A 288,358-nucleotide genomic window follows, 5' to 3' on the forward strand; every position below is an offset into this window, starting at 1 on the left:
CACACTTTAGGCCCCTTAGAGCCAATTGGGCATCATTTAAATGCCACGGCCTACCTGAGCATTGTTTCTGACCATGTCCATCCCTTTATGACCACCTTGTACCCATCCTCTGATGGCTACTTCCAGCAGGATAATGCACCATGTCACAAAGCTCGAATCATTTCAAATTGGTTTCTTGAACATGACAATGAGTTCACTGTACTAAAATGGCCCCCACAGTCACCAGATCTCAACCCAATAGAGCATCTTTGGGATGTGGTGGAACGGGAGCTTCGTGCCCTGGATGTGCATCCCACAAATCTCCATCAACTGCAAGATGCTATCCTATCAATATGGGCCAACATTTCTAAAGAATGCTTTCAGCACCTTGTTGAATCAATGCCACGTAGAATAAAGGCAGTTCTGAAGGCGAAAGGGGGTCAAACACAGTATTAGTATAGTGTTCCTAATAATCCTAAAGAGTGTATAAATATACAGTTGCAAGAAAAAGTAAGTTAACTATTTTCAATTTTCTGGTTTTCTGAATAAATTGTTCATGCAATTTTTCAATCACAAGTCACAAAAATCAACAAACATAATATTTCTGATAAAACACAAACAATAATCATCTTTCATGTCTTTATTGAGCACACTCATTAAACATACAAAGTGATAATAGAAAAAGTAAGTGAAACACTCAACGATGTAATAAACAGGGTCAGTATGCTATGCACAAGCAGCATTAGCTGATGTGAGCCATGCATCGCAGAAAAAGAGATCTCAGAAGACCTACGAGTTGTTGCTATGCATATAGCTGAAAAGGGTTAGAGTAATCTCAAATACTTTAGATATTCATCAGTCCACAATTAGACAAATTGTCTATAAATGGATAAGATATGGTACTGTGGCTACTCTCCACAGAAGTGGGCGCCCAGCCAAGATCATGCCAAGACAACGCAGAATGCTCAATGAGGTGAAAAAGAACCCTAGAGTAAAAGCTAAAGACTTGAAGGATTGATTGAAGCTGGTTAAAATCTCCGTTCCTGAGTCAACCATACGTAAAACATTGAACAGGCATGGTATCCATGGAAGGACACCATGAAGGAAGCCATTGATCTCCAAACAAAACATTGAAGCATGCCTAAAGTTTGCCAAAGACCAACTTGACACTACTGGGAAAATGTCTTGTGGACAGATGAAATAAAAATAGAATTATTAGGGAAGAACATGCATCGCTATGCATGGCGTAGAAAATAAACAGCGTGCCCACATGAAAACATCATCCCAAGAGTGAAGTATTGTGGAGGGAGCATCATGATATGGGGCTGCTTTGTTGCCTCTGGACCTGGACCGCTTGCCATTGTGGAGGGGGAAATTAATTCCCAAGTTTATCAGGATATCCTTCAGGACAATCTCATGGTGGCTGTCCGCAAGCTGAAGCTCAGAAGAAGCTGGGTGATGCAGCAGGAAAATTACTCTAAACATCGAAGTAAATCTACTAGATAATGGCTTCGGAGACTTAAATTACATATTTTGGAGTGGCCCAGTCAAAGCCCAGACCTCAACCCAATAAAGATGCTTCATTTTCATCTGTCTAGGTTTATTTTAATTACTTAGATGAAACATGTTTCCCCCCATTTATTCTCATTATTTATATTTTAAAGGGGCTATATATAAGAATTGTTCATGTATCAATCACTTAGTTTTTATTGCCAATGTGTGAGCTTGCCTCCCCCATTTCCTAGGTTGTCTATGAATGCTGTTTTAAAAAATTGTTAAAAAAATTATGGGAAGGACTCAGGATGTTTCTGCTGGGGAAATCTGAATGATGTGACATTTACGCACGCTCCCGATAGCTTCTCTTCTGTTCTGTAATGCATGAAACTAATGCTTATGTTCAGGATAATGCTGAAAGAGCTATTCTGTAATGTATTGTCAATGTGTGATGCAAAGAAAAGGGATTAATTCAAACTATATTCTCACATAGCCCAATCTATATAGCTTATAGTCTCAAATATATGTACATTATACATTTAACTTTGATTTCTATTAATTCACAACATCTGTGAATTGTAGAGCAGCTGCAAACATACCGACAGATGCTTTCTTAATTGCTGTTTTCTCATTTTTGTTGTATGTTTATTTAATTATTGAGAGGAAAGCGTGCAGCACATATTCATTTGCATATCTAAACGTTACTCTCATCAGCGTGGACCGTGTCTGGATGTTCGTTAAAGGTAGGGGGAGAACAGGTTGTAACATGGGGTGAGTTGTAACACTACCAATTCCACCAATCAGGGATAATGTAGGAGTCCCATGATCTAGGTGTTTACTCACTTACTCTCAGATCCCATATGAATGGATGTCAAAGCTGGAAATAGGCACATGCATATTTGATAAATGTCAAAAAAAGGTTTCAAAGAAGGACAGGACAGCAAAATCAGTTACAAAGAAAATGTTGAAAACCAGTAGTTATGAGATTTGAATTAGTGCCATGTGTAGTAAACAAATATGGGTATACACTTAGCATAAAAGTTTAAGTATTTTAGCTACAAATTCAGTGTTACAAAGTGTTACTACAACAACCAGTCTCCCCCTATAGCTCTGCAAAGGTATTCCAAATTCTTACCACTTCTAAGCAAATAACAAAAAAGTGCTTCGCCATGATTATTTTGGGGCATCACGTTCAGTTTTCTTGTATGTTATAGTATAAGTGTGAGCACGAGCAATAATATGCTGGCTGCAGTTCACTTAATGACCTCCAGTGTCACTAAAAACAAGGATTTCTAAATTTTACATATAATGGCCATTTAATTTGTTTATTCTAATAAAAAAATTGGGTAAGACTTTATAATAACAATCAGTTATAAGTCACTTATTAGTTATTAGTTAATAATGAACTAACCATTTACAAAACATGACTATTCATTCATAAATAATTAATAAGGGGTATAATGACAATTTATACATTTTTGTTAATTCAGTTAGAAGTCACTTATAAGTTATTATTAATGATGGACTAATAATTTGGAAAACATGAGTAATATAACTCATTAATAAGTGGTATGCTAATGATATACAAATGTGCTGTAAGTTATCTTAAAAAATGTGTAAATCATAAAATAAATCAAACAGATCAATAGTAGATGGCTGATGAGTTATTAGTTAATACATTATTTTTTCAAGTATTTCTGTCAAACTTGTTTCAGTATCACCTCAATAAACAATCTTGAACGAATTTTGAACAGACCATTAGTAAATGATCAGTATAAACTGGTCTGTGTTCATTTTATTAAGAAGAGTTATGTATTTGTTTTCAAGGGGATGAACATTTATAAATGTCTTACAGTCAGGGGCTTCCAGTGGGTTTAATAAATACTTTGATCTAGTGATAATGTGAACCAGTTCCACCTTCCACTGATGCTCATCAGCTGTACAGTGTTTAAAGACTCCATGTGTGTCAGAGAAAACAGTCTATTCCCTCACCAGTCAGCACTTACACTGCAGTAAACACTGCAATGTTCAACGCCTTTTTATAGATGATGTGTATATCATTCACAAAGCTTTCTGCATCCCCTAATCTAAAATATAAACAATTCATCACTTGTAAATTTTTTATAAATCATCATCTTTCTTACCTTTTTTGCATTGTGTGTATGTGTATACAAGTAATTTAAAAAGCTTTCTACATGTAAAGTGTAAACTATTCATTACTTATATATACGGATATAGGTGGTATAGCATACCGCATACCACTTATTATTAATTTATGAATGTATTAACTAATAATTTATACATTACTTATATATTAATTGTATATTAACTATATTAACAAAACATTCATAAAATGTTAGCATATCACTTATTAATCATTTATGAATGTGCAGTCATGTTTTGTAAAGTTCATCATTAACTAGTAATTTATAAATGACTTATAACTGAATGAACAAAACATGCATTAAATGTTAGCATGTCATTTATTAAACTTTTATGGATGTATAGTCATGTTTTATAAATAATAAAAATGGTGTACTGAATATTTCTTTAAGACTCATCCTTGAATATGAATGCATGAGCTGACGTATGCATTATTTAGCTTGGGATAAAAGTGTCTGCTAAATATAAATGCAAATGAGTAAAATAAACTTTAAAAAGAGATTTTGTGCCAAAATATAACCTTTTAAGTTTAAATGATCATTTTTGTTCCAATTATCATCAATTATCATTATTAGAAACACATGCTGGTGCCTCAAAGAAGAGAGCTGGGATTTTCTGTAGACAACAAATGAACAGTACACTAATCTGAAGAGCCCAACATGTCAATAACATCAAGAAGGAACTATTGTTGGACCTTCATTTTGTTATGTGAGATATAAAAAAAAATTACAAGCAAGGTGGTTGTTTGAAAGAGCACACTGTAAAAAAGGATTTGAGGCTTTTGCTACCTCAACTAATTTTCATAAGTCAGTTCAACTAAAATGTTGAGTATACTTAAGATATTAAGTTTAGCAGTGCCCAACTACTCCGTTTAATCAGAGTAGTTCAGGCAACATAGATTTCTAAGTTGTTTGAGCGGCCCCTGCATAAATACGTCGGGAAACCCCGCCGATCTCTAGCCCTCCACAGCATGCGCCAGAAACTGCCATTTTGAATCAAGAGTTGCTGAGGTAAGAGCTAACTTTCTTATTTTATGAAAATGATTGTTAAACTGAGTGTAAACTAGATAAATATTACACAGGGTTGTTGGTGGCCACAATAAATATATTTTTGTCTGCATGTCACAGTGTTTTAAACATGACCACGGATGTATAACTCGTTCTACGAATTCGTTCCTCGTTATAATTAAATTGTGTCAACAAATTAACAAATTAAGAATTAATTCACTTAACTTATTATATTCTCATTTTATTAAATTGTGGCTGCATTGTAATTCGTTCCCTCATTTATAATTAAAACGAGTTAACAAACAATGCGGCCACTATTTTCCTAAAAGGAGGGAATTCGTTTTTAATTTGTGACCACAATTGAATCACGGGGCAACGAATTAATGTCGTAGGATTGAATGTAGAATAATGTCTCGTGTAAGCACTGTTTCAGCCCTTGGATATCATTAAAACAGCTTGTAAACAGTCACAAAATGTTAAATTTACCTCAGAAAGCCATGAAATGACCATAACCTATATTGTATGCAATACAAATGTCTTATGCCACTATTTCTTATTTTTATAAAGCATAAAGAAAATTCTACCTCTAATTCTATTTGGGAATAATAATTTTCGGACTATTTGCAAATAACGTGTAGTTTGCGTCAGATATATCATTAGTCTCGTCTCGGGATTCTTCCTGTTAGTGAATAAATGCATCCGCTTTAAACATGTTTTGTAGTGGTCTTGTCTTGTGGTAGTGCTCATAGTGTCAAAGGTTTCAGGTTCTAATCCGCCCTCAAATTTTTTTTCTTCATTAAAATCAAAGATGTTCAATGAATGTATATTAAGAGCATGGACACGTTTGTGGGCCTTTTGTTTAGTGATTTCACCGGAAAGAATAGAGTCCCCATCATGGCATTAAGTTATATATTTAAGTGCTTTGTCTGTGTGAAGGCTGCACGAGACAAGAGAACGAAAACCCCGCCTGCTTTGATTTGATTGGCCATCTCAGTCATTTTTGATATCGACGAGCGCCGAGGCAGAACACACAGAACGTGTTTTTGCAGCGAGAGCCTTTTTTGAATAGATGTCGGTTTGCAGAGAGCGTTATGCGCGCTGCTTTTGCGCGCCTAGAGCTTCGCGTTAGAAGGAGCGCTCTGAGTGCTGAAGTTCCAATGAAATGAATCGAGAGGCGGGTCTTGCGTTGTGGCGACCGTTACCTTGATTAGACTGACAGGACAGCGGTTGCCTAGAGACATTAAGACTGCCTCAATCAGCTCCCTAGTTCAGTAGTCAGGGCACTGATCAGGGATCAGCCCATTGACTTATGTCCTGATCAGTGCCCTGACTACTGAACCAGGGAACTGATTGAGACGCACCCTTCAAAAACTGAGCACACTGCTATTTTCTAAAGGAAAAAAAACAAAAAACAAGTCAACCAAAAAAGGCAGTGCAGTGGGGAAATTCTAAAACGCTTAACGTGAAAAACGCGAATAATGAAGCATACTAAAGGCGGATCCCAACAGTTTAATCCGTGTCTGTGAGGTGCGTGAATTGATTGAGTTTATGACATTGTTAACTGTTGTCACAGTAAAAAAAAAACATTTATCAAAGGGTTAGTTCACCCAAAAATGTCAATTCTATTATTAATGACTTGCCCTCATATCGCTCCACACCCGTAAGACCTCTGTTTATCTTCAGAACACAAATAAAGATATTTTAGTTGAAATCTGATGGCTCAGTGAGGCCTCCATTGGCACAATGTAATTTGCAATCTCAAGACCCATAAAAGCTAGTAAAGATGTTACAAAGTCCATCTCACTACAGTGGTTCTACAATAACTTTCAAAACATTACATCATGAAGCTTCGAAGGATTCATAACGCATCGAAGCTTCATGATGTAGTGTTTTGAAATCGATCATCACTATATAAGTCGTTATTTAGGGGGGTTTTTTGCGCACAGAAACTAATTCTCGTCGCTTCATAAAGTTATTGTAGAACCACTGTAGTGAGATGGACTTTGTAACGACGTCTTTAGTACCTTTTATGGGTCTTGAGAGTGTAATGTACATTGTGCCAATGGAGGCCTTTCTGAGCCATCGGATTTACACTAAAATATCTTCATTTGTGTTCAGAAGATGAACTTCTGGAAGTAGAAACTGGTTCTAAGAAGATGTCTTACGGGTGTCGAACGATATGAGGGTAAGTCATTAATGACAGAATTAACCCTAACCCTTTAAAGGTTTTGGTAAATTTGCTATTAACTTACTCAGCTACAGTTCATCAAAGAAGTAGGTATTTTTTTAACAGTGGTCCTTGGTGATACCAGCTACCGTCACTTCAGAGTGAAAAAAAAAAAAACGCATACAGATAAAACAAAACTAATACCTATGATGACAGTAGCCATTGTTTTGAATGATATGAATCACCAAGGACCATGATTTCAAATAAAAATCTTTACTGTTTGTAAACCTGTAAGACCTTCGCTCATCTTCAGAACACAAATTAAGATATTTTGATGAAATTGGAAAAAGAAATTACTGAACAAAGTTTTTATTTTGTTTTTTTCCCCCCACAAAGTATTCTCGTCACTTCATAACATTAAAGGATTAGTTGACTTTTAAATAAACCTTTGCTGATAATTTACTCACCCCCATGTCATAATTTAATTACTAAATACTTAATTATGTTCTTTAGACTACAGGTTCCGAACAAGAGGCAATAACAGAAGTTGACGTTGGTCTTCTCATCTTCTCGACTGAGGAAGGCAGAAGCAGCCAAGCACTACTGGCAAAGGAGATACTTTTGTCTACTATAACTAGTTTGCATATTGCATATTTTTTAAGATAAATGTTAAATGTACATGTTATGTAATGTCAATTTCCAGCTGCTTACTGTTATCAAAACATTTCAATTTAACTACATCTCTTTTAAAGGGATAGTTCACCCAAAAATGAACATTTGATGTTTTTCTGCTTACCCCCAGGCCATCCAAGATGTAGGTGTGTTTGTTTCTTCAGTAGAACACAAATGAAGATTTTTAACACCAACCGTTGCAGTATCCAGTTGTATAATGCATGTCACTGGGGCCTGTTTAGAATATGACAACTATGAGAGTAAAACACATAGATATACGAATCCATATTAAACCCTGCGACTTGTGACGACACATGTCTTAAGACACAAAACGATCGGTTTCTGTAAGAAACTGAGCAGTATTTATGCTATTATTTTACCTCTGAGATGAATGTCTGGTCTGGTCTGGTCTGAAGAGCACCATTACTTCCAGCGAATAAGGTCAAAATACTGCGTGATCATAGATATATACATAAATTCTTCATTTGACCGCTCCACGCAGGCACTAATGAAGAATATATATATATATATATATATATATATATCTATGATCACGGCAGTATTTTGACCTTATTCGCTGGAAGTAATGGCGGTCTGGAGACCTGATGACATTCGTCTGGTCAGAGGTAAAATGATAACAAGTACAGTTCGGTTTCTCACAGAAACCGATGGTTTCGTGTTTTAAGACATCAATGTGTCATCACGAGTCGCAGGGTTTAATATGGATTCGTATGTCTATGTGTTTTTTACTCTCATAGCTCTTATACTCTACTGACACCATTGACATGCATTATACAACTGGATACTGCAACGGTTGGAGTTAAAAATCATCATTTGTGTTCTCCTAAAGAAACAAAGACACCTACGTCTTGGATGGCCTGGGGGTAAGCAGAAAAAAACCCCATCACATTTTCATTTTTGGGTGAACTATCCCTTTAAGGCAGTAAGCTGTTCTACTTTAAGGAAGAAATACTTTTTATTTCTATATTTACAGTTCTTTTGTATACTGAAGCTCATTTGCATACTTTTTTTAGGTAAATGTTCATGTAACGTTATGAAATGGCAATTTTCAGCAGTTTAAACTTTAGCTTTTATATTTCACAACAACAGAAATGTGAATATGAAATGTAATTTTGTAGCTATTTTGTCGATTTTTAAATGAAAATAAAAGTAAAATAGCATTCTGCTATTATTCTACAAAGTCTTCTATGTCAATGAATCATTTTTATGTAGTAGTATTAGAAAACAGAAACTTGAGTTGTGTGGGCAAATTACGCAGTTCAGTCTGTTGTATGAACTTAACATTCCAACTACAACTAACTATTCTTGAAAAAGTAACCTGGCTGCCTTAAAAAAACGAGTTGATTCAACAAAATGCGTAGTTAAGCCAATTTTTACATTGTTGGCACAACTATTAATTATAAATTGACTCAACAAGATACTTAGTTTAAACAACTTAAGATGGCAGAAAAAGTTTGTTGGTGTAACTCATTGTATGTTGCCTCAACTGGGATTTAAGTTTATTGAACTTTTAATGTCTTGTTGGAGTAACTAAAAAACTTTTTCATTAAACTTTTAAATTAAAGTTGCTCAGACTATTTTGTCAGCTTCATCTTTGTTATCCCAACGATTAATTTTATGTTTAAGGAACTCCAATATATGTGCAAACAACTTAAGTTTCTTAGCTAGCTTAACACAAAATTTCAAGGCAGCCAGGTTACAAATTATTTTAAGTTGAATGAGCTTGTTCGTTTTTACAGTGCAGGTGGGTTCTCACTGGGGCAAGCTGTTCTTGAAGATGATTTTCAGGCCTTTTTCTTGCTTGCTACTTGTCAGAATCGAAAATTGTAATTCACTTTCTGAAGCTTCCAACTGTGCTGTGCAATCTACCTCTTACAAGGGGGGGGGAAGGGAAAAAAGTGGATAAAAGAAATCGCCTCAAATGTTTTAATGGGAAAATGAGAATCACTGCGAGTCTCCTTGAGTTATTCTAAATCTAAAGCATGAAATCAAACTCCATTTCATTTCTTCTCACAAACCTTTGTTTAGTAAAATGATTCCAATGTCCTTTTGTGATGGAGCTGTGAGATGGATGACCTGCTGTGTGGACCATTACTTAGTTCTAGATAATGAAGCCTTTTACAAAGTTGAATTATGTTCAGACATGAGAGAGTGCTTTTTTTTTTTTTTTTTTACTGGGAAAGACAGATGCAAGATGTATGCGCTCATTGTGATACTAAACTGTAAAGTGCAGTGGTCATGTGAGCATGTGGAATATATGGAGAGCTTAAAACATCTTGCATTGTCCTTGGGTGCAATTTGCTACTATACGCACATTTGATTTTTAAAAGTTTTCTTGCTGTATTTGTAATGAACAGCTGCTAAGTGTGATTAATAAGATTGTTAAAGAATGGATTTTTAGGCCAACAAATTAATTGCAATAAAAGGATGGACCGTTTAACAACAATTAAGCAACAGAGTAATTAGATGTGATGTTTAACCCACTCCACAGGAAAAACCTCTGCTGAATAAAACAGATTGAGAGACAAATTGTCAAGAAACAGCACACTCGAGATTGAGCAGTGGGCAGCAATATCACAGTATGTAAGGCGTATGGACAGATGCTCACATTATGGGTAGGGCGGGCTGGGGGCGGAACTGTGCCAGTAAGAGCAGCTGGGGCAAACGCTTGCTGGAGACACTATGACCCCTTTGTGTTCTTCCAGTGTACCGTCTGTCTAATTGTGTTAATCTATGACATTAGAGACCTGATATATCATATAATGATGCCATAATTTATTTCCCATTAAATGAAATGAAGGCTAGTCCAAGCCCCTCTGTAAATGTATAATGTACAAGTGGAAAACAAGGGAAATATAGCACTACCATTTTCCTTTAAAAAAAAGTAATAAATACTTTTATTTAATGCATTACATTTAAGTATGCATTGCATTTATCAAGTAACTATGGAAGCTTGTTTCCACCACAGAATAAAACATTTTAAAAGATAATTGTGACTTTTTATCTCACAACTGCACATCTCGTAATTCAGTTTTTTTTTTCTCAGAATTGCGAGATATAAACTCACAATTGCGAGTTATAAAGTCAGAATCGCAATATATGAAGTCACAATTGCGAATTATATAGTCAGAATTGCGTGATATAAAGTCGCAATTGCGTGTTAGAAAGTCAGAATTGCAAGATATGAACTCACAATTTTGACTTTATAACTCGCAATTCTGACTTTGTTTTCTCACAATTGCAAACTTATATCACGCAATTCTGACTTTATAACTCGCAATTGCGAGTTTATATCTCGCAATTCTGGCTTTTTTAACATGCAATGGCGACTTTATATCATGCAATTTTGACTTCTTTTATCAGAATAGAGTTTATATCTCACAATCCTGACTTTATAACTTGCAATTCTGACTTTAAAACTCGCATTTGCGACTTTATATCACACAATTCTGACTCAAAAAAACGCAATTGTGACTTTATATCATGCAATTCTGACTTTATAAAACACAATTGCAACTTTATATCACGCAATTCTGACTTTATAAAACGCAATTCTGACTTTATAACTCGCAATTGCGAGTTTATAACTCGCAATTGCGAGTTTATATCTCGCAATTCTGGCTTTTTCAACATGCAATGGCGACTTTATATCATGCAATTTTTACTTCTTTTATCAGAATAGAGTTTATATCTCACAATCCTGACTTTATAACTTGCAATTCTGACTTTAAAACTCGCATTTGCGACTTTATATCACGTAATTCTGACTTTATAAAACGCAATTGTGACTTTATATCATGCAATTCTGATTTTATAAAACACAATTGCAACTTTATATCACGCAATTCTGACTTTATAAAACGCAATTGCAACTTTATATCATGCAATTCTGACTTTATAAAACGCAATTATGACTTTATAACTCGCATTTGCGACTTTATATCACGCAGTTCTGACTTTATAAAACGCAATTGCGACTTTATATCACGCAATTCTAACTTTATAAAACACAATTGCAACTTTATATCACGCAATTCTGACTTTATAAAACGCAATTGCGACTTTATATCACACAATTCTAACTTTATAAATCGCAATTGTAACTTTATATCATGCAATTCTGGCTTTTTTAACATGCAATGGCGACTTTATATCATGCAATTTTTACTTCTTTTATCAGAATAGAGTTTATATCTCACAATCCTGACTTTATAACTTGCAATTCTGACTTTAAAACTCGCATTTGCGACTTTATATCACGTAATTCTGACTTTATAAAACGCAATTGTGGCTTTATATCATGCAATTCTGATTTTATAAAACACAATTGCAACTTTATATCACGCAATTCTGACTTTATAAAACGCAATTGCGACTTTATATCATGCAATTCTGACTTTATAAAACGCAATTATGACTTTATAACTCGCATTTGCGACTTTATATCACGCAGTTCTGACTTTATAAAACGCAATTGCGACTATATCACGCAATTCTAACTTTATAAAACGCAATTGCAACTTTATATCACGCAATTCTGACTTTATAAAACGCAATTGCGACTTTATATCACGCAATTCTAACTTTATAAATCGCAATTGTAACTTTATATCATGCAATTCTGACTTCATAAAACGCAATTGCGACTTTATATCACGCAATTTGAACTTTATAAATCGCAATTGCGATTTTATATCATAATTGTGAGAAAAAAAGTCAGAATTGTGAGATAAAAAGTCGCAATTACCTTTTTCATTTTTTATTCTGTGGCGGAAACAAGCTTCCATAAGTAACAGTGAAGACATTTTTTAGTGTAAAAAATATATATATTACTGTATATATGTAGCCTGGCGTGGCCATACTCAATTCTAGTCAGAATTTGAGTCTGGTACCGCTCCATTGAGCTTTGATTATGGGGCGTGTTTCAACCGAGCCAGGAAAGACCTCAATTGGATAGACCCACAACCAATCAGAGCAACGGAGCGACGCGTAACGTTAGTTGTCAAATGTCAACAGAACTCAACTGCACTGTTACCAAGTCCGTGTTTTTCTCCATGTCCGCGGGTTGAAGCGACCCCAATTATGTGATTATATAAACCCAGGAATGCGAATTTTAGCAGGCAACCTTGCCAAAATAACATATTTTGCCAACCAAACGTTTTGAGTAGCAATTGTGCGCGACATTGCAAAAACACTTGGAAACCCTGTCTGCACGCACGCATGATTAAGTAACGTTACAAGAAAAACATGAGTGTAAACGATCTTTGGCAGTAATAAAATAATTTAAGGATACACAGAGTACTTACCAACACGATCATCGTTTCTGAGAGAAATAGTGAAGGTGAATGCATATACGAACAAGTTCTCCGTTTAGGATGAGAGCAAATTCAACCCAAGAGCCTTCGATGACGTGGATGATTACGTTACTGTTGATCATCTGTCCATCATCGTCTAAAGCCCGCCCTGACAATTTCATTGGTCCAAACAGTTTCTGTTCGGGCATAATTCCTCCTCTATGGAGCGAGTCCAGACCGAATTGCCCGAGCAAAACATTTTGTGGGCGGGGCTAAATTCGGCTGGCATCCAGGCTAGTATATATAACTTTCTATTCATCGAACAACCCTAAAGAACAAAAAAAGTATAATTTTTCTCACACGAATATTAAGCAGCACAACTGTTCTCAACACTGATAATAATGTGAAATGTTTTTTGAGCATCAAATCAGCAGATTTGAATGATTTCTGAAGGATCATGTGACACTGAAGCTTTTCAATGTCTTGCATATATAACATTTTAAAATATATTCAAATAGTAAACTGTAAAAAATTCATAATAATATTTCCCAAGATTGCTGTTTTTACTGTATATTTGATAGCATAAATGCAGCCTTGCGTAAGTATCAGAGACTTCTTTCAAAAACATTCTTACCAACAAAAAAATGTGTTGCACACTCACACACACACACACACACACACACACACACACACACACACACACACACACACACACACACACACACACACACACACACACACACACACACACACACACACACACACACACACACATGTTTGTTTTTGTGAAATGTGAGGACATTCCATAGGCATAATGGTTTTTATACTGTACAAACCGTATTTTCTATCCCCTTACACTGCCCCTGCCCCTAAACCTAACCCTCACAGGAGACTGTGCAGTTCACTTTCTGTGAAAAAAACCTTGTTCTGTATGATTTATAAGCATTTTGAAAAGTGAGGACATGGGGAACGTCCTCATATTTCACCCTCTTTTTGTAATACCTATGTCATACCCATGTCATTATACTGTGTCCTATAAATATACATTATTTGTGTCCTGATATTTCACAAAAACATGCCCACACACACACACACACACACACACACACACACCAGGACACATGAAGCTAGTTTGTCCTATACTAGGAAATCAAGTGCATTTATTTTTGGCAGCACATCAGCTCAAATTAGTTCACACATGATCTTCACAAATTCCTGCCTACCCTCAGAGGACCAGCTGGGAACACAGCGGTGGCTCTGTGAAATAAAGCATGTGAGCTTACCCATAATGCCTCCAGTGTCGGGAGTATATCAGCACACACTGATGAAGCTTCACGTCATTGAGCTGCTGTAGAGGTGCACTGCATTGAAGAATACACCTCCATTTTGCATTTCAAGGTATTTTTTGATGCTCTCTTCCCCCATTAAATGAGCAAGCACATGTTTATTTTTGAGCTTGTGTGTGCAATATATTGTCTAGTGCTGGCTGCAACAGTTCTGCCTGCCAAAACAAGCAGTCAGTGCTCAGTGTGCATCTCAAATAGCCTGGATTACATCCAAGAACCCGGCCAGGACTCTCTCTCACAATCAGCTCATTTCAGTCACCAGAATGCAAAGCATTGACATTTCCTCAGTGATGTTGTCATTCAACATATTGTGTTAAGGTTTTTTTTTAACAACAAAATGCCCCCAAGCAACAAGGCTGATGTACAGAAAAAACAGTGAAGTGGATTGACAAAGAAAGGGAGAGGGAAAGGGAGATTCCACTGCTAGTTTGTTTCTGTTTACTTTGCATTTACCTTTCATATTATTAGATTTATGCATCTTTTAAAACAGGCAAATTCAATTACTTAGCTTTTAGACTTCATAATTAAAATGTATTTTGCTCTCACAGGCCAAAATAATGGAGGTTCCTCCTTGTAGTGTGTTGGGCCACTGTTATCCATGATAACCACAGATTTGAGCACACAATAATGTATTTGATGCACATAAGGAAAACCAAACTTGTTATCCCAATGTGTTCACTATGTGAATTATCCTCACTTGCTCTTAAAACCGTGTCGCTATATTATCAGCCTTAATTTTAGAAATGCACACTGTTCCTATTGCCTGAACCTCTGGACCCTGGTGCTTTGATTTGGAGCCAAGTTACAAGTTCAGTTGCTCTGTGTTCTCATACAACCAGGCCTTGTCCCCGGAGCCGTCCGTGAAGATAATTAGAACACTGCCTCAATGACACTTGCAGCCTTTTTAATATATTTGAGAAAATGTTTAATGAAGTATTTAGTCTATTAATGATAGAAGTGTAAAACCGCATACAAAATTCATTATTAATGGTTTGGCCGATGTAAGTTTTATGATGCTCATAAATAGCAGGAATGGTTTATGTAATATTATCACATGCCAGTTTGTTCAGTGTCTTAAGTTCTGTCAAGAATTCTAAGAATTATAGTTTAAATGTTCTCAAGTTAATTAGCCAAAGATTTTGATAAACAGTAAGAGTTTAGTATATGCTTGTGTTCATATTAAGATCTTCATAGTGAGCAAAAGATATTTGATGTCTTCTGAAACACTTGTTAGATTACCGGGGTCTTTTTTTTCTCTCAAAAAAAACATATGCCTTGGAGAGTTATAACAACTACAGTATGTGTTGATTATGTTTATGTTTGGCTGTCCAAAACAGTTATGCATTTGAGTGTCTGTCTTTCTGGCTTTGCAGGTTTGTATTTTGAGAGCAATTTAAATGTTTTGTGTTTTGAGATTTTTGAACCTAAAGTAACAGGATCTTCCTCAGGACAGGATGAATGAATAGCAGCGTGGGGCTTGTAATGATGGCCACTGGAGAAATGCTCCAGCTGGGAATGGTGGACTGGTGTGATTACTATTGAGCTTCCAGTCATGACCCTGGAGACGTGAATCATGTGGGTGTAGATTTCAGCTCTATCAGGCCTAAAGACGATTTGGCCAATCCTGCTTCTGTCTGCAGGAGAGAGGCTGCAGTGTTCAGTTTAGAATGACAAGAGTCTGAACACTGCTGTGCATTTTAAACAACACAATCTTTTCTAATACTCCACTGTAACAAAGTTAAAGACTTATGGATGAAAGAAAGCAGTAACTGCAAATGTGAAATGTAACTTGTAATCATAAGATAAAAAAATAACAAAAGGTAAGTAAGCAGCATTTGGCTCATGGCAGACTGCTGCATATAAACATTAAAACAATGACGTAAAGTCCTAGGCCTGGGGCCGGATTCACAAAACATTCTTAAGAATAAAATTATTCTTAACTGTCAATTTCTTCTTATTTTCCAACAAAAATATAAGAATATTTTGTATTCCCAAAAATATTTCTTAAAAATGTTCTTATCTTTTTTCTTATGATTGATAAAATATAAGATGTATTCATATTCACAAAAAGATGCTTGGTACCCGAGCAGCGTTCTTGATAAACGGCTAGGATCTTATAAAATACAGATTTTACCGACACGGCACATTAAAAACACAACATTGAGTGATTTACTCCCGTCAAGCCAGTCACGACGAAAATAGTCTGCACTCTTATTATGTTATCTACGGTAATCTGCAGGAAGCGCAAAAAGACGGGCTTTGAGGTGTTTTTCATTCAGCAAGTCTTCAGTAATACTTTTCAATAAAATAACACCAAATAACACCATTTATTTTCTTCTTAAGTAAAAAATTTAGATGTTCTTAAGAAAATATTTGAGAACTTCTTAAGAATTTTTCAAGAATTGCACTTAGGAACATTCTTACGAATTTCTTAGATTTTATCTTCAGAATAAATAAAGAATAAATTCTTAACTTCTTTCTTAAGAAACTTTTCGTGAATCCGACCCCTGGTCCTCTCTCATCTTTCACTGTTTCAGCTCCTCCGTGTGACATGGGACTGTTGTTGTGCCCAATTCTGACACCTGCAGACGATATCGTTCTGTTTATTCTATGCATGTGCTGTTAGAGCAGGATGGATTCTGGTTGGCTGATTAATTGGATCTCATGAGATGGATCATCTCATTGATTTATCATTCATAAGCTGGATAAAATTGTTCTGAAAGTGATTCCAACGATATTGTTTCTCTGTGCCGTCATCATTATAGCTGTGGTGTGAACTCTGTTATTCTTTAATATTGAGAATGATTTTTAGAACTATATCTTTATCGTTATTGTTCTTGGTATAAACAGTCCTTTATGGGTGGGGTTAGGATTACACTGTATCAGCGGACGCGAACGGAACTACACAACGTGACAAAAGACAAAAGAACCCATTATAATGGTGATGCTGTCTACACTGGACGTGTCAATAGTAAACTGATGCTTCATTTTATTTCTGACAAAAATGGCTTTGCAACAATTGTTTTGTTGCGTCCAGTGTAGATAGCCTCAAGCTGTTGCAGCAAGATGTTTGGTGTAGACACTCGTGCCTGAAGCCGAATACCTCGGAAACTAATGGATAATGCCGATTAATATTCTGCTGATCCTCATGTTTGCTGGATAACAGGTGAACCAGGGGAAAGCACTATATTATAGGCCATCAAGATTAAATCAACTAAACTACTACATCATTGTTACATGTCTAGTCTGTTTCAGTTGTGTTTTTGATTCTATCACATGTTCCTTTGTTCCAGTTTTCCCGCCACTCCCTCGTCATTGTCATTATGAGTTCATTCGTTTCAGCTGTGTCTCGTTAATTACCTTGTTTGCTTTGTGTACTTAAAGGGATAGTTCACCCAAAAATGAAGATTAGCCCATAATTTAATCACCCTCAAGTCATCCTAGGTGTATATGACATTCTTCTTTCAGACAAATGAATCTGCGTTTTATTACAAAAGTCCAGGCTAATCCAATTATTAGAATTGCAGTAATAGTTGCTCTGTTTTTGAAGTCCATAAAAAGTACATCTGCCCATCAAATAACATGCTCCACACAGCTCTGGGGTGTTAATAAAGGCCTTCTGAAGCGAATTGATGTGTTTGTGTAAGAAAAATATCCATATTTAAAACTTTATAAAGTAAACTTTCAGCCGACCGCCTTCCATGTTCAATTTATGAAAAAATTGTTGAAAGTTCCCCTGCCGATCGAAAGTCTAATGCAACCAGGTACGCTCGTCATGACGTCATCATGCATCTTGAGTTTCACTTTCAACATTCAACACTTTTCCACGGAAGGCGATCGGCCGAAAGTTTACTTGATAAAGTTTTAAATATGGATATTTTTCTTACACAAACGCGTCGATTCTCTTCAGAAGGCCTTATTAACACCCCGGAGCCACGTGGAGCACGTTATTTGACGGACAGATGCACTTTTTATGGATTTCAAAAACAGAGCAACTATTAATCCAATTCTAATGCTTGGATTAGCCTGGACTTTTGTAATATAACTCCGAATTGTATTTGTCTGAAAGAAGAATGTCATATACACCTAGGATGACTTTAGGGTGAGTACTTTATGGGCTAATTTTCATTTTTGGGTGAACTATCATTTTAAGCCGTTAGTTCTCCCTCAGTGTTTGTCGGTTCTCGTACATGTAAACTGGGGTTTTTGAGTGTTCCCTGAGAGATATGTATATTAAAGTTCCTGTTCCAAGTTTTCCTTCACCTTCATGAGTTTGATCAACACCCAAGTTTGTAACAATCATACACATGTTCGACTATTTGATATTTAAATGATGTAAACCTTATATGATATGATACACAAACAGCTGGGAGGCCCTCACATGTGGTGCCATGCAATGGTACTGGTTGACCTTCAGTGGACGGCCTCCGACTCCTCTATCCCCTATACCCCTTTTCCACCAAAGCAGAGCCAGAGCTAGATCGGAGCCAGAGCCTAGTTTCAAAGCAGTTTTTTTACCCCTTTTCCACCAAGGCAGTGCTAGAGCTAATTCAGAGCCAGAGCTAGTCCCAGTTCATAGTTGGTTCGACTGAGGAGCCTTCTAAGAACCGGTTTGCTTTTCCACGGGCTGAGAGCCACAACAGAGCCAGGTCTTACGTCACTGTATACGTCTCATCTCTCTCAGCAACACTAGCGAGGCAGCGGCAATGTTGCCAAGTATGTGGTTTTGCCGCGGGCTGTTTTTTCATGTCCGCGGGATGAAGCGACCCCAATTATGTGATATTTAGCCCCGGGAATGCGAATTTTAGTGCCAAAAAACACATATATTACCCCCAAATATGATTTTTACTGGGGAATCCCCCCCTGGAATATGATTGGGCTTGTTTTGAGTAGCAATTGGGCGGGTTTGTTGTGAAAACCTGGCCACCCTGGGCAGCGGGAAACACAAACACACCAGGCTTGTTCGAGATGCATCGTCACTGCGCAGACCGATCCACGTATGATATAAAAAAAACGCATGAGTGAATCAAAAGCATAAGGAGTCATTTGCTCTCGCTGGACTCGTTATCATACGGCGATCGGTCTCTGCACAGCACCGCCGAACAAGCCATCCATCAACAATGCAAACGTTGCGTTACTATTCATTCACATGGCTTTACGATCCTACATCGGCATCAAAACACAACGCAAACACAGCGAATCCAACGCATTCATGTAGTTCGCCGTAATTTGTATAGACGGAGATTACAAACGAACAGCAGCTGTTAGCTCCATTAGCTGCTATTTCAAAAATGGTGGATCTAAAGTTTGTGTTCGTCTTGTTGACCCCGCCCCCAGCGCCTGACGTAATCGGTTCTTACTTCTAGCCCTGTTCTAGCCCAGCAATGTTTTGGTGCTACTTAAGAACCACTTTTCCTGGCTCGGAGCTGGGGCTTTGTGTGTGGAAACACAAATACCCCTTTTCCATCAAAGCAGAGCCAGAGCTAGATCGGAGCCAGAGCCTAGTTTCAAATCGGTTCTTTGTGTTTCCACACACAAAGCCCCAGCTCCGAGCCAGGAAAAGTGGTTCTTAAGTAGCAACAAAACATTGCTGGGCTAGAACAGGGCTAGAAGTAAGAACCGATTACATCAGGCACTGGGGGCGGGGTCAACAAGACAAACACAAACTTTAGATCCACCATTTTTGAAATAGCAGCTAATGGAGCTAACAGCTGCTGTTCGTTTGTAATCTCTGTCTATACAAATTACGGCGAACTACATGAATGCGTTGGATTCGCTGTGTTTGCGTTGTGTTTTGATGCCGATGTAGGATCGTAAAGCCATGTGAATGAATAGTAACGCAACGTTTGCATTGTTGATGGATGGCTTGTTCGGCGGTGCTGTGCAGAGACAGATCGCCGTATGATAACGAGTCCAGCGAGAGCATATGACTCCTTATGCTTTTGATTCACTCATGCGTTTTTTTATATCATACGTGGATCGGTCTGCGCGGTGACGATGCATCTCGAACAAGCCTGGTGTGTGTTTCCCGCTGCCCAGGGTGGCCAGGTTTTCACAACAAACCCGCCCAATTGCTACTCAAAACAAGCCCAATCGCGTTCCAGGGGGGGATTCCCCAGTAAAAATCACATTTGGGGTAAAATATGTGTTTTTTGGCACTAAAATTCGCATTCCCTGGGCTAAATATCACATAATTGGGGTCGCTTCATCCCGCGGACATGAAAAAACAGCCCGCGGCAAAACCACATACTTGGCAACATTGCCGCTGCCTCGCTAGCGTTGCTGAGAGAGATGAGACGTATACAGTGACGTAAGACCTGGCTCTGTTGTGGCTCTCAGCCCGTGGAAAAGCAAACCGGTTCTTAGAAGGCTCCTCAGTCGAACCAACTATGAACTGGGACTAGCTCTGGCTCTGAATTAGCTCTAGCACTGCCTTGGTGGAAAAGTGGTACTAGTGAACGATGATGGCTCCTCTGGCTTCAGGTGCCTGGCAGCCAACCCCAGTTCCCTCACTCTGCCTGCTTCTCCCAAATATGTTGGATGGCAGCAGGCTCTGGCCTCCTGCAAACAACAGCGATTCCTCATTCCCCTACAGTCGGCAGCTGCCTCTCCAGGACCCAGGCAGAAGGCAGCGAATTCCTCAGGCGCTGCGATTCCCCCTCAGCAGCAAGGGCTCTTTAACAGTGTGTCCCTTCTTCTTTCAGGGTTTCAGCACCAATATAACAGTTCAAGACTAATGCCGAGTTCACACTGCATGATTTTCTATTTCAATTAGTATATTAAAATACTGATATTCTGGTCTATAACTCCTCCCCGAACTTCCCGCTGCACTGTATCTTGCTCTCTCATTGGCTGTAGGTTATCTCCGATGTAATTTTCAGTCAGAACACATTTCACACAGCACGTTTTTGAATCGCAGACAAGCTGGCCCGTGTGGTCCGATTAAAAAGACGAGCTACTGTAGCTCAAATTGCTCAAGAAGTTAATGCTGGTTCTGATAGTAAGGTGTCAGAATACACAGTGCATTGCAGTTAGTTGTGTATGGGGCTGCATAGCCGCAGACCAGTCAGGGTACCCATGCTGACCCCTGTCCTCTGCTGAAAGCGCCAACAGTGGGCACGTGAGCATCAGAACTGGTCCACGGAGAAATGGAAGAAGGTGGCCTGGTCTGATGAATCACATTTTCTTTTACATCATGTGGATGGCCGTGTGCATGTGCGTTGCTTACCTGGGGACCACATGGCACCAGGATGCACTATGAGAAGAAGGCAAGCCGGTGGAGTCAGTCTCATGCTTTGCCAATGTTCTGCTGGGAAACCTTGGGTCCTGCCATCCATGTGGATGTTACTTTGACACATACCACCTACTTAAGCATTGTTGCAGACCATGTACACCCTTTCATGGAAACAGTATTCCCTGGTAGCTGTGACCTCTTTCAGTAGGATAATGCGCCCTGCCACGAAGCAAAAATGGTTCAGGAATGGTTTGAAGAGCACAACAACGAGTTTGTGTTGACTTGGCCTCCAAATTCCCCATATCTCAATCCAATTGAGCATCTGTGGGATGTGCTGAACAAACAACTCCGATCAATGGAGGCCCCACCTCGCAACTTACAGAACTTAAAGGATCTGCTGCTAACATCTTGGTGCCAGATACCACAGCACACCTTTAGGGGTCTAGTGGAGTCCATGTCTCGACGGGTCACGGCTATTTTGGCAGCAAAAGGGGCGCCAACACAATATGATCCGTGTATAAACATAATATAACAACAATGTCACAGTTCTCGTCCTCTCGCGTCTTTCACTGTCGTCACTCCTCTTTAATCCTCTGGAGTTCCTCCATGGGACTAAACGCCTTTGTGGCATCTCATTAACATTCGCTCCACCACCCTGCCAACAAGTATCATGAAGTTTGAAGATAATTTCTTTCCTGAGCAAACTGTATAGTCACATGACTGTTTGATGTACATATTGGAGCGGTTTAATAATATGTTTTACATAAAATATTCTTTATCCTCAAGTGAGTATACATACATATTTTTGTGCATTTTAGGGATTTTTGTGCAGTTTTTTTGTGTTTCACAATGCATTCATGCTTTAATTTACTATTATACCTACTAAAATATAATGTAATATTTGCAATATACTGTATATGTTGTTTTAAATAACATTATTTCATCATTCACTTTCATTGAAAAGGAGTAGGATGAACATTATTGTTGAACGGTTCGGTTTGACATGAGGATACTGGTTCTGATAGAACATGGTGGCGGGGAGAACTAGGCCTACTGTTGTGACGGGTATGATTTATTAGTTTTTCCCCAAAACAGCTAGATCGTCTTGTCTTGTCATTAATGTAGTGCATATTAACATATATGAGTATCATTTGAATCGTATTGTATGTTTTATACACAGCGAAAATAGCCTGCAATTGACTGAAATTACAGAATCTGCAGAAAGCGGACTGTCTGGATAGCATCGTAAATGTTTATGGTTGTCAGTGTATGTGCCACTATAGGCCTACTTTTGGTTTTAATAAGATTTTCCCAATACATAGGCAAGAATAAACATGGTGTCCTCCATTATTACAGTTCATTCTGACAACAAAGCACTTGAATGCAACAAGCTCGTAATCACGACTTCTGAATTGGGAATTATGAAATGTCCGATAGCCCACTCATGCACTATGGTCCTGTTCTCATCGTTTCTGGTCACTCACCCACTCTCACTCACCAGAGAGCTAATGAGACACACCTGCAGCTCATTGTGTCATTACTGGACTCAGTCAGTTAGTCGGTGACTAAGATAAGCCTATTAGACTCTTCTTTTGCTTATCAGAGTACTTACCTATGTTTCTCGTTCCTGCCTGGAAGGTGTAAAGTTAATTTAAGACTTTTTATTACCTGTGTTTACTCACCTGATGTTCACGTCTTCCTTTGGATATCCATTCCCTGTAAAGGAGATAAGTTACATGTGGTTCCCTGCGAAAGATATTATCAGTGAAACTCGCCTCTAGCGCCTATTTCTCCAGTGTTTTTGTCTAATAAACTCCCACACCTGGGTTAACCTGAATTCCTGTTTCTGTTCATCCTCCCAGTGTATCTAATCCCTCAGTTTCCTTTGATCAGTTGTTTGGTATCGTCTAGGATTTACGTGGTTGTTATTCTGTTTCCTGAGTTTCTCTTTGCTGTGACCTAGTGGATTTAATATTGAAGACTGTTTAGTTTGTACTCGTCATCTGTTTGCAATCATTACAGACATACCGTGACAATTATGATTTTTGCAAAATTGCAAAAGATCTGCATATTAGAATCATTTCTGAAGGATCATCTGACACTGAAGACTGTAGTAAAAATCAGATTTGCAATGACAGGTATAAATTACATTTTAAAATGAATTAAAACAGAAAACAGGGCATAAGAAAAAATGAAAAACATTTAAAAAAATCTTGAGCAGTAGTGTATACCATGGTGTTGAATGATTTTCATATGCATTTATCTTTATTTCTTCAAAGAATCTGCTAAATGTCCAACATACATTTTAATATTGTTTTGGATAATTGTGTACTATGGTATTTAAATGCTACTTCAAAGAACACCATGTCACATGGTACTTTTTTATTTATTTAAATAAGATGCATAAAATCAAAGGCCTAAGCATATTTGTGATCTCCCACAGAAGTTTTCCAGAAAGTTCTCATCTACACTTTTTCTTGGTTAAATCTTGATGTATTGGCGGATTTTATTTTTCCGTTTCACTTTTGGACAGGAACAAACTAGTGCTGTCTGGAATTACAGATGCTCCAGCCCCTGTGATGACAGGAAGCGATTGAAGAGAATATAGAACAGCAGACAAATAAATCATATGACACTATAGCCATTTTAAATGACAAACATTCTGACCCCCAAGTGTCCTTTTGGTCAGTTTAATACTCACCCGTTTCCCTCTGCTCATCGCTCACACACAAACAAATGTCATACTGCTCTACAAATCCACCTCCAGGCTCTGGGCTTCCTAACATTCCTTACATGAACACTAAAAATTTTTACATTTTCATTTTAGTGATGATGTAAACTTATTATTATTATTATTATTATTATTATTATTATTATTATTATTATTATTATTATTATTATTATTATTATTATTATTATTATTTTTTAGACTTGTTCAACAAACTTTTCCATTAGAGGGATGAAAAAAACATACCTTACTGCAAAATCTAGCATTGCTGGTCACTAGCATAAGGTTTTAGCGTGCTGGTTCTCAGGATGGGATGCTGTTTGCTGGTTGGCTGGTCCCCAACATGGGATGCTGGTTGCTGATATGATTCCAGCAAGACCACAACAAAATTGCATATGTGTTAAAAGTAGTTTACAGTTAAGTCTGTTTGTAGCCATTATGGTAATCCGTGTTTCATTATGTGACTTTTAGTTGGGCACTTGGCCCTTGACTTTGGTTGAAATAATTCTCTTTCAGCAGTTGTTGAAAGTGCATTATATCACTATTTACTACAATATTTCATGCTCCTGACTGCAATGACAAGCCTTTTACTATGTACACTTTTTGCGATCAGTGACTGACAGCTGGGTTTTTACATGGTAGTTCCCAAATGACCATTAAATTCAGCAACTTTGATTTTTGAGCTTTCATTATCAATAGCGCTTTCTTAGCAAGAGCTCTTCTCGTAACACCTGTTATTGAACAAACTGCTTATTCTGTTATTTCAATTTTTTCTTTGTTTTCAAATCTGTAATTTTTAAACTGATGTGTGTATAGATCCTTTGAAATAGGAGACACATCCTTTGATCCATTGATCTTTGTTTAAAACTTCAGATGACATTAATTAATAATATAATCAAAACTAAAACAATTAAAATGTCAGTTCTACTGTTAACAGAGGGAACGAAAGAAATGACAAAGTTATAATTATACAGTATATGACAATAAATCACATGTTTTAATCTTATATTGTTTTTCCTTTACATCATTATTGTGTTAAAATAGAAATATGCAAGCAAAAACAATGCTTTTGATTTCATTGTGTTTACAGGGAGCCATTTTTGGCAGTGTTACAAAGGCCCATCTTGAGCGGTTATGCCTGACTGCGGCTCTGCAGGAAAAATCTAAGGGGCCTTTTTAGCTCTCAGAGCTGCCGGAGGATCAAGCAGGTGTGAGTGTGAGCCGTTTCATTATTTTTCTGAGCGTTCATCTGCGTTGTTCGTGTGTGCTATTATTGTTTATCTTCTGCATTGTTTGTGTGTACGCTTTCTAGCTTCTCATTAGCCAACTGTCGCGGGCGGTTCTGATGTCGGTCCAGTCGCCGCTGGTGTTCACGGGGTCATGGCGGGCGATCCTGCATCCTCGTTTGCAGAATGAGTGGAAGAATGAATGGAACGCTGAAACTCTCCATAGGGCAGGTGCTGCTTTTTCTCCACCTCGTCTGCTGTTTCTCTCTCCTCTGTCCTCCCATCTGCCACATTACCACACCGGGGTTTGTCACTCCCTGATATTTTTAAGACAGCAGTGAAATAATGAGTTCATCTCTTTTTTTGGTTGCATTTTAATGATGACTCATTTCTTCACCATGCAGGACACTGGTCATATTTAAACAAAACCTTTCGTGGTTTTAAATGACCTTTCCAGCCAATCCCCATTAAAAAAAGACCAGTTATTGCGACTGGATTTTGTATACACTCTCTCTATCTTTCATTAACATTCATTTATACCCCAGACAGAGTTCCAGCAATTGGCTGATAAACTTAGGGGTCATTCGTTTTAGACATGGCTACTCTGTCTAATTTGCAGCGCCCTGTCAACATAATTTTGCTGTGCCCTGATCCAACCTTTTCTGTCAGACAATTGCCTTCCATGCTGCAAATACTAGTACGAACTTGCAGAGAAAACCTTTTGTCCCTTCCTCGGTGACCCCGAACCCTTATTAGCATGATGGGCTCTGTCTTAGCTAGTGATTATACGTGATTGTATAGTCATCTTTCAGTCACATGACATTGTGAATGCAAAGAAAATGAGAGGATTTCTGGATTATGTGAGATTCAATGACATTAAAGCAATAGTTAACCCTAAAATGTCATAATTTATTCACAATTATTCATGACGTTCCAAACCTCGCATTATGTACATTTGAAGAATACTTTTTAAAGACAATTCTGGTAATGACAGCTTTCCCGAAGTCCCAAAACAGCACCATCAACACACCATGAAAATGGAATGTTACTGTTCAAAAGTTGGAGATTTATAAATGTTTTAAAAAAGATGTCTCTTATGCTCATCAAGGATACATTTATTGTTCGACATGATCAAAAATACAGATAAAACAGTAGTATTGTGCAATACTTGAAAATTGAAAATAACTGTTTTCTATTTTTATATATTTCAAATAAAAAGTTTTCCTGTGATGTCAAAGCTGAATTCTCAGCATCATTATTCCAGTCTTCAGTGTCACATGATCCTTCAGAAATCAATCTAATATGCTGATTTGCTGCTTTAAGAAACATTTCTTATTATTATCAATGTTAAAAACATTTAATATTTTTGTGAAAACTGTGATTCATTTGATATCTCATAATAACAGCTTCGATTTAAAATAGAAACATTTTGTAATATTAAAAATGTCTTTACTTTCTCTTTTGAGCAATTTAATACATCCTTGGTGAATAAAATAAAAGGATAAAAAAAAATCCTACTCACCCCAAATGTTTGATCAGTAGTGAATTTGCATTTTTTTTTTACAAAACATTGTCCTTTGGTGTTCCACAGAATAATTAACATCACATGGATTTGGAAGGACCTGTGGGTGAGTAAATGTTTATTTAGTTTCAGGTGAACAACTTTATTTCTTTTTTTTGGTGATTTTTTTCATGATTTTGTTTATCTTTATTGGATAATTAAAGTACATCTCTCTTTCTTTTTATATGTGGCTTTTGTGAAGTCACTGCAAAGAAAATAATAGACATGTTAACTGTATGTGTCCTCAGACATTATAGCAAATCTGTCCAGTTCATTGTCTATGGGATATGAGTAGCAGACTTATGCGGGGGATTGTGGGATTGACAGTTAAGCAAGAAATAAATGTTGGGATGTCAAAATGTTGGGAAAGGCTCAATTTTATGCAAATGAGAGACAAAAATGCCAGGCTGTAGCCAATAACTGTCTGTCATAAATTATGTTGGAGTTTTTTTGGTGGATTCATTGCTATATCACATTTTAAATTCAGATAATAGAGCTTTCATTGCGACTTGGTTCACACTGTAGACAATATTAAATTGAAATTGTATACGTATACTTTGTGGGGATTAAGAAATAATGTTTGATTGACCTATAAATAAACATGAACCACAGTAGACAACAGCACTTGCTGTACATTTTACACACACATCCCGAAAAGTAGAGTAACTTCCGTGGCAATGAACATTTACTGTAAAGATTGAGGTTTTGCAGATTCCTGATTGTTGTTTAATAGATAAGGAATTTTGAAGTGGCTTACTTAGTTGCTACCCATACAAAAAATAAGCATACTTCAAGTTCATTTTATGGAAAGTTCAAGTACATTTTTAACGTCTTAAACTCAATGGACCCTGATCAGGCTCCGGAATGACATCATCAAGTATATACTTTAAATTTTAAATGTCTGTGGAGGAGCTCTGACCTCATATGTGGGACCATTTGAAAGCTTAGCATGTCTACTTTCTGGAGATATGCATCACTTTGGCATTTGTTTTACACAAATTAACTTATTTACACTTAATTACACCTGGATTTGGCCTATACCAAAATTGAAAAGCTTCCCCTACCTGTATACAGTGGTCTAAATACAAAATGTTGGTGTAATATTACAGGAAACCATTTGAAGTTACATAAAACACTGCTAATAGTCCAGTACAACTCCATGTTGTCTGAGCTGTAATACCGCCCCCCCCCCCCCCGCCCCCCAAAAAAGAGGCGCTTTTTGATTTTTTTGGTTATAAATTCCTTTTTGACAGTGTTACATAATTACATAAAAAAGGTAACATTCATCCCTTCAGATCAATTTGGATAAATCTTGCATACAACGTGATACAGACAAAATTATTTTTTCCAGTATTTTCTGGAATCTAGCAGAAACAGCCAAAAGCTGTCTACAGTTATACACTTTCAAAAATAAATTCATAACCAAAAAAGTAAAATAACGCCTCTTTTTTAGGGGGGGTTATTACAGCTCAGACAGCATATACTTACAAGTACATCACTTTTAACAGTGTTTTATGTAACTTCAAAGGGTTTCTTGTAAAATGACACCAAAAATGTATTAAGACCACTGTATGTGTGGGAAGCTTTTCAATATGGGTAGGCCAAATCCAGGCGGAAATCCCCAAAAATGGTCCCAGAGCATAAGAGGGTGTAGTAATACTAATGTCAATGTACTAGAAGTATACTTGTAAGTGTACTGTTTCAATACTACTTGGGACTAAATTGGCTCACTTTTTATTGTATAAAAGTATACTTTTATGTATACTTTAAGGCCTTGTTTCACAGGCAGGACTTTAAGCCAGGATTAAGTCAGGATTTGGCCTTAGTTCAATTAGCTTTTATAAATGTGCCTTGGAGAAAAACTTTACTGGTACTCTGTGACACTTCCGCAGTAAACCCCTACCAACCCCTACCATCTCATGACCAATTTGTACGTATTTTATGAGGTGGCTGATTTGTACAAATTTGTACAACCTCACTGTTTACCCCAGTGATGGGTATGTTTAGGGATGGGGTTAGGGGTAGGTAATTATTATGAATTCATACGAATTGGGGAACTTGTAAAATATGTCAAATTTAGCAAGGTCGTTTCGTACGAATTAGCCACCTTGTAAAACACAAACAAATCGCCGTGAGATCAGGTTGGCCTTACACGATGCTCACTAGGGTATAATGTTTTTTTGTTTTTTTTGTTTTTTAAAGGCATTGAATATGTAAATGTGCCATTCCTAAATGTTTATTGTTTTTGTTGTTGTTTTTTTATCTGCATGTATGTTGATTTTGAGCATCAGCATATGCATTTTGTTTGAGAGGGAATTACAGGGACTTTTGTTGTACTCTAAGGATCCTTATTATGATGGGTCTACTGCTAAGAGGCGGCCATTTTAAAAGGTGTGTGTTTGGTGAGGTGATATGTTTTAGTTTTTTTTTTGCTAACCTAGCTCAGAGCAATTGTCCAAAATTATATCTGGGAATAGAGACAATGTGTATTAGACTTGGGAGCCGTTTCATATGTGCGCGCTCTGGTCTGGGATATATTTTTGAGCTGTTTATTTTACAGCTGGAGGGTAACCAGTTTTTTGTGGGTCCTTGAACCATCAGATTATACTTTTTTTTCTCTTTTTGGGAACATTGTTTTTTCCAATCAAGACTTTCATTTTGCTACCTACCCCAAAGCAGAAAAGGACTGAGTCAGGACTGTTGAGTATCATCTTTATTATTATTATTTTGCTTGGACTATGGACTTTTCCCTTTGAGTTTATAAAAAGAGTCAACAGATTGTGTTATGTTTGCATGTGTCTAACGAGTGTTCAATTTGCCTTTATATTTTCAAAACTGTGTTTGTTTGTTTTTTTTGGTCTTTGGTGAGTATGCTGTGTTTTGTGTATTACATTTTGACAAATGAGTAAAATGAAACAATAGTCAAACTCTCCTTGTGATAATGATTCAATCCTTTTGTAAAGAGTTGTAGTTGTTATAGTGCATCTTGAGCCAAAACAATGGCACTGACAAAGATATGTCAGGGCATGTTTCTTTCAGTTAAAATGGTTCAATAGTGCACTTTATTCTGAGACTAGTCTTGAACCTTGTCTGTGTAACCAGGGGCAAATTTAGATACACAGAATTAGGTACAAATCTGTTTTCTTTATGAATAACTATTTTAAAACAATGTTCGTGTATAAGCCGTACAACCGTATGTAAATCTATCTGAAAAAAGTATTTAATAGGCTACTCGTTCAAAAGAGTAAACACAACTACAAGCCAAGTATACTTAGAATACTTTATTATACTTTATACTACGGGGCCGTTGAATGCTTGAATCTGATTGGTTGATGAACGTTCTGAGGTGTGCAATTATTTTCTGGGAGACGCACAGCGAACGTAGTTCCAGGCAGCTCTTGACCGCATTACAGTTATCACTTCGCCCACCTGATGCCACATCCTTCTATCTTCATCCTCTGAAAGCGACACAGGAGGAGCTTGACAGGCGAGAGTTCTGGTATTCTCACGAACCCATGGGTGTGAACTACCTCGGAAATATGCTTCCTTGCATCTGCGAGGCAGTGGGGTTATCCAAAAGATACACCAACCATTCATTAAGAAGCACAGCAGTTCAAATACTGTCTGAAGCAGGGCTGGAGAGCAGGCAAATCATGTCTGTCACAGGGCACAAATGTGAAACAAGCCTGAGAAGCTACTGGGCACCTTCAGCAGAAGAAAGAAAACAATGGAGCCTGATCCTCTCAGGAAACAAAAATTCAAACGCCACAGAATATCAAGGCCGGGACCAACAGGAAAAGACAATCTCCACTACACAGCTCCCTGCGCTTGATCTGCCATTTTCGATGTCTAATTTTACAATTAACGGAAGCGTGCAGTTTAATTTCAATAAATAAAACATGTAGGTCTAGATAAATAAAGTTTTAGCATGAATCAAAAAGTAAATATAATACAGCTGGTAGGCCTGCTGCATGATTTTTTCCCCCGTTATTATTGCAGGTACAACAAATAATATAGATATGCCTAAGGCCTTTTGTGTTTCATTCTTTTTTGCAAAATAAAAACAAGCAAAAAAACAGAAAATGCAACGATTTAATAATAATTAAATGAATATATATACATTCACAAGCTTTTCTGTCTCATTACTGTAATCACATGTGCTCGCACACATACACTACAGTTTGCACAAAAAGGTGTTTTCAGCGCTGACCTGACGATTTGATCAGTTAGCCTATAGGCCTATATAGTGTAGCAACTTAATGTCTACATTGTCTACACATGACATTTTTTCCACTATAGCGAGGTAATAACAGCGCTGTTTAGAGACGCACAGAGGTAGCCTCTCTCTCTCTCTCTCTCTCTCTCTCTCTCTCTCTCTCTCTCTCGCTCTCTTTCGGAACTAGCAAAAGAGCCGTTGGATGAGACACGGAAGAAATAGTCCTACTCACAATAGCAATTTAAGTACAAAAACCGGACGAATCCCTTTAAATATATAATCGGATCGATGTCTTGAGGTGTGGTAACCGTAGCATAAGCGGAATAATTGACTCCCGGCCGTTCAATTATTAGAATGATAATGCACACCCGAGGTGTAACGGCCACTCCGCTTCGCGTCGTGACCGCATCACCACCTCGGGTGTGCATTATCATTCTAATAATTGAACGGCCCGTCATCAATTATTCCTTACTTTAAGTGTATCTCGATCAAAAGTTTGAGTACATGTATAGTCCAAATATACTTAGACATTTCTGTCAGTATAAGTCAAGTATACTTAAGTGCAATTTTAAGCATATTTCTGAGACGTACATAAAAGTAGACTGAAAGTATACTTTATTATTTATTTTGTTTATTTTGTTTAAAAGAAGTATACTTATAGCACACTTGAATAAACTTATTTTTCATAAGAGTAGTCATTTAAGAGATGCTTTTCATGAAGCAGCTTACATTTCAGTAGTTTAAGGACTGGTCCCTCTGGACCAACCTGAGGTTAAGTACCTTCCTCAAAGGCACTATGACTATGATATCAACAACTTTGTAATTCCTGGCTCACCTTACTGGAATGAAACTGACAACCTTTGTGTTAGCAGCCCAGATCGTTCACTAAAGCTGCCACATATATTCGCGGAGGCTGGAAATAAACACCTCCAGCATAATTGGCTTTCCCTTTTAATTAGCCACAGTGATTATTCAGAAATGTCTGACTTGAATTCATGGTTTGTCATTTTATGTGGTATAAATATTGCAATAGTAAAATATCTCCAGGGACTGTTAAAATTAAAGGGTATCATGTGCTTTGATGGGATGTGCTGGTTTTGTTTAGGATAGGATTAGAATTATTATAATGTAACATTTAAACGGTTAGTGCACCCAAAAATTCAAATTTTTCAATAATATTTTTTTTTTTTTACAAAATATTAATTTGCAATGCGCATTCAAGAGAGCACTATGAGTCTTATGCATTATGAGTCTTCAACCGGGGGTCCGCGACGATGCTGCAGGGGATACGCCAATTAATGTTTGATCACAAATAAAATGCTACCTAAAAAAAAAAAAATATTATAACATGAGCAAAAAACTTCACAAAGTCAAATTCAAATATAAGCACCCTGAAATGAAAGCAGACCACCCTCCGTTGATACTGTAATATTATAATAATTTTTTGCCAGATTTGGCAAACATTGAGTTGGATTTTGAGTTACACACTGCAAAGTTTTGGATATGACGTCTACATATAAATCAATGGTTCGCTCTCAAAATTGCAAATGACAGTCATAACTAGCATGGGACAAAAATATGGCATGTCAAAATAGATACGCGATGTAAATGCAGACTAATATATTAAAAAATATTTGTATCACTATATATACATATTATAGCCTAGTGATTTGATTTTTAATAAACTTGTAGCTAGGTAAATGTTTAATTGTCCATCTGATTAGTGAAATAAATGACTCTGCAAATCAATAAAAATTTACAACAACTGAAAACTCATGAATGTTGTTTATGATGCATAAATCTCCATTTTAACAATGAAAAGTAATATACAGTCATGCGTGCAACAACAATAATGTGCATAGGCCTAGTTCCGATCTACTGTCTTAACATAATATAACTTATTCTTAATCATAATATAGTTTGTTTCTATTAATATCAAAGGGTGTAAGCTTAATATGTAGCTCTGTTTGATGGATTTTGTATTGGGGGTCCCTGCTCCATGTCTCTATCACCTGAGGGGTCCTTGCCCTGAAAAACGTTGAAGAACCCTGGTCTGGTTTGTAACGACATAAGTAATTAATGACAGAATTTTTTGTTTTTTTTGGTAAACTAATCCTTTTGTAAAACAGACAGTTTTTGCATAATTTTGCATGTTTTTCATGACTTTCTTCACCCAGCGTAAATGCCAATTAAAAGTAAAAATATTTGTCTTTGAGGGTCAAAATCTGTTTATGTGTCTGTAATAACAGAACTCAGCTATTTTGTTTGAGAATCTGTACACAGCTCTAGTTGCATGAACAAAAGTTTATGAACAGAAGCTGTGGCCTTGACTACACTGATTGTGTTCCTCATAAAGATCAGTAATAGAGTTCAATAGTTCATTCTGGTAAAATTTATTTTTAGCATATTGATTTAACTTTCCAGACAGATTTACCAAAGCTCAGAGGTTGTTAAATGATAACACATGCTTCTGCAGATGTTCTTTAGGTTTTTTGTATTATTTGATTTGTATTTATTTATTTATTTATTTATTTAGCGAAATGTCAAATGATCATTGAAAATTTACACTACCGAGGGCACATGGTTTGGCTTGTTAGTAGATACAATTAGTTTTGCAAGCAACTTATAAATCACAAATATTTCATTAGTGGATCCTTGTAAACTACCCACAAGGGATGCAACAATACAGTTAGTTTCCATGAATATATATATATTTATACACAGCAAATTTGAAAGTGTTAAATTAACTCTCACAGTTTGAAAAATAACACTTTTTCGGGGTTTATATAGGTCCACACTAAATGGAGTTAAACTAACACTTTAAATAGTGTTACTTCTTTTAACACTTGTATAGAGTAAAAACAACACTGTAAGTGTTTACCGTTAACACCATGTGTGTTCCCCTCCGCCCAATTTACACCAAGTTAGAGTTGAAACTACACTAGGTGTGTCAATATCTTAACACAAGAAACTTATTTCCACACTAATATAGTGTTCATACAAACCCTGATAAGGTAATTAAGTGTAATCTGTATTTGACTAAAAATACATGTGTGCATTCAGTTAAATAAGTCAACACGCTATCAGTTTGATTTTACTGACAGAAATTTTATTTTCAACACAGAAGGTACAATGCATTCATCATCGCCTGACCCATATAAACACTACAGATCAAACTACAGTTCCTAGTGTATAGTATAATATAAAATAAATATATATAAAGCTTTACAATGGCAGCTCAGAGCTGTAGAGCAGCATTTAAGTATGAAATTGAACGAATACATGTAAAAATAAAACACTACATAGACTTCACTATAAAATATACATTGATTCTTATTAAAGCTACTGTATTAAAGTTTTTCTGTCAAGAGCAGCGAGTGATTTTCTCTTTGTATTTAGTTGTTTTATTAATAGTTCACTCAAAAATGAAAATTCTGTCATCGATTACTCACGCTCAAGTTGTTTTAAACCTGAATAAAGTTCTTTCTTCTGTTGGACATAAAATATATTTTGAAGAATGTTGGAAACCAACCAGTTGCTGGTCCCCATTGTATGACATAATAATATGGATGTCAATGGCTACCATCAACTGTCTGGTTTTCAACTGTCTGTGTTCAACAGAAGAATTGAATACAGGTTTGGAACAACATTAAAGTGAGTAAATAATGACACAATTTTAGAGGTGAACTGTCCCTTTAAGGACAAGCTGCAGCGTGTTCACAAGGCTGCGCTGCTGTCAATTTAAGACCTGCCCGCATCTAATATACAGACACACGCCGATTTTACTTTGTCTTTATACATAACCGACTGAGTTTATGTAAAACTTGTGAGTATTTGACAGTATTAGCGCAGTAAGACTACTTAGTCCAGTAATCACGTGTTTGACAGGCTTTTAGTGTGCCCGCTCGGAAAAGCGCATGTGCATAAGCACGCGAATGAAATGTTTAACCGGCAAGGCTTTAAAAATTATGCAAATAATGAACTTTCGTGATTGTGAAAAACTATAGTATTCCGTGAGTATAACTCTACCACTCATGCGTTGTTCAGTATTGGGATGGAGGCAAATGTGTAGAAAAATAATTATTTAAATGGAAAACAGAAAAAAAACGCAATTCACAAGCACGTATTGAACTGTGAATGCCGTACCGAACAGTTCAATATTATATTGAGAATTGTGGCATCCCTACTACCCACTAACTTTAAGTGAGATTAGAGAAGTTGCTCATACAGATCTTACTAGCTTGCTTCCGTTACACAGTTTCTGTAATGTAATTCCAACACCCATGGCAAAAAAAAAGTGGGATCTCACTGTTGAGCTCTATAAACTGCTATCTGAACCCAATTTGGCCACTTGATCTTGTGAGACTAACTCATATGAACCAGTGGTCAGACCTTCTATCAAAGACTCACAGTTTAATTCCTCAGAGGCCCGTCAGCGGCGGTTCCACCCACTCAGAAACACTGCTAATGTGTCCAATTGAAAACACCACTTGGCTAGACTGACATTTGAAGTAAATATCATCTGGCTGACATTATAAATTCATGAAACTGCTTTTCAAATCTGCTATGGAATATAACACGCTCTCCAAATGTGCAACTCTTGTTCTGATTTAATTTTCTTGCTCTATTATTAATCTTAATTGCCTGACTGGCCTCTCAAGTATTTAGCAGTCAACACCTGATTTGAATAATTTACAGAATACAAGTCAAAACTGGAGAGCACGGCTAAGATGTATGTAAAAGCATTTAACCTTTAACAAGAAGAGCCCGGAGAACAGATTGGTTATGACTTCTTTGGATACTAAAAACAAAAAAATATATATTTTATTTAATACAAAGAAAGGGATTAGATTAATCAACAGAAACTCAAAATATCATGCTATCTGAACTACATTAGTGAATCTAAGTTGATTTGACAAAATAAAAAATTACTTTTTTTTATGTTTCAATATGTAAAGATATTTCAATAAATAAGAGAACAAAACCTCTCATGTTAGAAACATGGCTTTTTTGCATTCAATTGCAGCCTATTTGAAATTAATATTGACAATGTATATGCATACACCGATCAGACATAACATTATGACCATCTTCCTAATATTGTGTTGGTCCCCCTTTTGCTGCCAAAACAGCCCTGACCCGTGGAGGCATGGACTCCACTAGACCCCTGAAGGTTTAAGTTATCCTTTAAGTTATGAGGTGGGGCCTCCATGGATCGGACTTGTTTGTTCAGCACATCCCACAGATGCTCAATTGGATTGAGATCTGGGGAATTTGGAGGCCAAGTCAACACCACAAACTCATTGTTGTGCTCCTCAAACCATTCCTGAAACATTTTTGCTTTGTGGCAGGGCGCATTATCCTGCTGAAAGAGGCCACAGCCACCAGGGAATACCATTTTATGAAAGGGTGTACATGGTCTGCAACAATGCTTAGGTAGGGGGTACGTGTCAAAGTAACATCCACATGGATGGCAGGACCCAAGGTTTCCCAGCAGAACATTGTCCAAAACATCACACTACCTTCGCTGGCTTGCCTTCTTCCCATAGTGCATCCTGGTGCCATGTGTTCCCCAGTTAAGCGACGCACATGCGAGCCGGCCATCCATCCATGTGATGTAAAAGAAAAGGTGATTCATCAGACCAGGCCACCTTCTTCCATTCTTCTGTGGTTGTGATGCTCAAGTGCCTACTGTTGGCGCTTTCGGCGGTGGGCAGGGGTCAGCATTGCCACCCTGACTGATCTGCAGCTGTGCAGCCCCATATGCAACAAACTATGATGCAATGTGTCTTCTGAACCAGCATTAACTTCTTGTGAAATTTGAGCTACAGTAGCTTGTGTGTTTGATCGGACCACACGGACCAGCCTTTACTCCCCACGTGCATCAATGAGCCTTGACCGCCCATGACCCATATTGCCGGTTCACCACTGTTCCTTCCTGGGACCACTTCTGATGGATACTGACCACTGCAGACCGGGAACACCTCACAACATCAACCTTGAGTACAAAATGTTCACTTGCTGCCTAATATATCCCACCCACTAACAGGTGCCATGATGAAGCGATAATGTGTTATTCACTTCACCGATCATAATGTTATGGCTGATCGGTGTATGGCACTCTATGTGAGAAATGTTGCAAGTGGAGTGATACAAATGGTGAATGCTGATACTAGGGGTGATACTAGGAGAATATTGCATGGTTGGAAAAGGCTTCAAATTCGAGAAGCAGAACAAATTGTGCCCTCATACAAATACAACAAGAGACATGGTAATACAATAAGAATAAAATATAAAAAATATAAAAGTCTGAAGACACAGCTTTGTTTAGTCATAATAAACATATTTACAAATTATGAACATGTTTTAAAAAAAAATTATTATATGGATAAATATCAACTTTATAAAGATATTGAACTAAGCATCAGGGTATTACTCTTACAGCATATGCCTAGGGCGGCATTTAACTGTTTAAAAGGGAAATAGCCTGTGGGAAGAAGCTGTTCCTGTGCCTAGATGTTCTAGTCCCCAGTGACCTGAATCGCCGTCCAGACGGCAACAATTCAAACAGGTGGTGTCCAGAGTGAGTGAAGTCTGTGATGATTTTACCTGCCCTCTTCCTCACTTTGGAGGAGTTACAGGTCTTTGAGGGTGGGCAAAGCACCAATAATCCTCTCAGCATTCCGGACTGTCCGTTGTAGTCTTCTTATGTCTGATTTAGTAGCTGAACCAAACCAGACAGTTATAGAAGTCCGTAGAACAGACTGAATAATGGCTGATTAGAACTGGGCCAGCAACTGTGTCTTAAGACATCAATGTGTCGTCACGAGCCGCAGGGTTTAATTTGACGTTGTCCATGCATTTTTTTTTTACCCTAATAGAATTATACCCAATTGACATGCCTTATATGACTGATACACAGCAACGGTTGGAGTTAAATATCTCCATTTGTGTTCTACTGAAGAAACAAAGACACCTACACCTTGGATGGCCTGGGGGTGAGGAGATAAATGTCAAATTTTCATTTTTGGGTGAACTATCCCTTTAACCCTCTGGAGTCTGAGCTCTTTTGGGGCCCTTTGGAAGTTTTGACATGCTCTGACATTTGTGTTTTTTTCAGTTGCTTATAAACACCTTAATGGCAAAAGTGTAATTACACTGTATTCAGCACAAACTGGGCTACCAGAATATGTGAGCAACATGTATGTACATGCTTGTATTTTTGAGAGAAAAATATTTATGCACGGATTTTGAAAAAAATAAAAATAAAAATTGTTTTAAAATTAAGGCCTCAAAAAACACAATAGATATCTGTTCCCAAGACTTTTGATTCCTGTCTGTATTTGTTTAGAGTTTTTTCTTTAAACTGATGTGAGAATCACTGAGCCTACTCATTTACATAAAACAATACACTGATTTAAAATTTGTAAGACAGTTTCTCTTCACAAAGCCAATATGCGAGGAGGCGTGATATCTAATGAATAATGATGAGATAGCACCTGAGATAACAAAGGACTCGCATTAATGAGCTGCATAATGAATGAGCTTCAGGTAGGCCTATGTGACAGAGAGCAACAGAGTAAAGGAAATATATATTTTTTGTAGTTTATTTTATTTGGAATGTAATCAACAAAGGCCTATGATATTTTAAATTATCAGAAGATTTGACTACACTGCAAAAAATGCTCTTCTTATTCAACCCATTCTCACTCCCAATGCGTCAAAATCCGAAGCATGGTCAAGTGCCTTCCGCGTCACATCGAAGACGCTAAAGGCACCCCTAGGTGTCACTATATCGACGCGCTGGGTGCTCCATTCAGTTCAGTTGTTTACCCAATGCGTCAGATCAAGACGCATGTTATTCTTTGCATTTGTAAAAGCAGACATGATTTTATTCATATTGTATTCATATTTAAAAGTTACTTTTATATTTTGGAGCTGCTAACCCAACTCCTACCCTAAACCTACCCACTTCTAAACAATATAAAACACATAACAGGCAAATAAAAGTACAGTCACATCTATTTATTGCAAAAACTGACCCAAAACAGTATAAAAGTATTAACTCATGTTGCATTCCAAGTCTTCTGAAGTCCCACGATGTCTTTATGTAAAGAAAAGAGTTGATCTTAATGTTTTAATCGCTGAGATGATGATCCCGCCACTCCGTGAACGCACTCATTCATATCTCATTCAAATAATACACACGCCTCTTTAGCATGACGCATTCGGTGACAAGACACATGAGAACCAATGGCATTTTACAATCAAAGCTGACGTAATGACGCAATTGGTCATGAGACTTACGAGAGCCAATGCAATTTCACTATGAAAACTGACGTAACGGGCGGCAATATTTGAAATTTAATGTGTTCGTGATCTTCTGCGGATGGAGACGCTGATCGCTTTTGGGGATTTCCTTTACACAAATCAATCGCTTGGCCTCGGAATATTTGGAATATTTGTACTTTTTGAATAAATTGTGCATGCAGTCGACTCTGCCTGTTATATCTGTGTTTTATACAGTGTTGGGCACGTTACTTTAAAAAAGTAATTAGTTATAGTTACTAGTTACTTCTTACAAATAGTAACTGAGTTAGTAACTGAGTTACATCATTATAAAAGTAACTAATTACCAGGGAAAGTAATTACTGCGTTACTTTTTTTTTTTTTCTCAAAATGTTAAAATATGTCAAATAACTTGGATGCCCCCAATATTAGATATGTTAAATGAATGAATTGGACACTAAATAGAATAAATTATTATTAGAAAACATTGTACATTAATGTACACTATTGTAATGTTGTTGTGGGACAATGTGAGAGACACCTATCAAATTCAATGCATTATTGTAAATATTATCAGTAGGCCTACTATAGTGTAAATATTGTGTAAATATTATCAGTACTATACTTTCCTTTGGTAGTGGAGCTCACGTTATCACCTGGGTTTTTAGCCACTAATTTTGTGGCATATGATGATGTGAGGTGCTTCAGAATCACTTTCCATCGGCGTGGAGAGACTCTTTCTTCCTGGGCATAAGTTGAACGTTACATAAATATTCTTACCTTTCACCTCAACGAGGGAAAAGTAGCGCTTATACTTCCAGTTTGCGAAAGCTACCTTTGAAGTCGTTGGACCATCGCTGAATGTGCATATGCGTGAGCATCATAGGTGTGTGTGTGTGTGTGTGTGTGTGTGAACCATAGACCGTGAAAAAAATAGGTGTGAACTCAACCTATCAACTTCAACCTTGTCTCCCACCCACCTATCATCATCAGTTATGTGTACCACCGCACCCACCCCCAACACGCATGGCTGGAGCGCGCGCACACGCACTCACACACACACGTTGCAGGTCCGACTGACAGAGAGCCTGTTCGGATGAAAAGCGCTTCAGTGAGCTCAATTATAGTAACGTGACTAACGCCTTATTTTTTTTCCTCAGTAACGCTAACGGCGTTGTAACGGGAGAAACAGTAATTCGTTTGATTACTCGTTACTGAAAAAAATAATTACGTTAGTAACGCCGTTTATCTGTAACGCCGTTATTCCCATCACTGGTTTTATACCACACAAATGGGTAGGTTTAGGGATGGAATGGGGTTGGGTTACATGTTAAAACGTGTCTAGATAGCGTAAATAAAATTATGCTGGCTGATTAAATTGAGAATCACAGTCCAAAGTGTCATAATGGCAAAATCATAACCCAATATATGATCATCATGACGATAACGTTCCCATGCCCAACGTGTCTGTGTATGACGCCAAAGGTTTCTCATTGAAATGAATGGAGCACTCAGCACGTCTATATAGTGACGCCTAGGGGTACCTTTAGCGTCTTTATTGTAACGCGGAAAGCACTTGACCATGCTTCGGACTTTGACGCCTTGGGAGTGAGAACGGGTTGTCTTATTTGATATTTTTTCTTGTTTCCAGTCCAAATATTTAAAATTCTTAAATCAAGATTAATTTACTAGATAAGTACAAATTTCTGGGGGGAAAATCAAAATGAAGTGAGTTTTTGCTTAGTTAGTTAGTTAGTTAGTTAGTTAGTTAGTTAACTTTATTGTCCCCAAGGGGAAATTCTGCTTAGTCACAGTGCAGAGTTGCTTCATAAAGGTAGACCAGATAACTTAAAACAATCTATATTCTCTGCCACAACAATTTATGATTTATTAAACTATAATTTATGATTTATTACACCAATTTATTAAAACACAACAATTAGCTAAAGAGATTAAAACCACGTTTTTACTCCAAGTCAAATGTTTTAAATAACCTTATGTGATCTCATTTGGCTTTGGATCAAAACATCAGACAGAAAATATATTTTACAATATTCTGCATAATTATAAAAGCTTGAGTAGCATTGCATTGTAAATATAATCTATTATGAAAACACCCAACATGGTATAAATAACACAGATAAGCCATATATTGTCGCGATTGTATGTTTATTATCTTCAAACTTGTCTATCTACATGTTAGAGCAATTTCTGGAAGCTTTTATGTATGTCAATGTCACATGGTATCTTCTTCATGCGTGCTATATATGGACTACATGTGCACGGAGCACCCTCCAGCTGCCAGTATAAAGTATTAAGAGTTTTTTATGAATGAGAGCAGCTGACGCTCGTATTACAATCTTTAGAAGGTACCGGCGGTTTTCATATTCATAACTCCTGACACATATTAAGACCTGCTGCACAAATCCAATATATTAGAACATATTAGAATATGATGTCGTTCTTAACTGTTTGTGTTCACTTAAGACATACCCGATTGTGTTTGCGTGAATACTTGCCAGGATATGCATTTTTAACCATTCAAGTGCAATAATCAGTGAAAGAAACCGAAATTCGCAATTGCATGCTGTCTAAAAGGTGTCATTCTTTGTGCACTCTTCAGACCTGAGCCTGACCACACGAGTTGCACTTTGAGCTCTTTTTCGAGGCTTATTGATCTTAATAACTCTTTTAAACATCAAACATGTCCCGCACTTTATTTTCTTGTGTTGCGCGGCAAGGAGTGGAAGTGTCGCTGTCATGCAAACATTAATGCAAATTATACAATACAGCTCTTATTAAAATGCTGTCATTCTTAAAGAACCGGTACTGATAAAAAATGTAACTGTACATTTTTCAACAGCAGGCTATCGTGATACATTTCTAGTACCGGTATATCGTGCAACACTACTGAAGGGGATCCAGCAGGGGTCCAGTAATGTTCTTATGGTAGGCCAACACCAGTCTTTCAAATGACTTAATAACCACGCACATGAGAGCGACAGGTCTGTAGTCATTACGTCAAGTGATTTTTTTTCCCCGTTTTTTTCTGCAAACCGGAATGATAGTGTAATGTTTGAAGTGGTTAGGAACTTCACACTACTCCAGTGATCTTTTGAAGATCTGTGTATGAAGAAGGGGCCATTTGCTCAGTGCAAGCAAGCAGGTAAAACACCGTCTTGGCCTTGTGCTTTCCTAGTCTTCAGTTTTTTGAATACCTGGCACAAATCCTTCACACAGACCGTAAATGCAGGTTGATTGACAGGAGGGGGGATGAGGGGGTTGCAAGATGTGTTGGAGTAAAGTGCAGATCAGAACGGGTGTGGGGTGTGAGACTGGGCTTTTCAAACCAACAGTAAAACACATTCAGATCCTCAGCCAGTTGTTGATTCTCCACAGCTTTTCAGAGTAGCTTCTTTTAGCCACTTTGATCTCCTTTGTCAATGTGTTTCTGGCCTGATTGTATCCCCCCTTCTGTAAGCATCTTCTTTGGCATGACAAAGCTGTCTGAGTTTTGCTGTGAATCATGGTTTATCATTATTGAAAGATAAAATAGCCTAGAAGGAATACACATATCCTCACAGAAACTGATATATGATGTTAGAGTCTCTGTGAGCTCATCCAGATCGGTGGTAGCAGCTTCAAAAACAGTCAAATCAGTGCAATTGAACCAGGCTTGTAAATCCCAATCTCTGCTTCACTTTTAACAGTGCTTATAACAGGTTTGGTTGATTTCAGTTTCTGCCTGTAGGTCGGTATATGATGAACCAGACAGTGATCAGAGCCTCAAAGGACAGAGTGATATGCATCCTTTATTGTCGTGTGGTTCAGCATATTACTACACTGTAAAAAAATGTTTTGGGAAAAATTTTGAAAATTGATCATTACATATTGGCCCAATAAATGACTTCCAAATAATTATCCCCATGCAAAAAGATGCATTGTACTAATCATAGCTTAAAGTCTTCACTCAAAATTTAAATTGTATATGAAGAGTTTCGTTGCAAAACGAGATATATCCATTTTGAGAAATGTTGGTTATTTGACATTATTATTTAAGACATCAACAGTCAAGTTCATTCACAATTTTTTGTACATTAAACTATTACTTGAGCTCAGTGAAGGCCGGGACACAATATTCTTCAAATCCAGGATATTTTTTATTTAATTTTATGTCCATAAATAAGTCAAAAACCATGCCAAAATGCAACATATTTATCTTAACATTGTCAAACATCTTAAATTGGTTAAAAAAACAATACATCATAAATATATGGAATAGTATATACAAAGATTGATTAATAATAATAAGATTCCGAGTTAGTTTTGGTCAGAACATACACAACATAACGTTTTTTTTTTTTTTTTTGCAAAACGCTATATATCCACCTTAGGCTATATTCTACTACTGTAATACCATTAAGAAAAGCTAGTGAATCAATGTGTGTGTGTGTGTGTGTGTGTGTGTGTGTGTGTGTGTGTGTGTGTGTGTGTGTGTGTGTGTGTGTGTGTGTGTGTGTGTGTGTGTGTGTGTGTGTGTGTGTGTGTGTGTGTGTGTGTGTGTGTGTCGGCATGACAGACCAACATTACTCGCAGTCGCACGATGACAACAATTAATCTTTGGATGTTTTCCCTCCCCTGAATGCCTTGCCCGTTTGTCTTCTCCCTTTGATGATTTTCTTAAGATGCCTTCCTCTTTCTCCCAACAGCAGCTGGAATGACCGGCTCCAATCCGTCATCGAAATCCATAACGTTAGCTTGACTCTGAAGCTTTGATTCTCTGACTGACAGACAGCTGTTGATCAGTGACGTAGCCTACGTGACTGACAGCTCGCCTACAGTATAAACTGGTAAACGTTTTTTAGTTAGCCTATTGAATCCTCTTTGTAAAAATATGTTTTTTGTTTTGATATTATCGTTAAATCACTGAGCAAACTCGGAGCACTTCACCGGCGGTGACTCTCTCCTCGCGTGACATCCTGAGCTTGCGCGGCATCCTGAACGTTCTATATCGCACTTTGTAAAGAAACTGGGCTGGCGGATATCGCGTTTTGTGAAAAAATACATTTTGTAGTTGGCTTAAAATTTACATTTTCAAATCTTATTAATGGCAGCAATTCACACATAGATTAAGGTACATCTAAACAGTGATTTCCAATAATAAAATCCAAATGTCAAAAAATGGCGTTTATCGCGTTTTGCAACCAAACTCTTCATATTCACCAAACATATTTAATTGTGCTCAGTCAATCTATGAAGTCGAAGTGAAAAATCCATGTTGGCTGAACAAGTGCTACGTCCGAGAAACTGTATACGCATGCGCAAAATACGCTTGAAGAAAATCGTTCGTGTGGAGATTTCAAATGCGGAGCGCGGGAGCAGCAGCACGAGCGGAGCCGAACCAGCAGGTGCTGAAGACCGAAACAGACATTCCCAAGAGAATAGAGATATTCATCTCACAAAGACGTTGGTGAGTATTAAGCACTGAAATTATTCTCCAGAGTTTTGCTTTATGACCCGGTATGAAGTTTAAAAGACATTTTGTAGAATCACGAGTTCATGCATTCATTGGTTTCATGCGTGTGTTCTCGTTTACCTCGTTTACTCTAATGGTAGCCAATAGTTTTATTTTCCTCATGTCTTATATGTCTAAAATGATAGGTAATAAGTCATTTGTGTGATATATGCGGCATGCGACCGTTGAACACGGTGCTGTTAGATTGCATTTGGCGTCGGCCTCTTTCAGGGCTTAAGTTATTGCCTTTTAATATCAAACACGTCAAGCTCGTGATTTTCTTATTCGTCCATTCATTCGTCTCATCCTCATTACATAGTGAAGAACTTCTGTTCTGTCATTTGCCAGATGTGATGCAGGGAAACTTTATGTTAGTTTTTATTTTTATTTGCAGGTTTTTAGCTTGCAGTGCCGTATTTTCTTCACCACATTAAGACATCCTGTTATGCAGAAGACTTCTTGAATATTCAGAGTTTTCCTTATTGAAAATAAGGTATTTTCACCAAATATCCTGTGTTGGAATTTATAATTGGACCAACCTCACAGTTTCACTGTAAAACATTTCTCCAATTCAAAGTTTTCTAGTGAGTGATCACATCTAAATGTTTTAGTTGGCCAAATTGAAAAATTTAGATGTGATCGTTCACTAGAAAATTTTAAATTGGAGAGGCCTGACATTTTTTACAGTGTTGGTAAATTACATTTTTCCATTGGCTCAACATATTATTTCTAATTGAGCCCATATTAACAGGCTGTTGCCACAATGGATAAAATTCAATTCACAGAAATTCTATTTGGCCAATTGAAAAATTTAGATGTGATCGCTCACTAGAAAATTTTGAATTGGAGAGGCATTACATTTTTTACAGTGATAATGAAGTATCTTCTGTTCTGTCATTTGCCAGATGTGATGCAGGGGAACTTTGTCATTAATGTTAGTTTTTATTTTTATTTGCAGGTTTTTAGCAGTGCCGCGTTTTCTTCACCACATTAAGACATCCTGTTATGCAGAAGAGTTTTTCCTTATTGAAAATAAGGTATTTTCACTAAATATCCTGTGTTGGAATTTACTTGTTAATAAAGTAATGTGATAAAATGTCAACCCTGTTGTCTGTGTTCTGTATTTTGCTTAATATATTTATGTTTTTAGTCATTTTTGTCTTTTGGGCAGTGAGAAATAAACAATTGTGACTACAATTTAAAATATTTAATTGGACCAACCTCACAGTTTCACAGTTCTACCATGAAGACTCGGGAGACCAGATAAAGTATGATAACACCAGAAGTTTATTAGCAGACCAGCAAGTATTAAATTAGAGATTCTTTGGCGTAGGCCCCGTCCGTAGCGCTCGTCACGAGGGTAACGGACTCTGCATTTCCTGCCTGAAGATGAAGGCAGGGGAGCAGCCGACCCCCGGGAGGTATAGACAGGGACCGACCTGGTGGTGGTGGGGAGGATGGAGGCAATGCTGGCGTCAGCATCTGTGAACTCAGACATGTGTTAATTACCGATCTTTTATACTCTGAGAATTATGACTTGATTGGATAGGTCTGAATGTGATAAGTGACGTAACATTGAATCTTCCTGCCAGAACTTGCGCATAAGCTTCATTTCTACCATGAAGACTCGGGAGACCAGATAAAGTATGATAACACCACAAGTTTATTAGCAGACCAGCAAGTATTAAATTAGAGATTCTTTGGCGTAGGCCCCGTCCGTAGCGCTCGTCGCGAGGGTAACGGACTCTGCATTTCCTGCCTGAAGATGAAGGCAGGGGAGCAGCCGACCCCCAAAAATTGGTGGAGGAAATTAGTTCCTCCAGGACGGGACCTACTCACCCCCAAAAATTGTAAAAGAATTGTATACTCGCCCGTCGTAAATGCTGCGATTCCTTGAACGGCCACAGATGGGCCTTGATCAGCCAGGTAGAGACAAAAGCCTTGAACGGCCGCAGACAGGCCTTGATCAGCCAGGTAGAGACAAAAGCCTTGAACGGCCGCAGACAGGCCTTGATCAGCCAGGTAGAGACAAAAGCCTTGAACGGCCGCAGACAGGCCTTGATCAGCCAGGTAGAGACAAAAGCCTTGAACGGCCGCAGACAGGCCTTGATCAGCCAGGTAGAGACGAAAGCCTTGAACGGCCACAGACGGGTCTTGATCAGCCAGGTAGAGACGAAAGCCTTGAACGGCCACAAGACAGAGCCTTGATCGGCCGCATGGAAATGAAGGCAATGTTAGGCCACCTGGAGACGAAGGCCACGTTAGGCTGCATGTAGACGAAGGCCACCTGGAGACGAAGGCCATCTGGAGACGAAGGCCACCTGGAGACGAAGGCCACATTAGGCCACCTGGAGACGAAGGCCACGTTAGGCCGCATGTAAACGAAGGCCACGTTAGGCCACCTGGAGACGAAGGCCACGTTAGGCCGCATGTAGACAAAGGCCACGTTAGGCCGCATGTAGACGAAGGCCACGTTAGGCCACCTGGAGACGAAGGCCACGTTAGGCCACCTGGAGACGAAGGCCACCTGGAGACAAAGGCCACGTTAGGCAATTGACGAAGAATAAGAGCTATAGAGACTGACAAACGGCATGAGTAATAATCTGAGAATGTGACGCTGTGACACCACCACCAGTATTTGCATAAGAATTACTTAGAATATGGACATTGAACATGCAATAGATATGGATATTGACATAGGTGTTAACCAATAAACAGAGGGAATTGTTATGCTACTGCAAAAGCCGCGTAGGCTGTATGGACTGCCACGTTGGCCAAATATTCAATGCCTCCATAGGCCATGGTACGGAGAGCTGCGTAGGCTGTATGAACTGCCACGTTGGCCATATATTCACTGCCTCAATAGGCCGGGGTACGAAAAGCCGCGTAGGCTGCATGTTCTGCCGCGTTGGCCATATATTCACTGCCTCAATAGGCCATGGTACAGAGAGCTGCGTAGGCTGTATGACTGCCACGTTAGCCGTGTATACTGCCTCAATAGGCCGGGGTACGAAAAGCCACGTAGGCTGTATGACTGCCACGTTAGGTCGTATATACTGCCATGAGAGGCCGGGGTACGAAAAGTTGCGTAGGCTGTATGGACTGCCACGTTAGGCCGTGTATACTGCCTCGATTGGCCGGGGTGCGAAAAAAAACCCCACATAGGCTGTATGACTGCCAAGTTAGGCCGTGTACAGCCTTGATAGGAGAGGGTACAAGAAAGACGCGGCGACTGAGAATGATAAGCCGGTGCGCAGAGAAGGCTGCGATAGCCCATAGTGAGGAGAAGACAGCGTGGGTGCATGAGTTGGTCTCGATAGACCCCATGAAAAAGTATTAGGAGTTAAATGATAAACTGTAACTTACCTGATGCTTGTCAAGACACGTAGGCAATCTTAGATTACCTGAAGGTTTGCTCATTCTATAATATTAGAATGCTGGCGACCATCTTGACCACCAAACAATCCTGCGTTCAGTTGCTGTTGTAGCAGCACATAACCCTGAATGAAAGTCCGGTATACTGAGGAGATGGTCTGTAGGTCTGTCTCTAGGTGAGTTAACCACCTTGATATGGGAGAGCATTGGGGAATATAAAAATTGCAGAATGATTAGGGGTGCAGGGATGTGCTTAGAAATATCCTCTTTTACCGAGACGAAGGCCACGCTGATGAAGCCGCAGTAGGCCACAGAGATGAAGGCTACAATAGGCCACCTGGACAGAGACCACGTTAGGCCACAGAGAAATTCATGAAAGGCATAGAGACTGACGAAAACAGGATTGATGAGTAGTAATGAAGGCGAAAACATGCCACCGCCAGTATTTGCATGAAAATTATTACTTGAAGTTGCTGAGTGTTTGAGTCAGATCTTGCTTGTACTATAATGCGGAGGATGACCATGTACAGGGCACCTTGATAGAGTATGCGGACTCGTAGCAGCCCCAATCCAAAGAATGACCTAGGCATAGAGGAGTTGGGGAACTGCAGTTCTTAGCATCTGCAGTTGGAGGATTCGAAACCATTGGGCGTGACTCCAGCTCACAGCTAGATAGAACACCATCTAACCATCAGAACCTGTTGAGAGAACCCACAGAAGAAAATAAACCAGAACAGCATGACAAATACAAAACTGACAATTGAAAACCAAACAAATGCCCTTGCCGAAGGATAAGAATGTTTTAGAAGACGCTTTACTAGCTAATAAACCATAGCTGGCTATAGAACCCTGCAAAGCAACCGAACCAATGAAAAACATTAATCAATGTGAGAGTCATCGTTTGATAACCTGAGCCAAGTTCATACTGTATGATGATTTTTTTTTTTTTTTTTTTTTTTTTTGTCTGTCCACGTTTGGCAGTCTGAGACAAATATCGCAATCCTAAATTCTTTTGACCATAGGTTAAAATCTTGTGTCTTTGATAACATGTTTGACATACTCACCAACAGCCATGATAAAATTGTAACCTGAAGTAAATTAAACAAATGTGAGTGGGTTGATGTAACCTCCAGACAAATTCTTGTGCGTTTGATTATCATGCAGTCTGACATTAATGCAGTGGAGTTCCCACAGTGTGACATCAGGATCACAGTCTGAAAAGCAACGATTCACAATGATTATAAGCCGCACCGTGTGTGCCAGCTTTGGTGACGAGAAAAACAAAAAGCTCACTGCGAGAGAGCTCGTCATTTGCAGAAATCAGTACGCATGTGCAGACTTTGTCAAACAGTCACACTATATTTACTCCCCGTATATTGTGTTAGTCTCGATAGACTGACAAATGTTGGTGTTTACAATGCAAGCGTAGCCAATCACAGACACGTCTTTCCTGAAGCTCAAACAGTAGAGCGTAGCACCAGCAACTCCAAGCCATGGGTTCGACTCCCAGGGAAAGCAAGATCCGACAAAATACCAAATGTGCACCCTAAATACGATGCAAGTCGCCCTGAACCAAAGCGTCTGCCAAATGCGTAAATGTAAATGTCTGTGGAGCGCTTGAATGCAATGGCCAATTGGAGGAGCCAACACAACACAGAACATACACAATCAGGATTGAATGGCTCAGCGCTATAGATGCTATAGACATGCTATAGATTCATGATTTGGTTTAGTCAGATTGACCGAAACGGTTTCCACTAGTGTCCGAGTTTAGTTGAACTGAAGCATTTGACGGTTTCATGCATTTATAAAGGAAACGCACTCTGCTCACTTACTATATTCATAAAAGATTTGAATAATTGTATTCCCGTGCTGCGATTTAGTTGCTGTACAGGATGCAATCTTTATGAGAAATGGGTTGGATTGAGTACGGAATTAAATTACTGCTATTGAATATCCAGTCAAACCTTGTTTATTAAGCAAACCTTACTTGACATATGGTGCTTTGAGTACTAGCGAGATACACTTTGTTTAATTCATAATTGTAACCATGGCGTCGTAGTACAGAAGGACCGAATGAGACATAGCACTAAATTCTAAAGTTCCTAAAAATAGACAGAGGCATCCAGATATCAGTAGCGGAATAAAACACGAATAGAGTCATATTAACTGGAGAAACGCAAAGACAAAAGCACAATTACTATACATGTTTGCTTTAATGAACTAATTTATTAATATGAAGCATATATTTATAAAGCAATAAGCAACGGCACCTTTATGAGAGCACAGAACGCTGTGGTTCTTCCTCATGGTAAAGGAAGCCATGTTGAATCACACAAGGAAGCCATTTCAACACTGGGTGCCCTGTATGTTTGAGCAAAATATGTACTCTGCTGGATGACAGGCCCATAACACTTCTAAGCTTGAAACTATGGTGTCAGTTTCAATTGCATTTTGTATGTGACGAACTCACAGCGCTTGCAAGATGAATAGCACCATTGAATGAGAACGGATCAAGCACTGATGTCGGTGCTGTACTTAAAAATATATGCTGAGCAAATTAGCATAGTTAATTCAACTTTAGCGATCTGATAACACTGAACCCATTCGCGATTTCAGCTTAACTTCTGTTAATCAGGAAGCCCCGATTAATGGGTGCATATCGCTTTAAAACCCGTGTTGGATTTCTTGCATTCGTGGGGAGAACGATAGAGGCTAATATGCTGTGCCAGCTGTTCGGTTTCAGCTTTTCTAAACAAAATACAATCGTTAACGGTAACCGGTGTCATGCGAATCATTTACGAGGCACTGTGAATAGTTTACAACACGAGCAAGCGATAACGAGCAACGCACAAGCAGGTGCGCGTCTCGTGCACGCATGCTTGCGACAATTTGAGAAAGAGAAAAATACTACACCCGATCGATATCGGAAATGCATAATCATATACATATCACTGTGATGAATAGTGATGAAGTGATGACGCCAGAATGGTGATGAAGATCACAGCCGTGTCTTTAATAACATGCCCAGATAGTCCTCCATTGAAAGTGATTGTTCCGCATCTAAACGCGTGTCTGTTGCCGCGACAGCCCAATGAACAGAATGATAGGCTGACATGGACTTTGAACGTCACTGTATTGCACATTAGGACCAGCGATCGACCGCCACGGAACGTCCGGATCGTCAACTGTAATGCTGGCGTCAGCATCTGTGAACTCAGACATGTGTTAATTACCGATCTTTTATACTCTGAGAATTATGACTTGATTGGATAGGTCTGAATGTGATAAGTGACGTAACATTGAATCTTCCTGCCAGAACTTGCGCATAAGCTTCATTTTCACTGTAAAACTGTCAGGTCTCGGGTCTGATCACCTGTCTTTGTGTTTGTTTTGTGTTTTGGTGCGTGGCTTTGTTTTGACAGCTCGCCATGTGCTTGTGTCTCCGCCCCTACCTGTTCCTGCTCGTTAGCTCATTCCTCACACCTGGTTCTTGTTCTCCTCATTATTATTTTCCCTTTATAGCCCCTCGTGTGTCTCTGTCCTTTGTCAGACTGTTTTGGTTTATACCACTATTCTGACTGCCTGTGTCCGTATCAAGTACTCTTGTCTTGTCTTGTCTCTTCCCGTTTCGATCAGGCTCCAGTGCTCGTGGCTGCAAGTTCTCTCGCCATTCTACTGCGCTCACTGTGGACTCTAACATCATTCACATTTGGTGGCGGCTGTCTGGATTAGAGAGCAGCCTTTTTTCCTGACAGAACAGTCTGACCAGACGATGGATTCAGCAGGATCCGACCCACTCCGTTCTGCTCTCGTTCAGCAAGGGGTTTTGCTGGGCCAGCACTCCAGCCAGATCAACACTACTGCTCAGGAAGTGGACGCACTGAATGCCCGAGTCGCGGAACTCCTTTCACGGGTCGATGAGCTTCAGCAAGAGGCGGCTAACCGGGCACCCGCTCCTCGCGCAGTTATTCTTTCTGAACCCGAACCACACGCCAATAATCCACCGATCTATGACGGCGATCCGAGGTCTTGTCAAGCCTTTCTCTCTCAGTGCGCTCTGGTGTTCGCGTTACAACCTCGACGCTACGTCACAGAGGAGGCAAAAGTGGAGTATGTCATCACCCTTCTCTCCGGTATCGCCCGCGAATGGGGAGTGGCCGTGTGGAATTCTCGTGCTCTCTGCTGTGCTTCTTTTGAGGATTTTCGTGAAGAGATGACGAAGTTATTCGACCGTTCAGCACAGGGAGATGAGGCGGCGTCTTAGTTGTCTAGTCTGACTCAGAAGAGGAGTTCAGTGACTGATTATGCGATACAGTTCCAAACTTTGGCGGCTGCTTGTGCTTGGAATGAGGGTGCGTTACGTGCTCGTTTTCTTGATGGACTGGATCATGTCATTGCCGACGAGCTGGCTGCTTTGGATCTCCCTCGGGGATTGGATGACATAATTAATCTCGCGCTCCGTGTTGAGGGGCGTCTCAATCGTCGCCGTCAGCGCCGTCTGTCTACTGCTCCGTGGCGCCACCTGGAGTCCTCTTCGCATGATGCCACAACTTCACTGTCAGCTGAAACTGAGCCGATGCAGCTGGGTCGGCTTCGATTAACACCACAGCAGAAACAGGAGCGTTTAACCCAAGGATTATGCTTGTATTGTGGCAAGCCGGGCCATTTTGTTCTTCAGTGCCCGTTAAAAGCCAAAGCCCACCAGTGAATCGTGGAGTCCTGGTGGGCGCTTTTTCCTGTTCTAACTCTCCAGCCACACGCACTCAGATGCCTTTTCATCTCGCCTTCCGGGGAGACGTCCACTCGGGTCAAGTGCTTATAGATTCAGGCGCTGAAGGAAATTTCCTGGATTCTGCCTCTGCTCTCAAATGGAATATTCCCACCATCCTCTTGGCTGAACCCATTGTAGCATGGTCACTGGCAGGAAGTCCCCTTACTACCATCACACACGTCACACCCCGTGTAAGCCTTTCACTTTCTGGTAACCATTGTGAGGAGATTGAACTGTTTATTTTGGACTCTCCTAATGCTGTGTTAATATTAGGACACCCATGGTTGCTAAAACACAACCCGCAGGTTGACTGGGTCAATAATTCCATTTTAGCCTGGAGTCAGTCTTGTCATATGTCTTGTTTAGGTGCTGCGTTTTCTCCTGTCTCTGTGTCTTGTGTTTCGCAGGTGGATCCTCCTGACCTTACCGGTGTTCCTGCGGAGTACTTTGATCTTCGAGCGGTTTTCAGTAGGTCTCGGGCCACCTCACTTCCACCGCATCGTCCTTACGACTGTGCCATTGAGCTCCTCCCGGGCACTTCTCCGCCTAAGGGTCGTCTTTATTCCCTTTCTGGTCCTGAAAGAGAGGCTATGGACAAGTATATTCGTGAATCACTTCAGTCTGGGCTCATCCGCCATTCCTCCTCTCCTGCTGGTGCAGGGTTTTTCTTCGTGCAGAAGAAAGACGGCTCCCTACGTCCTTGTATTGATTACAGAGGTTTGAATGACATTACTGTTAAGAACAGGTATCCCCTACCTTTAATGTCTTCTGCTTTTGAATTATTACAGGGAGCTCGGGTCTTCACCAAATTAGACCTCCGCAACGCCTACCATCTAGTGCGCATTCGGGAGGGGAATGAGTGGAAGACGGCATTCAACACTCCATCGGGGCACTATGAGTATCTGGTTCTTCCGTTTGGTCTTACCAATGCTCCAGCCGTCTTCCAAGGTCTCGTCAATAGCGTTTTGGGAGACATGATTAATCAATTTGTCTTTGTGTATTTGGATGATATTCTTATCTTTTCTCCCTCTCTCCAAGCACACACCCAACATGTTAGACGGGTCCTCCAGCGTCTTTTAGAGAACCAATTGTTTGTCAAGGCGGAGAAGTGCGAATTCCACGCCGAGTCTGTTACGTTCCTTGGCCACATTATTTCATCCAGGGGGATCAAGCCTGATCCAGCCAAGATAGAAGCTGTCGCTAAGTGGCCAGTCCCCGACTCTCTTAAGGCTCTGCAGCGCTTCCTGGGTTTTGCCAACTTTTACCGCCGTTACATCAGGAATTTTGGTCAGATCGCTGCACCCCTCACTGCGTTAACCTCCACCAAGGTGGCCTTCAGCTGGAACCAGGATGCTCAGGTAGCCTTTGATAACCTTAAGTCCCGATTTATCTCTGCACCTGTTCTGTTGGTTCCAGATCCCGAGTCCCAGTTCATTGTTGAGGTCGATGCATCTAATGTCGGGGTTGGCGCAGTTCTATCTCAGCGTTCCCTTCGTGATGGGAAGGTGCATCCTTGTGCTTTCTTCTCTTGTCGCCTCAGCCCTGCAGAACGTAACTACGACATTGGCAACAGAGAGCTGTTGGCAGTGAGATTGGCTCTGGGTGAGTGGCGTCACTGGTTGGAGGGGTCAGCGCAGCCCTTCTTGGTCTGGACGGATCACAAGAATTTAGAATATATCCGTTCGGCCAAGAGGCTTAACTTGCGGCAAGCCCGTTGGGCACTCTTCTTTGGCCGGTTTAACTTCACCCTCTCGTACCGGCCAGGGTCCAAAAATGTTAAGCCCGATGCTCTCTCGCGTCTGTTCGATGCTCCGGAGGGAGAGCTTGCGGCCGCTGCCATTCTCCCTGAAGGGGTGGTGGTCGGTGCGCTCTCCTGGGGTATTGAACGGCGAGTGGAGGAGGCCGGCCGAGGGGTGCAAGTGCCCGGGGAGTGTCCTGCGGGTAGGTTGTTTGTGTCGGCTGCGCTGCGCTCTGAGGTCCTTCAGTGGGGTCATTCGTCCAGGTTGGTCTGCCATCCAGGGATTCGGGGAACGTTGTCTGCCATCCGTCAGCGTTTCTGGTGGCCCTCTCTGGCCACAGATGTCAGACAGTTCGTGTTGGCCTGCCCCACTTGTGCTCAATGTAAGCCGATTAACCGGCCTCCTGATGGTCTGCTCCGCCCCCTTCCCATACCCTCCCGTCCTTGGTCACACATCACCCTTGACTTTGTTTCTGGGCTTCCTCCCTCGAAGGGGAACACGGTCATTCTCACGGTGGTGGATCGTTTCTCCAAAGCAGCCCATTTCATTCCCCTCCCTAAATTGCCCTCCGCCCGGGAGACCGCTCAGCTGATGGTGGATCACGTCTTCCATCTCCATGGTTTGCCGGTTGATGTGGTTTCTGATAGGGGTCCTCAATTTCCCTCCCGGTTTTGGAAGGAATTTTGTAGACAGATCGGGGCCTCTGCGAGTCTGTCTTCTGGTTTTCACCCTCAGACCAATGGGCAATGTGAGTGGGCCAACCAGGATCTGGAAAGAATGCTCTGCTGTCTCATATCCAATAACCCGAGTTCCTGGTGCCAACAGTTCTCTTGGATCGAGTACGGCCGTAATTCCCTTCCGATGGCGGCTTCAGGTATGTCCCCCTTTGAGTGTTTTGTGGGTTATAAGCCTCCTCTGTTTCCATCACAGGAACCCGATGCTGCGGTCCCGTCTGCCCTGGCTTTCGTCCAGCGTTGCCATCGCACCTGGAGAAAGGTTAGGGGGGTTTTGGCCCAGACCTCTAGACGAACCAAGGCAGCAGCCGATCGCCACCGGTCCTCTCCTCCTACCTACACTGTAAAAAATTTCCCTGTAAAAAAACGGTAATCTACTGGTAGCTGTGGTTGCCAGCATGATACTGTAAAAATACGAAGCACTACTGTTTTTTAAATTAACAGCTAAATTCCGTTTTTTCAGCTACAGTAGACAACTGTAATTTAACGGTTAAATTACAGTTGTCTACTGTAGCTGAAAAAACGGAATTTAGCTGTTAATTTAAAAAACAGTAGTGCTTCGTATTTTTACAGTATCATGCTGGCAACCACAGCTGCCAGTAGATTACCGTTTTTTTACAGGGAATTTTTTTTACATTGATATCTGTTAAATTACATACTAGTCACAACCCAATAATTCACATTTTAAATGCTATAATAACTAATAACTCAGCATTTTATATTTGTCTATGGGTAACAAAAAGGAATAGAGCCAAGTTAGTCTTTTTTTTTTTATTATGATGATAATAAGTATTCAAGTAATATTCAGTGCATATAAAAAAATAAACACCCAACAACATATCAAAATACAAAAATGGCTAATAAAAAAGCAAACATACAAACAAAAACAAACAATATATAGACAATCCTCCAGTATATAAAATACAAATTGAATCAGGCTTCACCAAACATTACTCCAAAAAAACAATTGCACTGAAACAAACCAATAATTAATAAAAAAAATAAAAAAAAAAAATAAAAAAAAAACCACTAGAACAGGCTTTAACAAAGCATCAGCATTTTTAATACCTAAATAACTTGGTATAAAAGTATAAAGTATAACTCACCAGGCCAGCACATTTTTCAGAAACCAACCTGCATGGGTGTGGGGTGTGTCAACTACACTTTTTAAACGAAGTCCCACTCAAAGTCCATGAGTCTCTTTAAAAGGTCTGACACTTTGGTGTTGACAGTTATGGTTTTCTTTTGCACCGTTTTCCCAGTTTTTTTGGATGTAACTTTTCCTCTTGCAGCCTTGGTCCCCTTTTCAGGATTTATTCCAACAAAACGTCTTTAAAATAAGAGAGATATTTTCAGTGAACAATGATTTTATATGGTATGATTTTGATTATCAAAATTTTGGTAACACTTTACAATAAAATGTCATTTGTTAAAGGAACACACCGACTTTTGTGGACTTTATCTAATTCACCATATCCCCTAGAGTTAGATAAATCCATAAATACCAGTCTCATCTCTGTGCGTGCCATAACTCTGTCTGACGCACACACCGCTAGCCTAGCTTAGCACAAAGACTGGAACGGCTCCAGCTAGCCTACTGCTCAATAAGTGACTAAATGACACCAACATTTTCCTATTTACATGTTGTGATGTGTATAGTTACATCGTATTCTAGACCGAAATGGCTAGGAACTATACTCTCATTCCTGCATAATGATCAAGGAACTTTGAGCCATCCCATGATTGCAGCGGCGCAATGATATTACACAGCGCCTGAAAATAGTCTCCAGTGCTCTCTGTAAGCAGGTTGTCACGTTGGTTATGTAGACGGAAGTTAGCCTATTTTCAGGCGCTGTGTAATATCAATGTGCCGCTGCACCCATCATACGGCAATAAAGTTCCTTGATCATTACGCACGAATGAGAGTACAGTTCCTGCCATATCAGTCTAGAAAATAGCAACTTTTCATTTTCTGTCGGTCTTAGTACACAATGTAACTATACACATCACAATATGTACATAAGAAAATGTTGGTGTTATTTTGTCTCTTATTGAGCATTAGGCTAGCTGGAGCCGTTTACCTCCAGACTTTGTGCTAAGCTAGGCTAGCGTGGGGTGCGTCAGACAGAGTTATGGCACGCACGGAGTGATACGGTGAATAAGATAAAGTCCCCAAAAGACGACGTGTTCTTTTAACAATTTTAGTTAACATGAACTAAGAATGAACAATACTTCTACAGCATGTATTAATCTTAAATATTTTCAACATTTGCATTATTATTGTTAAAATAAAAAGGGTGTACATGTTAACATTAGTTAATGCACTGAACTAACATAATCAATGAACTATATTAAATACTGTAACAAATGTATATCTTTTTGTTAGTTCATGTTAGTTAATGCATTCACAAATGTTGCCAAATTATATATTATTGTATTGTGTTACTATGGCCTTTTAAAGAAAAAAAAAGTCACAAGTTTGAGAGAACAAAGTAAAGTAAATGATATCATTATTTTAGCTGGAACTATTTCTTAAAGGGTTAGTTCACTCAAAAATAAAATTCCTGTCATTAATTACTCACCCGTAAGACCTTTGTTAATTTTCGGAACACGAATTAAGACATTTTTCCTGTGACAAAATCACATGTATGCATGTCTGCTCACGTGTTCAGCTTCAGCCAATACTGAGTTGGCATTCGGATGTAAACAAGGAATCCTGCACTACGTATACTAGTTCACTACGTATGACAACGGTTCATATTGTTAAATAAAATCTTAATTTTTGTTTTGCTTTTTTGGTGCACAAAAAGTTCTTATCACTTCATAAAATTTAAGGTTGAACTACTGCAGTAACGTTGACAATTTTTAAATCATGTTTTCAACTACCTTTCTGGATGTCAAAAGGTGCAATGACGTTGCTGTCTATGTGTGGATCAGATAACTTCGAATTTCATCAAAAATATCTTAATTTGTGTTCCAAAGATGAAAAAAGGTCTTACGGGTGTAGAACCACATTGCTGACAGAATTAATGACAGAAATTTCACTTTCGGATGAACTAACACTGTGAAAAAAATAGTTCACCCAAAAATTAAATTTATTATCCCATAATTTACTCAACCTTTATTACCTGGGGGTATTAAAGGCCTTCTGAGGTCAAGCGATGTGGTCTTGTAAGAAAAATATAAAAGTTATTTAAACTTTTATAAACTATAATGACTGGCTTCCGGCAAAAGCCTTATGCTCGTTTACGAGAGAGATGAGTTCCGGCAGAAGGGTGACCTCTGACCCAAAGTAGGTTGTACAGAGGATAGAACAAAACAAAATGGCAGTTATAAATTAGAAGAATGTCATACACCTAGGTTAGCTTGAAGACGAGTAAATCATGAGATGATAAATGTAATTGTTGGGTGAACTATTCCTTTGATTCACCAAACTAATACTAACATATTAAATAGAAATAAATAATATAAGTGCAAATTTACCTTTGAATGAATTCCAGTGTGGATGCTGCTTCCTCCTGGTACTGCAAATTAAAGATATAATACAAAGACAACAATGCAGCAAGTCCAGTGAGAAAAGTTGGCTGCACACCCTCGCAGATTACTCGGCCTTCCAGGCTGATCATCCACCGTTTCATCCATTGCCCCGGATTTTCACCTAAACCATAAAGGAATGAATAGAACAATGTTTATTCTATGATCTCTAGAAAGTGTAGAAAAGGCAGTGAGAAAATTCTTTCATAACCTGACAACGGCACACAAAGTCATGTCTTTGAATGCTAAGTGACATTGCTGACCCATTGACAAAATGTTATATTGATTTGTAACAACCTGACTGCGAGTACAGGATGACAACATCGAACCTTGTGCTTGTCTTTTTTAATTAAAGGGATAGTTTAACCAAAAATTCTGTCATTAATTCCTCACCCTCGTATCGTTCCACACCCGAAAGACCTTTGTTCGTCTTCAGAACACAAATTAAGATATTTTTTATGAACTCCGAGAGCTCTCAGTCAAAAATATATTTTCTGAAGATCAACAAAGTTCTTGCAGGTTTGGTACGACATGAGGGTGAGGAATTAATGACAGATTTAAAATATTAAAATATTTGGGTGAACTAGCACTTTAACGGCAAGCCATCATTCAAGATGGGAAAAAAGGTCAAACACAAAGTGTATAGTGATAAAAAAAAAACTGAGGTTTCTATAGGTGAACTAAATTCTCAAACTAAGAATAAGACTTGGCTTAGTTGAATAAATATTTTAAATTCAAACCTGGGCTGCGTTTCTCAAAAGCATCATACGCCTAAGTTGATCGTAGAGACCAACTGGTGGCAATGATTATCTAGATAAGATATATCTAGGCTTATGATGCTTTTGAGAAACGTAGCCCAGCACAGTGCAATACAAGATTCAAGATTCAAGAGTTTTATTTGTCACATACACAGTTATATACACAATATACAACTGGCAGTGAAATGTAAACAGGTCCGCTCCATGGACAGTGCAAATAACAGTTACAAGAAATTAAAATAGAAATAGAATAAAATTAGAATAAAAAGTATTAACATAAGTAGAATTATAAATAAATCAAGTAAAAGATAAAAATAGGAAATAAGATAAATAAAAATATAAAAAATATGTGGATATGATAAGTGAGAAACTGTAGACTTAAAAATAAGTGGTTAACATAAAATATATATATATGTATATATAAAGAAGTATAATGTGCAAGGTTTATTACAGGTTGTTACGCAGTAACAATAGGAAAGTAAAGTGCAGTGCAATTGCAGTATGTGGATGTTAATGTTAAAAAACCGTATGTTTATGCGTGTGCGGGGTGAAGTGAAGTGAAGTTGAATCAATACAACATGATTCAAAGACAGTAGATTCTAGAATAAGGCTTTCCTGTAGCTCCTGTTGTTCAAACAGTAGAGCGTGGCGCTGGCAACACCAAGGTCATGGGTTCGATTCACAGGGGAAAGCAAGAACTGATCAAATGTAAAATGTGTACCTTGAATGCAATGTAAGATAAAAGCTTCTGCCAAATGCATAAATGTTAATGTAAGGCACATAAATGTGGAACTTCTAATAGTAAAACTTGTGTGAGCCTTGTTTTAGTAAAACAAATTGCAGATATGTATAATATGATATACTTACCAAGCAGGATCAAACGAGGAGTCACAGGCAGTTTATCCGTCTTCTTGAGGTCAGCAGGAGTGGCAGACATCTATTGTCAAAAATAACAATTTATGACATTTTTGGAGTCTGAAGTTCAAGTTTGCTTGCATTTTATAGGGAAACAGACATAATTTCTTCATTAAAATATCTTCATCTGTGCCCCTTGAATTCTTATGAATTTTAGAAAGCATAAGGGTGAGTAAATTTGAGTGAATTTCATTTTTGGCTGAACCATTCCTATACAGGTGTAATTTTAAGAACTAACAACCACAATGAAAGACAAACACAAAGACAAACTTACATTTTCTCGTAGAATGAGTCCTTCATGCTTTTCTGCGAAGTGAGCCATTAGGAGTTGAACCACTAGATAAAAAAGAGATGTTTTGTAAAGAACAGATAGCTTAACTAGCCGATCCCATCTATTCACGTTAAATACGTCTTCATAAAACGGCTGTTGCAGATGCGGTCCAAGATTGGCATGCCGCGAATAGTTGTGTGATCAAACCAGTAACGTTAGCGGTTTGCAAAATCATATGCAGTAATTATACTACAACAAGAATTGTACATTTCGTACCTCACTTACCATTAACAGACAAAAAGATTAGCACATGAAAACTTTGCTTGTGTGTGTGTGTCTGTGCAAATGAGCTCACGACTCGCGAGCAATTTGATTGCTATCGTATAACGTTACCCGCTCACTAACTTAACCGGCTTCTAGCCTATTTAAAATTACAAAGGCTTCACTTGATCTTTATAATATTATTTTTAGAAGTACTTGAAGGTTAAAATCGGACGTAGTGGCAAACACTAGCAGATAGGCTAACGTAAGTTACATGACTCTGGCGCACGTTAAAAGTTACCACACAACAAAAAACAATGGATTTTGTTCACTCCTACCGAGTCCCAGTCATATTTTGATGGATAACGTTTAGTAAAATATCCATTTTGGATGACAATGAGGGATTCTTACCTGTATCTGATGCTTGCATGTACAATCGATTCGTCGGTCGCTCAATCACCCCTTTACCTAGAGTCGCCAGATTTAAATAACAGTAGTGTTATTTGATGTTAAGTTGTAATATTTTAAAGTAATAAGTAATTTAAAAAGAGGCAAATACAATCATAAACAGTTGCAAACTTACCTCGTGTAGATAATCCAAAATTCCGCCTTTTTCACGTTGGAAAAAAAATATAGTATGATTCTGTTAAATAACAGTGCAATACTGTTGTTGGTCGACCACGCAACCCGAAGTGAACAAGTCTTCCCATGATGCAATGTAAATAACAGCAACTTGCTGTTATTACTTGAAAACATCATTTTACTGTTAAATTTCCATGTAAATTTACAGGAATTTTTTACAGTGTATGTGTGTGGTCAAAGAGTATGGCTCTCTACCAGGGATCTGCCTCTCCGGGCGCCCTCTCGTAAGCTGGCACCCAGATTCATTGGTCCATACCGGGTCACCAAGGTGGTTAATCCAGTGGCGGTCAGGCTCAAGCTTCCCCCTACTCTTGGTCGGGTTCACCCTGTGTTTCATGTTTCCAGGGTTAAACCTGTGTTTTCCTCTCCCATCAATTCTGCTTGCGATCGTCCAATTCCCCCACCCCCTCGTCTTGTGGATGGCTCTCCTACCTATACGGTTAGGAGGATACTCGACGAGCGGGGCCGTGGTAGAGGGTTTCAGTATCTTGTGGACTGGGAGGGCTATGGTCCAGAGGAGAGGTGCTGGGTGCCTTCCCGGGACATTTTGGACCGCTCGTTGATCGAGGACTTCCGTCGGGGACGAGGTGAGCCTCCTCATGGGGCGCCTGGTGGCTCTCCTGGGAGGGGGTTTACTGTCAGGTCTCGGGTCTGATCACCTGTCTTTGTGTTTGTTTTGTGTTTTGGTGCGTGGCTTTGTTTTGACAGCTCGCCATGTGCTTGTGTCTCCGCCCCTACCTGTTCCTGCTCGTTAGCTCATTTCTCACACCTGGTTCTTGTTCTCCTCATTATTATTTTCCCTTTATAGCCCCTCGTGTGTCTCTGTCCTTTGTCAGACTGTTATGGTTTATACCACTATTCTGACTGCCTATGTCCGTATCAAGTACTCTTGTCTTGTCTTGTCTCTTCCCGTTTCGTTCAGGCTCCAGTGCTCGTGGTTGCAAGTTCTCTCGCCATTCTACTGCGCTCACTGTGGACTCTAACATCATTCACATTTGGTGGCGGCTGTCTGGATTAGAGAGCAGCCTTTCCTGGTTGTGTCGATTGCCGCGGTCGCGGCTTTTCCTGTCCCACGAACTGTTTTTCTGACGCCTAAGTTATTTTCTGTTCATTAAACCTTCTGTTTGCACCCGCATCTGAATCCTGCCTATTTTCCTGACAAAAACATTTCTCCAATTCAAAATTTTCTAGTGACCGATCACATCTAAATTTTTTAGTTGGCCAAATTGAATTTCTGTTAATTAAATTGTATCAATTCACAAAAATTCCATTTGGCCAACTGAAAAATTTAGATGTGATCAGTCACTAGAACATTTTAAATTGGAGAGGCCTAACATTTTTTACAGTGTTGGTAAATTACATTTTTCCATTGGCTCAACATATTATTTCTAATTGAGCCCATGTTAACAGACAGTTGCCACAATGGATAAAATTCAATTCACAGAAATTCAATTTGGCCAATTGAAAAATTTAGATGTGATCGCTCACTAGAAAATTTTGAATTGGAGAGGCCTTACATTTTTTACAGTGTGTCTCTGGTGGGACATATCTGTATTTTGGAAGTTCATGGGAGAGATTTGCTTTGTTAAAATCCCCAAGAATGATTATAAGAGAGTCTCACACACTGTAAACGTTCACAAGAATGAGCATCCGCAGCACCACAGCCCCTCCGACTAGAATGTCCAGAAAAACTTCAAAATAATAATCGAAAAAATTTTGTCTAATGTCTAGTAGTTTTAACTACTAATTACTAAATTAATTACTAATTACGAAAATAATTACTAAACACAAAACAAACAAACAAAAACAGCACAATAATTGGAGAGCTCCACACTGAGGCGGCCATCCACAGCGTCATCTCATATGAATATTTCCCAATATTACTGTTTTTAATGCATTTTTGATTAAAAAAAAACGCAGCTGTGATGAGCACAGTAAACTTGTGAATGGCAGTTTGTATAATTGTATTCACATATAAATATTCATCAACACATACATCAGTTATGGTAAACAGAAGCTCTTGGCGTGTGAGGACCAATGAGGTTCATTCACGTGTGTTACACAGCACGTTTGAGCTTCCACAAGAACCAATGAACCTATTCTGGTCAAGAATAAAGGTTTAGTCTAGTCAAGCCAGTACAGCTGAGCTTCTGTTTATATTCGCTGGTCAATGTTTATGTGAATAAAAGCCATAATTCAATGTTTAGCATATTTATATGGGTTAGCTTTACAATCTCTTTATGAACTTTTTGAACCAACAAAGTGGTAGTTGTGTCACTTATTTGGACTGTCAGTGAAGGACAGAAATCTCTCAGATTTCATTAAAAATATCTTCATTTGTGTTTTGAAGATAATCAAAAGTCTTACAGGTTTGGAATGACATGAAAGCGAGTAATTAACTGCAAGTTTTTAACTTTGGGGTGAACTTTATTGAAACTGTTAACAATATAGTAACAATAGATAAGAAGATATATATATAATCTCAATCAGATACAATAAGTAAATTAGCATTCATGTACTGTAGAAGCTTGTTCTGGTTAACAGACAGCACATCTGCCAATGCAGTTATTATATATTGGATACATCTTAATAGGTTTGGTCTTTTTTTCTTTCGTGTTTTTTATTTATTTATTAATTTTTTTACAGTGCATGACTTAAACCTGGAACTGAACATCATTCCCAGCACGAGTCCGGCCCACAGGGGGAGGAAATAAGACGTGACACCACTATAACTGACAAAACAGATGCACACTCCATAATGCACCAGCAGGACACGGAAACTGCCGTTGCTTTTGTTTCCCTAGGTGTTAAGAAAGGCTTTAAATAACTCATTTGGACATATGGACGGCATCAATGCTTTACTTGAGATGATTTAGGCATATTCCACATTGCATACACAGGTGCAGCACAATAGAAAAAGAAAGCTTCCTCTTGTCACTTTTTTCCCTCTTTGTCTTCTTGTTGTTGTTTCTTTATGTTAGCCAGTCTGTGTCTCTGCCCACCTGTCTATTGTGGACACAGATTGGGGCAGCAGACGTCCACGAGGGTATTTAGATTTGTGTACAAAGCCTGGTGAACAGGAAGTTGGAGGGACTTGCATCAGGGCCCATCTGCTTTCTACAGCTGGCTGCCTGACAGCTGGAAATTGATTCTACTGAGATTGGTACCTGTGTCTCAGACTCAGCACTGCATACAGCCTGACCAGTGCATTAATGCAATTAATTTAGCTGGCAGTCTAAAAGTTAAAGATGGAGAGCGAGAATGAGAGATCCCAATAAAGTCATGCCATCAACACTATCATATGCCACCAGCAGTAATGCAGATACAGCGCTTTGAATGGAGAGAGACATTTTTTTTTTCATGACATTCGTTAATCTTCTGTTAAACAACTTTTTTTTTTTTTTGAATGTCCAACATCAATGCAAACATCTAAGTTAATATAATAAAATGTATGTATGTAGCAACTCATGACGTAATAACTAAACATAATGTAATAAGTATTACATTATTATTGTAATAAACTGTTTATAATGAAATCATTTTCTCAAAACGTAAAAAAATCTTGCTCATAATTACATTATGAGAAATGTATTACATTATAAACTCACCAAAACATGTAATATTTTCATTATTGTAATAGCTTTTAAAACATAGAAAAAAATATTTGTTTGTCCTTACAGTCAATTTTTAAAAATCTAAACTTAAAAGTCTTAAACTACCTGCAAAATGCAACAGATTTAAATATTCATGCAATTATTATTATTTTTTATTTTATTAAAAAATAGTAAATTTTAAAAATCTAAATTCATTCTTAACCTGCCTACAAAATCCAACACACACACACACGCACACCTCATTGGTATAATGATGCTGTGGTGTTTTTTTGGGGGAAAAGTACTACATTATGAACATTTTATTACAATAATAATGTAATGCTTATTACATTGTGTAGTTTTTACATTATGTGCAGTTATTACATTATGAGTTGCTACATATGTATTTTGCAAATGGCATTTTATGGATTTTATTTAGTCGATTTAGTTTAGTCGATAAAACACTGTGTATCCTCGCTCATGACTCCTCAGGAAGCCTCCTCGATCCTTGCCTCTTTGCGGTGCAATTAGAGAGTTGAGATGTCCTACAAGATGGCTGAGCTTGATCGGTTTCCGCGTCATAGGATGGAGGACGGAGGAGCGAGGAAATTAAGAGTGATTTTGAGACGCACCCATAGTTAGGCTTCCTAATATTATAGAGACTTTGGGGTGGGCTTTTTTTTGACTTGGGCCAATAGCCCAATGTTTAATCTGTCTGCACTACTGTTCTTTCCATTCATGTACACTTCACTGGCTAAACAAATGCACCGTTGTGTCATGCCAATAAGGCACAGTAAATGAAAAACACTTGAAAGACACTAAAATGTATTCTCTCTTCCTGTTCCTCCCAAACATGAGCACATCCTCTCAGACTGAGCCACTCTGATTCAAGCAGAGAGATGGTACAGGATTGATTACACTCCAGAGAGCGAGAGGGAGAGAGAGTGTGTGAGATGTGTGAGGATATGAGTGAGGCTTTCAGCCGGGCAGGGATGAGCTGAGTGCTGACGTTTTGGAGTCTGCAGGCGGATGAATGCTGAATCAGCTCTCCTCACCTGACCACAGAGACACAGAGTCTGACACCAGCAGCCAACTGCCCATAAAGACGTGCAGTGTGTTCACAAACAACATTAAAATAGCACTGAATAGGTGAACACTAGGGCTGTGGAAGGAATGCAGGGATGGGCGTACTTGGAAATGACAGTCACGATCGATCAGGAAAACATTATCGATTATATGCAATAGAAAAAAAAAAACATTAGCTTCACAAATAATTCAATAAATAGAAATGTGTGGTGCAGTAATGCCATTGTGGCAGTGGTCAAAAACAGGATTTTAGGCTGTTTTGCTTCCGTAACTCGTTTCTTTCAGAAAAGTGGAAAGAAAACACTCAGCATACACATTTAATTTAATTAATTTATAAACATCATTTTATCACACTTTATCTGTTCACCTGTAGATTTTAATCTTTATGCATTCTCAAAATTATATATATTTTTTGTTATCATACACTAAGAAATCTCTACTTTACCTACATTCACTAAAACTTTCTATCTATATTCTGAAGGTGTTCACAGAGTTTGTTCATATAACAATCTCCTGCCCTGATTTAAATAGCATTATGTTTCTAAAAAATATAGTGGAAATGTATTTACTTTTCTTGTTATTGACAACATTTTCCGATTTATGGACTGATACAAATTTGATTTCCAAAATCCCCTTTGTAAAAACATTTAATTCTAATATGTCAACAAAATTTAGAAAACTAAAACAAATTGAACCTGGCTTTATCTAATGTTCAAATTTCTGTTTACTAAACATTTGTGAAAATGTGTGCATATTTAATTAAATTAAACCATATTTGCATATTTAAAAACAGCATTTCAGAGTTAATACAAAGCAATTAATAATTTACTGTGATTAATAAACGTTTACCTTGTTTACCTGTAGTGCCTTGCTTACATAAAAATAAATCTATACAGTGAATAATAAGACTTGATAAATCCTCACTAAAGTGTAGTTGTTCACAGTGGTGAGATGCTTAAAATCTTAACGGCATCATCAGGATCCAGGGTTTTTTAAAGAAGAATGGGAGTCCAGAAGCAGAATGTGTGTAATCAGGGTTCTGGTCGCACGAGGGCCCCGAGGGGCCCTGATTCAATCAGGACTAAGCCTGATGGACTATCGAGAGGACACAGTGAGCAATCTCATCTTGTCATCTACTGAAGAGTGAAGACACTAAAGTATTCTCTGGACTGCACAAGAACACACTGGACACTCTCTAATGCACAAACACATTTAGACACTCAAGATTATATACTATGATTGATTTTATCATTATAATTAGCTTCAGAGCGATATTCGAGGCTAAGTGTATCTCATCATGCTTCAGGAACTCTGAATCGTAAGATGTCAAGGAAAATGGTCATGTTATGGACTCTTTCTTTGATATTCTGTTTTGTTCCCTTAGTTCCTGTTTAGATTAGATTAGATTAGATTCAACTTTATTGTCATTACACAAGTACAAGTACAAGGCAACGAAATGCAGTTTAGGTCTAACCAGAAGTGCAATAGCAGCAAGTGCAGGATATACAATGGTTGCATAAGTGCAGGACATGGATATGTACTGAGTATATATAAATATGTATAAATAGAGAGATGGTTGTTACTATAAACAGAACTGAATTTACAGGTGAATATGTACAGTGAATAAATATACAGATGGCTATTACTATAAACAGAATTTACAGGTGAATATGTACTATGAATATAATATACAGATGGCTATTACTATAAACAGAATTTTACAGATAGAGGTATACAATGATATGCTTGGCTAAGATGAGAAAAATAGCATTGGATTAAGGTAGTGCAATAAATTATGGACAGAAGCTATCCGAAAAAAGTGGAAAAGTGCAGTGGAAAGTGGTTGCATATTACAGTTAAAAGTACGGTGCAAAATGCAAATGTAAACAGTAGGTACTGTAAATAACAGTCGGCAGTGCAAATGAGCATAATCCAGTTAAGGTATAGTAGTGCAAAATGCATAAGTAAACAGTAGTTACTGTAATAAACAGTCGGTAGTGCAAATAACAAAGTGAAGGCAGATGTGAGGTAGGAGAGTTATCAGTATATGAGGGGAGTGGATCAACGGGGGTTTGAGTTCAGTAAAGAGACAGCTCTGGGGAAAAAGCTGTTCTTTAGTCTGCTGGTCCTGGTCCGGAGGATCCTAAAACGCCTGCCGGAGGGCAGGAGAGAAAACAGTCTGTGGGCTGGGTGAGAGGAGTCCTTGAGGATGCTGCGAGCTCGATGCAGACAGCGTTTCCTCTGGATGTGCTCGATGGCAGGCAGTGGAGTCCCTGTGATGCGCTGGGCAGTTTTCACCACCCGCAGCAGTGCCTTGCGCTCTGCAACAGAGCAGCTCCCATACCATACTGCCACACAGTTGGTCAGGATGCTTTCTATTGCGCAGCGATAGAAGTTCACCAGGGTAGCCGAGGAGAGCTGATTCTTGCTCAGTGTCCTCAGGAAGAAGAGGCGCTGGTGAGCCTTCTTGACCAGGCTGGAGGTGTTGGTCGTCCACGACATGTACGCCGAGATGTGGATCCCCAGGAACTTGAAACTGGAGACACGTTCAACAGCCATTCCATTGATGTGGATGGTGTCGTGTGTGCCTCTTGGCTCCTTCCTGAAGTCCACGATGAGCTCCTTCGTTTTGGTGGTGTTGAGGAGCAGGTTATTTTCAGTGCACCATGTGGCCAGGTGCAGGATCTCCTCCCTATAGGCAGTCTCATCGTTGTTGCTGATGAGACCGATCACCGTAGTGTCGTCCGCAAACTTGACGATGGAATTAGATCCATACACAGGCTTGCAGTCGGAGGTGAAGAGGGAGTAGAGAAACGGGCTTAGCACACAGCCCTGTGGTACACCAGTTTTGAGTGTGATGGATGTGGAGCAGGTGAGTCCTGAACGAACACTCTGGGGTCTGTCAGTTAGGAAGTCCAAAATCCTGAAGTCCAATGGCCAATGGCCTGAATACCCTGCCACATGCGTTGAGGGTCAGAGTTGGAAAAGTGACCCTCTATCTTTAGCTTGTAGCAGTGCTTGGCCTTTTTGATCCCCCTCTTCAGGTTTGCTCTGGACGTACTGTAGGCATGTGCATCTCCTGATCTGAAGGCAGTTCACCCTGTTCATCCATGGCTTCTGATTTGGGTATGTGGTGATCTGTTTCTGTGTTGTAACACTGTCAATGGTGGTATTGATATGATCCAATACAGAGGAGGTGTAGGAGTCAATGTCTGTGTGAGCCCCACTGGTGGCTTGAGATGCAAACACTCCAGTCTGTGTGTAGAAACCTTTCCTGGAGTGTGGAATCAACCCCCGCAGGCCACACCTTGATGGTCTTCACTGATGGCTTCACACGGTTGATGAGGAGTGCATATTTGGGGATGAGGAACAAAGACAGGTGATCTGACTGTCCCAGGTGGGGGAGGGGTGTCGCAACGTAAGCGCCAGCCATGTTTGTGTAAACATGGTCTATGGTTTTATTTCCTCTGGTGTGGCAAGAAACATGCTGGTGAAACTTGGGTAGCACTTTCTTTAAGTTTGAATGATTAAAGTCACCTGCAACAATAAAAGCAGCGTCCGGGTGATCAGTCTGTTGTTTACTGATGGCTGCGGGAAGTTCTTTCATAGCAAGCTTGGCATCAGCATCCGGGGGAATATAGGCTGCAGTTATAATGGTGGAAGTGAACTCCCGTTTTCCTGCTTTGTTTAGTTTTTGTTTCCTTGGTTACTGATTATTATGTCCTTGTTTGTTTTTATGGTTGCTTATGATATATACGATCTGTAATGGTGAAAAAAAGACTCAGACACTGACAAACACGCACTGTTAAACAGCTGTCTTGTATCAGGAAAAATTCCACTTGAAAAAATGCAGTAGTTAGTTTTCTCAATTCCCAAACGATTAACAAGTGTAATTAAAAGTAAAGGTGATGTGACACAGTGGTAAATATGCCTCTGTCCCAACATTTTTGGAGTGTGCTGCAGCCATCAAAATCAAATTTTGTTTACATTTACAAAATACAGTTTTGTTGGTCAGTGAAATCATAGGATTTTTTATTTCTTTGTACTTTTCTCAGTTAAATAACGAGAATTAACGAGAATTAAATAAAATTAACAAATCACAAATTCTTGATTTTATTGCATTTTGAAAAAATGTCCACACTTTTCTGGAAATGGGGTTGCATTTTGGAATATAATAAAGACTGTCTATTTGAATCCTCAGCTGTGACCCAATTCAGAGGCTGCACCCTTCGAAGGCTGCATTGAAAGGCAGATTACGTCACAGCAGCACAATGAAGGCTGTCCCAATTCAAAGGCTGCACTCTTCGAAGGTCGCATTTGAAGGCTGATTGCATCACAGCGGTGCGACGAAGGCTGTCCCAATTCAAAGGCTGCACCCTTCGAAGGCCGATTGTGTCACCACGGCACGACGAAGGCTGTCCCAATTCAAGGGCTGTGGTTGAATTACACATTCGAAGGCCGATTGCGCCTTAGTGGCGCAACGAAGGCTCTCCCAATTCAAAGGCTGCACCCTTCAAAAGCTGCATTTGAAGGCAGATCGCGTCGCCATGGCACAAGGAAGGCTGTCCCAATTCAAAAGCCGCTGCACCCTTCAAAGTTCGCATTCGAAGGCCGATTGGCAGCCACAGCGGCGTGACGAAGGCTGTCCCAATTCAAAGGCTGCACCGTTCGAAGGCTACATTCGAAGGCCGCTTGCATCCCAGCGGTGCAACAAATGTTGCATCCTTCGAAGGCCGCATTTGAAGGCAGATTGCATCACTGCAGTGCGACGAAGGTTCCCCCAATTCAAAAGTTGCACCCTTCGAAGGGGTTGACCCAATCGGCATTCGATTGCGGCCTTCGAAGGGTGCAACCTTTGAATTGGGACAGCCTTCATCGAGCCATTGTAACGCAATCGGCCTTCGAATGCGACCTTTGAAGGGTGCAACTTTTGAATTGGGGGAACCTTTTTCGCGCTGCAGTGATGCAATCGGCCTTCGAATGTGGCCTTCGAAGGGTGCAACATTTGTAACCTTCACAACGAAGGTTACCCCAATTCAAAAGCTCCTTCAAATGCACCCTCCATTTCTCGGGCAATGAAGGATGGACCCTTCGCGGCCTACCCTACCCCAGAATAAATTTTGCACCGGTGACGACAAGATTTTGATTAAAAGAAAATTGCAGGTGATTCTGTGGCGGCCGAGGAATACACGCATAAATGTAAGTAGATGTGTTTTAATTTACTCAAATAGCTAGCGAAACAAGTGTTAAAAGCCAGGGATCTTTCTTAAAAAACGTGAACTTAAACTAAACATGTTACACCTGCGCAGCTTCATTTGTTAGGTGGTCTGAGGCAAAGTTTTAGGGAGCAAGGAGCAGACAGCTCAATTTATTAAACGGAGTGTCTGTTTTCAATTAGTGCAAATAGCTGCTGTCTTCATTAAAAAGAGTCAAAAACTCGGCCAGTGTGGCTTGGAGGTAAGGAAACGACCCATTTGTAATATGTCCACTTGGCCCTCTTATAACAAATAGCCCTCACCCTATACAAAGCCCACAACAATAAGCACAACCGTAGATAAGACAATAGTCCTTTACTTTGTTGTTTTTTGTAGTGCTGTCATGCAAGATATGCATACAAATGTTTAACCAAACTTGAGAATCCAGAAATATAATTTCTGGAGTATTTTGTATGCATGCCCTGCTGTGTCATTATTGTCTAACGTTAAGATTGCACCCTATTCTTCATATTTTCAATAAGTGATTCCCTTTTCTCGTTTTCGGACAATTCTAGAGAAAATGGGCCTGCTGGGGAAGGTCACTCGCTTGCAGGCCAAAACAATTGGGAGAACTTAAGTACTTAAAATTCAAAGTAAGCAAGTTAATTGAAACAGCTTTGCTGAAATGTATTGTGCTGCTGTTGTTGTTGTTAACAAGCATGTTTATTTGCGTTGCCTTAAGGCCTTTGCACACAGATTTCGAAATTCGCATGCCAAATTTTTGCACGTCAAAACATAAATTCAACCTCACGTTATGTCAATCACGCTTTCACACTGCCTCCGAAACTTTTGTCCGTCAAAAATAATTTGGAACAGGTCCGATTTTCTGTGTTTTTCGCATTCTGTTTTTCCCATCTACAGTGCTGATGCCCAACCTAAAACTGCTGGCAATGGTGTTGAATGAATCGCCAATGCTCAGATACCTACAAATATATATACAAATATTATTGTATCAAAAATACTACTAATATTATTATATCACAGCTAAAATTATAGCACAACAAGTCCCTGTAAACCGTGTGTGTGTGTGTATGTATGTGTGTGTGTGTGTGTGTGTGTGTGTGTGTGTGCGCGCGCGGATCCCTTAGACATACTGCCAGTCTCTGTTTAGGATCAATTGATTCACGGAAATTGGTGGTCTTATTTTTAATATGTGGCTCCAGTATCGCTAGCAAAGCATCAAACTGAGCCACTGACATTCTAAAGTAAACTTTGAATCGGTCTGGATAATCCCGCTGCTCCTTGATAAGGAGGTGGAACTCACCTTTCTCTCTATGCGAACGCAGGAGTGGATGGACCCATTATTTCCTCTTTCTTTTTCTCTTTTTAAGAAGAGAGAGGAAAAAATCATCTTCTGTTTTGCGTTTTTTTTCATAACGCATTCATTAATACGCATCGGACTCAGTGTGCAAGGTCTCTGTGCGTGACAAATTATTCGGATCACGAATACGAAAAAACGCATGCAAAAATTTCGGACTCAGTGTACAAAGGCCTTAGGATTGCAAGTTTCCTGGGACGGGTGAGGAAGTGAGTGGGAAACCCACTGCTGCAACTTGGCCGTGGTCTGTCCTCGTGGATGAGGTGTTAAGACAGAGGCATTCCAACAACCCCCCTGTCCTAATTGCCTCCATCCCTGAGGACACACCAGGGCCAAGTTCAGCAGTGGATGACCAAGATGAGGAGGAGCCAGAGACAGCACCAGCCAACAGAAAAAGAGGCTGTGAGGATGAGCTGATCGAGCTAATGAGGGAGGACATAAAGTTTCAGCAAGAGACAAAAGAGAGGAGAGCGGGAAGAGAATGGACAGATTTCATTCTCGAGGAGAGCGGGAAGAGAATGGACAGATTAATTTTCTTCTTGAGTGAATGGTGGAGTAAGATTTATGTAAGACAAAATTGGTAAATGAAACTATTTTTCCATATAGTATTTTTTAATGTCACTTATCATTTGTAAATTAAACAAAAAATTATGTACACTTTATTTTTGTAATGTAACTTAAAGATGAAAAAGTGTATTTATTTTTGTAATGTAAGTTATTTTTAAATGAACCAAAGTAATTTCTGCAAATTTAAATGAACAGGAAATATAACAGATTGAAATTTAAAAAAAAAAACGCTTTCATTCAGCTGAGCAGGGAGATCCTAGTGTTGCTGATGGACCTGGATGCTCTGCTACAATAGACACCCTCGTCAGGCCATATGCCAGCATATTTCCAAAGTCCACTGCCTTGTCTACTGACAGGTTTGCAGGGCTGACTCAGCCTAACCCAACCCCTACCCTCCCTCCACATTTGGGTTAGCAGTTATGGCACAAGTTATGGCCTATTTTCAGGCCCTTAACATTAAAGTCTCATAAATTGTGTATTTTGGGATATAATAAAGACTCTAATTGAATCATCGTCTTTGTGCGTGCTTCAGCATTACAAAAACATTCCACTATAAGTTAAATTAGATATTACATATTTGGTAGTAAAACGTTGCACATTTTATTTGTGCAAAGATGAGAATGTGTATTTTGTACAATATTTACAACTGCTTTTTATCACTTAATTGGAAGCACCACGATTACAAAAGTGTGTCATATGTTACCTTGGTACTCCTGAACAGACATTTAAAAGTTTATTTTAAAATGCGAAGTATTGCAAATCAAAATAAAGGTCTATAAACACTTACAATACTATACGTGTGCCCTAAATTTTACACACACTTGCAGTCTAAACACCCACTTGGGCAAATTGGGCAATACATCATGCAAGTAGACAAGTAGTCAAGTGCATTTGGACAGGCCCAAATTAAATACCTGAATGTGTTCTTGCTTTTGAAGGGTCAAGGGTCAAGCCAAACATCACTTGTCTCTTCATCAGACACATATCCTTCAAGAATGATTTTATGTTCAATATTAAAATAAGAATTAATGATAATCAAGTTATAACAGTGTCCTACATTTGATAAATCAGTTCTCTATATTCAAGGAGTGATTTAGGATATTGTAGTGTTTTAGTTGCTCTGTGCTTTTGAATCCAGACTTTGATATACTTTTCTTTCTTACTAAATAGAATAAATTCACTTCTGAACTAGAGTTAGTATCAGCATGTTTTGGAGAAGCTGTGTTGATAGTTAGTTAAGATGTCCCGACCTTGATGGAAACTGTTTTTCTGGGGAACTTTGTGTGTGTGTCTCATGATTCTGTGCAGATCCAGTATTGGAGATGGTCCTTTCGGCAGACGATTCTAGACTTGGAGGCGTCTTTTCTATGACCTCCGAGGTCACTAGGGACTAATCTGGGCCTGGACGACATCAAGTCTACGCATTTTTAGTGATATATGCTCCTATCTGTCTACGTGTGGAAAGTTGCTTACATTGCATGTTGTTAGAACCAATCAGAATCATTCCACATGGCAGTAATGACGTGTCTAGACCTTGAAAACAGTATAACTGTTCAGAAAATTGTATGTACGTTAGACGGAGGCGGGGAGACTGTTAGAGGGAGCGCGGCCTACGAACTCCTCTTGAAGCTGGCTTCTGCTGATGAAACTGCAAACTATTCTTCAGTAAATTTTCTTTAATTAATCTGACTCCTGACTCCTGGTCTTCATTTTTCACTACTGGTCCTGGGTCCTAAGCTGTTACCCCAACAGTTTATGGTGGAGAATGCGGGCAATCATTCCTTGGTACACCTCTGGCAAACAAGTAGATAAGGTAGTATATTTTTATTATTAGACTTGTCTGACTGGAAGAGACTGGGTTAGGGGAACGGGAGAGCTTTATTTCAATGGGAAATAGGGAATAATTATACTAAGGATTGTGCTTCGGCTACTCTGAGTAAGTCGAGAGCTTTTTGAGAAACACACAAGGGGTATAAGAAGTCGCTCCAGTAGGCCAATAATTTGGAAACGGGGTGCAACGTAGGCATGCTTAAAGGGGAGAGAGCTGATTAAGGGCTAAGGTAAGGATACCACTCCTAAAAGGGGCATGCGGCACTGGACAAAGGGGGCCAGTGCATCACCGCAAACCTTCTCCGTCTCTTCCAACTCAGATAGGGGATCCCCGAATTTAGGACAATAGACAGTTAGGGATTAAGTTATTAGTTAAACAAAATAAAAATAGATTCAGGGTTGTTTGCCAGGGATGCATCAGGAACGATCCCGAGTAAAATGTAAGGTATGACCCAAATTGGAATGGACCAGTAAGTGACTTTTTCGTATAAGTGTACTTTGCAGTTTCATCACGCAGAAGCCACAGCTGTGTTGGTTAAAGATCTTCGCCTCCATCTCTGCTGGTATAATTTCAGGTGAGTATGAACTTTGACTAAAATGATGGCTAAAAATTTGAGTGATATGATCAGTCCAGAAAAAGATTTTGAGACGAAAGACAGCAAACGCTGTAAGCAGCGCTGCTCTGAAGCCCTGACGTCAAAGAAATTTGAAAGAATTATCAAGTAAATGGGCAGCAAAGGTTTTAATTCTAATTTGAAAAGTTAATCAGAAACTTGACTGGCTAAAAGCTAAAAGACTGGAAAAATGTTTGATTCCTAACTGTTTATGAGATAAATTGGCAGGAAATCACTGAAACTTATGTAGGATTTGGTCTGTGTAGTCTGAGTAAAAGGACTTGAAGTTGTTTTTTAAAAGAAAAAAAAAAAAAGGAAAAAGCAGATATAGTCACGGACACGGAGGGATTTTAAACAGAGGTACACAGATTGAAAATAAGGAAATAAGTAATAAGTTCATATATTGACATCTTAAGGAATTCCTTTTAAAGGAAAGGTCCATGATCATTTTAAAATGAATTATGAGGTTAAAAATTAATGGCAGTAACTATATAATTAGAGACATAGAGGGTTTCAATGATAAAAATGTTACAATGATTCGTGAAAAATTCTGATAAAGTTTACTTGACTGGATGTTGGTAAAAACACTGTAGAAGAATATGGTTAAAAGCTAAAAACCCTAGAAGCTGATGTTTTGGTTTCAAGAGATAAGCTCATGCAGAGCTGTAATAAAACAATTCGCTTATCTGAATCTGGCCCACTATGTCATTTCTGGTGCTGTGGCTAAAATTGGAAGTAACTCAGACTCAATTTAGATGTTTGAAGTTTAAATTTATTGTATGGGCAAAAGACAAATATAAAATTATGATCATTTGAAAACGTAATTTCTGGCAAAAGATAGAGTTAAAAGGATAATGTCTGATGTTTATTGGAAGATAAATGTGATCTCTAGCCAAGTCTTATGCTGTGCCAGATTGACAAGTTAAAAGTTTATGAAAATGCAGTACCAGTACTGAATGCATAGAAGTCTCTCTCTTTCGAAACCAGCTCAAGGTTGATATCTGAGCCTGTGCCACAGATGATAGAAGATATTGATGAGTAAAAGCACATGGCATCACTTGAAAATAATAAGACATGTTTTAGGGAAAACAGTGTTTAAAAAGGTATGAGATGAATTTCACATTGAAGTTAAAGTCTTAGAAGACTGTTAAAAAGGTTAGAGAGAGAGAGAGAGAGAGAGAGAGAGAGAGAGAGAGAGAGAGAGAGAGAGAGACTGCTTGTGGAAGCAGGGATGGTGCAATTTGTTATCGCCCTGCTAAAGCTGAAACAAAACAAAGAAAATGATATCAGAACCAAAACAATCCAGCTGACTTTTGTAGAGACAAATTAATAATGAGCATACGTAAAAGCTGAGTTTAAATAATAATTTGAGTAAACACAAAAAGTAAAATTTGAGAATGAGCAATTCATGTTTAATGTGTGTGTGGGTGTGACTGCACTTTATGTTTTGTATGTGTTGTATGTGTTCCTAGAAATGTTCTGTCCTGATGGGGTGTCATTAACCTCTGGAATGAGTATTTGACCATTACAGATGGGTTATGGTAAACGACAACCTTTAGAGAAACTGATAATTTTGAAGGAATCTGGTGAAAAGATGATCCAGAACACAGGACGAGCTTTAAATTGATTGTTATCCAGCTCTGTCTGTTATGACGACTTTTGTCATTTATGATGTTGATTTGAATTACTCTCTGGATTAGTTCAAGTGGAATTGTAAAGTTAAAGATTGCCGTCCATCATGGGTTAAAACCATTGTCTAAATTCAACTGAGGGCTTAAATTTAATAATGTCAATTGATTAAAAATGGTAGGCGTAAATGTTATAGACTTGACGGCAGAGACAAAGTGACAAATTGGCTGAAGTCACTATCTAAATTATCCAGAGACTCCCTCAAAATTCTGAAAGGCCGGAGGGCGACCAAAGAGATAACTTCTAAAAATGAAAAGTTTTATTTTTACTTTATTTAAATTTTTTATGATACTTTGATTTATATAGAGAACCACAATTAATGTTCAAGAAGCAAGTGACTTTAAGTCTTTCTGTGTGACTGGGATTGAGATAAGAGGAATATAATATTTTGGTTTCTGTAGAGGAGTAGAGATAAGAAACAATAATGATCATATTGTGTGGCATCTGCAGATTGATAGAGGAATAATGAGAAATAGCCCAAAGATTAATGTTGTGAAATAGAATTTAGGAACACCCGTAAAGTTAATATAGTTATAAATGAGTGATATTGATGAACAAATCATTCTAAAACAGCTTTAAAGAAATTGATGATGACTTATAGTCCAAATTTAAAGTAATATGGGAGATTATGAAATCTGTAAATTCTTGGTAAAGTTATGACACGTTTGGGTGTAAGTGGCAAGATAAGGCTAGTGAGGATTTGATGAAGTATCACTACCAAGTGACATGAATTAAGAGGTTTAAGATTTTGGTCATTTGGAGCTTACACCTGAAGAGTTTTAATGAACAAGACATTGAGAATAAAAGAAAAATTAAAAAAGGGTACTTTAAAGAAAACCCTGATGAATGATTTATAATGTTTTACTGATAACATGGTGATTAATAATTTGGTATTTGGTATGATAAAGATGAGTGAACAAACTTATTGAATGGAATACGAATTGATAATTAAGTCATTTTGATGAAAAGGTTTTAACATTAACTATTTTCTTTTTATGGATAAGTTCATCAACAGTTATGTGGGCTATGAGGGGAGAAAATGAGTCTGTTGGAAAAAGTAAATTTAGCAAAAGGGGTCTTGAGTAAAAATTAGGAACAAGTTTATGTTTTAAGTGGAAATAATGAGATGGATGATATGAATGTTTTCTTTTCTTTTCTATTCTTTTGATGTGGCGCATGCTATATAAGACTGAATGCAATTGGATGGACTATTCTGTTGTTTATTTTTATTTATTTACTTTTTATTTATTTTTTATTTTATTTTTATTTCAGGCCACTATTGAGTTTTATACCTGAAAAGGGCTGTTTTGAAATTAGGAACCAGCCTAAATTGGTAGACCATTAATACCCCCACATTGGCCTCAGTAGAAACTTAAAGGGTGGGTTCTAAAATCCACTGCCTCTCCAATATAATTGTATATATATATATATCTTAATTAAATTTATAATCAAAGACTCAGTCAATATTTATCTTTCTATATTATTATCATGAATTGAATGATCCTCCCTAGGTATGATCTTGTTTCTTCCTTTATATTTTCTAAAGTTTGTATTTGCTCTCTGAGTGGTGACTGAGGGTCTGTCCTAGGCGTGTGTGATGTCTCACGAGAACACTTGTATCAGGAAAACTGTGTGATCAGGAACTATTATTAACCTGTCTCCATGTTTTTACTAATTTGAAATCAGACCTGGGGCTCTGCTGACTCTTGAATGCACTTTCCAAAAGGTTCCAGAGAATATCGGATCCTGTTGAGGGTCAAAGATATAAGCGATGACCAATGAGCATGAGGTGATTCGCCGATGACGGGTAAGCTCTTCTGTTGGCCAGCGGAGGACAACCTAAGCCAATGGGGGTCACCGCCATTGGGGCACCTCCCAGAAAAGGGGGGTTTTTTTATGTGAGGTGTGTATGAGAGGTGAGGCAGATGTCTGTGAGGCCAGCAGCATCACTGTGGGAGGGGAAGCTGTGTTTCGTAGGGGCCAAGGTCAAGACTGGACACGGCAGCCCCTGCCCTAATATTGGCCCCTCTATACCGCTCACCAAATACCGCATAATTGAGAGCCAGGAAACACCTTAAAGATTGGCATTCAAGGGTCAGCTGAGATCATTCTGGTCGCTTTAACCTTGCAAATTTCAGTCATGTGTTCAGATTTTAGAGGCATCACACACCTCTAACTTGATGGGAATGCAGCAACAGAGATTGCTCATTTAGCCCGGCTTCCAGAGATTAAATATGGATTTGTCTTTCATTTTATTTTATTTTATTTTATTTTATATTTCCTTTTACTGAAACCCTAAAGAATTGTATGAATACTATTGTACTATATTGTCTGTTCCCCTCTCAATGAGAGAAAGCACGTTATCAGTATGTTGATCAGGAGTTTTGAGAAAAGAAGAACATTGGGGCCCTGTTTGTGAGTGGAAGGGGTAAAGAGCCTCAAAACGGGGACTGGTCTTTTTAGTGGCCAGCATGTCCGTGATGAGGTGAAGAGACAATTGTGACCCTAAAGGGAAACATGCGTCACCACTTGACCTTCCGTAGTGACCTCACTTGTAGACCAGACGTGACGGTATGGGACCCCCACATATGGTCTAAAAGGGGGGAATGAAGGGTCAAGGGTCAAGCCAAACATCACTTGTCTCTTCATCAGACACATATCCTTCAAGAATGATTTTATGTTCAATATTAAAATAAGAATTAATGATAATCAAGTTATAACAGTGTCCTACATTTGATAAATCAGTTCTCTATATTCAAGGAGTGATTTAGGATATTGTAGTGTTTTAGTTGCTCTGTGCTTTTGAATCCAGACTTTGATATACTTTTCTTTCTTACTAAATAGAATAAATTCACTTCTGAACTAGAGTTAGTATCAGCATGTTTTGGAGAAGCTGTGTTGATAGTTAGTTAAGATGTCCCGACCTTGATGGAAACTGTTTTTCTGGGGAACTTTGTGTGTGTGTCTCATGATTCTGTGCAGATCCAGTATTGGAGATGGTCCTTTCGGCAGACGATTCTAGACTTGGAGGCGTCTTTTCTATGACCTCCGAGGTCACTAGGGACTAATCTGGGCCTGGGCGACATCAAGTCTACGCATTTTTAGTGATATATGCTCCTATCTGTCTACGTGTGGAAAGTTGCTTACATTGCATGTTGTTAGAACCAATCAGAATCATTCCACATGGCAGTAATGACGTGTCTAGACCTTGAAAACAGTATAACTGTTCAGAAAATTGTATGTACGTTAGACGGAGGCGGGGAGACTGTTAGAGGGAGCGCGGCCTACGAACTCCTCTTGAAGCTGGCTTCTGCTGATGAAACTGCAAACTATTCTTCAGTAAATTTTCTTTAATTAATCTGACTCCTGACTCCTGGTCTTCATTTTTCACTACTGGTCCTGGGTCCTAAGCTGTTACCCCAACACTTTTGTCACAGAATGTAGTTTTAAGAGTATTTCAGGCAAGTTGTTTAAATCTCAAACCTCTGGTTTATTTAAAGATAGCGCCTATTTTAAAAATTGTTTACTGAGTTGTGAGGTCCAGGCGATCACCCTGCTGAGAACAGCCCTACCTCATCCTCCTGACATTTTCCACAGGCTTTGATGTATCTGTATTGGTTAAACATGGGATATAATTTGTTTGGGTATATCTAACAGGCAATCTTTGGAATATGAATATGTTATTTGTTCCTGGGCAGATCTTTATTTATTTATTTGTTGCTTTTGTCTTTTTTCTATTGTATTAAGCTTCTTATAATTTTATAATGGGTATTATTGTTCATTAAAACTAATATTTCACAAAAATCGACAGGGTTGTGTTTTATGTTATATTTAATTTGAATATACTGTATGTACATATACATACAGTGAAGATAATCAGTGTGTGTGTGTGTGTGTGTGTGTGTGTGTGTGTGTGTGTGTGTGTGTGTGTGTGTGTGTGTGTGTGTGTGTGTGTGTGTGTGTGTGTGTGTGTGTGTGTGTGTGTGTGTGTGTGTGTGTGTGTGTGTAGTGTAGTGTCCAATGTTAAATAATAATAATTTATAAAAAGAAGAAGAAGAACAATAAAGTACAATTTAGATACTATGGGATATGAACATGGTCATCTAAAGGTTAGTTAGATTATCTGAAATAATTATATAATGTATAATAATTGTTATCTGCCCAAATATCCGTATTTCAGGTTCATGTCTTTTATTTTGAAATGTAGTTTGCTTTTTATTTTGAAGTATCACCATGTAATCTATGGTTTTCTTTCATGGATTTTATTCATTCGATCTCCAGTGTTCGAATGCTGAAAATGCTTCCCTCGTATCTATGGAGGTAAGAAGGCAACAAGTCCTGTCTGAATACAGTGTATGCATCACATCCTGTCTGCTAACTATAACCCTTTCACACATCTTGTTCTATTGTTTACCCTTCTGTATTAAAAGCATGTGTGCCTTTGTGTTTATCATGTACTTTCCAGGTCAGTGTTGATGTTTATAGTCAAGTTGCTATCTAGAGTTCTTATAGTCAGGCCTCATCTGCTCAAGTCCAGCTTTGTTTTGTATGTGATTGGAAGAGAAGCCAGAGGGAGAGTGAGAAAATGACAAAGATAAATTGAATGTACAGAGGGGAAGGAATACTAAAAGAGATCCTGACATAGAGCGATAGAGATTTGGGGAGCTACAGTTTCTTATCAGTAAAGGTCACTTGAGCAATTACTCGACATATTGATGAACGCACGCTATCAGAAGGCATGGGACTGAAGGTCTGTTTTTTTTATTTTTCATGGGATTACAAGCCTGAAAGTCTAAAGCTCTCAGGTTGCTCCTTGGCTTTTATTGAAGCATATGGTGAATTCAAGGTCTTTCAAATATTTACTATAATAATTGGTGCTCGTTTTCATGGCCTGCATGTAAAGTGAATTCACTTGGGTCAGACAGAGGACTAACTCAAGTTGCAAATATTGATCACAGTGACGTTAAAATGTTAATCACGGAAACAGCAATCACATATCTAGTGAAGGCCAATTTGGGTAAAACAATTACACTTAAAACACTATGTTCAAAAGTTTGGAGATGTTGTTTTTCTTTTTCTTTTAAGATAAAATAACACTGATTCCACTGATTATCTCTTCATCACGGCACCTGTTAGTGGGTGGGATATATTAGGCAGCAAGTAAACATTGTGCCCTCATAGGTGATGTGTTAGAAGCAGGCAAAATGGGCAAGCATAAGGATTTGAGCGAGTTTGACAAGGGCCAAATTGTGATGGCTAGACGTCTGGGTCAGAGCATCTCCAAAACTGCAGCTCTCGTGGGGTGTTCCCGGTCCACAGTGGTCAGTATCAATCAAAAGTGATCCCAGGAAGAAACAGTGGCAAACCGGCGACAGGGTCATGGGTGGCCAAGGCTCATTGATGCAAGTGGGGAGTGAAGTCGGATCAAACAGACGCGCTACTGTAGTTCAAATTGCTCAAGGAATTAATGCTGGTTCTGATGGAAAGGTGTCAGAATACACAGTGCATCGCAGTTTGTTGTGTATGGGGCTGCATAGCCACAGACCAGTCAGGGTGCCCATGCTGACCCCTGTCCATCAACGACATTGGGCATGTGAGCATCAGAGCTGGACCTCGGAGCAATGACAGCCTGGTCTGATGAATCACGTTTTCTTTTACATCACATGGATGGCTGGGTGCATGTGCGTCGCTTACCTGAGGAACACATGGCACCAGGATGCACTATGGGAAGAAGGCAAGCTGGTGAAGGCAGTGTGATTTCCAAATATTTCCTGTGTCTCCCCTTCATAAAAACGGTTTAATCCGATGGCAGCAACAAACAGTTGAGGGACCTAATAAATAAAAAAATAAAAAATCGCAAGTTCCACCCCAGCTAATGAACAGAACCAATCAGAGTTGATGCTGCACAGAGAACAGGTGAAGTTAAAAATAAAGCTAGTGAGACTGAATGAAAATGTGGGGAAAAACTCTGGGTACCAGTATCATCATGAAAAGAAGGAGAGGGAGGCCAGGAAAAATACTTATTCAGTCTATCAAATATAACAATAACAATATTACTGTCAAGAAAACGCGAATACAATTCAGTGCTCTTGAAGGGGACATTTCTTAGCTTTATTTAATAACATATTATGCATAATGCAGCAGCCTTTTATCTTCATAAAAATGAAGACAGTGAGAAATTTAGGCTGTTTTATTTAGCATTTGACTGCATTCTTTAATTTCTCAATGTTTACCTCAGCTGTTATACACAACTGACTGGCAATACATTTTTATTATATTGCTGGAAGGCAATGTTTAATTTATCCGTTTATTAATGTGTTGTCTTTTGTTGTTATTGTATTAGTTTGTCTTGAATAATTGCTTGATGACTTGCCATGTTTCATGGGAAGTTATTAATCGCTTAATGCCATTTTTATGTAATAGTTATATCAATTTTGTACATAAATTAATATAAAACAAGCAAAAACAATATTTATATTCGATTTATATGTCCATATCTTATACCGTATATAATATGAGTGGAGGGCGGTGGGGGATCACATGAGTGTTTTTTCAGGGGGCCCAGAATTCCCTAGCTATGGCCCTGTATGTATATATAATATATAATATAGTCTATGTGTGACAGTGCACTCTCTCTCTCTTTCAAGTTGTAAAACTTGTAAGAAGAATCCGATCGTTCACCCTGAAAGTCTTTTAGAGTTCACTTCTGAACTTTCTCATTTAGCAGATCGATCAGTCGCTGAGGACTGAGTCCGGCAGTAATGAATACCCACTGCTTATTTCTCTTTCTCTCGCTGCTGATTTTAGCTTCCTGCTGAGAAACACTTGCTTTGCTAAAAAGAGAAACACACACATAGACATTTACAAATATGTAATTCCGTAGCTTAAATTCTTAATTCTTTAGTGTGTGCAATGTTTTTTTACGATTGTGTGCTGCAAGATAATCATGTTTCAAATGAACTATTATTTTTTTGATTGTATTGTCATGGATTTTTTTAAGTGCACTAGCAGATTTCATTTAAACCAGCAGACAAAGACTAACTCTAGTTTTGATGTGTTTTTTTTAATTATTTTTTTTTAAGACATGTCAATCTTGATCTTCTCACATCAAGAGAGTCTTTGGGAGTTTTTTTTTCCCCCGTATCCTGAGTCGTTTCCCTGGCAACAGAGTTTTTTTTCTCATTTCCTTGCATCTTTTTTCTCAATGGTAATCTGTCAGGTGGAAGATGCAGATTTTCTGACAGGCAGATGCCCCTGGAGGAGGCCACAGGAATGAATGAGAGGAAAATAATTTGTTCAGATGGCCCATGAGGCAGAGCAGGGAGAGAGATCTGTACCCGCTTACACTGATTGATTTCTGGGGAGATGACCAGGTCCTGTTCCCCTCCCCACCTGATGGCCCAAGTGAGAGGATAACAAAATGGATCACAATTTCAATCCCCCACCCCCTCCTGATAAATTGAATTGTTACGCATGAATAATTTTTCCGGTACATGAGTTACACTGCAGTGCATTAGAGACCGGAAGCCTAGGCACATTGAATAAAAATCCTCATCTTTATTAGTATGAGGCTATACAAACATAAATACATGATACAATCTTCAATAAATCTGGAGGTTTGGAAAAATACAAATGAACATGTTAGAAAAATAGACAGTGCCATAAAGTTTGCACATTTCTTTCAAGACAACGTGAGATTGATTCTTACGCATGGAAATACTTTCTTGTGTGCATATAAATGTCCTGGGCACGCTTCATCAGTGTGCATTATTCTAAAGAAAAATCTGTTTGTTTTGATCATATTTCATCAAAATGTAGTATGTTTTCAGCTCTGAAATTACTTTTATTTCCTGCTGACATATCCAATACCACGCAGCTATGGAATAATGTAACTTTTCAGGATCCAATCAAGTCACGCCCTACATTATTTCACTGCTGATTTTTCAGATTAATCCAGAAATATAGCCTATAAAAAAGTTAATTTCACACTGTCATTTCATGCTGTCTTAAAGTTTTCTGATTTACCGACATTGAGTTTCCGACATATATCTATACTAATGCTATTTCTTATTTCCTTCTCATAGTCCTCTAAACTATTTCAGAAATTGGTCTCCTTATGTCACCTTATAAGATGAATTGGGTAGAAAGTGTCGGATGGATGGATGGATGGATGGATGGATGGATGGATATTTTACGACAGTATTGAACTTTTATGAAATTTGCATCAAAACTAGGACAATATTCTCAGGTGAATAAATAAGTGCTAAATCAGTCTGAAAGTGCTCTAGAAATAGATCTTGTTCTCAAGGTGATTAAACAGTTTCCACATGATCCACAGTCTCAAAAGCAGCTCCCAGGTGTGGAAGTGTGGGAACTGAAACACGATTCTTGGTTTCAATATCATTCATAGTGAGCTCTGAGGCTTATAACCGTTCACGTTAAACACTCGTTTCTTTATGAGCTCTGATTCTGATGTTTTGCTTTTCAACATTGCATGCGCTATCAGTCAAAGTTGAATGAGCATAAACCCAGATGCTCTTACTGTGAAATGCTTTCTTAACAAGGTTAAGTGCACTCTGTGAATTCGTTTCCTATTAGTGCAGAGCTCAGGTACATGGTCTTTCTCTGTTTGCATGCCTCTGCAGCAAAGGGCGAACCATGAGTTGACCCACCGCTCTCTACAGTGGGTAAAGGCAATTTCGTAACGACACCGCTGCCAAGCTTTCCTTTTGGATGGCATGGCCTATCAAAGATTTTGCCAAGTCATTTATTAAACATGGTAGGAGCCAATGACTGGCCCACATTGCTTCTGCTTTCTGGCATGTGCGGAAAGCTCTGACAAACCTAAACTGGTTGTGCAGGCATCCTGTTTTCTCAACAAAACATATTTATTTTTTTCAAACGTTAATACACTGAGACTACAAAAGCAAACAAGTCTCTTAAATAATTCATTCTGCTTTGCGAGATATACGTAAGGGATAAGGTTGAGTCAGCCAGCTAGTATCGCAAAATAAACCCAGACAGGGTGACCAGGAACAAAATAAAAATTAAGCAGATTACATGGCTACTTAGCAAATAAATAAATAAACTGACATGAAATCTTGATTTGAGTTGAAATTGTTCTAGTATATGAGAAGAAAGAGAGTGCAGAGTATTCAGGAGTCCTTTATATACTCCCTCTTATGGCGTAAAAAAAAAAAAAAAAAAACTACTGTCAGGATTTACTACACTGTAAAAAAAAATTGGGGGGAAATTTTTTTGCAAATTGATCATTACTTATTGGCCCAATAAATGACTTCCAAATAATTATTGCCATGCAAAAAGATGCATTGTACTAATCATAGCTTAAGGTCTTCACTTAAAATTAAAATTGTATATTCACCGAACATATTTAATTGTGCTCAGTCCTACGTCCGAAAAACGGTATACGCATGCGCAAAATGCGCTTGAAAAAAAAACGTTCCTGTGGAGATTTCAAATGCGGAGCGTGGGAGCGGCAGCGCGAGCGGAGCCGAACCAGCAGGTGCTGAAGACTGAAACAGACCTATGCCTATGTCCATTCATTCGTCTCATCCTCATTATATAATGAAGAAACTTCTGTTCTGTCTCTTGTGATGCAGGGGAGCTTTGTCATTAATGTTAGTTTTTATTTTTATTTGCAGGTTTTTAGCTTGCAGTGCAGTGTTTTCTTCCCCACAACAAGACATCCTGTTATGCAGAAGACTTCTTGAATGTATTCAGAGTTTTTCCTTATTGAAAATAAGGTATTTTCACCCAAATATCCTGTGTTGGAATTTACTTGTTAATAAAGTAATGTGATAAAATGTCAACCCTGTTGTCTGTTTCTGTATTTTGCTTAATATATTTATGTTTTTAGTCATTTTTGTCTTTTGGGACAGTGAGAAATAAACAATTGTTACTACAATTTAAAATATTTAATTGGACCAACCACACAGTTTCACTGTAAAACATTTCTCCAATTCAAAATTTTCTAGTGACTGATCACATCTACATTTTTTAGTTGGCCAAATTGAAAAATTTAGATGTGATCGGTCACTAGAACATTTTAAATTAGAGAGGCCTGACATTTTTGACAGTGTTGGTAAATAAAATTTTTCCATTGGCTCAACATATTATTTCTAATTGAGCCCATGTTAACAGACTGTTGCCACAATGGATAAAATGACGTTTGCTGAAATCTAAATGGCATGAGACTTATAAGCGAAAGCATTAAGGTTTTTCAATTTTTTTGAAAAAATTAATCTCACCAAGGCTGCATTTATTTGATCAAAAATACAGCAAAAACATTATTATTGTGAAATATTTTTACAATTTAAAATAACTTTTTTCTATTTGAATATGTTTTCAAATGTAATTTATTCCTGTGATCGAAGCTGAATTGTCAGCATACTCCAGTCTTCAGTGTCACATGATCCTTCAGAAATCCTTCTAATATGATTATTTGCTGCTCAAGAAACATTTATTATTATCATCAATGTTGAAAACAGTTGTGTAAAACATATTAGGATTATTTGATTAATATAAAGTTCAAAAGAACACTATTTATCTGAAATAGAAAGCTTTTGTAACATTGTACTGCCGTAAGAATCAGTAAGATGTTTTATTTATTTTTAATTTTTTTGGGGAAAGACCTTAAAGAAATTAATACATTTATTCATCAAGGATGCATTAAATTGATAAAGTAACAGTATAGACATTTATAATGTTGCAAAAGCTTCATATTTCAGATAAATGCTGTTCTTTTGAACATTCTATTCATAAAATAATCCTGAAAAAAAAGTACACAACTGTTTTAAACAATGATAATAATAATACATTTTTCTTGAGCAGCAACTCATCATATTAGAATGATTTCTGAAGGATCATGTGACACTGAAGACAGGAGTAACGATGCTAATAATTCAGCTTTGAATCCCAGGAATAAATTACACTTTACTATATATTCAAATAGAAAAGTTATTTTAAATTGTAAAAATATTTCACAATGTACTGTTTTTGCTGTTTTATATATTCAATAAACAAGAGCAAGAATAAACACTTTACATTGTATCAACATTTATATATAGAATCAATACAGAAACAAACTATCTGTGATATACTAGAAACACTTCCGTGGATATTCCGTAGCCTATCACACACACACACACACTCTCACACACACACTCTCACACACACACACACACACACAAAACGTTACGCTGCCAAAGCACTCACGGCTAACGTTGGGAGTTTTCAAATTCAGCAAGCTAAAAATGCCCTCTTTATTCTAATTTGAAGGGGTTTGATAACATATCTGTGAAAATAAAAGACGTTACAAGAAAATAGTACACTGAAAACCTTTGTGCAGGTAGAGACTATTCCCCAGCAAAACTGGCTAATTATTCAACAAGAGAAACAGAGTTACATTATTGCGCAACACAATTCGGATACCACATGCCAACTTACAGTGCTTGATGTTTTCGAAGTGAAGAGGTTTTTTTGTAACGCTTTGAACTCATCGCGACCTCATGTATGGAAATGATGGATAGCTACAGCACGGGTGCGAGCATGGGCCGTCACCGTGACCAGTGGCTGACTGATTACCATGGATACGTGAAATTCACATAAGTTATATAGATAGACTGTCTCTTTGAATTTTAAATTGAATTTATACGAATAAATGAAAATCTCAATTTGTCATGAGCACACTTGCCCAATGAAAAAGTGTGTGTAATCCACGCCCATCGGAAGGGTTGGGGATTTGTGTCTCAAGGATGTATCATATGGCAGCTCGAGCACCTTGGAGCCTAAGCCTAAGCCTTTCTCCTTTTCCAAAGATTGTCAATAAATTTCATTCTCAAAGTGGTCCTGACTGAACTAATCAATTTACTGGTATTTTCTTTATTATTTATTGCCCTCAAAAAGCATGTCTTAAACCAGACGCTAATTTGCGCTGCTCTTCCCTCGGGTCATTTTGGAAAAAAAACAAACATCGTGTGGTTATCTGAGTGGTTCTCAGCCTGGAATTCTCAGCATGGTTAGCTGACTGTGCTGAACCATTCTGGTAGAATCTGTGAATTGACGTCACCACTCAGAATTTGTCACTTGTCTGTTGCCTGGCCACCAGTTTCTCAGTAGCTAGCTAAGCACGATTGTAAATTTAATAAAGCCACAACACAACGAAAAATCTAAAACACAACGAAAAATCCACAACACAACGTAAATGCTCCCGACCATAGGGGACTCTCGGAGTGCGGTAAAGTTAGTTTTCCCTGCATTGTTCTATAGATTCGCCAATCTTATTTAATATTTAAACACTACGATCAGTTTTAAGTGTGCAGTTGTATATCGACATGAAATATCAATTCAAAATCACCTACATGCATAATAGCTGCATATTTATTCTCGAGAACGTTTTGACCCGCTGCCACAGCACTAAGGGAGCGTCTGCCAATTCCACCAAGTTGAAACATATAATTTGTATTAATTAAATTAACTTTTTTTTTTTTTTTTTTCAAATTCCAATGTTGTGTTGTGCATTATTAAGTCGGTTTTACCAATACAATCAAGCTGTGGAATTTTAACATGTCTGTTTTTAAATGTTAAAAGTAATTTTAATTCATACAAATTATACATTTCAACCAATTGGTGGAATTGGCAGACATTCCCTTAGCGCCGTGGTATCGGGGTCAAAGCCGAGCATAATAATGCAGCTATAATGCATGTAGGTGATTTTAAATTAATATTTCATATCGATAAACAATGGTTAGCCTACATACTGTTAAAACTAATTGTGATATTGATATATCTTTGTGAGATTGCCGACTCTATAGAACAGTGGCAACTTTACCGCACTCGGAGTGCCCCCGAGTGGTTGGGAGCATTTCCGTTGTGTTGTGGCTAGTTTCCGTTGTGTTTTGGCTTGATTTATTTGTGTTGTGGCTTTTTCGTTGTGTTGTGGCTTGTTTTCGTTGTGTTGTGAACTTATGTTTGCTTTTTATATTTCGTTGTGTTGTGCACTACTGGGACACCGTATTTAACCGTACCGGCTGGTCCGGATTGGCACGGAATGGAATGGTTATGTAATGACAACTGTTCGGCCCGATGGTGGAAAAGTGGCTATAGAAAAACCTAAACATGCTCAAAATTCAAACTAAAATGCTAAAACTTTACCAAAAAAAAAAAAAAAATGTATCATGTCTACATGTGTATCTGAATGCATACTGAAGAGAAACCAACTTTACGACACAGCGGGACAGCCCAACGTAATTTTGAGCCATATTTTGAGCTGAATTAAAAGGTTTATGCATGCAATTGTGAGTTATTTTGATTTTAAGTTGAAATAATGTGAAGAATGTGCTTAAATTATTATTTATTCCCCCGGTTTCACAGACAAGGATTAAGCTAGTCCCAGACTAAAATGCATTTTTGAGCTGTTTTTACTGAAAGCAACTTGCACTGATATATCTTAAAATATGACAATGCCATTGTTTTGTCTCAAGATGCACACCAGTAATGTTTTTTTCTAAAGCATGTTTATAAATGTTACTTAAATGTCCTAATTGATCTAAGGCCTAATCCTGGCTTTAGCTAAGCCCTGTCTGTGAAACCGGGCCATTGATCTAATCTAGTAATTTCTAAAATAAAAAATATATAATTAAAATGAAATGAAATAAGCTTTCTGGACAAAAAAAAATACTGAGCATGATTTAATTGTATTATTTTGTATACTTATTCACAACAAATTAACATTGTTAAATAATATATAAGTAAAGGATAAGTATAATAGTTTTTATATTTATTTATTTATTTATACATTTATACTTATTTATTTATTTTAAATCACTACATTTGAATGTCGTGTACCCATCCATCCATCCATCTCTTTTCAGTAAAAGAAAGATGAAATCCAACATATGCAAAAAGATGATTCAGAATGTTTTCTGTTCAGTGTAATTACCTGAGGCGATGTCAACTAATTACAGACACTTTAAGACAGAAAAAGACACAAATAAGAGATGTTTGCAAAGACAGGTAAATCTAAATTGGTCAGATTGAGAACCCACAATGGCCTATAATTAGTTGTTATTGGGGTTGATAGGCAAATTTCGGATGAAAGAAACTGCAACGTCAGGCCCTCGACACGCAAATGAATGGCTGTAAATTCGAAACATTTCAGCATAATAGGTGAAGCACGATAGAACAAGTAGAACTAATGCCTGGAGTTATAAGTGAATCCACGTCTGAGGCGTGTGAATAGGTTTTTAATTTAAGATCACAGCAGAGCCACTTGAGCTCTGAGAGCTGAAGAAAATTTCTCAAAGACATCTCTTCAGGCAGCGCTGTACTAATTGAATAGGATGAGATTTGAAAGTTTGTGGCAGTTCATGACAGGGTCACTACTCAGCAGTGAAGTATAATTTTTTTAAAGGCCTGTTCTTTCGCATTAAGGTAAACATCCACATACCAACAAAATCATTGTATGCTCAAGGTTTCTGGGTTGGTTTAATCCATATGCGTCATGCTGCTTTTTTTTAACCACAGACCATCTTTTCTACTTGTTCCATATTACACTTACAATGGAAGTCTAGTGGGAAAGTGGGTCAGAGGGTGTTTTTGGTTGAGGCACCTACATAAATTGTTTAGCAAACGAAACGTTTTTACTTGAGCTGTAAAGCTTAAATTGTTCTTTTTACAACACCTGGTTATGGGTTACCAAAGTAATTTCTTGTTCCCTTTCGTTCAGTCACTACGACGTAACGTTAGTGACTAACGAATGGAGGTTTCGCTTAGAAGCCTATCATCTTCGAGCTTAGAGAAAACGCCCAATGGCGTGCCAATGCCATGGGGCATGCGGAATTTGCATACGTAACTCCGCCTCACCGCGTGAGTATATAAGGAAGTACGTGGCAATATCGCATTATGTTTCTGCTTTCGGAGCCAAGAGGACCTCTTCACTCCTACAGCCTTCTGAGACTTGTCAGCTTCTTCGAGACGAGCAGCTTTCCAGTCGGTGTTGGTGTGACGGTGCGTTCCAGTGATCGCATACTTCCTGCCTGCTGATCTGCTCAGGGGTCTGTCTGACAGCTGGTGTGTGTTTCCCTGGGCGCTTCGGCATCGACTGCAAAGTTTCCTCTCACAAAAGAGCTTGCACGTGACACGTCCTTTTCAGGATGTTTCATCCGTGCACTTCTGGGTGCGGTAGATCTCTTCTGTCTTTTGACGGGCACGAGCGCTGCGTGACGTGTTTGGGCTTTCAGCACGCTCAGGCAGCGCTCGTGGATGACTCATGTTCCCTCTGCGGGAACCTGGCCATCTTGGTGCTACGATCAAGACTCCGTGAATTCCGTGCTGATGCCGGAATGAGAGTCCCCTCCGCCACTCCCCAATCTGCGGTCTCCCCTGGAGGCGGCACTTTGGCTGGTGGCCAGGTTGATCTGAGGGTGACGGTGTGGAACAAAGCTCCGACGCTAGTTCCTCGGCCCACACCCCCCTCTCATGCACCTGACCCGGCCCGTGCTCAAGCGTCTACATTGGGGCCGGCTCCTGCTGTCCCGACTGTGGCGTTTGGCGCGGAGGAGGACGAAGAGATGTCTATCGCCGCATCACAAGGTGGGCTGGAGTCATCTGAGGATGATGATTCGGCTGTGCTGCCACCCTCGGCTGCGCCAGCATTGCCCGAGTCGGACCCAGAATTGACAGCCATGCGGTCTCGGGCCACCGCAGCGCTTGGGTTGGAGTGGAACCCTCCGCCTCAGCCTGAGCGTTCGCGGTTGGATGATTGGTTTTTGGGGGTGGCGCGCTCGGACACCCGTCCGACCGCTCCTCCAAATCCTTTCTTCCCCGAGGTGCATGAAGAGATCGCGCGTTCCTGGAAGTCCCCGTTGTCTTCCCGCGAACGTTTGGCGAACTCTTCCGCCTTCACCTCCCTCGATGGAGCCGGGGCTAATGGGTACACTGGGGTCCCCCCAGTCGAACGTTCTGTTGCGATGCAACTGTGTCCTCAGAACGCTTCGTCCTGGCGTGGTGACCCAAAGCACCCCTCCAAAGCCTGTAGGTTTTCATCATCCCTGGTGGCGAAGTCCTATAGAGCTGCGGGGCAGGCCGCTGCTTCTTTGCATACCATGGCAACTCTTCAGGCTTACCAAGCCAAGTTGCTGTGTGATATGCACGAGGGGGGGGCTGACCCAGGACTCAGCAATGAGTTGCGTGCCGCCACCGACCTCGCTCTCCGGGCGACGAAGGTGACCGCACGCTCCCTGGGTCAGGTGATGTCCACAAATGTGGTCCAGGAGCGACACCTATGGCTCACCCTGGCCGATATGCGTGACGCTGAGCGAACCCGTTTCCTCAACGCCCCCATATCCCAGGATGGGCTATTCGGCAGAGCGGTCGAGACCTTCGCCCAACAGTTCTCGGCCGCTCAGAAGCAGATTGAGGCTATAAAATATATACTGCCCTGGCGGTCAGCTGCTGCCTCCACCCCACCGCCCGCGCAGTTACCTCAGCCTGCTCGCCGCCGAGGGCGCCCTCCTGCGGCTCCCTCTACCTCTGCGCCACCCAAGCAGCAGCCTCCACCCGGGCCGCGCAGAGGCAGCCGCAGCCGCAGCCACAGGAAGGCGCCCCAGTCCGCTCCAGCCCCGCAGCCCGCGAAAAAACGCCAGGCTAAGCGGCGCTCCTGATGCGGACGGCTCAGGGATGGGCAGTTCTTTCCAGGAGACGGCAGCAGGGCCGCTCCTTCCCCCGGTGGAGGGCCGGGGGAGAATCTTTTGTTCAGCTGCTGGCCCCCGGGTCAGCAGCACCCTACTGTGGTTAAAGAAAGAACTGACAACCCCATCCCTGAGCCCCCAGAGATCGGTGACGGCAGTGCGCGCCACCCTCGGGTCTCGCCACTCTCGTCCCTCTCTGTCGCCAGCCCCCTGGCAGAGCAGACCCCAGTGGAAAGTGCGTCCTTCCCTGGTCTCCTCTGTCAGGGCGCAGCCGTTAACCGTGCCCCGATCCCGGGACGCCCAACAGCCTCCCCTGTCCGGGCCGGTAACGCTGCCTCGCTGCCCCACCCTGGGTACGTCTCCCGTCCGTATGACCCCGTTGGTGCAGTCTCTGGAAGCGTGGCTTCAGCTTCCGGGGCTGTCCCGCTGGGTTGCGCGGACCGCCAGGCTCGGCTACGCGATTCAGTTCGCGCAGGCTCCTCCCCGTTACAGGGGAGTCCGCTATACCGTGACCGGGGCCCATGCCCCCGTCATGCGTGCGGAGATTTCCACTCTACTGGCGAAGGGTGCGATCGAGCCTGTCCCTCCGGCCGAAATGAAGTCGGGGTTCTACAGCCCCTATTTCATTGTACCCAAGAAAACCGGTGGGTTACGACCAATCCTGGACCTTCGCATCTTGAACCGATCCCTTCACCGGCTTCCGTTCAAGATGTTGACTGCGAAACGCCTTTTCGAATGCGTTCGTCCTCACGATTGGTTTGGCCATGTGCGCGCAGCTTACGAGCGAGCGCGCGCAGTCTCTGCTGACTTGCCTCCGTCAAATCGAGAGCAAGAGTGCGGTTCCACTGAAACTATTTCAGAGGCTCCTGGGGTATATGGCATCTGCAGCCGCGGTAATGTAACCCTCATTCCCTGAGGAGGGAACGGAGACGTAACGTCCCGTTGCCACTTCAGCTGTGCTACCTGGAACGCAGGAGTTCAGTCTTGGCTCCTCAAGCAGAAACATAATGCGATATTGCCACGTACTTCCTTATATACTCACGCGGTGAGGCGGAGTTACGTATGCAAATTCCGCATGCCCCATGGCATTGGCACGCCATTGGGCGTTTTCTCTAAGCTCGAAGATGATAGGCTTCTAAGCGAAACCCCCATTCGTTAGTCACTAACGTTACGTCTCCGTTCCCTCCTCAGGGAAAGAGGGTTACATCCGTAACCGAGACGTTTTTTTGTGCTGACACTAAGCTAAATTAACTGGGTTTACTTTTTTTTAGGTGGTCATGGCATTAGTTGAGAGATTGGATGTAACTCTGCTCAGACAGGGTTGGTAAGTGATTCTTTCTTTCTTTTTTCTTCTTCTTTTTTTTAGGGTTTTTGGACCAGCTAAGCAAGTGCCACTGAGATTAATGGGAATGCTAGCCGATAGCTTTCTCTTTAGTCTTGCATGTAACGCTAAAGTGTTATGGTCATACTTGCAGGTGACCTATTTTAATTTAGTGCTAAGTCAAAACCCAAACATGAGGAAAGTTTAACAAAGACTTGTTCATGCATATTGTATACAACCAAAGTGCTTTACATAAGCAAACAGTCCTAGAAAAAAAAGTTATTTTTAACTATATCATACATATAAACATGCTTAAAAGAAGTAGTTTATTTTTTTAAATGATTAAAACAGCAAGAATAATACTCAAACAATTTTAATGTACGATTGTTTACTTTTTTACGATTATTGTAAGAAAACCAATGCATTAAGTGCAATCATAAAGGAAAAGAAATGCAGATTTCGAATAATGGAAAATTTGTGTCCTTTAAATGAAAAATCCAATAAGCGTCTCACTGACTGTTTCCAATCCAATGATTTTTAATGTGGAAGGGTTCAATTTGTGTACCGATGCATAAGATAATCCTTGTTTCCTGTGCAAATTGCCTTTTTTTGTGATCCCAAAGTCTATCTAGTAATCTCTGGCTCTTGGAGAAATACTGATTTGGATATTGAAACCTGTAGGTCGCACGTGCTCTTACAATTTATGAAGGATCTGATGGAATATGCTCGACGGTATTTACCAGATAGTGGAGTGGGTTTGGCTGATCGGTGAGAAGTCTGGGGTTTAATATGTGTCTGACTCAAGGGTCATTTCACTCTGGGCAACTTGACTGCTTATCTGTGAAAGAGGCGCTCTGGACTTGAAGGCATAAAAGCTTTGCGTAAAGGTCATCACAGAGGTAGCATCATGGGCCCATGAGGTAGCAGACAGTGTGTAGTGGCATGTTTTTATATCAGGGAAACTGATGCGTCACTGCTGTGTTCAGTCGGTTAACACTTGGTGGATTATTGATTACACCACTCCAATTTATATATATATATATATATATATATATATATATATATATATATATATATATATATATATATATATATATATATATATATATATATATATATATATATTGTTATTATATATATATATATATATATATATATATATATATATATATATATATATATATATATATATATATATATATATATATATATATATATATATATTGCCAAAAGTTTTGGGACATCTGCCTTTACATGCACATGAACTTTAATGACATCCCATTCTTAATCAGCAGGGTTTAATATGGACTTGGCTCACCCTTTGCAGCTATAACAACGTCAACTCTTCTATACGTATTTGACCGGACGGAGTCGGGCCTTAATATATGTGGTATAGTGAATGGACTAGACAGAGTCGAGTCTTATACGAGTGAAGCGCATGATTGTGAACATGATGTAGGGTATATGAACCAGACTGGAAAATTTGGGTCATGAGGGGTTAACATATGTCTCTAAACAGAGAGAAGCCCGGCCTGCAAGGCAGGGACATCTAGGTTATAAAATCTGATAAAAGTGGATGGAGAGGCCCAGCCTGCTGCCGCACAGATATCGTCCAGTGAAATGCCACTGGACCATGCCCATGAAGAGGCCATGCCTCTGGTAGAATGCGCTCTAATGCCTATAGGGCAGCTGAGATTCTTAGATTCATAAGCCAGAGAGATAGCATCCACTATCCATCGTGACAATCTCTGCTTCGTGACTGCGCACCCTTGGGTGCGGCCACCAAAGCAAACGAAGAGCTGTTCTGACTGCCTGTAATCGGCGGAACGCTCTATGTATAATCTCAGAGCCCTAAAGGGGCAGAGCAGATTTGCATCCTTTTCGTCTTGCGACGAAGGAAGGGCTGACAGTGAAATTACCTGTCCTCTGAATGGAGTGGAGAGCACTTTGGGTACATATCCATGTCTAGGTTTGAGGACGACTCTGGAGTCTTTAGGCCCAAATTCCAGACACGAAAGTGCATGCAGGTCGCCCACCTGCTTAACTGATGCTAGTGCCAGTAGGAAAGCGGTCTTGAGTGAAAGGAGCTTCAAGCTCACTGATTGGAGAGGCTCGAATGAGGAGCCTTTCATTGCATCCAGGACTGTGGACAGGTCCCATATAGGGACTGAAGGGGGCGAGGTGGATGAAGCCTTCTAGCCCCTCTGAGAAAGCGCACAATCAGGTCGCTTTTCCCCAGTGATCGTCCAGTCACTTGAATATCTTTGCCTCGCCGAAAATGCTCCAAATTGTCTGAATCGTTTGCGGGGGAAGAGACTCCGAGGCTCAGAGACAGAGACCGACCACTCGCTCCCAGATGCAGTGAGAGAAAGGCTGTCATTCTCTTCTTCCTCTTCTGGTCCACCAAAGGAAACAGACCCAGCCACCAAGCGAGAGGAGCTGTGTTGTTCCTGGGTGAACATGACAGTCGAAGGCGAGGCACGTGGGGAATTACCCGGCGTGTGCTCGCCAGAATGCTCCGGGGGCCTCTGGTCGCGGCGTTTCTTCTTCCGCGGCTCGAGAGGCAGAGAGCAGGGAGCGGGATCCAAGTCGAAGCTGGCGAGCCGAGCCCGCAAGAGGGCCTCTGCACGAGGCGCAAGACGGACGAGATATTTGAAGCAACGCTAATGCTCTTTTAGAAAGGTGTGTAGCAGCGGCTAACTCACAGGTAATAAAAAGGATATGTGCCGGATGGTGCAACTGGAAATGCAGAGCTGAAGGTGGAGAATCCGATATCCTCAGGCTGCAGAAGTTCCGCTGGATGCGTGTCGACGTCGAGCTTCAATTCCGGAGCTCAGCGAGGTGAGTCGCTGAAGGAGAAATAATCTGAAATCCATGAGGTTTTCATCTCAAAACCACAGGGTCTTTTATACCGTGGCTATGCAAATTCTTGCTACCCCCTGGGGCGGAAAAATTAGAGAGACCTAACTGGTCCTCCCGCCAAGCAGTCTTGCCATAGGTTCCTGCAGTTGCCGCAGCACAGCCAATCAGCACACAGCTGCTTCCTGCTGATCCGCGTTTTACATGGTAATTTTTAGGATAAAAATGTTGCTTCATATTCTCGAGGAAAGGAAATTCCCCTAGCGTTTGCTACGCAATACGAGAGTACCCTCGAAAGGGAACTGCCAGTGGGTGGCGGCAGATGACCATCTGAATGAGTGAGTAATTTAGTCGATTCGTTCAAACAGCTGAATCGTTCAGGAATGAGGCAGTCGTTTACGAATAGGTCATTGTTTGATTCAACCGATTCAGTCAAAACGCTGAATCGTTCAGTAACACACTGTTGCTGTGAGATGCGCTGTGGTTCTGATGTGATCATTGCTTGAAAATATTTTTGCTGTTGAAATAGAACAAAAACTGTCAATAGTGCATCTTAAATGTAAGTGACTTTTTGTTAATTAATTGTTTATGGAACTGTCAGTGTCATATGAAATTAGTGTCACATTTTCGGTCTTGAAAGTATTCAGGAAAACCGCACTCTTGGTCGTTTGATGTTTTTAACTGTATTATATAAAAAAAAAAACTCAAACTTTTTGAAATGTTACTGCAACAAGAGACAAGAGTTTCTTTGTGTGAGCGACGCTCATTTGTTTCCATTTCTCCTCATAAGGCTGCGAGCGTCAACAGCACTACTGTCGGTTCATTACGCTATATATTATTCTGGACAAGAGGACAAGCATTAATGTCGAGCCCTGAAACTAATCAGAAAATGTAACGAAAATGTAACGGAACGTTGTAGAAATGTAGTGGAGTAGAAAGTATAATATTTGTAGACTACTCTACATAATCCAATAAGCTTCAATGAAGCATCAACTTCCCTTCGTTACTAGTGACGTTTTAGAATTAGTAACGGAGGCTTGGTCACAACTGTTAAACTGTCAAATTGAGATTTGAATTTTGTTGTTTCTTGTTTATTTACTCCATTATTTATTTTTATTTTTGTATGTGCACAACCCCTTTAAAGAATAACAGACAGAAGGGTTAATAAATCCTACCACAATATATAAATGCAATGATTCAGGATAAACAATATGTATACTATAGGAACATAGAGGGGAAACGATTTAGTTGACATTGTAAAATATTATTTTTGTATGGGGTGCTTTAGGGCATAATAGAGATGGAAATTACAGATTTTCTCCAAGTTGATGCGATATGGTCTCATTTTTTGGCAGCTACGTTTCGCAGTTAAAATAAAAAGTGGGTCAGCCTGCCATCAGAAATGAGAAACGTTTTTCATTTACCTGACAAAGAAAAAAACATCATAAATGCATATAAACCACACAAATTCAGCTTCGCATCAACACTTTTTGTTTGGGTGAAGTTCATTTCTGCCCGAATCAAGACGGCACGTCAGATATCTCAGTTGGCTTAATTGAGTTGTAAGATCAACGCTAAAATGAGCTGTCACCTTCAGGTGCACCCGTACTGGAGTGAAGGCTGAATGAATTAGCATTCACACTCATTCTGTGAAGGACTTGAGGCCTCAAAAGTGGGAGATTGGGCATTTTAATTTCAGCAAAAACAGCTCATCAGGAAATCCATTAAGAACAGCATCTCCATGTCAAGTCGGTCAGGTGTCATGCACTTCCCAGCCAGACGGAAGAGTGGTGGACCGCTGTCTCTGTGATTATTTTGAAAGCCTAACATCAGTACAAACCACTCTTTTGGTTCCTCTATAATTACACAAATAGGCTTGAATGCTCTTTACCAAAAACATTTCCCTCTACTCACCGTTAATATAGGTTAAAAGCATCATTTAATGCATTATTGTTGCATTATAAATTGGGTTTCAAAAAGATTATTGCATTTAGGCAGCAGCTTCCATTGTTGGGAGTGCATTTCATCTCTCCTGAAACAAGCAAAGCTCAAAAGTGAGCATATTTTTTTCAGTGGCCTTGGTTCCTGTAGTGTTTTTCTCATTTATTTTCTCTATGGGGTTTTTTCACCTTAGGGAGTTCTGAGCTTTGAATCAAACTAACCAGATCTGAGATGAATTACAACTTATACATTTTGATTTGAAACAAAAACATGTCGAGAACGGAACATACAGAGAGTGTATTTAATCCTTTATGGATTTATTATCTATTCAGTCTTTCAAACTGACTTGCACACATCATTTGCAATGCAAATTGTGCATTGATTTCCATTAGCATGCTAACTTCTCTGATTGGTAGATATCTCTTGAATATTCATCGGTAGTGGAGTTTGGCTATCAAACGTGTTATTCTGTGTTTATTCAAAAAAAATTAAGTCAAATCAGTGACTTGTGGCTTGAAGCATAGCAATCTCAGAACTCATGATATTTTCTCTTTGGAGAAAATGAATGGAATGTTACCTCCAAAACCCAACTGCACTCTGTTTCTCTATGGGGGAAATGAAAACTATTAACACACAGAGAAAATTACTTTTCTTAGAATAATGAGATGAAAACATACTAATTCACTGAACCTTTGCTTTAAGTTACTTGTGAAATAAGAAGAGCCTTTTAGTCTCAATAAATTGTTATTGATAATTGAGATGCTCTCCAGACAGATTTGTGGAACTGGAAAAAAAATGATTCTAATAAAGCTGCTAAATGCCTCTATCCGCAGCCTGATTAAATGCAAAGATCAAATTAAATGTTAGAGTATGGGAATCTGTATGTGGTCTTAAATAGTTGATGGGGAAGCTGCTTTTAAACCATAGTTTCCTTATAAATAGTAATTTTAAAGCTGTTCAAATACAGTTAATGCCCTGCTAAAATAAAAGCTAACACTGCATGAAAAGTGGGATTTTCGACCCCATAAACGCCTGTATACTGCTGGAAATCTCCCTAATTTTCGGCAGCTTTCGACAATTTAGAGGCAGCGAACGTCGCGTTCGTCTGTGCCACAAATTGTCGTAAACGAACCATGACGTAGGTGGAGAGCCCCCCGCTGAGAGACCGCGCGGAGGTGCGACGCCTCTAATTTGCATATGAATAGCAGCGAAACCAGAGAGTCAACGGCCAGACTTGAATTTACTCACTCACTATTGGCTGAAGCCACTACATTTAAAAAAGAAAAATCCCTCGTGATTGGTTGGCAGATCACTGCAAACCAATCATTATTGGTCCCCCTGGCTCATTATAAATGTAAACCCCAATAATAATAATAAATATATAATTTATGTTGTAATAATTTGTTTCATATTAATGTTATTGTGCTATGAAGTATTCATACCATCAAGGAATATATGGGCAAATTATACGGACCGTGCCGTTTATTCAAACAAGGGGCTTCATTTATAAGCATACAGCTGTTCATTCAAAGAAAGGGCTTAATTTATAAAACACAGCGGTTTACTCAAAGAAAGAGCTTTATTGTTAAACACACAACTATGTACAGTGCAGCAGTAATGTCTCGTAATGTAATGTAAAGTTCGTCGAGCTCCAGGCTGCGAGAGGGCGGCGGCCGCACAATCCATCCAGACACCCCGTCAACAAAGCCGTCTTCCTCATCAGACATGAGTTCAATGGTCGCGGACTTCCAAACGTCCACCTCATCCAGCACACTCTCGCTTCCAGCAACTGTAATACAATCCATAAAGACAATAAGCAACCTGAAAAATACTCACATTGACAAAAAACGGATCTAATATAATAAATCCTACCCTTTTTCTTCTTGATCGACTCCGAGCTAAACTTCGCAGTTTCAGGTTGTTTGTATCTGAAGCTCCGGCGTGTCGATTCATAATACGTCTTACAGGCAGCTGGAAAACAATTACATGAGACTGGTATTAATAAAAACAGTCACGGTAAAATTAAACAAGGAATGAGAAACACATTAGAAGTTACTTACACACAATTTCGTCGTGATCAGCGGTTAAATCTGGACTCGCGGAAATCTCTCCAAGCAGATAAGAGCTCACGGCTTCGTTATGAGGCGAGGATAGTCTGTGTAAACAAAATGTGCAGTTTTCAGCTCGGATCTATTAACGCATCCATTTCCTTATACAGCTGAATAAAAGCATATTCTTTATATCGTAACGTTACATTACCCATGCTGTGGTTCATAGCGACTGCAGTTTGCCTCAGAGTTATGAAGACGAAGACAGCCTCCTGAAAATGAGTCCAAAAAGTTCGTCGCGTCCATGCAGAGATTGAGTTGAAGACGGTGTCCTGTCATTGTTGATCACGAAAAAGGAAAGCAGCAAAAAACATAAAAAAATAGTTTAAAGCTCGTCTTCTACGCGTCATGGCCATGACCTCGACCTCGCACCCCATTGGACTAGGGCTCTGATATGGAACGCGCCCGGGGCCAAATCTCTTTATACGAAACGCGTGACTTATGATCGTTTCAACCTTCAACACGCCCTGTTTTCCGCTTCACGCACAGTTTTAACATGTTAAGAAGACACATTTGAACGTGTTTCTTAACGCGCACATTCTGTACATGTCGAAGTGTAATATTTTTTTTTTTAAAGCAGACTTACCTTTAGATGTAGCCTCGGCTACATACATATTAATATAAGATATTAATTAATTGCTTACCTGACTACTGTGCTAGAGTAAAGTAGCCTAATGTTACAATGTATATTAAGTAAATGCTTAATATTATACAATTATTATAATTTATCTATATGGGTTATTGTTTGTTTTTTAAAGTTAGGCTATATATAATTTCTAAAAGTATAGGCTAATTTACACAGCACATATTTATAACTGAAAACACACACCACTTTATTCACTTTCACATAATAATGTTTTTGTAATTTGGTGTTTAGTTTGTTGTATAGTTTGTTTATACTGTTCTGTCTCTGTTTTGTTTCCAGGAACATCTGATGAGTGCTATAATAAAATGACTTCATTATATTTAAAATATGTTTTGATATTCATTTTATTTATATTATTAATATTTTATTTACCCATAAACGTGTCTTTAGGAAGCCATAAGTTATAGAGACAAGAATAACTTTTGCCATTTAAATGCCACATTCATTTACTGAGGACCCATACAGCCAATGATCATGTGTGAAAACACATACATAAAATGATCACTTAGAAATCAAAACTAAGGTTTGAGAAAGAAAGAATATGCATACAACAAAATATATTGTTTCATAGCAGCTTCAGTAACAAGTTCAAAACAAATTCTGCTGTAAACCGGCTCTAACAAGCCAATATAGTGTCAATATTCAGCTCAAGTGACTTCAGTGTTGATTCAGTTCAGTTGATTTCAGTTCAACTGTAAATTCCTCAGTTGTGCATTGTGTAGTTAGATATATGCAAAAACAACATTTTTGGAAATAGTTAAAATAGTTTTGCACAAAGTGTTGCTTTTGCAAGAGATGTCTGATGTTTTGTGTGTAGAGTTACAAGAAATGGAGCCATATTTTCAGAAATTGTGTGTAAGCAATTAGATAAAACTGTAAATGAATCCAGTTTATTTTAGTTCAGGACTCATAGTCCAGGTGTTAGTAATCTGTGCTTAATCTTTGTTCCAGGCAACAATTTTTTAACTCACGATTAAATAGATTAAGGCCTACTCTTGGCATAATTTAAACCCTGTCCAGGAAACCACCTCTTGAAAATCTGCATTGATAATTCATAAAATGTGGTGTGAGCTCAATTTAAATGACAATTACAGAAAAACACAATCTGACTTAACTATAAACACACAAACTTGTACTTTTCACATTTATTATTAATAGCCATTTAAAAAATAATTCACAGTGCAGGGTGGAAAAATTAATTTTGGTATGTAAACTGTATGCTTTACTTGATTTATTTGTGTGCTTTGGTTCATTGTCTTGTTGCATCACATAACCTCTCTAAAGGTTGAAGACATGAACTGCTGTCCTGTATTTTTTTTTTTTTTTTACATAACATTGGTTATTGCTAATGACATACAGAGTAATTAATCTACACTGTGAGCCCGGACAAGTTGAATCTACTTAAAAAATTGGAGCAAACTGGTTGCCCTAAAAATTTAGTAATGTGTACTAAAACGAGTACATTTAACTTAAATTTAAGTTAACATTTTAACTTAAACTTTAAACTTGTTTTAGTCAAAAAAATTCAGAACCTAGATAAAACTCCCCCTGCTGCTACTCTGATTTGCATTTGTGTAGCTCACAGCATGTTCATTTACATGATAAAGCCTCCCCTAGAATTAAGGGGAGGGGGGGTCATGGGGGGAAAACTGCCAAGCAAGGCCCACGTCAATTTCCGACAATTTACGGCAGTTTTCGGTGTTGCCTGCAAATTGCCGTGCACAGTCGTAAACCTGAAGTTTCACGGCAATCTACAGTGTCACATACTGACGAAAATCCCACTTTTCATGCAGTGTAATGTTGATAATATATTTTTCTATTTTTTATTTTTTATGCAATTTTTTTGGGAGATAGATATTATAACATTATATTTCATGACTCTTGCCACTAGATGGTGTGAGCTGTTTCGCTGGGTACTAAAGTCAGTTTCTCTTCAGTATGCATTGATACATATGTAGATATTATTAAATATTTTTTTGGTAAACTTTTAGTATTTTTAGTTTGAATTTTGAGCAGTTTTAGGTTTTTCTTTGTACTGAAGCATTCCTCGCACTCCATTAATTCTTAAGGGGGTCAAATTGACACGCAAGGGAAAGATTTGTTACTTGTCAATTTTGTGTGTGCGTGCGTGTGTGTATTCATGGTTCAAGTGCAAAAAAAAAGTCCTATAGGGTCTTGGACCACTGATTAACACTCAAAAAAAAAATAATTATTAAACCGGGGGAACAAAATTAACTAAATATTAAAATTTTCGTAAAATTATTTTAATATTATTTTTTGTTGTGAAATGCATAATAATATATTTACCATCAAATTAATCAGTGAATCGCTGGTTGATAAAAAAACAAAAAACAAAACTCCAAGTGAATCAATGTTCATTGTCATGGCTAATGATGTTCTCATATCTTTATGAATATCAGGAAAGTCTAATCAGGTAGTACATTTTTGAATTGCCAGGGGCTTAATAATAATAATGTAATAATAACAAGTCATATTCTGTTTAATTAAAAATCTGTTGTTGTTTTATTATTGTATTGGCCTTTCCATAAATAATTTTAAAATGCATTTAAATAAAGGTTTCTATAATTAAACAGAAGATGTTTGAAACGTATATTCCTGCATGTCTCCTGTGATCTGTGAAAATGTTTCCAAAATTTCCCATCATAATAACAGATTAAATTATTTTCTCATAGCCAGTGGATTTAGAAATCATTACAGTTGTTTTTAATCCCTGATTTAAATGTAGGTCTTTTGAGGCCACATGTCTTTGTGTCTAAACCAGTTTGCAGTGATGATGGGCTTTTATGAACAGAAGAGCCAGAGCCACTGTCTGGTTTGACGTCCCCGGTGGCTCCCATCGGCAGATGTGTTTGTCATCGGTGAAATGGACCCTGATGTTACATAAACTTCCAAAAATCTGGTTGCTGCTGTGAACTAACAGATTGCCTTAATTTACCTGTTAAATTCCACACAGTTTCACATGAAACATTGAGATAAAGGAAAAGGAGAATCTAATCTAATCTCTTTAATATTTAATTGTATTAATGGAGACATTTGCTACAGCATCAGTAAAACATAATCTCACATTAGAATATTACGTAAACCTGCAAACATTGTTAAATAATACAAATATACTTTATGTATTTAATCTCACTTTATTAAGCAATGTCTTCAAAGTGACATTTGATGATTCAGTTTAACCAGTAAGAAAAACATTACTTTTGATATACATCACATTTGTGTTTCAGTGGGGGTTTTTTTCGATTCCCCTGCAATCCAGAATAGGAGCATAGCTGAAAGGTTTCTTTGAGCTGCACCCTCTACTGTGCAGATGTGAATTTGCATTTATTTCAGCCTGAGGCTTGTATGTTTTTCGGTGTGAAAGGGCATTTAAATTTGAGAGGAAAAAAAGAAAAAGAAAGACCTTTTTGTTGTAGTTAAAGTCCCTGTAAAGGCAATTCTGAGATTTGTTTCTAAACACATTATAAATGTTAGAAATGGATTGCTGAAACACATTACAAAGACTGTGAACTATGTAGTACTGAATTCAGAAGTTAGCCCGTTAAACAGTTTTTCACCGTTGCTGTGTTCAGGGTTTTATGGGCGGGGCTAAATCTGTGGCTCGATGACGCACTGGAGTCACCGATTCTGGCTCCTCCCCTAACACGATCATAACTAGAACACATTCGCATCAGTTCGCCTGCTTGATCGCGAGTTACCGTCAGTAGCTACTGTTAGTTACTATAGCCTACAACTTACAAAACAGCTTACAAAACAAAAACGATGATCAAGAAGAGGTGGATTAATTTTGTGAACAGCCACCTTGATGGAGAGCTGAGGATCACCACTGACACCTGCCTCTGCAGTGACTATACACCGGACTTTCACCGGAGACAACTGGGATTCACTAATAATCCGCTGCAGAATGGGCCGGTAAACCGACTCTCCCCCGCCCCGGCCTTCATCCTCCCGTCCCGCCGACATCTGTTGCGTCGTGATCATAGACGGTCATGATCAGTACGTGAGTGTTGTCTTGTGTGCGACTGCAGCTTTCCTGCGAGTGGGCGTGGTTTCGGCGCCAACAGCGGACACACCCCCAGCGTTTGAGAGCAGAGAATGCTGCTCATTTTTTCAAGTTTTTGATAAGCTATTTTTTGTACTTGGCTGATTTTTTTATGATTCAAATCTGACTGGGTGGTTAATAACACATTTATCTGTGGTGTGAGAAACTCAGAACATGTTTAGTTTTGTCTTTACAGGGACTTTAAACAACAAGCAAACAAGCAAGCCCAGCTCAGATGAGGAAAAAGTAACGCAAAAGTAATGTATGCAGTACTTTTCATAAAAAGTAACTAACATAAAAGAATTTAATACCGGAAGTGCCATCGAAACAGTGTGTCGATTCTTCCTGTTATGTATATTTTCAATGTGCTGTTAACACCTAGTTGAACAAACGCCTCTTAAAATAAGCTTTCAAAATCCGGACATTTTCAGAGACAGGAAAAGAGATATACTGATAATTACTATGTACAAGATTTTATAAACTCAAAGGAACTTGCAGTCTTTTTAATCCAACATAAACCGAGGCTCGTAAACATTTGTGATTATTTCACCACATGGGGTCAGTGTTCATCTAAATAGTGACCGATTTTGCATTGCAGTGTGTGTGAGACCTGATGAATAAGATCAGAATTAACATATTTATTTATTTGTATTAAATATTTTAGTCATTATTCTGTCATTTTTCATTGACAATCATTTCGCTGTATGTAATTCACACATTTATGCCAAAATTTGCGCTGTCCACACGTTACTGTTTAAGATTAATTAAATATTTAACATCTGGTCTTGGGTCCTAAACTGTTATCCCCTAACAGTAGTTACTGCACATTCGTCTATTTTAATACTGTTCTCATGAAAATTAAGCATGATTTTACTACAAAAATTATTTTTTATAATTGCTACAGTAAAAGTTATTGTAGTTAAACCATGGAAACCGTCTCGGACGTAACCAACGAATTTGGATCACTTCTGGGAGCCCCAATCAGCTTTGAGTTCATAGAGAACGGGCCAATGGCCATTGGCGTGCAAGATTTGCATTTCACACTCCGCCCCGCATCGTGGGTATAAACAGGAAGCGGATGCAGCGTACATTTGTTTTTTCACTGAGGAGCCGAACTAGTGACTCGGCCATGCAGTGATGGCACAGTAACCGTGGTGACGGGACATAGGTCTCCGTTTCCTCCTTCAGGGAACGAGGGTTACAAACTTAACCGAGACGTTCCCTTTCAGTCTGTCATGTATGTTGGACGTAACCAACGAATTGGGATCCCTATGGAAAACGCCACAGCTGCTGCCACTTCCAGTGCCCAGCGAGAGCCCCCTCAGACCCCCGTCTGTTCGGAGGCTATAGAATTTAGCGAATGTGTTAGGTGTCGTCCAGTCCGCAGCTCTACAAATATCTATCAGCGAGGCACCGTGTGCCAGCACCCAGTAAAAGGCAACACTCCTAGGGGAGTGGGCCCTCAACCCGAGCGGGCAAGGCATGCCTTGGATTTCATATGCCAAGGCGATGACATCCCTTATCCAGTGGGCCATCCTCTGCTTAGAGACAGCCTTTCTCTTCTGCTGGCAGATGAAGAGCTGTTCTGAGGTTCTGAAGCTTTGCTTTCTGTCCACATAAGCCCGCAAAGTGCGGACTGGACAGAAAAAAGCCAGGGCTGGGTCTGCCACCTGGTCCCGAAAGGGAGTGGTAGGAACCTTGGGCATATATCTGCATATATCTGGGTCGGGGTCTCAGGATTACTTGAGAGTTAGTCGACCCGAACTCCAGGCACGATTTGTCGACCGAAAATGCCTGCAGGTCCCCCTACCCTCTTGATGGAAGCCAATGCAGTCAGGAGTACTGTCTTCCAAGACAGAATTTTTAACTCGGCTGACTGCAAAGGTTCAAAGGGAGCTCTCTACTGTGCGGTTAGCACCAGAGATAAGTCCCAAGAGGGTATAGAGTGAGAACGAGGTGGATTTAATCTCCTCGCTCCCCTCAGGAACCTGACGACCAGATTGTGCTTTCCCACGGACTTCAACTACATTGTGATGTGCAGCAATGGCGGCAACATACACTTTGAGGGTGGAGGGAGACAGCCTTTGCTCCAACCCATCTTGCAGGAAAGAAAGCACAGAACTGATTGAACATCTTCGGGGGACTTCTCGTCGAGAAGAACACCATTCGACGAACAGGTTCCACTTCAAAGCATAGAGGCGCCTCATAGAGGGAAGCTGAATTCATAGCTGAATTGATGTTGTCTACCACAGCCTGTGGAGGTTCTTCTCACCTAGAACCTCCAAGTCCCGTCCAGGGACCAGACATGGAGTCTCCAGAGGTCTGGACGCGGGTGCCACAGGGCTGAAGTCAGAAGGTCCTTTCTCAGATGAATGGTGCTGTCGCGAGGAGCACTAGTTCCGGGAACCAGGTCCGGTTGGGCCAATGCGGCGCAACCAACAGGACCTGCTCCTCGTCCTCCCTGTTTGTGCAAACAGGCCCACTGGGGGAAACACATATTTGCGTAGACCCTGGGGCCAGCTGTGTGCCAGCGCATCCGAGCCAAGGGTTCCCTCGGCCAGGGAATAAAACAACAGGCAGTGGGACGTGTCCAGGGCGGCAAACAGATCTACCTGTGTGGTTCCAAAGCTTCTCCAGATCAGCTGGACCGCCTGGGGATGGAGTCTCCACTCTCCCAGAAGCACTTACTGTCGTGAGTGCTTGTCAGCTGCATGATTGAGCAGGCCCGGAATGTGAGTGGCGTCAAGCGACCTCAGATGCTTCTGACTCCAGAGGAGGAGATGGCGGGTGAGTTGTGACATACAACAGGAGCGTAGACCACCTTGTCTGTTTTGATTGCGTTTCGATAGTACCGAAGAACCATTTTTGGTTCCCCAAAGAACCTTTTACTGAACCGTTTATACTATAAAGAATATGTATATATACAAAAAAAACTATAAAGAGCGATTTGTGCTCTGGAAATGTTTCCTAGATTTCAAAGGTTCTTCATGGAACCACTAATGCCAACGAAGAACCTTTATTTTTAAGAGTGCAAAATTAGAGATCTGAGTATGAGAGCAAACATTTCAACATTAGATTATGTGATCTGTATGGTTTAGTATGTTAATTGCCTCATCATTTGTCTGCCTTTTGTCCTAAATAAATCCTAAATAACTGGAGCATAAATGAATAATTGAAAACTTCATGAAGTCTTCTGAAATATGAAAGAGCAACTCTGAGCAATGACACTGTCCTCTCAGCAACGAGACATCTGGGAAAAATTGTGGCAATGTATCTGTGTACTTCACAGACTGTTCTAATAGCCTACCTAAATCCACATACTAAAATTATACCTTAGCCAGAGTCTAATAAAAATGGAGCTTCTTGCGCACCGTTAGCCTCTAATCACAAACACGTATTTTCCAGTTCCTCGATCAACCTGTTGCTCTTGGCAACTGCGTGCCGTCAGTGTCATTCAGACCCTGTTTATTTAGGATGTCAATCACACTGTAATTATGCGGAGGGGGAACCTCTTGTCAAGCGCTGCCTCGCGCGCATGCCGTAGCTGACAAAGAGAGTGTAATTAAAATCATTATCCGCTAATGACTTCTTTCATTCTTCTTCAAAACCAGGTTCCATTACCACATGCCTTCTCTCTCAGCATTTACAATGTGACATTTATACCATATAATTAGTGTTACTTATGCGTTTGGTAGAATAAGAGATAATGCTTCCTGAATTTGAGCAAATGTGCGTGTTAGACTTTCATCTGTGTTATTTGAACGCAGATATGAACCATGTAAAGCATGATATAGGCCTACTGTATGAAATAGTAGACAGAGAAATCTTTTTTTCTTTTTATTCTTATGGAACCGTTTATCGAAAATGTTGACAGAATTTAAAAACAGTTTGAATATTATTTTCTAGCTATTTATAACAGTAGCCTATAGAATACGTATACATAAAATAAATAAATATCAACTGTCACTCCATATCTTGCAACAATGTGTCTTAAAAGAAGACAATGAAATGCTTATTTATTTTTAATCAAAGCTCTAGTTTTTATAGTGAGGGTCAAAACATGCAATGAAATGCAATTCAATACAATTATGATTGAGCAAATAAACGTTCTTCAAAAGCCTTATGTATCATATTTAATACTCACTTTTAACATGATTTTGACAGGTTGCTTAGGTTTACTTTATAAAAATCAGAAATTAATTCACTGCCAGGGGAAAAAAACCTGTGTAACACGACCTGATGGTGGACATTTTTACAATTATAATAAACGCCTTTTAACTTGCTGAAAAAGCACAACATTTACAAGTTTTGATCATGTTGATTCATTTAGAAGCAGAGACCTTACAAAATTACCCATCAAATATGATTCAGTAGGCTTTATAGGGTTAAGTATATGTCATCAAATAAGTTACATGACATAATATATCAAGCAACATGGTTATTGGTTAACATTGGTTATTTTGAGATTATTGACATTGGCCAATAACCAGCTTGCTTAATCAACTTACTGAGGTTAACGTTTCTGTCAGTTCCAAAATATAAAAACCATTTAAATGGATAATACAACTTTTTTTATTTTTCTTGTTTTGGTGAAATTTGAATAAATATTATGTGAAATACATTTTCTTTTTTCGTTTTTCTTTGTTTGCCTTTTACTATGATTATTATGATTTTTCCTGTTGTATTTGTATTTATTTCATGCACCTGTTCTATATATTCGAAAGCAAAGACGTACTTACTACATGAAACCCTAAACCAAATTTTCTGAGATGTGTGTTGAACATCATGGAAAACAATGTTACCATCTCTAAATTTTGATCATGGGAGAAAACGAGTTAATTTGAAACCTTTTTGCTCTATTTTCAACTATCTGGTTTAAATTCGTCTTCATGTCAACGTCATAGGCTGTGACGTTTTCTCGTACTATAGTACCGCGATGACTCATCGCTGTCTCATAATCATTCAAGAGACTGCATGTCTTTATCCTCCTTTAAGCATTGCTTAATTCATGACAGCACACGCTTAAATATTTATGACAGCACGCGTTGATAGGCATTTTCCTCTGACTGGCGCTTCAAACGGTGAGATCGCATAAAATATATGAGAGATGCATTAATGGATCAAAAGCGAGTGTTTGTTTTTGCTTTGTATAAGTTTCTGTGTTGCCTACGTTCTCTTCAATAGATCCTGAGTCTATGACACAAACGCAATTCATCCACACTGTGAGTGTAACCGCTCTTTACGGCCATTTAACCGACCAAACGGCTTATAAAAACTCCACAAAATCAGCCTCAAAACTTTATACAACAGCATGTTCATATATATTTTCGATGCAGAGAACAAATTGCGAAGGCTGTGCATTTAATTGTCCATTTAATTATAGTTCTGTCAGGTCCATTAAGTCAAGAACACACATGACAATAAAAATGATTTAGAAATTTTTATTGAATTGCAATCAGTTGATGAATTCTGAATTAAATTTGTTTTTGGCGGTATGGCTCTGTTCAGGGAGTCCTCTGACCTTTCATGAGCACCATGAAATAGCAGAGAGTCAGAGGACAGCAGCAGCATCAGGGAACGCTTACCAGTTTAGGACTGGGAGAGCTTAACTATTCCCCCCAAACAAACCATACCTGGCAATCCTCTTGAGAATGACACAAGAGGATGGTGTAGAAAAATGCTTATGAATTTTATGAATGAATTACTAATTGGTGCAATATGGTTCTGTTCGAATGAGTCTCCTGACCATTCATGAGACCATGAATTAGCAGTGAGTCAGGGGACAGCAGCAGCATTAGGAAACGCTCACACAGTTTAGGACTGGGAGAGCTTAACTATTCCCCCCAAAAAAACCATACCTGGCAATCCTCTTGAGAATAAAACAAGAGGATGGAATTAGACAATTAAAATGCTTAGACGTCTTATGAATGAATTACAAATTAGTGCAATATGGTTTTGTTCAGATGAGTCTCCTGACCTTTCATGAGCACCATGAAATAGCAGAGAGTCAGGGGACAGAAGCAGCATTAGTGGACGCTCACGTGAATTAGGACTAGGGGAGCTTAACTATTCCCCCCCCAAACAAACCACACCTGGCAATCCTCTTGAGAATAAAACAAGAAGATGGAATTAGACAATTAAAATTCTTAGACCTCTTATGAATGAATTACGAATTAGTGCAATATGGTTTTGTTCAGATGAGTCTCCTGACCTTTCATGAGCACCATGAAATAGCATTGAGTCAGGGGACAGCAGCAGCGTTAGTGGACGCTCATATGAATTAGGACTAGGGGAGCTGAACTAGCATGCAACGATCAGAGAGCAGCACTCATAGCTTTTCTAATGGATGGCTCGAGCATCGGGCCAGATAAAACGTTCATAAGCAGATGAAGACAATCGCATGAATGGCCTTCAAATGTAGAGACAAGAGTGGAGGAAGCTGCAGTTGTAGCAGCCATAATGCACAGAGAATGAGCCGTATAACGCTCTGAGGGAAGCTTGCGGTATGCATAGCGGCAGAGACAGGAGGCAAGCCAGGCTCTGGACACGAGCTTTCCGCACTCCAAGGCAAATAATGGATCCTGCTGACCAGCTTGTGGATGACTCCTCAGGTAGGCTAACATAGATGACAAAAGCAGTCAGATTCAGAGATAAAACGCCATTCATCCCCTTTCCTATCAGTTTAGTGTGCTTAGAATTATGCTGAAGTGCTAGGAACAAATTGATACATAAAAAATGTGAGGTCATGTGACCGCAAGTAAAACGTATCTTAGCAATATATCAGCATAAGGCCCAAAACACCTCTATCAGCTTTTATAATATCAAATTCCCATAGTGCCTATAGCTTTAAGAAAAGCATATTCCCAATAGTGCCTATAGCTTTAAGAAAACGCATATTTCCAAATTTCCAATAGCGACTTTAGCTTGAAGAAAGATTTCTGAAAGAATCTTTAAACAATTCTGAAAAGTAACTTCTAACTCTAAAGTTCGTTATAACTTAAGAACAAGTGTGTTTCTAATAGCACCTACAGCTTTCAAAACAAGCATGTTTCCAAACTCTACTATAGCTTACGATATCACTTTAAGACAAGCACATTTCCAACATCTATAGCTTAAGAAAAAGTAGTTTTCCAGTAGCTATATCGCTTTAAGCCAAGCATGCATCAGACACTATAGCTTTAACAACAAGCGATTTCCAATATTGATTATAGCTTTAAACAATTATGTTCCCGATATCAACTATTAATTAAACGACAAGCACTTCCAATATTAATTATAGCTTTAAAAACGAGCACTTCCAATATTAGTTATAGCTTTAATATTGATTATAGTTTTAAGAACACACGATTTTCAATATTACTATAGCTTTAAGAACAAGCCTTTCACTTTTAATTAGAACTTAAGAACTAACACTTCCAATAGTAGCTATAGCATTAAGAACCAGCACTTCCAATATTAATTATAGCTTTAATAACAAGCACTTTCGATATTAGCTATAGCTTTAAGAACAAGCATTTCCAATATTAGCTTTAGTTTTAAGAACAAGCATTTCCGATATTAATTATAGTTTTAAGAACGAGCATTTCCGATATTAGCTATAGCTTCAAGAACCAGCATGTCCAATATTATAGCTTTAAGAACAAGCACTTCCAATATTAGCTAAAGCTTTAAGAACAAGCCTTTCAATATCAGCTAAAGCTTTGAGAACAAGCATTTCATTATCAGCTAAAGCTTTGAGAACAAGCATTTCAATATCAGCTAAAGCTTTGAGAACAAGCATTTCAATATCAGCTAAAGCTTTGAGAACGAGCATTTCAATATTAGCTAAAGCTTTGAGAACGAGCATTTCAATATTAGCTAAAGCTTTGAGAACGAGCATTTCAATATTAGCTAAAGCTTTGAGAACAAGCATTTCAATATTAGCTAAAGCTTTAAGAACAAGCATTTCTATATTAGCTATAGCTTTAAGAACAAGCATTTCCAATATTAGCTTTTTAATACAACGCTTCCAATATTAATTATAGCTTTAATAACGAGCACTTCAGATCTCAACTATAGCTTAAGACAATATCCAATAGCAAGTTTAGCTTAAAACAAGTTACACATTTACAAATACCACTATAGAGATAAAACAATATCCATAAGCCTAGCATTTACTGAAAACGACTAGCTTAAGCAATGCAGATACCATTGTCAATTACGTTGCCAATTACCTGATAATTTTTTAACAGGGTTTTAAGAAGTTAGCTTCATGAAGACACAGATGAATGAGAGTGAAAATTGCCAGCTGAGACATATGCTTGATATACTTACCTTGTGGAGTGCGGATTTCTCTGAAATTGTTCTTGAGTCAGTCACATTAAGTTTTAAGTATAACTTCAGAGAGTCCATGAAAATAATGCAGCGATGCAAACTCCAAATTAGACAGTTTATGAACCATGCGACAAAATCACAAGTTCAAGTTTACAACCTGAATGAATGTGAGGTGAACCGTGTGGGGGCGAATTGCTCGCTATAATTCGCACTGCACAAATCCTTGTGATATGATTTTCTTTTGCCTGCCGAATTCCCCATTTAATTAGCTCCTGACAAATCTTGTATTAAAGCTACACTATGTAACTTTTCCGTCCACTAGAGGTCGCCTGTTCAAAACAAAGGCGTAGTTTGATGACGCCACGTTTGAGCGCAGAATCTCGGGACATGTGGTCTTCACCTCACAGCCGGTGGGAAACAGTCAGGATAGGACTCGGGCAGAAATCATGTTCATGGATGCGATTATTAACATTACTGTAGTCTGAAGCAGAGCAGGACCGAGTGTTGTGGAGCTGAGCAAGGCCGCAGGAGCGATTGAAGAGCGGGACTGTTATTATGGCATAGTCGCTGGCGGGACTTTTATTATGACACGGTTGCCGGCGGCACTTCCTCTTCTCCAGTGCTGAGTGTGAGGTTACGCAGCTCTGTTTATCGTATTAGATATATCTGAGTGTGTTGAAAAGGAAGTTATGACGTTCGCTCGGCGGCTGCTATGACACTTGTTCACACTGCAGTGAGAGTAAAGTGTTTCACTGAATAAAACCGGAGACCGAGGGTAACGCAGATATGACGCAATCGACAGGCGACTCCCTCACACGCATAGCTCACACGTCCCGGCTCCTTGGTTAAAATAGCAATTTTCTCACGATTTACAAATAGTTGAAAACATTTGGGATATTCTAAGTACTCAACTGAACAAAATATATAACACTGGCCTAGTGGTTTCTGGATGTTTTGCTGCAAAAATCCTACATAGTTCACCTTTAAAGCAAAACATGCATTTGAGCAGTGAGTGATTTTAACTAATAATACCTCGCTGACGGCCACCTCTCAGGATCACGTCCGTGACGATTGGCCGCCGCCCATCGCTGCTAAACACGCTGCAAATGGAACATGTATCCCAGAGCCCGAGACACAGAACCCAGTGAAACGTTTGCCAAATTATATAATTACAGGCTCATCAAGCGGGGTTGCTTTCGTTGAGGAAAATAGCTTGTAATGTTAGAACTTGAACCGGCACACTCGGATAAGCTGGAGAAAAAATAAAAAAATAAAAAAAATAAATCATTCTTACCAGACAGCATTTAGTCTAGAAATAAGCTGACGAAAGTATCCAACGCATGGTCATAATTATTGCTGTTCCCATAGTTATAGTATATGTCCTGATATAATTCTGCTGAAAATGCAGCTGCTGGCGTTTGTATGTAATATTGAATACTTTATTTGCAAAAATAATGCTCACATTGCATGATTGAATCATTAGCCAACACTACTATTGATCAATAGAACACAGAGTAAAAGGCAATGCACTTTAAAAGAGCCTTGTGTATGTTCGATGATTTGTTAAAGCAGACCGCACAAAATGCATAGTGATAAGCAAAGGAAACCCAATAATTCTTATCCTGGTTGCAAAGCAGCGAGCAGCTAGTAGTAAGAGCGAACTTGATCTGCTTTAAATAGGCGCCCTGCTTTTAGCGTAGCCATTAGTAACGAGGGGAGTTGAAACAGCTGATGCAAATCAGCTGATGAGACAGTGTTGTTACCAATAACGTTAGCAGCGTCTTGACTACTTGGCCTGCCAGAACTGACGCTGACGCTCAATCTGTCACAGGATATACTGTATATGACTTACAAAGCTTACAAATCCATGTGTATATTGTTTTGCTTGTGACTTAATGGTTATTTGCAGCGTGCATTTGTGGGAAGCTTTGATGCTTTTAATGAAAGCAAAATAAAATTGTCTGAATCAGAAACTGTTGATGTGCCAGTCTCCCAGCCTCCCCATGTCGCCCTCCACTCCACCGCTAAACCATGCCCACTTTTATAGCATTTTTCAAAACTGTGGTGAGAATTGACTTCTGCATGACCCTTTAACCCATAAATTAATACCTTGTGTCTTTAGGGACCCGAGACGTCATTCACTACCCTCCTCCTCATTCATTTTTTAAAGTTAGACATCAACCTTCTTAGTATTCCTCAATCAATCCATTTGAAACAATATAACAAGAAAAAAAAAATTATAGTTGAATGCCAGTTTTTCCACTAGTTTTTTGTCAAAATTGTATAGGGTCACTAACGACCCGAGGTGTGTAAGGTTGTACCGTACGTATTTATTTTCCTGCACAATAATAAATTAATCTATAATGACGAAATAACTGCAACTCACCTTTATTCCACAAGGTGGCAATGTCTGATACACAATGAAGAGTTTTGAGAATACGCTTGAGATCGCGAATATGATCCAGATGCAGAATGTTCTGGGAAATGAGGACAGTGGTGATGGTATAAAACATCTGCTCAAACAGAACCCTTCCAAGCTCCAAAAGCTAACGAAATATGTTTTAGTTTATTCTTCTGTAATTGTTGCTCTAATATCAGGAGTTTTATATTATCGCGACAGGTATAGATCTATCCATGTTAGATATAGATCCGGGTAAAGACCCAAATATGTAAGAATGTTTGGCGAAACAGTCATGCATTTAAGCGTTAAATTGCTATGAAACCAGATCAAGAACAATTCAAACAAAAATTAAACATTTACTGTTGCATTATAAGAGGCCAATCCCAACCCCTGAAAAACAACCCTATACCATAATTACCCCTCCACCAAACTTTACACTTGGCACAATGCAGTCAGGCATGTACCGTTCTCCTGGCAACTGCCAAACCCAGACTCGTCCATCGGATTTTCAGACAGAGAAGCATGATTCATCACTCCAGGGAACACGTCTCCACTGCTCTAGAGTGCAGTGGCGGCGTGCTTTACACCACTGCATCTGATGCTTTGCATTGCACTTGGTGATGTAAGGCTTGGATGCAGGTACTTGGCCATGGAAACCCATGTCTACGCACTTTTATTGAGCTAATCTGAAGGCAACACAAAGTTTGGAGGTCTGTAGCTATTGACTCTGCAGAAAGTTGGCGACTTCTGTGCACTGTGTGCCTCAGCATGCGCTGCTGTTGTTCCCAATTGTTATAACTGTTGTTATAATACCACTAACAGATGACCGTGGAATATTTAGTAGTGAGGAAATTTCACGAAAGGACTCATTGTACAGGTGGCATCCTATCACAGTACCATGCTTGAATTCACTGAGCTCCTGAGAGCGACCCATTCTTTCACAAATGTTTGATTTTATAGACCTGTGGCCATGGAAGTGATTGGAACAACTGAATTCAGTGATTTGGAGGGGTGTCCTAAAACTTTTGGCAATATAGTGTATTTGTATTATAAATGTTATACAGCCAAAAGTGATATGATGATATGATGGCAATGGGCAAAATTATATATTTTTTATGGGATTGTTTTAGATCAACTAACTATGTTTTGCAGAGTATGAAGAACTATAACAAAACTTCATCAAAACAGTTTGCAATCAAAGTGACCATCAAAGCAAGCATGTGTTCTTCTACCCACATTCTGAGGAGATAAACTCCAGTATGATGACTAGTGAGGGCTGTAATGTGAGTGGGCAGGTGTGGGAAAGAGGGATTATGGGATATCAAGGTGAGTGCAGGGGCTTATGGGATAATTGGACCTTTTGTTGATGGAGTATGGCAGGTGGCATGGCCATCTGCTGAAGGCTGGTAGCTGTGAAGAGAGAGCAAGGGTGTCGGGACGTCCCTGCGGACGTGATGCTGAGAGTTCCTCTCCATCACTCACGGCTCAGTGCACAGCAGGTGAGAATCAGATGGCGTGGAGAGGTGAAGGCAGGGAAACACTCCATCAAAGACCAGCTGAGGACCAGCTTTGATGGAGCAACATTCGAGTTACATGGCCAAAGAAAATTAGCAGGATCATTCATGTGGGGGGGAAATAATAAATAAATCTTGTTTTGCATATATACTAGAATTATGCTCTGGTCAAGCTCAGGCACTTAAACTGTTATTTATGAACTGATTACAATGGTCAAGATATACAAAGTTAGCAATTGACAGCTGTCAAATTGACGTTAATTTTGATACTATACCTTTCAACAGTTTAGGACTAGTAAGATTATTTATTTATTAATTTTCTTCTCATTATTATTTTGCATTATATTTTTCGACAGTGACAGCAAAAGACATTTATCATTTTACAAATTATTTCATTTTCAAATAAATGCTGTTCTTTTAACTATCTATTCATCATCCTGAAACTGTTTTCAACATTGATAATAATAAGAAACATTTCTTTAGCAGCAAATCAGCATATTAGAATGATTTCTGAAGGATCATTTGATACTGAAAATTTAGCTTTGCATCACAGGAATGAATAACATTATAATATATCAAAATAGAAAAGTTATTTTAAATTGTAATCATATTTCACAAAATTGCTGTTTACCATATTTTTTGATCAAATGAATGCAGCCTTGGTGGGTATAAGAGTATATTAAAGGGTTAGTTCACCCAAAAATGAAAATAATGTAATTTATTACTCACCCTCACGTCGGTCCACACCCGTAAGACCTCCGTTCATCTTCGGAGATATTTTTGTTTAAATCCGAAGGCTCAGTGAGGCCTCCATAGGCAGCAAAGCAATTAAACTCTCAAGATCCATTAACGTACTAAAAACATATTTAAATCAGTCCATGTGTGTACAGTGGTTCAATATTACTATTATAAAGCGACGATAATATTTTTGGTGCGCCAAAAAAAACGAAATAACGACTTAAATAGAGATAATAGTGATGCATGAAGCTTCGGAGTGTATCGAATCAGCGAGTCGATTCAGTGGTTCAGAGCGCCAAAGTATCGTGATTTCAGCAGTTTGGCGGTTTGACACGCGATCCGAATCATGATTCGACTGGTTGATTCATAACGGTTCGAATCTTCATGAATCAGTGTTTTGAAATCGGTTATCACTATATAAGTCGTTATTTAGTTTAAATATTATTGTCGCTTTATAATATTAATATTGAACCACTGTACTTACATGGACTAATTTAAATATGTTTTTAGTACATTAATGGATCTTGAGAGTGTAAATTGCTTTGCTCCCTTTGGAGGCCTCACTGAGCCTTCAGATTTCAACAAAAATATCTTAATTTGTGTTCCGAAGGTCTTACGGGTGTGGAACGGCATGAGGGAGAGTAATAAATGACATTATTTTCATTTTTGGGTGAACTAACCCATAGTACTGTTATCATGAGACTATATATTTCCCCCCTAAAATGATGTGTGTTTAATAGTTTATATGGAGAGGAAACGTAATTAAATTAAAATACATCACATTTCATTAGCAAATGTACACATGTAAACATCCTTATGGCCAGTGTCTGTGTTGATGTGTGGTTAATGTGTTTAATCTCTTAGCACCACTGTAAGATGTTTCTCATATTTATTGCCATATCAAAACACACACACACACACACACACACACACACAGAGCTGCCCACCATCTAATTTCTGCTTCCCTGCAATGCCTGATTCATTGTATTCTTTATCCTGAGGGAGAGCTGGTGGATACGGTGGAGCTTTGCTAAAAGCCGTGGAATAACAGACCGCTGTGCACATACTGCGAGGACAGAGGAAATGACCCGGGCCCTGGAGAGCTGTTTAAAGTTTTACAATCACCATGTGGTAAAAGTTCTCTAGTCCTAGCACAGGCAGACTGCTGACTGAAGAGTGGGGAAGCATCCCCAAACGAACCCGTGCAGGCGAGATTGCAGGGACCGGTGCTTGAGCTAGACATAACTCAGAACCAGATTTATTTTCTGAAGAGAATGCAAGTGATGCTTAAAAAGTTGCTGCCAACTTTCTAGGGTGGTGTGGGCTGTTGCCAGTGCATTGCTGTGAGGTTGACTGAGTATTTATTTGGGGTTCCCAAGGAAAGGTTACTTGTGTATGGTGGCCGAGAGAGCTCAACACGCTGCAATTAAAGATGACATGATGTAAATGTAAATATAAAAAAACACCAGCAAATTAAAGCTGCAAACTGCGATGAAAGGGCCATCGCACATGCACCGCCACACGGTGGCCTCAGGAAAACAGTGAATTGTGGGCGTCATGCATTTAAGCGGGTCAATATAGGAGAAATATGGCAAACTCACTTCAATGTGCCACACTTCCTTCTGCCAGCAGGTGGCGCTTTGACTATAACTGAATATTGCCATGTAGATGTCTTCAGGTCTGGACTATTATCAAACGTGAAGTTTGAGGCAGATCGGACATTGTATGCCTGAGTTACAACAACTTCCTGTTTAATGGCGTAAATCACATACATTAGCACATAGCCACGTGTTGCAAGATTTAATGTGTTTCTAGCATATTTGGGATTTCATGGCATATTTAAAAGTGTTTCTGGGAGTGAATTATAGTATAAACCATGCAATTTCCTGTTGCCAGCAGGTGGCTTTTTGACTAACTGAATATTAGCATGTAGATGTGTTTAGGTCAGGACTCTTATCAGACATGTGAAGTTTGGGGCAGATCGGACATTGTATGCCTGACTTACAACAGCTTCCTGTGTTATGGCGAGACATCAGACTTTGTCAGGTCGCCATGGACACGCCCTTCAGGGAAAACTCAAGATCTTCGCAATATAACATCACCAAGGCCTTTAGATTAGACTGACCTAATATGATGTTGATCTGGTTAAATCACTATGAGGTGTTAATCACGGTGTAAAACATGCCATTTCCTGTTGCCCACAGGTGGCGCTATGACTGTAAATGAATATTGGCATGTAGATGTCTTCAGGTCAGGACTTTAATAAAACATGTGAAGTTTGGGGCAGATCGGACATTGTATGCCTGAGTTACAACAGCTTCCTGTTTCATGACGAAACATCAAACTTTGTCAGGCCGCCACGGACACGCCCTCCAGGGAAAACTCAAGATCTTCGCAATTTAACATCACCAAGGCCTTTAGATTAGATTGTGCAAATATGATGTTGATCTGATTAAATCTCTAGGAGGAGTTTGTTAAAGTACGACGTCTGGAAATGGCAAAAAACATTTTTTGTAGGTATTGGCCTGTTACATGTGTCTACCGAATTTCATACTCGTACGTGAAACGTAGCTCGAATGGCGATTAATTGAAATTTTGTAGGTGGCGCTATTGAGCCATTTTGCCAAGCCTAATGCTGAAAGCCTTATCAGATGTAAATTTGCAATGCAACAAAATTCAGAAACGCTGCACGGAAATGTTTCAAAGGGACAGCAAAAGTGACGAATCTGCCTGGGACATGTTTATTGTTAAATGCCTACTCATCAGTGGTGTAGTAGATGACCTGAAAGGTTACTTTATTATTTTTATTTTAACATCTTGATCGTATGTGCGTTGTAAGTATTGGGTTAAGTTGTGTGTATTTTTAGCACGTGTTCCCTATGAGAAACAAGTGAAGGTGTGGATTCTGAAATCCACTGCCTCTTCAATAGTCAAACCAAAATGTATTCAGACACCTTCAACATTTTCTCACATTATCACCGTTTATTCGCTGTAGTTCTGTCAGAACAAATTCATCTTGATAATGTCAGATAGCTTTGATAGAAAGGTATGTGATGGATTAAAATCAAACAATCAGCTGCCAGCTGTTAAATTTAAGTACACAATTAGATAATACAAATTTAGGTCAACCAATTACCAAGCAATGCTTCATTTTGTTCAGTCTGTGGTGTAAAAGGTCACATTAGCGATTAAAGAAAAAAAACACTAGCAAAACATGGTCAAAGTGTCTGAATAATTTTGGTCCCAAATGTTGTAACAATCTTACTGGTGTACTTACTGTATGAAGAGTTTTGTCACAGTTTACTTTATTGTGCTTTCCTCACTTACATAAATTATCTATAGTGTCCTGCACCCAATTGTAAAAAATTATATCTGGTGTCTGAATAATTTTTGTTTGACTGTACATATATATCCTAATGAGTGATTTATAATCAAGGTTTTGTCAATATTTATCCTCCTACATATTAAGATGATTGAATTGATTTATTCTAGTTTATGATAATATTTAATCAATAGAACTACCGTTTGATTGTTTATTATTCTTTTCATGTCTTGGTCTGGAGCTCATTCCTCACATCTGGTCTTGGGTCTTTAATTGTTATACTTTCCGTCTACTTTTGATGTACTTCTCAGCAATAGGCCTATACTTAGAATTGCACTTAAGTATACTTGATTTATACTGACAGAACAGTCTAAGCATTTAAAATGAATATACTTTTTAACCTAAATTGCTAATCTTGCGCTGATCAGCGACATGCCAAGGATTGTGTAATCACGTCGAAAAGGTCACACTAGACGTAGGCAGAAGTACCGCCCCCGTGTTTACAAAGCGCACGTGAAGACTGATACAAACGTCCTTTAGCAAAAAAGGTAAAACAAAGATGTCGGATGATTTTGAAGTTGAAGATGGAGTGTTTTTTTGGTAAAGGGCGTTTGTATTAGTCCTCGCACGTTCGCTTGGGGCGGTACTTGCGCCTGTGTCTAGTGTGACCTCTTCCACGTGATTGTGCAATCCTTGGCACGTCGCAGAGCAGCGCAAGATGAGCAAGCTAGGTTACTTTTTTTTTTTACATGACCAATCGTATGGCTAGATAAGACCATATTACTCGTTCCATTGACTGGATTTTCCAGCTATCCACACTTTTTCACATTTTTGCTTTTCTATACAGCTGCTATAGGGTTGGTTACAGGAGCAACTTGCTTGAGCGTTTTGGTGGTTGCTTACTGCCCAACCCAAGAGAGTTCATCCAAAAGTGAAGTCTCCATTATATTCTGGTCTCTATATGGCTTTTTTTTTTCTCGCCTTTTTTTATCATTCATGTCTGTAGCATGAGCAGTGATGGTCAAAATGTGTGCTGAAGTTTAATGCTATAGGGTTAGAGGTTTGTTTGGCACTTGCCTTTCCACTAACAAGGCAGAGGAGAACAGATGCAGCTCTGCAGTTGGCTGAGAATAACAAAACAACACACAACACACAGCAGAAATACTGTTATGAGTAAGGAAGTGAAAAAAAAAATATAAAAAAAAATGGTGTGTCCTCAACTTAAACTCGTCGTCAGGTTCAGTGAGCGTTGCCCTGTCAGTAACAACCAGTGATATAGATGTGCCTAAATAAATATGCCAAACTCACATAGCAAGGGAGGTGAGAAGTAAAAGTGAAAGAAACTGCTTTTGAATTTTAACAGAAGGGCTGCAAAGATTACCTGTCCTCTCTCGGCTATATCATCTTTTTTTGTGTGCTGATAGTGAAGGTGCTTTCAAAATCACAAGGTCTCTTCCAGTGGCGTTGGTAGAATTTTATTTTTGGCTGGTCCTGGGCAAAAGTGAGCAGGCACCTTCACATATATATAGGGTCCTTCAATTTCCTAAATATTTATTATAGCCAAAGGCAAACTTACTTTTTTTTTTTGTTCTCAGAATTGCAAGAATATAAAGTCAGATTTGTAAGATATAAATGTACAATTCTAAGAAAAAAGTCAGTCTTTTTTCCCTCAGAATTGGACTTTATGTTTCGCAATTGCGAGTTTATATCACAATTCTGTGAAAAGAAATCAGAATTCCGAGTTATAAAGTCCATATTGCGCAATATAAGAACAGCAGCCATGTTTAAGCAAAATTCTATAAAAAAGACTTTTAAAAATTCGCATTGACGTGGAAAAGTATCAAAGCTTGTTTCTGCCACAGAACAAAACTCACAATTCTGACTTAATTTCTCAGAATTGTGAGATATAAAGTCAGAATTGCGTGACAGTCAGAATTGCATGATATAAAAAGTCAGAATTGCGACATATGCAGTTAATTACGCAATTACGAGAAAAAAAGTCAGAATTGTGTTGATTGGCATAAGTCATAGGTTATGACCTCTGTGTGCCCCTTGTCAAGGAGTAGATCAAACTCTTAATGCATACTGTCAAATGGATTTGTGAAGTTGTTCACACACTTAACCTCTCCCCTGAGTGTTCATTCTGTAAATTAGGTATACAATATTCTTTCAGTACATTCATGTTTTTTGTATGACATTTCTAAAACCTTTGCTCTTGGATTATTTAACTCATTCAGTCTGTCAACCGGCAGCTTTACTGGAAGGACAGTGTTTTGATAACCAGACATAAGTGTGTGTTGCTCTGACAGTTGTTATTTCCAGCCGTGACATTTTGTTCTTGTAAAGAGTGAACAGGGGCAAATATAACTGCCATACAAAATGTATGAAAAGCGATTTAAAAAACGGTTTACCTTGAGGGATAAAGCTGAGTGAATTTTTTTCACAAGCGTTCCTGAGAGAGATGACAGGCAGTGTGAGGAAACGACAGCTAAATATAGAGACGGTTCGCTCAAATTTGTTTCTGTTAGTCTTGTTGCTCTGATTTTTTTCTTCTATCTCTGAGCAGTAGTTGACCTCTGATAGAGAAAGATCTTGTGCATTATATTTTTAACAATAGAGATGTATAACTAGTCTACGACCAGAGACCGTTTAAGGAGAAGGAATTGGGAATTTTAACAAATCAATTTGTTTGATTGAATGATTCAATAATTCTAGCATACAGTCCATTGTTTCGTTTGAGTGAATGATTCAAATTTCTCACTCTTTAAGACATCACTTGTTGTCACTGTCAGAAGATTTTGAGCTGTGTTTTATTCAATTTCATCTTTATCTTCCTACTTGGAAAAGCCAAAAGAACATAATTTGAAGTTGGTTTTCAAACTTGGAAAATTGAGCTGAAGCTCTTAGTTTGAACCTGATAATTATAAACATTCACATAAGCAAATAAAATGCATCAATGAGTTCTGCAAATGCTCTCTCTGTCTCCTTGTTTTTCTATTTTCCTTATAGCATTTTTGCTTCATAAAGTTCTGCATCTCTTCAGCTGAGGAACTTTCTTTAGTCTTCTTCCTATGGCAGATGTGACAAACATCACTAGAGGTGTGGCTGTCAGTAGCATGTGTATTAACACCACATATAACATGCACACGTGATGTTGTGATAACCCAGAGTGTGACTCTCCATTTAACATTTAACTGTTGATAAAAGGCTGACTGCATTGATACTGACAGTGCTTTTTGATGATAGCGTATCTGTGCCCTGGTGGGTTTAAATGGAAGCCCCTCGGCCGTTGCACACAGAAAAAAGAGCTGTTGCTTTGTGTTCGTTAAAGCTGTTTATTTGAAGTTTGTCTCTTGCGGGCTTGAAAATAACCTTCAATATGTTGGTTAGAAGCTCATTGAAAATGTCATGTTTTATGTACATGTTTACATGTTTACATGTATATATGTTGAAATACATTTTAGGGAAGATAATGGTATAGGGTTATCTGGAGGACATGATCTGCAAATATAGTTCTGTTTATTTTAGATGTCATGTATAAAAATAAAACGTCTCAGGTTACGCATGTAATCATGGTTCTCTGAGAAGGGGATTGAGACACTGCATCCTCAAGGGGACACTATGGGAAATGCCTTCGGCATGGCCGGTGTCTGAAGAACAAGTCTAAACAAGACAATGAACTTGATATTGGCCGGCGACAGCCTATGCCGTCACTACTGGTGCGACCGTGAGTATAAAAGGGAACCTGTAGAATACGTCATTGATTTCTTGTCTAAAGGAGACGTGTGCAGGAATACCTGAAGCAAGGCAAAGAGACAATCTTTTCCCCTTCTCAGGGAACCATGGGTGCATGTGTAACATGAGACTTTCCCTTTCGAATGGGAACGGGCACTATGGGGAATAAATACCCAAGCCCCCATTCTGAAGGGATGCGTTCCTTATTGGCTGGCAAAGTCAAGACTCAAAGGAGTACCCATCCCTAAGGTACACACCAGTGTCATGATTAATTCCCTTCAGCCAGAGCCCGAGCTACAAAACCTCTTACAGGCAAAGCTCAAGAGATTGGTATTCCTAAGAACACCTTTAAGGGAATATTGACATAGACTGAATCTTCTAATGAACAGAGGCCTCAACAGGGTTACTCTAAAAGAGGGGAGGCCTATACTGCCTATACTGCGTTCTATATTCAGGCCAACTCACAGAGAGCGTAACCAAAAAACGACTCTCAAAGTGAGAGGAAGCCTAACTAGGTCTTAATAAACAACCACTTTCAAGGAGTCTCCAGAGTGCCTAACAACCTGATCGAATTGGCCTGTGAAGCTCTGCATAGTGGAGGCCTCAGCAAAATGACTCTCATAAAGAGGAGGACAGAGGCCTTGGCATAACGAGAGCGAGAGAGAGAGAGAGAGAGAGAGAGAGAGAGAGAGAGAGAGAGAGAGAGAGAGAGAGAGAGAGAGAGAGAGAGAGCTTCGTCCAGTGCCTGTCAATGAGGCTTCATAGAGGGCCTAGCAACTTGACACTAGTAAGCAGGCAGAGCTCCGAGGAAGGGAGGCCTAAACAAGAAGACTATTTTGAGAGGAAGCCTAGCAGCGCTCAAATAAAAGGCAGTAGCGAAACAGGCTCAGGAGAGCCTAACAATTTGGCACTATTGCCTAGTCGAGCTCTAAGGACAGAAACCTCAGCATGAAGACTATCTAAGACGAGAGGAGACCTACTATGCCCAACGCTAACTCGGTACTGCTGACCAGTAGGAACTCGGAGGAGTGGAGGCCTCAGCCTCACTCCTCTGTAAAGGCAGTAGCCAAGGAGGCTCATAGAGAGCCTAACAACTTGGCACTACTGCCTGGCCGAGCTCTAAGGATGGGGCCTCTGCATAATGACTCTCTAAAGTGAGAGGAGACCTACTACACCCTACAATCGAGACCGCTCCCCAAGGAGGCTCATCGACAGCCTAACATCTCAGAACTGCTATCTCAGCAGAGCTCTAGGAATTGAAGGCCTCAGAAGGATGACGCTCCAAGCTAGAGGAAGCCTGGCAACACACCAGACCCCAAGCAGCAGCCAAGGAGGCTCACAGAGAGCCTACAAATTGGCACCACTGCCTGGCCGAGCTCAAAGGATGGAGGCCTCAGCAGTCGCACTTAAGTCGCAAATGACTTGCGACTTGACTTGGACTCGCAAACAACTGCCCTGAGACTTGACTTAGACTTGACATGGACTTGAAGACTGTCTGTTTGTGGAAAAATGCAAGTCTTTTGGCACGGCATTCCCGATTACGTTCTCTATATTACCCCACATGATAGCACGAAACACCACCTTTTACTATTCATTCATTCACAAATATGTGCTGCAGCAGCGAATAGTATAAAACATTTCTAAACACACCAAGCCAGCGAACGTGTGACGCATCTGAAGGCACGCAAATTCATCACCCACTAGAAAACGTCTCGGTTATGTATGGTAATCCTCATTCCCTGAAGGAGGGAATGGAGACGTACGTCACCGACAAATTGGGATCACTTCAGAGAGCCCCTATCAGCTTCAAGATATGGAGAACAGGCCAATGCGCCATTGGCATGCGAGATTTGCATCTCGCGCTCCGCCCCATGCTGCGGGTATAAAGCGGAAGCGAGAGCAGCGCACAGTTGTTTTTCACTGAGGAGCCGAACTAGTGACTCGGCCATGCAGTGATGGTACAGCAACGGTGGTGACGGGACGTACGTCTCCGTTCCCTCCTTCAGGGATTACAAGGATTACCATACGTAACCGAGACGTTCCCTTTCAGCCGGTCACGTTCGACGTAGGTCGGACGTCACAGATGAATTGGGATCCCTTTGGAAAACGCCACAGTTACTACCACTTCCAGCGCCCAGCGAAGAGACCCTCAGACCCCGTCTGTTCCGGGCGGGAAAACTCATGCAGGGAGAGTCACATTGCTGTTCCGCAAGACCCACTCAGCAGACTTATTGGATAACGCTGGGAAAGCGTGCCCGGAAGGGCCGCTGCGGAAGCCACATCATGCCCGGAGGGATTAACATGTGGTGAATACACGTATGGACTGGCCTTGGGCAGTACAACATACGGGAGTCCCAGGGGTTGCCAAAGTCGCCTGGGGACAACACCACACTGAGACGGCAGAGGAACTCTGCCAAGGGAAAGACACGGGCTCGCCGTAGGGAGCCGTACCGTGGAAGAATACACATATGGGACCGCCGTAAGGGTCACAACATATGGAACCCAGCCTAACACAAGTTTCACCAATGCATACAAGTGTTAGACCTGCCGTCGGCCTCCGACTGCCGCGGGTTGCGGAGGACACAACAGGGTTCGCCGATCTGGGGAACTCGACTGGAGCAATAAGCGCACATATCCGTTCCATAGGGAAGGGAGTGGCGCAGCAAGCTGACACTAGAACGGGCACTTTAGGGTTACTGACTACGGGAAGTGAGCACACAGGAAGAGACCGGCTCTGCACGGAGGCTATAAAATTTAGTGAATGTGTTAGGTGTCGCCCAGCCCGCAGCTCTACAAATATCTGTCAGCAAGGCGCCACGAGCCAGCGCCCAGGAAGAAGCTACACCCCTAGTGGAGTGGGCTCTTAACCTGAGTGGGCAGGGCACGTCTTGCGTTTCATACGCTAAGGCGATGGCATCCACTATCCAGTGGGCCATCCTCTGCTTGGAGACAGCCTTTCCCTTCTGCTGTCCTCCGTACCAGACGAAGAGCTGCTCTGAGGTTCTGAAGCTTTGCGTTCTGTCCACGTATGTCCGCAGGGCACGGACGGGACAGAGAAAAGCCAGGGTTTCAACTCTGCCGACTGCAAAAGCTCAAAGGGCGCTCTCTGTAGTGCGGATAGCACCAGAGTTAAGTCCCAAGAGGGTATAGAGGGAGGGCGAGGCGGATTTAGTCTCCTTGCCCCCTCAGGAACCTGACGATCAGATCATGCTTCCCAACAGACTTACCATCTACCATGTCATGGTTTGCGGCGATAGCGGCAACATAAACTTTGAGGGTGGAGGGAGACAGCCTTCGCTCCAACCCATCTTGTAGGAAGGAAAGCACTGGACTTTTTCGAGCATCTCCGGGGGTCTTCTCGGCGAGAAGAACACCAATCGACGAACAGGTTCCACTTCAACGCATATCGGTGCCTCGTAGAGGTTTAGGGTTAGGGTTAGGCTTGGGGGTGGTCACACCCTCCTTGTGGTAGACTTGACCAATGAGATTGTTGGGATGTCCAAGCGGGAAAATCTCCTCTGGAGATTTATGGCTCTTTGTTTCAAACCGGATTCAAAAGGGTCTGTGCCCATTTATACTCTAATTAATGCAACAAACACACATTGCCTCTTACGAGAACATGACCTACATGAAAGTGTAAGTTGTGAAGAGAGCATTAATTTGATAGGAGACACGACATATATAAGGTTACCTGAAATAGTAAGTTGTTCATAAGACATTCATAAGTGACATACAATGCACCTTTATAAGACAGTTATGTGTGTACATACAAGGTCCTAGGGTGCTTGTTCATTTATAGACGGTTTGTCTATAACTTGAGGCAAAAGCGTGTGTTTTACAGGCTGTGTCTTTCCCCTGTGGACTTTCCATGTGGCCACATTCCTTTGGTGTCGTAAAACATCTTATCAGTTTTGTTTCCAGGGTAACCGAGGATCCTTCTCTGTGGTGTTGGGGGAAGGTCTGTTATTCAGCACAAAGTATTTAAAACACATTTGTTAAATGTAACAGGCAATTAAGTGTCTGATTTTGCTCAGTCACTACAGTTTCACAAATGCCTCATACCTAGCACCTTCTTGAAAGAGTGACAAGCATTCCACCCAAATGCACACCCTACATTCCTCAAGAATAGTGACGAATGGAGCTTTTTCATTGATAAATCCTAGAGGAATGACATATTCTACAGGTGCCCTTTATTACTCACAGTCACACCAGTAGTGACGTCATAAGCTGTTGCAAGCCAATGTCAATTTTATTGTTGTGTTCCGACTCATGCTTCAGACACTGGTCATGCCGAAGGCATTCCCCTCTAGAGGATGCAGTGAGAGTTCCCAAAAGGGAACAAAGATTATTGGGGTACGTTTTACAAGAAAATAGTCTTTAATGTGTTTCTAATTGTGCAATACACTAGCAATTTCTGAGTGAAAATGGTTTCTACACTAGTTTTTTTCAGTGTATGTTGGCTTGTGTTTTTCTATGTATTATTTTAAAGGAAACTATGAATGTATAAGAACATTTTATTTCAGGAAATTTCCATTTGCTCTACATCTAGTATGCCAAACCAATTAAATATTATAGATCTGATTTGTGACGGGATGTCATTATATTAAATTTTTAACATAGCAAAAGAAGTAGCAAAATAGAGTCCAAATAAAATAAAAGTTCTAGGATAACTAAAAGTTATGTTCTTTATTCTCTTACTTTTTGTCTGTAAAGCACTGGCATCTTGACTGGTTTTAAAGGCGTGGGGTGTCACACTAGTCACGATCCCTCTGGAAACAAAAAGAATTTGCAATGATCTGCCATATGAACAACAGAGATGGGAGGGCAGAGATGTGGAATTTATTTTATATTCTTCTAGTGTTTCTCTGAATCATTTACACATATATCACTATTCCCTAATTTTCTGTTCTCCTGTTCTAGAGATCTTTTCCAAATGATGCAATATAAAACAAAATAAATACAAATAGACATACTGTATATTGTGTATCTTAGGCTCACCATAGCTGCATTTATTTTATTTAACAATACAGAGGATAATATAAAAATTTGTAATTATTATTTTCTCTTTTAATAATTAAAAAAAAATAATTTATTCCTGTGAGGGAAAAAAACCCTACATTTTCAGCATAATTATTCCACTCTTCAGAAATCATTTCTCCAAGATTTATTCATGAATTATTATCATCATCATTATTATTATTATTTATTTATTTATTTTTTACCGGCAAACCCTGAATGTGAATTTTCTCCAGCAGCCTGCAGCAGTTGAATTCTGCAGAGTAATCTGATGCCAGGTGCAGTACATATGATTTCAGGTCAGCCCATATACTTGGGCTAGGTGTTCAATATGTAGTGAATCCCTGATGGTAATCCCATATGATGTATTGTCCAACAATATGGTTTCCTTAACGGTAAACCCATGTCTTCCCCTAGGCATTGCTCTGTCTCTGCCGTCAGTCGCTGCATTTGTAGTTCCTCTAGTTCATTTGAAGTTCCTCCTTCTTCAGGTTGGACCTACCACAGGGACCTCTTTACGCATGTGGTACTTCCCGGTTGTTAAGTCCATGTGATGTATTCTCCACATATTAAACTCCCTTAAGGCAAGATGTGTTCACTGTAGTGTTCTTTCTCCTATCTAGGAGAAAGAGTGCTGCCCCAGTGGTAATTCTGGTCTGCACAGCTATGAGTTTTATTTAAAAAGGTCAAAAGACCGGCTGAAGCAACCTATTCCGATGGTGAGTACTGTTTGTATGCATTGTACAAAGGACGACACAGCTTACATGGGGCGTTGGGTAGATGACGATGTTGCGAGTGCGCTTGTTACCTTGTTACCTTACCTTGTTACTTGTAATAAGGTCCCTGTAAGTCGCTTTGGATAAAAGCGTCTGCCAAATGCATAAATGTAAATGTAAATGTAAATGTACCCGGCACGAGATCCACGGCTGTTTTTTTGTTTTGCAATGGTTTTTCTTGAGTCCCTTGTTTGTCCTGAGAAGTTACAGTGAACTACAGTAAATTAAACTTTTGTAAAATCGTGTTTCCTTCTGGAGCATCATTGAATGTTTGAACATTTTTTTAATAGTTGTGTTCGAGCCCCTTAATTGTCCTCAGTATAAAAAGATGGATCTCAAAACCATACAGTCACTGCTAAAAGGGTTCAAATATGCAAAAGATGCTGGAAAACTGAAGAATTTGCAGGACCCTGGAGGATTTGTATGAAGAATGTTGGGCGGTTTAACTGCTCGGGACAAAAAAGGGACTCAAGAACAACCATCATAAAACAAAAAAAAGAAAAAGAAAAGTGTGGATCCAGGTAACGACACATCATTAAGATCTCGCTTATTTTTTTAAAATTATTCACATTTTTCTGCAAGGGGTTCACATACTGTACTTATACTTTTATTATGGCTATTATTGATCTGATATTTAATAAAAAGAGAGGGTTGTGTTTTATGTCATATTTCATTTTATTACAGTGACGATAATCAGAAGAACCACATATTAATGTTTAATATTTTTAAATGAAAACAAAAATAGAATTTAGCAAGTCCGAACTTTCCGTAGCTGACATTGAGAAACGCCTTAATTGTAATGTCTACCCTAAGCTGGGTTAATTGCTGCTCTCCCTGCTCTTATCCGTGCTACGCTGCAAGGATGGGCAGGGAGTTATTTCCAGAGAACAGAACCATACCACCAAACTATATGCTAATTTTCAATCATCTTTGATGATAGTGATGCTGACATTTGGAACACTTGGATCTGATAATCCAGCACCAGTCTAACTAACAGTATATCAGTTTTCAGTATTATCAGTAACAGTTTTGACAGAATGCAAAGCTTAGAAATAGGGCTATAATGATCCAATAATGTAGCGTCGCCCCCTTTCAACAAAGAAACTACGGCTGAATCCGAAATCACCCCCTAAACCCTCATTCACTATTCCCTACGTTAGTCCACTAATACAGTTCACTTGAAGGAGTGAATGAAAACGAGTGAGTGAATTCGGATAGCCATTATTTGTAGGCATAGGCTTTAAACACTCGTTATTGCGGTGCAATGTGGGATTGAATTAATTAACTCAATAATGTCCACTATGGTTTCGGACACCACTACAAATGGCTGTCCCTTCAAATAATGCTCTATTTGAGGGTATAGGAGGTAATTTCAGATTCAGCCTACAAATGCAGACTTCCAGATACTGCAAATGAGGGAGATAACAATGAACACCCGTGCTGATTGAATGAGTTACCATGACAACTAAAGAGTGGCGGGAAAACTGAACAAAGGGACACATGTGACTGAAAATGTGACTAGACATATCAAACTAAAAGTCCATGAAAATGTCACTAACTAAACAGAACTGTGAAACGTCAACCGATAGCGCTTCCAATTTATTATCATTGATGATAATAATAATATTAATTATGTAATACTGTATTAATGATATAATATTACTTAAAAATGATTTTATCAATTCGAAAAATGAAATGCTTCATATTCAGTGCAAAGCAGTAGCAAAACATTGAAAGCAAAGGAGTGAATGTTTATTTTATATAGATTTTTTTCCCCCTGTTTATTTTTCTTTGCGTACCAGGATGTTTTTGTGCTGCAGGTGGTGGTCGTTCTTCCACATTAGTAAATAAAAAGGTATATTGTAAGAATATAACAAAAAATAATTCAGCTCAGCACTTACTGAGTTGTTTGTGGTGTGATTCCTTCACCTTGACATTCCCATGGTGAATAGCACAGACTATTGCCAAAGCTTGCTAGGAGCCATAATTATAATGTCTAAATTCAATGATCCCGCTAGCAAGAATCCCATTTCCTGTATAATTTCAAGTGTGCTTCGTTAGTTTGCCAATAAGTGATTTGTTGGGGCTGTTACACCAAGAGCTCTTTTGAAAACCTGTCACCTGTGTTTTTCTTTGCTAGTTGTGTTCATTTCATTTTTCACTTCTGAAGCTGTCAGCCTCGGCGCATGGTTGGGATGGCAGTATCGGGTAGCTATTGTTTCTGCTGTTGTAAGTATGAATTTATTCACTTTGGTGTGTCCCCGTACCGAGATGTGACATTTCATCGCTGTGTTTTTAGACAGTTCATCCCTCATCGGCATGTCTGGAAGCTAGAGAGGCAAAAATGTGTTGTGATCGGAATTTGGGCTTTCAGCTTAATTCAGATGCATTTCCTGAAGGAAAGAGCAGTGGCTGCAGGGCAGAAAAAGAATGGTGTTAAATGTTCAGTTGAGGTCTGGTTTTAAGTTTTGATTCTGTGTAAATGTAGCTCCAGAGCCACCGTTATCTCTGCCATTGTTGTGAATTGCATACAGAGCAAATTTTTTATCTATTCAGTATGTTAAAATAGCACACTATAGCCTGGATGCCAGTCGGTCTGGACATGATGCGTTTTGGAGCTATTCTCAAACCAGAGCTGGGGTGCGTTTCCCGAAAGCATCGTTGGCCAACTATGGTCTCAAGTTCCGTCGTTATCAGCATAGTTCAACGATTTGGTGTTTCCCGAAACCATCGTTCCAACGAACGTTCGCAAACTGCATCGCAAATTTGTGTGGTTGGAACGACAGCTCTTGACCTGTGGTTATGTATAGTTCCTTGTTAGTTTGTCGTGTCGACGTCATTGATTTCGCAGCAGCTGGGATGTGTTCTATTCAGAGCTATCGACCCTATAGCCTATTTCTTTCGAAGGTTTCACCATCCACTTTAAGTAATTTGGATGACTTAAAGTCGAGGTGCCTAGGTTTTACACAATTTGCTTTCTTCATTACAAATTATTTGAAACGATATAATAGCATGACGATCGCAATTATTCTCCCTTCGAAGTGCCCTCCGAAAGGATTATTTATGCTGGTTGGGACGCAGTCTTGGTTTCGTTTGTGCGAAGAAACGAGTGTGCAAGTGAGTAGCTTTGTTAAATTCCCAAAGACAAATTGTCATATAACAATATTTTACAAAAAGGGGTTTGCCCTTAAATATTAAATTGTATCTGTACTGTAGCATTACACATACGCAACACATGCAGTGCTTAGCGCTAAGGAAACGTTGGCAGATTCAGATTTATTTTATTCTGACATTTAAACATTTAACAAATGATGACATGAATCAACATAAAGTCTGAAAAGGAATAGGCAGAAGCATTTATTTTTTGGGTGATTTCTGCCCAGGATTTTTTTTTTATCAGCATTTGTTACATAATTTTTCAGCTTTGAAAATAGCTGTTTTTTTTTTCTCCACCTCCTCCAAAAGAACTGTAACTTCATTTTTTGAAAATTGTGGTTTTCGCATCATTTTCATATAGGTCATATGAACACATAGCTGTATGGCAAGGGGACTTAAATAGGTGGGCTAATGATCTTAAGCAAAATATGCAACAGGTGTACACAATAGTATAACAATCACAGTGATCATTGATCAACAGTAAAACCCATCATTTATTTTCATTTTAATTGTGCTGATCTATCAATATTCAATAAGAAATTAATAAAAATGAAATTGTGAAATTAATAGTTATAGATTTTTGGGATCAGAGAAGACAACATTGTGTTTATATATGTTTATATTTTATTTTTCAAAGAATGAATGTTGAGTTGTTAACGTAATTACTCCACATCGTCACTAAGAAAGCGCAGTCGAAAAGAGAAAAGAACCAAATTTACAGCAGGTGGCGATATGTGCTCATAGCACCAGTCCGCCATTAGATCGAAGAAGAAGAAGAAGAACGTTATAACGACAGCTCCAACCAATGTGGTTCAAACCATGGTTTTGCGACACAGGTACCATGGTTTCGGGAAACAGTAGTGACTAGCTAGTTGATTTCTTTAAAGATGCATCGTACTATGGTAGTTAAACCAGCGAGTTGCATCGTTGTACGGGAAACGCACCCCTGTTTGGTAAGTAGGGGAGCGCAGGGCACAACCTTAGTTGTAACACACATGGTTTAACACTTTCCACACATGCCAGGATGACAAAACTTAGTGTATTTACTAGTTGCCATATCAATATTATTTAGAGAAAAAATCTTTGGAAGATATCACTGAACATTTATTTAACCATAGCAAAAGTAAATTTCTTACTTAAGTTTATTTTTCATCTCTGTTTTTTGTGTTAATTTAAAATAAGACAAAATCTGATATTATTGTAATCTTATATCTGTTATTTAACAGTTGAGATCGTTCATTAATCTAACAGCAGAAGACACAAGCCACAATTTAAATCCTATTTGCGCATTTTCTTTCCTGGGGCACGTTCAAGTTCAAACCGGTGCGCAACGGGTTTTTTTAATACTGCAAAACACGCTCGATATTACAGTCACTGCCCTTGCCATCCAGAATAAAAGAGAACATCGCCCATCCTATTTAATTAACTTTTTTAATCTCCTGGTAATCAATTCTAATTAAAATCATTTTATTTCTAGTTCTTACTTTTTTAATACCTTGTATTTTCTTTCTAATTTTTATGCAAAGCACTTCATTACCATTGTGTATGAAATTTGGTATATAAATAAACTTGCCTTACAATGAAGCTAAAGATGTAAACAACTACATCATCATGTTGATATGCTATATTTTTCCTATAAAACTCTTGCGACAATCATGTCTTCTAATATCTTCTATTGTTGTGTATACTGAGCTGCAGCGGACACAATTGTAAACAACTTTACTTGGACCCATTGTGCGAACTGTCTCTTTAATACTGCGTGGTTTTATATACATGTTGCTGCTGATTGGGCTGACATTTTGATACAACCACCAAACAATAGGAAACGTATCTCAAACCCTGTTGCACACCGTTTCCATTTAAAAAACGTTTTTGCAATGTTTTGTCAGGGGTGAACGCAGCCCTGGTTCGGTTGAAACATGCCCCATAATCACAGCCCAGTGGAGCAGTATCAGACTCATATTCTGACTAGAATCTGAGTATGATGACGTCAGGCTAAGCACACAACCTTTCAAATTTTTTTTTTTTTTTGGGGAGTAAATTCATACTTTTATTCAGCAAGGATGCATGATCAAAAGTGACATTAAAGACATTTATAATGTTACACAATATTTATATTTCAAATAAAAGCTGTTCTTTTGAACTTCCTATTAATCAATTAATCCTGGAAGAAATGTATCATTGTTTCCACATTAATAATAATAATAATAATAATAATAATAAATGTTTCTTGAGCAGCAAATCAGCATTATTTCTGAAGGATCATGTGAAACTGAAGACTGAAATAATGATATTGAAAATCCAGCCTTGCGTCACAGGAATAAATTACATTGTAAAATATATGCAAACTGAAAACAGTTTTTTTAAATTGTAATAATATTTCACAATTTTACCCTTTTTACTTGCAGCCTTGGTGTGCTGTGACATAAGAGGGTTCAAAAACATAATTATTTCGGCGGTACTTTAATTCTCAGACAATACATATTACTCACAATCATGTTGTTCTAAACCCTGTAACTTTCTGTCTTCTATGGAACACAACAGAAAAAAAAACATAAATATCCAGAGTTCTCTTTTCCCATTTTGGCCACATAATGGGTTGAGTTTCTGAAATGACACACACACACACACACACACACACACACACATAAACATACATACACACACACACACACACACACACACACACACACACACACACACACACACACACACACACACACACACACACACACACACACACACACACACACACACACACGCACACACACACACACACACACACACACACACACACACACACACACACACACACACACACACACACACACACACACACACACAAGCTCCATAAAAGTAGTCCATACAAGTCATTGATATTTTCAGAGTCTTCAAATGGTGCCTTTATGTAAGGAACCGATCAAAGGTTATTTGTGGAAACTCTTCCCGTGTGCTGTTGATCTCTTATCTATTTAAGTATGACACGTTTTGGTGTATTTAAACTGAATGAGATTTGAGAGCTGTGGTGAAGGGGTACATTTTCATCATTTAATAATTTAAATATCAGCCTTTTCTCACACAAAAGCCCCAGTAAACTTGGTATAAGAAATAAAAGTCAAATGAACTGCTGTTATGGTGGGGTTTTTTACATTTCTGAAGCCTAATGGTCCCAAACCCCATTTTGTTGACATTCTGCAGTATTTTTCGTTTAATATGTTTGACCGAAAATGGAGCCCCCTTGATTGTTTTCCAGTCTTCTATGCTCCATTCAGCTGTTTTTTTTTTTTTAACACAAGTACATTTTTCGGCACCCACACACACGACAAGATAATCGGGCTGATTTTGGGCCCAATTCTCCCCTTCCGACAATCCTCTGTAAAGTCCCGATTATCTGATCAGATTTTCCTTATGTGTTAAGAGTGAATGGAAGAATGTCAGGCCGCTTTTATCTTAAATCGTAAATATTAAATATGTACGGTCAGATATCTTGTTACGAAGACAAATTTGTACACAGTCTGTAGATCACGTGGAATGAAATTATACCCAATCAAAAAGCGAGCTGACGTAAGCATAACACAACTTTATCCAAACCTTTTTCTTTTTTTCTGCAAATTTTCTGTAAAAAGCAGTCCAAACACTATTATCGCCATTTCTTCTTGCCCATTGTCCGCCATGTTTGTTTGCTGTAAAGTCACGTTTGGCCGTGATAGATTTTGCGAGATTTCCCATGTTCACAGTTGAGACTCTGGTTGTTTGTGAAATCTGATAGTGTGTGGTGTGCTGTACACTATAGGAACAAAACTGTTAAATCTATGAGTGTTTTTTATCATCATGTTTGTGAATCCAAAACATTTTTAAAATCTTTTAGTGTGGACCAGCCTTTATTAGCACTTACAAATCAGTCTATTTACTTAATTTCAGACACCCCACCATCTAGTCAAAATGAAAACAGTAGCAAATCCCCAGATTAAATGAGGACAGGCTTTGACAGACATTTAGATTAATTGGTTGCAGAAAGTTGAGAAGAATAAGAAATGAAAAATGCATTGTTAATTCACTGTAATGATTTTCTCTCTCTCTCTCCAAAAAAAATCAGCACTGAATAATGGCTGCAATGCTTCTGCATAAAAAAATATTGCTCGTGTCTGCATTCTGAGATGTTCATGTGTCCCAGTTGTACGCACACAATTATATTAGACTGTAGTTGGTCACTGAATGTGGTAATAACTGGATTTCTACCAAGTTCTGGATCAAGATATGACAAGTTTTCAGCAGTTAATTAGACTGGAGAGTAGAGCTGGAGCTCGCTGCTCATTTTTTGGCCTCATCCTTGACCCGTGTAATGTAATATCAACACTGTTCTTCAGGGCTTTGTCTCCCTGACCTAAAGCTCTCCTGACAGTTTGACTGACTTGTGATTCATCAGCTCTGTTCCAACACGTGAGCTCTTTAGGTGTGCTCTCAATGTGAAAGCCGTTGTGAACAGCAGCTAAATTATGATCTGGTTTTATTATATGCCTCATTTCAGCTTAAATCTATGTCAGAAAAGTGTTCTTTGCGAATAAAACAATCCCAGAAATGCTTTGCATTGAAATGCTCAGTATATATATTTTTTTCCAAAAAGTAAGAGTAGTTTGCTATGCCAATCCAAATTCAGCCTGCAAGGACAGCATGGATTATACATGTATTTATTTCAGTCTTGAAGATTATCAATAGAAAATAATTAAATGCAACTGTAAGCAATATTTGCATGTGGAATATATTTTTGAAGGGCTGGAAAAAAGGGCAGGCAGACTGGCAGATTACAACGACCAGGGAGGAGCAGAAGGAGGTGGTTGCCATGGAGGAGATGATGGAATGAATGTCCTGGATGAGACCCGGAGCGCAGTTGGGACGACAGCCTACCGTGGAGTCGATGGCGGGAGGAGCCACGATGTAAAGGTGACCGGACATCCGGGTGATGACCAATGGAGATTGAGACAATGTTAGAGGATCCCAGGGCGCAGAGCTGATGGGCTTGGGTTAAATCGTGGGCTCCGGAGACTAAAGCCCGGGGTATACTTCACTTTCTGCGCCCGGACGCGTCACGCGCGCAGCCCTGTCCGCGCGTCTTTCAAAGTATACTACACAACGGATGCGCGTGGATGATCGCGTTCGACACATGCGCGGTACATTTTTTTTCTATGCTCTACCAGACATCGGAGGGCAGCACTGAGTCCTGTCATCAACGGGACATTCGCTGGGCATGATCGGAGAAGAACTGTAGTGCATCCACCGTTGCAACATAGTTTGGAAGAAACACTGAAGAATAAAAAATTATCTCTTTTTTTCCAAGCGTGTTGTTTTTAAACCGGTCTTTTCACACTCTTCTTCGACAGCTGAACACTGTGCTCAGTACTGTGCGTATTGCCACCTAGTGGACTCTTCTGTACTGCTGGCGCATGCGCTGTTGCACGAAGTATACCCGGGCCTTTAGGAGAGGGTGTGACGACGAGGACTTAGGCAGAGCCGGGCGGATTCTCCTTGGTCAAGGGTGGTGGTTGGCTGGGCTCTGGGTCTGGCTGTAGTCTAGATCGGGGGTAGACGCTCTCCAGACATTGCAGAGCAAAGTCCTTGCATGTGTGGGAGGTCTACTTGATGGTAATAATTTGCCCTGATCCAATACAGAGATTTTTCAGTCTCATCATCCAAGGCTGTCCTCTGGGCTAGCTGGCAGAAACGCACCGTGCAATCCAAAAAGGAAGTCCTGCTCGGGCTAGAGCAATAAACCTAGCTGCATAATCCATTTGTGGTTTTGTCCATTTTGTTCTGTAATGCTGTAACCACAACTCATAAGTGGCAGGAAACTAGACAGAGGAAACACATATGACTGAAAACAACAAACGAAAAGTCCATGAATATGAAACTAACTAAGCAGAACCGTGACATGTATAAAACACCTGCTAAAACTGAACCCTTCCAAGCTCCAAAAGTTAACAAAACATGCTTTATTTTATTCTTCTGTCATTGTTAATCTAATATATTATTGCGACAGGTAGAGATCCATCCGTCTTAGATATAGATCCGGATCACTAAAAACCCGAATATGTAATAATGATTGACAAAACATTCATGCATTTAAGGGTTAAAAATAAGTTCATGCCATAACTTTTATTATTATAAATAATAAAGGTTCATGTCATTACTTTATCAAAGTCAGCAAAGATTTTCTAGCAAAAATACATTGCAATACGGAGATTGACATTTCGGGAATTATAGTAAAAGTTCTTCCTGCATGAATAATGCAGGATGTGGTCACTTATAAGACTCCATTTTGTCTTTACCTTAAGCTTACTATGTAGGCAGTAGACAGTGAGGCAGCTCGCTGTGTTTTGGAACAGGGCTGCACAGTGCACACTTTATGTGCTGCACACTGGTGTTGTTTTTTCTTTCATTTGTAATCTCCTTTATCTATCCAGTTGGCAGTGCTTCGGCTGTAACTTTCTTCATTAACCTCATTACCAGCAGTGTCCATCAATCATTTGTTTAGTTTGGTTAAAAGCTGTGAGCTGTTGCTGCTAAGATTTATCCCATGTGAAGCAGTCAATACTTCTGCTCTCTGTCAAGTGTATACTGGATGAAAGTGCATCAAAAGGAACTGTGTACTCACATCGCCTCACGCAGACTGATGAATGCGCTTATCGATTGTGATGTTGCAAAGATATGTTTTATCCAGGTTTTGCTTGTGTTTACTAGAAGCTTCTTGAAGGAATAGTTTTACATTTGTTATCAGGTTATTTTTGCAAAAATGTGAAGCTTTCTCAGTAAATTAATTTGTCAGTAAAAAAGAGTTCACCTAAAAATAAAAATTCTGACGTAATTTACTCAACCTCATGTCGTTCCATAATTAATAACCTTTTAAGTTTTCAGCATTTGAAAAACTTTCCTTCTCATTACACTTTCAAGTAGACCTTTCCTTGAACTACCATATCTTCATTTTCATCCCTGTCTATGAATAGAACTTTTTTTGTCCATTTGTTATTGTCAGTAAACCGTAACAGTACTATTGGATAATTTTCCGCAGCATTTAGTTTCACAGGTTCAGGTCAAGCATCATCTGAAGTGGAGCACGGTTTCTCTAGGGTTCAAGAGCTGTGTGTGAGTCGCTATGGAACATTCATAACTAAATGCTATTGTCACGGTGTATGTCTCTTATTTGGAACAGTGAAAGTAAGTCAATAGAGTCAAACTAAAGGCAAAAGACTTTCAGGGATCCTTTGCAAACATGAGCGCTGCCCATATCTGTCCTGAAATGGCTGCTAGGGACAGTAGATCTGCACCTGTGTCCTTGATCTGGTATAGAGATGACTCTCTTATTTTTGTATTAGGCACCCTACACTAAAGAAAGTATATGCAAAATAATCTTTCAATTTGAAATGATAGAATTAATGATATTAAAGGGCACCTATTATGCAAAATTCACTTTTATAAGGTGTTTGAACATAAATGTGTGTTGGCAGTGTGTTTAAACAACCACCCTGTAATGGTAAAAATCCACTCACTCCTTTTTTTTAAATCCCCATATATCATAAGCAGTGTCTCAAAACAAGCCGTTTGCAGATTCTGGGCAATGTGATGTCAAATTTTACAGGCCCGCCCACGAGTGTTGATCGACACTGCCGTATTAGCATAGACCCCACCCTGAGTGAGCGGTACACAGTCCGCCATGTTTATCTCCTCGCCAGAGCATTTGACAGCAGCATTCAAGTAAGAAATGTGTTCTTAATAAAGCTACTAAAGTTCATTCAGTCAAGAGCAGTGAGTGATTTTCTGTTTATCTTCTGTTGTTTGATTCATATTAACAGCATATCAGTAGGTACTGTATATTATACTGCTTTCACTTTAATATACAGATCTAATATACACACAGGATTTATGTATGTGCTGCATACGTGCACAGACATAACCGACTGTTTTCATGTGAACGCTTTGTGTTTCTGACATAACCTTTTAACAAGCATTTGAAAGTTTAATCGCAATAACACATGAAAGATGTAACACTCTTACAGTAAAACTCTGCACTATGTTCATTATATGTGGGAATAGGTCCTGGTATATGTACAGGTGGCATACCTAAATGATCAATGTTGGGGTTTTTTGCATGTATGTTAATTTGGAACGTTTACATGTGTTTTTTTTTGTCTGAGGGAGAATTAGGGGGACTTTTGTTGGCCTCTGAGGACTCTTATTGTGATGGGTTGACCTTTAAAGGAGGAGGGCGGCCATTTTGAGGTAAAGGGTGTTTGGTGAGCTGGCATGGGTTTGCTAACAGCTCTGAGTAATGGTCAGAGTAAAGGTAAATGAGACTTAACTCTGAGTAAAAAGAGATTAATGATAAATTGACTTTGGGAGCTCTTTCATGTGTGCCCGCTCTGGACTATGATGCACATTTTGGAGTCTACTCTGGAGACCTTTTACCGCTGAAGGACACCTTTTTCTTTTTTGTACGGCTCTGATCCAGTGGATTTATTCTTTTTATTTCAGTGGACATTGTTTTTTCATCAGGACTTTAAACTTCCCACCTACCACCAAGCGAGAAAAGGACTGTTGAGTATCATCTTTTTACTTTTTTGTTTACCTGGACTTAGAGCTCTTGTGTTGTGAGCAAACAGCCTACTCATTAATTTTTCCTATGTGGACTAATTTATTTACGGATGAAAAGAGAGTCCACAGATATTATCTTGGAAAGTGTCTAACCTGATTAATATTTTCAAACTGGTATTTTGGAGGTCATCGTTGTGGTTTGGATTTTTCTTTTTTGGTGGTGTCTTACATACTTTGCATATTATTAAAGGAAACCAATATTCGAACTCCCCTTGTAATAATGATTCAACTCTTCTTGTAGAGTTGAAGTTGTTATAGATGGTGGCCCGTACAGGGACCGATTGTTGGGAGATATCATTAAAAGATTGATATTGTACCTTTTATATTTGCAAAATGAGATGTCTGTAAATCATGGATAAGCCACCAGATAATGTTTGTGAGCAGTTTGTGGCTGGTGGAGGGAAAGAGTGTTCAGAGGACCAACCTTATCAGCCTCCCCCTGGCGTTTCATACAGAGAACCTTTGCCAGTAATAGAATTAAGTTCTATGATGAGTGATATGTATATTGATAGCCAGGTGGGAGGGAGTGAAGAGGATGAACCGCCAATGCTGAAGCCGAGAGGAGAAATGTTTGAACAACTTGAAACCCAAATAACTCAACTGTCTTCAACTCTCCAGGCTCTGCAGATAGAGGTGCAAACGCTCAAAAGTGATTTTGTGGCCAGCAATGACAGCATTGTTAACCGGGAAGCCTGTTACAGGGATGCCATTGATCAACGTTTTGAGGCCCTGGAAAGGGGAATGAATAAGTCTTTAACCCGCTTGGAGACAGACATGGTGAATTGTCTTAAGTGACGTGATGAGCACTGGAAAAAGGAAATGTCACGAGTAAAGACGACCAGTACCCCGGTATCGCCACATGCTTTTAGCCATAGTTTCTCAGATCCAGGGCATTTTCCCTCTGTAATTCCTTCTCCGTCGACACCCAAGCCTCCTATCAACCTAGAGTTTCCTACTTTCGGTCAAAACCGCGAAACCTGTGATGTCTTGGAGTTCATTGAAAAATGTGAAAACTTCCTGTCACTCAGACCATTCACAGATGTGGAGCTGCTGGCCAAAATCAATGCAGTGCTAACAGGTCCTGCGAGGAGTTGGTGGGCGGCTGAAAAGTTAAAAATACGCAACTGGGATGAGTTCAAACATACCTTCATGTCTGCTTTCCTTTCTACCGATTACCTGACTGAGTTAGAAGACCAGCTAAAGAATATGATTCAAGGCCCAAACCAGAGTATTCGTGACTTTGCTTATGATTATAGAGCTCTGTGTCTGAGATGGAGAGAGGACTTGCCAGAAGTGGAGGTGGTAAGACAAATTCTAAATAGTTGTAACCCTTCCCTGGCAAGCAGTCTCAGAGGGGCTTTGCATACTGTGGAGCAGCTCGTTAAAGTGGGATCGTTGGTGGAGAGAGACTTGAATTCAAAAAAAGACTACTGGGCTCGAGTCAACCAACTCAAGGTAACTAATGAAGGAAAAAAGAGTACCCCAATACGACGTGACCAATCCAAACCACAGAGTGTATCAGTTCCACATGTCTCATTGATTCAAACCACCATACCTTCTCTGCTGAAAGTGGCTATTGACGTGATGAATTACCCCGTCGAAGCCATTGTTGATACTGGTTCGACCTATTCCTTAATGCAGAAACAGTTATGGGAGGCTGCAAAAAAACCAGAAGATCGACTCCCGCAGAGTTCGAGCAGGACGTTCATGGTGGCAGATGGACAGTCTCATGTATCAGAGGGTAGGATCCCTGTGGTTTATGAGTGGCATGGGATGGTCTGGACCGTTGACACCTATATAATGTCAAATAAACACCTTGCGTTTCCTCTGATCCTTGGACTGGACTTTTTGAAACAAACTGGGGTACAGCTGAATGTTGCCACAATGAGCTATGAGCTCAAGGTCAAAGGACAAGTTGAAGTCTATCCTTTTCTCCAGCATCCACAGTGGGAGCAGCAGTGCATTCTGAAAAGGGAACCGGTTACCTCTTTGTTCATGGCTGTTCCAATCAGGAAAGGCGGGGAGCTGGAGATAGCCACTGCGATAGCCCCTATCAGAAAAGACAGTTTAGCAAGGCATCCTTCAGAAGTCCAGCCCTTCCTAAATAAATGGTTGACTGTCTGTTCTGAAACTCTAGGGAGAACCAATCAAGCTGTCCATCGAATCATAACTACAGATGACGTTCCAGTTCGGTCGAGAGCCTACAGAGTTTCTCTTTAGAAGAAAGAGGTGATGGAAATGGAGATCGATAGGATGATGCAGGAAGGTATCATTGAGCCATCTCAATCCCCTTGGGCTTCTCCGGTAGTATTGGTCCCAAAGAGGGACGGAAGTCTGAGGTTCTGCGTGGATTACCGCCGACTTAATTCCAAGACTCCCCAAGATGCATACCCGATGCCTCTCATACACGATATACTGGAGTCATTGCAAGGTGCCCATTATTTCAGTACTCTCGACTTGAAATCTGGTTACTGGCAGGTCGAAATGGAAGAAAGCAGCAGGGAAAAGACAGCATTTGTAACCCCTTTTGGGTTATTTCAGTTCTTGACCATGCCCTTTGGGCTGAAAAATGCTGGGGCCACGTTCCAGAGGTTGATGGAGAGAGTATTGGGTAAGCTAAGAGGAAATGTGTGCTTTGTCTACATAGATGACATAATTGTTTACTCCCCAAGTCAACAACAACATTTGAAAGATCTTGAAGCTGTCTTTCAGAAATTGAAGGAGGCTAAACTTACCCTAAATCTAAAGAAATGCCACTTCATGAAAGCAGAGCTTAAGTTTTTGGGACATGTTGTGTCCAAGGAGGGAGTAAAAGTTGACTTGGACAAGCTCACCGCCATCAGTGATTACCCAATCCCACAAAACTTGTTAGAACTTCAGAGATTCCTGGGGTTGGTTGGGTGGTACCACAAGTTTATCTCACACTTTGCTGAACTGGCTGCCCCATTGAACCACCTTAAAAGGAAAGGAGTGAAATGGATATGGACCAAATAAACCCAGTTAAGCTTTGAGAGTCTCAAACAGGCACTGCAACATGCCCCTGTACTAGCTCAACCTGATCTATCCCAAACCTTCCAGGTGCAGTCAGATGCTAGTTCAATTGGCCTGGGAGCAGTTCTAACACAGAACATCGGGGGAGAAGAAAAGGTGATTGCGTATGCTTCGAGAGGATTGAGGGGAGCAGAGGTGAATTATTCAACCAAAAAGAGTGCCTTGCTGTGGTGTGGGCTGTTGAAAAGTGGCACCACTACCTGGAAGGAGTACCATTTGTGGTGTATACAGACCATGCTGCCTTGACCTGGGCCTTTAACTCTCCCAAAACCACTTCCCGGCTGACAAGATGGACCTTAAGGCTCCAGCGGTTTCACTTCCAGGTACAATATCGAAAGGGACGGATGAACGTAGTGCCCGATGCCTTGTCGAGAGCTCAACATGGCAGCATCCCATTAGCAGTGTATGTTGACAAGAATTCCTCCCATTGGAATTTGGACATTCCTTCAACCATGGCAGAAATATTGAAAGCCCAGAGTGAGGATGTTGAGGTTAGTGAATTAAAGGGGAGGCTTGGGATCACGGATGACAGCAACCGCATTGGATGGGAAATCCAGCAAGGGGTGTTGTACAGGGTGTCCCCTTTGCAGCGGGCACAAAGTACCAGCTAGTAGTGCCCAAGACTCTTACCAGTACCTTCATCAATTATTTCCATAACAATCCGCTTGGAGCACATCTGGGTCGAATGAAGACCCTTCTGAAAATCCTAGAGATTGCCTGGTGGCCGGAAGTGCGTAAAGATGTATGGAAGTATGTGAAGGAATGCACAGTCTGCCAGAAATACAAACCCAGCAACACCAAACCCTCAGGTTTCCTGCAGTCCACGGAGGTGGAAGAGCCTGGCTACATGCTAGGGGTGGACCTTATGGGGCCCCTTCCCAAAAGTAAAAAGGGAAATGTGTATCTTTTGGTGGTAGTCGATTACCAAGTGGGTTGAACTGTTTTCCATCAGAGATAGCAAGACACATCGAATCTGCCAGATCCTACAAGAAGAGGTGTTTACGAGGTGGGGAGTTCCAAAATTCCTACTATCAGATCGCGGGCCCCAGTTTCTACATCTAGGATTTATGTAAGAGATGGGGAATAACAAGGAAGCTCACCACCAGCTACCACCCTCAAACGAATCTCTCAGAGCGAGTCAACAGAACCATCAAGACCATGATTGCATCCTTTGTAGGTGAAAGCCATCGGGACTGGGACAGGTGGCTGGTTGAATTTCGTTTTGCTATTAATACTGCTCGCAATGAGACCACAGGACACTCACCTGCTGAACTAGCACTGGGCAGGCAGTTGAAAGGTCCCCTGGAACGACTTGTTGCTCATCCTCCAAATCCGGGACAGTCAGGATATTCCCTTGTAGAACGGCAGCAACAACTCCAGCAGGATGCTCTAAAGTCAATGAGGAAAGCGCACACTAGACAAGCCAGGTATTATAATGCCAGACGAAAATTTGTACAGTTTCAAGCTGGAGACCTGGTTTGGGTCCGTGCTCATCCGATTTCAAAAGCTGATAATTTCTTTTCATCTAAGCTGGCCCCTAAATGGGAGGGCCCAGGGGAGGTAAAAAAAAATTGGGGCCTGTGAACTATCTTGTTGAATGGGGTTCTGGGGAAAAGATGGACAACGTGAATGTCGTGAACCTCAAACAATATTTTGGGGGAAATTTCCAAAATAGCCCTCGGCAGGGGGAGGGGACTCTGTAACACTCTTACAGTAAAACTCTGCACTATGTTCATTATATGTGGGAATAGGTCCTGGTATATGTACAGGTGGCATACCTAAATGATCAATGTTGGGGTTTTTTGCATGTATGTTAATTTGGAACGTTTACATGTGTTTTTTTTTGTCTGAGGGAGAATTAGGGGGACTTTTGTTGGCCTCTGAGGACTCTTATTGTGATGGGTTGACCTTTAAAGGAGGAGGGTGGCCATTTTGAGGTAGAGGGTGTTTGGTGAGCTGGCATGGGTTTGCTAACAGCTCTGAGTAATGGTCAGAGTAAAGGTAAATGAGACTTAACTCTGAGTAAAAAGAGATTAATGATAAATTGACTTTGGGAGCTCTTTCATGTGTGCCCGCTCTGGACTATGATGCACATTTTGGAGTCTACTCTGGAGACCTTTTACCGCTGAAGGACACCTTTTTTCTTTTTTGTACGGCTCTGATCCAGTGGATTTATTCTTTTTATTTCAGTGGACATTGTTTTTTCATCAGGACTTTAAACTTCCCACCTACCACCAAGCGAGAAAAGGACTGTTGAGTATCATCTTTTTACTTTTTTGTTTACCTGGACTTAGAGCTCTTGTGTTGTGAGCAAACAGCCTACTCATTAATTTTTCCTATGTGGACTAATTTATTTACGGATGAAAAGAGAGTCCACAGATATTATCTTGGAAAGTGTCTAACCTGATTTATATTTTCAAACTGGTATTTTGGAGGTCATCGTTGTGGTTTGGATTTTTCTTTTTTGGTGGTGTCTTACATACTTTGCATATTATTAAAGGAAACCAATATTCGAACTCCCCGTGTAATAATGATTCAACTCTTCTTGTAGAGTTGAAGTTGTTATAAAGAGAACTAGTCTAGTTTAAAATACTCGCAGACACACCGACATCCAGCTCTCTGTGCAATGCGTTGAGTGTGTGTGCTCAAGTTGAGTGTGATAAGGCTTTAAAACGCATGCAGATGATAATATTTTATGATGAAGAAGAACTGCAATGTCACATGTGCGTGTCTGCGATAGAGATGATAATCAAAAGAAACAGATATCATGTTTCAGTTTTCATTCGCGTGTTCACAAGCTGTGAAGGCTCCGCCCTCTGGGGTGAGGAGCAGCAGCTCACTTGCATTTAATGGACACACACACAAAACAGTTTTCTTAAACCCAAAAATTGGCATTTTCAAAATGGCATATTAAATGATCTGTTAGGAATTTTGATCAGGAACTTCGCAGGCACACTCTGGGGATACCTGAGACTTATATTACATCGTGTAAAAAGGGGCATAATAGGTGCCCTTTAAATCTTAATCAGACCCTCCAGTGATTTTATTAGTGTTGCTTGAAATGTAATTACAATTGAAAATAACTCTTTACTATTTTGACATATATTCAAATGTAATTTATTCCTGTAATGCAAAGCTGAATTTTCAGCATAAATTCTCCAGTCTTGATCATTAAGAAATCATACTAATATGCTAATTTGCTGCTCAAGAAAAAAATATTATTATCAATGTTGAAAAGAGTTGTGCTGCTTAATATTTGTTGTGGAACCCATGATTCCTTTTTCAGTATTCTTTGATGAATAGACAGTTGCATTTTACAGTTATATGCATTTGCAAGGGTTTTCTGATTTAAACTTAGGTCCTTGTCAGATCAGACCACAGCCTCAGAAAGTTACTATGACTGATTTCGAAGCAATTGATGGTAAAATTTTAGAAGAAACAGTACAGCACCTTAAAACATCAACCTGCGCCCTTGACACACTCCCCACTTCTTTTTTCAAAAGTGTGTTTAACTGTTTAGAAGCAGATCTCCTAGAAGTGGTAAACGCCTCACTTCTTTCTGGGACTTTTCCAAACTCCCTAAAAAACGCAGTAGTTTAGCCTCTCCTGAAAAAGAGAAATCTGGATAACTCCATATTGAGCAACTACAGACCAATCTCAAATCTCCCCTTCATAGGCAAGATCATTGAAAAAGTTGTTTTCAGTCAGCTGAACAAATTCTTAAGCTCAAACGGATACTTTGACAATTTTCAATCTGGTTTCCGACCGCATCACAGCACAGAGACGGCCCTCATTAAGATAATAAATGATATTCGCCTCAATACAGATACAGGCAAAACATCAATTTTGGTACTACTGGACCTCACTGCTGCATTCGACACTGTTGACCACAAAATACTTCTCGACAGGCTAGAAAATTGGGTTGGGCTTTCTGGAATGGTCCTCAAATGGTTCAGGTCATACTTAGAAGGGAGAGGTTATTATGTGAGTATAGGTGACCATAAGTCTGAGTGGACATCCATGACATGCGGAGTCCCACAAGGGTCAATTCTTGCACCACTCCTATTCAACCTGTATATGCTGCCACTGAGCCAAATAATGAAAAATAACAAAATGGCTTACCACAGCTATGCTGACGACACCCAGATCTACTTAGCCCTATCACCTAATGACTACAGCCCCATTGACTCTCTATGTAAATGCATTGATGAAGTTAACAGTTGGATGTGCCAAAACTTTCTTCAGTTAAACAAAGACAAAACTGAAATTACTACATTTGGAAACAAAGATGAAATTCTCAAGGTGAACGCATATCTTGAGGCTAAAGGCCTGAAATCAAAAAATCAAGTCAGGAATCTTGGTGTGATTTTGGAGTCAGACCTGAGTTTCAATAGTCATGTCAAAGCAATAACTAAATCCGCTTACTATCATCTCAAAAATATATCAAGAATTAGATGCTTTGTTTCCAGGCAAGACTTAGAGAAACTCGTTCATGCTTTTATTACCAGTAGGGTGGACTATTGTAATGGTCTCCTCACCGGCCTTCCCAAAAAGACCATTAGACAGCTGCAGCTCATACAGAACGCTGCTGCCAGGATCCTGACCAGAACCAGAAAATATGACCATATCACACCAGTCCTCAGGTCTTTACACTGGCTTCCAGTTACATTTAGGATCAATTTTAAAGTGCTATTACTTGTATATAAATCACTCAATGACCTAGGACCTCAATACATTGCAGATATGCTGATTAAATACAAACCCAACAGATCACTCAGATCATCAGGATCAAGTCAATTAGAAATACCAAGGGTTCACTCAAAGCAAGGAGAGTCTGCTTTTAGCTATTATGCCAGCCGTAGCTGGAACCAGCTTCCTGAACAGATCAGATGTGCTCCAACAGTAGCCACTTTCAAATCCAGACTCAAAACACATCTGTTCAGCTGTGCATTTACTGAATGAGCTATGCCACTGTACGTGCTTTGTCCGAACTGCTTGCATTTTAATTTATATACTTAAATTTAACCCTGTTTTTATTTTTATTTTTAATTATACTCTTTATTTGTATCTTTCAATATTTTCTTTATTTTTTATTTCTTTTAATTCCTATTATAACTGTAATATTTTTATTTCATTTCTGTGTAAAGCACTTTGAATTGCCACTGTGTATGAAATGTGCTATACAAATAAACTTGCCTTGCCTTGCCTTTCCTTGTATTAGTATTTATAATATTTATGTAGAAACTCTTTAGCAATTTACATTTATCATCCATCCATCCAATTATGTTTGCGCTATGACTGTGAATACATGAACAAAATGTGATATATATATACAGTATATATATATATATATACACTGATCAGGCATAACATTATCAAGGTATGGACTCCACTAGTGGCACGAGGCATGGACTCCACTCCCCTGAAGGTGTGCTGTGGTATCTGGCACCAAAATGTTAGCAGCAGATCCTTTAAGTCCTGTAAGTTACGAGGTGAAGCCTCCATGGATCGGACTTGTTTGTTCAGCACATTTCATAGATACTTTATTGGATTGAGATCTGGGGAATTTGGAGGCCAAGTGAACACCACAAATCCGTTGTGCTCCTCAAACCATTCCTGAACCATTTTTGCTTTGTGGCAGGGTGCAATATCCTGCTGAAAAAGGCCACAGCCACCAGCGAATACCGTTTCCATGAAAATGTGTACATGGTCTGCAACAATGATTAGGTAGGTGGTACATGTCAAAGTAACATCCACATGGATGGCAGGACCCAAGGTTCCCCAGCAGAACATTGCCCAAAGCATCACACTGTCTCCGCCAGCTTGCCTTCACAAATGCGTTTCTAGAAGAATGGAGAAAAATTCCCATAAACACACTCTTAAACCTTGTGGAAAGCCTTCCCAGAAAAGTTAAAGCTGTTATTTCTGCAAAGGGTGGGACAACTTCATATTAAACCCTACGGATTAAGAATGGGATGTCATTAAAGTCCATGTGCATGTGACGGCATGGCGTCCTAAAACCTTTGGCAATTTTTTCTTTGCCATGGGCCCTTGGTTCTGCATCCAGGTTGTTTTGAGCCTATCATTTGAGCTGTAAATGTCAAGTGATTCATCAGTTTAGAGCCGCAGGAAATTACAGCATGACAACACTGATTCATTCACGAGTGACTATCCTGAGCTGTGACACTAAAAAGTGAAAAGTCCATTTCATGCCTCCAAAAACAGGTAAAACATCTATTCTATCTTTTGAATGGCCGTCAATGGAAAAAGGTGCTATTTGGGTCCAGATAATGTACTTATCAAGGGCTAAATTGTACATGCTAACTAGCTGAAACTTGTTCAGAACACTATTTTTGTCTCCTTTTTTTAAGCAACACTTGCATTTTCAGAAAATGTAAAAATCACAATCATTTTGGAGGAGAAATAATAGCAGGCTTGGTCGATATAATGCAGTAATCATAGCTTTGAGGATTCAGAAATCTCAAGGAGAGAAGAGGTCGAGAGGAACTCAACTAAAATTGTGCTTTCAAATAATAGGACTTTAACAGCTCAGAAAAACAAACAAAGGAAAGAAAATCTGGTTACTATAAAAGAAAAGAAAAAATGGAGAACTGGTTTGAAGTTGCCCAATGAAGTTTGACGAGGGCAAAATCTTCTTAAACTAAGTCGGCACCTAGACGTGAAAGTAAAAGTGTGGTCAGGACCGCCTTAATAAGCGGCACTTTCAAATCAGCCGTGTCAAAGAGCAGAGTGATAGCGTCAGAGAACACACAGGAAAAGATCCCGGAGCTCTGGCTTCTCCTTCATTTCCTTTTTAGTGTGGCGGCTCGGCCCTGGAGGAGTAATTACTTTAAGGAAGCTAATAAAGAATAGATTAGGCTGCAACTTTGAAGAACTCATTTCAAATGGCGCATAAGAGAGAATAGGCCGTCTAAAGGCAATATGTGTATGCATTGGAGCCCGGGGTAAGAGACAAAGAGGGACATGAAAGAAGGAGGAGAGAGAGGGAGAGAGAAAATACAGCAGAATTTGGTGAATGGGTTCTGATTTGGAAACACTGTAAAAGGTTAATTAGATTTGTTTTTTATTTTTTTTAATCTAGACGAGATGTCTTTGAGCAGTGTAAACAATGGATTCATCATCCAAATGGATTAGCTAGCTTTCATGTGAGAGGCGAAGGAAGCCACTTGCCACTTTTTGCTAATTGATTTGACTGTTGTTGTTCATACGGCAATCACTTAGTAAACAGTGATGGTGGCCTCTAATAATTGGTTGTTTCTAACTCTTTCCCCGCCAAACACACAATTTTCCGTTATTTATGAGAAAACACTTCCCTGCCAAACACGGAATTTTCTGAATCACGGTTATACAGCTAGGGGGCACTATTACGCATCTTCTAAAGAATCTCCTGATCAAAATACAGGCGGAGAAGACGCAAAAAAAGCAAGCGATCGTATGTAAGCAGATGCATATGAAAAATAATGTGAGCATCAACATTAAACATCATATAAATCAAAACTGCCTAATGTTACTGAATGAAATAGGACTGTGCAAATATTAGGGGTGTTGATGGACTCGATCCACTCCATCTGTGTTTGATCATCACTCTGAATCTGATCTGGATGTGGTCTTTGCCAAAAACGTGATCTTCTCAGCTTTTTGTTCAAAATGTTGCTTTTTTTATTAAACTTGCCCTTATTTAAGTTTTGTTTTTGTTTGTTTGTTTAAAAGCAGAGGGTCTGTTCTTTCTTTTGATATATGGCATGCTCAAATTTTCATACAACAAAATATTCTATGGGCCATTACATTTTTGTGAAAATTATCAAAAACCCTGGCGGTGGCTGGCAAAAAAAAAAAAAAACGCTGGCAGGGAAAGAGGTTTTGATATAGTAATATAGTGAAGATAATACATGCACAACTTTATTTACAAAACAGAATTGCTTTGTATGCTTTATTGCTTTTTAATATAATATTGATTGGTTTCTGTATAATATAACATTTGTCATTTAAACAATGTTTTACTAATCAGGACTGCATGGGACCAAACCTGCTAATAATAAATTATGCAATGCAAGTGTGAAATTTTGACATTATTATTCTATTTGATTATTTTAATCTGATTAATTATTATATTCAAAATTGTCTATTGAAATTGGCAATCTAAACTGCTGCTACATTAGATTGTTGTATAATTCATTTTGCTGAAATATGGTCCCCTTTTATTGCTTTTTCAGCTAATTGCTCAAACAAAATAACTATATAAATTATTATTATTATTATTTATTTGATTACATTTTTTGTAAGTATTGTACTTTATTTTATTTGTGGGTGTGTCTAACCCTTCAACTGTTTTATCTGTAGTGTAATTTGCAAGTAAAAGAAAAAAAACACCATAATTGAAAATTGTTGACAAGCACAAGTATGAGAAATATTTTGGATATTATTATAATAATTATATTAATTACTAGTATTTAATGCATTAGATTTTTTATTCCCAGATTGGTGCATATTTAATTCTCTGTTGGAAGGGTGTGACTGGGGTTTAGTAATTTAACAATTTTCAGCGGTGGTTCATGAGAGAGAAACTATGTCAAACACACACACACACACACACACTATATATATATATATATATATAATATCTCACAGTGGTGGATGTACTCTGTGAGAGACATAATCTAAAAAAACCCCCCAAAAAATCACAATGATTTTTTAACTATTTATTTGTATGATACAGCTGCAAATAAGTATTTGAACACCTGTCTATCAGCTAGAATTCTGACCCTCAAAGACCTGTTAGTCTGCCTTTAAAATGTCCACCTCCACTCCATTTATTATCCTAAATTAGATGCACCTGTTTGAGGTCGTTAGCTGCATAAAGACACCTGTCCAACCCATACAATCAGTAAAAATCCAACTACTAACATGGCCAAGACCAAAGAGCTGTCCAAAGACACTAGAGACAAAATTGTACACCTCCACAAGGCTGGAAAGTGCTACGGGGAAATTGCCAAGCAGCTTGGTGAAAAAAGGTCCACTGTTGGAGCAATCATTAGAAAATGGAAGAAGCTAAACATGATTGTCAATCTCCCTTGGACTGGGGCTCCATGCAAGATCTCACCTCGTAGGGTCTCAATGATCCTAAGAAAGGTGAGAAATCAGCCCAGAACTACACGGGAGGAGCTGGTCAATGACTGAAAAGAGCAGGGACCACCGTTTCCAAGGTTACTGTTGGTAATACACTAAGACGTCATGGTTTGAAATAATGCATGGCACGGAAGGTTCCCCTGCTTAAACCAGCACATGTCCAGGCTCGTCTTAAGTTTGCCAATGACCATTTGGATGATCCAGAGGAGTCATGGGAGAAAGTCATATGGTCAGATGAGACCAAAATAGAACTTTTTGGTCATAATTCCACTAAACGTGTTTGGAGGAAGAAGAATGATGAGTACCATCCCAAGAACACCATCCCTACTGTAAAGCATGGGGGTGGTAGCATCATGCTTTGGGGGTGTTTTTCTGCAAATGGGACAGGGCGACTGCACTGTATTAAGGAGAGGATGACCGAGGCCATGTATTGCAAGATTTTGGGGAACAACCTCCTTCCCTCAGTTAGAGCATTGAAGATGGGTCGAGGCTGGGTCTTCCAACATGACAATGACCCGAAGCACACAGCCAGGATAACCAAGGAGTGGCTCTGTAAGAAGCATATCAAGGTTCTGGCATGGCCTAGCCAGTCTCCAGACCTAAACCCAATAGAGAATCTTTGGAGGGAGCTCAAACTCCGTGTTTCTCAGCGACAGGCCAGAAACCTGACTGATCTAGAGAAGATCTGTGTGGAGGAGTGGGCCAAAATCCCTCCTGCAGTGTGTGCAAACCTGGTGAAAAACTACAGTAAACGTTTGACCTCTGTAATTGCAAACAAAGGCTACTGTACCAAATAATAACATTGATTTTCTCAGGTGTTAAAATACTTATTTGCAGCTGTATCATACAAATAAATAGTTAAAAAATCATACATTGTGATTTCTAGATTTTATTTTCAGATTATGTCTCTCACAGTGGACATGCACCTACGATGACAATTTCAGACCCCTCCATGATTTCTAAGTGGGAGAACTTGCAAAATAGCAGGGTGTTCAAATACTTTTTTTCCTTACTGTATATATATATATATATATATATATATATATATATATATATATATATATATATATATATATATATATACAGAGACAGAGACAGAGACAGAGACAGAGACAGAGACAGAGACAGAGACAGAGACAGAGACAGAGACAGAGACAGAGACAGAGACAGAGACAGAGACAGAGAGAGAGAGACTCACATGTGCTGTTTTCTCAAGGGTCTTTGTTCACTTTTAGGTGTTAAATGAAGTTCAGAATGAAGATGGAGTTCAAAGGTTATTCAAACTAAATATTTGAAGGAAATGTCTACACCTCGAAGGGTTGAATATAGCTCCTGTGACTAGAGATGCACATTCCTTGTGAAATCACGTTAGAACATCAAACAACAAAATATAAAAATTCTTTAACAAATGACTCATTTTAATGCGATAAAGCTGGTGTCTGTCTTAAAATGCAGGAATTGTGGGTTAATCTTTGAGCATTCTGCCTCACCCGCTGGCAAAAAGTAAATAAATCATGAGAAATTACAGAAGCAGTGCGCATTCGGAAGGAATTGAGTGGAATTGAGAGTGACGCCCTGGTTTTTTAAAGCCCTCCACAGTTTCCTCCGGGTGCAGCCGAGTCCCTAAAAGTCATATGAGCAGAATTCTCATTTTCCAAATGTTTCTCTCTGGATCTGTCCTGCTTTATGTTTCATGCCGCTCACTCAAATTGCTGCACTGCTGCTTCTTTGTTCATCGCATTCAAAGCTGCCAAAACTCTGTCAACGAAGCGCCAAATAAAACTATGAAACAATCCACAATAGCTGAAACAGATCAGCGGGCCACCCACACAGTCTTTGTGTTCATATAGCTTGAAGCTCTTATACAACTATACTAAGTTTCTGATTTAGAGAGACAGACATTGACCAGTGTTGACATTCACATCATTTTACGATTAAGGTCCACATTCTGAGCGTAACAGATGTGGTCACTAAATACATTTTTGTTGTATGAGAGAGTGTCTTTGAACTTTTTTCATTTCTTGTTTTTAATAAATAAATATAAATATAAATATAAATATAATAATAATTGAGAGCACAAAGATTTGGAACAATGTCAAGGTGACCGAATTTTTTGGATTAATTATTTATTTAAGGTGAGACACTACAGGTGAATACAGGTGAATAGGGTTCCCTTTCAGTCGGTCACGTTCGACGTACGTCGGACGTACCGACAAATTGGGATCCCTTCTGGGAGCCCCTATCAGCTTTGAGCTATATAGAACCAGCCAATGAACAATTGGCGTGCGAGATTTGCATCTCGTGCTCCGCCCCGCACTGCGGGTATAAACAGGAAGCGAGAGCGAATGCACGCTGTCATTCACTTCGGAGCCAAACGGCAATCGAAAGACGACTCTCAACATTGAGCGTAAGCTGCTATCAAATCAAATCAAATCAAAATCACTTTATTGTCACACAGCCATGTACACAAGTGCAACAGCAGGTGAAATTCTTGGTGCAGTTCCGAGCAACATAGTAGTCACGACATGACATGTACAACATTTAGAGCAGCATCAGATTACACTGATACGCCCACAATTACTCACAGCACAGTAAACTCTACAATAAACAATAAATAATTTACACAATGTGAGTGTGGTTCTCACAGCTTTAACCAATATACACATACTTACAATATACATATACTTTAAACAATATACTTTAAACAATATACTTTAAACAATATACACACTAAAACATACATTAAACAATATACATTACGCTATAATAATAATAATAATAGTATACAATGTACAGTATACATTATTATTCACAGTAGAGATCCAATGTGCAATAGGTGCTATATGATAAATAATAAATTATATAAATGTGTATATAATGTGTGTGTATCGACAGTGGGTTGTGCTGAGTGATATTCTGTCCAGTGTGTGTTATGATCCTGATGGATCAAGAGTTCAGGAGTCTAATTGCTTGTGGGAAGAAGCTGTTCTGGAGTCGGCTGGTGCGTGTTCTGATGCTGCGGTACCGCCTGCCTGATGGCAGCAGTGAGAGCAGCCCATGGCTCGGGTGGCTAGAGTCTCTGATGATCCTCTGAGCTCTCTTCACACACCGCCTGGCGTAAATGTCCTGGAGGGAGGGAAGCTCACCTCCGATGATGCAGCTGGCCGTGCGCACTACCCTTTGCAGGGCTTTGCGGCTGCGGGCGGTACTGTTGCCGTACCAGGTGGTGATGCAGCCAGTCAGCAGGCTCTCTGTAGTGCTGGTGTAGAACCGTGTGAGGATGTGGCGGTTCATTCCAAACCTCCTCAGCCGTCGCAGGAAGAAAAGGCGCTGATGAGCCTTCTTCACAACGGCCTCGGTGTGGACGGACCATGAGAGTTCCTCTGTGATGTGGACACCGAGGAACTTGAAGCTGCTGACTCTCTCCACCGGTGCTCCATCGATGGTGATGGGGCGGTGTTCTCTCTCATTCCTCCTGAAGTCGACCACCAGCTCCTTGGTCTTGCTGACGTTGAGGGAGAGGTTGTGCTCCTGACACCACCGTGTCAGAGTGTGCACCTCCTCTCTGTAGGCCGTTTCATCATTGTCAGTGATGAGACCTACCACCGTCGTATCGTCAGCAAACTTGATGATGGTGTTGGAGCTGTGGGTTGCCACACAGTCATGTGTGTACAAGGAGTACAGGAGTGGGCTGAGAACACAGCCCTGAGGGGCTCCAGTGTTGAGAGTCAGTGGTGAGGAGATGTTACTGCCCATTCTGACCACCTGGCGTCTGTTTATCAGCAAGTTATTTAAAGGAGAACCGGAGAACGGGAGGAATGCGTGTTGGAGAGACGGCACATTCCAGCGGGATCGCGGTGACTCGTCTGCTGCTCTGTGGAACAGAGAAAACTGCTGTTTTCACAGCAACAAATTTCTGTTGGTCTGGTTGGGCGTTTTCCTGTTTGAGTACAGGCACGGGCTGCACTAGACCCCGTGCGCTGTCGCGTTTCCCCCTGAGTGCTTCAGCACAGAGCATTTCCTCACAAAAAGAGCTTCACGGGTGACGCTGCGTCCTTTTCAAGATGTCATACCACCCGTGCGTTTCTGGATGCGGTCGTTCCCTGTCCCCTGCTGACGGTCACAATCGCTGTCTCACGTGTTTGGGCAAACAGCACGCTGAGGCGGCGTTTTGTGGATAGTTCATGTTCCCACTGGGGGAACATGACTATCTCGGAGCTAAGATTGAGACTCTCCTACCTCCGGGCTGGGGGAGTCCCCTTACCCATCCCACGATCTAGTTCTACCACTAACCCGGGTAGACCTACTTCTTTGGATGGCCAGGGTGATCTGAGGATTACGTTTAGGGCAAACCCGCCGAGTGAATCTCCGCAGGCCCCTAATCCCTCAGCTCCGCAGCCGGTAGAGCCTCCAAGAGAACCCGCTGGACCCTCCCACGGGAGACCAGTGGTGACTTTTGGAGCTCCAGCGGACGAACAGATGTCGATCGCTGCATCGGAGGGGGAGTTTCAGTCCTCGGAGAATGAAGGGTCAGTTGTACTGCCTCCCTCTGGGAGAGTGGCAACGGCTGCCCCGGACCCCGAGATGGCTGCTCTGCTTGCCAGGGCCGCCGAAAGGGTTGGGCTTGTGTGGAACCCTCCACCGTGTCCCGAACCGTCTAGGTTGGACGATTGGTTCCTCGGGACACCTTTCTTCCCAGAGGTGCATGAGGAGCTCACAAGGTCGTGGATGGCACCTTTTTCTGCCAGAAACCGGCCAAGTGACTCCTCCCCCCTCACTACCCTCGACGTGGGAATCCCGCCAGTGGAGCGCGCCGTCGCGATGCAACTGTGTCCGGCGACCGCCTCTAACTGGCGCGGTGACCCACATCTCCCGTCCCGAGCCTGTAAGTTCTCTTACGGTCTGACTGGAAAGGCTTACAAGGCTTGCGGACAGGCTGCGTCTGCCTTGTATGGCATGGCGTTGCTTCAAGTCCACCAGGCCCAGGCACTCCTTGACATGCACGAGGGTAGGCCTGACCTAGAGCTCCTCCGGGAGCTCCGGACGGCGACGGACCTCGCCCTCCGGGTGACGAAAGTCACCGCCCGTGCCAGGCGATGTCCACGCTTGTGGTCCAGGAGCGTCATCTCTGGCTTAACCTAGCTGACATGAGGGAGACCGATAAATATCGGTTCCTGGACTCCCCCATCTCATCAGCTGGGTTATTCGGCGACGCGGCCGAGAGCTTCGCCCAACAGTTCTCGGCCGCCCAGAAGCAGACGGAGGCGATTAAGCACATCCTGCCCCGGTGGCCCGCTGCTGCCCCCACACCGCCGCCAGTGGCACAGCCTCCGGCTACTCGTCGCCGAGGACGTCCACCCGCCGCCGCCTCCGCCCCCGCCAAGGCACCGCAGCAGCCTAACACCAGCCGACGGCGTGGGGCCGGCCGTGGGAAGGATGTCCAGCTCGCTCAGGCTGCTGCCAAGCGTCGTTACAAGTGACCCTGAGACGGGCCGCCCAGAGATGGAGGAAACTGCTCTGCAGGAGATGGCTGCAGCACCACTCCCTCCCCCGGAGGAGGGCCGGGGGAGAATCTTTTGTTTGTCTGTTCCGCCGCTGGTCCCATTGCCAGCGGCACCCAAAACTTCCAATATCTCTGGGTGCCAAGAGAGCAAGAGAGCGCGCTTGGCGGTGGTCGACGCTCCCATGCCTCGCCACCCTCAAGTACCTCTCCTTTCGCCAGCAGGGGACGCCGGCTGTCGGGACGCACACAAGTGGCCTCCCCACACTCGCACGTCCCCTCCGTGGATGCAGGTAAGTGTTGCACAGCACACTCAGATCCCGCTTCGGGCCACTCCCATGCCATCCGAGCTGGATCCCTGCGTTCCGCTCGCTGCCCCGCTGCGGGTACGTCTGTGGTGCCGTTGATCCCCCTTGCTCGGAGTCTGGGAGCCTGGCTAGCGCTTCCCAGCCCGTCTCGGTGGCTCCTCCGTACCATCAGACTCGGCTATGCGATTCAGTTCGCCCGGCGTCCCCCCAAGTTCAGGGGCGTTCACTTCACGACTGTAGTGGAGGCGAACGCCCCCGTGCTCAGGGCTGAGATCGCTGTCCTACTGGCAAAGGATGCGATAGAGCCGGTCCCTCAAGCCGATATGAGGTCCGGGTTCTACAGCCCGTACTTCATTGTACCCAAGAAAGGCGGCGGGTTACGACCGATCTTGGACCTGCGATTCCTGAACCGGTCCCTTCACAGGCTGCTGTTCAGGATGCTAACGCAGAAGCGCATCTTCAGGTGCATCCGTCCCCGAGATTTGGGGGACCACGGGTTGGGGTGCCACGTACAACGGGCTTGCAGTTTCGGGTCTGTGGACGGGGCCTCAACTGCAATGGCATATCATCAATTGCCTCGAGTTGTTAGTAGTTCGTCTTGCACTCAGCCGCTTCAAAGTGGCGCTCAGAGGCAAGCACGTTCCGGTCCGGACGGACAACACTGCGGCCGTAGTGTACATCAACAAACAGGGTGGTCTACGCTCCCGTCGTATGTCACAACTCGCCCGCCATCTCCTCTTGTGGAGTCAGAAGCATCTGAGGTCGCTTCGTGCCGTTCATATTCCGGGCCTGCTCAATCGTGCAGCCGACGAGCTGTCACGTCAGCAGGTGCTTCCGGGAGAATGGCGACTCCATCCCCAGGCGGTCCAGCTAATCTGGAGTCGTTTCGGGGTTGCACAGGTAGACCTGTTTACCTCCCCAGAGATGACCCACTGTCAGTGGTTTTATTCCTTGACCGAGGGGACCCTCGGGTTGGATGCCCTGGCCCACAGCTGGCCCCGGGAAGAACGCAAGTATGCGTTTCCCCCAGTGAGCCTTCTTGTGCAGACACTGTGCAAAGTCAGGGAGGACGAGGAGCAAGTCCTGTTGGTCGCTCCGTATTGGCCCAACCGGACTTGGTTCCCGGAACTAGTGCTCCTTGCGACAGCACCTCCCTGGCCCATTCCTCTGAGGCAGGACCTCCTGACTCAGAGACGGGGCACCCTATGGCACCCGCGTCCAGACCTCTGGAAACTCCATGTCTGGTCCCTGGACGGGACGCAGAGGTTCTAGGTGACCTACCGCAAGCGCTAGTTGACACCATTACTTCCGCTAGAGCCCCCTCTACGAGGCGCCTCTATGCGTTGAAGTGGAACCTGTTCGTCGATTGGTGCTCTTCTCGCCGAGAAGACCCCCGAAGATGTTCGATCGGATCTGTGCTTCCCTTTCTACAAGATGGGTTGGAGCGAAGGCTGTCTCCCTCCACCCTCAAAGTCTATGTTGCCACTATCGCCGCTAATCATGAGCTAGTAGATGGAAAATCTCTAGGTAAGCACGATCTGGTCATCAGGTTCCTTAGGGGGGCGAGGAGATTAAATCCGCCTCGTCCTCCCTCCATACCCTCTTGGGACTTAACTCTGGTGCTAACTGCACTACAGAGAGAATCCTTTGAGCCTCTGCGGTCAGCTGAGTTCAAAATTTTGTCGTGAAAGACAATACTCCTGACTGCGTTGGCCTCCATCAAGAGGGTAGGGGACCTGCAGGCATTTTCGGTCGACGAATCGTGCCTGGAATTCGGGCCCGGTAACTCTCATGTGATCATGAGACCCCGGCCTGGATATGTGCCCAAGGTTCCCACTACTCCCTTCTGGGACCAAGTGGTGAGCCTGCAAGCGCTGCCTTCGGAGGAGGCAGACCCAGCCCTAGCTTTTCTCTGTCCCGTCCGTGCTCTCCGGACTTACGTGGACAGAACGCAAAGCTTCAGGTCCTCAGAGCAGCTCTTCGTCTGTTACGGAGGACAGCAGAAGGGAAAGGCTGTCTCCAAGCAGAGGATGGCCCACTGGATAGTGGATGCCATCGTCTTGGCTTATGAGTCCCAAGACGTGCCCTGCCCGCTCGGGTTAAGAGCCCACTCCACTAGGGGTGTTGCCTCTTCCTGGGCGCTGGCTCGTGGCGCCTCGCTGACATATATTTGTAGAGCTGCGGGCTGGGCGACACCTAACACGTTCGCTAGATTACCACACGTAACTGAGACGTTTTTTATTTTTTATTAGAAGATATCACTGTGAAACTTCTCCAGTTTATTACTGGCAAAAATATAAGGAACAACGTTTTGTGTAAATTGTTTTAATATGCAAATGAGGCATTATTTACTTAAATATAAGCTCATTTGCATAAATTTCCAAAAACAAAATCTGGAAATTGGAAAGGACTCTTTTGGTTCTTTTTTTGGCATATTAGATGAAATGGCTTTTACAGAGGGGATTCTGGATATCTTATTTTGTGCTTTAGTAAATTAGAGAATACTGAAAATAGCCTTCAAAAAATCTATTTCCGCCATGTTTTTTGGAGTAAAAGGACATATAACTCAGGATAGGAATGATATATCAACAAATCCCTCAGTAAAAGCCTTCAGAATATAGTTAAGTATAAGACTGGAAAAGTTGGTGCTTATAGGCGCCTTTAAAGTTTTATATTGTATAATTTCATACATTTCTATTGAAACCCCAGTTCATTCAGTTCATTAATATCAGGAGTGTATAATATAATTTATTATAAAATAACACATTTGATAATTGACAATTGATAAATGAATAAATTATTAATAGCAATAGCCTTAAGCTGAAGAGAAATACCTTAACAAACACACATAACAACAGTCACAGAAACTGCAAACAAACTGTCCCTGTTTGTTGTATGTCCATCTATAACTAATTGAGTCTAATCTGTTGTTGTTTACTTTCTTTTACTAGCTTTTGCAAGTGACTGTTGTCATCTTTTCTGTGAACGTTTATGAGCTGATTTCGGCGTTGTCTGCATTTTCTCTCAGGCGGAGAATAAACAAGGAAGAGTGTGATGCATGAGAACCAATCACGTAGTTGGAAATTCACATCGACCAATCAGATGTGGTTTTCGGCTGTAGATTCCCCGGCAAACTTTCGTGGTTGGTTATTTCTACAAAGGAAATGCCCATATTTGGATTAGACAGTGCTGTGTATGAGACTGAGAGCTTTATAACGAGACCAGGCATGACATGTTTCTGTGAATAGAGACTCTCGGTTGATTAACCCAAACCTTTACTCGAGGTATGCTGGCTCCAAAAATGTGTCCGTGTGTAAGTTCAGACAAATCAGTGTATGTTCCCAGTTAACACACAAGACATTCTCAACAGAGCAACGAATCGATGATTCAACATGGAAACAGACGCTAAGAAAGAGTGTGCCATTCTACTTCCTCCTTCTTCTTTTGTTTAAAGCTATACTATGTAACTTTTCTGTCCACTAGAGGTTGCCTATTCAAAACAAAGGCGTAGTTTGATGACGCCACGTTTGAGCGCAGAATCTTGGGACATGTGGTCTACACCTCACAGCCGGTGGAAAAGAATCGGGATAGGACTCGGGCAGAAATCGTGTTCATGGATGTGATTATTAATGTTACTGTAGTATGAAGCAGAGCAGGACCGAGTGTTGTGGAGCTGAGCAAGGCCGCTGGAACGATTGTTAATAAGAAGAGCAGAACACACGCCTCGCGAGCAGCGGGACTGTTATTATGGCACAGTCGCCAGCGCCACTTACGCTTTTTCCCGTCATGAGTAGGTAACGCAGCTCTGTTTATCATATTAGACACGTCTGAGTGTGTTAATGATGTTATGACGTTACTCTGTGCGTTCTCTCGGCGGCTGCTATCACACTTGTTCACACTGTAGTAAGAGTAAAGCGCTTCTGCAAAATAAAACCGTAAACCGAGGGAAATGCAGATATGACGCAATTGACAGGCGACTCCCTCACACGTCCCGGTTCCCTGGGTAAAATAGCAATTTTCTCACGATTTACAAATAGTTGGAAACATTTGGGATATTAGAAGTACTCAACTGAACAATATATATAACACTGGCTTAGTGGTTTTTGGATATTGTACTGATTTTTTTTTACATAGTGCACCTTTAATGGCAATTTACATAACCTATTTAGTGCACATCGCCACCTATTTGGTGGCTGTGCAATATTTTTTTCAATCTTTTCGTTGAATATGTAATCTTTATTCACTGAGAATAAGGATTATATAGTTTGTTTGATGCTAATTAATTGAATGCAGATCCATGTGTGAGATGACAATAAAATAAATAATAAATACATTTGAATTGAACTAACATTTAAACATTACCTTCTTATAATAGTGCTTTAGAATTAATATATAATATTGTATGTTATATAACTGTAACTATATAACAAATGTAGTTATATTAATATAAGTATATTAAGTATATATCATGCATCTGAATACCTCTTAAGGCAACACCCAGTTATGTCGCATAACCTGCTTCCTGGCATACCCCCCAGCAGCACCCACCATTTTTTAAAAAGCTGTGTACACACAGATTATAGCCTATATATTTACTCCATGCATTAACTAATGATACGAGCATGGAAAACCCGGAAAACTGATAGATCCTTAACCTTTACGCTAAGGAGAAAATCCAATGCAACTTTAAGGGGACCAAGTGAAAATATGTATTTCTGTTCAGCTAGCGACATTGGACATCAATCACACGGAAAACACTAGGCTAGCCTAATACTTTTTTATATAATGTCTACTTTATTTGTATGTAATTTACAGAACTTGTTAAGGTTCTATGTAATAATGTATTAGACAGGAAGACGGAGAATGGGAGTGCTGTGTGTTCAGGCTCTAGCATTCTCAGCGCTGTCAAAATAAAAGTCACAACAACAACAGAGGCCCCCCCTCTGGCCCCCCTAAATTTAGAATCATATCGCACCAAACAATTTTCTGAAACTGGTTGCAATGTGCAGTTTTTGCTGTGGCGGTTTGTGAAGAAAAGAGTACTTTATTTTGTCATAACCAATAACCCATGCAGAGAAGCAAGACCGCACGAGGAGGCTGCATGCTGTGGCGTGCAAGTATTCCATTTATGAATGATCTGTCACTCAGTCTGCGTTCGCTCAAATAGTTGTAAAACGAGGGCTATAATGGTTGCTACGCACTTAATTTGTCGATAAACTAAGATCTCTTTATGCACGTTGTGTTGTGTGTAACTTCACCCTTACGCAGCAGTGATAATGTAGATTAATTTTACTGACTTGACGACTTCGAATCATAGTTCATTTAAACAAAGGCTACTGGTATTTAAAATATATTTTTTTCAAAGGCTAATTTCTCCGAACATGTCCACATATGCAATCTTTGAACATATTCCGAATTAGGAAGACATTTGCAGCCAAAGATAAATTATGACCAACGCAATGAAAGAACCGTTCATGTGCGACTATCACAGTGTTTCACCACAGAGATAAGCATACCTGAGAAAAGATACAGAAAATATTTTATTTCAGTCTTGTTCACATATAGCGAGAAATGCTATTATTTTTTCTAATTGTCCAGTGATGCTTTTATAAATTGAGCATGCATGATCATATTAGAGATAGGCCTATATTCATTTTCAAATAAATAAATGAACTTGACGTTTAGCCTAGAGATTGTAGAGTGATACAGTACATGGCCAAATAAAACGACTTTCAATAATCCGGAAAATAGGTTAAAGGGTTAATTCACCCAAAAAGAAAATAAAAACACCTAATGTAACTCACCCTCGAGTTGTTCCAAAAACCTGTATTAGTTACAATGTCGGTAACCAAACCATTTCAGTGCTTCTTAGTTAGAATGTCCATAAAATTCAAACAAAATTCAAGATATGCGGCAAAAATGCCATTGTTTGATTTTTAGTCCAGCGGGTTCTATGCGTGAATACACCGCAGGCTCCCTCTTGCTCGTATCCAAGGTAAATCATTAACACTATCATCCCTTACATATGTTTTATTGAACTAAATACATCATCATCTGATAAAATGCATGTGCAGGTTACTTTTCTTGCGCACCCGAGTCCTTGTTGCTTTCACATTCACATGAATCGCGGCACAGCCCAAGCGAAATTTGCGCAACCGAAATCAGACCGCCTCCTTCAGGCAGTCTCGAATTCAGTTCCACTGAGCTCAGCTCACCCGGGTCCGTATGACAACTTTCACATTACCAATTATTCGAAACTAAACTGCCAGTGTGAAAACGCTCTCACATTTACCTACTTCATGATATAGCCTACAGTATAAGCAAAATAACACGAGTTCTGATTTTCTACCCAAACTAGAAAAATGTGCAAATGCGATACTGATCTTATAAAACAGTTAAATAAAATAAATAAGTTAATATTGTGTTCAACATAAGAAAGTCAAATTTGAAACGACATAGGTGAGTAAATGGTGATAGAATTTTCATTTTTAGGTGACCTACCTATTTAACTACTGGTTAAGATAAATGTCTGCCCCCTAAAAGCACAAGTCAAGGTCAAGTATGTTTTGAGAGAAGATTTAAATGTAGAAATAGTAGGGGAAAGTCTAATAGACACAGGTAGGGAATTCCAGAGCTTAGGACCATGAACTGAGAAAGCTCTGTCACCTTTAGATTTAAGTCGGGATTTTGGAACATTTAATATCATCTGGGTGGAAGATCTGAGCGTTCTCACTGGGGAATACGAATGGATAAGTTCTGAAATATAAGAAGGGGCAAGACCATGAATTGATTTAAATACAAATACTAAAACCTTAAAATCAACTCTGAAACGAACGGGTAGCCAATGAAGTGATGACAGCACAGGTGTAATATGTTCTCTCTTTTTTGTCCCTGTTAAAAAACGAGCCGCAGCATTCTGTACCAGTTGTAATCGCGAAAGTGAGGACTGATTTATTCCAGCATATAGGGCATTACAGTAATCCAGTAATCCACAAGTGGCCCCTGCCTGGCCCCCCTAGTTACCATGGTCTAGAACCGCCTCTGTGCGAATGCAACCAGGGAAATTGCCGTAGGGAAACATTTACTGTTGTGGTCAGAGATATTGGCCCTCTTGGTAAATATGAACAAAGAAGCCCTGTAAAAATAAATCTGCATTGTTAATCCTTTTGATTTTTATTCCAATTTATCTTATATTATTTATTCCAATCATTTTATTCTCTCCAGTTTCTTCAGATTCCCAGCTCCATGTTGGTGCCTTCTTCTCTTCAGTTCAGTCCACTCATTTTCTATAGCAGGGGTGCCCAAACGTTTTCCTATGAAGGGCCAAAAATCAAACTTGATTGAGAGCCGTGGGCCAAAAGTAAATTTTGCATCATAAATCAAACTGTATTACATTAAAGTTGCTATGGGTTTATTTATTTCATAATATTTAAAATAAATATAAAACAACTTTAATCTGATTAACTAATGCAGTTTTATTTGTAAAGTTTTGCATTTTAATGAACAATATGGGCAACAATCCCCAAGTTCAATGTACAATACAGTTCAATGCCAAATACACAATCAATAATAAAACCATGTGGTTGCAATGTCAGTGACTTAATGAGAGATATGAAGCTGGTCCTTATTTTTCAGAAGTTTTTTCAAGATTGGGCTGTAGCTGACTTACAGACAAAGACAAGATATTATGTAGGTGAGAGTCAGTTATTTGGCTTCTTAGTTTACTCTTGTTCAAGTTCATCAGACTGAAAGTCTGCTCGCAGAGGTAGGTACTGCCAAACAGAGACAGCATCACTTGTGCCTGCTTACACATCTTTGGGTACCTGTTTGCTGGGACACATTTGTAGAAGTCTGGCAAGGGAAGGGATGTGAACTTGTGTTTCAGTTCTGAATCACACTGAAGCTCAATTAGTTCCATCTGAAGATCATCTCTGACTACATCCACACTGATGGTGAAGGGTTGAGCAAACAACTCAAAGTTAGCAGTGCTGTGTCTGAAGTCCTCAAAGCGGCTGTCAAACTCCTGGATAAGGTTGCTGAAAACAGCATCATACTCATGGACCTTCTTTTTCACCATGCCTACCTCTCCAAGACAGGGAAAATTAACTAAATTTCCTGCATGTGGGATGAGAAACAGAAAGAACAGTGTGAGACAAGGACAGGGATGTAAAACAGAGGGAGAAAAATAGAATAAATAACTGAAAAAATAAGAAGATTGTTATTTCTTGACAATTTAAGAAACTAGCAAATTTTAAGCAAATTGTATCAGCTTGATGTACAACAAAAATACAAATGCTGACATGAATATAAATGTAAACTCCACATATAATTCTAAATATAATTAATAATAATATAATTATAATTGCACAAAATATCCTGAATTTTATAACTGTAAATGTTACTGTTACCTGCTGAGAGATGTCTTCTGAGCAGCAGTAGTTTTTGTTTGAAGGCTCTGATGTGATCAAAAAGCTGGGTGATAATCTGGTCCTTTCCCTGGAGGTGAACATTCAAAATATTGAGCATCTCTGTTACATCCACAAGGAAAGCCAGGTCAGAGAGCCATTTCTTATCAGTGGGCACTTGAATATTACCATCCTTGCTTTCCTGAAAAACTCTGATCTCATCACGCAGATCAAAAAATCTTCTGAGAACTTTTCCACGGCTGAGCCATCTGACCTCCTGGTGGTACAACACATCACCATATTGCGCATCCATCTCATCCATCAGTGTCTTGAACTGTCAGTGAAAAAGCGCATTGGAGCGTATATTGTTGACAATTTTGACGACGTCACGCATCACATCCACAAGCCCGACAGATTTAGCACATAGTTGTTCTTGATGTAAAATGCAGTGGTACTTAACAACTTTTCCTCCACATTCACTGACTTTCTGAGACACAAATGCAGCAAGGCCAGATTTCCTCCCTACCATTGCCGGCGCTCCGTCAGTTGTAATGCCCGCCATCTTCTCCCACTTTAATTCATTTTTTTCCAACACTCTCTCAACAGCAAAAAAGAGATCTTCTCCTTTAGTAGTACCAGAAAGGGTCTCAATGCCAGCCAGCTCTTGTGTCACATCAAAAGTTTCATTTACGCCACGCAAAAATACCAAAAGCTGTGCGGAATCGGATATGTCGGTGCTCTCGTCACAGGCTATTGAATAGGCAGAGAACGCACTTGCCTTTGCCTTGATTTGCTCGCCGATGTCTTGAGCCATGTCCTCTATGCGTCGGGTAACAGTATTTCTTGACAGGCTAATTTGTGAGAACATTCGTACCTGAGAAGGACAAACTGCTTCTGCAGCCACTGCAAGACATGCCTTGACGAACTCTCCAGTAGCGAAGGCTCTTCCACTTTTAGCAATTAGAGCGGAAATCTGATAACTGGCCCGTGTGGCGCTTTCTTGTGCTGATGAAGGACGTAGCAGGGCGCTCTGTTCAGATCGAAGTCTAGCAAGCAGCTCGTTAGCCTTCTGTTTTCGCGCCTCGCCGCTGTACTTTGAGAAAGCTGCAGAATGTTTTGTGTCATAATGACAACGGATATTGTACTCTTTTAAAACAGCAACCGACTGTTTGCAAACTAGACATACTGCCTTTGATTTGACTTCTGTGAATAAAAACTCAACTTGCCAAGCTTTTTTAAAATTTCTCTTGTCTGTGTGCCACTGCCTTGATTTCTCCATTATTGTGTTTAATTTGTTGACGTTTATTGACGTCGTGTCGCAAAACATGCAGTGCTGCACCTTGAATTGCGCATTTTCAATATTTAAAAAAAAATTCATTTACATTTAATTTAAACATTTAATTTCAGTTTACTCTGTTGTAGTTCAACAATAAAACAAACAAAATTGTTATGTCAAATTAGAAATGACAATCTGTGTCGAAGGTATCACCCCCTCTCTCTCTCTCTCCTCGGACGGTATGGTGGGCCAAATCAAAGGTTACCACGGGCCAACTTTGGGCATCTCTGTTCTATAGGGTTCAGGTCAGAGAACTGGGATGGTCATGGCAGAAGCTTCATTTTGTGCTCAGTGACCCGGTTTTGTGTTGATTTTTTTATGTTTGTTTTGGAACATTGTCGTGATGGAAGATCCAACCAGGGCCCATTATTTTCTTTTTTATCTGTTGGTATTTGATAGAATCCATAATACCATTTCTGTCAGGTCCATTAAGTCAAGAACACACATGACAATAAAAATGATTTAGAAATTTTTATTGAATTGCAATCAGTTGATGAATTCTGAATTAAATTGTTTTTGGCGGTATGGCTCTGTTCAGGGAGTCCTCTGACCTTTCATGAGCACCATGAAATAGCAGAGAGTCAGAGAACAGCAGTAGCATCAGGGAACGCTTACCAGTTTAGGACTGGGAGAGCTTAACTATTCCCCCTATGAACAGAGCAGCAACGATGACATAAACAAATGCCACGTTATACACGACAGGAGGAGTTGGGGAGGTGGCGGGTTGCAAAGCAGCGAGCAGCTAGTAGTAAGAGCGAACTTGATCTGCTTTAATAGGCGCCCTGCTTTTAGCGTAGCCATTAGTTACGAGGGGAGTTGAAACAGCTGATGCAAATCAGCTGATGAGACAGTGTTGTTACCAATAGCGTTAGCAGCGTCTTGACTACTTGGCCTGCCAGAACTGACGCTGACGCTCAATTTCTGTCAGGTCCATTAAGTCAAGAACACACATGACAATAAAAATGATTTAGAAATTTTTATTGAATTGCAATCAGTTGATGAATTCTGAATTAAATTGTTTTTGGCGGTATGGCTCTGTTCAGGGAGTCCTCTGACCTTTCATGAGCACCATGAAATAGCAGAGAGTCAGAGGACAGCAGCAGCATCAGGGAACGCTTACCAGTTTAGGACTGGGAGAGCTGAACTATTCCCCCCAAACAAACCATACCTGGCAATCCTCTTGAGAATGACACAAGAGGATGGTGTAGAAAAATGCTTATGAATTAATTACTAATTGGTGCAATATGGTTCTGTTCGAATGAGTCTCCTGACCATTCATGAGACCATGAATTAGCAGTGAGTCAGGGGACAGCAGCAGCATTAGATGAGTCTCCTGACCTTTCATGAGCACCATGAAATAGCAGAGAGTCAGGAGACAGAAGCAGCATTAGTGGACGCTCACGTGAATTAGGACTAGGGGAGCTTAACTATTCCCCCCAAACAAACCACACCTGGCAATCCTCTTGAGAATAAAACAAGAGGATGGAATTAGACAATTAAAATTCTTAGACGTCTTATGACTAAATTACGAATTAGTGCAATATGGTTTTGTTCAGATGAGTCTCCTGACCTTTCATGAGCACCATGAAATAGCATTGAGTCAGGGGACAGCAGCAGCGTTAGTGGACGCTCATATGAATTAGGACTAGGGGAGCTGAACTATCCCCCCCCCAAACCATACCAGGCAATCCTCCCTGGCTCTTTCAGCTAATTGAAGAGACAGCAGAGGATAAAAAGCAATTTCATCTAGCACGAGGATGTAGCTACAGTTATTGATACGAGTAAATAAATAGTAAATAGGTGATATGGCTCTATTCTAAATTCCCCTTCATTATCATGGGGAGCTCCACGAAATCCAAAACAGGGAACAGCAGCAGCTTCTAGGGGCAATCATCCTATTTTATAGACTGGAGAGTAGCATAAATCCCCCCAATAGACCATAACCAGGCAATCCTCCCAGGCTCTTCCTTCTAAATCGAAGAGCCACGGAGGATCCAAAAGAGTGTTTCGAGAGAAGGCAATCGAACTGAATTTAATTGTAAAGATCCAATCGATCTACGTGAAGCTAGCATGATGAATGTAACCAGCTAATTGATAGAAGTAATTTATATACGTCGACAGCTACTGAAGCTATAATATTAAATTTCCCATGCAACGATCAGAGAGCAGCACTCATAGCTTTTCTAATGGATGGCTCGAGCATCGGGCCAGATAAAACGTTCATAAGCAGATGAAGACAATCGCATGAATGGCCTTCAAATGTAGAGACAAGAGTGGAGGAAGCTGCAGTTGTAGCAGCCATAATGCACAGAGAATGAGCTGTATAACACCCTGAGGGAAGCTTGCGGTATGCATAGCGGCGGAGACAGGAGGCAAGCCAGGCTCTGGACACGAGCTTTCCGCACTCCAAGGCAAATAATGGATCCTGCTGACCAGCTTGTGGATGACTCCTCAGGTAGGCTAACATAGATGACATAAAAGCAGAGTCAGATTCAGAGATAAAACGCCATTCATCCCCTTTCCTATCAGTTTAGTGTGCTTAGAATTATGCTGAAGTGCTAGGAACAAATTGAAACATAAGAAATGTGAGGTCATGTGACCGCAAGTAAAACGTATCTTAGCAATATATCAGGATAAGGCCCAAAACACCTCTATCAGCTTTAATAATATCAAATTCCCATAGTGCCTATAGCTTTAAGAAAAGCATATTCCCAATAGTGCCTATAGCTTTAAGAAAACACATATTTCCAAATTTCCAATAGCGACTTTAGCTTGAAGAAAGATTTCCTGAAAGAATCTTTAAACAATTCTGAAAAGTAACTTCTAACTCCAAGTTCGTTATAACTTAAGAACAAGTGTGTTTCTAATAGTACCTACAGCTTTTTAAAACAAGCATGTTTCCAAACTCTACTATAGCTTACGATATCACTTTAAGACAAGCACATTTCCAACATCTATAGCGTAAGAAAAAAGTAGTTTTCCAGTAGCTATATCGCTTTAAGCCAAGCATGCATCAAACACTATAGCTTTAACAACAAGCGATTTCCAATATTTATTATAGCTTTAAACAAGCATGTTCCCGATATCAACTATTAATTAAACGACAAGCACTTCCAATATTAATTATAGCTTTAAAAACGAGCACTTCCAATATTAGTTATAGCTTTAATATTGATTATAGTTTTAAGAACACGCGATTTTCAATATTACTATAGCTTTAAGAACAAGCCTTTCACTTTTAATTAGAACTTAAGAACTAGCACTTCCAATAGTAGCTATAGCTTTAAGAACCAGCGCTTCCAATATTAATTATAGCTTTAATAACAAGCACTTTCGATATTAGCTATAGCTTTCAGAACAAGCATTTCCAATATTAGCTTTAGTTTTAAGAACAAGCATTTCCGATATTAATTATAGTTTTAAGAACGAGCATTTCCGATATTAGCTATAGCTTCAAGAACCAGCGCTTCCAATATTAATTATAGCTTTAATAACAAGCACTTTCGATATTAGCTATAGCTTTAAGAACAAGCATTTCCAATATTAGCTATAGCTTTAAGAACAAGCATTTCCAATATTAGCTTTAGCTTTAAGAACAAGCATTTCCAATATTAGCTTTAGTTTTAAGAACAAGCATTTCCGATATTAATTATAGTTTTAAGAACGAGCATTTCCGATATTAGCTATAGCTTCAAGAACCAGCGCGTCCAATATTAATTATAGCTTTAAGAACAAGCATTTCCGATATTAGCTATAGCTTTAAGAACAAGCATTTCAATATAAAGCTAAAGCTTTAAGAACAAGCATTTCAATATTAGCTAAAGCTTTAAGAACAAGCATTTCAATATTAGCTAAAGCTTTAAAAACAAGCATTTCAATATTAGCTAAAGCTTTGAGAACAAGCATTTCAATATTAGCTAAAGCTTTGAGAACAAGCATTTCAATATTAGCTAAAGCTTTGATAACAAGCATTTCAATATTAGCTAAAGCTTTGAGAACAAGCATTTCAATATTAGCTAAAGCTTTGAGAACAAACATTTCAATATTAGCTAAAGCTTTGAGAACAAGCATTTCAATATTAGCTAAAGCTTTGAGAACAAGCATTTCAATATTAGCTAAAGCTTTAAGAACAAGCATTTCAGTATTAGCTATAGCTTTAAGAACAAGCATTTCCAATATTAGCTTTTTAATACAACGCTTCCAATATTAATTATAGCTTTAATAACGAGCACTTCAGATCTCAACTATAGCTTAAGACAATATCCAATAGCAACTTTAGCTTAAAACAAGTTACACATTTACAAATACCACTATAGAGATAAAAACAATATCCATAAGCCTAGCATTTACTGAAAACGACTAGCTTAAGCCATGCAGATACCATTGTCAATTACGTTGCCAATTACCTGATAATTTTTAACAGGGTTTTAAGAAGTTAGCTTCATGAAGACTTCATGAGAGTGAAAATTGCCAGCTGAGACATATGCTTGATATACTTACCTTGTGGAGTGCAGATTTCTCTGAAATTTTTCTTGAGTCAGTCACATTAAGTTTTAAGTATAACTTCAGAGAGTCCATGAAAATAATGCAGCGACGCAAACTCCAAATTAGACAGTTTATGAACCATGCGACAAAATCGCAAGTTCAAGTTTACAACCTGAATGAATGTGAGGTGAACCGTGTGGGGGTGAATTGCTCGCTATATTTCGCACTGCACAAATCCTTGTGATATGATTCTGTTTTGCCTGCCGAATTCAACATTTAATTAGCTACTGACAAATCTTGTATTAAAGCAAAACATGCATTTAGGCAGCGAGTGATTTTAACTAATAATACCTCGCTGACGGCCACCTCTCAGGATCACGTCCGTGACGATTGGCCGCCGCCCATCGCTGCTAAACACGCTGCAAATGGAACACGTATCCCAGAGCCCGAGACACAGAACCCAGTGAAACGTTTGCCAAAAATTACAGGCTCATCAAGCGGGGTTGCTTTCGTTGAGAAAATAGCTTGTAATGTTAGAACTTGAACCGGCACACTCGGATAAGCTGGGAAAAAAAAATTCTTACGAGACAGCATTTAGTCTAGAAATAAGCTGACGAAAGTATCCAACACATGGTCATAATTGTTGCTGCTCCCATAGTTATAGTATATGTCCTGATATAATTCTGCTGAAAATGCAGCTGCTGGCGTTTGTATGTAATATTGAATACATTATTTGCAAAAATAATGCTCACATTGCATGATTGAATCATTAGCCAACACATACTTATCTCACTCAATAGAACACAGAGTGAAAGGCAATGCACTTTAAAAGAGCCTTGTGTATGTTCGATGATTTGTTAAAGCAGACCGCACAAAATGCATAGTGATAAGCAAAGGAAAACCAATAAATTCTTATCCTGGTTGCAAAGCAGCGAGCAGCTAGTAGTAAGAGCGAACTTGATCTGCTTTAATAGGCGCCCTGCTTTTAGCGTAGCCATTAGTAACGAGGGGAGTTGAAACAACTGATGCAAATCAGCTGATGAGACAGTGTTGTTACCAATAACGTTAGCAGCGTCTTGACTACTTGGCCTTCCAGAACTGACGCTGACGCTCAATGTATCTGAACAAGATGTCCAGGACCTCCAGCAAAAAAAAAATAGACCCACAACATTAAAGATCCAGCAGTATATTTAAACGTGGGTATTATACTTCTTATCCCTGTTTGCGTTAAACCTATCTGGTGGTTTTGCTGGCAAAAAAGCTTTTTTTTTTTTTTTTTTTCATCTGACCATCTGTTCCTTTTTAAAGTTCCAGTCGTGTCTGACAACTAAATATACTGGAGTTTGTTTTTTGATGAGCGAGTTGGATTTTTCTTGAAACCTTCCTGAACAACTTGTGGTGATATAGGTGCTGTTTGATTTTAATTTTTTCTTTATTTGTATTTATTTTTTGTCTTTCTGACCTAAGGCTCAACTAATCTCTGCAATTCTCCATCCGTGATCCCTGTAGAGTCTTTGGCCACTCAGTGCTGTGCATTAGGACGATATATACACACGTTCTCTTCCAGGCAGATTTGTAACATCTTTATTTGATTGGAACTTCTTAATTATTGCCCTGATGGTAGAAATGGGAATTGTCAATGCTTAAGCTATTTTCTTACTTTCTATTTTGTGAAGCTCAACAATCTTTTGCTGCACACCAGAACTATATTATTTGGTTTTACTAATTGTGATGGATGATTAAGGGAATTTGGCCTTTTTGTGTTCTTGATAGTCTACAGCTTCTTGTTTTCAAACTCTATATTCACTGCAGTTCTCTTCAGTTAGTTCACTTTGACATTGATTTTGCACTTCTATGTTGACAACTATGTATGGATGAATGTCACTGTCTTGGCCTTTACCTCCTTGGCAAGGCAGTCAGGTTTTGGGCTGAAATATTCAAGTACCTGGCACCTGGTGGAATTTATTATGCCATAGATCTTAACAACAGCCTCTGGACTGCTAACAGCAAAACAGGCCAACGGCATCAACAATCCACCCCATCATTTAAAGCACTAAAATAAATAAGACTTTTAAATTTTCTGCTGAAAACGTGAGTGGTGTTTGCCCACGTTGTATCAGAAAATTTGAAAATTCAGCTTTGCCATCATAGTAATAAATATAGTTTCAATATGTACTAAAAGAGAAATCAGTTCTATTGAATTGATAATATTTTACAATATTTCTGTTATCTACTGTATTATAATATTGATATAGATAGATATAGATTTAGATATACAGCTCTGGGAAATCAATGTTATTTGGTCTCTTTTTTTTTCAATGTTAAGTGGTCTCTTAATTTTTTCCAGAGCTGTTGATTAAAGGCACAATATGTAAGTTTCGCTAGAGGCCACTTACTCAAAACAAAGGCGTAGCTTGATGATGCCTTGATTTCACTGAATCATGGGAGTTGTCTTCGCCTCTACAGTGGTGGAAAAGAATCTGATGGGACTCTGGCAGAAATCATATTCATGGATGAGCTAATGTATTAAAGATTTATTAAGCGCGACACACGGCTCGAGAGCAGTGGAGCTTTTATTATGCCATAGATGACCACTTCTTCCAGTCATGCGTATGTGGGGTAAAGCAGCGCTGTTCTATCATATTACATACATTTGAATGTGTTGATGTTATGTTATAATGCTACTCTGTGTGTTCGCCCTGTGGCTACTATGAGACACTTGTTGCACACTGCAGTAAGCTAGATCGATATTAGGTTTGGAGGTAAAACATGGTACTTGCGTAAATCAAGAAAGCGAGATTTAAACAATAAGACTAACTGTTTTGCACTATATAACAATGATTTGTTTTCTGTCGATGAATGTATCCAAACAGTTGTTCACCTGTTTAATCCAAAAATCCTGCATATTGTGCCTTTAACGGATATGCATACATGCGCTTTTATAACCAAGGATACTTTTGAAATCCTGTAACTCTCTTAATTAAAAGGAGTAAAATAACAAATTAGCACTGATTTAACTCACAATTCCGGAACCTTTAAAAAGCCACAGCAGATAATATGGTGATTAGTTGTTGTGCAGATAATTAGTCAAGGCTAGTGTGTAGTATAAGCTACATAGTGCAATGGAGGCATGAACACAGAGTGCAGAGCTTACGGATGCGAGTAGAGGTGTGACACAGACATAGATGGATGGGACAGGGGAGGAAGATATTATAAGGGTAAATGTCACACCTGCCTATCATGTCACTGCTGCTCTATGTGACACGCCGGGTGGGCAGTGTGGCATTTACACTCATGCACAGACTCACACACATATATGAGCTCTTAGGCATGAATCACACACTGGCTTTATTTAAGATCACCTGGGAGTCATAATGACATGTTACTGTCACAGGTGACTTTAATTATCCTGTCAGTAAGAGAAGGACAAGCAGTCAGATTAATGTGAAATTTAAGTGATCATTATGTGTGTGTGTTTTTTTAAATGTATATGTGTAATTTATTTCCTTTGCTACTTCTACCATTAAGAATTCAAGTAAATTAATGCTGTTTTGAAAAGGCATAGTTCACACTACGGTTTATCAAGGTGGTCAGCAGTCTTGAGGCAAAAGCATAATGATCAATAGGCTTTCATCTCAGCATTTGGGTAGTTGTATGTTATTGAGCTCATAGTTGTGACGTTAATACCATAATGATGTTGACTGAGTCATGGGTTCAGCTTAGATTCAGTAAATGATCAGTGGTGTCTGTGGAGCTTTGTATTGTGACTGTGGTCTGGGTCAGTATCACAGAAACAAGTCCAAGACCAAGTCCATTTTACACCAAAATCAAGAAAAAAATTATATATATATATATATATATATATATATATATATATATATATATATATATATATATATATATATATATATATATATATATATATATATATTGTTAAATAATTTCATAATTGTATGATGATATTTAAGCTAATAATAATAATAGTAATAATGATCAGGGTTTCCGTGGGGAATTGAAAAGTATTAAAAGTCATTCAATGGATTTTGCAAAAAACAAACAAACAAAAAATCATAAAATGTTATTCCTAGAGGCATTCAATTTTTTTGATAGTTTTAAAGACATATACTATTACCATTTAATTTTTAAAACAGGCTTCATAATTAATAACTTGCAACAAAATATGCGACAGCAAAAATCAAATACACATGCGGAATCAGTTTGGTAATTGCCTCTGGACGATGCAAAATTGCCGTAACAACTGGTGTTAAGACAGCGGCGGGCTACACTCTAAAAACGTTTACTATGATTTACTATGATTGAAGTTTTTTTGGTGAAACATTTTTACACAAAAAATATTTAGTAAATTTTAAAGCAGTGAAATCAATTACATACACTGTATGAGCTGAGCAAATGCAAGTAAAAAAATTAAGTAGATCTGTGTAACTACATTTGGTACATTTACAAATAAAATTGAGAAGAAAAAATGTTTGAGTAGGAAAAACATTTAAAAACCAATATTTAAGAGTAAAATTAACTGTTTTTATTTATGAGTTATATTAACTCTTATAGTATAACTTTAATTTCCTCTAAACCTTTGAAAATACTCCACACAACCACACTTATACATGACATTGGCCTTTATTGTCGATGAGAACAGCAATACAGCATATATTACAGTTTTGACATGTATACAATATTTTACAACATATTTACAACAATTAAACTCATGTAACAAACATTTTAGAAGTAAAAATTAAACATTTAAAGTAATTCAAGTGTAATCAATCTGTCTGTTATCCAATTTCCACCGTATCAACGCCGTTTCTCGAGCCTGAGATGGACTCGCGCTCTGCGGGTGGACTTTGCACTTCAGACCGCAGTCCTGCATTTCACTTGTAAGTTAGCTCAAAGATGCTGCAACACGTCTGACTCCATAACCTGCCAATAAACAAACAGTGCACAGTTTTAAGAACATTTTATCATCCAAAATAATTTTATTCATTATCTTAAGGAATAAATCGTGTGTTTTGAGCAAGGCAGTAGCACCAGGGGCTTCAAAGACAGATGCAGCACTCGTTTACTCACATTGCGTCCTGTATGTTGTTTTGCATTAAATAAAAAGATTTTAAGCTCAGTAATGATTTTATAGATAAAATAAAACACAAACCTGAATTTCACAGAGGAAATGTTCCAATTCTGCAACGCTGAGAAGAAGGAACTCCTCTGGAGACTGAAGAGAATTCAAACAGCAGCGCTCACTCAACCGTCGAGCTGTCATCACGTCAAGGGGCGGGGGAGGGGTGCAGTGTTATAATCAAGTAAACTTACTAAATTTCTTCAGTGTGTGTTAAATATTAATAATCTTGATTTGAATTAAGTAATATTTGTGGTTCTTGAAACAGATCGATTTAATTCTCCTTTCTCAAATATTTTGATAGAAAGTATTTTTGAAATAAATAATTGGTTATTCGAACACTAAATTCTTTTAGTGAAAAAAACTTAAATATAACTGTAAATTTGAGACAAAATTAACTGTTGGATTTTTAGTCAATTATTTTGGTATGTTCAACTCAAAACATCAAATAAATTATATTTAGAAATTTTATTAAGTTAATAAAGTTAATTATTACTGTGATATTTACTAAGCCACTGAATGAGTGTAGGACCTGAAGTAGTAAAACTTAGAGCAGAGAATGTATAATCGGAAATAAACGGGGAAGTGCAATTGAGCAATTTCAGCGAGAATGATTCTGATTTTATTACATTTGTTGTAACAGGGCTCCAGACACACAAAAAATCAATTAAGGAGCCATTGGCAATTATTTTTTTAAGTGCCACAAAAGAATAAACACATTTTAATTTTTCATGTGCAATTAAATGGGCAGTGTTGAATTTAATTTTAGCTCCTTCCATTCTTTCTCATGAAGATGACAGTTCAAGTAAAAATATAAGGATTATGTGATATAGTGCATATATTTAGCAAAATGCCCCTTTCTATAGTTATTTTTCTTGCTGACTAACAAGTTTATGAGCATTGAATGGCTTTCTGAGGTAAATTTGACGTTGCGTGACACGTCTCCGTCTCCGCTCCATCTCTCTCATGCTGGGACAACTGTCAGCGTTGTTGCTCGATAGAGATGAGGGCTTTGAAAAAGCCTGATGTTTTCCATTTCGAAATCCGTTTCTGATGGGTATTTTGGTGCTCAGACTCAGCGAGGTTTTTCCACTGTAAATTTGCTGCGCGTTGTCTCATTTTATTACGTCAACACAACAAAATATGTGATGGGATACTCATCAAAGAACATGCCGGTAAAAAGGTACGCACATTTTTAGATCATACATTTATATGGTCACCAGTGGCGATCTCCGCAAAAATATAACTCGCAAATTAATAATTTTGGTCGCAAATACGACTTTTTAGACGCAGGCTAAAGTGGCTAGAGTCAATAATTCAGTGATCCATTCATAAAGACACTTTTTTCATTCTTGAATGAATCAGCCACCTGAATGAATCGGTTGAAGGAATGTCTCAAATACTCACTCTTGCCGCCACCTACTGGCGGTTTACTTTCATATTTAAATGTATCATTGCATTTTTATATGATTGGTAAATGCCCGATAGTGTCTTATTATATTAATTTAATTAATACAAGCACATGACATGGGTTAATGTCAAGCCCTGATCTGTCACGGCTGTGTGCAGGTAGGAAGACGTTGGAAGGAGCATGTAGTGCAAAAAGGAGTTTATTTCCTCAAACAGGCAGGTACACACAACATACACCACGGAAGACAATACCGGACAAGGAGTGACAGAAAAGGTAGAACTTAAATAGGGAACACAGACGAGGATGAATACACACAGCTGGAACATAATTAACTAGACACAACTGAACTAATGAGGGTAACTATGGAAACAGAAAAGTGGTGGGAAAACTAAAACAAAGGAACATGTGAAATGGAACAGGATGACAACAAAACAAACAAGCAGGTGACATGATCTAATACACTTTTTATTTTAATAATAAAATTGCCATGAATTGAAAAAAATTGTTTGCTTTTAGTTCCAATTCCGACGCATTACTCTGACTAAAGCTGGGCATACACTGTGCGATTTTCGTCCGATTTCGAGCCGAATTCTGACTCGTGTGACTCTTTTTTTGGGTCGGGCTGATTTTCAGCTTTATCGTGCGTCGTTTGTCGTGAGGTGTTCGTGCAGTGTACAGGGGAAAACGAGAGGCAACAAACCTCTCCCGATCGGCAATCGGATGGTCGGATGAATTTCTGGCATGTCAGAAATTCTGGTCGCTCCTCGTGAGGTTATTAAACAGCTGAAGCAGAGCTACGAACTGATTGCCCTATTTCTCATCACTGCGCCTGCGCGAAAGCAGAAGTTGAACCATTTCATCTTTAATGCAGCAAGAAAGAAAACGAAAAGAGGGAGATCTTTAAGTTCTGTAGTAGGCAGTTATCAAATAGCAGTAATTTAGCAAACTGTTTCTTGCCTCCAGTTCGTGTTGTAAAATGTTTAGCCTATGATCAGTGCCTCTTTTATTAATTTAACTTTGAATATTAATTTACTTGTTTTACTTTCACAAATTATTTTATTTACTATTATTTAATATTTACTTAATTTTATTATCATGGGAAAAATGTGTCCATCATTTGACAAAAGAGAAGAATGACAAAATGTCACGGCGCAATATCGTTTTGTTTTTTTTTACTTTTCGTTTTAAATCATGAAGGCAAGTCAGTGGATATCACATAAAAACGCAATGTGCGCGAAAGTCGGTGAAAGTGAAAGTAAAATCTGACGAGCTTTCGCCGCATATTCTCACAGAGACAAGATTCATCTTCTTTAAAATATGCTGATATGCCTAACTGTCTTAATTTATATTCTTAATATTCTCTTGTGGCCCATATTGTGAAACAAATTAGAAGAGAAGTATAGGCCCATTTCGTGTTAAACAAGTTGCTTTTGAAATAAAGCTGCTTACTTTCTGATATTATTGCAGTGTTATGAAATATTTTAGACTGATAATCATTTTAATTATAGGCCTATAATTCCTTGTTTAATTGGGCAAAATTTATTTAAATAATGAGAAGTAATTTAGCTAATCTATCTATTATTTTATTATGCCGAGTATCGGTTATGCATTAATGTTATAAAATTAGCGCGGGGCAATAAATGTAATATCAATTTAATAATAAAAGTAGGCCTACCCTAATAATAATGTTCATTTATATACATAAATTGCAAATGCTAAATGTTCTTGATATCGATAGCTGATGCATTTGATAGGCTATCTCTCTATAATAGGTTTTTTTCTCGCATATTTCACTCGTACAGTGTGAGCAGACAAGTCGCACTCGACGATCGGACCGCACAGTGTGAGCACATAAACCGTGAGCATTGGCTTTACATCGCATGCGATCTACTCGTACAGTGTGAGTAGGGTAACCTTGCTGAAATCCCACAGAAATCGCACAGTGTATGCCCAGCCTTAGGCACGTGCATTAAGTAAAACTAGTACAGTAATTGGCTTTTGCAGCCTTTAAAATTTCCTCCACTGCCTCTGATTTTTCAGTATGTCTAGCATTCAACATCTATTGGTACTTTGTTAAATACATTTTGAAATGTCTGCAAATATATTTTGACATTTAAGCTTTCTCCTGATCCATTTCTAATTCAGTACAGTTTATTTAAATTATGTAGATTTTGTATATACGGTCAAAAGTTTGGGATCATTAAGATTTTTTAAGAACAGTGATAATATTGAAAAATATTACTCCAATGTAAAACAGCTGTTTTCTATGTGAATATATTGTATAATGTATTCCTATAATATAATTTATTCCTGTGATCAAAGCTGAATTTTCAGCATCATTACTCATCATTAGTCTTCAGTGTCACATGATCCTACAGAAATTCTAACATGATGATTTGATACTCAAGAAACATTTATGATTATTATCAATATTGAAAACGTCTCGGTTACGTATGTAACCCTCGTTCCCTGAAGGAGGGAACAGAGACGTACGTCGGAACTGACCGACGAATTGGGATCTGTTTCCAGAGACCGACCTACTTCGAGTGATTAAAATGAGCCAATGGACATTGGCATGCGGTTCACAAATTACACGCACCGCCCCGCAGCGCGGGTATAAATACGGAAGTGGAATACCGCATCATTGCTTTTCAACTGAGGAGCCGAGATAAGTGACTCGGCCTTCAGCTGAAGCACAGCACCTGGCGACCGGACGTACATCTCCGTTCCCTTCTTCAGGGAACGAGGGTTACATACGTAACCGAGACGTTCCCTTTCAGTCGGTCACGTTCGTCGTACGTCGGAACTGACCAACGAATTGGGATCCCTACCAACACGCCAGGATGCTGGCCCTTCCAGCGTCCTGCCTGAGCTCGCTGGACCACTCCTATGTTAGAGTGGAAGTCAGGGCTCCGGGCAGGAAGGACAGTCACTGCTGTTCCTGCAAGACCCACTCAGTGTGACTATTGGATAACACTGGGAAAGCGTGCCCATCTCAGGAGATGGTACGCTGCGGAGCCACGTCCTTCAATGGAAGGAGAGGTGGAATACACATAAGGACTAACCTAACAGGGTAGTGCAACATATGGCAGTCTCTGGAGTGGACCCAACCTGGTTCCAGGGGGGGAAGAACACACGCAGAGACGACAGAGGAAGCTCTGTTGAGGGAAAGACACGGGGCTAGCCGAGTAGGGTAGCTGGTACCGTGGAGAATACACATATGGGGTAGCTGTGAGGGGACAGCAACATATGGAACCCAGCCTACACACACGTTCCACAAGCATACGGGTGCAGGCCTGGTGTCAGACGGCCGCCACGTCTGACACCGAAGGGGTGACGGAGGAACTCACAGGGTTAGCCGTTTCCGGGGAACACAACTGGAGCAGAATAGACGCACGTATCCGGCCCAGAGGCCTAGATAAAATCTAGCGAACTTGTTAGGTGTTGCCCAGCCCGCAGCTCTACATATATCTGTCAGCCTCCTTGTTGAGTGTGCTCGCAACCCGAACGGGCAAGGTACGTCTTGGGACTGGTAAGCCAAGACAATGGCATCCACTATCCAGTGGGCCAACCTCTGCTTGGAGACAGCCTTTCCCTTCTGCTGGCCTCCGTAACAGATGAAGAGCTGCTGTGAGGATCTGAAGCTCTGAGTCCGGTCAATGTAAGCGCGAAGAGCGCGGACGGGACATAAAGCTAGGGCTGGGTCTGCCTCCTCCGAAGGCAGCGCTTGCAGGTTCACCACCTGGTCCCGAAAGGGAGTGGTAGGAACCTTGGGCACGTATCCAGGCCGGGGTCTCAGGACAACGTGAGAGTTGGCCGGCCCGAATTCTAGGCACGATTCGTCGACCGAGAGTGCATGCAGGTCCCCTACCCTCTTGATTGAAGCCAATGCAATCAGGAGAACTGTCTTTATGGACAGGATTTTTAGCTCAACAGACTGCAAAGGTTCAAATGGAGGACCCTGAAGTGCTCTGAGCACCAGGGCTAAGTCCCAAGAGGGTATCGAGGTAGAACGAGGAGGATTTAGTCTCCTCGCACCTCTGAGGAACCTGACGATTAAGTCAGCTTACCTAAAGATTTACCGTCTACTGCATCGTGATATGCCGCTATTGCTGCGATGTATACTTTGAGGGTGGAGTGAGACAGCCTTCGCTCCAGCCCATCCTGCTGGAAGGAAAGCACAACGTTAATCGAACACTTTCGGGGGTGAAGAGCACCACTCGACGAACAGGTTCCACTTCAGAGAGTAGAGGCGCCTCATAAAGGGGAATCTAGCTGAAGCGATGGTGTCTACCACTGCTTGTGGTAGGCCACCTAGAACCTCCGCGTCCCATCCAGGGACCAGACATGGAGATTCCAGAGGTCTGGACGCGGGTGCCATAGAGTGCCCTGCCCCTGAGAAAGCAGGTCCTTCCTCAGGGGGATCGGCCAGGGAGGGGCTGTCGCGAGGAGTGTGAGTTCTGGGAACCAGGTCCGGTTGGGCCAGTAGGGCGCAACTAACAAGACCTGCTCCTCGTCCTCCCTGACCTTGCACAGTGTCTGTGCGAGAAGGCTCACTGGGGGAGACGCATATTTGCGTAGGTCCCGGGGCCAGCTGTGCGCCAGTGCATCTGTGCCTAAGGTACCTCCGTTCAGGGAGTAGTACCACTGGCAATGGGTCGAGTCCGGAGAAGCGAACAGGTCTACCTGTGCAACTCCGAAGTGGTCCCATATCAGCTGGACGCTCCGGGGGTGGAGTCGCCATTTGCCCGGAGGTGTCGACTGGCGAGAGAGCTCGTCGGCTGTCTGGTTCAGCGCACCTGGGATGTGAATGGCACGAAGTGACCTCACAAACTTCTGACTCCACAGGAGGAGATGGCGGGCGAGCCGGAGCATGCAACGGGAGCGTAGACCACCCTGACGGTTGATGTACGCAACGGCCGCAGTGCTGTCCAAATGGACCAGTACGTGCTTGCCCCGAAGCGGCTTCTTGAACCGGGCCAGGGCAAGACGTACCGCCAGTAACTCTAGGCAATTGATATGCCAACGCAGTTGGAGCCCTGTCCACAGACCTGAAACTGCGTGCCCGTTGTACGTGGCCCCCCAGCCCGTGGATGAGACATCCGTGAAGACCACAGCATGCCTCGACACCTGTTCTAGGGACACTCCGGCCCCGGAGAAATGAGGGGTCTGACCACGGACTGAAGGTTTGGCGACAGTAAGGAGTAACTAAGACCCGGTACTGACCACTCTACCACGCCCATCTCGGGACTCGGTCGTGCAACCAGCGTTGAAGCGGTCTCATATGAAGCAATCCGAGTGGCGTTACCGCGGCTGCAGATGCCATATGACCCAGGAGCCTCTGAAAAAATTTCAGTGGGACCGCTGTCCTGCCCTTGAACGTATTCAAGCAGTTCAACACTGACCGGACGCGCTCTGGAATGAGGCACGCTGTCCAGCTGACCGAATCCAGCTCCATACCGAGATAAGAGATCCTCTGCGCGGGGCAGAGTTTGCTCTTCTCTCGGTTGACCCCAAGTCCCAACAGGTTGAGGTGACTGAGCACCATGTCCCTGTGTTCGCACAACTGCTCCCGAGACTGGGCGAATATAAGCCAGTCGTCGAGATAGTTGAGTAAGCGAACGCCGCGTTCTCTGAGCAGAATAATGGCTGCCTCGACGACCTTCGTGAAGACGCGAGGCGACAGGGACAGCCCGAAGGGCAAGACTTTGTACTGATATGCCTTCCCCTCGAACGCAAAGCGTAGGAACGGTCTGTGTCGAGGAAGGATAGAGACATGAAAGTACGCGTCCTTCAGGTCGATCGCTGCGAACCAATCTCGGGGACGGATGCATTGGAAAATGCGTTTCTGCGTTAACATTTTGAACGGGAGCTTGTGCAGGGCCTGATTCAGAATGCGCAGGTCCAAGATTGGCCTAACCCACCCCCTTTCTTGGGTACAATGAAGTAGGGGCTGTAGAACCCCGACCTCATATCGGCAGGAGGAACCGGCTCGATCGTGTCCTTCGCCAGCAGGACATCGATCTCGGACCGCAAGACATGGGCATCGCTGCTCCGCACGGAGGTGAAGAGGATGCCCCTGTACTTGGGAGGCCGGCGTGCGAATTGAATTGCATAGCCGAGTCTGATGGTACGGATGAGCCAGTGAGACGGCCTGTGGAGACCTAACCAGGCCCCCAGAGACCGAACTAGCGGGACCCACGGGGAGCCAGCGGCAGGACCGAAACCAAAAAATATTCTCCCCCCGGTCCTCCTCCGGGGGAGGGAGGGGTGCGGACACCGTCTCCCCGAGCAATTCCTCTCTCGCTGGGCTGCCCGTTTCAGGGTCGCTTGCCCTTGTGCTTGCTAGCAGGCTCGCGGGACCCTGGATGGGTTGGGCGCCTCCCTTGCGCCCGGCCACCTGCTGCCTGGGTGGAGGCTGCTGCTTGGCTTAGCAGGGGCGGAGGCGGACGCAGGGTGGCGCCCTCTGCGACAAGCAGATGGAGGTGCTGCGGTCGACGACTGGGTGGAGGCAGCAGCTGGTCTTCGGGGCAGGATATTTTTTTTTTTTTTTTTAGCCACCTCCGTCTGCTTCTGGGCCACCAAGAACTGCTGGGCGAAGTTCTCGTTGGCGTCGCCGAAGAGGCCAGCCTGACAGACAGGGGCGTTGAGGAACCGAACTTCGTCGGGCTCACGCATATCTGCCAGGTTTAGCCCCAGCTTCCTGGACCACTGGTGTGGACATCGCCTGACCCAGGGAGCGTGCAGTGACTTTCGTCACCCGGAGAGCGAGGTCCATCACCGCACGCAGTTCCTGCATAACCCCTGGGTCGGGACTACCCTCATGCATGAAGGACAGAGGGCAGTGAGAGAGGGAAAAACTTATACAGGTTATGGCCCTTTTGGTGTTCCATATTTTGACACCAAATAGTTCCATGCTGCTAAATTTTTCCAATGCACATCCGGGCAGCCACCCCGGAAAGCATTGCTGTCAACTCTGAATCTGATTCAGCATGAGCACACACCATTATAGTGGGAAACTCAGCATTATCATTTCCAGCGCATAACAGCCCTCTCTCCGATGCAGCAATTGACATCTGTCCTCCGCCAGAGCGCCAAATGAAACCCTAGATCCCCTTTTTCAAAAAAGGACCAGCAATCTAAACTGTAAGATACCAGCAGGCATGTGAGACAATGAGCGTGGCCGTCAGACTTGACGGCACACGGCGCGCTGAACACTCAAGCCCCTATGAAAGAGCAAGGTGAACAACGCGCCGACGTGGTCATGTTCTCGTGAAAGAATATGAACCACCCACAAACAAAGTCTCAGCACGCTCGTGATGCGATAGAGGAGTGGGGGCCTGAAGAGATGTACCCGGCGGGGAAGCCCCACTGTAATCCTCAGGCCACCAACGCTTATTAGCCAAAGTAATCCTTTTCTGGTGCCCCAGAAAAGAAACTAGATCGGGGAATAAGCGAAGGGACTCAACCCCGTTTGAGGTTTCATAGTCTTGACCGCGCATCAGAGCGGCGAGTGACGCGCTGGGTTGCCGTGAAAACCACCACCATCAGCCGGCGCGAGACGGCACACGGCGCGCTGAACGCTCAAGCCCTTACAAGAAAGGTGAGACAAACAACGCGCCGACTTGACCACGCTCTCCTGAGAGAACATGGACCACCCACGAACGCGATCTCACATGTTTATATGCGAGAGAGATCATGGCCGTCAAATGAGGACAGGAAACAACCGCATCCAGAAACACACGGTTTGAGTGACATCTTGAAAAAGACGCAGGGTCAAACCGTGTTGCTCTTTTAGAAGGAAATTCTCTTTCAGAAGTGCTGAAGCACTCAGGGAGATGGCCGCGGCTCACAGCAGTCCGATTGCAAGCCTGCGTGTGAGCACTCAAAGAACATAAACGCCCAGCCAACCAACACAGGAACAAGTGTACGTTGCAGCGGCCACTCGCTAACTCGCGCCGTCACACCAGCACCCAGGTAAGAGAGCGATCCTCCTCGAGACTCGTCTAAACACTCTTCGTAGAAACAGCTTGATACAGCAAACCGTTCGGCTCCGAAGTTAAAAAGCAATGATGCGGTATTCCACTTCCGTATTTATACCCGCGCTGCGGGGCGGTGCGTGGAATGTGTGAACCACATGCCAATGTCCATTGGCTCGTTTTAATTACTCGAAGTAGGTCGGTCTCTGGAAACAGATCCCACTTCGTCGGTCAGTTCCGACGTACGTCGAACGTGACCGACTGAAAGGGAACAGTTGTGCTGCTTCAGATTTTTTGTGGAAACCATGATATATTACCATTCAAAGGTACCATTCAATTGTTTTAATTGATTGGTCCTAAAATAGGCTTCATTTTCGGTATAATCTTTTTTTTCCCTTTTGAATTTGGTGTGAGATATAACCTTGACATGTTCTTGACAGGCTAAGTGATTTTCAATTTGCATCTCAATTTTCCACGTACTTCTGGAGAAAAAGGGAATTTACAGTATATGCGTGTGTGTGTGTGTGCACATATTTCATTTTTTTCTGGTGATGGGTGTGATGTCTGTGTAATCTTACCTCAGAATGCAATCTGTCCTGCTATTGTTGCTGAGAGATGTACGTGGACTGATTTGCAGCATCAGTCTAAATGCATCCTTTTCTTTCCTAACTGACATGAATTTCAGAACAGGTCCATTGTGCACAAACCCATTTCACCAATGACACATGCTTCCAGTTTCACTGATTCTTCATCAGCCTATTCATTCCTTGGACATCCATTTACATTTTTCTGACTATTTATATTTGTCACTTTTTCTTTTTAAGTAAGCCTGTGCTTTTTTCCTTAGCCGTTCTACAGTATTCACTAACCCAATTACTAATTTGATAGTGGTTTAGCTCAGGATGTTAAATCATCTAGAAACTCAACTGTTTGTATTACTTTGTGTTACTTGCTAGTCTGTTATGTGGCTGGTAAAGCCTATGCAAGATCTATAACGCAGAATTTATGCTTTAATGATTTTTCTCCAGAGAAAAAGACCCTCGTAATCTCAGAACTGTGCTCAGATTTGTTACCAAAATTCAAAATCTCAATATCAACTAAAGTCGGGGGCACATTGTGCTATTTTAGCCATGATTTGGCTGTCTGAGACAAATTTTGCAAATCCTAAAAGATTCCTCTGATCCTAGGCTAAAATCTAAAGTCTTAGGTCGTTAGTTGGACATGTTCACTGACTGCCGATTAATGACTGTTGCTAGGGCTGCACAATAATGGTTAAAGTGATAATCACGATTATTTTGCTCAAACGTATAATCACGATTATTAATCACGATTATTCTATCAAAAAGGGTAATGTAGTTATGGCCATTTTGAATGTTCTTTACCAACCTACACTTCACCCAAAAGGCCTGTAGGTGGCACACCGACTTCATTTAACCAACTATGATAACTTTGTTAGATGGTAAATCAATACAAAACACATGGTGAACAAAAATGAGACCATTTGGTGAACACTTTGTAATCTGTATTCACATTAGATTTTTAAAGCAACACAATTAGTTTGCAAATGAGACAAACTACAGATTCAGATTGCCCTGCAAAATTCATAAAGCAAAGAACGATGCTCTTTGATATATATTTAAAAAATGTCCCTGGGGGGACATTCTAAAATGCTTAACGTGGAAAACGCTTGACGTGGCTTAATGCACTAAGACAGTGATATTAAAAGACCAAACTCCGTAAACATCCTAATAAACCATACTGTACAGCAAAGCAGTTGAGCCCAGAATATTAATGCAATTTGTTTAATTGCACGTTAAGTGTTTTCCTCCCATTGAAAACCGTTATAAAAAAAGCTTAAAGTCACTTAATGTAGCCTACCAAGTTAAAAGATCAAATTCTGCACAAACCAATTTTTCTGTATAGTATGCTTTATTAGTATAGTATTTGCCAAGTTTGGTCTTTTAATGTCACTGTCTTGCGTGTTGCGTTCATATTCAGGGCTCATCTGCTTTTCTGTACATAGTATGCTTTATTAGTATTGTGTTCGCTAAGTTTGGTTTGTTAATAACACTGTCTTAGTTAATTAAGCCACGTTAAGCTTTTACACATTTTCATGTTAAGCGTTTTAGAAAGTCCCAGTGGCGATATCATTTTCAACTGATTAACATTATGGAAACTGGAAAAACCTTTAGGAACTTCAGAAGATAAAACGACAAACCTCCTAATATTATTTCCAATTCTAAATTATGTTAATTTTTTCGATTGAATTGTCACATAGGTTGCAAAGGTGCATTTATTCTGCTAACAGTAAGGTGGAGATCCGTGTTGCATTTGTTGAAATTCATCGCTGAAGGTTTGATCATGGCAGATTTAGTCACACAAATAGTACAGGTGGCTTGTGAAGAAACAAAAACTGGTTGTATGACACTTCCATTGAAGCAGAATTTCGCTGTGGAGATTGCTAAACTCCAGCACACATGTTTGTTTTCAGATCATCATCGCTTCTTCCGCATTTAGAGGGAGTGCGTGCCAGATTGCACAGATTAAGTAAAACACCGGGAATAAAGTATATCCTTTCAAGGGAAAAGCTCTATTTGGGGGATTTAAGCTCTTTGCATCTGGCAACCACAAGCATGACTGCTAGTGGAGGCTTGTTACCAATGCAAGATAATGCAAATCCTAAAGAAAAAACAAGTTTTAACGATAAATAACGAGCGGGCCAATATCATGACGATTATTTGTAATCAATCGAGAGAAGCAGATACCGTTATCGCAATTAAAATACGATTAATCGTGCAGCCCTAACTGTTGCGATACAATTTTACCTCAGACAAAATTCTGCCAGTGTCAGAAGATTCTGCGCACAGTCCTGCAGTGTGACTTCTCCTACGACGACCGTCAAATTGTCTTATTTTTCAAGACAAACCATGACCAACATGAGCACTAGAGATTTCTTTGTAGCCACCATTTCAATCCCGCGTGTAATGCAGCTCACTGTCACTGAAAGCGATTGATTGATGATATAAAACTCCAGACGAGTTTTCTTGCGTGCGTCCGTTTTTAACACAGCTTGACTATCGTACAGTCTGACATGAATGACAACTTAGATCTAACAGTATGACATGGCTCAGAGCGAGGATCATGTCCGTACATTCTGACAAGGATCAATTGTAAAGGACTATTATAAATCGCACAGTAGGTGCGTTTACATGGAGCACTGTAATCGGTTTAAAAGTCCAATCCGAATAAAAATACTCCATATAAACACCTCAATCGGAATAAAAATGGCCAAACCGAATGAAATTGTAATCGGTTTGAGAGGGGTGGGATAAACCTTTTCATGAACCGATCAAATTACCATGTAAACGATCTGATCCGATTACTTTGAGTGCACGTCTTTCTGTGACGTGATATAGTACAGCGCGCGCCTCCTCAACTGAAGAGCGCGCGCCGCGCTCACACAAGGCTAATGTTGACAAGAGAGGAAAGTTCATTTTTCTGAGGTATTAAACTTTTTATTTCGTAACATGTTATGAACATGATGTTGGAATAATGACAGACATAGCCTGGCTACACCATCTTATCTTGACAGCGTTTGTATAGGCTTCAACTGCGCCTGACAGTATGTAATTTATTTTTCTGAGGTGATTCTTATACTTTACGACAAATAATAAATAGCTTTTATAAAACTGTACAAGTCCTGGTGGCCGTTGAGAGCTGCCATTTCAACGGGGAACGGTTTCTCGTCAGTTAAGTTAGCTATAAAAAAAAATTCAACAACTGCTTCAAATTGGTTAAGTAACATTACCCACAGTCTACTTTAATTAATTTTGTTAATATTTATACCTTTGTGATTATGGTATCTTTCCTTAATCATCTGAAATATATATGTTTAGTACTAATGATGCTGAGCACATCTTGAATGCTTCATTCATGTTTCACCGTATATCCTATGTTAATAATAATGAGTGCATTTTATTGTTAATTTTGTGTTTTTCAAAATAAATGAATTGAATTCATTTTTGATTCCGCATTCATCATTCACAGCTGTTGAAATAGCCATTGTATAGGACATAAATTAGGTTAAACTACTGCATGTCCGCCCACAGAAAAATAAATAAATATAAAAATTACCAACACAGAACTTTTGATCCACGATACGTAACGAATCTGAGGCGGCAGACAAACTGTGTGCGCATGTCACAAAATGATTCCTACTGAAAGTCAGCACATGTAAACACCAGATCGGTTTAGATAACGTCTCATGTAAACAGTCCACCGAATCTTTCAATCGGAATGATTTTAATCGGAATGAAAAAAAAGTGCGCATGTAAACGTGGCTAGTGTGCACCCATATACCTTATATATCAGACTAAATGTGGACCACAAAACCAGTCATAAGGGTATTTTTTTTATTTATTGAGATTTATACATAATCTGAAAACTAAATAAATAAGCTTTCCATTGATCTATGGTTTGTTAGGATAGGACAAATCTGGAATCTGAGGTTGCAAAAAAATCTAAATATTGAGGAAATCGCCTTTAAAGTTGTCCAAATTATTATCATTTTTAAATATATTTACGGTAGGAAATTTAATAAATATCTTCATGGAACATGATCTTTACTTAATATCCTAATGATTTTTGGCATAAAATAAAAAAGTAGATAATTTTGACCCACAAATATAGCCGTGCGACTTATGACTGGTTTTGTGGTCCAGGATCACAAATTATCTATGCTGTCCATTTTGTACTATATAGCTCTATAATCTTACTTTGTATAATTGTACCACATTTGCGTCTCTTTATTTCTCCTAAAGAGGTTTAGAAGAATCTGAGGCAAAGTTGATACTTTAATGAATCATAACGGAGAGGTTGATAAAGTCCCTTAAGATATGACATAGCAACCTTTGAGCAATAAACATTTCCTCTCGGGTAAATGCCAGCTGCTGGTATTGTAAATGTATCAGTTGCCCTTGTTAATACCTAAAAGTCTATTATAGCTTTTATGAACGCAAGATAAAATACTTTAATTTAATGCCCTGACAGGAATTGTTTTTCCGATTCTTTCTTGTGACTCCTTGAACTACTGACAATAGCATGTAACTGCTTTAACTTAATAACTAAATTGTTTACAATATGTGTTCAACTGCTTCACTGTAATTGTGGAGGTTTCAGTTTGAAAATGATTCTGTCATCAATGCATAAAGTCACTAATCCTCTTAAATTTGTCTGCGAAGGATACACAGTCAATTTCTCAAATTTTCTTGCAAATAAAGTCTCCTTCAGTTCAGGAGGATGTGATGAGTAACAAACACCAATGATGCACACTCTTTGACTCTTCTCTTCCATGAAAAGATTAGTTAATTTCAGTTCATATAAAAACAATATAGCACATTTATCATGCAAGAATGCTGATGTGCTTTCACAGGCGTATTGCTTTCCTTAATGAGATCCAGTCACTACGGTTCCTGCGCTTCCCGGGTGTGTTTCCCTCTGCGATGGGCCTCACACAGGCCTCCTACAGATGAGTTTGGAGACTAGGACAGATGGAAATAGAGAAGATAATTCTAGAAATACCATCAGTGGAAATAACATCATTCTGGAAGTACCATCATTGTTGCAAATGTAGATTAAAGTCGATAGTACGGTGGCCGAGAGAGCTCAACTTGCTGCAAATGAAGAAAACACATGCAAATAGAAAAAAAACACCAGTAAATTAAGAAAACATCTTCATCCGTTTTACAAGACAAATGCTGCAAAAGTTCGCAACACATCCAAATACAAAAACGCGCTTCAAATACTCACAACACAACCAAATACAGAAACACAACCAAATACTGACAACACAACCAAATACAGAAACGCACTGCAAAAGTTCACAACACACCCAAATACAGAAACACGCTGCAAATACTCACAACACAACCAAATGCAAAAACGCACTGCAAAAGTTCACAACACAACCAAATACAGAAACGCGCTGCAAATAATCATTACACAACCAAATACAGAAACGCATTGCAAAAGTTCACAACACAACCAAGTACAGAAACGCGCTGCAAAAGTTCACAACACAACCAACCTCAAAAACGCGCAGCAAATACTCACAAGACAACACAATAAAAAACGCGCTGCAAAAGTTCACAACACAACCAAATACAAAAACGCGCTGCAAAAGTTCACAATACAACCAATTACTGAAACGCACTACAAAAGTTCACAACACAACCAAATACAAAAACGCGCTGCAAAAGTTCACAACACAACCAAATACAGAAACGTGCTCACAACACAACCAAATACAAAAATGCGCTGCAAAAGTTCACAACACAACCAAATACAGAAACGTAACCAAATAAAGAAACGCGCTGCAAAAGTTCACAACACAACCAAATACAAAAACGCGCTGCAAATACTCACAACACAACCAAATACAAAAACGCGCTGCAAAAGTTCACAACACAACCAAATACAAAAACGCGCTGCAAAAGTTCACAACACAACCATATACAGAAACGTGCTCACAACCAAATACAAAAACGCGCTGCAAAAGTTCACAACACAACCAAATACAGAAACGCGCTGCAAAAGTTCACTACACAACCAAATACAGAAACGTGGTTACAACACAACCAAATACAAAAATGTGCTGCAAAAGTTCACAACACAACCAAATACAGAAAAGCGACCAAATACAGAAACACAACACAACCAAATAAAGAAACGCGCTGCAAAAGTTCACAACACAACCAAATACAAAAACGCGCTGCAAAAGTATACAGAACACAAACAAACACAGAAACGTGCTCACAACTTGATGTTTTATAAACAAATTTCGGGAGGAACACATTCAGGAAATTAAAACTGTTAAGTGGAGCAGACCCAGATAATTAAAACTAATTGAACACAAGAGGAGCTCATTAAAAAAGTCGTTGACTGTTTCTTAGCATCCCTCCACCACCCCTTCTCCTCACTTAATTAAACTCACATAAGACATCAAATTAATATATGTAGTCTAGTTCTAGACTATTTCCATCACGGGGGGGTACTCTGGGTTCGGGCAAAATTCCAAGCCCGGAGCCCTCCCCCGGACAGCACGCCAAATACGCATAATATTTACTCTATTTAATTTGATGTAAGTGTGAACTCGTGAACAAATACAAAAACGCGCTGCAAAAGTTCACAACACAACCAAATACAGAAACGTGCTGCAAAAGTTCACACCACAACCAAATACAGAAACGTGGTTACAACACAACCAAATACAAAAATGTGCTGCAAAAGTTCACAACACAACCAAATACAGAAACGCGACCAAATACAGAAACGCGCTGCAAAAGTTCACAACACAACCAAATACAAAAACGCGCTGCAAAAGTTCACAACACAACCAAATACAGAAACGTGCTCACAACCATATACAAAAACGCACTGCAAAAGTTCACAACACAACCAAATACAGAAACGTGCTCACAACCAAATACAGAAACGCGCTGCAAAAGTTTACAACACAACCAAATACAAAAACGTGCTCACAACACAACCAAATACAGAAACGTGCTCACAACCAAATAAAAAAACGCACTGCAAAAGTTCACAACACAACCAAATACAGAAACGTGCTGCAAAATTTCACAACACAACCAAATACAGAAACGCGCTGCAAAAGTTCACAACACAACCAAATACAGAAACGCGCTACAAAAGTTCACAACACAACCAAATATAAAAACGCGCTGCAAATATTCACAACTCAGAGTCATGATGATGATGATTTTATAATTAAATGAATACTATTACAACTAATTTGCCCCGCAATAATTTCATAGCATATCACAACTGACGCGATTTGCTAACTCCTCATTTAAAAAGTAATTTAACACAAAATAGCCTACATCTCTTCTATTTTTTTTCTCTCTCACTCTCTCTCTCTCACTAAATTATAGTAATAAGCTACGTATGGGCCACAAGATAAATATTAAGAAAATAAATTAAAGTTAAAGCCTAATACCGTTATCATGACATATTCAGTTGTCATTGCTCAGTTTTTAGTTTCACTTTCTGCAATGAATAATTGGCTGGCATTTTAGACTTCTTCAGCTTGTGTGATATCCGTTGACTTGCCTTCGTGTTTTAAAATGCAAACATTTCCAATATTGTGACGTGACATTTGTCTTTATCAACAATTACTCACAAAATGAACAAAGATTTACAGCGCATGTCATATCCCGTGATAATTAAATCAAGTAAATTATTAAATACATTATAATTTATTAGTAATAATTTATTAATAATATAATACATTTTCATGCAAGTCCCCGCTGAGAATTGTAAAATGGTTAATAAAATGGGTGGGACCACTTATTGATCAGTGTTTACTCTACAGTGGTGTGGTTGATGACCTGAAAGGTGGGTTCCCTTTCGAAAAGGGAACTCGCATTGCGTCGGAACGTCGTTACGGGAAATAACGACACAGCATGACAGGTGTCTGAAATCACTATCAAATCACGGTAATTGCCAGACGAGGAAGTGTGATTCGTCACTCCAGAGAACACATCTCTACTGCTCTAGAGTCCGGTGGCGGCATGCTTTACACCACTGCATCCGACGATTTGCATTGCACTTGGTGATGTAAGGCTTGGATACAGCTGCTTGGCCATGGAAACCCATTCCATGAAGCTCTCTACGCACTGTTCTTGAGCTAATCTGAAGGCCATATGAAGTTTGGAGGTCTGTAGCTATTAACTCTGAAGAAAGTTGCAGACTTATGCGCACTGTGCGCCTCAGCATGCACTGACCTCACTTTGTTGCTGTTGTTCCCAATTACTTCCACATTGTTACAATACAAGAAACAGTTAAGCGTGGAATATTTAGTTCCCTTTCGTTCAGTCACTACGACGTAACGTTAGTGACTAACGAATGGGGGTTTCGCCTAGAAGCCAATCATCTTCGAGATCTTAGAAAACACCCAATGGCAGTGCCAATACCATGGGCATGCGGAATTTGCATATGTAACCACGCCCCACCGTGTGGGTATAAAAGGAAGTACGTGGGCAATATCACATTATGTTTCTGCATCGGAGCCAAGAGCATCTCTTCACTCCTGCAAGCCTGAATTCTGAAGTCCTCTCTTCAGTCTTCGAGACGAGCGGTTCTTCAGGGTGTTGGTGTGACGGCGCGTTCCAGCGATCTCATATTGCCTGCCTGCTGATCTGTGCAGTGATCTGCAACAGCTGTGTGTGTTTTCCCTGGGCGCTTCGGCACTCTGCAGAGCTTTCCTCTCACAAAAAGAGCTTGCACATATGTTGTCGTCTCGACGGATGCCTCTACCACGGGTTTGGGGTGCCATGTGCAATGGACAAGCAGCCGCGGGCTCCTGGACAGGACCCCAGCGCCTTCTGCATGTCAATTGCCTCGAGTTGCTGGCAGTACGGTTCGCCCTGCACCGCTTCCGGGCGTTGCTGAAGGGTCAACATGTACTGGTCAGGACAGACAACACAGCCATTGTAGCATACATCAACCACCAGGGCAGTCTACGCTCCTGCCGTATGTCTCAACTCACCCGCCATCTCGTTCTATGGAGTCAGAAGCGCCTGAGGTCCCTTCGTGCTGTCCATATTCCGGGAGTCCTGAACCGTGCAGCCGACAAGCTCTCACGGCTTCAGCCACTTCCTGGAGAATGGAGACTCCATCCCCAGACGGTCCAGCGGATTTGGGAACAGTTCGGCGACGCACAGGTAGATCTGTTTGCCTCCCACGACTCTTCCCATTGCAGCCTGTTCTATTGCCTGACCGAGGGCACGCTCGGCATGGAAGCACTGGCGCAAAGCTGGCCGCAGGGCCTATGGAAATATGCATTCCCCCCAGTGAGCCTTCTCGCACAGCTCTTGTGCAAGATCAGGGATGACAAGGAGCAGGTCCTTCTGGTGGCCCCGTACTGGCACGGCCGGACCTGGTTCCCCAAACTCTTATCCATGCGACAGCCCCTCACTGGCCTATTCCTCTGAGACGCGACCTCTTTACTCAGAGACGGGGCACCCTTTGGCACCCGCGTCCCGACCTGTGGAACCTCCACGTGTGGCTCCTGGATGGGACGCGGCAGGTTTGAGTACCCTACCACCTACGGTGGTGGCTACCATCACTTCCGCTAGGGCAGAGTCCACTCGGCATGCTTATGCGTTGAAGTGGAACCTCTTCGTCACCTGGTGTTCTTCCCGCCAAGAAGACCCCTGGAAATGCCCGATCGGGTCTGTGCTCTCGTTCCTCCAAGAAGGATTGGAGTGAAGGCTGTCTCCCTCCACCCTTAAAGTTTACGTGGCCGCAATATTTGCCCACCACGATCTCTTGCGGGACAAAAAGGTAAGTCAGCATGACCTGGTCATTCAGTTCCTGAGGGGAGCGAGGAGACTAAATCCGCCTCGTTCTCCCCTCGTACCCACTTGGGACCTCTCAGTAGTCTTAGATGCTCTGCAGAGGTCCCCCTTTGAGCCTTTGCGGTCGGTCGATATTAAGTTCTTGTCTATGAAGACAGCGCTACTGACCGCATTGGCCTCCATCAAGAGGGTAGGGGACCTGCAAGCATTTTCGGTTGACGAAGCGTGCCTGGAATTCGGGCCGGGTAACTCTCACGTGATCCTGAGACCCCGGCTTGGATATGTGCCCAAGGTTCCCACCACTCCGTTCAGAGACCAGGTGGTGAACCTGCAAGCACTGCCTTTGGAGGAGGCAGACCCAGCCTTGGCACTGCTCTGTCCAGTACGCGCTCTCCGCGCTTACGTAGACAGGACGCAGTGTTTCAGGACCTCAGACCAGCTCTTTGTCTGTTATGGTGGAGAGCGGATGGAAAGAGCTCTCTCAAAGCAAAGGCTGTCTCACTGGATAGTGGACACCATTGTTTTGGCTTACTAGCAGCAAGGTTGACCGTGTCCCCTTGGGGTTAGGGCCCACTCCACTCGGAGTGTGGCCTCCTCTTGGGCTCTAGCGCACGACGCCTCGCTAACAGACATCTGATAATGCAGAGCTGCAGGCTGGGTGACACCTAACACATTTGCCAGATTCTACAATCTCCGAGTGGAGCCACTGTCCGACTATTTACTCGCCTCTACTAGTGGCCGGTAATGGACCAGGCTCAGGTGTCCTCGCTTGCTCGCCATTCCACTCCACGGACTGGATATGTGCGATTATTTTCCTCAGGTGAGCTTCCCGAAAGCCCTGAGTTCCTCCAGCACTGTCTTACGCTGACACCAGTTCAGTCTGCCCTCTCTCGAGCCCAGACCCTCGTGTTCGGCCAGGTGCCCGTGTGCATGGTTCCCCTCCGGCGACCCCCACATGTGTATTTCCACCGTAAGCCTCCTCTGTGAGCAGGTGTCTTTCCCTTGGCAAGTCCCTGCCACCCCTGGGGTTAAAAATCCACCTTCGGCTGGTACCCCAGAGTTTTCCCATATGCAGCCCTTAGTGGGTCATATGTGTACTCTCTAAGTCCTCCCGACGGGTAGGCGTCTTGGCATTTCCTCACTGGAATATGCATCCCAGTGTACCTTGGTATTCCTGCGATAAGTGGGAGTCCTTCGTCCGTACTAGTCTTACGACAGGGCACTCGCACTTACGCAGGGCACTGGAAGACAGCTGAGTGGCGTGATTTTATTAGGACCCCCATTCGTTAATCACTAACGTTACGTTGTAGTGACTGAACGAAAGGGAACGTCTCAGTTACGGATGTAACCCTCATTCCCTGAGGAGGGAACAGAGACGTAACGTCCCTTTGCCACATCCGCTGTGCTGCTGGAATGGCCAGGAGTTCAGTCTTGGCTCCTCAGCAGGTAACATAATGCAATATTGCCCACGTACTTCCTTATATACCCACACGGTGGGACGGAGTTACGTATGCAAATTCCGCATGCCCATGGCATTGGCACTGCCATTGGGCGTTTTCTAAGATCTCGAAGATTATTGGCTTCTAGGCGAAACCCCCATTCGTTAGTCACTAACGTTACATCTCCGTTCCCTCCTCAGGGAACGAGGGTTACATCCGTAACCGAGACGTTGTGAGGAGATTTCATGAATGGACTTATTTCACAGGTGGCAACCGTGGTGTCGCGGTACCACGCTTGAATTCACTGAGCTCCTGAGAGTGACGCATTCTTTCACAAATGTTTGTAGAAGCAGTCTGCATGCTTAAGTGCTTGATTTATAAATCTGTGGCCATGAAAGTGATTGGAACACCTGAATTCATTGGTTTGGAGGTGTGTCCCAATAGTTTTGGCAATATATATATATATATATATATATATATATATATATATATATATATATATATATATATATATATATATATATATATATATACACTCACCTGAAGGATTATAAGGAACACCTGTTCAATTTCTCATTAATGCAATTATCTAATCAACCAATCACATGGCAGTTGCTTCAATGCATTTAGGGGTGTGGTCCTAGTCAAGACAATCTCCTGAACTCCAGACTGAATGTCAGAATGGGAAAGAAAGGTTAAGCAATTTTGAGCGTGGCATGGTTGTTGGTGCCAGACGGGCCGGTCTGAGTATTTCACAATCTCCTCAGTTACTGGGATTTTCACGCACAACCATTTCTAGGGTTTACAAAGAATGGTGTGAAAAGGGAAAAACATCCAGTATGCGGCAGTCCTGTGGGCGAAAATGCCTGGTTGATGCTAGAGGTCATTGGAGAATGGGCCGACTGATTCAAGCTGATAGAAGAGCAGCTTTGACTGAAATAACCACTCGTTACAACCGAGGTATGCAGCAAAGCATTTGTGAAGCCTCAAAACGCACAACCTTGAGGCGGATGGGCTACAACAGCAGAAGACCCCATCGGGTACCACTCTTCTCCACTACAAATAGGAAAAAGAGGCTACAATTTGCACGAGCTCACCAAAATTGGACAGTTGAAGACTGGAAAAATGTTGCCTGGTCTGATGAGTCTCGATTTCTGTTGAGACATTCAGATGGTAGAGTCAGAATTTGGCGTAAACAGAATGAGAAAATTGATCCATCATGCCTTGTTACCACTGTGCAGGCTGGTGGTGGTGGTGTAATGGTGTGGGGGATGTTTTCTTGGCACAATTTAGGCCCCTTAGTGCCAATTGGGTATCGTTTAAATGCCACGGCCTACCTGAGCATTTTTTCTGTCCATGTCCATCCCTTTATGACCACCATGTACCCATCATCTGATGGCTACTTCCAGCATGATAATGCACCATGTCACAAAGCTCGAATCATTTCAAATTGGTTTCTTGAACATGACAATGAGTTCACTGTACTAAAATGGCCCTCACAGTCACCAGATCTCAACCAAATAGAGCATCTTTGGGATGAAGTGGAACAGGAGCTTCGTGCCCTGGATGTGCATCCCACAAATCTCCATCAACTGCAAGATGCTATCCTATCAATATGGGCCAACATTTCTAAAGAATGCTTTCAGCACCTTGTTGAATCAATGCCACGTAGAATTAAGGCAGTTCTGAAGGCGAAAGGGGGTCAAACACAGTATTAGTATGGTGTTCCTAATAATCCTTTAGGTGAGTGTCTTGTCATTTGAAGATTTCAACAAAATATACTTTCAATTTGAAAAATATTCCCTTGAGGCATGCTTATTTAAAAATGAAAAATAAAAATATAAACTAATTACATTTTTATTTAGCCTAAGTGCTAACACAACGGAAAAAGCATACATAAGTTCCCAACACAACGAAATAAAGCCACAACACAACGAAATAAAGGCACAAAACAGCGGAATCAAGCCACAACACAACGAAAAAGCCACAACACAAAGGCTGCGTCCGAAAACCTAGGCAGCTGACTCGTTGCCTCGCTGCCTTATCAGACAATGGCTTGTAAGGCAGCGTTTGTGCATGAAGGCACCTCACGAAACTCAAACTTCTAAGGCAGTGTAACCGTTTAATGATGTACAGCAAAATAGAGAGAGCTTTGGTGAGAACTAAACAAATATTTAATTACTACATTAGTAATTTCTCGCTAGAATTGACATCAGAAGTGGAAAATGTTGGTAAAAACGTACACTTACACACAAACTGACCATCAAACGCAACTTTCGGACGCCATTATTTTTTTCCAGCTCAACTGTCACAGAATGGAAAGCACAGGATTGTGGGATATCAAAGGCAGCGAAGGATACAAATATGCTGCCTTCAAAATTAGATCAGATGAAGGTATCTCATTTTCCAGGTTTTGGACGCAGCCAAAGGCTTTGACACACTGCCACGGCAGATGATGTCTTGGGGAACGTCTGCCAATTCCATCAAGTGGTTGAAACGTATAATTTGTATTAATTAAAATTACATTTAACATTTAAAAACAGACATGTTAAAATTCCATAGCTTGATTGTATTGGTAAAACGGACTCGGTAATGCACAACACAACATTGGAATTTGAAAATAAAAAAAGTTATTTTAATTCATACAAATTATATGTATAAACCACTTGGTGGAATTGGCAGACGTTCTCTTAGGCATCATGCGCTGTGGTAGCGGGTGAAAGCGTTCTTGAGTATAAATATGTAGTATAAATATGTAAATAATGCACGTAGGTGATTTTGAATTGATATTTCATGGCGATATACTACAATTGATCGTAGTGTTTATATATTTGTAAGACTGGCGAATCTATAGAACATTGACAAGGAAATCTACCTTTACCGCACTACGAGAGCCCCCTAGTGGTTGGGAACATTTCTGTTGTGTTGTGGCTTGTTTCCGTTGTGTTCTGGCTTTTCCTCTGTGTTGTGGCTTGTTTCCCTTGTGTTGTGGCTTGTTTCTGTTGTGTTGTGGCTTGTTTCCGTTGTGTTGTGGCTTTTCCTTTGTGTTGGGGCTTGTTTCCGTTGTGTTGTGGCTTGTTTATGTTGTGTTGTGGCTTGTTTCTGTTGTGGCTTTTCCTTTGTGTTGTAGCGTGTTTCCGTTGTGTTGTGGCTTGATTCCGTTGTGTTGTGGCTTTTTCATTATGTTGTGGCTTTATTTCGTTGTGTTGTGAACTTGTGTATACTTTTTAAATTCCGTTGTGTTGTGCACTACTGGGCCACCGTACATTTCAGTTTCATTAATTCTCTGCATGAGCACAGTGTCAATGTGCCAGATGACAGGAAATTTTCACAAGTACATGACATTGAAAGGTCTACTACAAGTCAGTTTCTCAATTGCACAGCTCTTCCAAGAAGAGCCTTCTGCAAACACAATTAAAACTGTTTAATTATCTGCCTCGGTGCTGCTCGATTAAATTTGCATGAGCTGAATTGAGAAAGGGGAGGATGTTTTGTTACAGGGTCTCTTGCACAGATGACCACAGGTTAAGGGAAAAAAAAGAAGAAAAAAAAAAGGAACAAATGTGGACTTCAGTTTATTCATACAGAAATTATGGGCTGAATTATGCTAAAAGGTCTGCCACATAATTACATTTTCTCAGAGAAAGGCTCTTTGGTAGTACTTAAAACTGCCACAAAAAAAATGTTTCTGCATGCTGGGAGACAATAAATTGATGTAACAAAAAGTAGGCTGTTGTTTATTTCTTCGAGCTTTTACCCATAGGAATGAACTGTAGATTTCAGTAAACACCATGATTTTCAATCAAATGTGCTCATAAAGTGGTAAAAATGTATCAGATATTATTCTTAAGTGGGCTAGAATCAATTGCGACATTTCAGAGCATTTTTATCAGACGTTCTTTTAAATATATTGTTCAGTTACTTTAAATTGTGATTAATAATGTTGTGTTAAAGGGATAGTTCAGTTGTGTTAAAAATTAGCCCATGATTTACTCACATTCAAGTCATCATAGGTGTATATGACATTCTTCTTTCAGAAGAATACAATCAGAGTTATATTAAAAAATGTCCTGGCTCTTCCAAGCTTTATAATGGCAATGGATGGGTAGTTTGAAGTCCATAAAACTGCATCTATCCATTATAAAAGTAATCCACACAGCTCCGGGGGGAGACATGATAAATGTGAAGTGACAAAAGAAAGAACGACTCGGATTCCGAGGTGAGGTGAACTAACAGACTGCATAGCCTAAAGACCCAGCTAAGCATTTCATTAATCTTTTCTTTCTCAAAGTTTGGCCTTGGCTGCATTAGCTTATAATATATATATATTTTTTTTTTATTCCAAATGTGATCAACGTTTGCGTAAGTACTAAGTACTGTGTTGGGGAATTTAACATATGAGATCACAAGCACACAAACACAATACATCATCGCATTATCCTTGGATAACTTTTGATTCCCTATATGTTTGTGTTGTTTACATGATGTGCACTTAATGCACTGATTGCAAACAAAACACAGACATTTAAAAAACAAACTGCATCCACTGTTTCCTTAACACTTGGTTATTTGGAAAGCACTTCCTCTTGTGTTTTATTCAATCAAAAACACACTTTTTTTAGTGACATTGTTGATTTTGAACTTCATTTTCTACTATAAAGTAGCTCTCGTGTGTTCATGTTTTCACTTACTTGACCGACTGACAGGCCAAATGAACCAGAAAAGATTTTAGCATGAAAGAAGGCGGAGCCTCAGCGCACACTTACCTATTACGTAATCGCCAACCGAAGCAAACTTTTGCAGAAACTCCCCCAAAAAAACTTTTTTGCCTGCTTTTGTTTGAAAGGACGTCAGTTTGTTCTCTGATTCTGCTTGAAGTATCAGGGCCTTCATTTGTCAGTTGTGTTCCAGGCAGTAAAAGTTGAGTCAATCCATATCTAGACCTGTGTGTGATAGACTGTCATAGTGTAATGTAAATATGCGGTCGTTCAAAACTGTTTGTGCTCCAGGGTCAAACAGAATTATAAGTCCATAAAGTCATCCGGCTTCCATCCAGAGTAAGATTTACATGTTAATCGGCCAATCAAGCAGCTCCAGTGACTGATGCAGTGATGTTGTGGAGAGCGTCTGTAGGACGGCTCCCAGTGGAGTCCAATTACGCCAAACATCCTGTGGCGCTGCCCCCAGTGAGGCCAGTTTGAGTCTGATAACACAGTTGGCCTACTTGATTGCTTTGCTTGAGCATTTGGAATGGCTCTGGCTGATTCTGCCCCTTCAGCAGATTACAGTGTAGAAAAGTACAAAAACCGCATGCGCTTTCTCTAGCAGCTGTGCACACTGTTTTTAAAGTACATCCTGTTCTGGCCTTTCTGGATAGCAGCTGCTTTGTCTGCCCTGTTCAGGTCAGCCATGTCCAGGTGCTTGCACTACTTGCACCGAAATGTTCTCTCCCAAAATGATGCGTCTCAGAAGTTCCCTGCTGTCCCAAATATCACTGGCCGCTTTTGTCTTGCAGACTTTCAGATGTTCTACCCACAACTCCATGTACTTCTACTCTCTGTCCATGGGTAAGTAGTACATGCAAATCATATTCACAAAATAGCACTTCCTCTTGTGTTTTATTGATTAAATATTATGATAACTCCTCAAAGTCATGCTTTACAGGGATTTTACCACAGTACAAGTATGTTGAGCGGCACAAAGCATAGCTGTTTTTGAGGCTGCCCCAGCGAAATGGTATAATGTGGTATCAGTATTCAAATATTTCAATCAAATATTTTAAGTCAGTAATGACAATTTTTTAAAAGTTGTTTACACTTTAATTCAATTGCAATCATAGATGTCTAAATATAAATAAATATATTGGTAACACTTTACAGTAAGGTTTCATTTGTTAACATTAGTTAATGTATTAACTAACATTAACTAACCATGAGTAATACATTTGCTACTGTATTTGTTAATCTTTGTTAATGTTTGTTAATAAAAATACAGCTGTTCATTTTAGTTCACAGTGCATTAACTAATGTAACCAAATACGACGTTTGAGTTTAATAACGTATTAGTAAATGTTGAAATTAACATTAACAAAAATTAATAAATGCTATAGAAGTGCAGTTCATTATTAGTTCATGTTAACTAATGTAGTTAACAAATGTTAACTAATGAAACCGTATTGTAAAGTGTTACCAATATATTTAACAACGGCTTTGAATGTGGGTTATCCAATCAGATTTTAAAGTTATATAATATTGAGTTTTAAGTTTTCAACTTTGTTATTTGTTGATTTATTAAGTTTTTTTTTTGAAAAAAAAAAAAAAAAGTTTTTAATTTGTTAAGATTTTATTTTTGCTTGTGACATTATTTTTATGAGAACAAAATATACTGGAATGAATACTAGTTTGTTTATTAGTACAGTTATTATGTATAATGTGATATGGGAATTTTTGGAATTGCATAAATGTGCTTAAAGGTATAGCTAACCCAAAAATGCCAATTCTGTTATCATTTACTCACCCTCAAGTTGTTCCAAACCAGTATGAATTTATTTATTCTGCTAAAAAATACTAAATCAGTGGGGTCCATCAACTGTTTGGTTATCCATATTCTTCAAAATACCTTATTTTGTGTTCAGCAGAAGACACAAATTCATACGGGTTTTGGAACAACTCGAGGGTGAGTAAATGATGACAGAATTTATTTATTTTTTTGATTTTGAGGTGAAAGACCTGAACATGTTCTTGACGGGTTTTGTCAGATTTATCCCTTCAGGAGATTTTGATAACAGCAAGATGACATTGCAGGTTTGTTGATAGCATGTGTCTTATCTACTATTAGCACATAACAGTTGTTTCCTGCTTCGAGGATTCATGTTTTGCTGTGTGTGACATATTTCTCCCCCTCACTCTCTTTCTTCCTCTTTATCTGAATCAGTGGAGAGAATCTGCTATCTAGCCTGAAACACAAATCCTTCTTGTCTGTACATATATCTGGAGTGTGTGTCTGTGTGCGCACTTACATCCTCACATACCTTGTCATATAGAAAACACAGGCGGCGTTTCATGTGGAACAGTGCTTTCTTCATTGTGACAAGATCCTTTCTCAATTTGTGCTTCTGTTTTGGATCACACACATTATACTGACCAGCCAACCAGCAAAAAAGAACATTCATACAGTGAGAATCACAGATAGTGCATGGCTGCCATGTGGCATATCATTCAAAGTTTAACCCTGAAAGACCCAAATATAGAACTTTTTTTTTTTTACATGTTGTTGTAGGAAGCCTCTAATGCAGAAATAAATGAGTTTTTACATTTTCGACATTTTAGTACGTTTTTAGAAGAATGTTGTAATATTCCAACCTTGGGCCTGTTGGGTAGCAGAATTTCAATGATTTCACTCTCTGTCTGAATAAATGTAGAGAACATCTAAGGGTTCATTTGCAGGGTGTAATGATTATATTAGTAGCATATGTATACACTAATAATCACACACTATTAATAATTGGACAAGTCATATTTTTATGAAAAATAATTTATTATAGAAAAAATTATGTTCAGATTGTATTTTCAAAACATGATGAACTGAATGAAAACTTTGGCATTTATGTGATTTAGCTATGTTCATAGCTATATTCAGTTACGATAGTCCCAAAGGCAGTTCTTGTCCTCTGAGAAGCAGAGGTGGACATTGCACTTGCTTCAAAGTGTGTTGGTGTAGCCTTTACCACAGTGTCTTCAGCGTCCTCTATTTTGTTTATATCTTCTGACAAAAAACTTTCAGAAATAATCCAGTGGTGTATGAAGGGAGTCGGCATCATTACTGATATCCTGACCTGGAAAATCAGTGTTTGTTCTGATAAAATCCTTTATCAGCCAGCGATACCTGTCACAGGGCATGGTCTGTGTTCTTGAGTGACTTGATTTAGTTGGCATTATGTCCACATTATCATCAGATGGGTGGTCAATGGGTTGTTTATTTTACTTTTCCAGTTCACAGGCATCTCCATATTAATCTTAACTTGTACCAGAATCCCTTTCAAAATCACTGTTCCCATTTTGGACGGCATCAATGACATCATTCACTTTGTTGATAATACAGTCTTTCCTGGCTGGTGACAGTCTGAATTTTTTTTTTTTTTTTTTTTTTTTTTTAAACCCACTGGTTATTTTCCATATCCCAATGATACTTACAGATTTAAAGAATTCACACAATCCACTGAATTCACACAATACAGTCTGGCTAGCTTATTGTACCCTCTACTATCATGCTAATAGCACTATTACCCCCCACATTCCTGAACGTTATCACCTGTCCTTCATGCAGGAAGCAGATATTTGGGTAAAGAAAGCCCATAAAAGAAAACCGGAACCAGTTAAGTGTTTTATAAATGATAAAACAGATAGTTTAAAATATTGCTACACAAATACTTTCAAATTCTCAAATTAATAATGTATTCCTTAATTCAACTTTAACTTATTTAATAATAATAAAATGTTGATTAAAACTCAAAATTGTAACAAAGATGACATTTTAAAACTTGTAAATGATCAATAATATTGTTTATATTAGTATTTACTTCACATGGAACAGGTGTGAAGTAAATTTAATCCATGTAATATGCAAGGTGCACAGGCAAATGTTGCTACCCCTTTCACCTATGTTATAAAATTACAACATTGACATTACAAGCTCAAAATCTAATATGATTAAAGCATTCAACAATACCTTAATATCTGCATGATCTAGACATATTAATAATCACATAAACAAATATTTTGGGGCATTTTACTTACTTGAATGTTGATTTATCCAGTACAGTAAAACGTCATGATGTGCTTCAAGTCAAGTTCACAGGTTGTGCGAGTTCATGGTCAGGTAAACAGGCCTATTCAAAAAATATTCCATCCAATAGCATTGCAAGACTGAACAATAGGACTTGTTAGTTGTGTAAATGTGGTATTAGAGAGAGAAAAAAAAATATCTACAGGTTTATTTTAGTAGAGCTAAAATTGATGTTGTAATATTACAAAAGTGGGTCGTATGGGTCCTCCTGCTTTATTTCACATACATATACAAACACACAACCATTCATACAGAGACACTCCAGTGTTCAGATGACTAAAACACACTATAGACTAATAATACAACAAAAAAAAAAATGAAAAGAAAAAATGCCCTTTTAATAATCTTATAGTTTAAACAACATTTATTTTTTTATTTAATATTATTTTTTATTTGTTTTTTGCAAATAAAAAGTATGACTGTTTTGTTTTATTATATATATTTAACATCACAATTAAGTAATTCCCCCTTCACCAATTCTTACAGGCATTTCATTATTATTCGTAATTTTCAAAAAGGTCATTTTCATTATATTGTACTTATTGTAGTAGAATCATTTTTATACAAAAAATGTTTTGAATCGTATTTAAATCAGCGTAAATTATTGAATATTTTAAATAAATCTTGTGTTATGCATAATATTTGTTAGTTAGTTAGTTAGTTAGTTAGTTAGTTAGTTAGTTAGTTAGTTAGTTAGTTAGTTTTAGTAAGTTGTGCAATATGATCAGTACATATTCTTGACAGATTTTGATATTTTAAAAAGCTTGCTTGTGAAAATAAATATATTTATCATTACGCCAACAATCCAACACAACACACAAGATACTTCCTGAGAGTGATTTGGAGACGGAAAACTGTTGTTTAAACTTGCCTCACTTGTTTAGCTGTGTGATATTATTTCATTGCCTCTCAGACTATGAAAATGAATGTTATTCCAAGGAAAATGAGTTACACAGTTGTTATTCCACATAGCTCTGAGTAGCTGACAGTCTCTTAGTGTGGCTTGTTGCATTGTTGATTGATTTCTTTAACCTTTTCAGAGGCTCGTTACAAGCGGCGTCTAATCGTATTTCACCCTCGTAGTCTTCGCTCACGATCACAGTTCAGCATTCTAATCACATCTGCAGGCCATTGTTGATGACTCTCTTCAATCTGAGAATTACCACAAAGGATAATTCATCATGATGTTATTCGGTAGTTATGGTGGATTTACATCACATCCGTCCCTGCTAAAGTTGTTAGTATTTTGACGATAGTATTATTATTATTATTTTTTAAATTATTATTTGTAAAATTTAATTGAACAATATGTTACCCCCCCCCCCCAAAAAAAAAAAATATGATGTGTATGTGGTCATCTATGCAACGTTTCCTTCAAGTAGTCCCTGTGCTATGATTACCCGCTAAAAGAGTCTTAAATTCTCATCTTTCTCCTCTGTCTTCCATTTGTTCATCCTATCTCAGCTCTTTCGTCTTATTGCTAGGTTACTGTAATTACCTTATATCTTCTCCCTGATGGGGAACTTAAAGCCTGGTGATGTTTGATTGAACAGTAATGTCAGGAAAGAGAAATGGAGGGAAGATAGTTCAAGGTAGGAGAGATTTGTACTTTTTTACGCAATTAAGTATAGATTAAATTTAAAACACTTAGACCAAGATAATGAGCTGCGAATGGTCAATCCTGTTATGCAATAAGTCTTGAACTCAGTAACTAAGCAAGACAAATATGATTGGGTTGTAATTTAAGGAAGCATTTCTATGGGCCCTATTTTAATGATCTGGGTGCATGGTCTGGAGTACTAGACTCTAGTTTAACTACGGAAAAAAACTGTCAGCACGCCAGGCGCAGGATCTAAAAATATAGTACCTAGTCTCGTAATGAATCATGGGTGTGTTTCGGGCATAACGTGCAACAAACCAATTAGACTCTTATCTCCCATTCCCTTTAAAAGCTAGTTGCGCTTGCACCATGGTGGAATTGCTATTTACAATAGCAAATAAACATGATGGACTTGGAGAAATCAATTAATACCTACAAAAAAAAAGATAATAAAATCCATTGCTAATACTTGATGTTTGTGTTTACCAAGTAAAACAATATTTCCAAAAAAAAGTTTTGTTTGAACAGCTTGATTAGAAGAAGAAGAAATAAATAATAATAATAAAAATACAATCACTAGTAATGCGATTTAAAGTTCAATCATTAAGTGGCGCTGTGACCAAATTGATGTGGTGTGGTCAGAGTGACAATGACATGCAAAGTTTGGTGTCAATATGCCAAAGCATTGCTGAGATACAGCCTCTGAGTAGTTTTGACATCATGCCAACAAATTTGTTGATGTGGTATACGAAACATTTTTGTATATGGACACAACATTTATTACATTTTGCTGTCATGGACTGAAGATGATCTGTCTCGACTTTGGTGAAAATTGGACAAATTGCCTAAGAGGAGTTTGAAAAAGTAGGTTTAAAGCATTTTATAATACAATTCAAATGGCTGATACCCAAAATGGCCAATATTGGAAAAATGGTTATAGTTCATCTTGGCATGTTGCACCGAATATAGAGACACCAGTTTTGTAATTTTTGGCCAAACTGTTGAGAATATAGATTATTCATGTATCCTGAACAGTAGGTGGCACTGCGCCAAAACTGTGCAAGTACTCTCAGGTCAGTTTTCATAACACACACCAAGTTTGGTCCGAATACACTAAAGCCTTGCAAAGATATAGCCTCATGTTCATTTGGCATGCTCATCGTCAAATTCTTTCGGTTTGACAAATCAACTTGAATTCCATGACTTTTGGTTGCCATGGTCTGAAGATGATCTGGTTACATTTTCATAAAAATCAGACAAGCGGTCTAGTAGGAGTTGGAAATAAGAACATTTCTGTGAAAATTTGCAATGGTGGGAAAGTTACGGTTCAAAAGTTATTAGCATAAATGTGAGTGCAAATTTGGACAGTTGGTGGCGCTAGAATGATTGAGTAAGAGACTCCAAAATTGCCGTGATTACTGTTCAGACTGTCCTCTATCTGTGTGCCAGTTATTTTTTCCCACAAGCGGTTCTATGGGTTGCCATAGACTCAAGAGCGCTAGAATGAAGAATATAAAAAACAGCAATTCCACAAGGGTCCCGAACCATCGGTGCTTGGCCCCTAATTATTTCCATTAAGAATTGTTGAGTTTCAAATTGTATCCAATATAGGGCTGCAACGACGCGTCGACGACGTCGACTACGAAAATACGTGCGTGAAATGCGTCGACGCGTCGGCGGCACATTATTTACGTTCTAGAATGGAACAGAATATCTAGAATAATGGCAGCTTCTGCTCCCGGGCATAGTGAAAATGATCATTTATCATATAAAGCCAGACCGCGACATTCAAAAGTGTGGGAGTACTTTAAACAGAAGCCGAATAAAACTGTGCTTTGTTCGCTCTGTAACGCCGGTTTCACACTGCGCGCAGTGGCAGAGCAGAAGCTGTGCGCGTGGAGAGCGGGAGCTTTCACACTGCCAATCAGTGTTGCCAAGACCGTTTTTTTCCGCGGAATTGGGCTACTTCTACACTGTTGCCGCGGGCTGTGTCTCATGTCCGCGGGTTGAAGCAAAAAAAAACACATATTTAACCCCCCGAACACGATGTTTACCGGAGAACCTCCCCGAAACGCGATTGGGCTTGTTTTGGGCTAGTTTTGAGTAACGAATGGGTGGGGTTTGTTGTGAAAACCTGGCAACCCTGCTGCCAGTGTTCTCTCGCGCAGCTGAAACGTGGCGCGTGTATTGCAACAGACGGTCACATTTTCCGGTGTTCACTCTGACCCCAGTACGTCTCGTGCTTTTATTTATTATGGGCTGCATATATCTCCTGTTAATGCGACCTGGTTCCCCTCTGTCCCAAACACATATGCATAATAAAATGCTGTATATAGGTAGTTTGCACGATTAAAGTAACATTAAAGTTAAGATATGCCTCTAGCTTTAATCATTTAAATATGTCTTTGAAGTTTGGGCAAAAACTTCTGGCAGCTTTAGTCGTTGTTTATGCACATGTATCTTCAAAATAGACGACTAGTTATACATTAAAACTATGCTGAAAGCTCCTGTATGTGAACCTTTTGCAGATAAATACAAGTGCATTTTTGTTTACTATTGACACAAATCAATAAGTAAATCATACTCAACTATTATAGTAAACAACTTTTCCTAATTAGGCCTACTCTGTATACATTTTATGATGAATAGTATCATTATATATTATGTTTAAAAAGCTTCTTGTGTTCATATATTTCATTATAAAATGGCATACTATGTACACTACCCTTCCTGAAATACAATTAATATTGTCATCATTCATTGATTTCATGTTAAAATAATATACAAATTCACTACCCTCTATGAAATACAATAATCAGTAAAAAAGAATAATAAGATTAATCCGGAAAAATAATCGTTAGATTAGTCGACTAATCGAAAAAATAATTGTTAGATTAGTCGACAGAAAAAATAATCGTTAGTTGCAGCTCTAATCCAATATATTAAAACACATACTGCATAGTTGGGAATATTCTGTATAGTTTTTTTGCTTTTGCTTATGGTCATTTCTCATGGTGCTGGAAGGAGCTGCTGGATGTTTATCAGCCTCTTATCACCTCTTGAAAAAAATCTGGCTGTGGTTCTCTTAAATTGGAGCTTTGTAGTGCATTCAATTTTACAACAAGTGTCCAAGCAATCCTCCCGAGTATCATGTGCGCTCTGATAAAATGCTGGCCGATCGGTGTCTGGGTTCTCTCCGTGCTGCAGGAACAGGGCTGATAGCGCTCTCTCACTCTGATAATTAGAGCTCACAATCCTCTCTACCACATTAGAGACGTGCCCCTGAGAGCAGCTAGTCCTTGTCACTCTCGCAGGGCTTAGTGATGATAATTATCACTTGTCCCAGGCAGGGCAGCTCTTGTTAATGTAGCTGTGGTCTTCACTGGTGCAGTGCTAACTAGGCCTGGTCTGCTCAGCCACCCAGCAAAATATAATTAGGCCGAATTCTCCTACGAGTCTGAGTCTTCCTGGTCTGTTGGTATGCGATTGGCTGATATTATCTCCAGGTTCCCTCTTCTTTTACAGATTATCATTGTATCCAATGCTATATATCAAGATTTTTTTCTACGGTAATTATTAGTCATAGGAATGAAAAATAAAAATCGATGATTAATTTTTTAAATAAAAAATAAAAATGTATCTGATTTATTTTATCATTGCACGTTCCTGATCTAATTATGAAAGATTAATTGGTGCATGCCATTCTAAAGTAGCCTGGTCATACCAGACTCTAGTACATTCATTTGTACATAGAGTCTGGCCACTCTCCATTGACAAGCGTTTACTTCCTTGAAGGCGGGAACTCTGTTGAAGTTTAAAACTATTGGATCTGCCACGAGTCACTCTGGATCTGCCTAACCAATTGCTAACGTTTGGTCGTGACGTATGTCACGCGCCATTCGCCTTTGATTCTCACATTAACTGTGCACACCACCTCAGTGTCAGTGATAAAACCTTGTGCATTCGGATTGTGATTTATTCACGGTGGAGAGGAGAGTTTTGTGATCGGAACGCGCTGCTCTCGTGGTGCATATCTCGTGCAATCATAACATGAGTGTATATGCTGTAAATAAAATGTAATATTCTTGTAATATGCTATAAAAATAACAGCCTAATTCAAATGTTTACGTGCTTTTCTTAAATTTTTTTGAGCGGTAATGAAATATTTTGCTCTTGTAAACACTTGCCAGCATTTAAAGAAACACAAGTCTAGAAATGCATCCAAATTACAGCTCACGCAACAGCATGGTGCTCTGCAGGGGTCTAAAAAGGATATAAACAGTGATGTGGATTCGGAGAGCAATTACATTACCACATGACCTTGGTGTTTGTCAAAAGCGGTCGGTAATTCAGCCTGGGTTTTTTTCGCGGGTGGTGGGAGACGGACGGCTTCAGCCAACTCCTTCACCACTAACGGAGCGAGCTGAAAAAGACTTTTCCCGGACCACAACATCATGGCCACCAAAAAAACTCAGCAGTGATTGTTCTTGCTTCGTGTAACGGAGTTCGTTTGTTCAGGGAAGAAGGAGGCGGGAACCGGCGAACGTTTAACAACTTTTAATCAAATAATAAACACAAAATGAAAGTAAAAGCGGCAGCCCCTCACGGACGACTGCCGCGCACATACATAACAAAACGTAAACAAAACACAACTTAAAATCCAGGCCTGGTCCTCTCTCGTCCTTCACCAGTGTTGCTCGTCCTTATATGCCTCCGTGCTCCCTCATGAGAGGACTCGAGACTGGTGTGTCTCATTCTCAATCACGCACAATGATCTCGCTCGCTCGTCCACCTCGCCACACTCCGGCTTTAACTTCTGGACATTCGTCAGCGGAGCCACACAGTCGCATCTTTCACCGCCGCCATTACTGAACTACAACTCAAACTAGCGCACGACATCAACGTCATCGCTCTCAGCCACTCCCTCTGTTCGCTGATTGGACCGGTAAAAAATTGTTCGGGAGAAAACCTAAGCATATACAGCAGTCCCAGACGTAGTACTGAAGGAAAATGAAAATTGAGCGGAAGTACGTAGGAGAGCGGAGCCAGGCTAATTCTAAAGGGGAATATTCTAAAAAACATATCTTTGTTTTGTCCCAGCTAACATAACTTAAGGCCTGTACACACCGGGACGAATATCGCACGCGCTTATCGCCAGCGTTTTTTCAGCGTCAAAACCACAGATATATTATGTCTATGGCAAAACCATTCACACACTTTTTGCTAACTGGCAAGCAGCATTAGCAGCTCCTCTTCTTCTTTGTCTACTTACTACTTCTTCTTCGTATCAATGTGTGCTCGGCAAGACTGATTTTGTGCTTGAGCGCCACCCAGTCGTGTTTAATGTCACTTCAGCAGCTCCAGGCACGTGAACAAAAGCGCTGATCTCATTGGTCGGCCAGTTTTTAACGCGCCGCGTCAAAATAAAAAAACGAACCCGAGGCGTTTTTTTAAAAATGACGCTTTTACGCCTGCCGTTTTACGCGTCGGTGTGAACACTCACATTGGCGCCCATTGTTTAGTCACGAGGCATTAAACGTCGGCGATAAACGCGCACAAAAATCGTCCCGGTGTGAACAGGCCTTTAGGGTGCAAAAGCTAGTGAATAATGTTAACCAATAGCCAAATATCTAAAGATTTAGTTTTCTGTCCAATCAAACACTCTCTAGAATCTGAAGCGCCCCGCCCCCAAATAGACGCTGAAGCTGCAGCTAAAATTGGTTCACACATTTTCTACATGGTGAATGGCACATTGAGATTCAGACAGTGTAAATATGCTTTCTATTGGCGTGAATGAAGTCTGGTTTCAGGTTAGTGTCACGTGAACCGCTGCAACGCACACACAGTCTGCTCAGGTCCAGAGATATGCACAAAGCGGATCATATGCGTGAGTCAGCGCATGCCAGAAAACTTATCAGACCCATTTAAAGTCTGCACAAAATGCTATATTTTAAAGCGATATGGAGAAGATTAGGAGGAGAAATGGTTAAAGATTATGAAAAAACTCTGGCTGAGCTGTGATAAAAACTAAATGCTATTGTTCATTTTAAAAAGTGAGGAGCTGATTGATATGTTCCTCCCTGTCTTTCTGTTTCTGTAGAAATTAAGTCAACATATTGAATAATGCTACGCGTTTCAAGGCACTTCAGTAGGCCTTTAAGCTAAGAGAAAGGGCGGGGTTGACCTCCTTGCCATGGATGATGTGAACACACTTACTAACTATGCACACAGTGATTAGCTAATGGGAAAGGGGTCTCTGTAATTTAATCATAGAAATCTTGTAGAACGAGGTATCATGTCGCCATATTCAAATAAATATTTTAAAGTAAAAATGTTGCCATATTCAAATAAAGAATTTAAAATGTAGGCTAAGTGACACTAATTAAACAAGTATATGTTCAGCTAATTGTCAGCCTCTTACATGTTTGCATCTCAAGAGATTGCAGAATTCAAGTGACAAATTATGTTTTATTAACAAAGTTCGGGAGGAGCACGTTCAAATGGTCTTTCTAATCAGCGTGAGAGGAGGAATATATACAGCCAACTCTCCTAGTTACCTCGACAGTTTTCTGCATCCCTTCGCCACCCTGACTCCTCACTCTTGGCCCAGCCGGGGATACGGGGGAGTACAGGGTGTGGGCTAAATTCCTAGCTTGGAGCCCTCGATCCCCTCGGACAGCACGCCAAATACGCATTTTTACTCTTTTACTCTATATCTGATCATTAGTAAATGCGAACTTGTGAAACAACTGCCACAAGCAATCGGACATTATTTTCTTTCTTATTTATGTGTTTATTTTCAAAGATTTATTTTTGGCAAAGTATCATACGTATTATGACAGCGAGTAGACAGGAAACAAATTGGGAGAGAGAAAGAGGGGACGGGATTGGGAAAGGTTGAACTCTGGTCACCCAAGCTGCCCACAAGGCTATCGACGGTGATGATAGGACATTATTTTCAACTTGACTGCAATGTTTTATTCTCCATCATTCAATGCATATTGCCTGTACATAAATTAACCTTTATATTATGTCCTCGCAGATTAAAATCTATAAATCAAAATATTTATTGCATTTATAAGGGGAGAAGGCTCAGCACCCAAGGCTCTCTCACCAATTGCCTCAATGTTGTACAGTGTCTTTGGGCGGATGGCTGAAGCAGATTGCTGGCAACAGCCATTTTAGGATTGTTTGTGATTTGCCGCGTGTTTGTGAAATCTTCACAGATTTAGGTTCTGGTTTTAACTCTAAAATGATGTGTGAAATACGCTTAAAGCTAAAATATAGGACATTTATTTCCTAAATTTCTAAAATTTCTTCTAAATCGGCAAGCAGAGGCGGACAGTAGTGAAGTATTTTTTACTCTGCTTAAGTACTTTTATTCAAGTGTAGTATTTTTCAAGTGTCTGTTCTTTGGAAAAATTTTACTTCACACCATTCCAAAGCATGATGTCGTACTTTTTACTGCACTACTTTTCATATTTAGTTGTACATGAGTACAAATTAAGTACAAAATTGAGTACATAAGAAACTACTAAATTATAAATAATGTACTTGAGTAGGCCTATTAAAGGTAAAAAAAACAACAGCTTCTATTTATGAAATGTAGTGCAGTAAAAAGAGTTAGGTTAATGTATGCTTCTATCGATGGATACACATTCTGGCTTCCCAATACATTAAAACATCAGCGATGATCAAAAAGTTTGGACAAAACAGTCAATCTTGGGTGTTGATAGCGCGCAAGCGCAGGTGAAACCTGAACAACACACGTTGTGTTTAAACTGAACTCATTTAAGCCTTGCCAATTTAAACATTCAAGAGCAAGACGCGAGAGAACTTGCGCACACTGAGAGAAGATGTGTGTTTGTGTCTGTGTACAGTGTGCAGTAATCTGAAGCACACACACGGTGCGTCGCAGATAGTGCTCAAATATTAATTTCTCTCTCAATTCTTGCACTTGAACGGACAAGGTCAGACAAAAAATATGTCAACACGCACGTCTTAGTGAGTAATCCTTGCTAGCATAGTAGGTTATGTCTTAAGTAAAACATAAACAGTCGATAAAGACATGTGTTCATGTGTCGTATACTCTTTCTGTGCATTATTTCTTAAAGGGAAAGAAGCCTTTTTCTGCTGTCTGTGTTTTTAATGTTAATCAAACAACAAATTACAATGAAATCACTCACTGCTTTTGACTGAATAGCTTTTGTAACTTCAATAATGATTAATCTTTATTTAATTTATACAGTGAAGATTATAATATGCAATGTTATTTTATATTTGATTACTTTATTCAAAAACCTGAAAAGCACTGTTTATTTTATATGCTTCTTTGCTTTATTGTATGTATTTGTGCTGCTGCTTGTAGTTTGATTATTTGTTCTTATTTTGTTTATTTTTATTTGACAAATTACCCTGAACATAGCACATACCGAACCATACCGTAACCATGACCATAATACCATAATACACATAGCACTAAACAAACCATGAGTAATTTGAACCGTTCCATCCCTAGAATGTAGTAAAGTAAAAGTTTTCCGAAGAAAAACACTCTGATAAAGTACAGATACTTGAAAAATGTACTTAGGTAAAAATACTTTACTACTGTCCACCTCTGTCGGCAAGTTAGGAGCTAATCCATGTTTCGTGAATATGGTCCCTGAACAATTTTTTTTTCACTGAATGAATGTTTATTAATAATAATAGATACATTTATATAGCGCTTTCATAGACACTACATGGGGGGGTTCCTCGACCACCACCAATGTGCAGCATCTACCTGGATGATGCGACGGAAGCCATATTGCGCCAGAACGCCCACCACACACCAGGTTTTTGGTGGAGAGGAGACAGAGTGATGAAGCCAATAAGTATATGGGGATGATTAGGAGGCCATGATGGACAGAGGCCAATGGGTGAATTTGGCCAGGGTTTCGGCATTACACCCCTACTCTCTTTTGAAGGACATTCTGGGATTTTTTATGATTTTAAAAATTGTAAATGTATGAATTGTTAAAAAGAAAGTCAGATAGACTTTAATATATATATATTGTTTCTCCAAGACAGAAAGAGAACTTTGCGATGATTACATATTTTTGCAGTCACTCTGGTTCCCTTGGCCAAAAAAAAAAAAACTGGCATTCAGATTATTGCCAAGAATCAGTTCTGTACACAGTATTTTAATATTTTATGATTATTACACATTTTGTTCATCAAGATAATATTCACAAATTAACACAATGTTTATGAATTTTGAAGTCTAAATACAGCTAAAGGTAAGCTATGAATGATCTGCACCACTCTCGCACTACTTCAACGTCATCACCACTAAGCTTTCAACAACTCTTTCAGTCTTTATTTAAAAACAGTTCCCCTGAAAGTTAGTTTGCAAAAATAGTTTGCAAGAGCAAGATTAAAAATGCAATATGGTTGTGAAAGTGGACTAGTGTGTAGATGAGTTTTGCTGATTTTTGTGTAGTCCAATTTAGTCACTTGTTAGCAATCACCCTTTTCAAGACAAGTAAAAGCTTTTTAAAAATTCATAAGGGGGATTAATTATGTGTTTTGTCATAAAATGTGAAATACCTTGGTGCCTTATTTAAGGCACATAACCAAAAACCCATTCAGAAAAGCTAATTGATTTCTGTTTCATTTAGCCTACACAAATATGATACTGCAAGACTCTTATTGGTTGACGTTGTTGATTGCTATATGATGCAGCCAATCACTGGCTCAGGCAGTAAGGTTCTCAAGTAATGACTGTTATGTCTTTGTGTTGTCTCCATTTACAAGCATATCCTGATCAGTCCTGAGGCTACAAACTCAATGTGATGTTTGTCTGGTTGAGACGCTCTCTCCTCCACGTGGGGAGTGGGACCCCCATAGTAAAGTCTATTGCTGTAGGCTGTTTGCATTGCTTTATGCAAGAGTGGGTTACAGCATATTGTCATTATGCTCAGTCTTTCCCAGCACGCACAAACACACCACATGTGGCTCATCATACGTGTCCTGTTCACCAATCACCACATCTGCAATCTTTGCTGTTTTATAACCCTCAATCCTGCAGAGATGTCTCAATCACCTCCGTATGTATCTTGATTCATTCAGAACAGCTAGAGAGAGGTAAATTAGTGCTGTGAGCCATTTGATTTGGCATTCAAGAGATTAGGCTTGGAGGACGCACGGATCCCCTCCGCTGGTGTGTGATTCACTGTAGCAGGTATTTGCATGGCCATGATGCTCATCATTTATCCCTGATGGGTGATGGATAATTCTTCCCACAGGCGTCCCGTTGGCACTTTAGAGCTCCTACCGCGGTCATCTGTTTGGCCTCTACTCAAACGCCAATGTTTGTGTGTCGTTTCAAGATGGTCCCACCAGGCAAGTTCATCACACTGAGGAGTATCTGCCCAGCGTTAGGTGCCAGTTGTTCTCTCTCGGCTCCTGGTGGATTTCCAAGAATCTGCAGCCAGGCTAATTCTGCTTGAGTGTTTCAGCTGGACTGTCCTAGAAAAACAGAGACAAACAGAGTCAGAGACACAAATGTAATGAAACAAGGACCTCATGCATGCAACTCAAGCCTGGATACAGTTCAGTTGAGGTCAAGAAGCTGCAGGAAGCTGTTTGAACATTTGGTTTAACTACTCAGTCTAAAATTATTTGGGTTTACGATCATGGTGTGCTTGCGTTATTAACGTAGCGCTGATGCTTAAGGAGTTTCTCAGGAGTTTCTCTCTATGACTCTAGTATCTCTCTTTTTTTAATAGTTTTGTTCCCCCAAATAAGGGCGTAGGGCGCTCTGGATGGCTATGCAATACTAATATTTAATATAAAAAAGAACTGAAGCAATATTGATCCTAAAAGAAAATGTGTCCGGGTCTACTGTTGCTGTGGAAACGTACACAACTTTCACACAAATTTGATTGACAGATAAACCGTGCACTCTTATTTCGGTGTTGTTTTATAATTCTGTGGATATTTTGGCTAAACGTTTGATTACATTCAGTTGAACAACATAAAGTTAAAGGGCACCTATTGGGCCCCTTTTTACAAGATAATAAAGTAATATAAGTCTCAGGTGTCTGGGAAGTTTCAGAACAAAATTCCAAACAGATCATTTAATATACCATTTTTGAAAATGCCAATTTTTGGGTTTGAGAAAGATTAGCTGTTTTGCATGTGTCTCCTTTGAATGCAAATGAGCTGCTGTTACCCACCCCAGAGGGCGGAGCCTTCACAGCTTGTGAACAACACGCAAAATGAAAACTGAAACATGATACATATATTTGGCTTTGATTATCATCTCTATCGTGGACATGCTCACGTGACATTGCAGTTCTTCATCATCATGAAATATTATCATCTGCATGTGTTTTAAAGCCATATAACTCTCAACTTGAGCACACACACCCGACGCATGTGCACAGAGAGCTGGATGTCAGTGTGTCCGTGAGACTAGTTCTCTTTCATGTGTTATTGCGATTAAACTGTCAAATACATGGTTATGTCAGAAACACAAAAAGGTCACATGAAAACAGTTGGTTATGTTTGTGCACATATGCAGTAAGTACAGAAATCTAGTGTGTATATTAGATCTGAGTAACTTTACTAAAGTGAAAGCAGTGTAACTGTGGCATATGCAGAATTTTATTGTTGGTCGGGCCTGGGCAAAAGTGAGTGGGCACTTGGGCACGGGTGTCCGAGTGAAGATTGTGCAGTGTGCACGAGCGCGAAGAGTGAACAGCGGCAAAGGTCAAAAACAACTTATTCCAGCGATAGATAGCCTCTTATTTAACAAAAAATAAACAATTTGCTAATAAAATGGAGATATTTCTTTCTATTAGGTACATCTGTGTCGCGAGATGTTTCAAAAAGTGGTGCTATGCTTTCAGGTAACAGACGGACTTGATATTCAGGTCATTTCAATCTTATTTTTTTTTTAATACTATTGAAAAACAACTCCATAGAACAGTATAAGACACACCTTGTAAAACTACCACATCTATGTCACGAATGTGCCCATTGCCACTGTCAACATAACCCAAAACTGTAGCTACAACCTGTCCTCATACAAAACCTGAGCAGTGGTTACAACCAGGTTAAAACACACGTTAGACACTTTATTTCCACTTTTCCAATATTTTCTTAATTTTTACTGAAAATAAATGCAACAATTTTTTAACAAATGTAAAAAAATGGGGGGGCCCATCAGGCCCACCCGCTGGCTATGCCCCTGCAGTGTAATATACAGTACCTACTGATATGCTGTTTATGAATCAAACAACAAAAGATAAACAGAAAATCACTCACTGCTCTTGACTGAATTAACTTTAGTAGCTTTATTAAAGGGCATATTGCAGGTAAAAATTTTTTCGAGATTAATATATAACCTTGTATGAAAATACCATATGAAAAGGTAGTGCAGGATTTAAAATGTTTTAAAAAGACATAAGAGCACAAATTTAGTAGATAAAGTGGCCATTTCGTTGGCTGCTTGGAAAAAGCACTTTTTTTTCAACATCGCGTCATATTACGTCACGAGAGGGAGTGGTTCGCCGAGCTCTGCGTTGGCTCAGGGCAGAATAGGTTGGTATTCAGTAGAGTCTGTGTATTTTCGGTAGTTTTTCTATTCCAATTTATCATTGTCATGGTAAACTATTATCCAGCCTGTCAGGGCATCGAGTCCACAGGTTTCCTAAAAAAAAAAAAGTTAAGAATTCTGCATGGTGGCGTTTTGTGCAGGTGAAGAAACGGGAGTTCCCTTCGCGCATCTGCTTCAAAACACACGGTGGTGTGTATAGTGCTTTAGACCGGAGGATTATCATCCCAGCGATATGATGGAGTCAAACATTGTTATACTCATGTAAGGCCGGCTACACACTGGCTGCGTGACGTGAGCGTGGCGTTTTCTATCTGTAGACCGGCTACACACTGCAAGCGTGGCGTTTCTGTTGCGTTTCAGCTGCGTGGCGTTTTCTGTGTCTTTGCACACCAGGAGAGTGTCTGACGCGGCGCCGCTGCTGCTAGGTGACGTAGTGGAAGGCCTATACTTCATGTTAAACATAAAATATATAAATAAATATTTATATAAATATATAGCCTACTGATACAGCAAAGACAACGTCAGCACTCGGCAGTATTGACGGCCGAATAGGCTACAAAATATTTTGCAGGTGCAATATTTGAAAATCGATATTATATACATTTTTTTAAATTACAATTATATCTGCATTTATGTAAAAACCTAGAGACTTTCACACATAAAAATGTCATTTATTAATATGTATTCGTGTCAAAATGACAAACAGCTTTTCCTATTCTATTTTGCCTGGAAACGCTTCCAACACTCTTGCATGTCGCATCAGTTCTATTTCTAGCATGTGCTTTCGGCGCGGCTCGTGTGTAGCTTGCCTAAGGATGAATAAACATCCACACGCGATGCTTCTTTGCCGTCGTGTTTACATTAATGAATACAAAGTATGTACATTAACACAAATGAATACAGTCTCACACTTTTTCGAAAAAAAGTTCTGAATTATGTGATATTTTATTCATGCCATGTATGCACATTCAAGTTCACTCAAATGCATACTCATAACGTCATATACATCCTCACACTAGCGGTGAATCGGCACGAAATAAACCCATAATACAGAATTAATGAATAAAGGATAAACACAATAACACAACATTACTGTCTGTGGTTCGACGGCCGGCGGGAGATGTGACGGTCCCGCATCCGGCAGGAGATGTGACGGTCCCGGATCCATCAGAGATGTAGCTCGGAGAAAACATGAACTGTGCACCGTGGCGTGAGTCTTGTAAGTTACCAAATCAGTCGTGATGAGAAACCGCTAACGTTATATCACATAACGTTTAGTGTGAACGGATATTAACGAGTGTGACTTTTCCTGACGGTCAATAAGTTTCTGTTATTGGTAAGTAAATCAATAACTTACTAGATGACAACTTTACCAGCTTGGCTATTGCCTGATACATGATAATAATCAGTACAGTGCTGTGATCTGAGCACAGTGATCATATCGTTAGCTAGCTTTATCTAGCTAACACTGGTCTCTCTCCGAGACACCTGCCGCTGTTCTCCACTGTTTCTCCTCACATAAATACTCAATCTGTCTCCTGTAATCGTTGTTCTGTCTAATCCTGGTCTGTCCCTAATTGTGTGTCATAATTGTATGGCTGTGGTCTGCCATATGAGTATTAATAAACATTTATAATGTCCTCAGCGTCCGAGCTGTCATTGCGATCCATTGTTATCCTATCGTTGAGATTCACCGCACTCCCTCTCGTTATGTCACGTCCGGTTTTGGCATTTTTAGATGCGGAAGTAAAATGTTCTCACAAAAACGACTCCAAAAGCCTTAATAGTGTATTTTAAAGTATATTTTAAAGAAAATCTAGTTCCTACATTATTTTTCTATACATTGACTCTCTGGAGTCTCTAACCTGCAATATGCCCTTTAAGAACACATTTCTTACTTGAATGCTGCTGTCAAATGCTCTGGCGAGGAGATAAACATGGCAGACTGTGTACTGCTCAGGGTGGGGTCTATGCTAATACGGCAGTGTCGATCAACACTCGTGGGCGGAGCCTGTAAAATGTGACGTCACATTTCCCAGAATTTATACCATTATAGGGTGGTTGTGTACAAACACTGCCAATACACATTTATGTTCAAACGCCATGTACAAGTGAATTTTGCATAAAATTCATCTGAACTGTGCACGTATGTTTCAAACACTTAACTTACTCTTTTCATGAACTAAATGCACATCCTTGAAAGAGAGCAGATGTCTTATGTATTTACTTTTGTGATCACAGGTTTTTATTGCTTTTCAAGTCATTTCGCCTTTATTTATATAGTGCTTTATACAATGCCCATTGTTTTAAAGTAGCACAGTGATAACAGGAAAATAATGCAACAGAATTTGATTCGGCTGAAGTCATATATACTGAAGTCATAATATACATATACATGGGCGGATCTACAGGGGGGCAAGGGGGGGCAGGTGCCCCCTCTCTCTAGAGCCTTGCCCCCCCAGCTGCCCCCCTAACTTTGATGTTCCAAAAACTGTACTTGTAAAAACAACCCGCCAGTATGTCCAATACATTTACCAAAAGTAAACCATTTAATTTTTTATTTTAAATGTATTAAAATTAAAATACACAACAAACCCCTCCCCCGCCCCTCAAATACTGATGCTGCGTTCCATTATGGTCAACGATCCGACTCGGCCCTCGGATATGACGTCACTTCCACACTTCAAGCGTAACTTGCTAGGTAACGTCTGTCTTCCTAGTCGGAGCTCCGACACGGATAAATAATAGAACGCAGCATTAGCTACGTCCCTGATTCAAACGTGCAGAGCGGCGTCCAGCGAGTCTGCTGCGGTGCGGTGGCCCTACAAACCGACTGGAGAGACTGAGCTGCCCCAGAGCCCCTGAAGGTGAAGTGAGTTTCCCCAGGTGTAGTTAAACACACGTTTAACTTAAAATTACATTTGTAATGAATGTATTGTACGCTAAAGACGATTCAGCATCAGCAAAAACAGTGAGTCTATTAGCCAAAATCAGCGGTTGTGATTCGTAAGAGCACTCTTCCCTTTGATTAGCCTAATTTTGATTTTAGTAAAGACTAGAACAGCTTAATAAAAAATATAAAAATATTGTATCCATAACTGCCAAATCTCACGCATTCACCGTGAGACACACGGTGCCTTTGACACGTGACACTTTTCACGCTCTCACGCAACACATACATTTTTTCACGCACAGAAATATCGCGAAGCAAAGGGGACACGGACACCGACAGACTAGACAGAGCAGGTTACTTATGATATAAAAAAAAATCTCAGCTCTCAGAGCATGCTGTCACTTTTATTACGAAATTCAAACAATAAATGCCGTTTTGGCGCTTGTAAATGTTATGTGACAGATCCCTAGCTGCACGTGGACAGATCATCTCTAGCTAATAGTAAATAAACACGAATGTACAATGTTGAAAGAAACAGTAGCCTACAACTTACCTAAATGTGTATTCCTCATACATAATATCGACCAATCAGTCTAACAAAGGGGTCAATAAAACTACTGGAGAACAATTATGTCCCATAACATTTACCTCAGGAAAGCCATTTAATGACCATAATAGGCTATAGCACATTAGTTGGCTAGAAAAAAAAGAGCTAGAGAGTATTTTGCTAAATATGTATAGTGTACCATATTACATATATTTATGCATTTGGCAGACGCTTTTATCCAAAGCGACTTACAGTGCACTTATTACAGGGACAATCCCCCATATTTATTATATTTTTATTTATATCATTAAATAAAGTTGTTGTTATTATAATAAAAAAACGCATTATATGTAATTTGAGTTATTTTTAACCTTAAATAACACTGCCAGCTGATAGGGCTCTCTGTATGTTTACAGCATTAGGTGAGTTGTTTTTTCTTGAGATTAGGTACATCTTGTGTGCCTAATATTTATACAAATGAGTCAATATTAAATCAAATCACAATAATTTAATTGAATTGAAATAACAAAAAAGCGTAGCTTACCAGAAATTGTACCATGTTAACACTGTAACATGTTTAGAAACACATAACGCTGTTTGTGAAACATTTTGCTGCAAAGCACAACAACAGTCGCCTTAAGCTTTCCTAAAAAAGATGGGTGATCATGGGTCATTCCATTTGTGGACTATAATTATAACTTTTTAATTATAATAAGAATTTGAGTATTGTCCACTGTTGTGTATTTGTAGTCCACTGCATCTTGGACACAATTATTATACTTTTTTATATTTTCATTTTGCTTTTTATACTGTTTTGTTTTGTTTGAACACTGGGCTTATTCCTGTTGTGAATTTAAAAACCTATAGTGTGTGTAAGGGCATGATTAAGCAATAAGTACTGTAGTTTAAAAGTGGTTTTGTGTTTGTTTTGTTAAAGCAATTCACATATAGGGATTTCCATGTACCATCTACCCCTGCCACCCTGCCAAGACCTCTTGCCACCCCTTTGCCCCCCCATGTAAAATGTTCTAGATCCGCCACTGTACATATATATATATATGTACATATATATATATATATATAATATAACATTTTATTTAAAAAAATTCAACACACAAAACACTTAAAACCAGTAAAGAACCTTCAATAAGATGAACCACAGAGAAGGTGGACATCAGACACATCAAAGACTAGAGTAATAATGCTGAAATATCACAGGATTGTGTATTGTATCACAGGAATCATTGTATTTTTGATCAAATAAATGCAGCCTTGGTAAGCATTTGAGATGTCTTTTTAAAAAAAAATTATATTTTGGAAGGTTTACTATTTTAAGAAGGCTATAGATCCACTATGATTTATTGCATGTGTTTTTATGTAAATAAATCTATCTACAAATGCTCTAATGCCCTGATGTTCAAATATGTCCCATTTAATTTGGTCAGTGGTGGTTCACTGGTCTTATTTAACTTTCCCTTTCTTAATAAAGTGACTATTACATTTAATCTTGCTTAAGCCAGGTCAAAATATTCTGTCGCTTTTAATTTTCAACACTTAGATTTATACGTTTTCAATTTGTGAAAGCGTAAGAACTTTGGCAGACAATCAATACCTCCATGGGAACCAAAACAGACCTCAAAATCAAACAGGTGATTGAATTCCACAGCAATGTACTCTCTACCCATGAATTAATTGACACAATCGACTTTTAGGCTATACGTAATTTGGTTCAAATAATACCTAATGTGTTCCTGTAGCTCAAATGATGAGCAAGCCGTTAGCAATGGCAGTCACTTACCAATGTCAATGTCATGTGCTGCCAGTAGCTTTGGATAGATCTGATCAATGCATTCATGTAAATATAATGCATTTGATGTAATGCTGTATAAGGCAATAAACTTCTGAAACAAGACATTGTGAACCTATTAAATTACGCTGAAAGAAAAACAATGATAGTATACAGTGTAAAAGCGAATGCATTCATGTATTCTTGGAAAAGTTCTCAGTTCTATTTCTGAATACGTGACTGCAGCTCCTTAACCATCCTCCCCTCTGGGCTGGTGACCATCAATGTGTAATGTGTTTGAGTTATGTTTGAAGCATGTCACTATAGACATCAAAGTGATGAATTCTGTTTCTCATTAGCCAGTCCTAACTAACATCGTATCAGTAATTGTCTTAAAGTGTGTCCAGTGCTGTGGATAAAGTGGGATGTTTCTATTTGCCATTTTGGAATTCCTAAAGGCTCAATGGTGTATCGGGGTCTTCTAATTGTCACACCTTTAGTATGGTGGGGGAAGTTGTAATCTCCTGATTTGTCAGTTTAAATGTCTCTTTGATTTGGGTTTTAGTAACACGATCAAGGAAGATGGTAACTATTGCTCTGGACTCTCTTTTCTTGGGCACTCTTTTCTTTGTATTTTCTTTTCTTAGTCTCTTCTTCTTGGGGGCTTAGCTCTTCCTCTCTACCTGAGCTCTGCCTTCCATCTCGCTTTCTCTCTGCCTTCCATCTTGCTTTCTCTCTACACTTTTGCTCACTCTTTCTATATCTCAGGTAAAATTATAAATACATAGGGCAAATGAAATATATTGCTGTAACGAGGTTAGTTCGTGTGGGAAGAAGGAGGCGGGAACCGGCGAACGATCAACAATAAACTTTAATCAAATAAACAAACAAAGTGAAAGTAAAAGCGGCAGCCCCTCACGGACGACTGCCGCACACATACATAAACAAAACGTAAATAAAACACATCTTAAAGTCCAGGCCTGGTCCTCTCTCATCCTTCACTGTCGTCGCTCCTCCTTTATACTCCCGTCACTCCTCCGTGAGACACGAGGCCGACGGCATGCAGCTGGCGATCATCATCCCTAATGACCGCGGCCTCGTCCCATTGTCACGGTCCCTCAGCCTCGCTGCTCGCCACAATTGCCAATCTTGACAATTACACTAATATACGGTCTGTCTATTCTAAATAAATATTAATGAATATTACAATAAATTAATTTATATATATAAATTTTTATAATATATCATAATCATTAGCTAATAGTGAGTCTAAATGTAATACTTGGACCCTAATCTAAAGTGTGACCTATTTTTTTTTTTATAAATCATTTTAAAATAACATAAATTATTAAAAATGAAATACATATCTAGATTATAAAAATATATTTATTTATATTTTTTCAATATATACTGTATATGTTGATCTTTGACTTTCAGGAAAATGTTATCATTGTTATTTCAGGTTTAATATTTTTAAATTTTTGCATTTGACCTCAGGAGAAGGCTGTGTATCGTGAGCAAGCAGGCGTTGAGCTTCAGGCCAGTCAGGGCTTGAAAACAGTGTGAAATTAGGCATGACCAAACTGGTTATTTTCTTCATTTCTTTAGTACTGTATCTGCCAAAGCCTTGATGGACAGCTCACGCTCATAAACCAATAATGTGTCGTGGGATCAGCATTTGAGCCGTGTGATTCAGCCCAGGTAAGCAAAAGAAGCACTGCAGTTGTGTGCTTTTTCATTAACTTTGATATATATCTGTCTATCATACACACATAGACATACACACACACACACACACACACACACACACACACACACACACACACACACACACACACACACACACACACACACACACACACACTCACACTCACACTCACACACACACACACACACACACTCCCTCTTCCAAGCTCTCTTGTTTGCCCTCACCAGACGCACAAACACAGAGAGTTTTTGAGAGTTTTATTGTTTAAGTTTGCCCATGACCTCAGGGAGAGTGAAAGAGAAGCTTCCTGTCACTCAAAAAATAAGCAACAAGTAATAAGCAACCCAAAAAAAAGGGAAAGAGAGAATGCTTTACACCGCTGGCGAGTCCACCCTCCATGGGATGAATGACCTTCTGTCCCTGTACATCACCTAGGTCATCATTCACAACCAAACAGTTCTCTGCCATTGGCTGAACTACAAACTCGTATACTGTAGCTGTAGAGGAATGAAGACAAAGTGCTCTTAATGAAAGTGTTCAGGAATGGGATTTATTTGTCTGTGGTGTTGTAGCCTAGCAGTTAAAGACTAACTAAAAGACCCGACCGCTTAAAGCAACCAAAAACAGTCCATAAACTCATAAAATCTGTATTATTGTGCCCGTCTGTCCAGACTGTCCATGCGATAGTTTAAAGGGATAGTTTAACTTTAAGGGATAGTTCTGCCAAAAATGAACTTTATTCTTTAGTGGAATATCAGGAGAGATTTTGCAAAATATGCTAATTAATGACTTGTATATACAGTATGTACATGTTTCATACATCAGTATCTATAAAAAGTGGTCCAAGGAAGGAACAGTGGTGAACCAACGACAGGGTCATGGGTGGCCAAGGCTCATTGATGCATGTGGGAAGCGAAGGCTGGCCCGTGTGGTCCGATCAAACAGACGAGCAACTGTACCTCACATTGCTCAAGAAGTTAATGCTGGTTCTGAAAGTTTTGACATTTTCATATGGCTTCAGAAGACTTGGGATATTGTAACGTATGACTATGTGTACCCAAGATATTTTAATGTTATTTTTGGAGCTCATATATAAGGGAGTCTCCCTTATAAAAAGGAGCATTATTTATATTCCACAATATGCAGTGTTCCACTGAAGAAAGAAAATCATACTAATTATGCATGACACGTTTCCATGTACTCAATTTGTGTGTCATTAAAACTGAGTAGTTTAGTGAATTAGCTGCTGTCATGTGACTTTATAAAGACTTTATAGAGAACAAGTTCAGTTTGTTAAAGTCATTGGTGATGTTCAGCCCATTTGGGTCCGAGGTTGTTTGTTGCGACTTTATAGGCTACAGGAGTTTCTCTCCATGTGTGCCATGTAGTGAGTAAGTCTTCCATTTTCCTCTTTAATGCTTTATACATTGCAGCTGAGGTTGATTAGCTCCCTCAGTATTCTTCCATGAATACTCCAACTCTATTTCAGCCATGTGGGTTTATTTTGGTGCCGTTCGTGACCCTGTAGTGTTAAACACGTGGGCAGTGAATCCATGCTGGGGACAGACTCTATACCAGGTGAATCAAGCTAAAGTGTTGCATATTTTTTGAGCCTAATCATCCATTGTCTCTTGATTTTTGTGCTCAGTGTTTTTTTGAGCTAGAAAATGTTTTATCCCCAAAAAGACACATATATCTATCAAACTTTTTTTGAAATTATGAGTTCCCTTTACAGACACGTCATATCCAGAATTGCATTAAAAGAACAATCACACAGTTTGAGTGTTGATTTATTTTGATTCTCAGCTGCATATCTAGGACATGTTCCAAAAATGAAGATCTGGATGCTTGTTCCTGCATGTTCCCTGCAGCTCACGACCTCATCTCATCCATATTTAGCCACACATCTGGAACTGTGCAGAAGGGTTAGGGGTGGAAGATATTGAAATGCAAGACACAAGTTCAAATCTTTGGGAGAACGGATGAGATCAGAGTCAAACGAGGGCACCAGAGTGAATGAGGTATATTGATTATGACTGACTTACAGCCACATGTCTGTTGAATCTATCATGAAGGTTTTTTACTGAGGTAGACATTGAGTTTTATACTAAAAATGAAAATTCTGTCATAATTTACTCCCCTTCAAGCTGTATCAAACCTGTATGAATTACTTTTCTTTCTTCTGCTGAACACACACGCACAAAAAAAACATTTTGAAGATTGACTTCTATAGTATGGAAAAAACTAAATACTATGGAAGTCAATGGGGCTGATCAACTGTTTGGTTACCGATTATTCTTCAAAATATCTTCTTTTGTGCAGAAGAAAGAAATTCATACAGGTTTAGAACAACTTGAGGGTTTTCACACTTTTTTCTGTAAATTATGGCTTGATTAGAAACGATGCATAATAATAAAGATTTTTGTAAAACTGTCTGTATAGGAGCCTAGAAGAAACACACACAAACATACTCTCATACACATTTCGTTAACCAAAGTCTTAATCAGGGCTAGCAGGTAGGGTATGTCTCTGTACACATGTCATTCTGTTTTCCTCTCTTTAATTTCTTTTTTTTCCCCCCTAAACTCATCTTGTCCCTCCCTCGCTATTATAGTGTTCATTATATGGATCTGGTAAAGCACAGCTGTAATTTCACAGCTGAGAGAACTAGGTTACAGAAGCTCCAGTCATTAGTTCAATACAATAAGTGAAGCATGTCTCTCTTCCACTGTGTGTTTTGGGCTGGACATTTAACAACAAGATTCAGAAGTCTCACCATGTATCATTCCAGGATATAAATTACCATTTCAAACAAACTAAAATATATATACACTCACCTAAAGGATTATTAGGAACACCTGTTCAATTTCTCATTAATGCAATTATCTAATCAACCAATCCCATGGCAGTTGCTTCAATGCATTTAGGGGTGTGGTCCTGGTCAAGACAATCTCCTGAACTCCAAACTGAATGTCAGAATGGGAAAGAAAGGTGAGTTAAGCAATTTTGAGCGTGGCATGGTTGCTGGTGCCAGACGGGCCGGTCTGAGTATTTCACAATCTGCTCAGTTACTGAGATTTTCACGCACAACCATTTCTATGGTTTACAAAGAATGGTGTGAAAAGGGAAAAACAACCAGTATGCAGCAGTCCTGTGGGCAAAAATGCCTTGTTGATGCTAGAGGTCAGAAGAGAATGGGCAGACTGATTCAAGCTGATAGAAGAGCAGCTTTGACTGAAATAACCACTCGTTACAACCGAGGTATGCATTTGTGAAGCCACAACACGCACAACCTTGAGGCGGATGGGCTACAACAGCAGAAGACCCCACCGGGTACCATCTCCACTACAAATAGGAAAAAGAGGCTACAATTTGCACAAGCTAACCAAAATTGGACAGTTGAAGACTGGAAAAATGTTGCCTGGTCTTATGAGTCTTGATTTCTGTTGAGACATTCAGATGGTAGAGTCAAAATTTGGCGTAAACAGAATGAGAACATGAATCCATCATGCCTTGTTACCACTGTGCAGGCTGGTGGTGGTGATGTAATGGTGTGGGGGATGTTTTCTTGGTACACTTTAGGCCCCTTAATGCCAATTGGGCATCGTTTAAATGCCACGGCCTCCCTGAGCATTGTTTCTGACCATGTCCATCCCTTTATGACCACCATGTACCCATCCTCTGATGGCTACTTTCAGCAGGATAATGCACTATGTCACAAAGCTCGAATCATTTCAAATTGAAAATCATTTCTTGAACATGACAATGAGTTCAATGCACTAAAAAGGCCCCCACAGTCACCAGATCTCAACCCAAAAGAGCATCTTTGGGATGTGGTGGAACGGGAGCTTTGTGCCCTTGATGTGCATCCCACAAATCTCCATCAACTGCAAGATGCTATCCTATCAATATGGGCCAACATTTCTAAAGAATGCTTTCAGCACCTTGTTGAATCAATGCCACGTAGAATTAAGGCAGTTCTGAAGGCGAAAGGGGGTCAAACACAGTATTAGTATGGTGTTCATAATAATCCTTTAGGTGAGTGTATATATATATATATATATATATATATATATATATATATATATATATATATATATATATATATATATATATATATATATATATATATATATATATATATATATATATATATATATAAATATATATATATATATATATATAAAGGAGTTGGATTTTATATAAAGGATTTTTGTGATTTATGAAATTTTATAAAAAGCAATTATTTTTTGGTCGTGTATTGACCTGTATCTTCTGAAATCATTTGCCAATCATCGTCAAACTTAGTATGCATTAACAAAAAGACATTTCAAGGAGATGCACCAAATGTTGCCAAATTCCACCAAAAAGGGGTGCTATAGCTAAAATGTCTGCCATTTGAAGTAAGTCACAATTAAACGATATTCATGAAACCATGGTAATTTTCTCTCCTTGGTTTTTAGTGTTTGTCACTATATTTATTATTTGTAATAATTTGTTATTTTTGTCTCTATTTGTTACGTTATAGCAGAATTGTTGATGCAGTGCATGTGCCTTTCTCACTTTGATCTGAGAGACAATTTACAGCTGTCTGATTGGATGTTGGTTCCATGTTTCTCAATGTATATATTTTTATTTCAAACCGACAGGCAATCAAATCAGTCTCCCTGCTGTGTTGTCCTTCCTTTACAAGCCTGAACAGAGACCAGCAGAAGGACGGATGGATGGACGGGCGCATAAATATGCTCTGATTTTTGCGTGGCAAGGTAAGCAGGTTAATTTATTAAAGAGAGAACACAAAACAAACCGCAAAGCACTCAAGGGTTCCTGAAAGCAAAGGCCAGGCATGTCAATCAGGTATTTCTTACCCAACTCATGCAACATTTATCAGAAAATATGAGATTTAACCCAGTGAAGTGTGGATTCATATCTTCGTTTTTGTTGTGGTGTTGTTGATGTTGTTTTTCAATCTATTTTACATAATGGTCTTGCTCTTGCAAGAGGAGAGAAAAAAATCAGAAGACATGAATGACAAAAACACTTTAGGGGCAGAAATTGAGAATTTTCAGCTGATTTGCACACTCAGAAAAGCATTTGTATTCAGCTGGAAAAGACATCTTGACTCGTCATAAATATTAAACACACTCAATTGGTGAATGCTGATAGATTTTCCCGCTCATCATTACCTGTATTGCATAAACCTCTCTCAGCCAAAACAATTTGAATTATAAGTATGATGAGGCCGAATAGACCATCTAATTGGACTACTTTGGAGCCAAATCCAGCTCTTAACGTTGGATTCCGAGAGTATCTGCATAAATTAAGGATAAGCTCTGGACACAGACCCTTATCTACTTAATTCTGAAGGATAACCTGAATTTATAATTCTTCCGACTCAGGGGCCAATAAGTTCAGCGAGCGAGACTGTTCGTGATGGTGAGAGAGGGAGGACCGCTGTGCAGAACTGTTTTAATCTCACGGCTCCTTGGACAAAGGTAGAGAGGTCAGCACAACGAGTGTTTTAACCTAGGCGCACTCTTTGCACACTACAATGTAAGACAGGGAAATAGATTGTGAAAGGGCAAAGAGATGTAAACAGTTAGGCTCGGTTGGTGCTGCTGATCTGAGGTCAGGTTTTGCTGGAATAAATGCAGTTTGTTTCTTTAAAACAGGATTGAATTGGATGGTGTAAAGTACATTTAACTAATACACTATAAAGGCTGTATAGTTTTCAAAGTGATGGCAAAATATCACTTCTAAAGCTTTGAAGTTACAAATTATGGGTTCCACCAAAAGCTATTTAACACTCACTGCGAAGCAGAAACTCAGTGAGACAAATATACTGCTTGAGTAGGAAAAAACTGAATTTACAGAAAGTAAAATGTCTTTTCCCTTTTGAATGGAAACTCGCACTGTGTCCTAGGATGCTAATGGGACCGGCGACAGCCTGTGACATCACTACTAGTGTGTATAAATAGGGCGGCAGTAGTACACGTCATCATCTTTCTTGTCTTAAGGAGCCGTTTGTTTATGACTTGTCGAAGACATTTATGACAACGAAAGCATTCAGGAAGTGTGTATATCCGTGTCAACGCTATTTGATGATACACACGATCTGTGCGTGATATGCTTGGGCGAGGAGCATGCTCCCTCAGCTGGTGCGCTCCTGGCTTCAAGCCAGTGCTATAGTCAAGTCTACCTTTATCGAGTCCAAGACCAGGACTAGTCGAGACCGAGTCCAAAGAGGTTCGAGTCCAAGTCAAGACTGAGTCCAAGTGTGACAGTCAAGACAGAGACAGAAAAAAATCCTCTTCAAGACCATGTACTTAACTATTGATAATTTATGTGATGCGAGAGACGGCATATCTTCTATTCTAAGATAATAATTTTGCATTATTATTTATAATGATCAAAAAGCATGTGCAGAGTAACACTGTAGGATCAAATTATGCCATTTTATTTACTTTAGGTATTGCAATTTCACTAAAGTCACATAAAGCTGAAGTGCGACTTCACATTTCCAGGCTTTTTATTATAGTGTAACAATCACATTCTGGGCTGCCAATGGAAAATTTAATAAATAAAAAGGAATACAGGTGTCACTAAAAAAATGACATATTCCCATTCTTGAACTTATTACTTGTCCTAAAGAATCCATTGTACAAAGTAACCAAAATAATAAACAAATTGAGCATTTTCAACAGCCCTCCCAAGCAAGGCTGAAGGAGAAAAAAAGCATATATTGCGGGACTCTGTTGAGACCAACTATTTGGCGAGACCAATGACCAAGTCCGAGACAAGTCAGAGCCCAGATAGCAAGGTGACATTGATTCAATGTTGAAATTCCATCAGAAAAATTATTTTGGTTGAGGTTGAAAATGAAATGCTAAATAATATGGATCAATGTTGATATTTTGATGCTTGTCAGAGTTGAAAAAGACAAACATTGAATCATTGTTGATTTTTTTGTCAGCTTAATTTCCCCGTGTCAATCCATATGTCCCCTCATTCAACACTTTATTCACACCCGCATAGTAGTAGTATAATTATTAATGTTTTCAAATCTCCCCCATCATGGAAAACGTCTCCAACCCTCCACAGTTTTGGCTAGCTACACTGTAAAAAGTGAATATTACTATAACTACTATACTACAGTATATATTATTACTTGGGGTGTGATGAGATTAAACTGTGACAAGATTTCTCGTCAAAGTGAAAAGCTGTCTCGTGTCATATTGTCATGACCTGGTCAAGACGGAGTGTGAGGGTGAAGTTAGGATAGAATATGCCAACGCTACATTTACATTACGCCTCTACTCTAGTTTAGCTTTTTATAGAAATAAAAACAATTTAATTCAGGTGAACAATTTGATTCAGGATAACCGTCACTTCAATTCCATCAGCTCATCCAAAACGAGCTGTTCAGTGAGCGAGTGTTAAGAATGTGTGTTACTTGTTAGTGAGTATTACGAGTGTGTGTTACATGTTAGTGGACTGGACAGTGGTGGAGTATTCGTACAAATGTCTATTTTAACCCTCTGGTGCTGTTTGGTCATTTCTGACCGAAAAGTTTTGAAATGTAAAAAATCACTGCTTCATCGGAATGATATGAAACTTGGTGACTTTTCAAGCATTAGGTATGTAAACACACAAAAAAATGGGGTAATGATTCGAGCATGCTAAGTGGTCGTAAAAAAAAATACTCCCACTTGTGCTCTTGACCACCATAGGAAATGAATGGGAAATCTGTAAAAACACAAATTCACAGAAAAAAATCTATATTTCCAAAAAAAAAAAAAAAAACCTTTATAAAAAAAACCTTTATAATAACTAGTCTTTGATATTGTTTTAATTTATATTCAAATCCATAAAAAAAATAAAAAAAATCATTAACTGTGTTCAAAAGAGAACTAGGGAATTCTGAAGCCTCTCCATAGAGACCTCTAGTGATTACAGCCATGGTTGCATGATTTCTTAAATAATTCCAAAAGAGGGCACTAATCTATGGTGGCCCAGTAGTGCACAACACAACGAAATATAAAAAGCAAACATAACTTCACAACACAACGAAAACAAGCCACAACACAACGAAAAAGCCACAACACAAATATATCAAGCCACAACACAACGGAAACAAGCCACAACACAACGGAAAAGCTCCCAACCACTCGTGGGCACTCGGAGCGCGGTAAAGTTGCCACTGTTCTATAGAGTTGGCAATCTTACAAAGAAATCAATACCACAATTAGTTTTAACAGTATGTAGGCTAACCATTGTTTATCGATATTAAATATTAATTTAAAATCACCTACATGTATTATAGCTGCATATTTATGCTCGAGAATGCTTTAACCTGATACCACGGCCCTAAGGGAACGTCTGCCAATTCCACCAATTGGTTGAAACGTTTGTATGAATTAAAATTGCTTTTAACATTTAAAAACAGACACATTAAAATTCCACAGCTTGATTGTATTGGTAAAACTGACTTAATAATGCACAACACAACATTGGAATTTGAAAATTTAATTTAGTTAATTTAATTAATACAAATTATATGTTTCAACTTGGTGGAATTGGCAGACGCTCCCTTAGCGCCGTGGCAGCGGGTCAAAGCGTTCTCGAGTATAAATATGCAGCTATTATGCACTTGGGTGATTTTGAATTTATATTTCATGTCGATATACAACTGCACACTTAAAACTGATCGTAGTGTTTAAATATTTGTAAGATTGGCGAATCTATTGAACAATGCATGGAACACTAACTTTACCGCACTCCGAGAGTCCCCTAGTGGTCGGGAGCATTTACGTTGTGTTGTGGATTTTTCGTTGTGTTGTGGATTTTTTGTTGTGTTTTGGATTTTTCGTTGTGTTGTGGCTTTATTTCGTTGTATTGTGGCTTCATTCCGTTGTGTTGTGGATTTATTTAGTTGTGTTGTGAACTTATGTTTGCTTTTTAAATTTTGTTGTGTTGTGCACTACTGGGCCACTGCCACTGCTAATCTGCCTTCAAAAAAAAAATATTTTGAAGGCCTAGTCTCTATTTTAACCTGAAATACTGCAATAATTAAACAAAATAAAAAAAAATACAAAAGAAATGTTTGCATAATTTTCAATGGCATAAATAGACCATAATTGAGGGCTTGAGACGAAGAACCATATAAGTCCATATTTGCAAATTTTGAATAATACATTTTTTTTATTTGGATTCTGAATATTATATGTATTTTTTTTTTTTTTACTTGAAGATAGACAACAAAAGCTTCCCAATTCTAATGAGATAATATTTTTTAGTATCAATATTAAAAATAAAAAGTAAGAGTAATTTACATTTCTGGAATGTGGAAGAACAGTATATGTCCAGTTAATGTGGAATAACAGTATAAGTCCAATTCATCCTATCATTTTAAGCCACTGGAGATTTGATTGCTTTATCTTAGTTTTAATACAGTAACAGAACCTTAAAGAAAATATTAAGCATTTCTTTCTTTCAATTTCTTTTATTTTTTTGCCAACGTAAATCACAGAACAAAAACACGGACAATACGGTACGAACAATGAACAATACATAGGCCTACTTATAGTACAAAAAATAAACATCAGTACAAACAATAAACCGTACATAAAATAAACAATACATACAAACAATAAACAACAGTAATAACAGTAAACAATACATATTTACAATACATACATCATCATCATTCCATGCTATAGTTCCATATGCTAGTTTACATATACATCTTCCTTTTTTGTTCCTTTAACTTTTATAATACATTTCATAAATAATCACCCCATTCATTCATTTACTAAATAAATAAATACCTATATATTCCTATTATACAACATAAGATAAGGCATACAAGATAAGCTACAACTACTTTTATGATTACTTTTACACAATATACACAATATACCCCACCTTACCCTGCACATGACCTACACACCAGGCTACTCTTCACATTCTAATGTCCCATAAAATGCTTGGGCCTCCGCTGGCATGTAGGCTAGCATTTTCATAAGGTCACGGTGCTTCTCCTTCTTGACGGGCAGAGGGTCCTCGTAAGCACGAGCATACGTGGTGGAGAACAAGGGAGCTGGAGGTGGTTGATTCTTCCTCTGTTTGAGAATGAATAAGCCATGTGTGTGCCTTTTAGGGCATCAAAGCGCTGTGGTCTTTAATGCACTTGGTGGCCTACTTGATGCTGGTCATCCTTCATCCATCCTCACAAAATTTAACATTTACAGTGATCAAGCACATGTGCAGTCTTAGTGAATTGAAGGCATACAGTAGTATTCAATTCACTGGTTATTTCATGGGCCTACATTGTAATGCATTGCATACTGTTGACATGATATGGTCATGAATTGCTTAAGTTAGCCTACCTGCTCCAAACCAGAGAGAATGATAGCCTGCTGCCTCTCATAAGAGACAGCATAAAACTCTGTGAAGAGCTGGAGTTTTCGTTCATCTGTTAGGCTTGAAAACTGCCTGGGACACGTCTCCTTGCACACCTTGCCCTTAACAGAAACAAAGTCACATTAGCGTTTTTTTTTTTTTTTTTTTAGCTATAAAAACTAGAGCTATTAGCAGCTATTAAGGTTACTTGCTAGAATATCAGCTTACACAATCAATGCATTTTTTTTTATTATTACCTTTTTTTAATTTATTTGTATTATTTATTAAATAACAAGTAACAAACATAACATAGCATACAATATTACAAAACAACGTGTTGCATTAAATGGTAACGTTAACGGGATACAAAAATTAGACTATATCAAAATATTTTAAACACGTCAATGACTTTTTATTTTATTTTTTTTACCAATTTCAGTGAAGACATAAAGCAATCAAATTCTACTCTAAACATCTTAAAGATTGGGGATGAATTTACATAATAATATTTACATATAATGTCTGTTTATATATACAATTCTGCCAGCAGTACGTTACGTATAACACAATCTATGAATGACGCAGCTGAGCTGGTGTTAGAGACGCACCTAAAGCGTTTCGATTCATTTCTCCGTGGTTATAAGGAGTACAGACATGTTTAAAACGTCCCCTGAATCCTAATTTTCTCAGCTTTCATTTCGACCCATTCATGAAATGATCCTTTAAACAGAGTGAGCTATATGAACTGTAGTAGACAGAGCCTACACGCCCCTCTGACTGTAACCGCTAACTTTAGGTAACGTTAGATACTTTGTATACGGGTTTTCACTCACCTCTTTTGGTGGACTTTTTCCTTGTTTTTGCTCTCCTCTCCGGTTCACATAGGGTTTCCCAGCATTCCTCAAATACTTCCTTGCTCTGTCCTTCCATTCATTCACGTTCGCTCTCCTTCTTTTGCCAGGGTTTTGCCTATTAATGTCCGCAGCGGACATGAAAGCAGCCGGCGTCTCCATTTTTCGTTAGTGGACATAAACGGTTTTTCCGCGTGAGACTATTTAAAATTTTAAAATATAGAGTTTTGGTCGCGCGAACACCCCCCAGAGTGATTCTGTATACAAAGTGGCACACATACATTCAAGTCACATGGTTATCTCAATTTTAGTTTTTTTGGACTAATACGGTTGTTCGTCGCATGAACACAATTATTGCATAAATATAAAAAAATACCATAAAATCATCTCAAAATACAAAATGAAAAAGATAAAATATTATGGAAGAAAAATAAATTGCATTGGTTTTACTGGGGTGGACATTTTTGGGGTGGACAAGTTACATTTTTAGGTGTCCGGTCCCTTATGACCGGGAAGACAACCAATGCAACCCCTAAACGAAGAGCACCAGAGGGTTGAAATGTGAGTTCACCACCACCGCTCCCTATTCACAGAGTACGCACGATCGCGGAATTGAAAGTGAAAATAAACGGGAGCGTGCATTCAAACACGATTTCAATACGTTACCGCTGTTTGAAAGCCGTGCCCTGAGGCACTCTGTTCACAAATATCTCCCAATATAAAAGCTATCTCACTGTAACCATCTCTTAGCTCTGTATCATGCTTGAAGAAAAATGTGGTCTCTATTTTCACTTTGAATATTGAGTACTTTGATTATGGTATCATGGTTAGTGTTTGCACTTAATATCTGATCAATTTGTGGGAAGGGGTTCAGTTAAAAGGTCAAAACAAAGCTCATGTGCCGTTCTAAGGTCTGAAGAGACAATCATACAGGAAAGAAGCCAGTCAGTTGAGTTGTTGGAAAAACCTTTACAGTGCTTGTTGTCTTTTACTGCATACTTAAAAAGTAGAACTGAAATGACATTCATTACAAGATGATGAGTTAAAACATTTCAAATGCACCTGCTACATTTTTTTCTAGTCATTTATTTAATCATTGAGGATTTCTTAAAAATACTATGTAAATATCTCGTCTCGTATCCTTCTCGTGAACCCAATCTCGTGTATCGTTCTGTCTCGTGAGATAAGTGTCTCGTCACACCCCTAATTATTACTATAACTATACTATACTATACACCCCAAATCAGAAAAAGTTGGGACAGTATGGAAAACGCAAAAAAGAAAAGAAAAAGAAGTGATTTCTAAATTTACTTTGACTTGTATTTCATTGCAGAAAATATGAACACAAAATATTTCATGTTTTGTATGGTCAACTTCATGTCATTTGTAAATATGCATCCTTTCCTGTCATTCAGACCTGCAACACATTTAAAAAAAAGTTGGGACAGGAGCAATTCAGGGCTAGTAATGAGGTAAAATGGTTAAATAATGATGTGATTTGAAACAGGTGATGTCAACAGGTGATTGTAATTATGATTTGGTACAAAAGCAGCATCCAAGAAAGGTCTAATCCTTTAGGAGCAAAGATGGGCCGAGGATCGCCAGTTTGCCAACAAATACGTGAGAAAATTATTGAAATGTTTAAAAACAATGTTCCTCAAAGAAAGATAGGAAGAGATTTGGATATTTCACATTCAACAGTGCATAACATAATTAAAAGATTCAAGGAATCTGGAGGAATTTCAGTCCGTATAGGCGTAAGGGCGCAAACCTAAACTGAACAACCGTGATCTCCGATCGCTCAGGCGGCACTGCATCAAGATTCGTCATTCATCTATAAGCGATATCACCACATGGGCTCAGGACTACTTTGGCAAACCTTTGTCAAGTACCACAATACGTAGTTACATCCACAAATGCCAGTTAAAACTGTACTGTGCCAAAAGGAAGCCCTATGTTAACAGTGTCCAGAAGCGCCGTCGACTTCTCTGGGCTCGGAGGCATCTGGGATGGACCATCACACAGTGTAAACGTGTACTGTGGTCAGATGAATCAGTATTTGAGGTATTTTTTGGGAGGAATGGACGCCGTGTGCTCCGGACCAAAGAAGAAAAGGATCATCCAGACTGTTACCAGCAACAAGTCCAAAAGCCAGGGTCTGTCATGCTATGGGGTTGTGTCAGTGCCCTTGGCAAAGGTAACTTGCACTTCTGTGAAGGCACCATTAATGCTGAAAAGTACATAGAGATTTTGGAGCATAATATGCTGCCTTCAAGAAGACATCTTTTCCAGGGACGTCCATGCATATTTCAACAAGACAATGCAAAACCACATTCTGCACACATTACAAAGTCCTGGCTGCGGAGGAAGAGGGTACGGGTACTTGACTGGCCTGCCTGCAGTCCCGACCTGTCTCCAATAGAGAAAGTGTGGCGCATTTTGAAGCGCAAAATGCAACAACGAAGACCCCGTACTGTTGCCCACCTTAAGACTTGTTTGCAGGAAGAATGGGACAAAATTACACCTGAAACACTTCATCACTTGTTGTCTTCAGTCCCTAAACGTCTTTTAAGTGTTGTGAAAAGGAATGGCAACATTACAAAGTGGTAAATGCTTTACTGTCCCAACTTTTTTTAAATGTGCTGCAGGTCTGAATGACTTGAAAGGATGCATATTTACAAATGACATGAAGTTGACCAGACAAAACATGAAATATTTTGTGTTCATATTGTCTGCAATGAAATACAAGTCAAAGTAAATTTAGAAATCACTTCTTTTTTTTTTATTTGCGTTTTCCATACTGTCCCAACTTTTTCTGATTTGGGGTTGTATATTACTATACCTATTTGAGTCTATTTAATTTGTCTTTCTACTTTCCGAACTGTAACTCAGTTTTGTACACTCTTTCTAAACACATAGAAATTCACAGCTACTGAAATACTCACTTGCAGCCAACGTACAATTTCCGTTTAAGGAACGCGTGTCAGAAGTTTTTCTGATGTCTTGAACTTTCTGCTCAACGATATTCTCCCCGGACTTGGATGAAAGGTAGATTGATCTTGGAAATTTGTTTTAATTAATATACTCGATAATGTAACATTTGAACGTATGTTTTAGAGTTAATTAACGTTGTTTGTGAACATGGATACTAACGGAATTGTAATTAACTGAACTTGCATGACCGTTTGTGATTGGCTATACAAGTTAGCGCTAAGCTACATTGCTGAATATTTTCTATTTATACAAGATGTTGCCTTGACTCATTTGTTTTATAGAAATTTGGAACTTTGAAGTATATGTATAACATTTTTTTTATAAATGCCTCCTTTTCCATGTATGCAGCGCAAGAAATTTGCCTGTGGGCGGGAAGTGCGTGGGGAGCGGGATAAAATGCTGCTGGAATTCACGCATTATAACATTGCATTCTTTTAAGTAATGTTTGTCTGTTCTTTTATTTGTCTTGACATGATAGCTCTGATTTATTCATCTATTTGTTAGCCCAAAATGATGAAGAAAGTCTGTAAGTAAAGATTGGATAACACTTTAGAATAATGGTCATTAGTTAACATTAGTTAACTACATTAGTTAATATGAACTAATAATGAACTGCACTTATAAAGCATTTATTTATCTTTGTTAATGTTAATTTCAACATTTACTGATGCATTATTAAAATCTTGTTAACATTAGTTAATGCAGTGTGAACTAACATGAACTAACCATGAACAGCTGGATGTATATTAACTAACGTTAACAAATATGAACACATACAGTAACAAATGTATTGCTCATGGTTAGTTCATGTTAGTTAATACATTAACTAATGTTAACTAATGACCATTATTCTAAAGTGTTACCAAAGATTGTGCTTAACGTTAGCAACATTTGCCTAACTCAAGGTGTTTTGCTTCGTCCAGGGAAAAATGCTAATGTTTTTTTAGTAGAAATCCTGATTTTTTTTATTTATTTTTATAGTAGAAATAGTAGAGTATGGGTGAAACACCTGCAGACATCGGCTTTGTGACCGAGGGAGTACTTAAGTTGTATTTTAAGCTCTTTCCGCTGGTTTCACAAACAAGGCTTGAACTAGTTCCAGACTAAAATGCATGCTTGAGTTGTTTTAACTGAAAATAACTTGCACTGGCACACTGTATCTTAAAATATATCAGTGCCATTGTTTTGTCAAGATGCACATCAGTAATGTTTTTTAAGGCACATTTATAAAAGCTACTTAAATGTCCTAATTGAACTAAGCCCTGTCTGTGAAACCAGGCCTAAATGTTTTAGTCACCATGAAATGCCATTTTAGAGCCACTTGTTTTTCCTCAATGTGATGCTAATTCCTATTCAAACAATGTGGTGGCAAAAATAAACACATTTGCATGTAAACTGAAGGAAGTTGTTTACTTTGAGTGACTCTTTGATTCAAAACCATATTAACTGCAGCCCTACATGGTCTTTGATTGAAACAAAAACCCAGACAATTAACTGGCATAGAATCCTGCTGTATTGATTTGATATTGTTTTTATGTTGATTCAATGTTAAATAAGTGATTTAATTAAGGTTGAAAAATATAGATTTAATGTCCATCTTGATCTATTTTTCATCGTTGAAATAACATTATTTCAGGGTGCAAACCTGATGAAAAATCAATGTTAAATTTCAACATTGATTCAATGATAATTTTGGTTGATGCATTAACATTGATTCAGTGTTGATTCAGTGTTGGTCTGCTATCTGGGAGTGCAAACGCCAACGAGTCCAAGAGAAGTCAAAGAAAAAGACAGAGACCGGACTTGAGTACTACAGCACTGCTTCAAGACAAGAAGAGCAGGATGTAGCTGTCGAGGTGCTGCTGTTTCTGAATCATCACAGCCTGCCTGCCCTACGTACAACAAGTTGCTGGAGGTTATGTCTTGCGCTACAGATCTGCCATGGTGGCGCCAGAAATGCAAGCTTGCAGTCGGTTAGACGAGTGATATATTTCTGGCCATAATCACCCTGCACTCATGAGTCTTCCATTTCTTCCCGATCTCCACACCGATGTGAAAAGATTGTGGAAGAGACCATATTCAGCCCGCATTCATCCATTTCAGCATGAGAGTTATGCGAGAGTGGAGGGGATGCGTGAGCATGGATTGAGTGCCACCAGTTGAAGCCACCAGTTCTATCTTTTCTTGGGGGAGTCATTAACGTTGAAGGCTCCCACTCTGCAGCCCAAACCTTTGCGTGTGATGTCAGGTTGGGGCTACCCTGCATACAGTGGCTGTGTTGCAGGCTTACCAGGCCAATCTTATAAGACCTGGACCAGGGTCTTTCTTCTCTCGCTCTCAAGTCGTCCTGCTGAGGCCTCCGTCCCCAGAGCTCCACCTGGATAGCAGTATCGAGTGTTAGGCTCCTTTTGAGCCTCCTTGGTAAGCAGTCCTTAGCATATAACATAGCTAGGCCTCCTCTTGCTTTAGAGAGTCTTCTTGCTGAGGCCTTTGCTCTTAGAGCTCCCATGAGTGTTGCTAGGACTCCCCTCGTGAGATCCCCACTCGTCAGGGGTGTGTACCCTGTGGCAACTGGCAGGATATATTTATATTCTTGGCCATATTCCCTTTAAAGCTACACTATGTAACTTTTCTGTCCACTAGAGGTCGCCTGTTCAAAACAAAGGTGTAATTTGATGACGCCACGTTTGAGCGCAGAATCTTGGGACATGTGGTTTTCACCTCACAGCCGTTGGGAAACAGTCAGGATAGGACTCGGGCAGAAATCATGTTCATGGATGCGATTATTAACGTTACTGTAGTATGAAGCAGAGAAGGACCGAGTGTTGTGGAGCTGAGCAAGGCCGCAGGAGCGATTGAAGAGCGGGACTGTTATTATGGCATAGTCGCTGGCGGGACTTTTATTATGACATGGTCGCCGGCGCCACTTCCTCTTTTCCAGTCATGAGTATAAGGTAACGCAACTCTGTTTATCGTATTAGATATATCTGAGTGTGTTGAAAAGGAAGTTATGACGTTCGCTCGGCGGCTGCTATGACACTTGTTCACATTGTTCACACTGTAGTGAGAGTACAGCGTTTCTGCTAAATAAAACCGGAAACTGAGGGGAACGCAGATATGACGCCATCGACAGGCGACTCCCTCAAACGCATAGCACACACGTCCTGGTTCCTTGGTTAAAATAGCAATTTCTCACGATTTACAAATAGTTGGAAACATTTGGGATATTCTAAGTACTCAACTGAACAAAATATGTAACACTGGCCAAGTGGTTTTGGGATATTTTACTGCAAAAATCTTATATAGTTCACCTTTAGGTGTTCTTTGGATACCAGGCCCTGAGCTAAGCTGCCCTATGTAGCCAAGGTTTCTGGCCCTAGGGAATAGAGTCACGACAATTACTTGTGCTTATCCCTAGGACGGAGAACTCCGGATCAATTCCATCTAAGTCATTGAATTATGTCAGCCATACGGCACTCATTCCTTCAGAATGGTGGAGTGGGCATTTGTTCCCCATTACCGTCCTAGGAATGTTAAATAAACCTGAAATATTTATACTCTGGTCACACCAGTAGTGACGTCATAGGCTGTCGCCAGCCAATGTTATTGTCGTGTTTTGAAACATGCTTCGGACACCGGCCATGTCAGAGGCATTTCTCATTAGCGTCCTAGGACGTAGTGCATTCCCCTTCTCAGGGAACCGTGGTTACATTCATAACCCGAGGAATTTTTACACTTTCTAAAAGACCTAGAGCTCTGCTTTTAAATCATTCACTGTACATTTATTCTGTTTAAGTGATGCGACCTATTAGTTTGTGAAACACTTGTTGGTTTCATATCTTTGAAATTGATGACTAGTCTATTCTTGGAGTATGGTTAGACGTCTATAACATTTTCACTGACAGCCCAAATGTTGCCTTGTTTTAGCCTAGACATCAGGGCTGTGTTTGGACAGCTATTAAATGTCTTTTAAACACAAAATTGCTTGCTGGGTAACCATTTATATTCATGAAACGAAGTTGTGGAAAAACAAGTCACATATATTTTCCTATTTTTTCACAAATTTCCAATGCAGAGTGCAAATGCAAACAGCTTGGTGTTTATTTGTGCATTAAATTACAGAAATAAAATGGGCTCTGTGTATTTGTGTTTTGTGAGTGTACAAAATGGTGTATAATGTATGTAAGTATTTTGTTGCATGAATTTGTGAATTGCAGTGCGAGATACTGTTAAATCCATTAAAGCAAAATAAAACTGACTGGAGCACAGACAGTCATTTTATTATCTTCCCCTCACCACGGTGTTCTGTAACTTTTTTGTTCTAAAACAGCGGTAAGAACTGACCTATGTTGAAATGAGGGGTTCCATACTTAAAGGGAAAGAATAAAAATTGCCAAATGACAAAACAGCCTGTAAAAGGAAAAGAAAGTGAGTAGAGCCACATAAGACTGTTAAAACATTAACAACCCCCTGGAATCAAAGTCACCTTAGTAAAAGTGTTCTAGTCTGGCTCGGCTACATCAGGGGAATGCATAAACACGCAGGAGGACGGAGAGAGACTGAGCATTTATTACAAAAATAAATCATTTTAACACTTAGGCCACCCACTGCCTGAGACTGTGGGTAATGAGTCCTAAGCCGTGAGTGAGAAAGAGAGAGCGATCCAGCGGCTAATTCTCTATTTAAAGCTGAGGCTTGGAGCCGTGTAAAGTGGTGCTCTAATGAAGGTGGATTGTGAAGGAGGTTTGTCTCAGTGAAAAATGCTTGTTTGCTTGTTTGTATGACCATCAAAAGCACTGAAAACTGGTCGCAAAACAACTATTGTTGCGGGTGAATGCATGGATGTGGGTGAATCTCACAAAACCGGTTACATATTCACCATCCATCCATCCATGCTATGTTGCTGCTGTGTGTGTTTGTCTATCCTGGTGGGGACTTCAACCTCAATGAACACTGACTCATGGGGACTCGTGTCACCTTTGGGACCTAATGAGGAAAGAAGCTTTTAATCATACAGAATTTTTTTTTTTGTCGAAAATGTAAAAATGCAGAAGTTTTTTGTAATGGATAGGTTTGGGGGTAGGGTTAGTGTAAGTATACAGTATAAAAAACCATTACGTCTTTGGAGAGTGCCCACAAAGATAGCCATCCTGTGTGTGTGTGTGTGTGTGTGTGTGTGTGTGTGTGTGTGTGTGTGTGTGTGTGTGTGTGTGTGTGTGTGTGTGTGTGTGTGTGTGTGTGTGTGTGTGTGTGTGCGTGCGTGTGTGTGTGTGTGTGTGTGTGTGTGTGTGTGTGCGTGTGCGATATAAATTTCACATAAATTTACACGTACATTTCTAATATATTTTACATTATAGAAATGGCATTCAAAATGTAATCGATAAAGTTCTGTTTGGTAAAATTAACAGACTGCATTGCTGTTCTAGCAACTGTAATTCTCTGCCCTTCAGACACAAGATAACATCTTAGGATAACTGAGGCCTTCACTGAATCCTTGGAAATTAGCTTAAAAGCCTCAGAGAGACCTGACCCTGTTTCTCTGTGCGCCCAGAACCAAACGTACATTTCTGCTGAGCTCAGAGCTCATGCAGTTCTCCGCGAGAGTGGCGTACACACGAGGGAATAGTAGATGGCTTGTGTAGCTGACAGTTTCTCGAAGGAAGCCTTTGAAGTTTCTCATTTGTATGTCAAAGAGTACTGCGCTCAATTGTTTCTAGTTTTGGGAATGCCTTCTCCTCCTCCTGACTTTAGAAATCGTTTCTGATTTCCAACATAAAATATTTAAAGGGTCGACAAGATTTACTTTTTTGTTCTCATACATTACCAGGCCTGCTGAACATTTTCATCTTCACTGTCTTGTTAACATCAACTTCGTATACTTCCTGTGAAGTTGCTTGCTTTCTTTCTGAATTCCATAGACTGTAGACTGTTTTTTAAGACAATCATTGTACAGTTACTGATGAATATTACATTGTGTACGAATTGTTTATTTTAATTGTTATTGAAAATAAATATAACTATTATGTTATATAATTTCATTTCAGCTTGACTTCTCAAGGTTCCCATCCCTGTGATATCCTTTCCCCGCCTTATTGTGTTACAGAGATTAATTCTTATCACTGGAGAAAAAAAAAACCAAGAAAAAACGTTGACACTGTCACCTAGCAACCGAAAGCATTCTGATGCAGAGCAAAAGTGGTTCACTTCTCAAAGTGAAAACCGGTGGAAGTGATCACACACATTCACGCTTCAGGACACATGGTAGAAAGATGTTTATTTAAAATAGTTACAGGGCTGATTCTGATTTTAAGAATCGATTTTCCTTTTACCATTTACCTGACACCGTTTTCAACTAAAATAAGAAATTTGTATGCATTTTGGACATTAATTTACACGAAAACAGTGTTTTGGGGGCCTTAAAACACCAGTCTTTTGAAAACGGGTTTCAAAGTGCAATTTTTTTTAATTGACATCACCAACTACTGGCCTGGCATGCACAGTATAGTGTTTGTAACTGTTTTCGTTGATCAGCGTGAACAGGGATCATTTTGACAATGGGGTCATTTGTATACAAAAAGCGCAAAGGATACACATTTCCATTTTTAGTACATCGTTGTCGTGTTAACGTGCCCTTAATTTGGTTTGGTGAAATTTGAATTGAATGGGCCCCACAGGAATGTTGAAACTATTTGTTTACATTGGAATTACAACAGAAGAACTTCTTTAGTCCAACAGAATAAAAAAAAATCACATTATTAATTTTGATATTTATTAATATACATTATTAATATTCTCCCAGTATCAGCACTGCTACTGCTTCACCGTTTGTATCACTCTGCTTGCAACGACTGTCATGGCGGTCGAACAAATCCACCATATTTGTGTACAAATATTACTGTTCTGTCAAACCACTATCATCAAAGATTTATTAAAGAACGTTAGCAATAAAACAATTTAAAATAGTAATAGCAAATTTAAGGTTGGCGGTATGGAACTGTTCTGGGTAAAACTCCCTGCTCATTCAAGCAGCCATGCCTGGACAGAGCAGGGAGCGCAGCGATACATTTCCCCCGTTAGCAAATAATTGAACAGAGACCTCCTAGAGACTGATACCTAGTATCCAAATACACATGAACATCACCTGAAAGAGCGACAAAAAACATGAGAAATTAAACAACGACAATAATATGACATGAGCAGAAGTGCAGTACTGAGCCACAGGCAATCATATATTGGAGGAGTAGGGGATGGAGGTGGGGAACGAGCGCAGCGTGCGATCAAGCAACTCTGAATGGCTGGCAGGTGTATATAAAGAAGCAGTCTAATTTGGAACATATCCCTATAGGATGGCGTAGATCAGCTGAATGTCAGCTGACGCGAGCTTGACTGACGTGTCTTGCCAGAAATTACGTTTAAACTTGATTTATTGTGTCACGGAATGTAAGAGTTTTTAGGCGATAATGTAGTTATTTAGACTAGTGTTGTTTTCGTCAACGAAAAGTATGACTAAATATCGTCGTCAACGAACCTTTATAACGTGACGAAAACGAGACGAGACGCAACGTAAATGCTGGTCATGTGACGATGATGAATAAAAACGAGACTAAATGTGGTTCACAAAATAAAAACTATGCTAAAATGTCTTCATTTTCGTTGACGAAAATGAGACGAGACAAAAAGTCGTGTTTTTATTTTGCAGTACTTCTGTGCGTCTCATTCAGGGGCTGCATCAGGTCTCACTGCGCAGACGCAGGCGCAGCCGACATCACTCTCTTCAAGCCCCTCTCGCGCGGCGACTCCGGTGAGTGAACGGGTCCAATGGCCGGCCAGTCGGGGTTCGTAAGCCCTATTCGGACGGTAATTGTTTGTCCTGCGGTGGTAAGGTGTCTTCATCATATACAGGGGCTAGTCAGTGATTTTATTGTCGTCTTTTCTCCCACCACCTGTGTAAAAATCTACCTAACTTAATGTTTGACAAACACCAAGGTCGTGTGGTGCCGTCTGAATCCACATCTCTGAGTTTTCAATCACTTCAGAATTCACGGTTTATATCCTTTTTGGCCACTGCAGAGCACCGGGCGGTTGTGCTTCGCTGTTATTTGGATGCATTTTAAAGATCTAGACTTGTATTACTGAAATATTGGCAAGTATTTACAAGAGCAAGATATTTCATCACCGCTCAAAAAAAGAAAGAAAAGCACGTAAACATTTGAAATTATTATTATTATGCCGTTATAACGGCAGCAATTTTATATGTTAAAATAACCGCAGCATTATGATTACCTCATAAGCGAATAAGAGGCTATATTCACTTATTTCCACTCATTTCTATGTGGAATAAAATTACATCCTTTATTTTGAGATAAAATACAAGACAGAAAAACAGTTTAACTATAATGTGGGTCTAATTTTAAACATATTTAAATAATAATTTGGATATAATTTTCCTATTATTAAATTAAATATGCATTTATTCTTATTAAGACATTTGGAAAAACTTGTATTACACTGAAGTGGAAAATAAAACTGGTGTTGTGGAAAAAGATGGGGAGAAATGTGGCCACAAAAATCACAGGAAAAAACACCACAAACCTTAAAAGACATCTCAATGTTTTTATTTATTGTATTTAAATGTATGTGTGTGTACTTCTAACATGTTTAGTTGGTAAAATAAATATGTTGTAACTTCAAATCAGAGCGTCTTCCGTGTCTGGAATGGATGTATTCTTGAGTCTATAAGGTAACAATAATATAATAAGATAACCTTGTTTGAAATGGGTTTGGCTAAAAGAAGATTTTGGTTTTGTCTATAATACATACTTATACTATATAGACTGGGTTAAATAGAATTGCATTACTAAAAAGAGACTAAAATACAATATTCATTGACTAAAACTTGACTAAAATGTCATCAGTTTTCGTCGACTAAAACTAAACGAAAATAGTCATAGATAATTCTGACTAAAATAAGACTAAATGCTCAGACTTTTAGTCGACTAAAACTTGACTAGACTAAAAAGAGTATGACTATGACTAAAACTAATAAAAACTAAAATGACAGCTTGACACAAAGACTAGACTAAAACTAAAATTAAAACAGGCCGCCAAAAACAACACTAATTTAGACCTCAAATCCGTGACTCATATATAAACATAGTGCCTATTTTACTTCCATATATCCTTTCTACTACGAGCAGTGTATGACACCTTACCAACCCCAGTCAATTTGAACAGGTGGGGGAGGAGGGAGGACCCACTGTGCAGGTTGTTTGGCAGGAAAGGAACAATGGCGCGCATTATGTCAGGGTGTAAGATCGCATTGACACAGGGGAGATACAGGTGGCGCCATGACAAGGTGTTGCTCGCAGACATCCTGGAGCAAGAAAGGAGGAAGAAACAAGCCAAAATAAGACCACTGCTGAGCACCATCGCCTTTGTGAAAGACGGCCAAAGACCTGTCGTCCACAGCCTAGCCAGGCAGAATCTCCTGCATTCAGCCTAGGGATGGGAAATGGAGGTTGACCTCGGGAGGAAACTCCATTTCCCCAATGCGGTGCTGTCCACAACTCTAAGGCCCGATATCATAATGTGGTCTCCAGAGGGAAGGAAGATCATCACAAGGGGTGGACAACATGGCTGATCACGGTGGCAGTCGGATGTCGAGGATTCCCAGCTCAATCCGTGTGGAATCTATTGACAAAGGTTGGACTGAGAGGCCACTTGAGGAAAGCGGCCGTTCGTAGGCTGGGAGAAAAGTCAGAGAGAGCCTCCTGTTGGTTCTGGCACAAGAGAGAGGACAAAAGCTGGAAGCCTGGAGGAGAGGGGCAGTGACCTGGCCAGTCACTAATGGCCTGCCAACTGGAGGGTGTTGTGGTTAGGGGTCAAAACACCCAGTGAAGGTTGGGGACCACCTGACGACCTCTCTTCCAGGCGAAATGGGTGTATGTTAGCATCACAGATGTATTATACAACTGAACAACAATTTGATTAGACACTTTCGCAGATGTGAGCTCCAGGCCGCCAGTGGCCGCTCAACGCTCATGTACCATCAGAGAACAGTTTCATCTCGGCCAGTCCATCGGGAATTTGCCACTGGCTCGTATGTAGATAGTAGATAGTTAACCAATATTGTTTTTTTTTTTAATATATTATTGATCAATAAGTAATATTTTATATAAATAACATGCCATATTTGGTATTGAGAAAGGGTCCGTTTGTGATTTCGATTTCAGTGAAAGTTAGCTACATTATTACACCATTAAATGGCAGCAGAGATTGTATTTATGAGTGAGAAGCAAATACTTTTATATTGAAATTAAAAGAAACAAGGAAACAAGGACGTTGTTTTAACTTTAAACAACTCCTTAAGACACAACTTACAAATGCATTCACTAGCTCTGTCATGGGAAATCCCCTTGACTGTTAAAAGGACAAACACAAAGACATCACTTTCCTCAGCGGACAATCAAACTGATTTTGTGATTATGAATATAAGATTGACCAGAAGAATGTCATCTAGATGCAGGAAATGCACTTGCTTAGTAGATTTCTCTCATACTATACTCTACATAATACAATAAGCTTCAATGAAGCAACTCAGCGTTCCTTCGTTACTAGTTCTAAATGACGTTTTAGCATTAGTAATGGAAGCTTGGGCTCAACTATCAAACTGTCAACTTGAGATTTGAATCTGTGGAGGAAGGAAGTATTTCCAAACTAAAGAGTGTTTTTAAAGACACTCCATTGTGGTTTCTTATTTATTTACACACATTACATTTATACAACAGTTCAACATCACAAGTCACATTCGTAGCTGTGTCATATGGCTGTATATTAGCATGCTGTGTTTACCTACGGCCGAATCACAGCCTTGCTGATATACAGCCATTTTGCACTGCTACTCCTGTGAATATTGCTCATGTATTCCCTGATGTCCTACATTTTATCCTCAACTACTTGGACATTTACACTATTTCTCTAAGTTTAATATTGTCAAAACAATTAACAGCCATCGAATAGACCTACTGCATCGCATACTGCATATCCTACTGACATTTCTTTACATTTTTATACTAACCTTTATAGAAATAAATATTTGCATTAAAAACGATTAATTATACTATAAAATGAGTAAATTAGAGCATTATGGGAAATTAATGGTTCTTCAATAATGGTGCATACAATATTTACTAAATATAATGGAATGTATGTATCTGCTTATATTTGTTTAAGTTTCATATATGTTGTCTGTTGAGTGCTGAACAAGTTAATATGTTAAGGGGTAATTCTTAATGACATGAAAATAAAAGAGAAGAAAAAAATATAAACAGCAATACATATACAATATATACATACTGTACATGGAGGTCGGTTGTAGGGGCTTTGCTGGACAGTCGTCACTCCGAACACTCAAACTCCTTGGAGTTAAAGGACAACTGTGTAGACGAGCCATAAAGAACATCTCAGAGGCTGCTGAAAAAGCCTCACGATGGCTGTGGATCCGGAGGGGGGATCCGTGGAGTAGCATGCCACTTGGGCACAGGCTGGGGACTGATCACCCCCGGCAGGGTCGCCAGGCGAGGATGTCTGTTGATTAAAGACCCGAAACACCTGTTGACCCCGGGATCATCACTGATGACGTGTCCAGGTAGCACCAGACGGTGTATGGTAGAACTTTCACTTCTGGCTCAGCCAGTGACTTCTGGGAAAGACCGGATGACGCCCATGAATAGTATGGCAATGGCTGGAGTGACAGCTGACAACGCGGAAAAATGGCACCCAGGGCAGTAAGGGTTAGCAGCCAGAACTGCAGCTCCTGTGAAGGAGCACCCAACAAAACTACCCCCAGGGATTCCCGAGAGGGGGGGAGACTGAGAATCCCAATCGGACGGACCTTCAGGCTATGACCCAAGCAAACGGACAACCGACAACGAACACAGTATGTATCTGTGGCAAGGTTTGCAAAAACCCGACAGGTCTGAAGATCCATCAGACGAAGATGGCCTGCCTTAAGGGAGGGCGAATGCAGTAACGCACAGGGGCAGTAGCCAGTACCTCAGTTTCTGGAGTGCCGGTTGCAGAACCTAGTCAGACGAAGGAGGAGCCAGACCCAGAGCCACACCACAGCGCCCGGAACCTCCAAGCAGCACCAGCCCCTTCGCAAAGCAGAAAGTCAGAACAGCGTCAGGTGAAGTGGCCTGCCAAGGATTGGCACCAGTTCGATGAGGACCTCTACAAGATCATGGAGTCAACATGCAAGGGGAATGTTGAACAGAAGCTCCAGACCATATGCACCCTCACAATGGGCATAGGCGTAGAGTGGTTTGGTGTCATAGAAAAGCATGGCACAACTATTCCATCACGACCAAACCGGCGAGAGGTCAAGATCAGCCAGCTGAGACAAGAGCTACGATCCCTGAAACGTCAGTATAAGGCAGCAAAGGAGGAGGAGAAAACTGGCCTGGCTGAACACCGAGAGATTGCAAGGAAGAGGCTCACCACACTCAGGCGGGCCGAGTGGCATCAAAAGAAGGGCAAGGAACAAGCCCGCAAGCGTAGGGCATTCATCTCCAACCCCTTCAGCTTCACTAAAAGACTCCTGGGGCAGAAGAAAAGCGGCAACCTCATGTGATCTGTGGAGGAGAAGAACCACCATCTCAGCATCACTTTCAGTGACTCTGCAAGGGAGCAAGATCTCGGCCCCTGCGAGAAGCTCATAGAACCTCCAGAAACAGCAGTTCAGTTCAACATCTCCGGGCCCACCTTGAAAGAAGTGAAGGCCGCAGTAATGGCAGCAAGATCAAGTTCTGCTCCTGGTCCTAGCGGAGTACCTTATAAGGTCTACAAACAGTGCCCAAAGCTACTTGTTTGACTCTGGAAAATCCTGAGGGTGTTGTGGCAGAGAGGGAGAGCGGCTTCCCAATGGAGATCAGCTGAGGGGATCTGGATACCCAAAGTAGAGAATGCAAGCACCATCGAGCAGTTTCGTATAATCTCACTGCTCTGCGTCGAAGGGAAATCTTCTTCAAGATTGTGTCCCAACGGCTACTGGAGTTCCTCCTGAAGAACAGTTACATAGACCCATCAGTGCAGAAGGGGGGAGTCCCAGGAGTACCTGGTTGCTTAGAACACACAGGAGTGGTGAGCCAGTTGATCCGGGATGCAAAGGAGACCAGAGGAGACCTTGCCGTGCTCTGGCTGGATCTTACTAACGCCTATGGGTCCATTCCCCACAAGCTGGTCAATGAAGCACTGACAAGACATCATGTGCCAGAGACGATACGCAACCTCATTCTGGACTACTACAACAGTTTCAGATTGAGAGTTTCATCAGGAACGGTAACATCTGCCTGGCAACGGCTAGAGAAGGGCATCATTACCGGCTGCACAATCTCGGTACCTCTCTTCGCTCTAGCCATGAACATGATCGTCAAATCAGCAGAGGTGGAATGCAGGGGTCCCATGTCTAGATCTGGTACTCGGCAGCCACCCATAAGAGCCTTTATAGATGACTTAACCATGACAGCAGTTTCAGTTCCGGGGTGCAGATGGCTTCTCCAGGGGCTTCAACATCTCATCCTATGGGCAAGGATGAATTTTAAGCCAGCCAAATCTAGGTCCCTGGTCCTAAAGAAAGGCAAAGTGGCCGACCGGTACCACTTTACCTTGGAGGGGTCACCAATTCCATCAGTAACAGAGAGACCAGTCAAGAGTTTGGGAAAGATCTTTGACAGCTCCTTGAAGGACACAACCGCTCTCCAACAAACCAGGATCGACTTGACAAACTGGCTCACTGCAGTCGACAAGTCAGGGCTTCCAGAAAAGTACAAAACATGGATGTACCAGCATGGAATTCTGCCGAGGATTCTCTGGCCCCTTCTCGTATACGAGGTACCCACGACAATGGTAGAAGCACTGAAGAGAACCATTAGTCAGTTCCTCAGGAGGTGGTTAGGGCTCCCACGGTCCCTAAGTAACATTGCCCTCTACAGTCATTCCACCAAGCTGCAGCTTCCCAACAGCAGCTTATCCGAGGAGTTCAAGGTCACACATGCCCAGGAGGTCTTGATGTACAGAGATTCCTTGGATGCCAAACTCTCCTCAGCTGGAATCTGCGTTAAGACTTGAAGGAAGTGGCAGGCACAGGAAGCAGTGGACAGAGCAGAGGAACGGCTGAGGCATGGCGTCCTGGTTGGTAACGTGGCGGTGGGACATGCTGGCCTGGGCAGTTTTCCTAAGCCACGCTACGATAAAGCAAGAGGGAGGGAGAAGCGTCAGTTGGTGCAGGACGAGGTGCGGGCAGAGGTGGGACAAGACCGCCTGACTAAGATGGTTGGTATGCAGCAGCAAGGCGCCTGGACTAGGTGGGAGGACGCAGAGCAGCGCAAGATCACCTGGGCAGAGTTGTGGAGCTCTGAACCACTGGGCATTAAAGGTCCCATGGCATGGCGTTTTTCTATTATTTTATAGTGTTTCCTGAGGTTTACTTATATTGTTAGTATGATTTGTACATCATAAAATGTCATAATTTAGAAATAAAAGGCATTTTTTCTATACTGCTGTTTGCCCTGTGGCTGACTGCCCTGTTTCAAGAGGCGTGTCTGCTGTGAGACTTCAGTAAAAACGCCCACTGTTGTGATTGGCTGCCATCTTTGCATTTGAAATGAGCGGAGGGGGCGTGGTTTAACGAGGTCTACGACGCACGAGCTGCTGCCAGAGAGACGGATGGACCTGAGTTCACTTCTCATCAGTTCTCTCAGCATGTCTCAGTACAGGGTGAACTGTTGTAGTTACTAGAATATACTTCAGGTTATTAGTTTATTTCTAGTCGGAGGGACTGTCACTCATGTCAGAAAGTTAGTAACTTTAGTAAATTATGGATCAGCGCTGACTCGAGACGCGAATCGTTTAGAACGATTCAGTCCGATTTGGTGAACTGGTTCGGTTCACTAAAAAGAACCGATTCAAAAGAATGATTCGTTCGCGAACCGGACATCACGGAGAAGTTATTTATAGTAACTAACGTTACTGAGTTGTGAGAGCGCTGTCTGTCAGCGCGAGTTTATTGTGTTTGTATCTGAGAGTTCTGAATAAACACGAGTCCCAGTCACGCCGAGTCCGTCTTCATCATTATTCTACCAACACATGCAATGTACCATTACAGCGAGATGAACGAGTTAGTAAGTTTGATTAAAGCATTATTTCTAGATATGTTCCAATCATATCAAAAGCGTCAGTGATGCGCATTGAGTAACTTACACAGCACAAACAAAGACACAACAGCAGTAATCGAATGTAATCCAGTTTATTGTGGGGAAAGCTGGCTAGCCTAGCCGGATACCCTTACGCTTACCCCCCTTCTGCTTAATCTCACGCCGCGTTTGGTGCCTCCGCTGTGGGCCAGATGCAGTACTGGGGGTCGGGGATGTTGAAGGCCGAGCTTCGGCGTGCGTGAGGTTTATCTCTAAAGATGTGGCTCTGCCGTTGAGCAGAAACTCCCGACTGTATGCACATTTAAGAACAGATAGACGCGACGAGGACGTACAAAAACACTGACTCACAAGATAGAAAACACGAAAACACCGTTCTGTCGGGAGAGAGAGAAGCCGCAGTGTGTGCACGAATAATAAATAATTAGCTACACATAAGAAATCACTGATCACAGATCAGAAGGAACTGAAAAAGACTTCTGTTTTCATTTGTACATCCAAACACTGAGAAACTGCCAGCATTCACTCGTTCACAACCCATGATCTCTCGAGCGTTTGCATGGGCGTGCCAGATTCTCTGGGCGGAGGAAAGGGAGGTAACCGTTCCTGCTTGGACGTCAAACCAGGAGACTTCAGGATTGGCTAGTCTGGCCTGTCATTTTCTCAAAGGCAGAGGAAGACAGCCAGAACTCGGTTTTACACCGATCAACATTTCTATCCACTTGGGGACAATATTCAGGCTAGGGGAACTCATATTAATGTTGAAATACCTCATAAAATGAAAATTTCATGCCATGGGACCTTAAAGTTCTTTGTCAGTTCGGTGTACGACCTTATTCCTAGCCCATCCAACCTGCACCGCTGGGGCTTGGTAAACTCTCCAGCATGCCAACTGTGCCAGAGGAGTGGCACACTGGAGCATATCCTCAGCTGCTGTCCAAAGGCGTCGGGGGACGGGCGGTATCGCTGGCGCCATGATCAGGTCCTTAGGGCTCTGGCATATACAATCACTGCAGCGATACAGAACAGTAAGTGTCAGTATACCATTTCCTTTGTCAGAGCTGGGGAGAAGGCACAACAGCAGATACGCTCACCAGGTGGGCTCCTCTCCAATGCAAGAGACTGGCACCTCCAAGTGGACCTGGGAAGACAGCTTAAGTTCCCGAAGCACATCACTACCACTTCACTCCGCCCAGACATGGTGATAACATCAGAGTCGACCAAGCGGGTGGTCATAGTGGAGCTTACTGTCCCCTGGGAAGACAGATTGGAGGAGACAAACGAGCGCAAGAGAGCCAAGTATGCAGAGCTGGTGGAGGAGTGCAGGAGCAGTGGCTGGAAAGTACGCAGCGAGCCAGTGGAGGTCAGTTGTAGGGGCTTTGCTAGACAGTCATTACTCCGAACACTCAAACTCCTTGGAGCTAAAGGAAAACTGTGTAGACGAGCCATAAAGAACATCTCAGAGGCTGCTGAAAAAGCCTCACGATGGCTGTGGATCCGGAGGGGGGATCCGTGGAGTAGCATGCCACTTGGACACAGGCCGGGGACTGATCACCCCCAGCAGGGTCGCCCGAGTGAGGGTGTCTGTTGATTAAAGACCCGAAACACCTGTTGAGCCCGGGATCATCACTGATGACGTGTCCAAGTAGCACCAGACGGTGTATGGTAGAACGAACATATATATATATATATAGACCCATCGAGGAATGGACTCCACTAGACCCCTGAAGGTGTGCTGTGGTATGCCAAGATGTTAGCAGCAGATCCTTTAAGTCCTGTAAGTTGCAAGGTATGGCCTCCATGGATCGGACTTGTTTGTTTAGCACATCCCACAGATGCTTGTTTGAGATCTGGGGAATTTGGAGGCCTCAAACTCGTGCTCCTCAAACCATTCCTGAATCATTTTTGCTTTGTCAAGTCAAGTCAACTTTATTTATATAGCGCTTTTAACAATGCAGATTGTTTCAAAGCAGCTTTACAGTGTTAAACAGGAAAATAATGCAGCACAATTTTATTCAGCCGTCTAGCCATTCTGGAGAAAACGGTTATGTCATCTGTTCATTTCAATTATCATACAGTGACAGTGTGGGCTTTAGATCAGTAATTAGATCAGTAATTTAGTTTATATGGCTAATTTAGTTTAATAATTCGATTTATTCGGATATTTAGTTGAAAAATTTAGTGTCCCCAACTGAGCACGCCAAGCCAGAGGCAACAGTGGCAAGGAAACCAAAACCCCATCAGGTGACCTAATGGAGAAAAATAAACCTTGGGAGAAACCAGGCTCACTTTGTGGCAGGGCGCATTATCCTGCTGAAAGAGGCCACCGCCAGCAGGGAATACCTGCATGAAAGGGAGTACATGAGAGATACTTTTGTCGTCCCAATACTTTTGGCAATATAGTATATACAGTATATAGTTAAAATTACATTTACTGTTATATGAATGTATCAGGATTTCCATTTTATCCTACTTTGTACATTACAATTCTAAATCCTGTTTGTGTCTTCAAGTCAAGTCAAGTCAAGTCAACTTTATTTATATAGTGCTTTTAACAATGCAAATTGTTTCAAAGCAGCCTCACATTGTTAAACAGGAAAATAATGCAACAGAATTTTATTCAGCCGTTCTGTTCATTTCAATTATCATACAGTGACAATGTGGGCTTTAGAACAGTAATTAGATCAGTAATTTAGTTTATATGGTTAATTTAGTTTAATAATTAGATTTATTTGGATATTTAGTTGAAAAATTTAGTCTCCAATTCAATTGGACAATTCAGATTTAAATTCAGCAAATCAATTGGAATTTTAGATCAACATGAAATTAAAATTCACATTATTTAAATGTTCCTGGTGTTATTGTGAGGCATCAGAGCATGCCTTTCTAATGTTATAGCTTGCTCTACTTTTAGGATCATGTTAGAAATCCAACCACCTGGCTCCATTCTGAATTCCCAATGGTCAATTATTAAGTCCCATCCTTATTGAATAGCCTATTTCGCTCCACACAAGTGATGTATAGACATGAACATTGTGCATATGTTTTAGCTCACAAATACACAGAAGCTCTGGGAGATACGGCAGCTACTAACAGCGGGTTTCCAATTCAACAATGACTGAAATAAGCATGAGAGAGGAGCAGACAGGGAAGGAATGAAAGATGTGAAGTCATTATGTTGTCTCAAGTCCACCATGTGTCTGAATGTCTTTTTCAATCAGCCCTCATGCCTCATAAAATATCACCACCTCCAGGGAGTACTTCAGGACTAAAAAAAAAAGAGTTGAAAGGAAAGAGGAACAGAGACATGGAACTACATCTGTCTCTCTCAAGTCATTTTCTATGTTGTTCAAAAGGTGACTCACAATAAGTTGCATGCAAAATACTTTTTTTGTAGGTGCTCGAGTTCATTGGAGCTGCAGGAAGTTGGGATGGTGTAGAATTTTGTGCCACTTGTCACCCAGTTTTATTTTAGTATCATTGAGATACTGTTATAGCTTTTATTAAAAATGTTCATTAGTTTCATTTTACATAAAGCTTTAGTATTTTGGGGGATTTTTTCCGCCATATAGTTTTAGTATATTTATTTAATTTTTGTACATCAATGTTTAACCTAATGAAAATGACACGTGGCTTAGGCAACTATAATGTTGCAGTGCAGTACAGCGAAGATTAAGAAAGAGTAGAGCCGTAACAAAAACATAAATATGTAATAATTGATGATTATGGCTTACAGCTTATGAAAACTCCAAATTCAAAGTTTGATTACATGAAATCAATAAAAAAAGGATTTTAAATACAAAAATGTCAGCCCTCTGAAAAGTATAATCATGCATATGTACTCAGTATTTGGTTTGGGCCCCTTTTGCATGAATTACTGCCTCAATGCGGTGTGGCATGGATGTTATCAGCCTGTGGCACTGCTGAGGTGTTATGGAAGACCAGGATGCTTCAATAGCGGCCTTCAGCTCTTTTGCATTGTTCAGTCTCATGTCTCTCATCTTTCTCTTGGCAATGCCCCATATATTCTCTATGGGGTTCAGGTCAGGTGAGTTTGCTGGCCAATCAAGCACAGTAATCCCATGGTCATTGAACCAGGTTGTGGTACTTTTTATCAGTGTGGGCAGGTGCCAAGTCCTGCTGAAAAAAGAAGTCAGCATCTCCATAAAGCTAGTCTGCTTAAGGAAGCATGAAGTGCTCTAAAATGTCCTGGTAGACGGGTGCGTTGACTCTGGACTTAATAAAGCACAGTGGACCAACACCAGCTAATGACAAGGCTCCCCAAACCAACACAGACTGTGGAAACTTCACACTGGACTTCAAGCATCTTGGACTGTGTGCCTCTCCATTCTTCCTCCAGACTCTGGGACCTTGGTTTCCAAATGAGATGCAAAATTTGCTCTCATCAGAAGAGAGGACTGGACCACTGAGCAACAGATCAGTTATTTATTTCTATATCCCAGGAAAGACGCTTCTGGCGACATTTGAAGCCCATCCAGGATCCGTCTGTGTGTGGTAGCTCTTTATGTAGGAACTCCAGCCTCAGTTCACTCCTTGTGAAACTTCCCCACATATTTGAATGGCCTTTTCCTGACAATCCTCTCCAGACTGCGGTCATCCCTGCTCCTTGTGCATCTTTTTCTTCCATACTTTTCCCTTCCACTTAACTTTCTATTAATGTGCTTTGATACAGCACTTTGAGAACATCCAACTTCTTTTGCAATTACCTTTTGAGGCTTTCCCTCTTTGTGGAGGGTGTCAATGATGGTTTTCTGCACACCTGTCAGGTCAGCAGTCTTCCCCATGATTGTGAATTCTACTGAACCAGACCCTTTAAAGGCTCAGGAGCCCTTTGCAGGTGTTTTGGATTAATTAGCTGATTAGAGTGTGACACTTTGAGCCTACAATACTGAACCTTTTCACAAAATTCTAAGGCCCTGTCCCAAATGGCACACTTCATGTGCACTTTCGGTCTTGTGGACTTTAAGTCCGTTAAGTCCATTAGACCACAGGGTGTCCCATTTGTCATTTTATTTCTCAGAAGGGTGTTTGCAAGCGCCCCCTTTGAGGTTGATATGCGCCCGTGCGGGTTACGAAGTGGACTTCTTCCCGGCAGTCAAAGCGGCATTACGTTTTGAAAGTGTGGACTCAGAGGAAGACTCATGAGGGTTTAGGGTGCCATTTGGGACAGAGCCTAATTTTCTGAGATTTTTAATTTTGGGTTTTCATAAGCTGTAAGCCATAATCATCAAAATCATAATAAATAAAGGCTTGAAATATCTCACTTTGCATGTAATGAGTATATATATAATATATTAGTTTCACCTTTTAAGTTGAATTACTGAAATAAATGAACTTTTGCACAATATTCTAATTTATTGACATGCACCTGTATGTATGTATGTATGTATATATATATATATATATATATATATATATATATATATATATATATATATATATATATATATATATATATATATATATATATATATATATGTGTATATATATGTGTATATATATATATATATATATATATATATATATATATATATATATATATATATACACTGTAAAAAAACATTTTTTTGGAAAAATTGTGCAAATTGATCATTACATATTGGCCCAATAAATGACTTCCAAATAATTATCCCCATGCAAAAAGATGCATTGTACTAATCATAGCTTAAGGTCTTCACTCAAAATTTAAATTGTATATTCACCAAACATATTTAATTGTGCTCAGTCAATCTATGAAGTCGAAGGGAAAAATCCATGTTGGCTGAACAAGTCCTACTTCCGAAAAACGGTATACGCATTCGCAAAATGCGCTTGAAGAAAACCGTTCGTGTGGATTTTTCAAATGCGGAGCGCGGGAGCGGCAGCGTGAGCGGAGGCAAACCAGCAGGTGCTGAAGACCGAAACAGACATTCCCAAGAGAATAGAGATATTCATCTCACAAAGACGTTGGTGAGTATTTAGCACTGAAATTATTCTCCAGAGTTTTGCTTTATGACACGGTATGAAGTTAAAAAGACATTTTGTGGAATGAGTTCATGCATTCATTGGTTTCATGCGTGTGTTCTCGTTTACCTCGTTTACTCTAATGGTAGCCAATAGTTTTATTTTCCTCATGTCTTATATGTCTAAAACAATAGGTAATTTCTTATTCATCCATTCATTGGTCTCATCCTCATTATATAATGAAGTAACTTCTGTTCTGTCACTTGCCAGATGTGATGCAGGTGAACTTTGTCATTAATGTTAGTTTTTATTTTTATTTGCAGGTTTTTAGCCTATGCAGTGCTGCGTTTTCTTCACCACATTAAAACATCCTGTTATGCAGAAGACTTATTGAATGTATTCAGAGTTTTTCCTTATTGAAAATAAGGTATTTTCACCAAATATCCTGTGTTGGAATTTACTTGTTAATAAAGTAATTTGATAAAATGTCAACCCTGTTGTCCGTGTTCTGTATTTTGCTTAATATATTTAGGCTCATTTTTGTCTTTTGGGCAGTGAGAAATAAACAATTGTGACTACAATTTAAAACATTTAATTGGACCAATCTCACACTTTCACTGTAAAACATTTCTCCAATTCAAAATTTTCTAGTGACCGATCACATCTAAATTTTTTAGTTGGCCAAATTGAATTTCTGTTAATTAAATTTTATCAATTCACAGAAATTCAATTTGGCCAACTGAAAAATGTTGATGTGATCGGTCACTAGAAAATTTTAAATTGGAGAGGCCTGACATTTTTTACAGTATTGGTAAATTAAATTTTTCCATTTCCTCAACATATTATTTCTAATTGAGCCCATGTTAACAGACTGTTGCCACAATGGATACAATTCAATTCAAAACAGACATTCAATTTGGCCAACTGAAAAATTTTGATGTGATCGCTCACTAGAAAATTTTGAACTGGAGAGGCCTTACATTTTTTACAGTGTATATATATTATGCTGCTGTGATTTTCACGCACAACAATCTCTAGGGTTTACAGATAATGTTAAAGGGGAAATAACACACAGTTTCTTCCAATCTCATGTTAATCTTGAGTACCTATAGAGTAGTATTGCATCCTTCATATCTCCGAAGAGTCTTTAATTTGATCAGATTTATAAAAGACAGACCTCATTCATTTTTTAAAGTTAGACATCAACATTCTTAGTATTCCTCAATCAATTCATTGTAAACAATATAACAAGAAAAAAAGAATACAATTATACATTAAAGCTGCAAGCAGCTTTGAAAGGGCCCTCGCATCCGGGGCCACCGCCACATGGTGGCCTTGGGAAAACAGTGAACAGTGGGCTACATGTATTTAAACGGGTAAATACAGGAGAAATATGGCAAAGTCACTTCGATGTGCCACACACTTCCTGCTGCCAGCAGGCTGCGCTTTGACTATAACTGAATATTGGCATGTAGATCTCTTCAGGCCAGCTCTTTTATCAAACCTGAAGATTAAGACAGATTGGACATTGTATGTTTGACTTACAACAGCTTCCTGTGTCATGGCGAAACATCAGACTTTGTCAGGCCGCCACAGACACGGCCTTCAGCAAAAACTCAAGATCTTCGCAATTTAACATTGCCAAGGCTTAAGATTAGGCTGACCAAATATGATGTTGATCTGGTTAAATCTCTATGAGGAGTTAATCACAGTGTAAAACATGACATTTGATGTTGCCAGTAGGTGGCGCTATGACTGTAACTGAATATTGGCTTGTAGATGTGTTCAGGTCAGGACTCTAATAAAACTTGTGAAGTTTGGGGCAGATCGGACACTGTAAGCCTGAGTTACAACAACTACCTGTTTCATGGCGAAACATTGAACTTGTCCTTCAGCGAAAACTCAAGATCTTCACAATTTAACCTCACAAAGGCCTTTAGAAGTTGATCTGATAAAATCTCTAGGAGGAGTCCATTAAAGTACAATGTCTGGAAATGGCAAAAACTGCAAAAACTTTGCAGAGAAAATTAAAAATATCTAATTTCCTGTTGGGTTTTCAGATTTTGCTTCGGGGACTTTTTTGTAGGTATTGGGCTGTTACATGTGTGTACCGAATTTCATACTTGTACGTGGAACGTAGCGCGAATTACGCTTAATTTAAATTTTGTAGGTGACGCTATTGAGCCGTTTTGCCACACCTAATTCTGAAACGATTTCCACCACTTCTGATGTGTGTGCAAAGTTTCATGAGTTTTCAAGCATGTCTAGGCCCTCAAAAATGCAATTAATTTCGGAGAAGAAGAATCATAATAGACAGAGCAATTCCAATAGGGTCCTCACACCATCAGTGCTTGGGCCCAAATAAGAAAAATTTACAGTAATACAATATTGATATATATTCTGAATGAAAAAAATCTACCTACAGTTACCTAACACCTACACAACTGAACACCTACACATTACCATCCATTCAAAAGCAAAATTTAGGAATAATTTTGTACTGAAATGTAAACATGGACTATGTAACATAAACTGCAGTGAATTATAAGCAGTAAAGAGTGTCGTTCTGGTTTCCTAAAAAAAATTTTACTGAAGAAAACCATTGAAATAATCATTGAAATCATTGTATAATGCAACCTGACATTAGTGGGTTTTTTTGGGTCATTTTTAGTTTAAGTGCATTTTGAAGGTGAAGCGATCTGCTGTGCCGAGCTGAAAGTTTATTAGGAGAACTGTGTGAAGAGTTTTGAAAAAGTGACATAAGTATTGAGAAATGGGTCCTAGCAATTGTATAAAAAAATGGCAAGAGGCATCCTGCACATCCAAAACAGGCAAAGCAACAAATGAATATTATTCAACATAGCCTAGCTTTTTACAGAAAATAATCAGATGTAACCCCCTTTGAAATAATTAACATTTTCATAAGTAACTGTAATTTAATTACAGATTTTTCTCAGTAACTGTAACTGATTACAGTAACAATTATTGTTAATTAAATTACGTAATCTAGTTACATGTATCTAGTTACTACCCAACACTGCTAACATATGAGTAGACTCGTCCCCTCTGTCATAATCAAGGATTTGAGGGTCTGTCCATATAAACCTCCCTTGTCCCCTTGTGGAACACTTCAAACTGGCGACAGGGATTGCCCCGAGGGGAAGAGCTTAGGGAGGTTTGTGAGTGTGTTGCTAGTAATGCTAGTTAATATTTCTGTCTACAAGTAAAGCTGAATGCACCAAACATCTACCCAAAATACTTTGGGCAAGCTCCAGTAGCAAACCTGAACATGAACCTTTTTATTTGTCTTCAAAATGACAAATCAGACTAATTGGAGTCAAGAAACATCACATGCGTATAATTTTGAGAACCAATGAGAATTTTCTGGTAGCGTAAGCTCCCATTTGGGCAAGTCTGGAGAATCATGACTGTTAATGAAGAGGGAGGGATTATTGTTAATTAGACAAAATCTGTAGAATACAAAAAGACAAAAGGGCATCATCTCAACAGTGTGATTAGTTGTTGAACAATGGCAGGAAATTGGTGTGCTGTTCAATCGCTGGCACTTTGTTTGTGGTTTTGTGCTTTCTGTCATGCTGTTCCACAGTGGCGTAATCTGCCCCAGAATCCTCAAGCTCTGATGTTACAGCAAACTGACCAGTGGGTTCAACAACAAGCTAGTCACCAGTTTCCTCAGCAGTTTCAACAAGCTAGTCAACGGTTTCAGCAGGTTCAACAACAAACTAGTCAACAGATTCCTCAGCAGGTTCAACAAGCTAGTCAACAGTTTCCTCAGCAGGTTCAACAGCTAGCTAGTCAACAGTTTCCTCAGCATTTCCAGCCTAAACATCCAGTGATGCAGGCAGAGCCCCTTGACAAATGTGCTGTAGCTGATTATGAGCAGATCCAATGTGGCCCACCTGGTATCAGTGGTGCTGAGTGTGAAGCTATCAACTGCTGCTTTAATGGACAGCAGTGTTTCTATGGGAAGGCAGGTAAGAGTGAGTCAATGTATAGGTGTTCATGTTAAACTGCTCCTCAGTAATGACCTGCTTTTTTATACCTTGTTCCAGTGACTGTCCAGTGTATAAGAGATGGTCAGTTTGTGGTAGTGGTGGCTAGAGATGTTACACTACCTCGCTTGAGCCTGGATTCAGTCCGTCTCCTGGATGGAAACAACGCACCTTGCAGTCCTGTGGGGTCCACACCTTCCTTTGCTATATACCAGTTCCCTGTCACTGCATGTGGCATAAGCATGATGGTGAGAAGCTGATTGTGGTTCTGCATGAATTAGAATGGACTGGATGCCAACAGTTACTATATGTAGGAGGACCGTGGATATGTGGTCTATGAGAACTGAATGACCTCCTTGTATGAAGTGGGTGTTGGACCACTTGGTTCCATCACAAGGGACAGCCATTTTGAGTTTTTTTTTTTTTATTTATTATATATATGCATAAATGTTAATCATGACAAATGCTACAAGCTCACTATTTGTTGTCTAGGCTTCTCTTCCAGTGTAGGTACTCTGCTACTTCTGTGGAAGCTCTGGTTGTGGAGGTCAACACTCTTCCTGCACCTCCACCAGTAGCGGCTTCTGTACCCCTCAGGTTGGAGCTTAGACTGGCAAATGGTCAATGTGTCACCAAAGGCTGTGCGGAAGGTAAGTGTGTGTACCAAGTATGCATAAGTATTTTCTAAAACTACATGTTGCAGCAGTTTCTGGTTAAATGCCAGCATTCTTCCTCAGGGGATGAGGCATGCATGTCCTACTTCAGTGCTGCTGATTATCCAGTCACAAAAGTCCTGCGGGAGCCTGTGTATGTTGAGGTGCGCATTTTGGAGAGGACCGACCCCGACATTGTCCTAATGCTGGGACGTTGCTGGGGGACATCAACCCCCAGTCCACTCAGTCTACCCCAGTGGGACCTTCTGGTCGATGGGCAAGGCCAGTCTTTATCCATCTAGTCTGCTGTAAGGCACTTCTGACTGCCTCTTTGCCTTTCAGATGCCCTTACCAGGATGACCGTTACCTGACCACATTGGTTCCAGTGGCTGGATCTTCTGGTCTTCCGTTCCCAACCCACTACAAGCGCTTTGTTGTAAAGATGTTCACATTTGTGGATCCAGCATCACTTGCTCCTTTACATGAAACCGTAAGCTCTGCAGCCTTACCTGAATCCTTAATATTTTTTTAGCTATTTCTGTGGCTTAATCCTTTCCTCCTCCTTTAGGTCTTCATCCACTGTAGTACAGCAGTGTGCCATCCCGCTTCTGGCTCCTGTGAGCAAAGTTGCACTAGGAAAAGTGAGTGCTTGTTGTAAACTGACTCTAGGAACCATGAGAATGTGGTGTTTAAATACCTCACAATTCTACCATTTCTTTTCCAGGAAGAGATGCTAATGTCAAGACCATCTCTAATGGGCAAACTGTGGTGTCTAGTGGAGAAACTAACCTGGTCATGTGACTTTAGTTGTTTTAATGAACTTAACTCAACCATGTCTCTTTGGTATTGATCTTTCATGACTGTTCTCAGTTTGCCTTATTGGGCCACACTACTAAACCAGAGGTCTTTATGTTTGTTTTCTTGCTTCAAGGTTTTGCTTGACTTGAACTAGACAAGCCAAGCTTCTGCCCAAATCTGACCTATTTTTCCAAGTTACAGTTGCTAGCCTGGGTCCCTGTTCTTAACGGTGTCAAATTAGGGGTTGTTTTGGTCTCGACTTGTGGCTTTATGGCTGGACTAACATTAACTGCTTGTATTGATATTAAAGCATACCAAGTCCTTTTTTTTTTTTTTTTTTTTTTTTGTGTACAGTCACAAACAATGTTTTGCTTTTTGCAAAATAAAGAAAACAAATGTGATCTGCAGCCTCTCAAAGACATTCATTCATATAGTCTTCAGAAAAGGACCTCTAGCTTACTGAATACTTGTGTCTCACATGAGACTCATGTCTAAAATGCTGAAATGTTAGGTTTTAAACAATGAAAACCAAACCGAAAACAAATGTTTATGTAATCTGGTTGAAAAGTGATGTCAGTCTTTCGTGAGCCACTTCATTATCCTCTAATGCGACCACACCCACGGAGCACACGCTCTTTCAGATTCAAATACTGACGATCCACGCGTCAACACTGAAGCGCTGTAACGTTACTTCAGCTACATCGTTTTGAGACGTGTTGAGCAGTAATCCTGGATTTATTCTCATGAAAAACTGTTCATTTCTTAACGCAATGGATTCAGGGCTGATTATGAGTTAGGCTTTATTCTGTAGCATCTGTGACTATTAAACGCACGAAGACCGTTTAAATATGAATCCTGCTGCATGTCATGCACGCAAGACTGTTTAGACAAGATTTCTTTGGCCTGTTTTGGAGAGAATGTGTTTATTGTAAAAGAGCCTAGTGTCACAGCAATAAAGCTTTTATTCACAAATGTCTGCTCAGATGCTATAAATATAGTACCAGTCAAACGTATTTTTCTTCATATTGATGTTTAAATATTATAGCCTAATGTTATTTTTTTTTATTTAATATCAAAGTTTGTTTTATCGAGTTTTGTAGAAAGTGAATTGCTTTCTGTAAAGTGAATTTCGTTTTGTATAAACTGTATCTTAATTTTAATGATTTATTATTAATTTTTTTTAGCATGAGACTACTTTCAAAAACATAAAAAAATAGGACAAGTGCTTTTCTTAGTAATTTGTCTTGTTTCTAGTCTAAATATTTAAACATTCTTAAATCAAGATGCATTTACTAGATAAGTACTATTTTCAACTAAAGAGCATTTTATTCAGTGTAGTCAAATCTTTTGATCATTTAAAATATAATAGGCCTTTTGTTGACTACATTCTAAATAAATGATTCTGGAGTTCTGTTTAGTAGAAAGTGAATTGGTTTCTTTACAGTGAATTTTGTTTTGTATAAATTGTATCTTAATTTTAATTATTTATTATTAATGTTTTTAGCATGAGACTACTTTCAAAAAACAAAAACAAAAAAATTGTACAACAAATGTAGAAACATGCTCTTTGTAATTTTTGTCTTGTTTCTAGTCTAAATATTTAAACATTCTTAAATCAAGATGCATTTACTTGATAAGTGCAATATATAATATGTATAATAATGTCCTTTGTCCTGCTGCTCTCAGTCACATAGGTACCTGAAGCTCATTCCTTATACAGCTCATTATGCAGGTCATTATATGGGCTATTATGTTCTTTTGTCCTCTCAGGTGATATTCCAACATTATTCATTTGATATTACGCCTCCTCGCATATGGGCTTTTGTGAAGAAAAACTGTCTTACAGATTTTAAATCAGTGTATTGTTATATGTGAATGAGTAGGCTCAATGATTCTCACATCAGTTTGAAGCAAAAACTCTTGGCAACAACACCCATTGGTCAAAAGTCTTGTGAACACATATCTATTGTGTGTTTTGAGGCCTTCATTTTAAAACAATGTTTTTTTGTTTTCTCAAAAACCATGCATAAACATTTTTCTCTCAAAAATACAAGCATGTACATACATGTTGCTCACATATTATGGTAGCCCAGTTTGTGCTGAATACAGTGTAATTACACTTTTGCCATTAATGTGTTTATAAGCAACTGAAAAAAACCCCCACAAATGTCAGAGCATGTCAAAACTTCTAAAGGGCACCAAAACAGCTCAGACTCCTAGGGGTTAATCACATTGTAAAACAAGGCATTTCCTGTTGCCCGCAGGTGGCGCTATGACTGTAACTGGATATTGGCATGTAGATGTCTTCAGGTCAGGACTCTTATCAAACATGTGAAGTTTGGGGCAGATCGGAAACTGTATGCCTGAGTTACAACAATTTCCTGTTTTATGGCGAAACATCGAACTTTGTGAGGCTGCTGACACGACCCTTCAGGGAAAAATTCATTTTAACACCACCAAGGCCTTTTGATTATACTGTGCAAATATGATGTTGATCTGTTTGTTAAAGTACAACGTCTGGAAATGGCAAAAACTGCAAACATTTTGCTGAGAAAATTCAAAATATCTCACTTCTTGTTGGGTTTTCAGATTTTGCACCCAGGGTCTTTTTTGTAAGTATTGGGCTTTTACATGTGTCTACCGGCACATACTCATACTCGTACGTGAAACGTAACTCGAATGACGCTTATTTGAAATTTTGTAGGTGGCACTATCGAGTAATTTTGCCATGCCTAATTCTGAAACCCATATCAGACGTAAATTACCACCACTTTTGGCGCGTGTGCAAAGTTTCATGAGTTTTCGAGCATGTTTAGGCCCTCAAAAATGTTATTAATTTCAGAGAAGAATAATAATAGACTGATCAATATAGGGTCCTCACACCATCGGTGCACGGGCCCTAAATAATACCTGCTTTTCCATTATTTTTTTTATAAAAATTGTATAGGGTCATTAACGGCCTGAGGTGTGTGCAAACTTGCAAGCAAAACTTGAAATGGCTCAACGATTTACTGCAGAGCAAGTACTGAACGCAACCAAATATAACTGTCACTGTCACTTATGGTGGATCTGGTGAAGAAGCTGTCAGCGATCAAAATATTGATTTTGAAGATGTTGAAAATTATAGTTTTGAGAATATGTTTGGGATGACGAATATGAGCCAGATGCTGAATGTACTGGGAAATGAGCTCTGACGAGGACAGTGAAAATGGTATAAAACATCTGCTCAAACTGAACCCTTCCAAGCTCCAAAAGGGAACAAAATATTCTTCTGTAATTGTTACTCTAATATCAGGAGAGTTTTATATTATCACGACAGGTAGAGATCAATCCATGTTAGGTGTAGATCTAGAGTCACTAAAGTACCAACCCCAAAATATATTGATGCGTTTGTGTAAGAAAAATATCCATATTTAAAACTTAATCAAGTAAACTTTCGACCGACCGCCTTCCCGGTTCAATTTATGGAAAAATAGTTGAAAGTTCCCCTGCCGATCGAAAGACTAACGCGACCAGGTACGCTCATCATGACGTCATCATGCATCTTGAGTTTCACTTTCAACATTCAACACTTTTCCATGGAAGTCGGTCGGTCGAAAGTTTACTTGATATAGTTTTAAATATGAATATTTTTCTTACACAAACGCGTCGATTTACTTCAGAAGGCCTTTATTAACACCCTGGAGCCGCGTGGAGCACGTCATTTGGCGGACAGATGCACTTTTTATGGATTTCAAAAACAGAGCAACTATGAATCAAATTTAAATGCTTGGATTATCCTGGACTTTTGTAATATAACTCAGATTTTATTCGTCTGAAAGAAGAATTTCATATACACCTAGGATGACTTGGGGGTGAGTAAATTATGGGCTAATTTTTATTTTTGGGTGAACTATCCCTTTTATACACCACTGGAGTATTTCTGAAAGTGGTGTCAAAAGATATGAAGAAAATAGAGGAGACTGCAGACACTGTGGTAAAGGCTACACCAACACACTTTGCAGCAAGTGCAATGTCCACCTCTGCTTCTCAGAGGACAAGAACTGCCTTTGGGACAATCATAACTGAATATGGCTATGAACATAGCTAAATCACATAAATGCCAAAGTTTTCATTCGGTTCATCATGTTTTGTAAATACAATCTGAATTTTTTTTTCTCATAAAAATATGACTTGTCCATTATTAACATTGTGTGATTATTAGTGTATACATATGCTACTGATATAATCATTACACCCTGCAAATGAACCCTCATATGTTCTCTACATTTATTCAGACAGTGAGGAAATCACTGAAATTCTGCTACCCAACAGGCCCAGAGTTGCAATATTACAACATTCCCCTAAAAACTTACTAAAATGTCAAAAATGTGAAAACCCATTTATTTCTGCATTAGAGGCCTCCTACAAAAACATGTAAAAGGTGGACATTTTTTTACAGTTGTTTTCTATATGTGGGTCTTACAGGGTTAAGGGTTAACTCTACCCCCACCCCAAGTAATCCATTTTTTTTTTTTTTTTTTTTTATGGTTTTAGTTTTAGTTAACTATAATAACTAGGGTTGCATCCTTCAGTGTGGCAAAATAAGGGACACCCATTCATGAAGGAAGGAATGTAGGAATGTATCTTCCTATGTATTCAACATAACAAAGAAATGTATACCACAAATGTAGGTTTGGAACAAATTGAGGGTGAGTAAATGATGACAGAATTATTGTTTGGGTGAACTGTCCCTTTAACCCTCTGTAGTCTGATCTCTTTAATTCTGAACCAGTAATCACTATTTTGACAATTCTGAAATTCAAAAAATTTACATTTTTTATTAATTTACTTAAATGATGACTATATTATTATGTAATTTTTTTTAATGTCATAAACTTTATATGACAGGATTATTTATTATGCATGATTAAAATAGCCTAGCTAAATTAATAATAACATTAATTAGTCTATAATCTATTAATTAACCTGTCTAATGTCTAAAAAAAATAATAATAATTATGTCTGCCAAGCTCTGATAATGAATGGAACATTATATTATTATGTTAGCCATACATTTTTTTTTAAAAAAAACAATAGGAGAAGCACATATGTGTCTGTCACCGCTTGCTGCTTTAAGTCAGACAGTCTGAGCAACTGAAATGCTTCTCTGCAAAGTGTGCAGTTCGCCTGAGGTTCATCAAGAATTACTGGACAGACCCATTGAGACCTTTTTTCTATGCAGTCCTATATCTGGAGATCCTCTTGTGTTCAAACGGTGGACGCGAGCTCGACATGTTTTTAAAAAACCGTGCAAGTTTACACCGCATGTTCTCGAGACTCCGTCGCTGGCAAAGCCGCTAAAACGCACAAATGAGCTTCTGTACTACTTATTGTGAAATTGATTTCTTTATATTTGCTATTATTCTCCACACTGCAAAATCCTTATGTGTTTATTGAACTATGTGTGGGCCTATGTAAAATACGGGACAAATCGGTCCCGTATCAAATCCAAATCAATGTCACTTTGCCTGCAAATAAGGGACGATTCCGTATTTCATGGGACGGGTGGCAACCCTTATAATAGCCCTGGTGCCTCTGCACAAATAATGCTGCCCCATTGGACGAGCTCCATTTGTGTTTCAAGCAACACAAGGGTGAGAATTTTCGTTTTACATTTGAGCTGTCCCTTTTTGTCTTCCCAATTTTTTTCATTTGGTAGCATGCGTTCAGGATAGTCTCGTTCACTGTTATCCTCTATCACTGTGAGTACAGGAAGAAATTTCATTGTATGCTAACCACACTTTTATCCAGAGCAAATGGGCTTGTTTAGACTCACAGGTCAGGTTTCCTTGCTCCAGGGCCCGAAACATAAAGGAAGCCCTGTGGCAGTAATCCTTTGCAGCTCCATATCCAATTTCCTCTATGGAACAGAGTTTGGGCAGAGGAGGTTAAAGAAAGGAGGAGGAGAGAGAAGGAGTCAGGGGATATGTCCCATCCTATTAGACGTTTCACACCAAAGAAGGGGATAAGATCCCAGAGTTTAATAATTGATCTGTAGCGATTAAATATGAATGCTGTCGGCCGCTCTTCACCACACAAGGGAATTGCTAATAGGGGATCTGAAGAGGCTCGGGGAGGCTAGTCCGGGACCTTTGTTTGTGTGGAGATAAAAGTTGAGGTCAAACTCCGTAGAGACGGCTCCATGTATGACATTAACCACAAAACAACACAAATAAATGGTAAACATATATTTAAACATATAGTTAAAATTATTCACATTTTCACAGATTCTGCAAGCGGTTCACATACTGTTTATGTATGTTTTAATGTGAAAAATGTGAATAATTTTAACTAAATAAGAAAGATCACACAAAATGCATGTTATTTAGTACTGTCCTGAATAAGATATTTTACATAAAAAATGTTTTCATATATAGTCCACAAGACAAAATAAAATAGCTGAATTTATTAAAATTACCCCGTTCAAAAGTTTATGAACCATTGATTCTTAATACTGTGTTTCATTCCCTTGATGATCCCCGGCTGTTTTTTGTTTTGTTTTTTTTGTGATGGTTGTGAAGTTAAACTGCTCAATGTTCTTCCGAAAAATCTTCCGAAAAAGTTTTCCAGCATCTTATGCATATTTGAACCCTTTCCAGCAGTGACTGTATGGTTTTGAGATCCACCTTTTCACACTGAAGACAATTGAGGGACTCAAACACAACTATTAAAAAAGGTTGAAACATTCACTGATGTGCCAGAAGGAAACACGATGCATTAAGAGCCGGAGGGTGAAAACTTATTGAATTTGATGATCAAGGTAAATTGTACTTAATTTGTCTTCTGGGAGACATGTAAGTGTCTTCTGTTCCTTACGAAGGGCAGTACTAAATTGAAAAAAAATAAATAAAATCATATTTAAACCTTTTTTTAATAGTTGTGTTTGAGTCCCTCAAATGTCCTCAGTGTGAAGAGATGGATCTCTCAATCACACAGTCACTGCTGGAAAGGGTTCAAATATGCAAAATATGCTGGAAAACTGCAGCCAAGGCCTCCCAAGGCGTCAAAATCCGACGCATGGTCAAGTGCCTTCCGCGTCACAACGAAGACGCTAAAGTCACCCCTATGCGTCACTTTATCGACACGCTGGGTGCTCCATTCATTTCAGGTGTTTACCCAATGCGTCAGATCAAGACGCATTTTATTCTTTGCATTTGTAAAAGCAGACATGATTTTATTCATATTTTATTCATATTTCAAGGTTACTTTTATATTTTGGAGCAGCTAACCCAACTCCTACCCTAAACCTACCCACTTCTAAACAATATAAAATACATAACAGGCAAATTCAAGTACTGTCACATCTATTTATTGCAAAAACTGACCAAAAACAGTATAAAAGTATTATCTCATGTTGCATTCCAAAGCTTCTGAAGTCACACAATGTCTTGATGTCACACGTGTAAAGAACAGAGTTGATCTTAACGTTTTAATCGTTGAAATAATGATCCCGCCGCTCCGTGAACGCGCTCATTCATATCTCATTCAAATAATACACACGACTCTTTAGCATGACGCGATCGGTCACAAGACACACAAGAGCCAATTACATTTTACAATCAAAGCTGATGTAATGACGCAATTGCTCACGAGACATACGAGAGCCAATGCAATTTCACTATGAAAACTGACGTAACGGGCGGCAATATTTGAAATTTAATGTGTTCATGATCTTCAGCGGATGGAGACGCTGATCGCTTAATTCGATAATTTCCTTCACACAAATCAATCGCTTCGGAATGCTTGGAATATTTGTACTTTTTGAATAAATTGTGCATGCAGTCATATGCCTGTTATCTCTGTGTTTTATATTCCACGCAAATAGATAAGTTTAGGGATGGAATGGGGTTGGTTTACATGTTAAAACGTGTCTAGATAATGTAAATAAAATTATGCTGGCTGATTAAATTGAGAATCACACTCCAACATGTCATAATGGCAAAATAATAACCCAATATATGATCATCATGACGATAACGTTCCCATGCCCAACTGTGTCTGACGCCAAAGGTTTCTCATTTAAAAGAAGGGAGCATTCAGCGCGTCGATATAGTGACACCTAGGGGTGCCTTTAGCGTATTTATTGTGACGCGGAAAGCACTTGACCATGCTTCGGATTTTGACGCCTTGGGGGGTGAGAACGGGTTGACTATTATGTAAAAAAAAAAATTATGTAAAATATCTTATTCAGGACAGCACTAAATAAATACAAAATATCAACACATTTTGTATGATCTCTTTCATTAATAATTTTTTTATAAAAAATATTTTTCTCACTTTCATGTAAAAAAAAAATTATTACACCATAATTTGCCGAATTCTGATTAAATGTTAATTATTATTTTATTATCTATATACAGGGGCCTCACAAACTATTTACCGTTTATTTATTTCTTACCGTTTCTCTCCCTTTGAAAATGTTTAAACCCACAGCAAAGTTAATCTTTAATAGAGCAGCATTATCAGTGTTTACTTTCATAGGGTGTATGTACTTCCACATGTAATGGTAATTTCAGCACAAGAACATTTTTCTTGGAGTAAATTACAGTGTTTTTCTAAGAACGGCGGCTGATTTAAAGCATGGATTGTTTAGCCTTTCACCTCCATCACATAACAAAATCTCTGCTGCTGTGTTCCATGTTAGAGTCATATAATAGACCTTTTATAGGTAATGTGATGTATATGATGTGTGGTATGCGCCGCTGGTATACTAATCTCATTTGGCATATGAATATGTGTTTCTGCGTGACAGAGAGAGTTATGCGTAATTACATATGTTCCCTATGGCAAGAATCTTCACGCACCACAGTGTCCTCTGCAAATGTGATTGGAATTTTGCTTCAGGCACTTATTATTATAACTCAGACTCACAATGTTTACCGTCCCTTTCCACACTGGTTATTTAAAAATAATAATTAGCTGCTGATCCTACAGTCTGTGTCCAGGTATTTGAATTCCAGAGTGGAGAATGCCGAGAGTTTGTGCCGGGAATGCAGATCCACTTTAACTAATGTGACAGGACTTCATTGATTTTTGCTGGGTTTTAATAACTCCGGCCTTATAGCCACTGGTTCCTGGAATATCCAGTAATTCCTAGCTAGCATTATTATTATGAAATAATAATGATGACAGCAGAGCTGCATGGAGTTTACGGCTGGCAAGGCATTTAAACCTAAGCCAGTGTGCATGATCTATTATGTCTGTGATCGATGTCTTTATGCTACATTGGTTTCATTTGAAGCTTGCATTATTGTTCAAGCTGCCTGTTGAATTTATGTCACATTGTCAAGGAAGTATGACACCAAAGAGTGCAAAAGGGTCATGGAAACGTTAGTGCAAACCAGAAGTCTGAATGGATTAAATGCAAGTTATTTCAATTGCTGTAGGCCTCCATTCACTGAAAACAGGTGTTGCTGAGGTCACTGATGTTAAGTCCCACAATTGAGCACAGCTTTGTCAGCTCTTACCAGACAAATCCAAGACAATACAACTTGAACAAAAATACAAGAAGAAAAGAAAAGCTAATGATGTGAACGTGTTTGAAAAGAGAGACAGTTGCAAGACATCTTGTTGTTAAATTATATTATTGCCAGTCGAATAGCCACCCACTTATAGCTACTATGTCTTCCATCCTTACAGAAATCTACAATGGAGCTGATTTCTGTCTGAAAGGTTATCTTATTTCTGGCTCCAGCAGAGGACAATTGTCTGTAAAATTGAGCTGGCATAAGAGTCAACTTGTCGTTTTCAGTGAGTTTGTCAATCAAAATAATACACACAGAAAAAAATTGGTTCTTCAGCAGTTCTTCAGTGGTTCTTTGGGGTGGTTGAGGTGCTATATAGCACCGCTACCGTATAAAGAACCTGTTAAGCCCAGTGTGGTTCTTCAGTGGTTCTTCAGCAGTTCCTTGGGGTGGTCAAGGTGCTATATAGCACCACTGCCGAACCCGTTAAACCCCTGTACAGTTATTTAAAGGTTATCTAACTCTCTCTCTTAGTCTAGTTGTGGAAATGATTAAAACAACATTAAAATACAGTGTATTTCCTGAAGATAACATGGTTCTCAACCTTTTTGCCCCCAAGGCTGCTCTATAAGGAATATTCCAGGGCCCCCACACAATACTTTTTGACCTCCAAAAAGCATAAAGTGATTCAAAAGAGCTTTTGCCATTGTTGTAAATTCTCATTCATAGCAAATATATGAGAGTGGAGTAACATATCTAAAATCTAAGGAGGACAATGGGGTGGTGGTGGGATGCAACAAGACAGTTTGGATACTGAGAGCTGTCAGTTGCAGTTTAAATTATGTGGAAGGAGGAATACAATTGGAGGATGAGAGAAAGATGGTGATTGGCTGTATTATTTGAATAAATCCACCTCTCTAACATCTGCAATAATATTTATATTATTCTAAAAGCATGACAACTTTTTATTTAAATAACAACTTTTTATTATGAATTCTAAATTAAATTTCATTAGACCAGCAATTCCCAAAAATACTTCTGACCTCTAGGGATTAGAAACAAACCTCTTAGCTTATTCTAATCAGCTTTAAAAAATGCACATTCAAAATATACACCAACAAAACCCTTGCAAATTTGCCAATTAGTCTGTACGGCAGACCAAAATTATTTCCATAATCTGTTCTCTAACAGAGGACTAAAAAGCTTCTAATGTTGTTCAGGTTGTTTTTGCATTTCCAATAGAGTGCATTTGAACAATATTGTGTCTTATATCCTCCACAAGTCTTTACAGTGGCAGATTCTTAGACATCTATGTCACATAACTCCACTTGTTAACACCAGTGCTGTTTTGCCTGCTGTAGGTTTATCTTGCATAATACTCCTCAGATTCCTCTACAAAATTTAATTTCCTTCAAATATCCTGGAAGGAGCTGAGTCACAACTATCTGCACCCTCTAATAACTCATTACTAAAAACTCATAACATTCTCTTGACCATCTTTCAATTTATTATCAATGTAACTGCAAAATTTGAACTGAATGAACTCTAGAAGCTCCGTTCATATTAATTAGGTGATTTAACTATTTAAGTTTTACTAATTCATTTGCAAAAAATTTACTTGGTCCTAAAGTTGATTTAAAAAAATTTTCTTCATGCAGCAACTAAGCAAAATTATATGATAAAGTGATTATTTATTGTGCTGTCAGGGTTTTTTATTGTTAAATAAAACTGAAACCATAAAACATTTTCACTACTTGAAACAAAATAGCACTGTGTGTGTGTGTATATATATATATATATATATATATATATATATATATATATATATATATATATATATATATATATATATATATATATAAAATTTAACTTTATGAAGTAAATAACACTGATTATCTCTTCATCATGGAACTATCAACTATATGAGGACAAAAAGTTAACTTTCTCCCTAATATATCCCACCCACTAACAGGTTCCATGATGAAGAGAAAATCAGTGTTATTTACTTAATAAAGGTATAAAAGTCCTTCCAGAATTTTTTTTTAATTATTATTTTGCAGGCAAAAATCCTTGATTATGCGGCACGTTTTCTTAAAAAATGTGATGGAAAATGCAGGATATTTATGCAATCTTATGCGATGAAATTGCGGGAACTTGCAAAAACTGCGGTTTGATGAAAAAGAGAAAAAAAGCACTACATCACAGAAAGTGCTGGGAATATTAAGTTCTCATCTTGTTTCATTGAAGACCTTAATAAGCACATGGCTCAAATTTACAAAACATTGAGTCAAACAAGTTCTGTAGCTTTACAAAAGGAATATGCTACAACTTCTGAAATGAATAAGTAACTTCCTGTTTTACAGAGGTAGCTATACAAAACAGACATTTTAATGCTTCCAATGCACAAAGTGTGCAATCTCTTAAAGGGTTAGTTCACCCAAAAATGAAAATTCTGTCATTAATGACTTCCCCTCATGTAGTTCGACACCCGTAAGACCTCCGTTCATCTTCGGAACACGGAGGAGGAAAAACTCTGGTTATAAAAATACCCGCGTGTGGACTTTTCCGATGGCTCAGAAAGGTCTCCATTGGCACAATGCACTGTACACTCTCAAGACCCATAAAAGGTACTAAAGACGTCGTTACAAAGTCCATCTCACTACAGTGCAGGTTCTACAATAACTTTATGAAGCGACGAGAGTAGTTCCCTTTCAGTCGGTCACTACGACGTACGACCGCAGTATGCAGGTGCGGGAAAACCTGCAAAAACAGCCGTGGCCTAAAGATCCACCAAGCCAGGATGAAGTGTTTGGAGAACGAACATGTGGCACAGCGCACAGATGTCACATCTGATGAGACGCAGGAGGAGCCGAGCCAGGAAGCACCCCATAGTGCTCAGAGTCTCCGTGTGCCACTTACCGTCCCCCCAAATCTTCTGCCCCAAGCAAAGGTGCGAATCAAGTGGCCACAGGCCTGTAAAACGGCAGTCTGGAGGCAGTTCGACGAGGACGTCGACAAGGTGCTTGAAGCTACGGAGAAGGGAGATGTGGATAGAAGGCTGCAGGCAATGACGACCATCATCTCCAGCCTAGCTCAGGAGAGGTTCGGTTCCGAAGAGAAGCGATCAACTCCAATCACCTACTCCATGAACAACAGGGCAGCGAAGATCCACAATATCCGGCAGGAGTTGAAGTCCCTCAAGAAGCAGCACAAGGTAGCCAGTGAGGAGCTACGCCCCCCCCTGGAGGAATTGAGAGCTGTCTTGAGGAAAAGGCTGATGACCTTGCGCAGAGCAGAATGGCACCGAAGGCGTCGAAAGGAGAGATCCAGAAAGAGAGCTTCGTTCATTGCCAACCCCTTTGGCTTCACTAAACAGCTCCTGGGACAGAAGCGTGACGGAAAGTTGCTCTGTTCAAAAGAGGAAATTGACCAGCATCTGCACAACACTTACCGTGATCCTCTCCGGGAGGAAGAGTTGGGCCAGTGCAACATCCTTATAGATCCACCTCCCCCCACCAAGGAGTTCGATAGCAGGGAGCCACTGTTGAAAGAAGTCCAGGAAGTTGTGCGTAAGTCACGATCTAGCTCTGCCCCTGGACCAAGTGGAATCCCATATAAGGTCTACAAGAACTGCCCCTTGCTACTCAGGCGACTCTGGAAGATCATTCGAGTCATTTGGAGAAGAGGAAAGGTGGCACAGCAGTGGAGATTTGCTGAGGGAGTCTGGATCCCCAAGGAGAAAGATTCCAAGAAGATAAATCAGTTCAGAATAATCTCATTGCTGAGCGTGGAAGGCAAGATCTTCTTCAGTATAGTAGCAAGGCGTCTGACCAACTTCTTCTTAACTAACAACTACATAGACACATCTGTGCAAAAGGGAGGAATTGCTGGAGTCCCAGGTTGCTTAGAACATACAGGAGTGGTGACTCAGCTCATCAGGGAAGCTCGTGAACACAAGGGAGACCTCACAGTACTGTGGTTAGACCTAGCCAATGCATATGGCTCTATCCCCCACAAGCTGGTCCAGACCACCATGACCAAGCACCACGTGCCACAGCACATTGCAGATCTGATCTTGGATTATTACAACCATTTCAGGATGCGAGTCTCGGCAGGAGGTGTGACATCAGATTGGCACAAACTGGAGGTGGGAATAATCACAGGCTGCACAATCTCTGTGATCCTATTTGCGGCGGCTATGAATATGATTGTCAAATCAGCAGAGCCTGAGTGTCGGGGGCCCCAAAGCAGAGGAGGGGTCCGTCAACCGCCAATCAGAGCTTTTATG

General features: G+C 39.8%; 1 pseudogene across 1 annotated transcript; it reads left to right on the forward strand.

Annotated features, from left to right (window-relative positions):
- The first annotated feature begins 272,956 nt into the window (after window positions 1–272,956).
- On the forward strand, window positions 272,957–274,662 carry LOC307132005 (zona pellucida sperm-binding protein 4-like; annotated as a pseudogene). Its single transcript has 8 exons — window positions 272,957–273,095; window positions 273,174–273,361; window positions 273,428–273,525; window positions 273,606–273,763; window positions 273,851–274,043; window positions 274,109–274,256; window positions 274,335–274,407; window positions 274,637–274,662. The product of its transcript is annotated as a zona pellucida sperm-binding protein 4-like (transcript).
- Window positions 274,663–288,358: the final 13,696 nt, after the last annotated feature.

The sequence above is a fragment of the Gobio gobio genome (assembly GCF_949357685.1).
Source record: "Gobio gobio genome assembly, chromosome: 9".
NCBI classification, from domain to species: domain Eukaryota; kingdom Metazoa; phylum Chordata; class Actinopteri; order Cypriniformes; family Gobionidae; genus Gobio; species Gobio gobio.